This window comes from Colletotrichum aenigma, assembly GCF_013390185.1.
Source record: "Colletotrichum aenigma strain Cg56 chromosome Unknown KSG_Cg56_contig07, whole genome shotgun sequence".
Classification (NCBI taxonomy): domain Eukaryota; kingdom Fungi; phylum Ascomycota; class Sordariomycetes; order Glomerellales; family Glomerellaceae; genus Colletotrichum; species Colletotrichum aenigma.
In genome coordinates, this window is record NW_023500913.1 from 113,065 (window position 1) to 375,051 (window position 261,987).

Sequence of the window (261,987 nt, forward strand, 5' to 3'; positions counted from 1 at the left end):
GAAGATAACCAAGTCCAAGTCCGAGTCCAACCAAGCTGACACGCAAAAGAGTACCAAACCCGATGTTTTCCGCAAGTTCCGACCGTTGAAATCTGGCTTCTCCAGCCCGAGAGTGTCTTCACCTTCGGCTGCCATCCATTGAATGAAGCGTGGAATGCAGTGACCCCCCTGTACATGATGTCGTCTCCGTTACATGCCTCGTCCGATAACTCCAACCTCAAGAATGCCGACCCAGATAGATGGTATGAAAGTACTGAGGGAAAAATAGCGAGAGAATACAGCACACGGGTATACCGGCGGAAAAGTAATACGAGCAGCGCATGTGCCCGAGAGTGAGCGAGAGATGATGGGTAGCGATGAGGTGGTTGAGCGTGGCCTCTTGTCCGGTGAGATGCTCAAGTGCACAAGAAGTCGAGGCCTTGGTTTCTCGCGACGGTCTGCCAATCCCAAACTGAGAGCCAGTCGCCAAAGTCCATGAGACGCCAGAGCTCCTCGAGCACGTCGAGAACACGGTCGCAGTTGCGAAGACCAGTGTAGCCACGGATCGATCGGACCACAGTTCGGACTCGCTCCTGCTGTGCTGGATCAAAGCAGGTCGCTCCGATGACGAGACAAGGCATCAGCAGCAGAGTCAAGGCAGGGTCGGAAGGCTTGAAGCCCTCCATAATTTTCAAAGATTCTTCAACAGCTGAAGTGATGCGGTTGTCGTGCTGAGGGGGGCGACGGATGGGTGGGGGGGACGCAGGACGCTGCTCGTCGATGACGGCACAACTCGAAGAGCCGGCGTCAGACTCGTGCATGGAGCTCGTCCTAGAGGGACCTCGAGAGTTGGGATCACGCTTGAGATGCATGCTCAAAGGGAATCCTGTCGCAGTGGAAGGCCTGAGTCCAGGGGACGACGCACAGCTCGTCGCCGTCGATGGACGCGAGATCTGCGAGTGACGGCGAGAAGAAGACGACGAGGTCGACGTGGCAATCGAAGTTGCCACGGAAAACACGGATGGTCTCCTCTCAGCTGACGTGGGAGGGTAAATGGTTCGGAACAGATGCAAAAACATCATGTGCTTGTAGACATGTCCCACGCGGTGCCTGCTGTCGCCCGGTGGCCACATGGGCATCCACTGCTCGATGGCCTCCTGAATCTCTTGTGCCCGGTACAAGATGTGGTAGTTCACAACCGTCTCAGATCCTCGGTAGACGCTCTCGCGAATGGCGTTCCTCAGTGTAGTGATGTGGCAAAGGTATTGAAAAAGGCCATCGGCGACACCCAAGAGCCGAGGGGACTCGATGGGAACCAAGGGACTCCAGTCTTCGGAAGCCAGACGAGGACCGTCCATAGCAGGATGCCACAACAGCTCGTCAGCGTAGATATGATATTGGAAGAACTCCTGGATGAAGCTGAGAAAGACCGTGTCCTCCGGGGGCGTCTGCTGGATAAGCTCCTTGTACCCTCGGAGATGAACCCTATGTTCGCCATGAGGGTTGCCTTCAATCAGGGTGGTGACCAGAAGACATAGCATCTGGGCGAAACGAGCAGTGGATATGGTCTGCCCATCAGCGTTCTCCTCCTCGGAACGACGGATGTCGGCATAGAATGATTCCATCGCCTTGTTGTGGTGATAGTCAGATCTTTCCTGGAGTGCCTCGCGGCTGGTCGTTGGGTTTTGCTGAAGCAATTTGGCACCATAGGGCGTGTCGAAGTCGATGTGCTTGCTGCTCATGGCAAGAACCGAATGCATCACACCTTGGTGGAGGTTTGCCAGCGGTAAAATAATATCTTTGAAGGCGTTCTTTGCCTCGCCCTCCACAGTGAGAACATTGCTGAGGTGAACGCCGTAGTGTCTCCAGAAGATCTTGTCTTCAGTGGTGTCGACGCCGTTGAACAGGGGCTGCATAGTGAAAACGACCGAGTCTTCAATGCGATCTTTGAGGTTGTTAGTGTCGATAAAAGCCAGGGCAGTCAGTGACACTCACCATCACAGGCCTTCTCCTTGCCGCTCCTCCAAAGCTTCTTCTCGTGGTAGCCCTCGCAGACGACGGCGTTCTTTTCGCAGTTCATGCCTGCCATGACGTTAGCTAGCCCCTCAACATATCGAACAGTTTACTCACATCTTGGCTTGGCTTCGTCACACTTCTTCTTTCTCCTTCGACAAGTAATGCACCCAGTCTTGGATCTTCCCTTGGTAACCTTGCTAGGGTTCACAACGGGCGCCAGCGGGTGCTTGCGAGGTCGACCTCTAGGTCGCTTCTGCTTCGGTTGGGTAGTTGTAGGTGAGATCAACGAGGACTCTGCCGTGTTGAGCGGTGCTTCCTTTACATCATCTAACTTGAAATCATCGTCAAGTGGTTCGAGTTTGGGTACAGTAAGTATGTCGTCCGAGCCCTGTTCCCACACAACATCGTTGTCAGCGTCGTCTCCGTCGAAGGCATCAGCGTGGGCGGTGCTCCAGGAATCAGTGCAAGACGAGGATGCGGAGTGTACCATTGTCGGGGCGCAAGAATGGTCCATCGCTGAGTTGTCCATGCCGGTGCTGATGGGAGACAGCTGACCAGTGTGCGAGTGAGTAGTGGTGGCGTTCATCCAAGCCGCAGCTTGGGAGGGAGACGAGTGTGGGTAGAGTATGTTGTCGTTCATGCTTTCGTCTGAAGAATTGCTGTGGTTATCCGACCAAGAGATATCTCCTTCATCCGACACGACTGGCAAAACATTCGAATCCATGGCTCGTCAATAACGAGACCATGCCAACACAGAAAGGACCAAAATAAAGGTTGCGGTGCCAGTCGGCCGTGTATGTGGACAGACGAGGCGGTGGCGGGTAATCGGGAGCCGGGCAGTCCAGTCAGATATCAAGACCAGAAGGCCATAGGATATCCTCGGAGACGAGGTGGGTAGGCAGGTGGCAGAAGTGGCCTACCAAGTCGACAACGGATTCGAGGGGGCAGACCAACAGACGACAGGATATCGAGGTCGGCGAAGTTGTTGAAGATCAAGACCGTGGCGGACCGCTCAAGAAGAAGGGAAAGGCTGATCACTGAGGAGCCGTCGTGGAATGGAGGGGCTGAAGAGGGTGGAGAGATGATCGCTGGGTCTTATTTGGAAACCAGCTTGCCGTCGAGACAAGGTGGGAGAGAGAGGATGAGGGTCGTTGGACGACAGGACATGGGCCAGCCGCTTTCGAGGGGCGGGATATGCACATACATATCTGCAGATAGCTGCGCTGCTAGTGGGTGGGAAGTCTCGACAGCGACAGGGTCTGTCTGGAGGAGCGAGGACGACGTGCAGAGAATCGATGTTTCTCCCACACGCACTAAAGGTCCCCTAGCACCTTAGCTCCCCACATGCAAGGTGTGCACGACGGCGAGTTGGAGGGGAGTATTGTTTCCCCTACGATACATAGTAGATGGACGTGGGCGGATAAGAACGGTGTGGGATGTGAGGTGAGGTCTCACGTCGTACCGACTGTGCCAAGAGCAGCCCACCCCGTCTGCTCCTCCGCCCCCAGACCAGACAGGTGCTGTTGTGCCGTCGGTGCCGTGAGGTAGATGATGCTAATAAAAACTCCAGTACCAACCTGGTAGCAGTTGTATATGGGACAAGAACCAGAGGGAGCGAAAGCAGAGCGGAATTGCTGTCAGCTTGGCTGTCGTCGATGGTGGATGGGCACTGTGGATTTTTGGGACCTTGGCGACATCTCCCCACTTGCAATGCAGTGGTGCGGTACGATGCGTTGCGGTGCCTCTTCTGATCTGTCGAGTGAGAGAGGGTCGAGTCGGGCGAGCGAGCAAGTGAGCGAAGGAGACACGCTGGATGCCTCTGGTCATTGTCCTGTTTGCTCCTGCGACCAGCCCGCTCCTCTTCCTCAGGCCCCTCTCTGCCTACGGTCGTCTCCAGTCCGTACCCTTGCCGTCCATCAGCCCTGGTCGTTGCTAGCGTCGACTGGCCTACCACCCCTGCCAGTGACAGTGAGGTACCGTCATGTACCCTAGGTCGCTACCCGCACGACACATCCCCACGATGTCCAGAGGCATTGTGATTCGCCGTCGTAGAATTTCTTCTGTTATTAACAAGGATCATCTTAGCCAGAAGATGGACTGTGCGCACCCCCCCATCCAAGTCATGCTCGAAAGAGCGTTGCAGCGCGGAGACTCCACCGAAAGTGGGAGAGGTCAAGGTGAGGAGGAGGGTGAGGGTACGAATAGCGTGCGGTGCAGTGCTTGGTTCAAGTTAGAAAGAGACATGGCCTGTCGATGGGGCATGGATGCGATGCGTGCACGGCGAGATGAGCCCTGCTCAACCATGATGATGAGATGCAGACATGAGAGAGATGAGCCATGGCCGACCCTGAATCACGACTCATGGGTCATATGCGTAGGGAAAACAGGTAGTATCCGCATCAAGGACCACGATGAGGCTGTCGCGCCATCGCCACAGGGATGGTTCGGCGCTGCGGCGTCTCTTGGGCCATTGAACGACGGACGACGTGACCAAAGACGGCGAAGCGAACAACGTTGACGGTGTAAGACAAGGAGGTTGCATCGTATCGTGTCGCGTCGTGTCGAGGAAGTGTGGGGGAAAGAGGAGATGGCTACTCCAGAGGCAGAGGTAGCGAGCGGGACTCGGAGAAAGGGTCAAAGGTGAGGGTCAAGGACTTTGAAGTTGCCATGTCTTGATTTGTCTCGATTTGCTGAAAATCTCCAGCGTCGAGGATTCGGTTCGCGGAATCGCGGTGGTAGCGCGCTCCATTTCGGGCACAAAACGAGTCAATGTTGGCCGGTACTTGTTCGTATGTGTCGGAGCAGTGGTGCTGAGCAGTGCGTAGCAGAGGCTGGCTGTACCATGATATCATGGTGGGTTCTAGCAGAGAGGGTCACGCTTCTGAGGCCTGTCTGGTGCATATGCAGGCGGCCTGATTCGGAAAGACGATTGACTCCTCTGAGCTCAGCTTCTCCGGAGTCTCTCGACTGCGACGGGCGTGGTGCGTGTTGGGAGCGTGTGAGTCGCCCGAGCAGCAGCAAGCGGCGTAGGTACCAAGGCCAGTGTGCCTGATCTTGTGGGCGGAATCTTGTTCACGGAGGGTGGGATGGATCACGGCCGATGGTGCGGTGAAGGGCGGTGATGATGATGATGATGGTTGCCATGTTTGAGGTGACGGTGTGTGTGACGGACGGCACTGGCAGGCAGCGGTCGACCAGTCAGAGGGATAGGTGAGGGTTTAGGCGGTGCCGGAAGATCTGTCGTCTCGTCGTCGCCTCGTCCCAAATGCCGTGCCGTGGGAGTGCGGTGGATGTTGAATGGGCAGAAGGGATCGGCCGGTGGGTTCAATGCGTCTGTTCTTTTCTCGATCCATTCCGTCCGACCAACAGCCAACCACGGAGACGCCTGCGGTGTGCAGCCGCTAGGTTGGCTGCTACAACTGGGTAGGTCGGAGAATCTGTCGCAAGTGCCTGAGCTCTGCATGATTGGTATTGCTCTTGGGCAGAGACACATGGCCGGCTCGGTGGAGCGCGGTCAGGATGAGAGATCTGACAGACAGTAGGTATTGACTCCTTCAAGCAACCTGGAAGTTAAGGCAAGGCGAGGCAAGGCAGGCTGTTGCTGGCGATGCATTGATCTGCTCTTGAAAGAAGTTGGGAGGGCTTTCGTTGGTCGAGTCAAGGGCAGGATCCGCGTCATTGGAAACTGAAACGTCGATTTGTCGGCTTGAGTCTCCCTCTCTGTGCGTGTCTCTGTGTCTCTCTGGCAGGGTGGACGCAGGCGTAGGCGCAGAGTATTTTTGCGTTGTCATCGCGTCGTGTCGAGTTGTCACTGCAATGCGCCGCGCTGGGCTGGCTTGCATTGGCTGTTTCTGGGCCGGAGGAGCTGGGGCTGTCGACAGCCATCGGAAACTAGGCCAGGATGTCGAGGTCAGGAAATGTGCCAGGATCAACGGTCGGGGTCGTGGTCGTTGCGTTGGGGGTTCGTCGGGAATAGACTTGGGAATTGGGAGGGAGCATGGGCAAGACAAGACAAGACCGTAGACGCCGTGCCGTAGCGGCCGTCAGTGGCCGAGTCTCCGTCGGACAGAGTTCAATATGGAATAATCGAACGACAATGGCGAGCTTTGACCCCGTGATTAGAGTGCAGGCTGGAGTCAGTCTCTCGGTGTCGGTGGGAAGGCACTTTAATTAGAGCGAGGATCGACTCCGTAGCGTGCTGAGGTGAGTTAGTTTGGTGGTGGTGCGGGAGGGGACACTGAGGTGCAGAGCGGGCAACAAGTTGCGGGCCCTTTCGGACGCGATGCTGTGTCCTGTGTGGTCCAGGTGTGTGGTTGGTGACTCTTGTCTTCCACTGTATGCGGCATGCGGTATCCTGTATCCTGTATCCTGTATCCTGTATCCTGTATCCTGTATCCTGTAGGCATGCTGTATGCTGTGGCCGATTGCCTGGGTGCGCCGGCCGACGGGCGACCCTGATCCCACAATCCATTGAAGCATTTGAAGCTAAGACGGCGTGGAGAGGAGCGAGACAGGTGAGAGATGTACGAATAGAGGGGCAGAATGGCGCAGGAAGAAAGGGCTGCGCCGTAGCGATGCAGCTGCCAGGAGACAGGAATCCCTTGGGAATGGAGAGGAGAGGAGAGGACACTGGAGCTCCTGTCCCAGATGGGGACGGAGGCAAGACGGGGAGGAACGTGACTTGTCAATGGCGAGGTGACGATGCACGTTGTGTTGTTGCTGCTGCTGCACCAGACAGAAACCCATGGAAGAAATTTTTTTCTTCATCTCTCGCCAAAGCAAAGCATCGGCTGGCGAGGCGAGGAAGCTGCGGTGGTTCCAGCTTCCCGCATCGGCTCCTCCCCTTTCCATCGTCGGTGCTGTGTTCCGTTCTTGCCCTCCCGCCGCTCCAGTTGTTCTATGCGCCTTCTACTATTCTTCCATTCGCGAGGCAGGTCCCAGCCTCAGCTCACACTTGGATCGAGGTGAGGTGAGGCCGGGTCGGGTTGCGCCTTCCTGAGATGGCTTAGGCAGGCCGGTGCCATAAAGTTCCGATACGTACTACCTACGTACTAAGGTACCTATGCCTATCTCCATGACTTCCATGGGCTGGATCGATACCTGAGGTTCTCTCTGTAACCCGGATGGGAAAGTGCAGATGCGCCCATCGTCTTCTTATTTCCTGTCAGCCTGGGCCGGTGCCAATGTTTGCTTCCTCTTCTCTCGCTCGTTTTTGTTAGGCCCGAGTATAATTCATTGTTATCGGATGTTCCAATTGCCCCTAGTGCCTCCTGAAGTGTTTCCCATCCCAGTCATTGCCCATTCCTTCTCCCGCAGCTTCCGTGTCGCATGCCTTTCGTGGTGAATGCCTTGGGCACGGCACCTAGTAAGGCATTTACCTAGCAGGGCAGCACCTACCACGGAGATGCGCCCGTGCTTGCGACCGTTGCCAGCCCAGTACAGCACCCAGCAGGCAGTCTCCAACGTGCAACCGTGACCTCCCGTCTCGAGAGTCGATCGCAGAGATTTACATGCGTGCGTGCGTTCCCTCCCGCTGTCTTCCTTCCCGCCCTGCCACTGACAGCAGGGCAGCAGGGCAGCGTCTCTTGCGACGATGCACTGTGCACCTGGCGCACTCGGCTGCGACTCCAACACCAATCTGCCCCACTGTCAGCCGCTGTCGATGGGAGGGTTCCACAGTCAATCAGACAGTGGAGGCCACTCGGTGCTAGCCCTGGACACTGGAGAACACTAAGGAGCCCTGGTCTGTGGTCTGCCATGGGCCGTCCTCGCCCCCCTGCCTGCGCCTGCCCCTACCTTTCTTTCCCCAGCAGGCAGCCCCAATACCTACCTACCTTGCACCTGCCTGCCTCCTCCCTTGCCTGTACGAATGGCAAGCGCTGAAGTGAATGATTGTCCGTGATCAAGTAGGAGCCCCTCCGCACTGTGGAGCTGCTGTCAGGACCCTTCCTTCCTTCCTTCCTCGAGAAGTTGGCAGTGGACGTGGATGGTGAAGATGAAGGGAAGGTGGGGTGGATAGCCTACGGATAAGATACCTTCCAGGTTATGTTGGCACGGTTGGAAAGCACTGCTTGCTTGTGCCTTCTTCCACTTGTCCGCCTCGCGCCTTCCTTTACCATTTGCAAGGTAATATCCATAAGATACTACAACTGCAGGCAGGTAAGGTAGGTACTTGAGAATATGTACTTTCCTCCCCGTCGTCTCCATGATCCATCTCGTCTCGTCTCGTCTCGCCGCGTCTCGCCGGTGCTGTGCCTTGCTTCCTTCCCCCCGGAGACAACTCCGTTCTGTACCTGACTCTCCGAAGCCACGGCAGCCTCTCACGACAACTTCGTTTCTACCCCCATCCCCTGCTGCAAAGCAAAGGCCCCGTGTCGAATGTTTGCGCTTACCAACGATGCATGCCTCATTACGAGACAGTGCCACAGGAGTCGTCGACTGGTTCCAACGGAAGAGTTGCCGCTGGGTCGACCGCCACCCGGAGCTCTGATTAGACTTGGGCTTGATGCTCCCTTCACCTCAATTCCGCTGCACTGTCGTTGGCGTTGATCCTATCCATTCAGCACATCCAATCCTGCCTGTCGTGTCACCCATCAGCACCCTAAACAGAGACAGCAGCAAGCATCATGCAGCCTTTTGCAGCAACCACAAAAGCCACAACCAGCAGCCGTCCCGTCAATCTCGTGTCAATCTCGTCGGACCCGGACTCCATCCCGACGACAAGTTTCCTCCTCTTTTCCCTCCCCAACGGCCATTGACCGAGCTGCATTTCCACCAAGACTCTGCCCAGAAGTATCCCGGCAATTATCGGACCGTACGAGCCCTGTTGACTCTGTCAGGTATCGCACGCCAAGCCGAGGAACTCTTGCTTTATTCGTACACGCACTCTGGGCCCCCATGCTCTGGATCAACCCGCCCTCAATTCCCGCTCCGGTCTCCTCTGCGCCTGGATCTGCATCTGGAGCCTCATCTGACACTGCTTTTCGCAATTCGGACCCTGGAAACCACTGAACGCGCTTAGGACTGGTGACGAACAAGGTTGGCACAGCATCTCGGACCTGTGCTTACCGCTGAGGGAGCACAAACCACGTACAAGACCCGCCGTCGCTTTGCTGCTGCCAGAGGCTCACTGACGCCCATGACGTCCCATGATCCAACGGCCCTCTCCAATTACTTCGACCTACAGTCTTGCAATACGACAGACAAGGCGCTCGAGTCATCCAGCCGCGCCCATCTCGTGCCGTTGGCCGTCGTTGGTCTCTCGCTCCCGTAAATCGCCGATCGAGTAGATCTTTGTCTCTTTGGACCTTGTCAATGTCTCACGCCTCGGCCGGCAATGGACCCGTCACGGTTTCTCTGGCCGTCTCCAACTCGGCTATTTATCGCAATCCTGGGGCTGCATGACCAAAGAGCAAGCTGCCCGTGTGTACCCGTCAAGACACTGGCAAACTGTCTGGCTGCCCACGAGACCTTATTCAACAGACCATGTCTTATCACATACTCCGTACCGAGTCTGGAGTAAGGTACCTACACTACAGTACGGAGAACGCTCCACTGTCCACCGAGACAGAGAGTCCCTTGGCCACCTCCCACTTCGGCAACAGCCGTGCCTCATCTCTTCCTTCACCCGCTTTCCGAGCCACCGAGAAAGACGTCTTGCTCGACTGCGAGGCATGTTACAGATAGAGTCCCACAAGCTAGAGGACGGAAATAAGCCGTGGAAAAATCACCTCCGCCGCTGGTCAGTCGGTCCTCTTCTCAACCTCCAGTCGCCATGTCGTTTTCCCCCCATGATTAAGGTTCGATATCCCGGGGCATGGCCCTTTACAACTGAACAATTTCTGCCCCCAAAGCATATTTGCATAGTCGCAACTTAATCACCGAGTCCCCCCGACAGACTACTGCAAGCTCCGGAGCTACCTGACGTTGGACGCCATCAGAGCAACCTTACCGTCTGACAAGTGAGAACAGCCAATCCGCAACCATGGAACGGATGGCGCTGCATTCTCCTATGCTCTGCCTGATTGGATGCTAGGCAAACCATTGGTCACTTCTCAGGCGCTCTCGGCAAAGCGCTCACGTTGAGCGGCATGTGCGCCGAGCCGTTTGCTTCAACTGGGGAGGGGTTACAGGGCCGTCGTCTTAATCATATTGCCCTTCAGATCCCGGTCATGTTCGGAGCAGGCGCTGGCGCTTGTTCTCGTCGCTGCTCATGAGAGTGTGCGCCCCCACGCTCAGAACGCAAAAAGCATCGGTTCCAAACCTTCGTTTACGTTGCCAATTGACCCGACGAAGAGGACATATCTCCCTCGAGCGCATGCGACTACCGAATGTCCCGTCTCTTCCATTTTCCCTAGCCTCGGGGCATCGCAACAAAGCACATCGAGTTAGTCTGATGCTCCTGTTACCCACATGCGCTCGGCCATCCTTCCACACTGCACATGGCGTTGCCCGCTGATCGTCCACTACGCGTTACCCTGCTTACGAATGCTGCAAGCCAGTCGGGGCCTGCTCATCAAGGGTCTCAACCCATGGACCGCATGGCATGGCCTGTCGTAGTCCACGATGGCTTCAATTGACAGGCCTTTCCCCATGCTCATCCGGGTCTTGACGGAGGGAAAAGCCACTGAGACGTACGCGTTGTATTGCGGGTGCTAGATGCGTCCAATGCAACGGGACGGGCACCAGAAAGAAAAATACGATCATGACATTCCGACCCGATTTCCAGGTACGATTTGCGTAGCACTCGTTCTCACGAATCGTCAGGCCTAAGCAGAAGGATTGTCTCTAACCTAGAAGAAGCTACCCGTAGCTCGACTTGCCGGCGGCCTAGCTGCACCACACGCATCTCATCATGATGGCCTGTCACGTATCCCTGTGTACTCTGCACACCTCGCCGCTCATCGACAAGGCCATAGCAGAACTCACCAGCGTTACCAACCGCAAATTGGGGTCTCTTTGCTCCTGGGATTGATTATCGATGTTGTTGTTCCGTCAAGACATTACTCGTAAGCCTCCAGGCGCAATCGACGCGCGCCTCCAGCTTCAGAACCATGACCGAAGCTCTTTGTGAGCGCCACAGGCTGAGGCTGCCATCGCCCACCCTCCGTTGGCAGGAGTTGCATGCATGTCTCAGCCACTCGTCCCAACCCCGGACGACGAGGTACCTCGCCGTGCACTGTCTGTCCCCCGCCCGTGGAAATCTGACAGCGGCCTGTCGGTTTGCCTAAGACGGAAATCCAGACGTCGGGGCCCCTCGTCTACACTGAGGCTCATTCAAACTGTCTATGCCGGATAGTGGTGCACATCTCACGATGGTGACCATTAGTCTTTGGGCTGGATTGATGAGGTCAATCCTCCCAGCGCAAGTTTGCCAGCACCCCCCGGCCCATGGTCACATATCACACACATGCGAATACGACCGTATAATTGGATGATGAAGAGAAAATTAGACAATGACGCTCATGAGCCCGACAGGAAAGGCGTTTTTCTCTCGCTAGAGAAAGCACCATAATTGTCGGTCACCCTGAGAGGCGATGCTCTTGACACCGATTTACTGGGTTGAAACGGGAAACGCTACGGCGCACCGTCTCGTCAACCTGCGACTGGAGAAGCAACAAAGGATACCAATGAATGCGAATTGTGACGCCCGAGCGCGAGGCTTGGGCCGTTGTCGGATCTGGCTACTTCCCGTCTCTTTTTTGACTTTGCGAGACGGTGCGTGCCGTCGACGGCTGGTCTCCACCAACATTGGATCATCATCAGTGCGCAATCGACTCCAATCTACAACTTCGCGTCCGTCCACAACAAATCCGATGGATGGATCATGGCTGTTTGTTTGGTGCTGGTTCGAGGTCAATCTCGATGCTGCGTCTTTTCCCCTCTCCTGGTGGTCCCCTAGACCATGGAATTTCAAGGCTCAACTGCAGGGCCCGCGAATGTGCAGGCGGTGCGGCGACGGCGGCGAGGGGCTACTACTGTGCGGTGCTTTGCAGCGCTGCAGCCCGCGTTGCTTTCTGTCGGTCATAGTGAATCTGAGAGCCATAGTTGGGCTCCTGCAATCAACCTTCGTTGGCCAATTCCACGCAGAGACGGAAAATAGAGCTGGAGGAACCCCCATTGTAACCTCAGTCGGGCTCACAGCGGAACCGCACTCTTCTCACCTTTGGCGTCTTCACTTGGCTCAACCCTAGATCCATGGTCCAATAACGCAATCCCTGACCACGCCTGTCAGGGTGAAGAAGAGGCTAAGCCAAACAGCTGTTAGCGGGGAAAAAGAGACACTCAGGAGGTACTTTGGGGTACTTTGAATCGCACCCCAACACTTCGGCGCAACCCTCTACTCATTGGTGCGCATTCGACTCGTCTGCGATTCACCTTCCTTGCCCTTGGCGGCTTTGGTTGCTAGACTTAGAATGTGGGGTCTCGTTCCCATTTCTTGTCCGGCAGGCATCTTGATCGTGGTTCGTCGCTCGTCTTCTGAGCGTCCCCATCCTCAACCGAAAGGGGTCCTCTTTGAGGGCCTGAGACCCTCCATACCGCTGCAGAGCCCGCTGCAGACTCGGGGATTTTCGCAGGGAATGAAGAGGTGGATGATTCATCAAATATTGCCAACTTCGCATCCATCGGCGGCCGTCTTGTTCTCTTGACTGTCTTCATTGCCACTGCAGTTGGGGGCCAAGGCTACGAGCAATAACGAGCTCTTGGTCTCGTCATTCCACTTCACGATCGCTCACTGCACCTGTTAATCTCCACACGAGTCGTGAAGATCTTCAGCAACAGGATTTTCGTGCAGGCTTGATGCCTGTTTGGCTCAAGGGTTCGGTCCTCTAATGTACATCTCGGCCGACCACCGCGTCAGCTTCATTGCCCATCATTAACCTCGTGGGTTCGGTATCTCCTACGTAATAAACCATCGCCTCCGTGTTTAGAGACAATGGGAAAATCCTCGCTCCCTTAATTGGAGAGCTCATGCTTCACAGTTCGGATGCTACATCACACCGCTAAATGGGCGCGTACCATGTTCCTGGACAGGCGTCTTTGTCAAGGCAGACAAATGTCATTCTAGCGGCGACACCGTCCGATCTACCCCCGTTAGAACACGCGAGCTGCCGTTGAGACCGAGATCGAAACAAACCTTGAACCAGCTCCAAACGCACGGAGTAGCAAGCTTCTTTAGGTGGACACCAGCCACCTTTCAGCCAGCGTCGACCCATGGATTGCCTGGTATCGTTTACTCACCTTGCTTGCCACAAGTGTCATGACGACGGATTGGGCGATCGGCTACGTTGACGGAGGCGATGCTAGTTCTGGCAAGGCGTCAAGCAGAGAGATAGTCAGTGCCTCTCCATCGCCTCGGACAGTCTATTTGCAGCACAGACCCGCGCCATCACGAGCTCCGCTGTGGGAGCGGCACGCAAGGCTCACGGGGGCAGGGATTGGGCTGTCAATCAGCTGGGTCACTAGAAGAAGTGATTCATGCCGAGTTGGCCAACCACCGCCGCCAGAGCTTCGTCTGTGAATCTCTCAGGTTCAACAGCCTTGCTGGATCGACGACTAGCGTACGGAGGGGCAGGGCACAGGCATCGAGCGGTGTTCACCTCGTCTTGCCATTTGAAATGTCGGGACCTCACGAAGCAGGAGTGTCCCGGCGGGAAAAGTCGGTGTCTGCTGTCTGAACCCAAGAACCCGAACACGTTGGTTTCGCAGCAAGGAAGAAGCCAATGCCAGATTCCTGGGGGAAAGGACACCCTTGACAGCGCCTAACCACCGCTGCGCCCCGCTATCTTCAACAACCACACTCCACGTAATGTCGATGGCGGAGACAGTCAACAGACAGACACAGCCCGCGGTGACATATTCTCATGGCTCCAGAACAGGCTTTTTCTTTTTGGTTGTCCTCTTCCTCTCAGCTGGTTCGGGTCTTGGAGGGGCCTCAGTTTGCTTCTTCCCAGGTTCTTGTCACGTCTGGGTCAGAGAATGCCACCAGGAGTACCTGTTAGCCGCCAGCCATGTCTAAGTCACCTCTAGCTCGTCAATGAAGGTGGTGCCCGAGGAACTAGCTGCTCATTAGCTCCCAAAGCACCCAAACTTGCTTCGGAAGCTACCTCACCGCGTTGCTCCCAACATCGCATCCAGCCCCGACATGATCTTAAGGACATGTGCACGAAAACTTTTCGGATAATGGCCGAGAGTCTGCCCACCAGTCGCTGCTGCTCGACATGATGCTGTCTGGCCCATCCAAATCACGCAGCATCATGCGGCAGATCTCCCGCAGTCTACAGGATCTAATCTCGATCACCGACACTCGGGGGTCCACTGCCATCTGGCTCACTTCTCCGCCCCCAGGAACAGGTATTCACCTGGCTGGTGCCCAACGACTGGCCATATCAACAGTTACAATCAGGGCGGTGGGAGTTCACATGCATGGCTACCTTATTTTACGTACTTGAGTGCGGCGTTTGCAAGCTTGCGTGTGTCACGTCGCTAGGAGACAGCTACTCGAGCTGACCAACTGAAACGGACGATCGACTGGCTTGCAGCGGCCGCCAAACGGCGGCTGACTAGCACGAGCACCTCACCACCAAACGCACCCTCCTCTCCATACAACTGGAATTCCAGATGCCCATCTGTTGACCGCACATGTGGAACCGAACTTAATCAGGCGTCAGCGACGCGTCCCCGGACTGGCCCAGAACGAGGTACGGTTGCAAGCAACCTTCCGTCTGAAATATGTGCATGATGATGGATCTGCCGGGCTCTAAGCATGGAAGTCGGATGGCGCATCGCTTGCGCCTCGCGAGCCAACTGAGATGCGAGAAGGTCAGCATGGTGTCACAAGCCCGTATGCACCCCTTTCCCCGAACGCTCCTCGTTCCACCAACCCTGCAGCTTTCTATTCAAACACACCGAGACTGTGCGACCGTCTGCTGCTTCTTTCGACGGAGTCCGCAGCAGTCGATGCGGTGATGGCCCGTCAGCTTGTCTTCCTACGAGAACGGCACAGCGAATGACCCAAGAATCTGATTCGACCAGAGACAGCGGGTTCAGAAAGAGACAGCCTTCTCGGGTGACACAAAAGCTGTAGTTCGGAGGTTATCAAGTGCGACTTGTCAGATCTCAAACCTGGTCTCTGCTTACGAGACTCCCTTATCATGGCCGTATCGAGTAATCATCAACTTCCGAGGCCGCCGAGAACCCCCGGCGGGGTGCAGCAACCAACTTCAACGCAAAGTCGGTTTTCTCTATCCAATCTGATGGTGGCGCATTCCTGCCCTGAATCAGCTCAGTCATCCATCCACTTGACCTGGCAGGTGATCCATCGCCGCGACGCCTTGACGACATTGCCTACCCCTGATTTGTGGGTTACACCATCTAATCGCCAATGTCTCTCTCTTCCTCTTCGTATTGGTGTCCTCATGTGAAGCTATCGAACTCTGTACCAAATGTTGCCTCGCGAATCCAGGCTGCGACCGCGTCCGTCACGCACCTCGTTTCCGTCTGTAAGACTCGACACCATCAGGCCCGTCACCAAAAGCCCGGCAACGAGGCAGCTCTAAGGCAACGAGTTACTGCAGCCCTGAGACGCCGTGCACGACAGATACCACGTCTTGTACTCCGTCGTCCCCGGCCGGCTGTGCCAGGTCATTGCGACATACTTTGTGGGTGGCGTTGGAAGGCTTGCTCTGCAGAGAAGGCTAGTTGGCCGACTTCATCTCCCGGGCGGGCATCATACATCGGACGCCGATTCCGTGATACTCCGGACCGCCGTCATGAGGCATCGACGGACGAACTTTTGCCTTGTTCCTTTCCCCCCCTTCGCTCTTCTTCCTTCCCAGGCTACATACACAGTGGCGTACGACCCCAGACCCTGCCGGGCGGCGCAAACGCATGCCCCCTGCGTCCTTGTTTCTCTGACGCAACTAATCATTTCTTATTCCAGTTTCTTCTCGTCCAGCTTTGACGGTCTCAGCATCATGCGCCGTAAACCAAATTGAACTGCTTCTTTTTTTTTTTCGACGTCTTCCGCCCCGCGGGCCTACTTGCCTTTGCGAAAGCACGGCCGGGGTAGGCATTCATGGAGATCCTGGGGGAGGAGATGACGGGGAAGTGGCGTCGACGTGCAGAAGCTTCATGTCGCCAGCCGTCTTGTCGCGACCTCGCGAGGAGCTGACTTGTGTGTGCCTGCCTCACCGGTTTTCCAGGTCGGGGGAGGCTTGCATCTGAAGGCGCCAGTGAGGCGCTGGGAGCTGGTATGCAGTGTCTCGGATTTATGGCTGGGACTTCTTTTGCTGGAAGAATGCAGCGAGACCAGACCAGACCGGCCGGCCTGGACCCCACACCCAAGAGGATGAATAGCGCCGTTTCTTGTGAGGTTTGGTCCTGCGGGGTCAATGGTATCATGAGGCGGGGGGCGATGCCGAAGCAGCAGCAGAACAAGTTCACCTCAGCCTTTCTGGCGTGATATCTTTGACACTTGCGACGGGGCTGAGGTCTTTAGTTTCGAGATGTGTTCTAGACTTGATCTGGGAGGTGTTCGTCGACGTCCTTGGGAATCCCTGGTTCATGGCCGCGAAAAATCAAATGCCTTCCATCGTCACTGGGCCTTGGCAGTTCGTCCGTCCGCGCAGCCCGGGGAGATGGACGGAAGGGATGGAGAGGATCTCCCAGCTCAGCCTTTGCGGGAAGGAACAGACGGCGTTTAGGCTTTTGGTGGGCTGGATGGGGATGGATGGGGATGGATGGGGGGAGACTGAGAAAGAGAGGCTTAGGCTGCGGTCTGAGCTTCTTTTCCCTTACAGAAACGGGCTGTTTTGCGGCGTCCAGTCTGCCGGGTTGATCCTCTTGTCGAAACGAACGAACGGTGGCGTGAGCTGAACCGAGCTTCTTTCCCTCTGGGCTGGGCGCCGTTTTGCTTTTCCTTCTTTTTACAAATTGTTTGCCGTCCGGGGTGATGGCTGCTTGCTTTTGCAGTCCGTCCAGGCTTTCTTGCTTTTGGGTCCTGTTTCTGGGACTGCAGCAGCTTCTTCCCATGTCTTCAGGGCCGCAGCATCTCGTCAGGGTAGGGAAGTTTAAGTCCGTGAGGTCAGTCATGATGTGCTTCGGCTGTAGCCGCATGCTGCATGCCTCCGCACCACCATCTTGTTTTCCTTTTTGCCTTCCGACACCAGTTGTGTTGGGAGGAAGTTTGGGTTCAGCTGATGTTATCGGCCGGCGTATGCTAGTCATCGCGACGGACAGACGTCATTGCTTTTTTGGAATTGAGGGAAGGAACGGGAGGCAAGGTGATGCCTGGGAAAGCGCCGGCTTCGGGGAGTCGTCGGGGAGCAGTCGGGGTTTTCGGGTGGAATGGGGGGTGTAGGATGTCAGCAGCGATGGAGGGGACCGGCGGCAGACTAGGCAAGTGCGCTCGGTTTTGGGCTGTTTGACGGCGGCCGACGGGATGGAGGGCACGGTTGTGAGAGACGCCTTGGGGGGATTTTGGCGTTGGACACGTGTGGGATGTCTGTGCGATGATGGACGATCTGGATTGTGGCAACTGGAGGTTGTGTTGGACAGGTGGCATGTGAAGAAGAAGAAGCATTGTTTGATAAGGCTTTGGGGATGTTTACTCCAGGGTTGAATAGATGGAAAGTTCTGTGTGATGATATCTAAAGAGCATTGACACAGACACTGTCAATCAGCCTTGAGGTTCTGTCAAGGGACCTTGAAGTGTTCATTGGAGTCCGTGCCAGAATCAAAAGACATCTAATTAGCAGTGTCAGTCAGTCATCCGGACAGTGTTATTCCTCTATAGTTTCAAGTAGAATACACGTCATGCTTGGATCAGGACGATAGCAATAGAAAACATAAAAGGGGCAGTTAAAGTAATGATGACGATGGATATCAATCATAGACGACGACGATAGACGACGACGATAGACGACGACAATATATAGTAATTAATAGTAACTACGGCGTGTGTGGGGGACTGCTTGGCTAGCAAAACTCACATTGCGTATCACGGTACGAATAACCTTGACATTATCCATGAACATTGGTAGCTTGTGGAAGCTAAGGTAGGAATGTGAATAATGGTTCTTTGAGTTTTTTGTTAGATATTTGGGAGTCCAGGACGTTATTGTGTTTATAATTGTGTACGCAGTAACTTGAGAAAAGATTGGTGTCATTAGAAGAACAGTACCGTCTTACCCTCCTTCTTCATAAAGTCTGCAAAACAAAGTGGGCTTGCCATATCAGGGTCCTTTTGCTCCCAGATAATCTCCAATAGTCGCTGAGTGTCTCGAACGCTTTGCGTTGCATACATCAACGACAGCTCCTCTAGCCGTCTGCTGATGAAATTCCTATGCTCTGTAGATTTGGCACATGATCCAAAGATGGCCAGTGGCCAGCACATACTGGTCGAGATGGGAGAGTCAGTGGGGACCATCTTCAGAAAATGGATAAAATCGTCCAGAGTCTTCTCCGTCAAGCTCAAATCAGACCCCTGACTTGCCAGACAGCCTGTATCACTGTCCAGGGCAGACTCCAAGTACACCAGCAAGGTCTGTTGATACAGTTGTCCACATAACCTGTAAACCTCGTCATTCGAGCGAGGCTGCCACAACAGTATGATTGAACGTAGCCTCCAGCACTCGATCACGGCTTCACCCAAACCTATCCCTCGCCGAAGTTCGTCTCGTGTTCTTCGAGCAACCACTGACACCGTAGGAACGAGGCCAAAAAGTTCGTGCACACAGCCAGACGTAAAATGACTTTCTGGCTCGGCTCTGGACGTAGGGAAAAGGTGCGCAATGTCTTCCTGCACCCACAGGTCTGATTCCTGTCCCATACTGATGTGGGCAAGAGTCATGATGTAGGCGTATCTTTCTTTGAGGAAGGCTCGAGTATCAGGCCCGAGCTGAGAGTTGAATAGGCTTGATGCCTCATGAAGAAGTACGCGAACGGCTTTCAGATGAGACAAGGCTTGAGCTCCTGCGTTGAGTCTGAATGTCTGAAAGAGGGTCAGTTTACGTTTTGTATAAAGCTAATCTCTTGTTGGTATGGATGAAGGAAATCATAGAGGACGATGGTCACAGAGACCGACGGTCAAATGAGGTTGAAGAATGCTCGAACATACCTCGGTAGCACATAGAATGATGGCGGTCACCAACAGCGGCACAAGAGGCTCTTTGTCCCCCTGAGCCATCAAAGTCAGCCCAAATTTCTGGCCCTGAATCGCCTGGCCGTAATGTACCCATGTCAATTGGTCAACTGGAAGTCCAGCGAGATCTGCTTGGTGAACACCACTCAGTGCCAGCAAGGCATGCAGAATTAGATCGTTCGACATGGCCATGGGGACGAGCTCTGCCAGAAATGGGTTCCTGTTGCCTTGGCAAACGGCCATGACTTTGTTCGTGCGGTGGGCATAGTGATGAAAAAGATTGCGAGACTCCTGGGATCTCATAGGTCCCCTTGCTGAGAGGAGGTCAAGATCAATCGATCTTCGGAGGGTGCCAAGAGTTCCGTCAAGAGACCTTTCATGGTTCCCTTCATCCCGCTTGGGGCCGGCGGAGGCGAGGAGGTTTGGCCCTTCGGTCCGCGAACCTGCTATCGCACGGTTTGATCTGGATGGCCTCGAGCGCCGACGTGTGGGATTCGTTCTCCGCAAGAGCTGGGCGTGCTCCTCGTTGCCAGCTTCAGGCCATGTGCACAAGATGGCATTGCGCAAGCAGTTGGAGCAGTGAGGCTTCTCTTCGCTGCACTTCTTACGACGTAACCTACAGCCGATACAGCCGGTTGCTGATCGCCTGCCCTTTGAACCCGGCGTCGATTGTTGTAGCATTGCAGATTTGGTCGGTTGATTGTAGTCACCGCCGTCAAATGGTGTTATCGTTGAGTTTCTGGGGAACATGTGGGGTGCATATCACAGAGGTTATCGCCGGCTTCCCGGTAATCTTCGGGCGATAACGAATGAGCATGTTCGGGGTTGGCGTTGACCGGGCCCACAGAGATAAGAGGCTTCTTGGAGATTGGTATCAAGCCAAACCCCGGTATCTCCAGCTTTCTTACAAAATGGATGGTAAGGTTTGATACACAGGTGGTTTAATTTGCTACTACTCTGGACTTGGTTCCTCGTGACAAACGAAACTCTTGATCTTGATACAATACTCTGACCAGAAAAAAACATCTGGCACTTTGATACACAGAGACCAAGTGACATGATCACCCCTCCCTTTTCAATTTCGTAACTCGGTGTGCCGTGTCCAAATTCCACCCATATTCATGAACCGCAGGATTACTGACCCACTTGCACTTGAAAGCCTGCTAGAACGGGAACTTGCTCGGCAGTTGTCCGTCTTCACACATTCCGCTTTTAACTTGCTTCTTATGGAGATCATCTAGGTATGGTAGAAGGACATCGGCATAAAAGTGGCGACCCTTGTGGCTGCATGATGAGCATCACAGGTCAGCTGTCAGTTAGCAAGTGATATGGAGGATGGTGTACTTACAGGGCCAGTTCATCATCCCAGCTACGGACGAAAGACGCCAAACGCCCCGGAACACCTGGCTCCTGGACGACTTCGACAAGAGGCTCAATGTACGTGTGAACCATCCACACAACTGCACCAGACCGTGGGAGCCGTCGCAAAGTTTGACGCTCCTGGCGGAACCACAACTGGGAAATGTTCTTGACTGGACTCGGCGGATTCCACTTGCCGTAGCTGGAAGTGCTGATTCCGGGACCGCAGAGTTCTGGATCCCAGTCGTCCTCCGGTCCCATAGTTAGAGCAGGCCAGTGATATTCGTCTGTTGAGAATTAGAGACGGCAAGTAAGCACATTGTCAAAGCAGCAGAAGTAGATGCAGAGTTGGGAGCAGACTCACCATGTATCGCGATAGAAGTGGCTGGTGCAAGTCAGTACCTATGTAACACAAATCAGAAGGGGTGATCTTACTGTTCCGTTGGATTGGACTCTCAAACTTGAGCTTGGAGAGGAAACTAAACGAATCTGTGAGATTTTGCGATGTGTAAGCTGCCGTGAAAGGACTTACTGATCAAGTGGCCGCTGGAGCTGCTCCTTGTAATGCGGGACATGGCCCGAGAAGTAAAGATCTGCTAGGGTTTTGCCAACTTGCATGATGTCAGCAAAGTCTGATTGAGGGTCATGACTTCAAAGAGTCTTACTCTTGTCCTTGATTCTCTGCCTCCCTTTTCGAAATACTTATTAGCCACAGCCTTGAGATGGCATCAAGGTGGTGACTAACCTCCGATCCCAAGCATCATGGCAGCAAGCTGATAATAGCCATCGGTACCCTTGACCAGGATGTTGATGTCGGCTGGTTGGATGAGGCCAGCAACCTGGTGTTGTTAGTTAGCTCGCGAGCGCTATGGCATAGGACAAGGGGCAATGTACTGTCAAAGGGTCATGTTTGCTCAAGTCGTAGGCGGCCCTCATAGCTGGCATCTCAATTTTGGTGATGAAACCCAGTCCATACCAGCCTTGCGTATTATCTTCAGCGCGCGTAATTCGGTACACTGAGGAATACCGTCGAGAGAGAAACTCAGCCGGATCTTGGCAAAGCTCCCATGCTGCATCGCGTGCGACAGGCATGGTTTGAACGATTTTGTCTCCACGATCCGCCAGACGACGGACCTTTATTTGGAAGTACCGTGGCCATTCATTGTCCAGCTAAGAAAGAGAGGTTAATGAGTATCGTGTTCAACCAATCCACCGGAGGCACTTACAAGAACCCAAGAATCTTTGTCCAGTTTTCGAACATCCACTGCACTGGAGGAGGTGATCAATGAGCCTTGTATTATATCACATAGAGGCATAACTTTATACAACGTACTGTTGCAAGTAGGAGTGACGGAACGCCCGGAACTTTGGTGGCATGGTCGTTGCCATGTCAAATGCGTGGTCGGGGGATGGTTCTGCATACACCAGAGGTTCTTTAAGACGGTCAGCACTGGACTTGAACTGATTGCCAAACAAATAGAAGGGCAAAGTGAAAGAGTCACTACTTTGATCGGTAGGCACAGCAGCCGGCGTCTGTCCGACGCGTCGCCTCTGCCATCGTAGCAACGCCATGAGGACGCATGCGAAGAATAACAGAGACCAAATAAAAACCATGTCGAAGGTAATAGTGGCTTCAAGAGCAGAACTAACTCAGACTTGAAGCGTACCAAATAGAATAAGAATTATGGTCATCGCCACTTATTAGTTATTCATATCTTTCGAGCTCTCAGTCGCCCAGGGCAATTAATACATGCAAGTGAACTAGCGTGAACCGGCGGATGCTCACTGATATCCGCGCCTAACAGTGAAGGGGCAGAGTTCCAGCTGGGTGGGAATACTGCATCGATCAAATCCCTCTTGTTCATTTGTCTATGGGTGACCCCATTTGGTAGGTATGTCATCTTTGTGACGGGGGATCCTAGCGGACATATCGCGGGGTTGCAAGCACGCACCCCGCAAGTCCCGCATTTCAGCAGACAAAGATAAGCGCGCCTTATTTATTGTTCAGATCCGTGACAGCGAATTGTCATTATTGGTGACGCATACCAAGTTGGAGATAAGCGCGCCTTAGCCAGGATCCGACCAGTACGGACAATTTGAGTTACAACCTCAAGATAAGCGCGCCTTAAGGAGTCATGTCAGCATCAAGCTGAAGTGGGCTTTGCAAGCTAGTAGGGCTTAGATTCTGCCGGTTCTGATAGCAGTAAGCCATTGAACACCAGTGATCTAATAGTGTAGGAGTTCGTCGCCTCATCCGTCGCAGTATATCAGATCGATGCTGTCCCCAGAATTGGATGAACTAAAGACTCAGCCGTCCAAGATCACATTATACCCGCAAAACTTCAACCTGATTCGTAACTCTCAACATTATGGATGACGAAAAGAAGGGAGAAAACGCTCCGAACCTTCATGACTCTAGCTCTGTGAGCTTCCTCATCTAGCTCTTCGTGCAGCATACGAAAGCTGACCGATGGTGATAGTCGCTGAACGACCGAGGCCAGATTTCTGCCATTCAGCTTTCCGAATATGGAGTTCATAGAGGGTTGCAGTCGCATCACATCCAATTACTGGCAATTTCTGGGGTCATTGGAACAGGTGAGTTGACATAAGAATTCAACCAACTAGGGCACAGATGTCACGGTCAAAAAATGAATCCGCGCAATGACTGACAATCCAAGGTCTTTTCGTTGGCACATCGGGCGTGCTTAGCAGTGCTGGACCCGCTGGCCTTCTTATCGGATACTCCATTTGGTGAGAAAATCGCATAGCATAAGCCCTTCACCCATGGCCTGACTGCTGATAGGTGCATTTTTCTTCTTTGCGTTGCTCACACCATGGGAGAAATGTCGGCATTTTTACCTGTCCCAGGCTCATTCGTCACACGTAAGTGATATGCTGTTATCCACACTGACCCTACAGAATAACTCAACATCTTACACATTGGACGATTCATTGATGAGAGTGCCGGTGTGGCCATGGGATGGGTGTACGCGTACAGGTAATGGTTCCGTTGTGAGGTCGCATTCAGCATGCTAACTCTACCCGAATTCAGCATGTGGGTAATCTAAGCACACCAAGCAGAACTTGATAACGTGACCTTAACATGACTTCTTTTCTCAGGATGTAAGTTCTGGACTGAGTAAACGCGGGGATCTTTGAGCTGATAATTTTCCCCGCAGGATTTTCACCGCCGCCGATTGCACTGCCTTGGCTGGCCTTTGGTCTTACTGGTTCCCGGATATCAACCCCGGCGTCTAGGTAGCCTGCACATTAGGAGTTGTTTTCGTTCTCAACTGCCTTGCGGTCAAGTACTTTGGTGAGGTAGAGTTCTATGCTTCAATCTTCAAGATCTTCCTGATCTTTGGTTTTTTGCTGTTCACCTTCGTCGTTGTCCTCGGCGGCAATCCCAAACACGACCGCATCGGCTTCAGATACTGGAGAGACCCTGGGGCTTTCAACGAGACATACACAAAGGGAACCACAGGCCGATTCTTATCCATCTGGGGGATCTTCAACACGGCGGCCTTTGCCATCGGCGGCCCTGACTTCATTGCCAACTGCGCATCGGAGGCCGTCAACCCGCGCCGCAATATCCCCAAAGCTGTCAGGCGCGTTATCTATCGGTTGATCTTCTTCTTTGTTCTCTCAGTCTTCGTAGTTGGGCTGCTGGTACCGTACAATGATCCCACCATGCGTAAGTTCTAACTCGACGATGTCTCCACAATGCTGACACTGATCTCAGTCACGGCCATCGCAAGTGGCAATGGAGTTGCCAAATCGCCTTTCATCATTGCAATGAACAGACTTGAAATGTCCTTCCTTCCTGATCTTTGCAATGCAGTTGTGTAAGAACAGTTTGCACCTTCGACGATAGCATCGCTAACGTCTTATTCCCAGCATCACATCTGCTTGGAGTTGTACAAACTGTCTCCTTTTCCAGGCTTCACGAACCGTATTTGGTCTCGCCAAACATGGAAGAGCACCCAAAATCTTTGCCAAAACAACAAAGACAGGAGTTCCCATTCCGGCATTGGTCCTGTCTACCGCCGTTGCTTCTCTTGCCTTCATGACTTGCAATACCGCTTCTGCTGTCGTTCTAAATTGGTTTATCAATCTGGGATCCACGGCTATCATGATTGCCTACATTCTTATGATGGTGAGCTTCGTATGCACTGGATTGATGCTTACTACGAAATGCTAATTCGTGCAGGTGGCAAACCTTCAGTTTCATAAAGGCCTCATGGCGCAGGGAATCGATGCCGCAAGTCTTCCTTTTAGAAGCAAGTTAACACGTGAGTACAATGTCCTGGATCTTTCAAATATGACACTGATAGTTTTCAAGCCTACTCCAACTACTTCGCTATCTTCTGGGTCGGCATTATTCTCCTCACGAATGGCTATGGCAAGTCGAGACCCGACGACCTCTAGGAGCGCATTGCTGATACGTCACTAGGAGTTTTCATCAAGGGCCATTGGAGTTTCTCTGGTTTTTTTACGGCATACTTTACGCTTGTGTTTTTTTGTATGCTTTCCACTCAGACTGGTCATGGACTCATGTTTCAGTCTTCGATATTTCAGTAGGAACAGAGACTGACGCTCTTAGTGATCATATACGTTGGTTGGAAAATAATAAAGCGCACGTCAATCGTCAGGCCCGAGGACATGGACTTCAGGACTGGACTAGCCGAAGTTGAAGCGCACGAGGCTGCTTTGGTTATCAAGCCCCCGGCGACGCGTTATGAGAGGTAAGCTTGTTCAAATCACAGGTATCCCGACCGCAGCTAACAGGCTAGATTTATGGATTGGTTATGGTGAGAGCGGATAGGGGATAGGATGTGCTGCACTCCATTAGGCCTGTACACCTGAGCACATAGCGCACTTGAATGCAACTTTGGACGTCGGTGTATGTATTCGTGCTAGGCATCGTTTTGTGCTGACTGCAACCTCGGAGAGTGGCATTTGCAACGAGATGAAGATCGTCGTTTTTCACCCAAGGTAGTGACAAGCAATGATCGTCGAATTGAATCGCCGACCATTCCGGCCAAGGTTATGGGAGAAAGGGGATTAGCACCGTCTTGGACTGCCCAGAGAAGTTCCGGTCAGTCTTATGTATCCCCTAGCAAGTTCGAATGCAAAAGCAGGGATACTAGGTGGCCCTGCTGCAGCGCAACGGGAATCGGAGATCCTTTCGCAAGCATCGAGTTTGGACCGCGTGCACTGTCTTCACAGCGTTTTGTCGGGGGTTTTAGAAGGGGGGGCTAGTCCGATCTTAATGGTCAACTATCATCATCCTTTAGGGCATCGAATGCGTTGTCTTGCCGCCTGAAGAAGTGTGCCTTGGGCCCTCTGAGAGTAGTCTGCTTCTGTCAGATTTACAATTTTGACGCAAGTCAATGACTCTCACCCAGCTGCAACCTCTTAGCTGCATCCACTGCGGCCGTGGGGCAGACGTCTCAATGGCACCTTCGGCAGGGCTATTTATGCGCCTGGCTGAGCAAACTGCAGACAGTGTGTTGGTTGGCAGTGACAATTGGCACACAGGCCCTACAGTGGCACGAAATCCCAGCCGCTTTCTCGGCTCTCATTCGCTCTGAAGCAGCGGTGATGTGTCTCTTGCAGGCATAACATCCGTCGGTGAACATGCCTATTCATTGGCCAGAGTTCGGGTGAGGGGTCGGCCCACCCTGCATTTAAATACATCCCGCGTTCCAGGACACCGTTTTGGCTCGCGTTGGAACCATCTCGCGCTGACCCAGCTTGTTGGTTCAGCCTCATACCACATGGACGACCTCAGCATGGAGGACGTCGACAACTTCTATGTCGCACATGCGGTGGAACATGCCACTTGGCCTAATAACGTGCCCGATCGCGAGGTCGTCATTGAGGCTGACGATCAGGTGATCTTTCATTCTTCTCGTTTACAATTGAGAAGCCTAACCTTTTGATAGGATAACGACTCAGCCATTGGAATTGTCAGTGCCTGCCTCCAATATTTGATGTGATCTTTCGCCATGTGTTCAATCTACCAGCGGAGCTGACTCCGATATCTTGTCCAGCAAACCCTTGCTTCGTCAAGAGGGAGTCTTGCAAGTTCTATCATGGACTATCGCGTTGAAAATGGTAGAACTTATCACAGATATAAGGATGGAAGTGAGTATTGTGAAGCAAGGGGAACCGTGCTTCGCCGGGAGATTTAGGCTGAATGAGAATTTCAGAATACAACATTCCCAATGATGAGAAGGAAATTGAGAGACTTGGTGAGTTCCTTTCAATAGTTCACATGGTTCACTTATTCTATCAGTGACATGTCTTCCATCATCTTCAGTCATCGAGACTCTGCTCTTATGACCCCTCTATCTGCCCTGACCACCCAATACCTGCACCGTCGCCTTCACCCACTCCAGTGAAGGCCTTTCAACAACCATGCCTTTTGAATCATACACATGTAGGCGGGAGCCAACGCGATCTTTCCCCATCAAGATTCACGTGTCTAATATGCGAGCCAGATTTGCAACATACTCTATTCCTACTCACTTTCAGCGACAAGCTCGGAATGGCCCCTCCCTGCGATAAGGGAGCTAGCGCTGGCCACGTACTCGATATCGGGACTGGGACTGGGATCTGGGCGATAGATTTTGGAGACGAGCACCCAGAAGCAGAGGTTTGTTGTGATCCTCGCAACCCTAATGTTATGCTTATGCGTTGCAGGTTCGTGGGATAGACCTTTCTCCGGTGCAGCCAGATTTGTATAGCCTTGCCCAGCCGCTTCTTATGACCAAATATTGATGCTGATATTCTAGCTTGCCACCAAACGTGCGGTTCGAGATAGCAGACTTTGAGGAGCCATGGCCTTTCGGTCGACATTTCGACTACATCCATAGTCGAATGATGAACTCATCTGTTGGTGACTGGAATGAGTATATTCGAAAATGCTACGAGTAGGTCAACTGTGTCTTCGATGCGACCATGCCTAATTTTGTCTCAAGCAATCTCAACCCTGGCGGGTGGCTGGAATTAGTCGAGGTTGATATTACCCCATTATCCGACGATGGCACTTTGCGACCAGAGCACTCAGTCTCGAGAACGGCACGATTACTACAGCAGGCGTCAACACTATACGGACGGCCATACCAGGACGTCAAGGAATTGAAATCAATCATGATGGAGGCTGGATTCACTGATGTCACCCTCCTGCATTTCAAGTGGCCTACGAATACATGGCCGAGAGAAATACGACATAAAGAACTAGGGGTCTGGCATAACGAAAACCTGGTCAGAGGATGGGAAGGAATATGTATGGCCCTGCTGACAAGAATGCTCGGCTGGACAAGGGAGAATGTCCTTGCTTTGATGGAAGAGAATCTGAAAGAGTTCTCTGACAGGAATATCCATGCGTATTTCTCAATGTAAGTGGACAAAGCCTGAAGAGCAGTTGCAACTGATGTCTTGCGAGCTAACGAGATTTTTTCAGTTGGTCTATTTACGGAAAACGGCCTGTACAAGCAGGAGGAGTTTCTTCGGGGAGCATTTGAGCGTTCAGATTTGACTTGCATTGGAAGGCATTTGCACACTGTGAAGGCGCGCTGTAGCTTGGGATCTGGCCATATTTACTTCATCAATTTTAAGAAGCGAAGACCTTGTGTCGCAGGGCAAGAACTCAGCCCAATGACTCAACAAGTCCTTTCATCGCCGTACGGTACGTACAAGCTGTGAAGGAGAAGTGCAGTCTGGACTTTACATCATACAGACATACTAGCTATTTTGGTAAAACTGAGGTAGATTATTGATTTGCCTCCATGCTCTGAGCTGCCGTCCGGACCCTGTCACCTCGGTTTGACGCGGTGTGGAGAGTGACATGCCCAGGTTGGAGACAGACCGGCGTGCCCCATTCCCGGCGGAAGCCGGATCTTGGCGGCACCTCCAGCCAATTCTTCATTCGAGTCAGGCCTCACACCATAATCCCTTTACCATTCTTCAGTAGAAGGGGAAATAGGAAGCTATGCCGGCACCTAGATCTAAGACCACGTGCTATCAATGTCGAGCTAGAAAGGTAAGCCTCCCAAACATGTACGTTTACTCGGTGACTAAATCGCCAGTCAGGTCAGATGCCAGGGCTGGCCGAATGGCTGTACAGCCTGCAAACGCCTCGGTTACCGGTGTTCCTTTGAAGCAACTTCCTTGACCTCAGACCCGACACCGACACAATTAGAGCGTCGACGCGGCGAGCCGGCTTGTAGTGAATGCCGCGCGCAGAAAATCAAGTGTTCAGGCGAAAGCCCAACTTGCGCTGGCTGTCGGCGGCGGGGTCGAGACTGTGAATATCCAGAAGCAAAACAACGCAGATCACAAACTCAAACCAAACAATCATTGGGAACGGTCGCCGTTCATGATGATTCCGAGAAAGCCGATGGTTCCAACGTTTCAGACTCCACAGTGTCTTCGAGTGCTGCAGAGTCAAGTCTTGTCAATCTCGAGCAACCTCGACGAAACTATCATTCGGACCCATGGGCTCAGGCCTTACGAACTACTGACACACAAATCCAACTAGTAGATGATTTCTTCAACCATCTTTATCCTCTTCCTTTGTGTTCTTTCTTGCATGAACGGTCAATAAGGCAATAATGTCAAGAGGGTAGCCTCGATGAAAGCCTGATTCTTTCCATATGCGCTATTTCCGCAACCCGTCTGCATCGCGCCGCTTTTCATCCAGAATCAACCTCGGTATGGGTTCGGAGGGCAGAGAACCTAGTATGGTCTCATTTGGAGCATCCCACAATATTCCGTACCCAAGCACTGCTTCTCATCTGTCAGTACCACATCAAGACTGGCGGGTTTCAAAAGGCCTTCATGCTTTCATCGATAGTTTCTAGAGCAGCAAGTGCTCTTCGATTGCAGTACGAGCGGACAGACATACACCCACTTGCCCAAGAGATTAGGCGTCGACTTATGTGGTGTTTGATACTTTTGGATGGGCACTTTTCGAACGGTCTGCCCGAATGCGAGCTTTGCCCATTTGAGAATGTTTATCTGAAACTCCCTTGCTCTGAAGAGGAACTTACATTGCTCCACAACCCTGAGACCAATGAGGACTCGCCCTGTTTGTCTCTGGGGAGCGATCCTGAGGGCGGGCTTCTCTCCACAATCATTCGAGCGGCTACTATAAGGAGAGATATTTCAAGATTGAAGCGGCAGATGTGGCTCTCTGGAACACCGCTACCGCAACTTGAGGCTCTCGCAAAGTCATTCTCACATGGTCTCCAGGCGCTGAAGGTCAAACCATACTGTAAGGCGACTCTACGGAAGCACTCGACGTCTCGTTGGCTCTTGAGGTATGTAGTATCGCACTTGTCATCGCACCAAGGACATTGCGATTTGCATCGCCTTTTTCTCTCCGGTTACTCCGAGGCTGCGTCAGACATTGTTCTTAGCGCAGTCTCTCACGAATTTATGGCAACGGCTCCGACAGAATGCTTTCAGCGTGCCACAACTATCCTTGAGATTCTCCACGACTTCAACGAATTAAGACTTGATATTAGAGTACCCGATGTTGACATCGCCATTTGCAGCTATCATGCAATCGGATACTCCTTTTCCTCGGCAAATCCAATCTCAACCCATATAACTCGGGTCTCGATCCGGATACAGCTCTTAACAAGGCCAAATCAACATTCAATGTCATACATAGTCTATGCAAAGGCTCAGCAATAGCACGTTTCATTCTTGACGACCTCGGATGTGCTATCGCGTCATATCAGCCATCAACACCTGGGAATGATCATATTCCTCCGCTGGATACTGGGAAGACAAGTCCACATCGACCGAAATTCGCAATCATGGCGAAGAAACACCAGAACCTGGCCGTTCACAGCATATTGAGACAAGCGCGATTTGTTGACGACAGTTCGGCTGCAGTAAGCTTTTCGAATGAAGCAGCGAAACAAACACAGCATGCAATGGCCCATAGGTCTCGCAGCGTCGAGGTTCCAGTAGGTAACACCACACCAAGCCGAAGTTTAAGCTTGGTGGAAGCATCTACCGCAGATTTGATGTCAGGTGCGACTGAGTGGAATGAGGACGCGCCAATGGTCGAAAACCTAGTTGAAGCCTCCGATACAAGATTTTGGGGCGACTGGAACGAAACTTGGGGTCTCGATGAGTGGCCGATGGAAGCAGACGAGCACTACTTCTGATGAGATCCGGGCTATTCTAATCTTTCAGTTTCACACGATCGAAAGTTATTTCTGATGGTATCTGCTGCCTTTGTTGACTGTTTTGTCTGTTTTGTCTATATTATAATATCTGTGGATCTGGAATGTTTTGTTTCTATTGTGTTTGCCATTCTTTTGTCTTTATTCGGCCGATACCTAATTTGCAAAAGGGCTCTGCCGATGTATTCATTGCTGCCATGGTGGAGGGTGAAACTCTTACTCGAGTGATTCAATCAAGTACCGGCATCCAGTCTAGAAGCCGTTTTGCGTGCACACAGTTGTAAAGAATGTAGCGAACGAGGTCACTTAAGCCAAGTACTTGACTGCCTCCTGCCGCTTGAATGATATTTATAGCTCCGAGTACGTGGTTTGAAGCCATTGATATGTCCTGAATCATAATCTAGGGTGACAGTCAGCGCAGCCATTGCGTTGAAAGTCATCACATAACATACATCGTCGAATGCTAAAACCAGGGCTCTTGTGACGGCTTCGCGTCTCGACGAAGGACCATCTAACAAGATCGTGCGCCGAAGGTCTTGGATGTATCTGAGTTTGTATTGAGTGGCGATTTCGGCGTACTCTTTTTCTGACTTTATGGTAGAAAGGTGACGGCAGGCCGCAAGTAAGAAACCTTTGAGAAAGTCTGTGTCTGCAGAGCTTAGAAGCACCCAATTATTTCGTACATGGTCGTTGTGCTTGCCCATGTAATTCAATACTGGGCATTGACTAAGCATTTCGGGCACGACAACTTGAACATCTAGGTGTGTGGTCAGCTCACTTGTGCACGTTGCAACTGACCTATCACCGACGACACATAATGATACTGAAATAAGTGCAACTCACAATGCTGAAACATGTAATGCTCTCTTGGTGTGAGTGACCCAAGAAAGCTCGCCAAGGGCTCGTGCTCGAATGCCCCAGAAATATTTGGCGGAAGCACCAGAGTTATTTCGTCACGTACGAATGATTCCAAGTTTTTCCAATTGCTTGACATGCGCTCCTCTGAATCGGCAACCTCGCTGTCACCTTCTGCGACCCCCAATATTTCTCTACGTTGCGTGTGCTCCACCATGCGACGCCTTCTTGCCCGAGCGTGAGCAACACGAGCAGCATGGGAATGAGCCTGCCGTCTCAGGTTGGCCGAGTCTTTTTGGGCCGGGTGAACCATAGTAATGAACTTCATTTTTACGAGTAACCTAGAATCAGGCCGAGGAAGATGAAGAGAAATTGTAGTGACTTAGATGAAGCGAGCTCAGGCAATGTGCGCTCTTGAACGTCAGTTCCGGGTCAGATTATCATTGGCATGAAAGAATCCACATTTGTCAGCACCAAACTCTCTGAAAAACTGCCCTGAAGTTCGCCAAGAGTTGCTCCTACTACATTGGGACTAGCTTCTCGCAGTTCTCCGCATAAAGCAAGATGCCCCCCTAGAAATGGTACGGAATTTCGTCGTCGATCTCCTCATACACCGCTTCGACAGCAGCCACCACATCGTGCGGCAATGGTCCTTGTTCAATCATGTCAATGTTGGATTCCAACTGATGCACGCTCGAGGCACCAATAATCATCGAGTCTCCGTGGGTGCTGCTAAGAACGCTGTGATGTGCAGTCCAGCGAAGCGCAACGGCGTGACCCGGGATGCCGTGCCGAGATGCGGTCTCAAGTGCCTTTTCGGTGGCGGTCATGATGGATGGTCATAAGTAGAGATTTGCATACACCTCGCCAGAGGAGATCTTGTGATGAAAGGATCTACAGTCAGCACACCGAGCGAGACAAGCTGCACTAGCTGTGGGAGGAGTATGCTCACCGATCTGTCCCATCGCCCACCAGCCTTGGCGTTTTGATGGTTGCCAGCAAACAAGCCTCCGGCAGCGGGACTGTACGCGTAAAAAGCTATCCCATTCTTCCGTAGAATAGGGAAAAGATCTTTTTCGCCACTTCGCACAACTGCATTATACTGACCCTGGTAAACACTGGGTTTCACATAGCCATGTTCCTCGCAAATGTCGACAAACCGTTGGACTTCTTCTGCTGTGTAATTCGAAATCCCCCAACGCTTGATTTTTCCTTCGTTGCATGCCTGAGTCATAGCTTTACATGGTTCCTCGAACGGAGTATCCCGGTCAGGAACATGCAGGTATTCGATGTTGATTTGCGGGATCCGCAATGTCTCGAGCGAGAGGTTGATCTCGGACAAGACTTCGTGCTTAGCATGGGTTGCTGGCTTCCAAGACATGACTTTGGTGTCGATGACAAATCGTTCACCCGCTGAAACAGCTGCAAGCCTAGGCTCGCAGCTTCCCGGTGCATGAGGTGAATACATACGCGAAGTATCGATTTGGTTATACCCACGCCTTGCGAAGACGTCTAGGAAAGACCTGACCTCGTCAGGTGTGTCAAACCGTGCCATGGCGTCGATAGACTTGTCCCCGATCTGCACATAGTCATGGTCAGACATACTCCAGCAATGGCGTTGGTAGAACTTACATTGGCGGCGCCTAGAACCAGATTGATGACAGATTTCCGGCTGTGTGACATATTTGCTTTGTGTAATTTATAGAAGTATCAAAGGTAGCGGTTGTTGTTTGAGTTTGAAAATGAATCTTCAAACCTCGAGGACTTGTGACTTTTACGCCCTTATATACATCGATCATGTTCATCGATCAGTCACTGCAGAAGCATCAATCTTAACCGTGGGAATATGCTCCTACCTGATCAAGCAAGTGCAATAGTTGATGCTCGGATTTCGTATTATTAATTGAGATGGTAACGCGGACAGCCTTGATGCTCCGGCACATAACCCATGCTCCTACTCCTTTAGGCAATTGCAACGCGGAGCTTGCCAACTAGCCTCCAAAACCCGGCGCTCTCAGTGGACGCCAATGAGCAACTTTGATCCAGCCAACTTGGTATGTATCGGTTCGTCCCCAATCTCAGCCATCTTCTCGTTAAGAAGCTTTGTCATCTTCTTCACTATGCCTAGGTATTTGGGGTCATTGTAGCAGTTGAAGAGCTCGAGCGGATCCTCTTGGCAATCGAAGAGCTCCCACTCCTTTTCTTCCCCACCTGAACGCGCACCCTCCATTCCCAAATCTTCGTTGTACCAGTATATCAGCTTATATCGCTGATCGCGCACACTATAATGCGCATAGGCTTCGTGGATTACATCTCGATCCATCCAATACCTGTGGTATGCCACTTGCTGCCAAGACGGCTCGACTCGATCTTCTCCGAGGAGGAGAGGTCGAATGGATCGCCCTTGCATGTAGCTCGGGATCCGGACACCGGCAAAGTCGAGGAAGGTCGGTGCAAAGTCCACGTTACAAATAATATCATTGCACACAGACTGCGGCTTAATGGCCTTGGGGTATCGGATCATGAACGGCATCTGGAAGCTTTCCTCGTACATGAACCTTTTGTCGAACCAACCGTGTTCACCTAGGAAGAAGCCCTGGTCAGACGTGTAAATAACTATAGTGTTTTCTGCAAGGCCCTCTGACTCCAGCCATTCGAGCATTCTGCCGACGTTGTCATCGATGCTTTGTATCGTTCGCAAATATCGTTGCATATATCTCTGGAACTTGAACTCTGCGAGCTACTCCTTAGTCTTGAAAGTGAAGACTGTGCCGTCATCTTTGCAGACTAGCTTGAGGTTTGTGACATCCTCAGGGGCAGGAATCTTGCGATCGTTCCACCACCAAATGTCGATCATTTTTTGGCCAACTTCACTACTGTGCCCCTCAGGCTGGACAATCCCAAGGTCTCCATAGGTGAGGTCCTCGGCGACACAAATCTTGGCGACTTTGGCTGCATTTGCCCGGTTTTTATAATCGTCCGTAAAGGTGTCAGGTAGTCGTACCGGGTCTTTGTAGAGATGCTTGTGCTTGTTGTCGCACTCCCAACTGCGGTGGGGAGCCTTGTGATGGCACATGAGGAAGAAAGGGCGCTGTTTGTCACGATTCGACATCCAATCAATGCATTTGTCGGTGATGACGTCTGTTGCGTAGCCTGGTACCCGATTCATGGTGGACTTGCCGCCATTAGGACCAGGTTCGATGAACTGAGGGTCCCAGTACTCGCCCTGTCCTGGGACGATGCTCCAGTAATCGAAGCCGGTCGGTTCACAGTCAGCACCCTCTCCAAGAAGACCAGCTGAACACGTAGTAGGAGGTTTGCTTGGTGTGAAGGATAACATCTACCGGCGTGATATTGATGCAAATTCACTTGCTTATAAGAGCTGTAAACTCCCCACATCTTGGACTGGACTGTCATCACGGATATCCCGACCTCTTTCTTTGCGTACTGAATTTCACGCCTGCATACCGCGAGCAACATCATGAAAGGCCAGTTCTCTACGACTCATGTCGAAGACTCTACCGATAAAGATGGCATTCATGAACTAGGTTCAGCTTCTCAAGGGTTAGAAACTTTGACTTTGAGACAGACATTCCGCTATTACTGGAAGGCTGTCGCATGGTCTCTCTGCGTGTCCAATGCAACCATCATGGAGTCATATGACCTTCTACTGATCAACTCGTTCTACGCTTTTCCGCAATTTCAAAAGAAGTATGGCGTGGAACTACCAAACGGAAGCTATTCTGTGCCGGCGCGCTGGCAAATTGGTCTGTCAATGGCCAACTTGGTCGGCATGATCATCGGAGTATTTGCCAACGGCTACTGCGCAGATCGATGGGGCTTGCGAAAAGTCATGACGGCTTCGCATGCTGCCTTGATCGGCTTCATTTTCATTACATTCTTCGCGCCATCTGTTGAGGTTCTCACAGTTGGAAAGCTCCTGTTGTAAGTCTCATTAAAGGCAACTCTTGGGCAAGAAACTCCAGCTGACTTAGTTTTGTCGATGACAGATCTCTGCCTTGTGGTTTCTTTGCCGCCGCGACCCCTTCTTACGCCGCTGAAGTTAGCCCTCCTCAGCTCAGCGGCTACCTCACGGTCAATGTCAATCTCTGTTGGGTTATGGGAAAGATACTGGCCTTTGGCGTCTTGTCCGGCACTCTCAGCATAGAGGGTGAATGGTCCTACAGGATACCTTTCGCGCTCCAGTGGGTATGGCCACTGCCCTTGATGATAGCCACATACCTAGCTCCAGAAAGTCCTTGGTGGCTTGCAAGAAAGGGGCGAATTGAGGAGGCTGAAAACAGCCTCCGCAGGTTAGTATCTGCGCCCATTACAGTCATCGACCCCAAAGATTCTCTTGCCACAATTGTCCGTACCATTGAGGCAGAACGCCTGATGAGCATCCAAGGGTCATATTTGGACTGCTTCAGAGGTGACAGCCTGCGCCGGACAGAAATTGCAATGGTCACCTGGGGCTGCCAAATCCTGCCCGGATTCGCCATCCAAAACTATATCACCTACTTCTTTACCCTTGCTGGCCTCGACTCGTCGGACTCCTTCAATCTGTCGATAGGTGAGTGCGGTTTTGGCTCACATGTAATCACGCTGACCAGGGATACCTTTCAGGCAATGCTGGCCTTGCGTTCGTAGGAACGGTGTCGTCGTGGGCTTTGATGACAAAATTCGATTGGCGTACGATGTACCTTGGTGGGCTAATTGCCATGTTCCCGGTCATGTCTCTCGACGGTTTCCTTGACTTGGCAACAAGCACGCCTTCCGGAGACAACGTGAGATGGGCCCAGTGCGCCATGCTTTTGGTCTGGTTCTTCATTTACGGTAAGTACTCTACGCATCATCGCCCGGTAAGCCCAAGCTGATGTGCCGACCAGGTGCAAGCATTGGACCCGTACCTTACGGCATCGCTGCCAATGTTGGTGCAACCAATATCAGAGTCAAGACAACCTCGCTTGGGAGGAACACCTATTACTTTCTTTCAATTATCAACACCATCGCATCTCCGTACTTATTGAACCCACAAGAGGGTAATTTGAAGGGAAAGGCAGCCTTCCCCGCAGTGGCGTTCACGTTGCTGTTAATTGTCTGGGCTTTCTTCCGGTTACCAGAGATTAAGGACATGTCGCCCGAAGTTCTCAATCAGCTATTCGAGCAGAAAGTCCCTGCGAGGAAGTTTTTGCAAGAATCAAGGAAGTATCAATGAGAAATTGGGAGAGGGGGGGGGTTGCTCTGACCAGCAAGTTTAACTGGAGTCTCTGAGGGTTATCATCTGACAAGGTCTGATGCTACATGTATGTAGAGCAAGATCTCTCCAAGTACAATCAATGTAGAACCATGTTTTCGCAGCACTCTTCAGACGATGATGGGTAGGTAGGTATTTGAGGCTATGTAGTTTAAACATTCGAAGTAAGCTCCCTAGGATGACAGAGCGTGAAGACACGTGGAATCCTTGATTCTGCACTTGAGACACCAAAAGGCAAGCACAGCCACTCCACTCTCACAATATCTTCACCATCGTTCGGCTTCCTCCAAGGTGTGTGCGCCCCCCATAGCGTAGTATATCATATCCGACATAGGGCGCCAACGTTTTGATTTCGGCGGCGTTGTGAAGTGTTTCGGAGGCCAAACATAATGGTCGACATGGTTGTATGCGTCGACCTCAACTTCCATGGGGTCATCGTTGTCTTCCTCTCTGATCTCGTGTGCGTCAGGGTCATAGATACGTGCTCTTATGCGGAACAAGCTTTGGCCTGGTTCTTCCAACCCCCATTTGCGAATGTGTGTCCAACTTTTGCTGCCAAAATCTTTCTGAATTTCGCTTTGACGAATGTCACTTCCACTAAGTGGGAGGCTTTCTCTGTGATTCTCTTCTCGTTCCCTCTTGACAGTCACCATGATTTCTTTCCTCTTCTCCTCCCCTTTCATAAACTCTCCCTGAACACCAAAATTGCCCGGCGAGCGCGCATCCTGGGAGATTGGAACACGCGTGCTCGTATCAAGGACAGTGCATGCTTTCCCGGAAATAGTAGAGCGGTAGATTTTGATAGTAGCGCCAACGTCGAGATCGTCCAACAACTTTTGCCACGTGTACGGCTGAGGCCATCGCAGGTATCTATCCAAAATTGACTCGTCATGGAATATACGGCCGAATGGCACAGCTTCGTCCATATGGGCTACCAGATCCAGGCGACTCGCTGGTTCCCTGACCATCGCACCGAACGGTCCGTAACCTAGCAGTGCTGAGCTATGGCTGATATATCGAAGCTCCTTCCATCCATGGCTAACACCAATCAGACCCGTGAGAGTGCTGTAACTGATTGGGGGAGATCGAGTACCAAGAACAGTGAGTGTTTCCAGACATAGACCCGGGAGAAGCTTGAGAACAGAAGCTAGCTGATAGAAAACGCAGAGGTCGCTGCGTCTTGGGTAGTCAACTGCCAGCTGGAGAGGATCGCCCACAGCACGAAGGTGTCTGATTTTCGGTATGGTTCCAGGAGGTGCCGACAGCAGCATGTCGAGCATCGTCTCAGGATCCTCGAAATGGAAGAGTACATGGCCGATCCAGGTGTCTCCGATTGAGTTGTAAGCTGCTCGACAAGTTCGCAATATGGCGAGGGCATTTGGAGCTGGTTTGATCCTGATTCGTTTCAGTCTATCGACGTATCGCTTCCCATGACTGAGCCTCGTAGAAGCGAAAAGGTGCGAGAAAATGTTGTTGCGTAGCTCTTGGGGTATGCCGTGGAAGAGCCAATCCTCTCCGCTCATGTCGTTTTTTGCTTGCTGATTGGGCATCCGTCGTGGTGGGTGGATGACAGCCATTTCGTGATCGGTTATCGACTCAAGAGATATTTTCATTGAGAGATACTAATGGATATATATCAAGCGATGTCAAGGGACTGCATGGTGCGCATGTGTCGTATTTGTCTTCAGCACGTCTCACATAGAGTAGACCTGGTGGTTTGTGCGTCGCCCCCCTATTCCTTTTTGTTTGACGACAATATGCACATCCGCAGAGATGCCACGGGATCCATGCATCGTGGCACAGCAACAGCCATTCCCTTCATTTGTATTGTCGATTACCTTTTTCTTTTTTTCCTTGACCTTGGTTCTTGGCCCCTGACGACGGCGACGACGACGACCGCACCTCCCCGTGGCTTCCGCAGCACACGATGGGCTAGTGTGCTCGGTTTCGCAACTTAAAACACATGCACTGGACAATCAACGATGAATGGCCCAGCCAAGAACGGCTAAAACTGGGTAAGCTTGATCATGGACACAACAGTAGATCTCTGTGGCCCCAGATGCTTTAACATCGTGATTTTCCCGGGCTATCTACCCAGTTGATCCAACAGGCTGGTCTCCGAAGAATGAACCGACCTGGAGAAATGCCTGTCGCAGACTGAGACACGAAGATGACAGGTTGATGCGTCAAGTCTCGGCGTAGTTTGTGAATCCCCAACCAAGATCATACTGACAGTTTCGGAGAAGTTGAACTTGAGAAACCATTGATTTCATAGGCTTACCTGTGTTCCGATTCAAGGCCTTCGCTTCCCCCCCTTGGAAGCATCTCGATGTCATTGCCGCCTTGCCGTTTCCAGTGCCGATGTTTTAAGAGCCCGTCCCTAAGGCCCGTGAAGAGCGGCGACGGCATGCCCCCATTCTGTTGACGGCGAAGATGCTTTGAATGAATGACATTGGAAACGCTTGACCACAGGTACCATGCCAAGAAGGTGAGGCCCATCAGAGACAATGACAACAAGACATACTCCCAGATGCGATGGGCTCGGTCTTCACCAGTTATCTCATAGATATGCATACCGTAGATACTCTTAGTTGATGACTTTGATCAGCAGGAGGTAGCTTGGAACTCTACACAGATATAGGCTTACCGCAGCGACTTGCAAAGGCAAGTAGAAGAAAGTCAGCAACGCTACACGTCGGATGCTAGCTGCGAGGCTATTCGCCGCCTTGGTCTCCTGAATAGCTACAGCCGTGTCCGTGAACGAAGCAAGCTGGAAGATCTTCACAGTTCCGCAGATCAGCCCTTTTGTCTTGATATTTCAGTAGCTCATCATTCTCTTACTAAATTGACTAGGACTTTAGTGGTTGCATCAAGATCGTCAATCCTCTTCTCTTGAGCATTAAAATCATACTCTATTCTTCTCAGAGAGTTTCTAAGAGGCTCGAACTCTGGCGCTTGCGAGACAATGTCGTTGTGGCGCATGTAGTCCACAACTCGGGCTGCTTTTTCAACGCGGCTGCGGGCGCCTGCCCAGAGCCTAGAGAATTTGTGAAGGGAAACTGAGAGTTCTTTTTGGCGCTCATGTGACGTCTGTTACTCTGTGATGGTCTAACTCTGTTTCAGGCATGGCATTAGCTACGCCTGCGCGGTCTCACAAGTTACTGCTCACAATTTCGTCCAAATGCTCCTCGGCTTCAGCGATGAAAATTGACCAATTATGCGCAATTGTTTGGAACAACTGAGGAATGATTTGATTCAATCCATGACAGCCTTCTTTGGTCCCCAGCGATAGGTTGTCTTCTCTGCGCACAAGCCTCTTTAGGCCCTCAAAGATGAGCGCGTCAGCAGTGTCAAGCAGAATCAGCCCGCCGCCGCTAAATTCAGCATCAGGCGAGATATCTTCATGATGAGACTCGGAGGCACGGAAAAGATAGATAAAGTCTATTCGCGTCACAAGCCATTTGTGGCCATCATCGAAATTGGCGGTCGGGGAGGTTGGATGCCTTGTTGATTCAACCGGATTGATGCCAGTGGGGTACATGTCCATGACTTGGAGATTGAAGTAGATTTCTGCCAATGTAGGTCAATGTGGGATCAGACGGTCTCTCGGAGGTTCAGTACGTACGCATTGGGCTACCCAGTCCCTCACTTCGAGGAACGTAGTGGAAGTTGAAGAAGCTTGGTGGTATGCCCATGTAGTACCCCAATATTTGTACAACTCTCGGGCAGATTTCGGTAGCGATGCTGTTGGCAGATTAATTTCTGCACTGCAATGCAATTAAATGGTGATTGACCATGAGAAGGAGATGACTTACAGGATGTTACTCGCCGACTTGTGTGTGTGGAGAGTGCCACATTCGGGCGACGTTCAATAAGTAGGGCAAGCCACTCGCGTCATGCCTATGATCCCTGACATGGACCCATTTCCTTTCAGAGAACCTGAAATGCCGAACATTGAAGTTGTCCTTGTTCCAATGATCCCGAAAGTAACGTTCTAAAGTGTGTAGCAGCATCTCAGGATGAGACTCGTTCCACGGCCAGGCAAGATAGGATTCGTCGTGGTCCTCGTCAGCCACAGGAGCCACATCCTGGTCTTTCATCCACCAAGCTTTCGCAAGAGCCATGATGAGGATGACTGGTATTTTGAAGAGCATTAGCAAGAGTCAAGATGGCATCGCTGAAAAAGGTCAGGCAGCAATTTACTGCATATGTATGCAGCCTAATGCGCGTGTTCTGGCTTGGCAACTCTTCCTGCTCACGTGAGACATGCATGATATCGGGGATTACTAGTCTGAAGCTATTCTTGGTTATACAGACGTCCGATAGGTCTAGCAAGAAATCGGGATATAGTATGGTTCAGTTGGTCCCCGCTCGGCTATATAGGCTTGAATAGCTATAATTAGATCACCCGGCTTTCTAGTCAGATGAAGTAGACGTCTCCATAAATGCCCAGTAGGAAATTCAAGTTGAAAGGCTCATTCAGTCTGTTCAGCATTGATCAATCCATGCTCAGGATCTCATCTAGGTTACTAACCCCTGATTACTATATTCAGCCTATTCGATCGCAGTGTTGCGCTCGTAGTCGGGATCCAACCATCGACGCACCTGATCTACGCAAACTCCGACTCATCAACGTTCCTCAGGAACGAAGTGTACCACTTGACCAAATTAATATGCCCCTTAACACTCGTCTTCTCATCGACGGTGTGAATACCCGCCCACTCGTCACTCTCCGGATCATAACCAGGCAAAAACCTGAAGATATGCGCCGTCAGATCCCAGTAATACCGCGTGTCCGTGTTACCCGTCATAATCCCCGGCGAGACAACAACCTCCTCGCCATACAGCGCCCTCGTCGTCCCGCTCAGCACGCCATACGGCGTCACGCCCTCCACGCTCGTGGGCGTCACCGGCGCGGGCTCAAGCTTCTTGTCATTCCCGCTCAGCGAGATACTCGACGGCGTCTCCTTGCCGTCGAACGCGTGCAGCGTCAGGTTGTACTTCTCCGCGACGGGCGCGACCAGCGCGGCGATGTGCTTCTTGACCGACTCGGTGCTGTCGCCGACGTTGACGCGGTGGTTGACCACGACGCGCACCCGCTCCGGCAGCGCGTTGATCTTGACACCGCCCTCGATAATGTCCGTCGCCACCGAGGTCGTAAAGAGGTACTTCACCTGCGGGCCGGCCTTGGCCGCCTCCTCGGCGAGCTTGTCCGACCTGCGCTTGCACGTCTTCTGGCTTCCCGAGGGCAGGAGCTTCTTCAGGTTCGAGGGGAACTCCGGGGCGTACGAGGCGCCGCACTGCAGCTTGCCGAGGTACGGGTTGCCCTCGAGCAGCTCGGACCTGTAGGGGCTGCCCTCGATCTTAGTGACGAGCTCGGAGAGGATGCCGATGCCGGTGTGCGGGGGCGGGATGGAGGAGTGGCCGCCGGGGGTGCGGACGACGACCTCGACGTCGATGTAGCCCTTCTCGGCGGTGCCGGGGAGGGCGAAGGTCTGGCCCCACTGGGAGTCGAAGCCGGAGCCCTCGTCGATGAGGATGGCGGCGCCATCCTTGCCGTAGCGCTCGAGGAGGAAGGGGGCGAGGTGGCCGGCGCCGCGCTCGCCGGAGATCTCCTCGTCGAAGCCGAAGGAGAGGACGACGGTGCGCTTGGGGGCGAAGCCGGCGGCGAGGAGCAGCTCGACGGACTCGAGGATGCCGATGAGGGAGTTCTTGCAGTCCATGGCGCCGCGGCCCCAGACGAAGTAGCCGTCGTAGGCGCCGCTGAAGGGCGGGTGCGTCCAGCTGTCGATGGTGGTGGGCGCGACGGGGACGGTGTCCTGGTGGGCCATCAGCACGGTGGGCTTGAGGGAGGCGTCGGAGCCGGTCCAGGTGTAGAGCAGTCCGTGGGTGTTGACGCGCTCGAGGGAGAGCTGCTCGTGGACCTTGGGGAAGGTCTTTTTGAGGTACGCCGAGAAGGCGAAGAGCTTGTCCCAGCGGTCATCCACGCCGACATTGCCGTAGTTGTCGAAGGACTCGGTGGGGATCTGGATGGCGCCGGAGAGACGGGCGATGGTCTCATTGCGGAACTTGGGCGTGTCGAGGAACTTGTCCAGGTCGGAGAGGGCCGCGGTGGTGAGGGTCGGGAAGAGGGGATCGACCTGGCGGCAGGCCGGCGCGGCGGACGACCCGGCGCCGGGGTGGGTGAAGGAAGGAATTGGGATGGCGGAGGGGGAATGGAGGTATGTCAGGAGGAGGGCGGCCGGGAGGAGGGACCACCACGCCGATGCACGACGCGGGGCCGAGGCCGGCGGGCCGTTGTTGGTCAAGGGGAGCTTCTCAGACATGGTTTGTCTTGGTCGCAGCCGTTTGGATTACCTAGTAAGTTTGCCAAGTCCAAATTGAACCGAGTCAATTGCATATGAGAGGAAGAAAAGGAAGGAGGAAAACACAAAGGGTTTGCTGGACAAGAGAAGACAGAAAGATAAGGCGAATCGATGATGTGCTCGCCTATGACAAATCGGCCGCTATCGCCCCGTTGCCGAAACCTCTGACGAGCACGAAAGCAAAGCTAAGCTTGTGCGGGGCCGTTTCGCAGAGCTTCGAGCTTCCGTATCGGGTGCGAGTGGAGGTCCCAACGGACCGGGATCAGTGTTGCTGCGACTGCTCGGCTATCGGGCGCTTTGCTCGGCTGTTCGTCTGATTCTGGATGGCTGCGCACTGATGCGGAGACACATGATCGGCACGCTGGGCCGGTAGAAGGACTGGCCAGTTGTGGTATTACTATTGTGATCAAATCATGAGGTATCCGCTATGCTAATATCTAAACATCAAGCCACATTGGATCTAAATGGAACTTCATTTTCCCTTCAACTTATCTAAGCGCGTCCTCGCGGCGCGAAGGAGAGCCCACGCCACAAGACGGTAGATGATGACGCACCCCGCCAACGCCGCAATGTTAACGTTGGGGTTGACATTGAACTTGTACAGCTGCAAAACCTCTTCGCCCGTCTCGATCGGGCACTGTCCATTCGGTAGTCTCTGGTCGTCATTACAGGAAAACTCGATGCCTCGTAGACTGTACGGCGCAACTGCCCGTGTGGCATATCTAATCGGAGACAGGTAGTTGAAGATTTTGTACAGCTTCGGCATGTCAATAGACATAATGCCCGCCATGGTGTTTGCGACCGACATCAAGACGGAGATGATGTTGACGGCGAAACCAGTGTGGTTGAAGAGCGTGTTGAACATGATGCCCACCGACTCGCCGCAGGAGACGATGCCGAAGCAGGCAAAGGAGCAGACAAAGTACATCTCCACCGTCCGCGGGAGGCCGACTGCGAAGTCTGCCAGCACACCAAAGATGAGGGAGCTGATGATCTCGAACGGGACCTCGAGGACAGAGTAGGCAGCCAGAAAGGCCTCCACGCTGTATGCCCCGTCGTCGTCCTCGCGATAGAAGACGTCTCGTTCGGCGGGAAACACGGCGACGTTCTGCAGCATGCCCACGAAGTAGAACGCGGCGATTTCTTGGATGAAACCCATGCGGTTCTGGACCGAAAAGTAATCCTTCTTGAGAGGCGCAAAGAAGAGAGCGAGGACGACGCCCAGGGACACCACCTGTGCTATCCGTGCAACGAGGAGCGGTGGCTGCCGGCGGAAATTGATGAGGCCTCGGTGCAAGAGAATGGGAAAGGCCGTGAGGAAGGAGGCTCGTTTGCGGACCAGGGCGCCAAGTTCTGCAGGAGTGGCTAGGGACGCCTTGTTGAAGGATTTGCGGGGAATGGAGGGAACATTAGAGGGTGATTCTGTAATGGCGTCTTGAGCTTCATCTGCTTTGGCATCAAGACTTTGCGTCTTTACCGACTTTGTGGAGTTGCCCTCTTCGCCTTCTTCGATGCCCGGAAGGCGCTTATCCAACGTTTCTTGAACATCGCTGCCAGATTGTGTTCGCCATGCCTCGACGAGCTTTCTGACCTTTTCACGGCTCTCAGCTTCTCTCTGCTCGTGTTGCAGGTCGATGGTGATGAGATCGAGTGCAAAGTCGGCAGGATTGCTGTGCGCAGGACACTCGAATCCCTGGCGGGTGAAATACGTCAGCATATCTTTTGCTGGCCCGGCATACGCTGCGGAGCCCCCTCTAGCAAGGAGAAGGACGTTGCCAAAGTGCTGGAACAGGTCGGACCGAGCTTGGTGGATGGTCAAGATGAGCGTCCGGCCTTCGTTGGCGAGACCTTGCAACACTTCCATGATGGAATTGGCCGTAAAGGCGTCTAGACCACTAGTAGGCTCGTCCAAAAGGAGCACTCGGGGATCGCTGAGAAGCTGTACGGCGATGGTGACTCGTCGCTTCTCGCCGCCAGAAATGCCCTTGACGAGCTCGTTTCCGACGAGGTTATCCGCGCAATCCTTAAGACCCATCTTGAGGAGCACTTCCTCCGCGCGTCGGCACTTTTGGTCCTTGCTCATGTGTGAAGGCAGGCGGAGACCAGCTGAGAATCGAAGAGTTTCGCGAACAGTCAGAGACGGCAACAGCGCATCATCATCCTGACAAACATAGGAGCACACGGAACGGATCACCGTGTTGGAAGGAGCAGCTCCGTTGAAAGTCAGCTTGCCGGACGGCAGATACCGCGTGCCGATGCTGTTGCGAAGTCGCAAGGCCATGGCGTTCAGAAGGGAAGTTTTGCCGCTGCCCGAAGGGCCCATGATGATGTTCAGGTTTCCAGCCTGGAAGGTCGTGTTGACTGGGTTGAGGATGGTCTTTCTTGGAAGCTTCTTCCCCGATGGAGCCCTCTTATCCAGGTCCAAGGCAAATTCATCCAGGCCGATATCAATAGTGCGCATTTCCGAGATGGAGCGTACTTTCATCTTTTCCTTGCCTGCTGACAGATCAGTGTCGGAAACCCGGGCGCGGGCGATAGTCATCTCCTGCTTGATAAACTGAAGGCCAAAGGCAGATATCAGGCAGAAGAAGATGACGAAAGAAGCCATTATGACGATTGGCCGCCAGGTCCAGTTCGGCGGAAAACCCAGGGAGTTCATTACAAAGTTGCCGGTATACTGGTTGCACTCCGGATTCGAGAAGCCCCCTTCAAAGGGACAATCATATAGCGCGTTTGTGAACTCGTTGCCGCAATAAGCGCCGAACCCGTAGAACTACAGGTGTTAGCGATCATATCTCGAATGAATTGTGATGACATTACCTGGTACGTAATCCACTTGAGCCATCTCACATAGACCGGGATGGTGTTCGACTGGATAAAGTATCCGCAAGCCATGCTTTGCAGCGTAAACACCATGTTTGCAATCAAACTGGCGCCCGGGAAATTGCGAGACGCTGTTACGCACGTCATGGCGCACGTAACTGCGATGTAGTGGCTGATTAGGGTGATGGCAAAGAAGGTGAAGAACTGTGTAGCATCATTGTCGAAGCCGGCCATGAAGTAGAAGATGACCGAGAAAAGAAACGGCACAGGGAGATCTTCGGTGAAGAGCCGGGCAAGGCGGCGTGAAAGGAGGAAAGGAATGGCATCAACACAGTGTTCGCTGTGCTCGCGGTCGTATGTCGGGATGTCTAATGTGAGCCGATACACCTCGAACACGAGCATCAGGTAACCCTGCAGACCGGAAATGGTGTAGAGTGCACCTTGCCGAGATCGGATACCAGATAGGTCCTTGGGCAGATCGTAAAAGATGTAGCCGGTGATGATTGCCATCAAAATGGCTTCCATGATGGCGGCGGCCATGCCCATGGGGTCACGGTAGGTGATTTTGAAAGTTCGATCGGTCAACACGCGAAGCTGTCGGCCGTATGTGGCATGCTTCGTGGTAGCAGACCTGAGACTACGTCTCCGGCCTGACGTCTCCACGACTTTTTCCGATGGCACGTATTTTCGCTGGCTCTCATGGATCCACGCCGCCTTCAGTCGATCAACCCGAGCTGTCGATTCCTCCTCGAGCTCAGGGGTGCGGTTGTCAATGGCAGCGACATCGATAACGTACTCGGCCGGGTTGACGAATGGGGGAAGCTTGAAGTTCATACCCTCGAACCACGGCACACAGTCCTTAGCAAGGCCAGAGAATACCGGGCTGCCCTTGGTGAGAATAATTAGGTTGTCGAAAAGGTCCCAAATCTCGGATCGAGGCTGGTGGATCGTGGTGATGACCGTTCTTCCCTTCGTGGCCAGCTTCTTCAAAGTGCGCACCAACTGGAAAGCGCTCGTCGCATCAAGACCGGTTGTAGGCTCGTCGAGAAAAACTACCGAAGGGTTTGCTAAAAGCTGCACGCCAATGCTGACCCTCCTCTTTTCACCTCCAGAACACCCGCGATGCTGGTTATTTCCTATCCTTGTGTTGGCGCATTCCTTCAGTCCCAATTCCAGGATGACCTCTTCGACGATGCGCCGTCGCTCCTCGGCGGTCGTTGGCGGCGGCAATCGCAAGTCAGCAGAATACTGCAGCGTCTCACGCACAGTCAAGGTCGGCAGAAGAATATCCTGCTGCATGACATATGCATGACGAGCATTGTGTACGCCCTCGTTTCCATTGAAAGTAATAGACCCGCCCTGTGACAATCGAGTGCTGAACATGCGCTCCGACATGGTGTTGAGCAGCGTCGTCTTGCCGGAGCCACTTCCGCCGATGATTGCTGTCAGGGTCCCAGCGGGCAGGGAAGCGCTGACATGGTGCAACAAGGTTTTGGAGCTCGACTGGGGGTTAAACTTTGCCTTTGCAAGCTCTAGGTATGTTGCAGGGTCGAACCATGAAGGCGAGGTGTCTACGCTCACTGTCAGGTCGCGAATCTGAACGTCGACGGCCTCAACATCGTCGAGAGAGATGTGGCCAGCGCCGGAGAGAGAGAATCGCCGCGCCAGGCCTGTCTGATCAGCCAGCGTATTTTGATCCATCGTTGTGTCGACAGAGCTCGCGCGATCGATTTTGTCAACGTCGACCACGACAAGTTGATCGTCGGCTGGCGGAGTGGTTTGCGACAGCTGGGGGTCAGCAGCCATATTTGCTTTTGGTTCTGGCATGGCGAGAACGGGCTCGGCGACTTTTCACTCTAACTCGTCCTCCTCCTGGGCATGCTGCCTCTTCAACGTTGCTGGTTGGGCCGAGAAGTGGACGGTGAGATCTTGGCGATAACCATGTAGTTGATGTGGACGAGGGGCACGGGTTAAAAGGCGATCGAAAAGCTGACAGCAGAAGCGGCAGCTGGACTAACAACGGGTTCGGATTGGAGACGAGGTATGAACGGGCCGCGAGGTGAGAAAATGACGGCGTGTGAGAATGTCTCACAAGCAGCTGCTTCGAGAAGGAAAGCGACCACGAACTTCCGTTTGGGGGTGATGGCGCCGATAATCACCTGGCTCCCAGGACGAGGCTTCGACTCGGATCGCGGAGAATAAAACCGTCTGGAGGAACAAGTCGCGGGCAGATTTTCCGGTGTTGATCGAGGACAGAGGGCTCCAAGGAAAGGGTCGCAGGAGTCGCAAAGAAGCCAAATGTCAGCCCGCAGCAATAGACAAGATATCTACCGAAACCATGTGAAGAAAGGCTGGTCGACACGAAGACCAAAAGCGCCACGAAGAAGATAGAAAAATGAGATGCGGCTGGGTGGTGGATGCAACCTCGAGCTCCCTCCCTCCGTATGCTGGTGGTCGATCTCTCGCTCACAGCTCACCGTCCAAGACCCCGGCACGAGCGTTGAGATCCGGTCAGAGTGCTTGAGTGCTTCGTTTCTCGTGCAGGCGAAGGGCGAAGCGAGGAGGCCAAGCCAGGATCAGAGCTGCACATTGCTTTTCCCCTCCACACGAGTCCACACACTCAGTCCCGCAGTCCACAGGCCCCCTCCCCTCGTCTTCGGTTGCAGTCACGGGCCGGCAGGGTCCATGGCGACATAGTCAATAGACGTAAAGTATTGGAGCGAGTGCGTCGTCTGTTGGTCGGTCCCGAGGCATTATGTCTGTTGGCGCGCAGACGTCTGTTCTCTATGCTGTCCTTTGGCGGTCCAGGCCGATGCCTCTGGCATTGACGGCGTCCATGACAGCGCGGACGGCGTGCGGAAGGCGGTCGTTGGCAATGCGACCCAGCCAGCTCGGCTGCTTGACAGGAACATGGGTGGGCGGGTTCCGAGAGAGACGCCATGTGGGTGGAGGGGCAGGGCGAGCCAAATGGGGGAAGGGAGGCATGTCGACGACTGGGCGACGGACGACGGACGACGGACGACGGTCGACGGATGGGGCTTAGGGGTAGGGATGGCAAGATTTGGAGATTCCCAGGCGGTTGGCGCATGTCAATGACACGCCGATGGCCATCGACTCGACAGATGCAACCCAACCCAACCCAAGCTGTGCTGTGCTGTGTGGCCTCGGACCTCGTTTGCCTGTATCTGCGCTGCGTCTTTGCGCTCTTCCGTGGCTTCGGATCCGTGACAGAGTGACTGATCTGCGGTTGGTGGATCGGACATTGTGAGATTGACAGGCTGAGACCAAGCCATCTGGCAGATCGTGTCTCTTCCTCTCCCTGGCTTGAGGCTGGCTGGCTGCAGATTGAAAACGAGAACGCCATCCCGTCGACAAATTGTTTCCTCATCAAGAAAACGCATGTCACCGACAGGAAACCACCACTGGGCAGTGACTGCTCCCGGGGTGTACGGATAGGACCTTCGATTTCCACTGCTCGCTTGCCTGCACAGTGGATCCGGGTACGCACTTATCTAGAAACCCGCTGGACCCCTGACATCGCTTAGCTCGTATCATTCGGTTAAGGGGTCGTGCTCGCTTAGAAGCGTACGGGCGATAATGCTTGGGGGCTGCTCCGGAGCTTCAGCAAACGAAACACTGTGAACCCACTGAAGCGTGGATCACGGGGTCCCTGGACGGCGCGACTTGTTGACGGCGGTCGTCGACTGTCGTCAAGTGTTTGCTACAGGTACAATTTCTACCTAGGTACAGATTCCCAGCTCTGTGCGACGAAAGACAACCACCTGTTTCCCACTGTTTTGGATGTCACAATTCCACGTGAGATGGCGACTTCTGGTCTTGGAAGTAAGCATGTTTTCTACGTCGTCTCCCTGGCCACACAGCTCGGAATGTCTCACGTCCTCATTGCCAATACTACCTCAAAGCCCAGCTTGCGCGTCGCCGTTTGGAAGTCAGGAACCAAACTCGTCAAATTCTCCCAATTCAATCTCAATCTTAAAGAACCAAAAAAGAGCCCCACGAGGCCAAGTCCGGTCCCACGTCGCTTAGACGCCGCCAGTTTGATAGCCCGGATAGCAGCATCCTCGGTTCGCAAGCGAGGCCAACTCCAGCTCTCCGCATGGCTCTATCATCTCCATCTTCCATCTCCCTCGTCGAGGCGACTCGTCTTTGGCCCTGCCTCTCACCGAGTGATTCTTCAGCGGGAATCTCTTGAGAAATGTACCCGCGGTCGGTCATCTCCGCGCCACCAACAGAAAAACCACGAACCGAGCGCCGCAATGTCTGTCAAGAGCTGGGCTGAGACCTGACTGATCGGCGGGATGCATGCCCGGGAGATCGCGTCCCCCTCGCCTCTAGCACCTCGGATAACTTTAATTGCCCTCCAACGACAGTCCCCCCCACGCACGTCCTCCACTAGCTGGTTCAACGGCGTCTACTGTCTGGATCATCGTGAGCTCCATGACTCGATTATCCACGAAAGAACCCGGTCTTCACTAGTGTGAGGATTCTTCTTGTCCGCCTCAGTCTGGCGACATTCACAGAGGTTCTTTACCCGTTCACACAGGCAATCGAGTTCGCATATAAACACAGACGACAGTTGGTCTCCTCAAGAACAGCCTGCTTCTTAGCAGCCAGGGGATCGATTTCAACATATCCTCAGTCTATCAAGTGATGGGCATCTTGGACACCGCCAAGATCCAAATCACATTGCTTTCTACGTTTTGTGATTCCAAGCATGGTTTCTCGACGAGACGTCGATAGTTCTCCGCCAACTTCGAACACGCGATAACTCATGGTCAAGAACAGCCACGGAAGTAGACAGTTGGACTTGTCAAAGATATGCTCATTACAATTCTACCAAGAGCTGGGCTCAAGCATTATCCAAGAAGATATCATCATTACCAAAATGCGCGCTACAAAACTCCATCCGTGCAAAAAGCCCCTCTCTATCCTTACTTCGTCCTCCTCTCGACGATAGCCTCGCCGACAGGCTTGCCCTCAACAAAACCGCCATTCGCACCACCAAACTCCCACACCTTGCGCCCCCTCACCCACGTCTCCAGCACCCGTCCAGTAAACTCCTTGCCCTCCCACGGCGAGCACTTGTTCTTCCACCGCATATCCCCGCTCCGCAGCGTCCACACATCCGCATCATCAAACACGCACACGTCCGCGTCCATCCCGACCTTCAGCGCTCCCTTGCGGTGTCCCAACCCGACCTGCGCCGCCGTCTCCCGCGCGCACAGCCGCACAATATCCACGATCCCCGGCGCCGCCCCCTCCCCGCCCTCCCGGATCCGCGCCTGCGCCGCAGAGTGCACGATCGGCAGCCCCAGTCCCACGGACGAGATACCGCCCCACGCAGCGAAGAAATCGCCCCGCGCGCTCGCGTCCGCCGTCGCGACAGCCTGCTCCTCCACCAGCTTCTCCGCGATGATCTTGTCGACGCTCTCCCCGGGGATCGTCATGTCAATACCGGAATCGGAGTGGTGAATGTTCAGCGGCGGGCTGTCCTGGCCACTCGTGACGGTCGTCGGCTCGAGGCTCGCCGGAAGGAGTTTCAGCTGCGGCGTGCAGGGCGAGTGGTCCGAGACGATGGTGCGGATGCACGAGTCTGGCGCGACGAGCTCCTCCCACAGCCCGTCGCGGTTCGAGCGCTCGCGGATCGGCGGGCAGCACTTGTGCCGCGTGTCGCCGTCCTCAATGTCTTCGGACGCGAAGCCGAGGTAGTGGAAGCACGTCTCGGCGGTGATGTTGATGCCGCTCTTGCGGGCGGCGCGGAGGAGCGGGATGGCCTGCGTCGCGGAGAGGTGGACGATGTGCAGGTGCAGGTTTGGGGCGAGGTGCGCCAGAGACAGGATCTCGTCGACGGCGTAGGTTTCAAAGGAGGGCGGGCGGGACTCGAGGAAGGTGTTGTAGGAGGTGAGTTCGCCTGTGGGCGCTGCCGGGGGCTCGGATTGCTGGACGGCGTCGCCGACGGAGTCTGCGATGGGCGGGATCATCTCGGCGTGGAACATGAGCGTCGTCGGGGTGCCGTTGAGAGTCTTCATGGCGAGGGCGACGTCAGAGGATGAGACGGCGGGGAACTCGTCGACCTGGGTGATGTTAGTTGATGAGACTATCACAAGGAAAGAATGGTGCTTACACCGGACTCGATGAGGAAGCCCTTGAATCCTCGCACACCGGCCTCAACAAGGGGGAGGAGCTCGTCCGCGTTGCCGGGGATCACGCCGCCGTAGAAGCCAACGTCAACCCAGCATTGTCCTTGACTGGCGGCGAGCTTCTCCTTGAAGCCTGCAACGGTGGTGGTGGGCGGGATGGCGTTCAGCGGCATGTCGACGACGGTGGTGACGCCTCCCGACGCCGCGGCGCGGGTGCCGGTCCAGAAACCCTCCCATTCGGTGCGGCCGGGCTCGTTGAGGTGAACATGAGCGTCGACGAGGCCGGGCAGGAGGAGCTTGTTGCCGTGGTTGATGTACACCGTCGACGCCGGGAACGAGGTCTTGGGCAGGACGGCGGGGATGATGTTTGTGATCTTGCCGGTGGAGGGCGAGACTGTGATTGTGGCGGGAGTGAGGACGAGGTTGTCCTCGACGGTGAGGACTGCGCGTGTCGAGACGAGGACGACGAGGGGCGCCGCTGGCTCTTCGGGGGCTGTCATGGTGAAGGGCCGATAAGAGCTTTGGGGGCCGGTGATAAGATACGAAGGTGCTTAGGGAGCTGTGAGCTTTCCCCAGGTTCAAAAAAGTTGGTTTCTGGGGGTGCTGCGAGCTTATCTGTCGCGGGGTGTTGGTGGCGGGGTGATCGAGATAAGAGCTCAACGACGCTTGTTGCGGCGTGGCTTGTGATAAGAGGTGAGAGTCAAGACGAGTGAGTGGTGTTGGGTATCTGACGAAACTCTACGAACTCAAATCTCGCAGCGTCTACAGGTGGGCGGTAGTGTGTGTGAGAAGTGAGGAAAGAAGAGAATGAGAAAGAGAAGGAAGAGAAAAAGAAGGGAGAAAAGAGGACGTCAACGACAATCTCACAGGAAGAAGTCGTCCGTCAGTCGATCCACAGCCCACCGCCTCGCCCATCGCTCACCACAGCCATCCCGTCCTTCGTTCCAGGCCGCACTGATTGCCCCCCCTTCTTCCCAGCTTCCATTCTCAGTCCCGTCCCGATGTCCCGATAAGATAACATTTGCTCTGACAAGCAGGACACACGACAAAGGGAACGAACGGCCACTGCCAGCCAACGAAATCACAGGCCGAGACCTCCCACACCCCTCGTGTTTGGCTGCCGTGGGGTGCGTTATCGAAGCCTTCCTAAGTTCCTTTGACTTCCCAAAGTCGCGCACCCCGGGGGACCCTGAATGTCTTCATTGCTGTTATCAGCAGCCCGTGATTGGCTGGCCGTCATCGGATGAGGCCGTTTCCCGATCCAGAAGGCTTTGGTAAGCAGCTTGTGTCCAATGAGAGCGCGTCCCAGCGACGGGGGCAGATGAGTCCACCTCGAGGGCGTCCATCGGCCGTTCTCGGCAAGGCTTCCTCGGGCTTCCTCCTTTCTTATTTTTCTTCTTTTTATTTCCGATGGGATTTTGGCTTTGTGGTGGTCATCGCCGGCGTCGACAGAGGGACCGAGCTTTCAGCCTTTGCGAGTTTCGATCGAGTAATGATCGAGTAACAACATGGCTTCTTTGGGGAGTCTGGCCCGCCCATCGTTCATGCGCGCCAGCAATGGAACCTGTGGATTCTGCTTAGGGTTTCCTTTTTCTGCAGAATTTCCCTGACTGTGATGCGACCTGGTCTTGGCCTAGACCTGCTGCGTGTGGTGTTTGTCTGCATCGAGTAACGGCTTCAACACCACGCTTGGCCGCCGTTGGCTGGGGGCTTGCCCTTACTCGATAGATTCACGATGAAGGCAACCCAAGCCTGGCCTAGATACGGTGGGCGGCGAATGGGACACGCTCCGATGGCGGTGATCACGCACCACCTCCCACGCAAAACCCCGCCGTCCCCGTGCCCCCGAGTCATCGACTAGCCCATCCGCGAGGAATTGTGTGAAGCGGTGACGATGCATTCGCTGACTGACCGACCCGGCCCCGACACCCGGGGTCTTCTTCTGCCGTTCTCCCGTTCACCCAGCCCTCCGACCCCCGTCCTGGAACGCGTTTAGAGCACCGACGGTGGAAGACGTTGTTTGATCTGTGCTTGGCACATGCTTCTAGTTTTCTTCACTCATGTTCCCTCTTTTCTCTGTCAGAAATAAAACTCTTCCTTCGTCCACGGCAGCTGAGATCAGATGAGACTTGAGCAGGAGAGTTCATCGGCTGAAGGCGGGAAACATGGGACCGGCCGCCAGGCTAAGCTTCGCTGGTCCCTGACCGATCCCTGCGTCTGATCATGCTGGCCCTTTCGGGGCGCTGCCAGCACCTTCGCGCCATCGAAGCAAACGAACGAGCAACGTAATGAAAACACCCTCTCCACGGAGGTCGCCGTCCTCTCAGGAACCCGTCGGCCCTGTCGAGGCCTTGTCGGCTTTTGAGTTCCTGGGGGACTGCATTTTGATCGAGTAAAAGATTCCCGTCTCTCCAATCACTCGCTCAGTCCAGCCATGCAGTCAGTTCAATCCCCGACGGCTGAGTCGACGTCGAGGCAGGTCCATCACCACCCCCGAAACCCCGCGACCGCAGGCTTGTGTCGAGTTTCGTATCAAAATGGGAAAGTTGTGTGGTATTGAGCTGCAGGTTTTTGGTCCTCTACCTTACCTCGCTGAGTCCCGAATGCCTTCCCCTCCCCTCACCCCGCGCGCCGCCGTCTAAGAGTGTTGTATGATATCGTTACATGTACTCGCCAAAGAGCCCAGATATTCTGTTGTACACGTCGAATGCAACATACCATAATGCATGCATTCCAGGTTTTTGTTTGTACAGTTTTGTGTGTGTGGTCTGCCGATCAGTCTCGACCGCGCTACTGCCACCACGCACTCGTTTACTTCGTCCTCTTCAACGCCTTGACAGCCATCTCAATGAGCCCGTCCTTGGCCTCGCTGTCCGGGAACTCGCTAATGGCCGCGATCGCCCGCTCCGAGTAATCCTGCGCTAACGCCCTCGTCTGCTCAATACCGTCGCTCTGCAGAACCAGCTCGCGTGCCTGAAACCATGTTAGCTAAGCTTTCGTCCGGACTGTTGGACGAGCTTACCCTTGTCACGTCGCCCTCCTGCTCAAACTTCCTGCCTACCAGCGCGCCCAGCTCCGCGTTCTCCTTCCACGCGAACAGCAGCGGGGCTGTCGCCAAACCCAGCTCCAAGTCGGCTCCCGCCGGCTTACCAAGCTCCTTCTCGCTCCTCGTGTAGTCCAACATGTCATCGACCAGCTGGAACGCTAGACCCAGGTTCTTGCCGTAGGCATAGGCAGCCTCGACCGAAGCAGCATCCGAACCGCCGAGAATAGCGGCGGCACGGCATGACTTGGAGATCAGACTGGCCGTCTTGAGGTACGTCTTTTGCAGGTAGTAGCTCAGAGTCTCCTCCGAGTATACCGGCTTGCGCTCATCCTGGGCCGTGTTCTTCAGCTGCATGAACTCGCCCTCGACGAGGTTCGCAATGACGGTAGCCAGCAGCTCTATTACCTCGGCATTCCTCAAGCGAGCCAGCGCAACGGAGGCCCTTCCGAGGAGGAAGTCTCCGGCCAAAACGGCCATCTTGTTGCCAAACTCGAGGTTGGCCGAGGGGGAGCCGCGGCGTGCTACGGAGTGATCGATGACATCGTCGTGGAGGAGCGAGGCGGTGTGGATCAGCTCGGTGATCTCGGCGAGACGGCGCTGGGAGGGAAGGATATCGGATTCCGAAGTCTCAATAGGGTCGGCGGAAGTCAGCGGAGAGCTGGGGTTGACGTCGACGAGAATGCCGGGAGGAGATATCGCGGTATCAACACCGCCGGAGGGGGGCTGCATGCGGGGACCCTTGGGGCACTGCGCTGTCGCTCTTGACATCAGCAGGACAATCAAGGGTCGCATGTGCTTCCCCTCTGCCTGTGTATAGTACTTGGCGACACGGTCCAGAGACGGGTGACCTGAGCCCAGCAGCTTGCGAATGTTACCCGTCAGAAACTTCATCTCCTTGGCCACCGTCCGCAACGGGTCGATGTGCATGTCGCCCTTCGGCACCACCCGATTAATAGCATTGGAAGCAATGTTGGAGGCGACGGATACAGCAGCTCCCCATGCTGAGTTTCGGTTCGGAGTAGAATGGTAGAGGGCGGTAGTCACGGGTAACCGAGCATCGAGGGGCGCAATTCGCCTGCATTGGGCGCATCGGGAGGAGGGGAGGAGAGATCGTGACGTTGTGGTGTAGGTGCTGCGCAGCACCGCTGCTCCCGGTCGGAGCTGCATGGCTCCGGTAATGCTCCAAAGGGTTTCAATGGAGAGAATAGGAAGTCGCCAGAGATCCCAACGGCATCTGTATCGTTTTGACGCACTCAAGACCCGTGGTTGTGGCAATTGGCAGCTGGAGGCGAGTGGTGATGATACTACTTGATGACTTTTTTTTTTTCCCGCTTTCCATCTCAGGCCGCACCAAGCCCGGTCCTTCCCTTCCACTGTGGCTCTTAGGTAAGGTACGTACCGCGGGACGAGCTGCTGGGCGATCCAGGCACAGCTGGTCAGCTACGTACTTTTTGGGGAAAGTGGCGGGACAGAGGCACCCTGATTGGCTGCTTTGGCTTGATGCTTCGATGACAAGCTGTGCTGTGTGTCTGCCTCGGTGTCGCATCGGAAAGGGACCTGGCCTTTCCAACCGTGTTGTTGGAGTCGAGACTTTGGAGAAGCAACAATTACCCCGATCTGACGGTCATTTCTCCGGGCTGCAAACCATCCTGATCCGGATTGTTATCGTGAAGCGGCACGAGCACATCGACAATATGGTACGACTTACGATGTCGTCTTCCATCGTGGAAGGTCTGCAGAAGCTGGCTGAGGCCAGGCCGGAGATGGACGATGCGAAAGTCCACGAAGCAAAGACAGACGATGCAGAGCAAACGCCAGAGCCGACATCTGCATCAGGAACAGAGGACGATACTTCAACACCAGAAGAGCCGAGTCTTGACGAACCTGCTGTCGGAAACCCCATCACCCACAGTCAGGTACTGGATCTGTGGAGGAACCTCAAGCAAGAAGAGGTCGATGGCTTCTCCCTGGAAAGCTTGCTGCGGGGAGCCAAGGTGTACATCCCGCCGCCGCCCCCAAAACCTGAACCGGTAAGGGACTCCGATCGTGTCAATTCGCCTTCTTCAACTAATAACTTTATCGCAGTCCGATGAGTACAAGGCCCTCATGGCCCGCCTACGACGCGAAGAGGAAGAGCGAACCTACCAGCGCATGTTGAAGCAGCCCTCCCGAATGGAGGCCTTCTCGCAGCAATTCCCGAACGCCTCTTCCAGAGCACACGTCTTCGCCGAGGTCAACCGGCCGATGCGCGAATCCGACAACGGCGACGACGAAGTTACATTCGGTGATGTTCAAAAGCAGGTCATGGTCATTCTCAACTTCCTTCTGAGCGTCGTCGGCGTAGGTGCGACAATCTGGATCGCGGCTCGCTGGTGGAGCCTCACGTCTCGCATTTTCTTGACTATGGGTGGATGCATCGTGGTGTTGATCGCTGAGGTCGCCGTGTACTCTGGCTATGTCTGGAGAATGACAGAGGCCAAGGCGAGTCGGAAGGAGCCCAAAGAAATCAGGGAGGTGATGCAAACATGGGTCGTGGGCCAAGACGTAAAGACAAGCGATGGGGACACGGTGTTGCTCGACACGAAGATGCAAGATACGGACGAGGGTATACGACGACGACTGAAGGGCTCGACATAGCCGTCTATTCATATCGAATCATTAAGAGTTCTATGGCAGCGAGAAGATGCGCATGTACGTGCGTGTGGCGGTCATCCAATCGTGCCCTGCCGCAAGCTTCTGACTGAGCAGCCTGCCCCTTGGCTTTGGGATCAGTACCAATCATCCAGATGGCCGTAACCAGCATATCCATACCATGCAATGATGTTGGTTACTCGTCTCGACTGCTGAATGTAAGTCAGAAAAGCAAGCCAAGTTCACGTTATGTCACGGAGCAGCCCGGCCGTCTGGGCCAACAAACTCGGCGCCGATTCACATGTCCGGTTGTAACCCGACAAGCGGGGCCACACGAAAAGCACAAGATCTCGCCGATTAGCAACCCCTGCACTTTGACATTTGCCCATTAAACTCAATCCATGTCATATTCCAATATCGCAAGCGTTTGGGCGCGAATGCAGGCGCCACACGTGACGTTGGTGGGTGGAAAACGTGACTCGACGCGGTCGATGCACGTCATTCCTGCCGCGACGCGCTTCGGTGGGGCCCCGAAAGCTCTCGATCGATCCGCCATCGCCCTGCGAGGCAAAGACAAGACACCACCACAGCATCGACCTTGATACCCGTTTGTCTCTATTTATTGCTTCTGTGTTGGCGTATTGTCAGTTTTATGATCGCACTCATACCCTCGACATATCGGCATGCTCTTCTAATCTTTCAACAACATCTGCGGGCGTGTTTCGTCTACAATAACACGGCCCACGCGCGTCGCGTCGCATTCTACCAAATCTCAATTTCCACCCGCCCCGACAGAGCCCTCAAGGTTTTCATCCGAACAATGGAACAGTCTCGGGAGATTGAAGTCTCCTCAATCTCACGCGATATTTCTCGTCCAACGACCGACAAACGGTACGAAATCTCCCCACACTCTAACGCGCATTGCTCGCTAATACCGTTCAGACGCACCTTGCGAACATACAGCAAGAGGTCGCGAGTAACTGAAGACGAGCCAACCTCGAAGCCGGCCAAGAAACAAAAGATCGTCATCGAAGACGCCCTCGCGAAACAACCAGAGCTTCCTCGTATCCCACCTCCGCTACCGGCACACACGAGCAATATTCCCAAGAGCTCCATCCTCAGCTACTTCAAGCCCTGCCGCTCTAGCTCTGCAACGGAACCCTCAGATCCCTCAGATCCTCTGTCCGACTCGGAAAAGCTAATCGACACGCCCCCTTCATCACCGCCGATTGTTAGAAGGATACGAGAGCCAAGGAGACTGCGCCTGCGACACAGTCTGCCTTCTCCAGATGGCGACGATGCGGAGGCCGACAAGCTGGACAGGGGCAAAAACGAAGAGACGGCGACACGGGTCACGCGATCAAGTCGACGAGAAGGAAAGCAACTGCAGGAGGCGAAGGAAAGCAAGTTGAACGAACAGAAGGAGAGTCCCAAGCCGAAGTCGAAAGCCGCGACAGCCAAACCAAAGGCAAAGTCGAAGCCGGTTGCGACGATACAGACAACCATCAACATCTCGTCAAAGCCCACGTTTGAGGAGTGCAAGGTATGCCGGATGGTGTACAACCCACTGCACCCCCCTGATGTCAAGTTTCACATGCAAACGCATGCTGCACATCTTCGCAAAAAGGCGAAGGCGAGGGCATAGGCAACTACGTGGACGAAGTTGGGAAAAGTCTTTAAAACGGTAGATGATGGAAGGAGACGAAGATTGGATCAGGAGCTGCTGTCAGACTTTGACAAGAGACTGGCATGATACCACTTAGGAGATGATAATCAATGATACCCCTTAGCAATACAAAACAACTTGCATTTCATTCCGTTCGTAACAGCTATCCAGAAGCAACATGTACTAAGCGAGTGACAAAAAGCGAATGACAAAGTGAATGACAGAATAGAATGTTGAGCACCAAGCTCAGCCAACCCTCCCCCTGACCGATCAACAGCCGCAACCACACCTTCCCCTCGATCCCGCCATGCTCATTCGACTCTAACCCCTATTTCGGTTCGACTTCAAACCTCTTAACCAATGCGGGCCTGGAGGAATCGCGGGGCCGCAACAGCCGCATCGGTCTGGTACAAAAAGTGCGCCGGCAGGATGAACAGGGTGCCGTAGCAGACCGCGTCCGCAATGTCGCAGTAGACCTCGGTCTTGGACGTCTCGAAGTTGGGGATGCGGCCCAGGTTCTGCAGGTTCTTGGTGTACCCGAAGAGCACGACGCCCTTGATCTGGTTCTTGATCGTGGTGCTCAGGCCCGAGATGGAGCCCGCCATCACGGCGGTGCCCTGGCTGTAGCCGCCCGAGACGATGGCCGCGTTGGGGCACTTGGTGTTGGCGAGGGTGAAGAGGCGCCTGGCCTCGTTGATGGCGGCCGACGAGGTGCCGTCGGGCAGGAAGTTAGAGGCCAGATCGGCGAAGTAGGGGCCGCCTACGCCTTGGACCCAGACGTCGTTGGCGCCGTAGATTCTCTCCAGGGCGTCGGCGACGATGGGGCCTGCGCTGATTCCCTTTTCGAGACGTTAGAAAGAGGCTTTGAAGACGGGATGAAGGAAGCCTTACCATGTTACCAGGCTCAGTCGAGGCACGGGCAAAGATGTAGATGACCTTGGGGCAGGCGGAGCTGCTGCCGGTCTCGAGCTCGTTGCGGGTGGACGACTGGCGGGTCTCGAGAGCGACGCCGGTCTCAACTTCGACGGGAGCCGCCACGGCAAGGGTGATGGCCAGGGACACGATGCTGAGGAACTTCATTTTGGATGTTTGGGGACGGGGCGTCGTCTGAAGAGAGTGGTCTCTGAGGGAATGTGCTGCGTCGGCTTGGAGCGAAGGGGAAGGCGGAGCTGTCAGTCTGAGCGAGGGCTTGAGTCTGATGATCCAAAAGAAAATCGTGTTTGAGAGGATCGTGAGGCCCTATTTATGTTGTTTGGTTTCCACGGTTGTCATCGTTTCGTCCTGACAGTTGACACTTCATGACAGGCGGAGGTAGATCCGCGAGATGTATCGAGTACAAGATCTGTTGAAGGTGATCACCAGATGAAAAGCACGAGATCTTGCAAGACAACTCATGCAAGCTCAGTGAGTTCACGATGAAGAGCAGATGTCAAAGTGACATGTCAGTTCATCCCATCGAGAACCTTGACGACTTTGATCCTTCACGAGCTTCGATCTATGCCTGAAAGCAGCGACTAACCTAGCTGACCCTGATCCTCAAAATCGCTCGTCAACAAGGTTCCCTCAATCAGAGTCATGGACTCCGTTATTCCTCCGCCAGTCGCATCTTGAAGCAATCCTCATCACCAAGATTCCACAGTCGGTGAGCTGGGCGTTCCAAGGCCCCCGATGCCACGTGAGGGTCGCCATTTCGCAAGTTTCCATCAAATTGGGTATGGTCGGAAGACGCTCCGCAATCCCTCTAGTTGTAGCAATAGCGAGCCAGAAAAAAAGGGGGCAAGCCTCGGGACAAGACCTAGCATCAGAGAAGATAGCTCGAGGTCTGGAATGAGGGGCCTGATGCGGCTTATGGCTGTTTCCGGCGGGTAATTCCTGTTGGGTGAGGATGGCTCTGGTGGTTTGAGCCAACGAGAATCGTGGAAGTCCTTCAATTTCTTCTGGTTAAGGAAAGGACCAGGCATGATGGATGGTACTCCATTTACCAGTCGCCCAGAAACCAACAAAACCCAGCGCAACGGGAAACCCTTGGCCCTGCAAGTCGGCCGGTAGAGATATGCGGCCCCGCAGAACCCCGCAACTCGGCGACGTTGGATGCCTCGGCTCGGCCGTCTGACTAAGTCGTTTTCGGAACGGCTCGCAGAGGTTCCAGGCTTGAACAAGTTCTCAAGAGCTCATCTTCGACGTCTTACTGGTTGGGAGTTGTGAGTTGCGAAGGTCAGCCAAGCAGGGCCCGACCGTTGAGCTGCATGTACAGGTAGGCGCGGAGCGCGTGTGCTACGCCGGCGGCCGGTACTTACCACTTTGAAGTGTGGGTTGTCTGGGGGGCATGAGAGTTGCATGGGATGAGCTAGTCCTCATTGTGTAAAAGTTGCGAATTTCTTTTCCTTGGCTGAGAGTCTCACCAACGGGCTCGCATGCGTACGCGTAAAAGATCTGTACCCCGACATCATGCGACAAGCACGTTTTCACCGGGGGGCTAGAACACTGTGGAGACAATTGATAATGGTTATACTAGTGAGAGAGACGATCACGGAATGATAGTCAGCGACGTTGCCAAGTCAAAGCCGAATTATTGACTGGGCCAGAGATCTTTGCCGTATTTCGTACTGAGACCCCATGATCCACCAGAGACATTTGACTCAAAGGTCATCGACCAGAGGGCTGGGGCCTTGCGGCATACCGATTCTATCCTCGAACATCATTCGAAGAGCCTCCACTCTACCACGATCCGACATGAAGCGAAGGTATTCAGCAGAGTTGGTCGTGTCCATATCCAGAATACCCGGGTAGCCTCCAGGGGCAGTAATATCCTTGCGGGCGCTCCATTGCGACGAGTTGCGCTGGAACTCATCACTCAACAGGAAGTTGGCAAAGAGCTTGGAAGACTCGGGGTGGGGTGCGTCCTTGAAAATGGCAACGAACCTGGGCCAGCTGACGAAGAGTCCCTCGGCAGGAAACGATGCGTTGAGGCTTCCCGAGGCCCGGAGACCGATACTAGCGGTGAACGTCACAGACTGCGTGCTGTTGGGCTGACGGAGGACGGCCAGAGGCGAGCCAGTGCCGCGAACCCAGCGGGGGTTGTTAGCCAAGAGGCCATCGAACCATTCGGGTCCGCACTGATTCATCCTGAAAAAGGTTAGCAATGTTTCTCTTTGAGTGAGTCAAGCATCATACACGAGGTCAAAGATGTATGCGATCGCATCGTCATCGCTCGGGTGCGTCAAGACGATCTTGTCCTTGTACTCCGGCTTCAGAAAATCAGGCCACTCGCGTGGCGGGTTCGCCAGCTTCTGCGTGTTCCAGACGGTCGACCACGCGTTCATGGCAAAGCCGTACTATGCGGCGCGGATGTGTCTGAATGGTGCCAGGACCTTCATGTAGTTTCTCGGCGCGTAGTGTAGAAGCGCTCCCTGAGCATCCCAGCGAGGATAATCCTGAAGCGCTTGGAGAATGATTGTGTCGACTTCGAGAGGCTGGCCTGAAGCGAGCTGCTTGTCGATGTTGACGCTGTGATATTTGGGGCGGTTGACCGTGACGTTGAGTGTCATGCCTGGAAAGCGTGCCTCAAAGGCACCCTTGAGGCCGTCTTGTTGATTCACCTCATCACCGCCGTGCCAGCAGATGACTACTCCGCCTTCTGCGAGGGCGGCTTGGTAGATCTCGTCGATATTGCGGTTCTCGTTAACTTGGGGTGTCTTGAAGCCAAGAGAAGTGTCGTAAGAGACGACATTCTGGGCCAGCAAGGCGACGATGATGGCATGAGCAAAACGCATCTTAGAACAGTAAAGGGAAGACTGGGCTTGTCTGAACGAGTGACTGTGGATGAAAGATTCATCTCATCTTTGGACCCAACCGCATTTATGTCTCTCGAAAGACATGATTTAGGTACCCTCGGCGACCCAAATAAGGCTTGGGAGAACAAAATATCACGATGCTTGGCAGCCGCGTAATATTCAACGTCTTAACACAGCCCCAAGTCCATGTCATTTCCTTCACCAAGACTTTAGCGATGCTCGTTTTCGCGACATGATCAAAACGCCAGGGTGATGGTCCATATTGACGCTGTCTGACCAGTTTCCTGCCAGAGAGAGCTAGCGCCAATCAACATGATGGCTGACGTTCATACCGGTCTTTGCCTTACCGCCGAAGATCAGGTCGGGATCCAACAGATTATACTACAGAAAATTGGCCTTAGTCATCTTGCGCATAGATCTATCCCCCTATCTCGTTACAAGTGTAGACGCGCGCGTGCGTATCTTGACTCGCGGCAGTAGTGCACTTGCGTTAGTCTGTCTACCGGACTTTCCTAATGGGGTAATATTTCGCCTCTGAATACAGAGTTTACAAGTTTCCAACACCGCCTCATTTGACTGAACTCGTCAAGCTTATCCATTTACAGGGCTGTGATATCGTTAAAGGCCAATGATCATGCTTTCTGATTAGCTTAAGGTTATTTGAATGACGGATTTATGATCCGATGCCATGGCACGTGTTGGTGCTTACTTGAAGCCAAGAGCAAGGGTTGAAGGGATGAACAGGAGAAGCCAAGACCTGCACGCGGTGTCTACGCTAGGAACCCGGATGTCTAGTCCTCTAAGATGTAGGATCATTAGAAATAAGCAGAAAGAAATTCAATGAGGAATGATCGATGGTACTCATTCAATCTGCCAGATTGGAGTAGAATGAAAGAGAATCGGGCGATGTTTTCGACGTTGGGGTATTCCTTGCTGTCCGTCGAGGGCACTTTGCGAGTTCCTAGCACGGAGCGGCCCTTATTAGAACGCCGGCCGAGAGCCCGGATGCTCGCTAGAAGTTGATGAGACCGTTTGTATTCTAATGAGAGCTACAATTACTACTTAGGTATGTATTCGTATTAATGTTATTTTCACTGCAGGAATGTTGATCTGCCACAAGGGTCCCTAGACTGTGTAGCCAAGCCTTCAGATAACGAAGCATGGCTCTCTGAGTGAGTATGGGTTCTCGACTGTGGCTCATAGTCTGAACATCTTACTGTCGATTCCATGTGGGGCGGATAATGTCTCAACCGCTCATCCTAGTTACTGCAGTGGCTGCATGATGGAAGAGCTTTAGTGCAGTTAACGAGAGTGGTTCAATTTGGTTCTATGAGATAACAATGAGACAGGAAAAGATTTATCAATTTGTCAACCAAAGAAGTCCGCGATACCGCAAATATCAAGTAATCTTCTAAACCAGATGCCGAGACGCAAAGTCAAACGTTACCTCATAGCACGCACAGTACTTGTCGCTACTTTCCACCTTTTTGTGTGGCAAAATCACGTCTGGGGCGTGTTGCCTCCGGGGTAAGGGACTCTACTTGGGCTGCCTTGAGCTCCATCTCTGTACGTGTAGCCTGGATGAGTGAAGTCTGTAGCATCTGGCTGTACTCTTGGAGTTGTGCTGGAGGGAGCTGCATTCCCGTAACCTTGCAAGTGTGAGCTAGCCGCAGTAGAATTTTGTCTCTGGTGGTGATACTGGTCATCGTGGAACGATTCAGCCTTTCTGTTGAATGAGGGCGACATATCCGACGGTCTACTGTTGGCGGGGGCTGGTCGCTGGCGTTGTCCTGGAGCCGGGTGTGACGGTCGTGAGTCGAACAAGCTTTGCTTCTCAAAAGGCGTATTCTTCCTTGCACGGAGTCGTTGCTGGAATGCCCTGTCGTCACCTTCTGTGCCCTGAATGTCGGCCAAGTACTCGCCGAAGTCGAGGTAGGCTTTCTGAACGATCTTGAAATACTTGAGTTGGAGTGACACTGGGGCGGACTTGTCAATCTCCAAGTTGATCTCTGATCCATTCTTTTGCGCATCGAACTCAGCCAGAGCTAACGCTGTGTGACAAGCATTGCGTATTTGCCGTCCATTCCATCGGTTGTATGGTTGATCGGCAAAATGCTGAATGGCGAAGTCCTCGATTGACGAGATATCGTACGTTATCGTTCGACCCTGATCTTTGAACCTTTTATTAATGAGATCGAGATGGAGTCTAAAGACTTTCAGAGTCTTCAGCTCATCAAGTTCCGGATAGTGAAGACTCATCTGTATCCTTGAGGCAAAGGCTTCGTCGAGGTCACCAATACGATTAGTAGTGAGGAACAGAATGCCTGTGTAATACTCGAGCACTCGAAGGAAAACTGCATAAGAATACTCAGTTAGCTTTGGGCTTGCTGGCATCAGTCATGAAACGATATTATAGGACTCACCCGCCACCAATCCGTTACGTGCGAAGTCATTCTTAGAACGAGCAGCGAGGAATACGTCTGCTTCATCGAGGAGTAGAATGCAACCCCATCTACTTGCCAGTGCAAAGCTTCTCTCAAGATCTTCCTCCACTTCTTTGGCGGTAGTACCTAAATCCCCTAAACCAAACAGATTGTATTATCAGTATTAATTGCTAAAGACGTTTCTAATGTGTGTAGATGGCACTAACCACAAGTAATCTGGAACAGAGGCTTTCGAAAAAGCTCGGCAATTCCTTCTATATTTCGGTCAGAGCAACTGCCCAAAAGAATACTTAAGTCGTTGTACTTCGTTACCCACCCGCAGTAGTTGTCTTGCCGACGCCTGGAGCTCCGTGCAACAACATGATCAAACCCTTGCCTTAGTACATATACTACCGTTAGTGAGTGTCGTAGAATTTGGACGTGAGCTTCGCTGAGCAGTGTAGACAAGTTGCGTACCCTTTCCTTGAATCAGGTCTGTCTGTGCGTCCCTTGTGAACGAAGACTGTCTGTTGCGAAAGTGCTGCGTAACAAGAGATTGGACCAGCTCTCGATGGCCTTCTGGCAACTCGAGTCGCTCGAAGGCATCGATAGTGAGATCCCTCGCACCAGAGTTCTCATATCGTAGCAGAGCCAGGTCAAGCTGGGCTGAAGCGTGAAAAGCATTAGCAAATGCGGCAGAGTCGGATATGTATCGGGTTCAAGTGATAGCAGTAACTCTTACCCCATTTGCGACTCCGGAGAACAAATCCGAAAACCCTGTAACTCATGATGAGAAGCTCTGTCTCTGTAAGCTCATCAATGGAGCTAAGTATTTCCTCTAGAGATCTCGGTGACAGAATGAGGGACCTAGCTCTAGCGTCTGGCACTAGGGATCCGATATAGTCCGTGGTCATCTTCAAGTCAGTGGAGTATCCGTCCCATGTTCCGTGGTAACGGCAGCAACTTGCGTTGCAGTAAGCATGTCTTCGTTCTTCTGGGGCAGTGTTGACAGGGTTAATAGTAGGTTTCCATGCTGCTGACCTCCCCTCGTCTGCCAACGCCTCGCTAAAATCAATGACAACTTGACTGTCGATTTCGTCCCCTTTGTCGAGAGTGGCCCCTGCGTAGTACATAGCCTTAAAGTCCGCTACTTCTAACAGAAGTCGGCCCCTTCGAACGAGGCTTCGCCGTATCTCCGGCCCTTTGAATCGAACGGGATAGATTGGAAGGGACATGACGGGCTTCAGATCGCCGAAGGGAGGAATGATGAAAGCTTTTGGGACAGGACCAAAGTTCTTTCCATCAAAGTCGATAGATGCGCAATGGAGAGTAAAATGAGATCGATCCTTAGTGTCCTGTTCTTCTACGTCGTCGTCCAATCGCTTACTCCACCGTCCCCAAGGCTCTTCGATCTTGTGAACGGGAACCTCAACCCGGAGGACGACGAAGGCTTGCTTTCCGCCTTGCTCTATGACTTCCGTGCCGGGCTTGAATAGGTGCCATAAGTCATGAAAGTTTATGTGACTGCACTTCGGACTCTCCACATCCTCTTTCCTGGGCTTGATTTCATTATCGATGAATTCCATGAGGCTGCGGAGATGAATCAAAGCTGTAATCGAATTCACCAACGTTTTTTCGCGAACAGCAATGTCATTATTCTCGCTATCGGAGTCATCTTCGCTGCTCTCGATGTCCACTTGTGCTTTGTCGGAAGTCGCACCGTTGTTGTCAGTCGGAACACTCTCATGGTCGATTTTGTTCTGCCCAAGATGTTCCGCTTCTACAACCGTATTCTGTTCGGCAACAATAGGTGCTGGCGGCGACAAGGAGTCCACTGAGCTCTCGTATATGGGAGGGCCTCTCTCATTAGTGTTGTTGTCATTTTCGCCACTGACCACAGAGACTTCTGGGACGCCTGAAGAACCATCGAATCCTTCAAAGTCTTTTTCCAAACGAGCAAGCCACTGCCGCAGTGGTGATTCGAAGTAGAACAAGTCTTGGTATGGGCGCAACAGCATAATCGAGGCACCCAAATAGCTCTTCCAGTAGATGTCATTCGTCATTTGTGACATTATGAGCATTAATGGTGCTGAATAGATCTTGATTCTCTCAGGCAATGCTCGGTTTCTGGTTGTCTCTTCATCACCTTCAACATAAAGGATTCGTTCGGCTGGGTGTGATTTGCGAGCTTTTGGTCCGGTGAGTTGCAAAATCATCCGGGGTTCTGGTTCTCCAACGACTACTTCAATCGGGTAAAGGATTGATTCTTCAAAGCGTGTGTCCGTCAGGAAATCATTCCAATCAGCTTGGCTCAGTCTGGCGCGCTCTCCCTTCAAAAAAGCGTTTGTGCTGATCTCCCGCACCTGAATTGATTCAATGGCGTTTTCTTCCTCCTTTATTCTCCTTTCTCGAGCTTCCTCTCGATGTTTCTCCATGTCGAGAATCACCTTGTATGAGTTCCGAATTCTCTGCATGAAAAACATACTATCTGTGAGAAAGTTGACCTCTCCACGGTATCTGTCCCAACGATGAACTCGATTAGGAGACACTGTCGAAAGTAAGGCATCATAATTTCCATGGCCCATTGCTTCTGTCGTTGACTTATGAAGGCCGAACATGATGTCGACGAGACCGATTTTGGACTCAATCTCGTGAAGCCTCTGCTGGAAGTCTTGGACTCTCACTGAATCTTCCATGCGTCTGATGGCATAATTTCTTGTGTAATTCGTTCATCGGCTCCACCTAGGGGCGCTTCTGAGTGGTCAGTTCAACAGCTCTTGGTATGAAATTTGGGAGAGGTACTGTCCAAGGGAGCAACATCATCAGCTTGCATTTTCCCACTCATGATCACTTCTCTCCCCCGAAGTCTATTCCGTTGTTGAATTGTTGTAGCCAGCAAAGATGAAAGCGCTGGGGCTGGCAAGGAAAGCTATCTTTCAGCTGTGCCTACCTTTCGGCTGATGATATAGCTGGCCAGCAGTCTGGCCCCCCTTCCAGATCAGGCTACGTAACCTTAACACGAGGCCGGTCTTCTTTCTCCATCTGATGATGTGGCGGCCGGGCTCAGAACCTCCTGATGACCTATGGACGGATGATGTACCCTCCAGTAGCGTGCAAGTGGGTGGGCATCAGGGATGTATTGGCCTTTAGTGAAGGGCACCGGCGAACGAGAGCGAATCAAGAAGAAAGAAGTGTGTGTGATGTAAATGCATGTCATCAATATATGCAAGCCGTTTCACCAGGCGAAGGAATGGGTGTGCCGCCAAGACTAAATACCTGATTTGTACATTTGTACAACCAGACGGCCTGACATAGCTCCGCAGAAGCCTCCCCCCCTCCCTCCCCGCCCCCCGAGAATCTCACACTCTATCCAAGCTACAGGCAGAGCCATTTATACCCTGCGTTTTACTGGACCCTCTTCTTGACATGCATCTTGCGAATCCAGAAGGGAAGAAGGAGATGTGTCTTGCCTGAATACGCATGAGTCTTCGCTTTGTGATGCGGCTGCTGCACTCGGACTCATCTCGAGCTCGACACGATCTAAATTAACCAACCATGAGCGGGGCTTATTCATCCAACCAGTCATCGGCTCAATTTTTCGCCAGAGAATCCCCCCTTCCTGTCGATTTTATTGAAAATAAACTGTCATCATATCATCCAGCTTTCAACACCGGCAAAACGCTCTTCGACCTTTCGCAGGGACGCTACGTGGCTCTACCAGCACCCTGGGATAAGATGAACGCCACTTTTGACTTGAGCCCTTCATTTGGGAGAAATTTGGGGCTAGCAGCGGAATTTTCACCTCAGCAGTATTTGCCACGACCGGAGGCCTGTGGTGTTCATGACATGGACTTTTGGATGGATATCCTTCCTCGAGCAATGGAAATGATTCAGATCGAAGAAGTTCCCTGCCCAATCACAAAAGCATCTTGGGCCATAAGACATTTTTCAACATGGGAAGACATCCAAAATCAATTGGAAGCCGCTCGGAAACATTATGACTTCTCCGACCCCAACAAACACGTTGGATGGGCTAGGGCTAAGATGCGAGGCGTTTTGGACAAGCATGTTGCTACTCTACAACAGGGTGCGAGGCTGGTCCCCGAGATAGACCTTGCAAAGCCCGTTGTTGGGGCTATCAAACTGGTATTGGATGTAAGTAAAATATGAGGTATGCTGCTGTAATATTGAAGGGTTTAACAACAGTCAAAGGCCTACCAAAAGGCATCCGAAGTCAGAGAAGAGATGCAAACAAGCTTCGAGAACCTAGCTGAAGTATTCGAAGAGATAGACTTCTCTATGCGCACGTACCCAAAGGACCAGAACATTATCGCGGCGTCAACCCGCTTGATTTGCGCGATAGTCATATCTGTGGAAAGCGCAATTGCATTTTACACAAGTCATCAATGTAAGCAATAACCATCTAGTCTGTGTTAGTTGGAGGTCGAGGTCAGGTGCTCACCTAGTCCGAATCCTCGGACATCTGGACTTCCTAATTCATTGATATAGTCATGAGAGCGGCGAGCGCAACCTTCTCAGGATCAGATTACAAAAAGCGGCTTGTTCAGAATCTCAATGATGTCAAAACTTGCTGCGCATCTCTGGAAAAGCAATCGCAGAGATCATTTGCACATCGCGTAACCAACGGTATGCTCAAAAGACCCACAGTTGATGCTGAGCAAACAAGACTGATTATTTGCGTAGAAAGCGAGTATCTCAAGCATCAGAGTGCTCGAATGATGTACCAGCAGCATGTGTCAAGTACATCTTTAGAGCAGCTGGTTGAAAATAGTCTGCGTTGCAATGAGGGTTTAGCAGACTTAAAGAACATCGTTTTAAGTCTATTAAGCGATCGACAGAGTACGTTTTCTGTCAAAATAGTTGAAAAAAGTGGCTAATAGTGACTTAAGATGTTGTAAACGTGGGCCCGCACTCGAGAGTCCCTTCTCCGTTACCACCGCCCGTCACACCATTGTTAGGGCCACCTCGAGAAATCACATCATATTTGCGAATACCTCGAATAGATGACGAAGATATGCGGGATGTAGTCGAGAACTTTGGATTCATAATGCATGGGGACAGCGGGAAGGCGCAGCAACTTCTCGAAAATCGTCTGTTCAGCAGTTGGATGTCGTTTCGCGGGTCGTCAAAGCTGTTGGTGCACGACAATCTCGAACCGCCGTACGATATCACTTCACTTTCAGTGGTATGTACGCTCCTGACGCACATGCTGAGGAGGCCAGGTGGTACCAGCATCAGTCTTGTATTCTTTTGCGGGCGACATCTTGCCGGGGATGTCTACAACGGTGGCTCGGCCATGATTCGGTCCTTGATCTCCCAATTGCTGTTCCAGAGCGGCCTTTATCCTTTTCAATATGATTCGGAGTACTCCGTTGAGGATCTTGAGCGGGACGACATCGAATTCCTATGCGATATCTTCACTTGGCTTATTCGACGGCTGCCTGGTAACTCAAATGTGTTCTGTATAATAGACGGGATCAGTCTTTACGAGCAGAGATTCATGCAAGGCATGGACGTTGTCGTTTTGGCACTGGTAGAGCTTGTGGAGGACGACTATGACGGGCGAGCTTCTCTCAAGTTGCTCATTACCAGCCCACAGCCGACGTACAAGGTTAGGAAGGTATTTGACTCGCATCCAGCGGAGCTTCTTGATATGGAGGAACTACCCGTTGTAGGAGATGGCTTGGGTCTTCTCGGTCTTGGGGAGCGATTGGCATCGGATATGGAAGTAAGGCATGATTTGGATGCGGAATAAGGGTCCCAGATGAGTTCCTCGTTCGGGTCGGAAAACAGCAGCAGGCAAGAGTCAATGCCTGACATGCCATTATTTGCCAGCAAGGGGCAAATAGCCTGTTGTACGGAATTATCGTGAAGCTTCTCATATCTAATCCGCAATACTTCGCCAGTATGAAAGGTACTCACATCGCCATTTGGGCCGACTCGGCGGTCAAGTAATCTGGCGTAGTGGTGGCTAGGTAGAGCCTCAACACTACAGGCAGGAGTTATGAGTTCACTCTTCTTATTCAGCGTCAATAAGAATATCAATGAAAATCCCAGCTTAACATTGAGTACCATTGTATCGAGCCACAATCTTACAAAACACCTTTGGTTATCGCTAGTGAACCTAAACCTGGGAGAGATGCCTCTTTTTGTGCTGCTTATCCACCGATCCAGCAAACACGTACGGTGTTTAATTGGGACATTTGTTTTAACTCTCAAGAATGGCAGTATTGTTTATGATCTTTCTTCTTTTGCCAAGCCCCGCTCTACACATAGGATATTGCTATATTCTACCTGTTCTTCCAATTGCGAATTCCGACACCAGGTACTTTGTGCGGGTGCCTGGATATCAGTCGGAATCTTGGTGGCCACTCATAGTCGCCGTCGGAATTAGTAAGTCAATTAAAGAACGTCGGAAATTTCCCCCTTGACAGCAACATGGGATCTCCGACGCCATAGCTCCACAACCACGAAGGAACAGTTTCGTAATCGAGTCTTGCTGAAGATTTTAAATGATGCTAATTGAGAAGGCGTGAGGATCTACCAAGAGCTCGGGGGAGCAAGAAGCATCTTACAAGACAACTCGGATTCGAACGTACCTCTACAATGGCATACCCAGAAGGAAACAGAACTTGACAAATCATTCATGACGCTAAAAGAGGAGGCTATGGCGTCGGAGGCTTCTGTGTGTATGTATCTACCAACACTCAGGTGGTCTTCAATATATAATTAATTTATGACCAGGTACAACACTGAAGGTGTTCTAGCCGTGATCAAGGCCGCTGAAAGATGTCGTTCTCCGGCTCTAATCCAGTTCTTCCCCTGGTCGATGCATTTCCAAGGGCCTGCCTTCATCAAATTCGCCGCTGAAGCAGCACATGCTGCATCGGTGCCAATTGCGGTCCACCTCGATCACTGCCTAAAGCCGAGCGACGCCGATATGGCATTGGAATGTGCCTTTGATTCAATAATGGTCGATGGTTCTATGTTCGAAGAGGAGGAAAACATTCGATACGTCAAGTCTGTCGTGGATAGAGCTCGCGAAAAGAACATGACCGTTGAAGCGGAGCTAGGAAGGATGGAGGGCGGAGAAGACGGACTCCCGACCGTCGACCTCGAGAGCGTATGGACGGATCCGGATCGCGCCGCCGAATTTATCAAGCAGACGGGGGTTCATTTCCTTGCGCCCAGCTTTGGCAACGTCCACGGACCGTATCCCCCTGGAGGCGCGGAGAAACATTGGCAACTTGATAGGTAAGCTCACAACCAATGCTCCGGTGCCCGCTGGTGCCTGGCTCACAGTCGTGTCGTAGGTTAGAAAAGATTCATGAAGCTCTTGGGGAGGCGACGCCGCTGGTTCTGCACGGCACGCACCCGCTGTCAGACGAAATGGTCCAGGTGGGCATGGCTAAGGGAATGGTCAAGGTGAACCAGAACCGCAACGTGCGCAATGGGTATCACAAGTACTTGGAGGAAAACTGTTCCAAGGTGGAACTTACAACACTGCAAGTCCAGGGAGTTGAGGAGTATTCAAAAGGTGTCGAACGCTTGATGGTCGAGGTGCTCGGGTCGTCTGGTAGGGCGTAGAATTGCACTGCTTCGCTGGAGCGACAGGGCTTTTGGCGCGTTGCAGGTTCAACATAGGGGGCTTCCTTGCCATTCAGAAGGAAGACTGGTAGAATGTAAAGACTATCTTCTCATTTTACATCGGGTTTAAGCAAGATGTACAACATTTCATCTTGGCTGAACAAGCAGAAAATAGACCGTTCAGTGTCTTGAACCACTATGTCATCTTACAGCGTCTCGGGCCTGCGGCGATCGTACCTAAACACGCCCCGGCTGACGCAGTAACCCATCCATGCAATGGGGCAAGCACAGCGATTAAATTCCCGGCCGCCACGCTGCAAATGCGGGGAGACGTCTCTCCTCATCTTCGATCGTTGATCTTGCCCCTTCATTGTCACCGATGACAAACGCATCGTGAACCGGTTGAAGTAACAGAAAGATCTGCATCTTCTATGCAGTAGACAAGCACAATGGAGGATGAACATCAATCAACTCCAGTCTCGACCTCAACCACCAAAAAGAAATACGTCACTCGGTCAGTACCTTACCTTGGTCACACAGCTCTTCTTTCCTTCTTTCCGGCAAGAAATTAATAATGCTGCAGGGCTTGCGAGTCAGTTTCCCGTCCTCCCAGTCTGCGCCTCCTATTCTCTCTGTTTCTGACAGCCTTCAAAGTGCCTGCAAGAAAAGGAAGTCCAAATGCGATGGTCGCGAGCCTTGCCGCCGTTGCCTGAGTTCTGAAATAGGTGCAGCTCGAACACGAGTCTCCCACTTTGCTTCAAAGCTAATCGCTGCGTTGTTCACACCAGAATGCGCTTACGTCTCGTCATACAATCGTGTTCAGAGGCTGAATCCGGTAAGAAGGGCGAAGCGGAGATGACTGGTTCTGCAGACGCTGACAAGGCAAATAGCAACGCCGAGGCCGCGTCACAGCCGGTAAAGCAAGAACATCCTCCAGGACCGCTGCCAAGTCATCGAATGCCAGCGTTGCTTCTCAAAGGACCGGGGACGAAACCCAAGATTCACACAATGAGAATAGACAGTCGATTCCACCAACCCCCGCCCGGTTGACCTCGGAAGGAGATGCCAGTGCTCGTGGCTTTCTTCGCCGCGTCTCGGACCATCTTGCCAAAGTCGGCCAAGGTCTCCCCCGGAGTCTATTCAGCAGAGAACAAGATCTCTTGGATTCGAACGATCCCTCGATCTTCAGCCTTCCGCCCAAAACCATCACTCAGGGATACGTCGATTGTTTCTTTGATCACGCTTCCGTAACATATCGATATGTCTTTCGTCGTGAAGTTTTAGACACATTCGAAAAGGTAGATGCCGACGATCAATCAGTCACAAGAGACCACGACCGGATGGCAGTGTTGTTTTCGGTCATGGCCATTGGGTAAAGTTTCTTCCTCAACACGTACAGGAGTATAGATACTAATCGAAAGTAAGATGCTTATGTATGTCATCCTGGAAGAACGAACCATTGCCGCCTTGGAGACAGAAGTCGTGCATTAATTGACTTTGAGAACCACTAGTACAGCATTCGCTAACTTTTAGATAGATACAAGTTTCTACAGGCTGCGGAAACAAGACTCGCAAAGACTCAAGGTCAATTCCCTCCTTCCTTGAGACACATTCAAGCCGTCATGCTGAAGGTTCGTGCGTTTCCACACATGTCACAGATTTGGCTGATCAGTTTTCAGTGTCAATTCGAAGTGGGATCTGGTCGATTCAACAGCGCCTGGATGTCACTAGGCTGCGCCGTCAGACTAAGTCAAATGGTAGACATCCACCGCGAACAGAAGCTATGTGATCCCATCGAAGGTCACTTCAGGCGATGCCTTTTTTGGGCTATGTTTATGATTGATCGGTGAATGTTATTCCTCCCTCCCTGAAAACTGGAGAAGTAGCTGAACATAGAATTCCCTCGCTACAGATACCTCGCTGCCATTCTCGGTAGACCGATGGCAATACATGATTCGGATGTTAATATGCCGTATCCGCACGCTCTAAATCCCGCCATGGAATGCTATCTTCCAACGACTGAGAAACGGTTACTCACAGGAGTAGTTGCCCACGCTAGGCCAGTATCCTGAAGCTAGTACGTAATTTCGCTTTTCTAACTCTTCCACGCAGACTTACCAAGATATTTGGGCTCGCCATTTCCAGACTTTATCTCGGGGCAGTCCACACGCCAGAGTCTCAAGAGCAAATTGTGACCGAGCTGGAACAAGAAATTAATGATTGGCTCCGAGATACCCCTGACTTCTTTCACCCCCGGCAAGAAAAGGAAAGGGGCGGGGATTAAGAGTTCTACGAAGTTTCGTGGGTGTTGCGGAGGCAGCAACGAACCACGCAGGCTGCGTTTCTTTTCAACAAGATGATGACATACCGAGGCTACCTGCTCCGAGAATTTCTCGACCAGACGCCGAGTACGCCGTCCTCGAGCTCCTGCTCTGGTCGTATCAGAGCATGCGTTGACAATGCCCTTGCAGTGGTGTCTCTTGCGACCAATGTTGGCGCGGATGAATGCAAATACAACGCCGCTTTCTGGGTGAGTAGAAGCCTTCTTGGTCTTACCGAGTGATGTTGACACAGACACAGACAACCTCCCACTTTCTCTTCTGCGCCACATCAATTCTTCTCGTCTATTGCATTATTTATCCAGACTCCGATGACACGGATAAGGTTCATGCGGCGATTGAAGACGCTATGAAGGTGCACCGAGAGCTTGATTATGGCGCTCACATTAACGATCAAAAGCTACTTGAAGTAAGTCTTGGATATTTCTATCTAAGGCTGGATTGGTCGTCTGATGTTTGCAGGAATCCTGTTCGAGAGTCCACATTGTGAGGCACATGAACTCAACTTCGCCAGTCGGCAATGCCGAGGTCGTCATGCAAAGTGGAAATTCCCCGTGGAGCCACTTAGACCAAGTTCCTATCTCGAACTTTTTGACGTCACAGATATTATCAGAAGATCAAATTGTCCTCAACGACAACATGCAGCAGATTTCTGCGCCTACCGCCCATTCTCAAACGAGACCAACCGATATCTCCATGTTTGGAATGTCGGGAACCATAGAATCCAACCATTTACCGCTTGGACAGCCACACACAGGAGACTTTGGAGAGCAACAAGGCTTCCAATTGACTTCTTTTGGATCTTTCAGTGGTTTTGATATGATTATGGACATAGGCTTCGACAATACTCCAAATGCTACGAGAAGGGGACCGGGGCTGGGTTAGCCTCGAAAAGGCAACTGTAGAATGTTCTTATTTGCGTCTTATCGCTTAATTTTCAACCGGTAGACGAAGTGATACCGCCGTCAACCACAATCTTCTGACCGGTGATGTATCTGGATTGTGATGATGCCAAGAACAGAGCCGTCATGGCGACATCAAATGAGTCACCCATCCTGCCCATGGGTACAGCTTTGTTTCTCTTCGCCTTGAAGCCCTCAACATCGCCACCGGCATACTTGTCGGCTAGCATACCAACCAGAGATGTGTTCATGAGACCGGGCACGACCACGTTCATCCTGATATTCTTGGATGCGTAAATAACCGCCGTGGCCTTAGTGAATTGAATGACGGCGGCTTTGGTGGCGGCATATGCAACTTGGGGCTTGCCGATATACCGCAGACCGGCAATCGAGGCCACATTTACCACAGCTCCTGAACATTGTTTCTCCATCAGTGGAAGAATATGGTGACAGCAGAGGTAGACAGACTTGAGGTTGACATTGGTCTGAGCATCCCAGACCTTCTCTGTCATCTCAGCGGGGCCACCAGGCTCTGATCGGCCAACGTTGCTGGAAGTTTGTTAGCACATATCCTCCTCAAGCGAAGGGCTCAGTGGCCATAATTGATCAGGATATCGATGCGGCCGTATTTGGCTAAGCACGCGTCCACGGCCGACTTGACACTCTCGTCATTTGTGACATCAGCGGCCACAACGGTCACGTCTCCGCCCTCAGCAACAATACGCATTTGCGTGTGTTGGGCAGGCTCCAGGTAGAGATCGCAGCCGAAGATCTTGGCTCCTTGCTTGGCTAGGAGGCGTGTCGTGGCGGCGCCATTCCCCCACATTTCCTGATCGCCTGACTGCCCAATACCGGTAACTTTTCAAGTTTTCATACCAGGTCAGTGTGGTCTCTGGGGTTTCTTTTTTTGTAAGAATATAAACTTACGGAAGACAATCTTGTCCCTAAGATCCGGGTAGGAGGCGATGACTATATCGTCGTGGGTGCCGTTTTGAGCCATGATGACAGCGATAAGAGGACACAATGCAATATGGAGATCTGGATTGGATGTTGAAAGATTTCGATCTCTTGAACAGTCTTTATACGTAGGCGGCACCAATCTGTCGCATATACGCTCTTCCGGCGATGATGAACGAGGGGGCCCCCAAGTATCCCGGCCTCGGAACAGGTTCGTCAGAAAGCCTCCGCCAAAGCAGTTGTCTCATGGCTTATCAGTGAGGTAGAAGACTTTTCTTCGGAATTTTCTAGCTTAACAATAGCATTGTCACAGTGTGGGCTCAGTTGATTTCGTCGATTCATCCAGGCAGAGGTCAGTTCGGTGAACAGCCGTCTCTCCCGGCAACGGTCTGGGATGCCTTGTTCACCACAATCGGCTGATGAATATGTCACACATAGTTTAGCTGTCCCGAGTATTCCTTTAGAGCCGATCCGCGATGAGTTCACCTCATCAAACAAGATTCCGCTCACAACAAGATTTTCCGACATCTCCGATGAGTCTTCGGAAAAGATAGCTACCTGAGAATTACGCCCGAGACTTTTTCCGACAACGTCCCAATCCCGACCTGTCATCGGAGTATGCGCAACAGTCCGAAAGACATTGGCTACGATGCCAGCAATCATCAGAGATGTTGCTCCCTTGTCACTATCTCTCGGATCAACCCCACGGGGTGCTCGAAGCCCCGGCTTGCTGGTCCACCGCTTTACCGGGATTGCTCTGGGGTAGTCAATGACAAGGACTTATTGAGACTGGATGAGAACTACAAAATGCCGTCGTCCCATATCCTACATCTCCATCATCGCACTATGTGTTGAAGCGAACTTACCTCATCGCCCTCTTGAGCCGTTCTAACACTCTGCGACGCATTCACGTTTTGACTCTGTCGACCGCTGATTTCACACAACTTTGTCTTCGAGATGTCGGAACGACGACCCGAGGCTGTCGAGCCCATCTTCGATGCGGCTTCCAACGTTGACAAAGGGAGCGATTTCGTCCACCAGGAGATAGCTGACGAACTCAGTCCGGAAGATCAATCATTCCTTGACAACTTCCCCGAAGACCGGAAGAAGAGAGTAATGCGAAAGGTCAGTTCCTGTTCTCTTTAAGTGCTTTGAAGATTAGTAGTTGACCCCCTATTGATAGCTCGATTGGCGTCTGGTTCCACTGCTGGGGCTGCTCTACCTGATTTCGTTCCTTGACCGAGCCAACATCGGCAACGCCAAGATCGAAGGCCTGCCCGAGGACTTGAATCTCACGGGACAGCAGTACAATATCGCCCTTTGTGTTTTCTTCATAACATACATCTTGTTTGGTATGGCAACTAGTCAGCCTTCGTCACAGCTTATTTGCCGCTGACACTTCATTTACTTCAAAAGAGGTACCAAGTAATATGCTCCTCTTGAAGTTCAAGCGCCCCTCAACCTACATGGGCATTTTGGTCACAGGATGGGGCACTATCATCACCATGACCGGTCTCGTACAGAACTTTGAAGGTCTCGTCGCAGTCAGAGTCCTTCTTGGTGTGTTTGAGTAAGATCAAGCTACATTTTCGGTCGATTTTGAATAGCACATACTGAAAATGTACAATCACCAGATCCGGCTTTTTTCCCGGGGCGGTCTACACTATATCGAGATGGTACCTCCCACACGAGACCCAAACGCGAATCGCAATATTCTATAGTGCCAGCGCTCTAGCCGGCGCTTTCTCCGGCCTTCTTGCATTTGTCATCGTGCGGATGGATGGACTCGCTGGCATCGCGGGCTGGCGGTGGATTTTCATCATCGAAGGGATCGCTTCCGTCGTCGCTGGCGTTGCGACCTTCTTCTTACTTATCGACACACCTGCCCTGTCAACAAGGTGGCTGGACGCTGACGAGAGAAAGTACCTTGAACTGCGTCAGTATGCAGTCCAAGGCAACAGCATACGTGTAAGAGAGGCTGAGAAGACGCGCAAATGGGAAATCCTCCGCTCCGTTTTGCTCGACTGGCAACTTTACCTACAGGCCCTGGTTTACTGGTCTAACACAGTACCGAATTTTTGGATGAAATTCACGATGCCCCAGATTATTAAAAACATGGGGTACACCAGTAGCAACGCCCAGCTTCTGACTATACCTCCGTACATTGTCGGAGCCATTTCCGCCTACATCTCCTCGTCACTCTCCGATAGGTTCAAGTGGCGAATGCCTTTCATTGTCTTTGCCCAAGTCTTGGTTCTGATATTGTTTGCTATATTGTTCCCCAAAGCGGAAAACATCCAAGAGAACATTCCGGCCTGCTACTTCGCCATCTTCCTTGCCAGCATTGGCTTCTACCCAATCAACCCTAGTGGAAATGCTTGGACCGTCAACAATTTAGCAGGACCTACGAAGCGTGCTCAGGGAATCGCCTATATGATCTGTTTAGGAAGTATTGGTGGTATTGTGGGCAGTTTCATCTATCGCGAGGACGAGAGCCCGAAATACCCGACAGGGTTTGGTTCGTCATTTGCATTCGCCGGGCTCGGTGTCGTTGCTTGCTTGGTGTTAGAGTTCCTATTCTGGAACATCAACCGCAAAAGAGACAAGTCTAATGAGAAGGAGATCAGGGCCAAATATTCGGATGATGAGCTCCAAATGATGGGAGATAGGTCACCTCTTTTCAGGTACCACCTTGTAAGGAAGACACTTTGAGACATGATGTCGACTGTGGCTCGCTGGCCCCAGCTTCACGATATCCTGGTTTTCTTGCTATCCGGGCCAGCACTTCCAGCTAAACAGGCATAAAACTATCTTCATTTCCATTGAGCGTTCATGTATCCCTACTGCTAGATTTCTTCCAGGGGAAAAGATATTAAAGTTCCGAGCCTTTCTACTGTCCTTCTCGTCGTCATCGGCGTTGCTGCTGTCGTCTTCATTGCTGTCGTCAACGGCCTCTGGTATAATTACTGACCGTCCATATGGCCAGAAGTACACGCCCACAGTGGGAAACCTCTTACAAGTTGCAGACTCGACATGGAACATCCTGCAATGGAACTCAATTCAGAAACACGTAATCTCCTCTCGAAGCTTTTCACGATGACAAGCTCGCTACTCTAGATGGTACAATGGTTCCAGCTTTGCATCCTTCTGAAAGAATAGATATCTGTTCACCACCCAAGGAAGCCATGTGCGAACCTGGTATGCTGCATGGCTACGGGTAGGAACTCCAAAGATGTAGTCAAGCTCTTCCAGGGTGCGTTGTCTGTTGAAAGGTGTTAGCATTAAGTTCGCGAAGAAAGGCGAACAGTCACTTGCTTGGTTTCCGGGATGATGAAGAAGATAACGATGAATGCCAGCAGGTTCAGTCCCGCATAGAAGCAAAATGCGCCGGTCGGTCCGATCTTGTGAAGAAGTTCGGGAAACGACAGCGTGAGGGCACTCCCGACGGCGTTGTTCACACAGATGGTGAAAGCCGAGCCAATCTCGCGATGAGATAGCGGGAAAGCTTCGGAGAAGTAGATCGATGGTAGTGGACCGATTCCTGGTGATCGTGAGCAAACAATGATATGGATCTGAGTCAGAGAGATCGGGCACTTACCAGGTCCGTACATCGCCGTGAAAAGGTAGATGAAGAAGGCGATCAGTGGCACCCTCGCGCTTGACCCTGTGTTCAGCAAGAAGCTCAGCCCAGCTGCTAGGAGGCAAAAGGCCATTGATGGGAACGTGGCCAGCAAGAGGTTCCTTCTCCCAAACGTGTCCATCATGTATACAGCCGGGAATGCAAAGACGAACATAATGAGGCCAAAGCCCATTGAAGCCAGAAGGCAGTCTTTATCTGAGTAGCCTGCTTGCTGAAAGATCGTAGAGCTGTAGAACGCCATGATGTTGATGCCTGAGAACTGCTGAGAGATGACGATCCAAGATGAGGCGACGGTTGCTCGACGCAAGCGGGGCACAGTCAGGAGTTCCTTCATACGGCGGAGGAGTGTCTGTCCGCCAAAGGCATTGTTCTCCTCGATGACTTGCCGGTGTGCGTAGTACAGGTCACGGGCAGCCATCATCTCAGTATTTCGGATTCGGCAAAATGACTTGAACGACTCCTGGTATCGACCCTTTTTCATGAGCCAGCGTGGAGATTCCGGATAACTGTTAGCCCATATACTCTTGGAAGTTGATGACAGTCGGTCACTTACCTGGACACATCCATACGAAGATAAGAACAGGAATGGCGGGAGCAAAAGCAGCAGCTAGCTGGAACCGCCATGCAAGATCTCCAATGCGGTACCAGATCAGGTTGGAGCAGAAGCCAATAAAGATACCAAAGGCAACCCACAACTGGAAGCTCGTAACGATGCCTCCACGAATCGCAGCAGGGGCAACTTCGGCTGAGTAAATCGGGATGGTTGAGATCTTGATGCCCATGCCAAGGCCCATGAAGAGCCGACAAATCATCAAACCCCACCAGTTCTGCGTAAAGGCCTGAGCGAGCACTGGGAAGACGCAGAAGAGGCCAGTGAGGAAGATTGTTCCGCGGCGTCCAAGATAGTTGTTGATTGGGTCCGCTGCCCAAGCACTCAGCAGACCAAACAAGGTTGGACCGGCGTTGATGACTCCAACAAGCGCTTGATTGTTCTCGATGCCGAACTCCTGAGGGAATGAGAGGTTGGCGCCATTGGCACCTGTGTTATCCCAGCCTTGGATTGCGGAGCCGAGAGAACATAGAGCGATACTGTAGTAAAGATCCTTGGGAAGATGCCATTTATGCGTGACCTCGCGGCGAAGGACATGCTTATCGTCTTCGGTGAGATCGTCGATACTCTCATAATTCTCAGGGTTTTGCGCAGCGAGCGCCCCACGGTAGAAGACGTTCTCCTTCTCTTCGAAGCCAAACTCACGACAAAAGCCGGTAACTTGAATCCTGAGGTCTGAACTAGAGATGCCGATCAGAGGATTGCGGATCCTATGGCTGGAGGTTAGCTTCATCTCAGCATCTCAAATCTTCAACCTCTCACTTTGCGTTGATATTCCGTGAATAGTCGGCACCACTGTGCTCGACATGGCTCACATCGAGCTTGGACTTCACATCGCCCTCGACGTCAGAAACACGAGACATGATGATACTCTTGGTGTTGAACGAAAAGCAGAGAAATCATTGAAGACAGCCGTTGATAATGCTAAGTTTTCTACCTCGTGAAGTTAAAAGTCCACGGAGGCTCTTATATAACCCACTCCAACTCTTCCGAAAGCATCCTTGCCCACTTGTCGTCCCCTCCCCCATGGGGTAAACTGGAGCTCGCTCCCGAGTGTTCGTCACCAACGTCAGACTGACAAGCATCAATCGGCTGTTGAACGGGTGTTGCGAATCCTTCGGCCCCTTACCCCGTGACCAAAATCTGCTGTCGCAAATGGCCTGCGCAGGGGAGTGTGTGTGTCCATGAACTGGACGGGTTGGAAGTCTTGGAGACGAGACTAAGACGCACTAGTAGATTGCCCTGTACAGGCGCTAGCTTCTTGTCCCGTGCAGGACATCATGGATGAGTGCCGGTTGCAAACCTTGTCGTCTGACTTCTTGGACCTGCCCAGTAGCTCTGAGGCGGCAATCGTTCACCGAGGTGGGGTAAGATGGCACGGCCAGCATCATAGCTCCCTGAGCTGTTTTCCGGGTTTGTCACTTGCATCTGCGCAATACTACCTGCTCAACTGCCCCTGAACGCATTCGTGAAATTCTGCGAGGCTGTTGGGATCTACCTCAAGAGGGAAGCCGCCACGCAAGCTGTCACACCACTGGTCAGTGTTTGGGGGCAGGAAATAACATGGTGGTATTCCGGGACATTTACCCCAGAGTATCCTCTTTGACCCCCACCGGTCTCCAATGTGTGATCAGACGATGACCGGGGTGCACCCCAGAAGGTGCGGGGTCCCAAATGCCCTGCGTGTGTGCTCTCGCTGCCCTGTGTGTGGCATCCTGAGGGGGCTCTGGGGATGTCTCATCATTGGCCAAGTGATTCTCGGAATGGACTCGTTGAGAGGCCCGATGACGAAGAAAACAGACACACGCAGGGCGTCGTGTGTTCGTCCTGTACAGGTCCATAAATCAGACGGGCCGGTGGGGTGAGGCATGATATTAAAGGAGCTATCTTGTACGTATTCTAGCAGTCTAGATGGGCAAGCTCGAACAATTCGATATCGAAACCATATCTCCAATTACAACGAAATCTCAATTGCGAAACTTTACACGATGGGAAGCAAAGGCGCCATGACTTGGCTCGACAAGCTCGAGGAGCAGCGTGCGTCACATAGCAATGTCCTCATGCCAACGCCCACGTGCTAACGTGAATAGTCAACGTTGACGTCGACTGGATGGACCCTGAGTACATCAAAAGCATGCCCATCGTCCCTCACGACCAGACCAGCAACCAATTGTGGGTGGATATCCAGCTCGGTGATGCTTCGAACAGGGACATGTTCCTCGAGACTGCGAAAGAGCTGAAGAATGAGGGTTGGCTTGCGATCTATACGCGCATGGTATGTCGACCACAACGCACTCAGTAACAGACTACAGGGCTGATGTAGAAACACAGGCCGTCCTCATGTGCAAGAAAAACATCAACTCCATTCGCGGCCGTGTCTTGCTGCAGACCCTTCCCTCAAACGCGTTCAAGACGCAGGAGACCCTTGACCACGCCCGCCTCTACGACCGTGAGTTTGCCCGCGCAGGCATCGGACGCGATAGATATTGCATCAAGATCCCCTCCACCGGCCCTGCCCTCAACGCTGCCAAGATCCTGTCTTCTGAGGGAATCCCGACGCTGGGCACAGCCCTCTTCAGTCTCCCCCAGGCCATCGCCTGCAGCCAAGCAGGCATGCTGTACATCAGCCCGTACTATAATGGTAAGTTTGCGCATGAGATGCACGTGGAGTGGCGCTGACTTGAGAACCAGAGGTGAGAGCTCATGACGAGCCAGACACTCTCTGGCCCAACGTCGAGGACCCTGCGACGCAGCACCCCATGTCCGCCCGCATTGTCCAGATCATCGAGACATACAAGCGTCTATACAAGGAAACCGGCAAGGAACAGCCTTTGGTAAAGAACGCCAGCTTCATCTCCGCGAAGGAAGCCATGGCAGCAGGCGAAATGGGCTGCCATTCCGCCACCATCTCACACATCGTCCTCGACCAGCTGGCCAAGCTTGAGTACGATGGTACCAAGCAGCCCGGAGAGGGTACGCCCAAGCCGGTGCACGTGTACAAGAACGCCGGGCCTTGCCCTGAGCGTCTCAAGAAGCTTGCCAATGTCGACCCCTTGGCGGCTGCTGAATGGGACGGCAAGCTCGCAAGCGCCGACATTGACTACCTGGCCAATGAAGGTGCTGAACTGACGAAGGCTATTGAAGCTGACCCCATCTCCACGACCCGCCTTGCAGATGCCCTAAAGCTCTTCATTGGTGGTGAGGAGAGAAGCAAAGCCAAGGTCGAGGAGGTCCTAAAGCAGATCTAAACTGCGATAGCGTCACGTACAGTAGCGTGAGCATATGATAGACCCTGAATAGATCATCCTGGCCAAGAAGCCCATTGTTGTTGCTGCTGCTGCTGGTGCTGCTGTTTCTGCTGGAAATGCAAGTCTTGATTCGCGACCGATGGCCCGAGAAAGGCAGGCGAAATAGGTATCTGTGAAGGATCCATACCGTCGAACGTGGGCGTCCCAGTCGATGAGAAGTCCATGAGCATACCATTTTGATACATTCCTTGCCGATCATGATCGATTCCTCTCAGAAGCTGGTAATCATTGATGTTCGCATTTGAAACAGGCATGGACTCTGACTGGGCGTTGGATGACATTGCTGTGCCCTGGTCCGGCATGGCTAAGCTTTCCATAACTGTTCCTGAAAAGATGCGAACCGACGGTGACTCGGTTTCTTCTGGCCAGGATGTATCAAGCAATAGATTGTTCAATTCTGATACCGCGCGAGCATCTTGTGTGGGCTCCGAAGGTAGAACTCGAGGGACCTGAGCGGCTTCGTCTGTCTGGTTGTTTGTCGATGACCCAGCCTGCGAGTGTTCGTCGGTAGGCCCGCCAGACTGCTCAGAGCTCTTCCTGGTCGGGCGGCCCAATTGCAAGGCGACGCGCCGTCGCAACTCTCTCTCTGTCTCGGCAAATGCGTCCATATTGACGTTGAGTGGCCTTGGCTGCCGCATCAGGGCGCCATTGTTCCTCCTCCAATTATTCACCTCGTCCAGGAGCTCCTCACGCTCTTGTAATAAAGACTTAATACACTGGAGCGCATCATTACATCTACTCTCTAAAAGCTTATGCCGAGCAATGCTTTCGTCGATGACCACATGCTTCGAGAGGCGCTGGGGATCGGTGTCCGCTAGAGCTGGTAGATTGGCAGCGAGCTCCTACAATCGATTGGCATCAGCAATTTCGGTCTGGATGGTTATTATCCGCGAGAACAACATACAATCAATCGCTCTTTGAAGGCTTCGCGACGGCCCTTCTCGAAGATCCGATGCGCAGCTCGGTCGTCGGCGGTAAAGTTTCGAACGCGTTTCTTGGGCGCCTTTTTGCTCGGAATCGTCTCCGGCGGCGCGGTCGCAGTCGGACCAGGCGTAACTGTGTCTTGCGCGGTCGTGTTCATGGGGGTCAATCACCGTCCGCGGCGGTTCTTGATGAAGCGGTCTTCCATTCAGCAGATTCGGGGATGGTTGTGGTGCGAAGGACGCAGGTTAGAGCTCGGGAGGAAGCTCTGATGTATCTGCTGGATCGGGTCGAAACACACAACGAGAGGGGTCCTCGTGGTTTGTTGTTCAGGTGAGGAGTAAGGCCGTCGTCCGATCGATGACCGAGGAAATGAAAGCGTCCCTGTGCCGCAGCATTGCCTGCAGCTCTTCTCAGGGATCATGGCAGTGACGAGCCCCTTGTAAGACGAGCTGCTGAGACCCCGCACGCATCGAAGCTGAGCTCCTCCAATGCCTAATTGAGTATGCCGCCGGCCGAAGCTTGGCGCCTAGCTTCATCGACCTTGTCCGTGTCTGGGGCTCAATCCACATTCCACAACCGGTGAGGGGTTGATGAACAAAGAAACAGTCATTCATCGAGCGTGAGCCCGTTTTTCCTGCCCATCGGACGCCGACCGAGCACGAAACCGGACCTCGGAGGACCCTTCGGCGTCGGCACGGCCCCGCTCGGCTCAAACACCGCGCGGATCGTCATTGGGCGGTCCGGCTGAACTTGGAACGCGCAATACATGTATCGTTGAAGTCAGATGGCAGGCTATTCAAATCCATTGGGTTTTCTATTGACTTCTCGGGTATTCTCAGTCTGATATACGGGGCACCAGCTGAAACAGCCCTATTCAACTTTCATCACCCGCTTGGCTGCAACAGTACGAGATTGCGAGCCATGGGCAGCAACTATTCGTGACTTACTCGCGGCCGAGAATTCTCCATATGTTGTCCGCGGCAACTTCGCCCGTCTCATATGCTCCATGAACACAGCCCGTTCCGGTACGGGAACAGTGCTCACCGGCAAACTGTAGCCGCGAGTCCTTCTCAGCCTCCAATGCATCCCATAAAATTCGCGGGTCGTCTCCAACCTTGGCAGTGGAGTATGTGCCGTTGCCGGCAAACTCGTCCTTCGTCCAGGAAGTGACCTTTGCATCCACCATCTTCGGAAGCGATTTGTATGGCTCGGTTCTGAACAACTCCAGCAAGGGCTCAAAATAGGCAAATAGCTCATCCGGATTTCCGCCCATGGATTCAATCTCGTAAACAACGGGAGGAGATAGCAGGATGCAAAGTTTCTTTGCGCCGGTCATGACCCACAGGTTGGTGGCCGTGAAAGAGAAGGAAAGAACCGGGTATTTGTTCTTCTCACTATCCTCGTCCAAAGTAGCCGGTGTCGGGAAATACACCAAGTTGTCGTTTTGCTTGGACCAGAAGACGTCTGTGAACTCGAAGAACACTTTGCCCAGTGTACCATAGCTGGTCCTAGACATGCCTCGGGCGATACTCTTCGGAATGGAAGGCTCAAACATGATCTGATTCTGGTGCAAGACACCAAGTGGGACGGTCACAACAACAGCGTCACCGTCGAAAACGACGAGCTTCCCATCAGGACCATGGGCATGAACTGCAACTAGTGAAGCGCCCCCCGACCGACTCCACTCGATATTCTGGACGACATGATGCAGCTTCAGAACGCCCGGCAGATCACGGACTGGCTGAGCAACGTGATTTACCACGCGATCGTAGCCACCCTTGACATACAAGTCACGTTGAGGAGGCAGTATGTCATTCAAAAATCGGGATGAGATCTCACCAAGAGCTAGACCTAAGGTCGACTCGACAATGCGCAGCGCTTCCGGCGCCCAGATCCGCTCATCATCGGTGATAAGCTCATGCTGACCCACGAACTTGCGAATGTGTTCCTCGGCCGAGTAGTCCGGTCCGTTGGGGTGCTTTTGGATCCAATAGTGGAGATAGTCCAGAAATTCGTCGGCGACGTTCTTAGCCTTGAAGTTGGGGCCGGCGGGACCGAACTCGGTAAAGTAGAGCGGATTTCCGTCGTCGTAGTAGTAGTCGATCTTGAGCTTGGAGATGAGCTTGACGAGGGGGTTGTAAGAGGTGCCGTGCATCCAGGCGGCTCCTGTGCGGTGTTAGTTCGTCAACTTGAGAAAGAAGAGACGCCGAGGCGGGCTGGATCTTCACCCCATACAAGTCCCTACACAAGCGGGGAACACCCGTCCTATCAAGATCAATGTACAGCAAGTTACCTTCCATCCATACTCTCTACAACCCACCCATATCAATGTTGTCGACATCTTCGTGGTCGGTTAAAATGCGTCCGCCAATACGATCTCGGGCTTCTAGGACAACGACATCGAACCCTTTGGCAAGAAGATTTGAGGCTGCACAAAGGCCAGAAATACCGGCGCCTACGACAACGACCTTCTTTCTGGCATTGCAACTGTGAGTGACACTGACGTTGTCCATTTTGAAGGTTATTCTTGAGTGGCAATTTTGTCGATTTGATGTTGAGTTTGGAAGACCAGAATTTCAGAAAGCCTTGAAATTCGAACGCCTAATATACTTTATCAAGAACCTTTCCATGTCTGAAGTCGAGTTCCGCAACGATACAATAGAAACACTTGATCAAGTTTGCTTCTGAGCGGGCCCGCTATTCTCGGGGCCGAGATTCGTCACGAATGACTCACATGGGTCCGCAGTGGTCGATTTACTTGCCTTTTACGGCACCTCTTTGCCGCTTACTCACTAAAATAGTCTCGCCCAATGCTTCACGGGACAAACTATGTGTCATGGACCACAGAAGATGTATTTCATGACCACGTTTGTTCGTGGTAGACCAATTGGCAAAGTGCAATCCCACTTGGTCTACTACGAAAGGCGTAAGTGGCGTAAGAGGCGCGAAGAGCGTGTACGAGAGGAACTCGATGGGAAATTCAAGACAGGCGATGAATGTATCAAGTGCCATCCTGCCCACAGATCGAACCTTCAGGAAGCCATTGGAAAACATCATCTTAAACCCACACACTTCAATCGAGTATCAAGCCATAGCGAAGGACCCGAAAGAATAGCTGAAAGCCAGGCCATGTCCATAGAAAATTAAATGTCAGCTTATTCCACCTAGAGCTCTTTCTTGATCACCTCTACTTATAGTTTGTTAAAGTATGTAACATGGCTGTCAGGCTTATCTTTCGAACGACCCAAATAATTATTCGCTCGTTTGTAGCCAGCAGTTGAACAGCAAACGAAGCCGTCCGTTTCTCTTGCGCTAGAGCGACTACCAACTTTTACCGTGAGCTCAGATATCCCCCCTATTACTATCATTGTTCATTGGCGTCTTTATCGCTTCTGCTGTTGTTCTTGTTATCGTTGTAATTATTGTTATTATTGTTGTTGTTACTATTGCTGTCGCTATCGTCGTCTCTTTTATTCCTAGGACTTCTACTGTCGCCCTCAAGCGACTTAGGCGAGCAGCCAGGGAGATCAGGCGGCCTCTTGCAAATGTAAGACTTTACATTGGTTGCTGAGTGAGTGTCATCGAGCGCAACGCCTCTATCATGCACATTTTCCTGAAAGCCCATTTGTAAGTTGGGGAACGCGAGTCATAGTGGAATCCCATTTCTCGCGTAGATCAATATCATAAGCACGCAACAACCCTATGGTAAAACGGGATGCAGACCTTCGAATAGCAAACTAAGGGACTTAGTGAGGAACTCCATCGAGACGTGTGAGTTACGGGTTATTGTACAACAGCGACAATTTGGACCATTAAAGCCAGGCATAGACTCAACTCTCATCTGACCTGCCCAGGCGCTTCTATTCCAAGGCGCTCTCACTACAACGAAATATGGAACCATTTACAACTTGTTAATCCACTCCTCGGAGCTCGTCACATTCCCAGTCCACGAAAAGACCTTCGTCGTCAGAACGCGATGCACCTCCTCGTCCCGATCCATGCACAAATCCTCCAAAACCGTAACATCGTAGTCCCGATCAAATGCCTCGCGAACAGTCGACAGGACAACTCCACTTGTCGCAACTCCCGCAATAGCCAGATTCTTCACCCCCATACTCCTCAGCACAACCTCCAAGTCGCTGTTGTAAAACGCCGAAATACGCGGTCGGTTGATGACGATCTCACCATCCCTCGGTGCGGCCTCCGCAACAAAATTCTGCCCCTCCTTCTGTTGGCCTTCAATGTGCACGAAGTCGTCTGTGGAGGAGATCCGGGCCCAGAACGGGTTGGTGCGGGGGACTTCGGGGTATCCGGGGCGGAAGTGGATCGTGACGTGGATCACCGGTATGTTCTTCTCGCGGGCCGCCGCAATGCCGCGGGACACGCGGGCCAGGTACTCCTCTCTGCCGGCCTCCGGCAGTCTTTTGACAATATTGTGGATCAGGTCCATCACGAGGAGGGCCGTGCTGTTTGATGAAGCCATGGCGGTGGATATTGAGGGTGAAATAGAGTTTGCCTGTGGGATGGTGTGGGATAGTGTGGGATATTGCTTTTTGCCGGTAATGAATCGCGCCTTTGTGAATTCGGATTTTGAGATGCTTCAGAATATCTCAAAAGTCTCATGGTTGCTGCCAAGACGTCAAAGTTTTATACATGATGATGCCGGAGTTTATTATTAGATTAAATCCGCATGCCTCTAAAGTCCGTCATCGCCGTTGATGGATTCAAACCTGACGTTTGGGCTCCGACTTCACAACTGCAAGTGGTCAGTGCGTTGGACCCTCGATGAGTGCATCTCATTTTCCCCTTTTAAATACATCGTTCGGGCCACGAAATGTGCGAAACCGAGTGGGATGGACGATCTCATATAAAAGTAATCACCTCGAACTCTGGGGCCCAGCGTTGTAGGCATGCTCAATCCTGGAACGGCGCTACGGCGACACTTTGAATCTCCTGTCATCGGGACGACCGGGAGTCAGTGCTTAAGTAACCCAGGGCCATCCATGACAAACCTCTTATCACAGAAAAACACCATTGCAAGAGTCAAGACCTTGGCAGCTGAAGCCGCGATGCCTGCAGTGAAACAATCACTTCGGCGGAATGCATGTCCCACAGCAACAGACCGATCTAGTACGACAGCCACCAACGTACCACAAGCACGCGTCCATTCCAGTGCAAACACAACGCCCTCGCCGACATCACACACACAACGCCATCAAACGAACGAACCCCCATTTCCGACAACCTGGAGCCTCAATGCCCATTCCCTGTCGACCCAGTCTAGGCACCAATTTAGACCACTATATCTGAGTTGCCCTGTCTGCCAAGGTCACCCCCCGTAGACAAAAGATCCCCAAAAGATCCGGAATGTGCTCCACCGAGAGTACCTTACCACACATGGCCAAACGGAACAAATACTGCGAAGTCGCCTGTTGAGGCTGACGGACCGTCCTCGACTCCTTCACCACGTTCGTTTCCATACGCTCATTTTCATACTCACTTTCCGTCGTCCTCGTCGCGACAGCCACTCCTTACAAACATGAAGTTCTCTCTGGCGCTCCTCCTCGCGCCGCTGGCCCTCGCCACGCCCCTGCGCATCGCGACCACCCACGAGCACGCCCACCACCTCGCCGAGCGCCAGGCCGCCGTCAGCATCGACACGCTGTTCAAGGCCAAGGGGAAGGGCAAGCTGTTCATCGGCGTCTCCGGCGACAATGGTATCATGCAGCAGGGCAAGACCGAGGCCATCATCAAGGCCAACTTTGGACAGGTCACGCCCGAGTACTCGATGAAGTGGGATGCGACAGAGCCCGCGCGGGGCAAGTTCTCGTGGGAGAACTCGGATTTCCTCGTCAACTGGGCGACGAATAATAGCAAGTCTATCCGTGGACATACGCTGCTGTGGCACCAGGCCCTTCCCACGTGGGTTTCGGCGATCAGGGACAAGAAGACCATGACCAGTGTTTTGCAAAACCACATCAGCACCGTTGTTGGCCGTTACAAGGGAAAAATCAGGTCCTGGGTAGGTGGTTCTCTGATCCAGGTTTTGATACATGTTTGCTCACTAAGCCGGACATGAAGGACGTCGTCAATGAGATCTTTAACGACGACGGCACGTTCCGCAACACCACCTTCTTCAACGTGCTGGGCGAGTCCTACGTCGGCATCGCCTTCAAGGCCGCCCGCGCCGCTGATCCCGCCGCCAAGCTCTACATCAACGATTACAACCTCGACAACAAGGACTGGGGCAAGCCCGCCGCGGTGGTGAAGAAGGTCAACCAGTGGATCGCGCAGGGCATCCCTATTGACGGCATCGGTATGCTCTTGAGTACGAAGTGATCAAAAGTGGACATGAACTGATGGAAACGTGGAACAGGCTCCCAGTGCCATCTCGCGCAGAACATGTCGAGCAAGATCCAGGGCGCGCTGGAGTTGCTGGCGACCGCCAAAGTGTCCGAGATCGCCATCACCGAGCTCGACATCAACAACGCCCCGCCGGCGCAGTACGCCGAGGTCGTGAACGCGTGTGTCAACGTGCCCAAGTGCCGCGGCATCACGGTGTGGGGAGTCAGCGACAAGGTAAGAGGAACGCGCCTCACCGGATCGGCAAAATCAACTAACAGGTTTGTAGCAATCTTGGCAGGCTTCCGCGAAGGTTCTGCTGTTTGACGAGAACTGGAACCCCAAGCCGGCGTACAACGCCATTGCGGCCGCGTTGAAGAAGTAGGCGTGTAAATGCGGATGACTAAAGCCGGGACTCTGTACATGAATGCCTTAGACATATTTTGTGAGAGACGTGGCAAACTCACGAACTTTTGATCATGGTCTCATCCCACTTAGATACATGTATACAGTTCAACATCGGAGGATTGCTATGCTTCGAGCCGAGTACTTACACAACAAGACACTGTTGCTTCACACCTTCTACAAGTCTTTCGTAATCTTTTTCCATCTACGGAACCTGTTTAAATGGAAGATTGATGTTGACCCTCAAAGGCCAGGAAAGCATAATTCTGGCTGTAGTTGGACTGAATGAGATTACCCACATGGGTCCCTCTTCTCGAGGTTTGATATACTTCTGTGGGCCGTTTATTCTTGATATCAGTATTAATGAACCAATGTCCGTCGAATATGACAAAAGAAACCAGCCGTCAATACAATCTTACATTTTCAGAACTCATTTCATCTAATGAAAATTGTCTTATGCAAAATCTCTAAATCCTGGCTAAGGAAATCAAGTAAGTTTTCATTAAATCGGATAAAGAGACCGCAGTTCACCGATGATTGCAGGAGGGATATTTAGATGAAACATTACAAACTATGTTCTGGGAGACCCCCTAACGTTTCTGTGTCTAGGCGGCTACTTCCTGTGTTCGTGGTGACTTTCATGAGGAGGAGGACGGAGGACGATGGCAATAGATAACGAACATAGAACGCGATACTAATAACGACGATGACAACGACAATTATTATAGATAGGAATAGTAGTAACGACATTAGCGACCATAATAGCAATAATGATAGCGAGCACACAGGAAAAGTAATCGCTCTGGCACAGGAAAAATAGGGGTTCTGTATTCCTGCCTCAAGTGACCTTGTCAATCCAAAATAGTGACCCTTTTAGCTCATTCTTTTGGACAACGTTGCTATCATTCAACCAGGTCGTGATTGTGCAAGTTTAATGTCACTTTCCGCATTTCCCCAGGACATAGGATAACATGGTCAAGGCAGGGTAATAATAAGGACGATTTGCCCAAATATCTACAACTAACCGCTCGGACAAAACGAACCTTCCCAAATTGCCACCATATCCATTGCTCATACTTGAAACTACGAGCCATGAGTGCAATTGATAGATATATCAAAAGACCGGGCATTCTTTAGTCTCAGCGTAACGTTTCTTCAGTCACAACATCGAAGCGTTATCATCATCAACCACAGAGCCGTAGCTAATCCAGCCAGCACTAATCCTCAAAGGCTGCCGTCCATCTCGCCAATATGTGCGGGGACGAAACATCAGTTAGAACCTTTGCAGGACTCAGAGCTTTTATTCGAGCAGTCTTCTTTCTTCTTCTTCTTGACATCATCCTGTCTTGGCGGGACATGCTCCAACTCGCAGAAGAAACAACGAGGAAAACTTCTCAGCGTCCCACCTCCTACTCCATGATTCAACATCTGGCCGGCTATCGCCTCGAGCAACAAAGATCACGCCTCTTTGGCCCCCAAGATATGTCGTCCCCCTTGACCATCACGCTCAGACTGTCTTGCAAACACCGTCACCCAAACTTCGCCCTCGCTCAGAACATCCCAGGACCCCGTCGCGACCCGAGCTCGTAGAGTTTCTCCAGTTTGGCGCGTCATCAATTGACCAATGACATTTCACCCGTCTGCAAGAAGGGCGTGGAGGGTTGATCATTTGTCACACCAAGACCACTGTCGATCCTTTCTCCTCCTGCGTCTGTCACAGCAGCCCACCTTGTCATTTTTTCAAAGCTGGCTTATCACAAATGCTGGCGCAGGTGATTGGTTGATTGCTCTTCATGCCACTGGCAGACTCACTCACGATGGGAGGAAGGCAAACTCATTCGAATATTTGGAGGAAGACAGTTGCACAATGACTTTAGCGTCTTGAGAAGCCTAACACAAAGCTCGCGAGGTGAGTATCGATGGTTCGGCTGCACGGTCCCGGGCCCTTGGCTCCTTGTACGATTTTGATAAGTGCAACTCATAACCATTCCATTACTCATGTCGCATCCTGGTAATCCGTAAATGTACAAGCCTGATTTGAGATACCCAGCTGCCCCTCGAGGGCATGGCGGTCCGCTTGGCGGCAGCCTTTCTATTTCAATACCAACCATCTATCATCGCGCCGTCAGACATGCGTCCTACTTCGCCTGTTGCGCCCTCAAAGCGTCTACTTCACGCTGCAGCGCATCCAAATCGGCAAGAATGTCTGCACCTTTGCCAAAATTGGCCTCATAATCCTGTGCCAGGTCCTCTGTCCCTGGCTCTTCTGGCACGTTCGTGCTAAATCCTCTGGTACTGTCAACGCTTGGCCTTCTTACATAATCCATGCTTCCGCGACTGCTTCCTCGTTGTCGAGGTGGAGGCGGTGGAGGAGCCCCCTCTTTTCCGCCGCTCACCTTCCTGCTTGTGGCGTCAAAACTTCTCACGCTTGGGGGACGGCGTGTCGAAGTATTTCGCGCGGGAGGTGGTGGAGGCGGAGAGATCTTTGGGGGAGTGTTACCCGACGCAGTGTTCTCAAGGTCGGAGGGTACAGGGCTGAACGAGGCCGCTGACGGTGAAGCTTGGAACGACTGGCGATGTGATGCATTCGGTCGTCGAGGTGGCGGGGGTGGCGCAGGGGCATTGATACTCCGGAAACTCTCCGACCGTGAGCGCTGCGATTCCATCGAAGACCGAGGCGGCGTATCGGCCTCATTGCCCGCCTTGCTCGGGGCATTGGCCCCGGCAGACGCCGTGAGAGACTGGCTCCGCGCGTGGCCCCGTCGTGGCGGGGGTGCTGGCGTTGGTTTTTTTGCCGACGCCGACGTGGCCGGGGTGGGTGTCGAACAGGGAGTGGGGGAATCCTGATCGGGGATCTTGCCCGCGGCCTCTCGGGCAAAGACATCTTCCGCCCCCTCCCCACCATACGAGCTGGGAGCCGGGGGGAGGGGCTTGTTCACATCGGACGGAGAGATCGGCGATGCCGTCTCAGATGAGATGTGAGGTCGTTCTGGCGTCTGAACGCTAATCTTCCTTCCATGCCTGGAACTTGGCGGAGGGGGCTTTCTCTTCGTCGGAGGTGAAGCAAGGATGATACCGCGGTCCGCGATGTCCGTTGATGACCGGGGCGTCTCCGCGAAAGACGTATCTGATCCGGACGCATTTGCGGCCTCTGCAGCCTTGTCGCCTTGAGATTGTGCCTTGTGAGCCGGCATTCCAGCTCCAGGTTGGCCGGTAAGTAGCAGCATCTTGAACGCATTGACGTCGAGGGATTTGGCTGCCCCGCCAGACGGGGCCTTTCCGTCCGTCAGGCCTTCCAGATCCTGCAACGTCTTACCAAAGGGGTTTTCAGGCGTATGGTTGGGGACGGCGTTGGCGATGCGCAGCGGCGCAGCCTCAGGAAGGCCGTCGGGAAGCTCGGGAAACCTCTTTGAAAATTGGTCGTCATCGTCGTCTGAGCCGTCGTCGCTACTGTCGTCTTGACGTCCAAAGCCTCTGCTGTGCACCGATTCGGGGGAGGAAGGCGAGGAGGGCGGCGGAGACAACACCCTTACCCTTTTGACAACCTTGGCTTTCGCGGGTCGAACCTCGGGAGGCGAGGGAGCGTTATCCCTCGAGATTCCGGATGTAATGGATTCGAGAAAGGCAGATGTGGTGACAGGCTGAGGGGTAGAAGAGAAGGAAGTCGAGGTGGTCTTCCTGCGGAAAGGGTTGTGTTCGGAGGCCATGATTGCGGCGGGCGGTGGTTCGGGAAGGGCGGAGTGGGTTCAAGTCGTGCAAGAAATGTCGAGGCAAGTATTAGGCAGCCGCCATCGTCAACTCCCAAAGGAAGGACGTAATCGCCAGGATGACGCTGTGTACGTAGGCAACAGCGAGATGGAGGATTTCCGGCGTGGAGGGAGAGGAATTCGATTATGGAGCGGTATTGTTGGACGAGGGGAGGAGCTGGAGGGTCGGATTGGTAACTGGAGGGGGTTCGGGGACTGCGGGCGGTGTCAGTCGAGGCGGCCGGAAGAATCGGTAGGGAGACAGTGCAATCGCAAGGCGACGGAGTTTTGGATTTTGGGGTCAGGGTGACGGGCAGACCAAGTGGGAAAACGGGGGCCATTCTCTGCTTACCTGCAATGTATCTAAGCAAGGGGGATTCGAGCGTTAGAAATGTTTGGCAGCAGACGGATATGCGACAGCAGACGACAGAGCTGTGCCCGACGGCGGCAGCGGGACTAATCGGTCGGTGGTCGACGTAGAGCAGAGGCCTGAAAACTGCTGGCTGGGTGGTGTCTGGTGTCTGGAATCTATTGCCTGGTATCTGGTATCTGCTGAGGTGAGGTATTAAGGTATAGCCGGTGGAAATTGGTGGTGGTGTAGTGGCAGTGCTGGCTGGTGGTGGCCGTCTCGACGTCGTTGGGTTGGCTTGCGATCAGGTCGGCCGGCTTCTTTTGGGCGGTGGAAGACAAGATTGGACAGGAGGAGGGGAAGCTGGTTGGATGACGGCCTGGCCTTCTCTCGTTTTGGGGGGGGGGCCGCCCGGGATTTGAGCCAGGGAATATTGGAGCAGGAGGGGCCAGAGGCAGAGTGCGAAGTGCGAGGAAGGGAGTGAGAGCGAAGGAGATACGGATAAGGTAGGCGTAGAGTTGCAGCAGCTATCAGTATTTGCTTATCGCAGGTACTGGTATCTGTAGGACGGACGATGCAGATGATGGACGAGGGGAGGTAATAAGCGGGCAGGCACGTAGGGTAAGGTAGGGTGGTGCCTTGCTAGGAAGCGGGTGGTAGCGAAGCGACAGACGGCGGACGGTGGTGATTGACGACACTTTTGATGGGACCTGGGTGGGGGAGGATGATGAAATCCCTCCACGTCCACGTCCACGTCGTTGCCGACGACTCCTTCCTTCCTCTGCAATTCACATACTTTCGCACTTGCATGAGTTGGTCACGTCCACCAGTCTTGGATCCTTGATGCCCACTTTCCTCAAGTTGCAGAATTGCAGTTTCTCGTTCCAGATTCAGTGCAGCTCGGTCAACCCGCAGCAGCAGCAGCAGCAGCAGCAGCAGCAGCAACGGAGGCAAGTCTCGACTGAGGTGCTTGTATCTGCACCGCGCTCTTTCCTGGGTTGCTGTCTCCTGCCTCGTGCTTGCCGTCGGAGAATGCTTCAAAGTGAGGTACCGTAGCACAGGCGCAAATTGAAGGAACCCCTCAAAGTAAGGTAGGTACCTGCCACGCATATGCCCCGTATCGCTACACGGCCGGTACTTCCCTCCCGTTTCTGTTCCTGCCCTCTGTAGTGTCGATGTCGATGGCACTGCGTCCCTAGCGGGCAAGAAGGAAAGGTACACAGGTAGGTCCCTCCTCCCCACATACCCCGAAACAGACGGGAAGCAACATGGGCATCGCATCGCACAGGCCAGCCACTAACACCACCGGCGCCATTCTCTGAACGCTGCTGTTTGATCAGTGCGTACTGCACCTCACTATCAGGTCCCTCCTCCAGTGCTGCTTCACACTGTTTCCTCACTCTCAACGTCACCTATCCTCGAGCCTCTTCGTCTCTCATTTTAGATGCAAAGCTTCCATCCACCCTCTTTCACCTCGTCTCTTCTCGTCACCCAATGCTTCTCCTCCCATCTCGCCTCACACCGGCCACACTGTGACTTGCAGACAAGCACATTCCCTCGACCTCGACCCTCGACATCATGCTCCATCCCAGCCTCAGCTCCTCGACACGACCCCTCCTCCGTCGTCAACACCTCGACCACTCACTCGCTCCATCATCAGGCCCCCGACCGCCTGTACGGTTGCACCCTGCACCTGTCGCTCGTCGTGTTCCGGATTGACGACAGGGATCCCGACCCGGAACCAGCGCCGGTAGGGGACATGGTCAACGGAATCTGCCATTGAGCATTAAACCAGAATCCCGCTGCCCAGTGACACTCGATTCATCGGATTCTTCTCGCCGCTTCTGACAGACAGCTCAATGCCGCCGCACCCATCATCCATCGACCTCGTCGGCGCTTGCACGTCACTCATCAGCCCAGCTCCCGTCTCGACACACCTCACCTAACAAGACTCGCACAAAGTACTCCATGTACCCGCTACCTCCCTCGACACCTCGCCCGAATTCTCTCTGTCCTCCCCCCTCCAAACATGAAGGTTTGTTTCAGGAACACCAATGGGAAGCAAGCTCGGGGCTAGCTATCCACGTCACTCCTTGCACATCCAGCACGCCCACCTCTCTTCCGCCACGGAACAATCACCTCTCAACTCTGCACTTGCCGCAACCTGCAGCGCACTGCTCCCGGCCGACTGATGAGCTGCAGAGCACCGACACCAGCACCAGGACCACCACCCGTTGGTGTGACGGTGACGGCGCACACAGAGGTGATGCCCTTGGGCCGCGGTGAAATCCTGCGCCTCTGGTCTCCGAGCTCGACATTTGACACCGTTGCACCATGGCCCGTAACCGCCCACCCGCTCGCTCGCCCTGTCTCGCTTCGCCTTTTCTTCAAGCCAGCCTTCCCCGCATCGCCACCTGAAGCCTAATAAGCATCGCCGTTTACTGTGCGCGTTCTCGTCGTAAAGATGACTGAGATTTCTAGAGATGGCCAACATACGAGAACTCTCAGCAGTGGAGCAGCAGGCACCGGTCAGTATGACTCGACTGCACCAGCAGTTCCAAGTCTGCCTGTCCCTGATCTTGCTCCTCCGTGCAAACGAGCGGACGACCCTCATCGTCAGTGACAGCAGCAAGTCAGATGATCAAATGACGCTCGCCCAACAAAAGTCGCCCCTCTGCCCGGCTCAAGATCCGTATGATCGGTGTGGATGGGACGGGTCCCGGCCACTGGTGTGGCGCCGTCCGCTCGCCGCACGTGTCAGACGGCCGCCCTGCCTAGAACTCGCCGTGGCCGTCGTCGTGCATCACAAAACCCAACGGCGATGTCCACTCAGGCACGCTGACGACAAGTCCAGGGAAGAGTCCAAACAACGCAATCAACCCGTGAAAACCATGCTCAAAATACTCCGCGACAGGTCCTCCAAACCTCGAGTTCCAGAGTCTTGGGAATTGTTTGGTACCTGCGTTCACCAAAAGCGTGTTCGTCCAGCGGTCTGTGCAGCCAAGTTGACTGAGTCGATGTTGCGATTAACGCCGCGTCCAATAGGGTCAGCGGGCGGTTCAAGTCTCATCTGACGCCAGGCCAAGTCAGCCCACAACCAACGAGCCATACCGACAACTGAACCACCATGCAACAAATCTCTTTCGCATCACAACGTCACGAGAAAAGCACCAGGCAACAGGAACAAAACACCGCAGGCACTTCTTGCTTTCTAGAAATAACTCCCCGAAGGATCCCGGGCGGCTGGCGGAGGAGGCACGTGACATCCCTGACCAACCGACCGTGACACGCCCGGAGCTCACCTCAACTCAGCCCAAAATGTAAACAAACCCATGAACCGACCGCGTCTTGTCTGTCTCTCTCTGTCTCTCAGCCCCACCCCGAAACTCCCACGCGGCCCTCCGGCACGTCGCACCCCGTCCGCCTCTGCTCCCACTCTCTCCCCTTTTCCCCAACACGTCTCCTTCATTTCCGTCGTGCTTGCTCGGATCCCAAGACGAACATCAAACGAGATAACCCTTCCATTCTGCTTGTAGAATGGTGGTACAATATTTCATAGCCGCGCCGGCCGCGCCGTCTGTACCGACAACCGTAAAACCCCCCTGACGTGACTTGACCACCGGCCTGACCGCCTCTCACGGGCTGGGGCCCTCGTCAACCATCGCCATCGCCGACCGTGAGATCGCAGGAAGGCTCCGTGGGGAAGGGTTGCGCTTCCTTTCATGAAGGAGTATTTTGCAGTTTCTTTGCGCCCGAGTTATGATACTGGTAGATCGTCGTCAATCGACTGAAGCTGCCATCCAGAGAAAGATGGTACAGGCAAGGCGCGGCGTTGTTTCGGAGCGTCATAAGTACGCCAAGTGATTGTCCAGCCTTGCCAACTCGTCGCGCTCCGAGGCATGACCAGGAGTGAAAATCTCGCACTTCCGCCAAAGAAACAGAATATTGAACAGTGAAAAGTCTCGTCATTGGTATAATCGCGTGAGCTATAGTTACAATAGTGAGAGGGCGTCGCCGTCCGGGATCCGCCGAACCCATCTCAAACAACGCGCGCAACGCGACGGAGGGTGAAAAAACAGTAGAACAAAACAGAAACGACAAAACACATTCGTCCCAACCCGATGATCCCTTCTTTCAACAAGTCAAGAGTCAAAACTTTGGTTTGTTCCCACCACCGTTGCCCGGATCCCATTTGAAACCCCATTGTTGTTCCCGCCAAGTAATCGAGCAATACTCCCGTAAACGCCGTTCAGTTTGGACCTAAGAAAGATTCGTGACCAGAGCATGCTTGCGTTCGTCAACCAGGAAGACGACGACGAAGAACAACGCTCTACGCAGATGCGGCAGCGGGCTCAGCCTTGGCCTCGTCCTTCTTGGCGGACGCCTTCTTGGCCGCGGGCTTCTTGGCCTCGGTCTTGGTGACGCGACCAGTCTTGGTCTTGGAGATGGCAGCGGGCTTGTCCTGATGAACGTGTCAGTAGGTGTACTGTGCGAAGGGTATTAGATGAGAACGTACGGCCTTCTTGGCAGCAGGCTTCTTAGTCTCCTTCTTCTCAGCGGCGGCCTTCTTGGGGGCAGCAGTCTTCTTCTCCTTGGGCTCCTTAGCCTCCTTCTTAGGAGCGGCAGCCTTCTTGGGAGCGGCGGCCTTCTTCTCCTTGGTCTCCTTCTCGGCAGCCTTCTTGGGAGCGGCGGCCTTCTTCTCCTTGGGCTCCTTAGCCTCCTTCTTGGCGACAGTCTTCTTAGGGGCAGCGGCCTTCTTCTCCTTGGGCTCCTTGGCCTCCTTCTTCTCGGCGGCCTTCTTGGGGGCAGCCTTCTTCTCCTCCTTCTTGGGAGCCTTCTTGGCGAGCTTGGTGCCGCCGGAGGGACCTGTGCAAGTCAGTATATGGGATTGTCAGATGGCTAAGGCACGTCGACATACCCTTGGGCTGCTCGAAGACACCCTTCTCAACACCAGCACGGAGGGCCTTGTTGAAGAGAGAGTCGAACATGGTGTCGCTAACAACGTTGATCTGGTTGTTGGCCTTGACGTACTTCTTCAGGGCCTGGCGGGAAGATCCATTGCGTTCCTTAAGCTGTAAGAGAAGAGACGCGTCAGTAAAAGGTCGGTACACGAGGTCATTCGCCGCGGGAAGGCAGGCGAAAGCGAGTGGTGGCGCGATCAGGGTTCGCGAGGGTGGTGGGCACGGGCGAGGGCACTGAGACCCAGTAGCGCAAGCGAGACCCGACTGGCACCGGTCGCGTAACCCTTTTGCGCCGGAGGGAGAGGAGCTGGAAAACATACAGCAACAATGGCCTCGGTGATCATGTCCTGCAAATTGTTAGCAAAGAATGCGCCATGCAAAAAGACCGGTGAATCGGGGACGGACCTGGTAGCTGGGGTGGGAGGCCTTCTTGGGAGCGGCGGCAGCGCCCTCGGTCTTCTTGGGAGGCATTGTGGGTTTGGGGGTGGTGGTTGAAGGTTTGGGTGTTGGAAAAGGGTGCAAAGTAGCGGATACAATCGAAAGGGCGATTGAAGTCGGTGGATAAGTCGAAGTAGATCGGATTGCGAAGAAGATTGACGCGTTGGGTTGAGGGAGACAAGAAGAGAGAGATCGAGAGCAAGAGGGGGGAGGAGCGCGTGCGTGGAGGGGATGGGGCTTGTTTTTATAAATGGGCGGGGGCAGAGAGGCGCGGTGCGCAATCAGTAACTTTGTGGTCTTGGGGGTCTTGGGCTGCGGGCACCACCTCTGGCCTCGCTGGGCTTTGGGGGGGTTCCAGCGTGCCCCCCATCCATCCCCTCCCCCTCCATCCACCATGCTCATCCACCACGTCCTTCACCCCCCGGGAAAAAATAACTGTGAGCTAATGGCCCGCGTGGTTTTTTAGCGACCGCCCTCGATCCGCGCGACCAGTGACCAGACCACGGGCAGCACAGCACCACCCACACCACAAACGATGGAACATGGAGCCGGGCTACAGGTTGAGATGTGGAAGAAAGAATTTCGACGGCTCTCCCCTCCCGTTGGGCCTAGCAGGGAGTCGTCGAGTCGGGTAGCTAGCGGTGCAGGAAGGGTAGGGCAGCAGGTGCGAGACAGGTTCGACTGCCTTGCCGTGCTTGTTCTTGCTTTACATGGCGTGCAAGTGCAGGTGCAGGTGCAGTAGGGTTCCTTCTCTTCTCGGTCGACCTACCTCCCTCACCAAGCTCACCTAAAGAAGGCAGGTAGGGACCTACCTTAACCGTCAACCGTCAAACCGTTCCTGCTCTCCGATGCTCCTTCTACTAATGCTCCGGTGACAGACAGCAAGGTAAGTAATTAAGGCAGGCACGAACATAGACGGTAGAGTAAGGCAGGTGAGGTAGGACTCGAATGCAGGTGTGCCAGAGCCCCAGCTTCCGTGCTTTCCATCCTTTCCTTCCCCGGCCCTACCTTACCTTCCCACGCACCTGCACCTGCACCTGCATCGCACCCACCTCGTCCCTCCTTCCACCTCTTTCTCTCCTTCTCCTTAACCTCATCTCTCCTCTTCTGCTATTTCTCGTTTTGTGATGTGTCTCGACTTGAATCGGCGATTAGCGCCAGTTGGGCTGGAACCAAGAGGCTCATATCTGTGTGATTTGCTAGATGCGGTCGAGACGGACAAGACGGGAGGCTCAAGACACAGATCAGATCCAGCACCCTCTCCTCTCCCGTCGTCTCCTTCCCTCGTCTGCCTGATGTTGCCACTCCATCCAGTCCTCCAGGTTGTTCTGTGCTAGACCACCACTTCCAAGATAGATATCTGCAGATCTACATGGTCAACTTGTCCTCCGTCAACTCCCAAGTGGCGACGAAGATCGCAGCAGCGGGTGGCACATGGCCACATGGCAGGCGCTCCAAGGAAACAAAAGACCAAGCTCCGGACGCGTCGCATGAAGCTTCTGAAGCTTCTGTCGTCTCTGCTGTCACACCCTGGACACCTGGACACCTGGACACCTGGACACCGGACGGGGGGCCCCTCTTCTCCCCTCAGCAGCTCGACTCCCTGTAAATCCAATCCAACACATCCAGTCCAATCCGTGCAGGACGGGAAAATAAACGAACACCTCATAGTGGATGCCCGCCCAGGTGCGGTGGCCTTCTGGTGCTTCTGGTGCTTTTCCACGGCTCCTCCCAAGGGACCCAGCCCAAGCCCATCTCCCATCTCCCATCTCACCTCACAGGGGGCCTCTGCCGCGGCAGCGTTCCCGCCAAACAAACGCAAACACCTCCATCCCCTCCTTGGCTTCGCGCATGCCGCCATGCCCTAGGAAAGGTGGTTACTGGTGAGGCATGCTCCCTGACCTGCTCGAAGCTCCTCCCCTCCCCTCCACTAGAATCAGATCACCCCCAAGATCAGTGTCAGTGTGTGCCTGTCCATCCTTCCTTCCCCGTCGTCGGTTTTCAGGGACCGCCTCAGACTCCTAGACAGACTCCTGCCTGCCCTGCTAAGCGGCACTGCACACTGCAGCAGGCGCTCCTTCCCTTCCCCATCACGACTGCCACGCCGTTCGACGACCCAAAAAAAAGATACCTACCCCAAGTACCTTTCCCATTTTCCTTCCGTCGCATTAAAATAAAAATGCCCTCCTTCCCTCGTCGATTTTTCTGATTGGCCAGATTTTCGCAATCCATCCGCTGAAAGACTGTCCCCCCCGGGCTCCCAAGTCCAGCACAGCACAGCGCAAAGGACGAACGAAGAAAAAAAAGCTGTCTGATCCGGCACCTTCGCATCTCCCACCCAACTCATTCTCATCGCCCACCTCAACCGCCTCTCATTTTCCCTTCCCACTCCTCTCTTCTTTTCCCTCTTTTTGCGCTTTCCTCACCCTCCATCACGCTAAATGACTCATTTCTCGCTTCCATCGCGTTTTTGGCTCTCGCAAACCCCCGATCCACATCCCGCACGCCCGGCCCCAACTTTCCTCACAGCCCGACTCCTTTCCCTCGCCGACTTGCCACTTTTCGCACTTCGTCCATGATGTCCTCAACACAACCTCCCCCGTCGCATCCGGTCTCCCTCCTCGCCAGTCCGGTTTCATCCCAAGCCAGCACCACTTCTGTGTTGCCCGAATTTTTCTCCATCACCTGATGCCATTTTGTCTCCATTCCCAACGTGTCCCGGCCCGGATATCCCGCACCCCGTCCCGTTCGGCCTCCCGTTCCGTGTGATTCGGTGCGCGAAGCTCGCGATTGAAGCTATCCGCACATCTTTGCACCACCACCGCGCAACCACCCACAGCACCCTTCTTTTCATCTAAAAAACACACTCGCCCATTGTCTAGGTCGACGATCTGCTCGGGGATATTTTTTGTGAATTTGTGGCATTTTTGTTGCTTGAAATGACTTACACCGAGTTTCGCGACCGCCGCCCGCCAAAGAGGGGCTGCGATCGCGTCGCGCGACCGATGAAGAGTCGATGGATGACAGCACGCGTGCTCGTGACCACAAAACCGCTCAGCCTCAAAGCTGATTGATAATATAATCCAAATATGTCGCCAGGCTACATCTGGCGATATCTGCCGTTTGCACGCTCCCGTTGTGCTTCATAAGAGCGTCAGAAGCTCGTGAGAAGCACGAGGGGCAATGGAAGCTATTCGCGATCCAGCACCCGTCCACACGAACAGCGACCTCTCCCCGCCGACAGCATTCGAGTCCCAAAGAATCTTGGGCAGTCCGGTTCGAATACCTTCTCGATTGACATCAATGCAATTTTGACAACTTCAAATCCTCATTGCGGCCGCCAAATGCCATCGCAAGCTTGACGCATGCACACCCAATGTGGAGGAGAACACGTGTGCCAGTCACCGTCTGTTCTCCGCCCTGACCGACACTTGCGTCCCTCATCCTCTGAACACCACACCGATCGAGACGGCATCTGAAATTCATGCAGCACAGGAACAGCTCGACGGCATTCTATTTTTCTGCATCATCAATTGCGGTTTAAATAAGATTGCCCCTCGTCGCGAGACGTGATTGTCAAGCCCCGCGAAGTCGCGCGTCAAGCGAGACGAAAAGGGGGACCGAACAGGCCTCACGGCACCCGCACCGCGCCTTGCTTTTCCGTGCTCGCAAGCCAGCGCACTTGCAGGCGAACACTTTCTCATTCCGAGAGTAAAATCTCCTCAATCTGATTGACATTTATATCGTTTCGGTATTTCAAAGAAAACGTTGAGGTAGCCGTCTAGAGAGCTACGCGCCAATCCGTCCCACGCGAAAAGCCGGCCGGCCGCACGGGGAAACTCGGGCCCAGACGAGCCAAACTCTCCATCCCCCTCGCGAGCTCCACGAAGATGTTTCCAGCTCGGCCTCGAAACATGACCATTCTTGATATCAAGATTTCATCTTCGTTCACAACTTTCGCTCGTTGTAAGAAGTCATTCAGCTGAAGCCAAGCCAGAACCGCGATGGGCAGCGGTGAGGCCGAGGGGCAATCTTGTTTTGACCCGTCCAACGCGTAATGAACCCCTTCCATCCACCCCCTCCCATTTCACCGAGGCAGCCTCTAGAAGAAGAGAATGATTGAAAATGATCAAGACTTAAGAATCAACTGAGAATCTTCCCCAGTCCAGGACGTCAAAATCGCAGCGTGCCCAAGCATCAAACTCTCCGTCAAACGCGTGCGCACCGCTGTGTGCTCCCCGTCCCCCCAAAAAAGTCGCGCGCCGTGCGGTGCGGTTGCAAGTGACAAGTGCGGTCGCAGGTCCCCTCCCTCCCCTCCAGTTGGTTCCTCCCAGATCCGGAAAGTGGGTCTCTGGGAGCTATGACCAGCTCGCAGCGGTCGCAGCTCCGGGCGAGGCGCTCCCACACCAATCCCCCCACCGTCGCAGGGCCCTGCGAAGTTCCACAAGACAAGCATCCCACGCCGGTGAAGTCTGTCTGACCGAGCTGACCGAGATGCCGTTAGGGTGGGGACTGCGTACACCGCACACCGAGAATTCTTCAGCCGGTGAGGGGCGGGGACACTGTGCACGCTGGATGGAGAGCGGAGGGGCGGCGATTAGGAACGGGATCTTGCGATAAAGAATCGCAGAGTACAAAACGTTAGAAAAAAAAAGCACCAGATTCAAATGCTCGATCAAGAGTGCGATGCCGCGAAAAATGCATCATCAGTGAAGGAAAAGTCCAAAAGGATGGTTCTCCCCTTCCAGAATCGAACTAGAGACCTTTCGATGACAATGTAACCATTACAGTCGAACGTGATGAACCAACTACACCAAGGGGAGTAACAGGGCTAGAGCCCCGCTTGGTGTGTTGCTCAATCTACTGCAAAGCCAGCCTAAGTTGCGTGCCCTGTCGAGGCCCCCGCACAGCAAACACTTCCCCCACGCGCCTTTCGACGCCCTGAAAGCCGAGACGAAAGGGCGCAACTACCGAGCCAACGGCCCTGCCATCGGAACCAGCGCCCACTCCATCGGGTCGCCCGCCCCAATTGCTGCCGACGGAAACCGAATTTCCTCATCCTTCCATCATCCACACCCTGCTTATCAAAATTCTTTCCTCCAAATTATAGTCTGCAAAGAAGAGTTTTGCTTTTTCTGTGTTGTGATATTGCTTTTCTTTTTGCTTGTGCAACTTGTTTTATAGATACCGTACCACGCGATGCGCCCCTCAATCTCAGCTCTCCGCGGCCCCGTCGCCCGCCGCTGCTTCGGCACCACGACTCGTCTCGCCGCTTCGGAGAACGGGACCGGCGCCGCGGTCAACCCGCGCTGGCTCTCGGAGCTACAGGCGCGCATTAAGCGTGTTGCCGGTCTCCAGCTTGACAGCGCCCAGAAGGAGGAGTTGAAGGGGCTGCGGGAGGCTGTTGACGGGCAGTGGCTTGAGCTGCTTGCCGGCCGCGAGGGATTCCTCACCGGGCCTGGGTGGAGGGGCTTGGATAAGCATACCGTTACCTGGGGAGATCAGGTGAGTTTTCAATATTACGCTTCTTGGTGAAGAAATGACACTGACGATGAGCTGCAGGATGCAATGGTGAGATTCATCGCGGGACGTTGTTGATGAGCACTGACTAACACGGCGCAGGGTACACTCGAATCGCGCGGTACATGAGGCATACAGGTTATCTAACATAGCCAGGTCATGTGAACAACGTCGTCTACAACAAGTACGCCGAGTCCGCACGAGTAAACTGGCTGCGCAACTTCGCGACGACAGTGGACCCCGAGAACGCGGACGAATGGAACCAGCTCATGTCGCCCAAGGACATTGGCCTGATCATGAGGAGCATCAAGACGGATTACAAGTTTGTAAGTCCCTCCATCCCCAGTGTCTTCTCATCTCCGCCGGCTGGTGCCCGTCAAGCAATTCGGCTCCGGATGCTCACGCGCAACAGCCAATGGCTTACCCGGACAACGTCACCGTCCTGCACAAGCTCGCCGCCAAGCCGACCTACGAGTCGGACTTCGTCCTCCTGGAGGCCCTGCTGGTCTCCGACCGCCACCGCCGGCCCGCGGCGCGCTGCTTTGAGGACATTGTCGTGTACGACTACAAGACCGCCAAGCGCACCGCACTGAAGCCGTTCATGGTTGACCGGCTGCGCGAGACGTACGAGGCGCAGGGGAAGAGCAAGCAGGAGTGCGAGGAGAAGATCGAGGGGTTGGTGAAGGTTGTCGAGAGGCTTGAGAAATCTGCGTGAGGGGTTTCTGATCGATGAAGAAAGAGAGTATTGAGATGGAATCGAATGCATATAGACTTAGACATAGATCTCGCATAGAGTAAAGAGTAATAGACGCAAAGTTGGCGATGCAGATCGGCCGGTTAGTTTAGGGGGGTATGACGGCGTGAAAGCGTTAGCCGGGTTAATGTGGATCATTGGCCGGTTTGCCCGGGTGGGTGCGGTGCGCCTTCTCAATTGCGAACTCCACCACCTCGCGCAGCTGAAGCGATTCACTCAGCAACTCGTCATCGAAGGAAGAAGACACCAACGTCAAGATGGGCAGCATCTCGTTCCGCGAACACATCCGCTGGGTGCCCGACGAGGCCGGCGAGCCGACGTCCACGATCGTGCTGACTTCCCCGCAGCGCCGGTTCGTGGATCTCCGCATCCTGAAGGCGCCGACTGCGGAGGGGCAAGGTGAGTGTGACCACAACCTCAACCCAAACTCCGGCCCAGCGCAACACTCGCAGGGGTGACATTTTGAAGATGGCTAACGGATCGCAGAAACACACGGCGCTGAGAGCCTGGAATGGGGCATCGCCGGCACGTCCTCGTCGTCCCTCTTCCCCGACGGCAAAGGCGGCGAGGTGCGCCACTCGCGCTGGGACCACTGGATCGACTCGCGCACGACGGAGCCCGAGACGGCGGGCGACGAGGGCGACATGTACCCGCAGGAAGGCGACCTCACGCTCGAGAAGGGGCGGATGGTGAACCCCGCCACGGGGCAGGAGTGCGACTACGAGGAGCTCTGGCGGGACGTCGACCCGGAGCCTGCGTCTGTCAAGGCGGATGACGCGCCGAAGCCGGAGTGCGTAGTGCTCAAGTATGAGGACGAGACGAGCAAGGCGCGCGGCATGATTGTGTGGCTGGGCCGGTTTTGTCAGGGCATCTCGAGAGTCGGGGAGGATGTCAGCGCTGAGCGGTGGGAGTGGAAGGAGGAAGAGGGATGGAAGAGGACGATTCGGATCGGGGCTGAGGGTACCATGCCTTGTGAGGTTTTGCTGAAGACGGGTGCGCAGTTGAGTGTTGGCGCGCATGTGAAGCATGGGGAGATGGTCTGGGATGTGCTTGAGAGCAGCGGGTAGAATGTGCCTTGATACCTAGGGACATCATAGGGGCATCTTCGCGAATCGAAGGCTTCAAGCATTCTGCGTGTTTTATAATATTATTCAGATGCTTGTGAGTGCTTTTCGTGTTTTGTTTTACCTTTTGATGATTGGTGAGGACTTTGAAGAAATTATTGCGTGTTTTAATCAAGGTCATAATTGAACAAAGTGAATCTGAGAATTGCCACAAACATGATAATATGCAGCACCCAGCGTGTCTCAGTAGTTTTCACGCACTTCTCACGTATTATTCGAGTGGGAAGTATGATTGATGCTCTTCGGATTTTCTCTGTCTACGCAAATACTATCTCGGAAGCCAGTTCATCGTCCTCTCAGTGAGTCATTACGCGTAGGGGTTTGACACCACCCGAAGGCTTGCACACACGATTGACTCCTTCCATGTCTCAAGCCGGGTCGCGAATGACAATATGCCAGTATCCATCGACACAGTCTTGTTGTCCCTGCCGGTCATGTGGTTGCTGTTATTTCTGTCGTCAGTCGCCGGTGTCCTCTGTCGTCGTCGTCCCTCGTCGTCGCTGTACCACGTCTTCGCCCCCCGGTGTCTTCCTACTTCAGCGTCTTCCTCCATCGTCTTCTCCCCATCATCTTGGTCGATTCGGTGACAGCCTTTCCATTAGCTAGAGTTATTCCCCATGATTCATGCCCAGCCATTAGGTCCTCGTATGCTGAGCACATCTGGAAGAAGTCGACGTTAGCATCATGTCTCTTCGACAACGTGGGAGTATCATTCATCGTACCTCCGCGCAAACATTCGCCGATGAAGTTCCTGCCTAGCCCCAAAAGACACCAGGAGCAACCTCCGCAGGCAGCGGCAAGTCAGGCGGTACAAGCGGTCCGAACAGCTCGTCGAAGGTGACCACAGCCACGCAGCGTGCCCGAAGGTCGCTCACGAAATCGCAGCGCCAACGGTTGAGCATGGTCACAGAGTCCTTGCAGAATTTGTGCAGCTTCCAGTCCGCGAGGCTGTTCAGCTCGCGAACAGCGAACATGAAAGCATCCGAAAAGCTTAGATCGTCGAGCAGTACGTCTGGGAGCGGAGCATTGATCCATTGGTTCTCAGCAGCGTCCAGGTCGATGTCGCGCTGGTAAGGATTGATGTCACGGATGGCCCAGAAGCGGCGCGCGCGGAGACGCTCGTCGGACCAGAACACCCATCCGCAGCGGCGAAAGCCAAGAAGGGTTTTGACAGAACCGCCGTGACCAAGGACCTTCCAGGCGGTGTTGGGGCAGTCTGTCTCGCATTCGCAGCTAACGCGGCCGGGGATGGTGATGACTGGGTCCTCGGGACAGACTTTTCCGTAGTGGTTTGCCCAGGTCCAGTTGGATTGAGCGCCGACGTGCTCGACCTCCGCCGTGCAGATGTCCTTGAGGATCATGTCGGCGTACTTGACCATCCACTGCCTATACTCTTGGATGGGCGAGGTGAGGAACGAACGCAAGAAGCCCAAGCCGAAGGTGGAGATCTGCTTGATGACTGTGGACTGCGTCATAGTGTCTAAGAATTGGATCTTGTCGATGCGGGTGACGGTTTCGTCGTGGACGTGTGTGGCATACCATATGCGTTCACCAGAATCTGAGCGCGTTATGTTGTACCTGTCGGGAATCTTCCAGACTCCATTGACGGGCTTGAAGGCGCGACAGACCTGTCTGAAATCCTCCTGAACGTCGCGGCCGTCATTGGCGCTCATGAACGCTCGGAAAAGGTAGACGTGAAGGTCATTGACGTATTGTGAGACGCAAAGCACCTCTTCCATCTCATGCTGGTCAAAGTAGGCGTCGAGCAGCTCGTGCTGAGCCTTGAGATCCCAGAGCTTCAGACCAGGCCTAGCTCTGAAGACATGGGACAGGAGCTCGAATCGGCAGAACGCGCGGAGAATTCGACGGCTCTCGTTGGGGTGGTAGAAGGTAATCGCGGGTACCTCCAGCACCAGCGGCTGGTAAGCTCCTTTGAGGCTCGACTCGGCCCACTCGGGGAGGCGCATCTGGAAGTCTTTGGCGTCGAGATCGGAAGTTTTGAGGGCAAAGTCTTCGGCAAAGGGAATGATGGTCTTGTCGATGAAGTGGCAGACGCCCAATTGCTGGGTGGGACTGCGGGTGCAAGTCATGAAAAGCTCAAGACTCTGCCAGTTCGTGAGATGCTCCTTCATCGCTTTTTTCTTCTCCTCGTCAGTGGCCAGAGAGTTCAGCTTGGCGAAGGAAGGGAACGCGAAGACGGCGAGGGCGTCGTTGTAGATTGAGCTGAGGAGATAGGTGCCGAGCTTGTTCTCCAGCTTTTGGTGCTGGCGTCTGGCGATGTCCTTCACAGCGTTCATGAATTTGTGGCAGACGGGAACGATACCGGAAATATCTTCGATGTCGAATAATCCGTAAGTGTGCTCGTCGATGATCTCGCTGACGATCGCGTTGACGATCTCCTGAGGGAGATCATTGATAGTGGTGGGCGCCATTGGATGACCAGTCATGAGGCACAGGCAGCAGAGTAAACGAATGGACAAGACTGGATGACTGAAGTACTTGACCGAGGATAAGAAAGGAGAGTCGACGCGTCGATAGTTGGGTTGCCGAACTGCGTGTGACGAGCATCGACACTGGGGGAACGCGTGTCAAAGTCGAAGTCAAACGTCGGAAATTTTAGCAGCCAAAGATGAGACTCGAGGGCCAGACACACCTGGAGGCTGGCTGCAAGCAGGATCCGGGTCCACAGTAAGGTGAATATCAGAAAAGTTCAATAATATTTTGTCAAACATGGACTCGACTGGCCGCCCCGTTCACCTCGGGGCGCCAAGTCCTCTCCCCCGCGCCCACTCCAGGACCCCAGAGCCACCACCCTGCTGTGGCCCAGTCCGTCCACCACATCAAACAGTCAAGAATTTGGCAGAAGTCATGGAATATCTACTCTTAAATCGATGCCCGCTCTCATTCGCGATGCTGCCAGTCTTCATCCGCCTCCACAAAGCAAACGGAGCCCGGAGCCACCAACTTATGACCTCAAAAGAAGCAATCTGCAAGCACCCAAATCTCTTCAAAGCGATAAAATCTCTTTTTAAGCCCTCAAAGAGTTTTCAACACTCTTTTGGAGTTTCCTGCGCTGAAGCTGAGTTGCCAGCGCTGAGTGCGAGTTGCGCACCCTCTTCCAAAGACAACCACCTCAACCTTCCGTGGCTTTCCGCAGCTCAGAGATCAGCCAGTCACAAAGCTCTGCTCAACCCAACGACATCATAACCACCTCAAAGCCACACTGCTCTCGCCCTTTTGGTCATGGAACACCACATGGACCCGCTTCCTGATCTCTCGATGCCTTCACTTTGAGGGTCAACCTGACAACCAAACCCCAATCGGCCAATCACAAAAATCAGAGCTGCAGTGTTTTCCTTGAGACACCCTCAGTTCTCTCTTGCACTCGCCCTCTTGAAGCAGTCAAAAGAGCGGAGACTATGCCCTTTGAGAGAGGGCTGGCACAGGCTCGCCTCAATCACTCCCTCATCAAGTACAAATATCCCCCTCCTCTACCCTCCTCTCGAAAAACTTCTTCCTCTTTTCTTTTTTCAACCCACGAAAACACACTCTCTCTAGTCGCTTCTCCAGAAACTTGCAACATTTACTTCAACCCTTCACAAACACCCAAAACCTACCCACTCTCAACAGGTCAGTCAACTGCTTCTCCCTCTCTTCTATCTCGTCCTTCTAACCATCGCCAGCCGCCACAATGAAGTTCTCTATGAACGCTAAGTTTTCTGTTGCCATCATTGGCCACTTTGCCACGCGTGGCGCTGCTCAGCAGCGCGTGAAGCTCAGTGACGGCACTGATATGCGTAAGCTTCCTCTTCCATCTCATCGCAACGCCTTGGCTAATTTTGATTTTCATCCAGCCCAGCCGGTCCTCACTACCCTCCTTGGCGATGCCATCCATAAGCCGATTCCCACTGGCGGCGATGACTTCACTGGTACGTGTGTTTAAGTTTTCTCTAATTTTTCTGGCCTCATTTGCTGACTTTTCTGTAGTCATGAACAGCGAGGTCTGCCGTCCTGTCACCACTACCACTTGTGAGTGGATTCAGGTCACCTCGACCATGTCCTCCTCTGAGGTCATGACCACTCTCATGGTTACCTCCTCTGAGGTCACCACTTCTCAGGTTCAGACCTCGGTGATCACTGAGGAGACCACCAGCGTGGCCACCTCCACCATGGGTACTACCTCTGGCAGCACTTCTGCTTTCATGACCCCCACTGTCTCTGCCTCTGGCACCATCACCCCCATCCCTTCTTCGGGTGCTGAGAAGACTGGTGCTGGCCTCGTCGCCGGCCTGGCTCTTCTTCTTGCCATCTGATTTCACAGAATGAGTCATCCGGGCTAAGTGTTTGGGTGGTACGTTTTGGGATCGAACAGGACTTGGAATGCCTTGGGCAGGTTTTCATTGGAACAGGACAGCTTGGTAGCAGCTTTTCAGATTGGTAGCTAGATTGGTCTCTCCCCTTGGGCATGCACGAATGGCACGCTCCGTAGCAACCAATAACACAGCTTCACACATTTATCTTTTCCCCTTTTCATCGTGACTTTGGAACTGATGTAACCGCCACTTGACTTGACTGTGATGCAAAATTGGCTGCGCGTGATATTTCAGATGATGTACCCGATGCTTGACAGGTCAGCAGTCCACCTCTGACACGCTTCAACCAGGAAAAGTCTCGCTAGGCGAGCCGGTGCGACAAGTCTTGCTTGACAACAAGCGTGTCGGGTTTCTGGATTTGATGATAGTGTGCCACTTGCGGAAAGCTCGGCTTGACGGTTCGTGGCCATCTTCGGCGGGCCGCGGACAACAGCTTTTGCAAAGGGATCGCAAGGCATCTGCGTCGACCGCTCCCGATTTTCTTGGGGTTAAATTCGAAAATATGGAAAGCCAGCATAATATGGCTTCTTAACTCATGATTCACACAACACCCTTGGCCTCTGGCTGTGGCTCTTCCAGTTCGTTCTTCCCATCCCGGCGCACATGTTCCCTTGCCTCGAGGCTTTGATAATCCATCGCGATTTCCAGGTTCGACAACTCTCAGATCGTGGAAAGCATGCACTACAGGCATAGATTCCCGGAAGTGGCCGCACGAAGCGAGTACGACCGTCCCCAGGGCTTGGAGAGGCAGCGCTGGAGAGGTGGTCATGCACGACTTGAGCTACAATTTGGACACCAGAAAGAAAGAGCGAGAATCAAGCTAAAGCCCAGAGACAGCACGGATATGAAGAAAAGCAACGAGGGCAGCAATCGCGAAGGAGAAGGCAAACAGAGCGAGTGATACCACGATACGTGTGACCAGCTGTTGGCCTTTTCGGCGGCCTTGGGACATAGGGATTTTTACGACACAAATTTAGCGTGGAAGCACTCGTTCGAAAATGCTCAACATGGCAAAAGATTATCACGACGTCAAAAATCGACACAACTCCATGTCTTGAGCTCCTTCTGCCTGCATCGTGATCCCTGTCGCTGCCTCCTTCCTTGGGGTGGCCGGGGTGTGCGCACAGACTGCCTGCCCCCTTAGTCAGCCACTTAACGCGTCCAGCGGCGCGTCATGACCTCACCAGGCGCGTCAACTCTTCGCACTTTTCGACTTCCCTGCATCCAACGACTCCCGCGACCACGATAGCAAGATGGGTATCAAAAACCTCTACCAGATCATCAAGGAGGAGGCTCCAAATGCCATCAAGGAGGGCGAAATCAAGGCCCACTTTGGCCGCAAAGTCGCCATTGATGCGTGCGTCTCCGTCTTTCCTCCCCCCGCCGTCGTTGGCTGCCCCTCGCTGACTCTGCGTCCAGGTCCATGAGCATCTACTCCTTCCTCATCGCCGTCCGATCCGATGGCCAGCAGCTCATGAACGAGAGCGGCGAGACCACCTCGCATCTGATGGGTCTCTTCTACCGCACCCTGCGAATGGTCGACAACGGCATCAAGCCCCTCTACGTCTTCGATGGTGCCCCGCCCAAGCTCAAGTCTGGCGAGCTGGCCAAGCGATTCCAGCGAAAGCAGGAGGCCAACGAGAACCTCGAGGAGGCTAAGGAGACTGGAACGGCCGAGGACGTCGAGAAGTTCTCCAGACGGACGGTCCGCGTCACCCGCGAGCACAATGCCGAGTGCCAGCGCTTGCTCAAGCTGATGGGCATCCCCTTCATCGTCGCCCCGACCGAAGCTGAGGCGCAGTGTGCCGTGCTGGCTCGCGCCGGCAAGGTCTACGCCGCTGCTAGCGAGGATATGGATACCCTCACCTTCGACACACCCATCCTCCTGCGCCACCTGACTTTCAGCGAGCAGCGCAAGGAGCCCATTCAGGAGGTCCACATCGACAAGGTGCTCGAGGGCCTGGGTATGGAGCGTGAGCAGGTTAGTAACCTTCCTCTCCAACGCCCTGATATCATTCGCTGACTTGACCCTACAGTTCGTCGATCTCTGCATTCTCCTCGGCTGTGATTACCTTGACCCGATCCCCAAGGTCGGCCCCTCGACCGCCCTGAAGCTCATCCGCGAGCACGGCACTCTGGACAAGCTGGTGGAGGCGATCAAGGAAGACCCCAAGGGCAAATACCAGATTCCCGAGGACTGGCCCTACCAGGACGCTCGCGAGCTCTTCTTCAAGCCTGACGTCCGCCCGGCCGACGACCCGCTATGCGATTTCAAGTGGGAGAAGCCTGATATGGATGGTCTGGTGCAGTTCCTCGTCAACGAGAAGGGATTCTCAGAGGACCGTGTGCGCTCTGCAGGAGCTAGACTGGAGAAGAATCTGAAGAGTAGCCAGCAGGTTCGCCTGGACGGATTCTTCAAGGTGATTCCCAAGACGGAGGAGCAGAAGGCTGACGCCAAGCGCAAGCTGGATGCGAAGAACGAAGAGAAGAAGAAGAAGCAGAAGCTTGAGAAGAAGGAGAAGGCGGCGGCCAAGGCGAAGCCCCGTGGTGCGTAATTGTGGCTGTAAAATATCTCCGGAGGCAGGAATGGCTTGGCGTTTGGCGTACCTAGGTAGCCTCAGTCCGTCACAGACGGCTCGATATCAGTGAAAAGATTGTTGATTATTTTCGTATCTAAGTTGCGTCCTCTAAGCTTGTGCGCGGTTTGATTCCTGGGTCTTCCTTTTTGCCTGAAAGCCCTGCGATCGTTGTAAGATGACCACCTCCGCTGAAATTGTGGGTGCCGAAGCCAGCTTCCACGTTCATGTCGATCCGATCACCACCAGTCTCCCACTTGGCCCGTGAGCGGACCTGGAAGCCTTTTGACTATCGGTGTTAAGTTGAAAAATTATTGAATCGAAATCAGTGTCTACTATCCTTCCACTTCCTGCCATTCTTGCAGGTCTTATCATCGCACCATAAGACATGCTTCGCCTCGATGTCGTCCTTTGCCCCGTATGATTGTGGCTCCAGCAAATTATTGGCATGCGCATACCACGGCCTTCCAGTGCCGTCTGCATGTACAAGAGAAGCTGTATGCCTGCTAAGAAACACGAAGCGGTCCTTTCTGGTCCAGATGAAATTTCCACAATAATCTCTACATGTGACTTCGTGTTTGACTGGGTATTTGTCATCTTGGGACAGGAAAACACCCGAGATCCGAGTAGTGCTTTTTCTTTTGCAGCCGCGAGCTGGGTGATGCTTGTCCACCCAGTCGATGTTGCGCTCGCATGGCGATATGCCGCCGATTCTTCTGTCGCCTCCGAGACAGACACAAAGGCGCGAGTCAAAAGACGCGAGAAGTCTCTCGAGAGGAAGGTGCGGGCAAAGCATGTCGCCGTATGTCTTCTCAAACTCTCTCAAGCGCTGTAGTAGGAAAAGGTATGTAACACCACGGTCCTCGGGAATCTCAAAGACAGGGAGTTTCCAATCGATCAAGAACATGACCTGAGAACGGTCTCGGTAGTCCGGCCCTGCGTTCAATAACGAAACCTTTGGGGGAGTAATGTTATTGCGAGTGCGGATATCCTCCCCCGCGAGCTTGCCAGCGACGTCCTGGCAGACCTGACAAATGACAATATCGTGGTATGTGTGGCGATCCTTGCCGGCTATGTCGATACGATCGACGTATTGTAGGATCAACGGCATAGACACAGTCTCGTGAGGGCAGACTCGGAAGTGCCCCTCCCATGAAACACAGCGAAGGCCGACATACTTCTTTTGACGCTCCTTGTGCGAGAACCAGGATCGAGGATGGTCTTTTCGACAGAAAGAACAGTAGAGCGTCTTGAACTGGAGGCTCCATAAGGGACTGACGATCTTTTTCGATTGTGTCTTGGCGATGCACTTATCGCAATACGCCTGGTCTCTTGCACGTTTCCTAGTCTCTTCATCGTGCTCGAAGCCTTTCAGCCCCTCCTTCTCGATCTCATAGAACAACTTGCCGTCCCGATGGAAATTCCGGAAATACTTGCTCTGGTAGATGCGCCAGAATGTAAAGGAAACTTGGCGCCACATGTACAAGTCTGGAATATCGGCGAGCTGCAGGATAAGAAGCAGGATTTCTTCCGGGAGGTGAAAAAGGCGGCTGTTCTTGACGTTGGCTTCGAAAGCAACTTCCCACGGCGGCAACGTAGTCCTCGGTATCTGCGTCAAGCTTCGAACGTTCGGTTGGAACGGTGGTCGAGGCTCGGCAGTCAAGACAAGAGGCGTGCTGAACAGCGACGGAGAAGCCATAGCTATCGCATGATGTTCGGGGGCTTTGGCGGTGGGAACGAGGGCTGTATTCTGCTGCCGAGTGTCCGTCACGATGCCATCGGCAACGCCTGTGGCGGGTAAATCTGCACCTGATGTTGTCGGAAGCTTGGCGGGCTCGGAGGGCGCAGCGTCATGAGGCTGATCATTACCCGAGCTTTCGTCGGATCCTTGGTCTTCAGATAGCGCAGCAGCGCGAGTTTGGGGAATAAGAGCGTGGATGAAAAGGCCTAAGAGAAAACTGGCCAGAATCACGCATATTCCGCGCAGAGTTTGGCTCTCGCATTCCATAACCCCCATATTGGCGATTCGAGTGTTGCACAGCTCCATCGCAATTTTGTTGCTCGGGATAAATGAAGAACAGCAATACGAACCTGCGATGCAAGACTGCAATGTGGGAATAAACTGCATGTCTTGAGTCCATGTTACATGCTAGGAAAATTACCTATTATAGGTCTCTACTCAAGGTTGAAATGCTTGCTTGAGACCCTGCAAATGCCGAACCTTGTTCGACCGTAGTAATAAGACTTCGCAGGGTTCAAGAAGTCTCGGTGACCGTAAATGAAAGGGACCTTTAGTATTCTGGCGGACAACAATGGCTACCCGGGCGATAATGACATTGGACAACGGCAGTCCGGCCAAAGAGGTTGCTTGAAGGACATAAGGGGAAGCAAGAGGTTCATAGATGAAGAGCACAATGATAGCTCACAAGTCACCCATAAAGACAAGAAGGTATTATCATTAATATTATTGGTCATTATCATCTCTATCTAGAGAACCCTTCGTTCAATTTCTATTGCGATCTATGTTTTTTCTTCCGGCCAAATTCTAGAGGGCCTTTGACAAAGGAAATAAAAAGGATACTTTTCTTGTTCCAAGCATATGCAAAATGCTCATGAAGTGATATGGCTCTCTTAAAACAGGAGCATGCCCGCGGCGATGGCTCCAACCAAGCTCATCATCTCGACACGCAGGGCCTGCTGGCCGGCGGTGACCACCGGCGTGGGGCTTGAACCAGGGCTGGTGCCGGTCGCAACGGGCGGCACGGCAGTAGTAGGCTTACCCGGAGTGACAGGGGGCTGGCCGGCCGGCTGAGTGGGCTGTTGAGGGGTTCCCGGAACGCCAGGCTGAGTAGGCTGCTGGGGAGTTCCAGGCACGCCGGGCTGAGTTGGCTGCTGAGGCGTGCCAGGAACACCAGGCTGGGTCGGCTGCTGAGGCGTGCCAGGAACACCAGGCTGAGAAGGCTGCTGAGGAGTGCCCGGGACACCAGGTTGAGAAGGCTGTTGGGGGGTGCCGGGGACACCGGGCTGGGAAGGCTGCTGAGGAGTACCCGGCACGGAGGGCTGAGCGGGGGGTTGGCCGGGGATAGTCGGCTGCTGAGGAGTTCCAGGGACGCCAGGTTGGGAAGGTTGCTGGGGAGTTCCGGGCATAGTAGGGCGGGTGGTGAAGCTGGCAGGGGGAATGACACGGGTGTAGCTTGAGGTCTGGACGGTCGTGACGACTCGGCAGCTAGAATCGCAGGTAGTGTAGGATCTGGTCCTGGTGGTCTGACCGGTAGTGACGATAGGCGGGATGGGGTAAGTTCTGGTGATGGTCTCGCAAGTTCCGTTGAAGCGGCAGCGTGTGGCGGTGGTCACGTACGGCTGAGTCGTAGGAGGAGGGAGGACGATGGGAGGTGTGGGAGTTGTGATGGGGTAGGTGATAGTTGTTACGGGCACGCAAGCTCCGTTGGCATAGCAGGTTGTGACGGTGACGCAAGGCGGGAGAGTGACGATGTTGCAAGTGCCGTTGTAGTTGCAGGTCGTCGTGACGGTAGGGGGAGGGATGGTCACGACGGGAGGGGGGAGGGTGATGATGTTGCAAGTACCGTTATAGTTGCAAGTCGTAGTGACGATAGGGGGAGCGATGGTCACAACGGGAGGAGGCAGGGTGATGGTAGGCTGGCCTGTCCCGTTGTTGAACGGGAGACCGGTGCCGTTGTTAGGGGGAGGTACGGGTGCGACTGTAGGCGGGATCGGGACGAAGGGGATAACGGTCGTCGAGTTTCCGATGACGACTGTGGTCGAAATGAAACTTTGGTTGGGATCAACCGGGGGCACCGGAAGGGAGGTGTTGACCGCTGGAGGAACGGTGAGGATGGTTGTGTCAGTGGTAGTGGTGAAGGTCGTGGAGAGAGACAAGCCAGAGTTGATGAAGGAGGAAGTCGAGGTGGTGACCGGGATGGTGGTAGCACCGGAAACGTCCGTGGCCGTGATCACGGTGGTAGACGTCGGGGCGGAGACCGTGACGGTGTCGCTTCCCGGCAGAGTGACCACGGAGGAAGCGGTTCCGACAACGGAGCTGGCGCTGGAGGATGCCGGGACGGTCACAGTGGTGTCAGTGCCGGAGGCAATGACCGTGGTACCGGCAGGCGTCACGGTGGACACGGTGCCAGGGGTGACGGTCGTAGTCGGGGGGACCACGACGGTGACTTGGGTCGAAGAGGATTGAGCTTGGACGCCAGCCAAGAGGGCCGCGGCGAGGATGAGACGGGACATTATGAGTGAATGTGTTGGTTCAAACGAAAGACTGTTATGATTGTGATTGTAGTTCTTGTGATTGTTGCTGTGATGATGAGAAAAAAGGAAGCTCGATGGACCGGCTCATAGGGTCTTGATATAGGCACTTCCTTTGACGAAGACTTTTCATGTCGACAGGTTCAACAAGACTGAAGATCCGGAAACGGTCAAGGTAGAATCCGCTCGCTTCACAGATTTCATCAGGAAGGTTCATCAACATCGCGAAGATGAAATCCCGAAAGTGGACGGATGCGGACGGTCATGGCGTGAAATCCGCGTGCGCTCGCCGTTTTGGCGTTCGTAGTGCTAACGTATGGGGGCAAGTTGCAGCTATCTTTGGTACAGCCCATGAGAAGAACACGAGAAGGTCGTGTAAGTTTCTTGTGTTCTTTGCATTCTGCACGCGAGAGCCGGTGCAGTGGGGTCGCATCCAGGAGACGTTGTCGGATCCGGCCATGGTGTTAGAGATTATTGCAGGGCCAAGACACTACGCAATAGTTTGGAGGAGTGTACGTGGAATGTGGAGGTGTCGATCGTGGGAAGAAGCGGCGTTTGAGAGTGGGCGGGAGTGAGACATGCTCATGACCTTGGAAGCGGAAACACGAGGTTGGCGTTGCAACTTAGAATTCTTGAGCTGGAAAGAAGAGGTCGTTACGACAGAAAGTATGCTTATCCGTCTCGATGGGAGTTCACCCGGCACCGGTGCTCGAGAGCGGAGCTTATCTCGTCATCGACTTTGCGGTTCGGATGAATTGGCTCGCGAGAGTCGTTGACATTCCAGTCGCCTCCTGCAATCAGAATCCCCGTACCGTTTCCAAGCAGTTGGAGAAACGGTTTGGGGACACCGATGCTGGGCTCCTGAATATCCCAGATGACAACGACGGGAGTGCTGACGTCGATCTCAAACACATCAATACCAGCTCTTGGTAGTCGGGCGAAAGTTTTGGGGGGAGTTTCTTTCTTCCTACTCCGCTCGGCTCCGAAGATGTTCTTGGTGAGCTGTTTATTGACGCGGATACGAGGGTTTTGGTTTCTTTCATCGCCGCAAACGGATATCGAGCGGAGCAAGTCCGGAATTCGGCCGTGAGAATCGGTCCTTCCACGACCAGGGGCTCATTAACGCGATAGCGCGCGTGCGGAGTACGAAAAGACCCGAGGTGGAACGATGGAGACCTACGGTTTGCTATCCACGAGACCGACAGGAAGCTTTCACACAGCATCCGTTTACATCCGCATTTACGAATGACCGCTTCAACACCGAAGACCCGGGCACTAGTCATTGGTGCTATCGCGTCGACGCTGGGAGCAACATGAATGTGCTAGAGAGAACCATCTCGTATGATTCAAGTGGACTCAAGGCTTTTCAGCTTTTAGTAGATGAGAGACACTGAATTAAGAATCAAGTACGTACGCACCGTCAATGAACTGTTCGCATGAGACCTTGCTCAAAGAGCATGGAGCAGGAGATACTGAGAATTAGGCGGTCTCTTCTTCTGAACTACTCTCGCTCATCTGCGAATGGAATGAGAGCTAAATGACATCGTGAATAAAATCGAAGAGTTTTGCTAGCTGAACAGTGTCAGTCAGCTAGCCGTAGTATACTCTATAACTTAACCTTTAGCTAACGTGCCTAATGCTTCTTCATAAGGACGACAGTAGTAGAGAAACCGATAGGGGTAGCGATAGGGATAACGACGATAGAGACGACGATGGGGGACGACGATGGAGGACGACGATTGATGACGGTCTTTGTCCAAACTGCGCGGAGACATCGGACTCGGGCGACGTGGTCTTGAGCCTGACGACGGTCTTGTTTCGGTGTGGTGTTTTGGCGAAGACCGTAGCAGGCATAGGCAAATAGCGAGCGGAAAGAAGACTCGTTGCTTCATGGAGACTATGCTGGCGATGAGACTGCAGACGGAAGAGTCTCCTTTGAGGAACGTACCTTCCCAAACAGCTGGCCAGACGGCTGCAACGGCCCCGGACTCTGGATAGATGGATCGCCTCGCCCCTGGGGCTCGTGATACGACAGGTGGTGCGACGGAATCTGAGAACGCAATTCAGTATGAACCTTAGAACTCTCACAGAAGAGCAGCGCGCAAAAGGAGGATCATTGTCCAGCAGCGTATGCTATGTCTGGCAGCACGCAAAGGCACGCCGAGCACGGCATAGAGCTGAGTGGGCAGATGATAGACGACCCGGGGGTTGACCAACCTTGTCTGCTTCAGATCATGTAATTTGAGATACAGGCAATTAATCAGGGTTCCTGGAAGACTATGTGGCTATTTGTGGTTGTACTCGATATCCGCAGGGGTTGGAGACAGTGACGAAATTACCGTCAAGGTCGTGACTTGTGGAAGCTTCAAGAGAAAACAGACATTTGTTGGTGTCAAACATGTCACGTGCGGAGGTGAAAAACAGTTTCACCCTCTAAATTGAATAAAGAAGGCGAGAAGTGTGAAGTCTGACGGTTCTTGCCTTGGCAGTTGAAGTTTGGCAGCTGCGGCTCCTTCAGTTTTCAGTTGAGGAAGAAGGAAAGCACACCCTTCCGTATTTGAAGCTCCTTCTTCAAAAAGCAGCGAAACCATTCGAAAAGGAAGATCTTCTCCCCCTCACCACCTCGCTCTCCCTTCTTCTTTCACAAACGAGGCCTCACCCAACCCTACAGGGCCTCAACCTCAACAACAACCGTCCCAGGGCAGGACTTCGACCTCCTCACCCAAATTCGTCACCTTTCATCTTTCTACACTCCGCGATTTCTTCCGTTTTCAAACCATCCGAAAAACTTGGTTCCAGGTTTGCGCCACGTGGGCGGCCGACTTGCTCTTCCTTCAACCCGCATCTCGATACTCGAGCAGCCTTGTGGCTTCACCACAATACGACACCTTCCGAAAAGCATCTCAACCCGACCGGACCCTCCAATCTCACATTGAATTTCCATCCATTGGTAAGCCTGTTTCGCACAACTCCCAACCAAGCTCACCTCTGCAATCCCATCCGCCAGAAGTCTCATCCCGGCGAATTACTCGAGGTTCCCCGACCAAGTCACTCTCCGAATTGAGGTATGCACCTCTCAGCCATTCTATGAACGATCTCGTCATACCTCACGTCTCAAATCTTTTCCCTCACTCAAGTTCATCTCACAACGACCCACCTACATTCTCTTGACCTGTCAACCGGAAGCCTCCAAACGACCCCTTCAATGGATTCTTCCTCCACCCCAGAAGCAGCAAGATATTCAAAAGAAAAGAAAAACAATATCCAAATCCCGAAAAACTCACTCAGCCCAATAACCAACACGATCTGTTCTCTACTTAACAACAGTTCTATCCTAACGGCCACTTGACTAACCATCTCCAGGTAAACTTCGTTTCGAGGGCCCCATTCGCCATCTCCGACCAACTGAGCAAGATGGCAAACAAGAATCAATCTGCTGGACAGTCGTCCTCAAACACATCTTCTTCCAACGAGTCGCAGGCAGTCTCCGCCGCCGCCGATGCCGATGAAGCTGCCCCTGTCAGCAACGCAGCCTCTCTGTCCACTGCAGGCTCCGAAGAGCAGACTGAGCCTCTCTCGACCTTTCATCTGTTCCCACGCCTCCCTCCTGAGATTAAGAATATGATTTTAGAGTCAGCTGTCAACTATTCTCCGGCCGTGGTGCATGCGCGATGCATACTTCGCGAATCAGGGCCAGGACCCAAGACGCCGACCAGCGGCGTGGTGAAGTTTCAAGCAAGCCACTTCACCAAGACTTCGGAATTCAAGGAGCTTATGAAACTTGGCGGCGCTATTCCAGACTTCAAGTCTTTCATCGAGCACAAGTTCGGCGCCAGGTTCGAGTCCCTCAGGGGAAACGTCCACCTCGCTTTGCGCGGCAATCAAGATATTCTCGCCCTGGACATGCGACTAGGCATGCTCATGGACTGGGAGTATCGTGCGAGTGGACTCTTCCGTCGACATGATGCCTATGGAATTCGGGAGCCAGGCATTCGCAACATTGGTATTTACTTCAACGGCCAAAGGTGCAAAAGTCTAGCCTGCATGATTAGATGTTGGCCCCATGTGACCAACAACAGCCGCGAACACTTGGATTTGCCCTTCTGCCCCTACGAGCTTGCCATGTTCTCAAAGAACTTCTCTCACATCCAGAATGTCTTTGTACTCATCGTCCTGAAGCCAAATCATTTCGTCAGACACGAGACCGCCGAAGTCACAATCGATGAGGTGAAGGAGTGGGTTCGACGGAGGCAAGGTATGTTCGCATCTTCTCACAGCTCTAGATTCCCAGTGCTGTTATCTCTCCTACAGAGTCTGACATGATTGTTAGGTGAGGCGCGCCAGAAAAGCTTGGCGGTATTCCAAGATCAGCAGCGGACGTGGGTTGAGATCGAGAATGTCAAGGGTGTGAACGACCAGCTGGTCAGTTCCATCACAGAAGTCTTCCACCTACTCAATCAGGCCAAGAATGCGTTCAACATGCGCCATTCAAACATCAAGGACAGCGTCGTTCCGCGTCAGGACGTTGGTTTCCGTGTCCTGGCTTCCAATTTCTGGATGAAGTAGACACCGAAGGTTGTTTGATGCGAAGTACACGAACACAGAAATAACAGCGCATCGTTGTTATCTACGGCAATCAGAGAAGACTGAGAGGGTTGCTTTCGAGCTGGCACGCGGTTGCCATGGTGTTTTCTTTTTGAACTCGGTCATAATGAGATATGGACTTGCGACAATCGGGGAAAAGTTTGGCATGGAAAGCATTTACCAGCTGGAGGTATTTGCAGACGCAGAAAATGAGATTCTTTGTGCTTTCGATACTCACATACCGTGACAAATAGACGTCGGTGCTTGACCTTTGCTCATCGCCGTTCGGATGTGTTCCGTTCCCTCGGAAGTCATGCCGATCGGCGGGCCTACCAGCAAGTGCCTGAGCAAAGATATCTCAGGCGCCGCCCCCTTATCACATGGAAGCTCACTTTCTTCAGCAGACGGCGCTGCAGCGCTGACACAGAGACTAATTTACAGTGGGTGTCTCGGCGCGGCATCGGAGGTGATTCGCTAAAACCGAAGCGGATTGACTAATTTAGACGGCGACATCGTTCGATGCCAAGCGATAACTGACCGAATCGAATCTTGCTCATCCTTCGCGACGTCACCGAGTTACTGTTGTGTGTAAGTTGAGTATGAGCCACTGATACATCAATTGCGTGCCTGATCATCTCATATTCAAGGCAAGCCGCAGCCTGTGATGCATTTGAGCCCTCAAAAGCGACCATGACGACCGCGAGCAACCGCCCTATCGCCGGGCCTCAATGGCTCATCAGCTCTGTGGACGCATTTGAGGCGATAAAGCTGGTTCGTGTACCAATTGCGTCAAACGACTTCAAATCGCGGGTTTTTGACACTATCGATAGGCTACATTTCAATCTGCTCCGAAACTGCTCATATCATGGCTCTACGTCCCCTTCGGCATCATGGCCATGCTCGCCGCATGCTTCGGCGTTAGCGTCATCTTCCAGACTGTCGGCATCTCGTTCCCAGCTTCCGTCGCATGTCTCATTTTGCTGTTCTTCGGCTTGCTCCTGTCGGAATTGGTTCTTGGAAACCACAAAACGAAGGCCATTGTCACGGTCATTGACGTGCCGGTAAGCATCTCACTACTCAGTGTCACCGCCGCAACTAACTCCGGCAGGCTGGTTGGTCCCTCCGATGGATCAACGTCTTCTTCACCCCCTCCTTCATCATGCTCCCTCTAAGTCCTTCTATTGGAATCATTGAAGTCATGAAAATTATCGCCGTCTTCAGTGAGGAACCCACCTCCCTCGCAAAAGAAGCTCCTAACGCCCTCCAGTCATCGGCTTCGTCATCATGATGGCCCTCGCCGCCTACCTCACCCGCGGCCTCCAACTCCTCCTCGGCTCTTCGAAACGCGCTCTCACCGAACGCGCCGAAGAGATGGGCAACAAGACCGATGAGATCCCGCTCGCGGACACTCCTCCGCGCACCGATTCGACCCCAGGATCGCGAACCATCTCCGCCGCGCCGTCCTCTCTATCCCTCAACACCATCGCGCCGCCGCCCACCTCTCAAAACGCGACTCACAACTTCCTTCCGGCGACGAACAGCCCTCTTCGAGCTTCCGACAACGAAGATGAGGCGCTGACAATCCAAAACACGTCCCTCCCTCCCCAAGTCCCGCTGCCAATGCCACGTGCCCAGCTCTGGGCGGCCTGGATCTGCGCTCATCTCGACGTCACCATCTACGCCGCCATCTTCCTTTTCGTCGGCTTCCCAGTATACTACGCAACAGGATACGGCATGCCTCTTCACCTGAGCCTCATTATCCTGATCTATATGGCCGCCGCCTCGATCCCAGCAAACTGGCGCCAGTACCTCCACCCCGTGCTCGTCTCCTCGCTCTTCTCCGTCCTCAGCATCTGGGCTTTGGCGGCGATCCGTGGTGACACACTGCCGACAACCTTACAATCCTTCCGAACAGGCGCGAATTACACGTACCTGTGGCTCCATACTCACTCTGGCCGTCTCCCGGGCGCTGGAGATATGTTCAGCACCGTCCTCGATGCGAGCATCGTGTCACTTGCGTTGCCTATGTACCAATACCGCCGCGAGCTGAAGCAGCACTTCGTCGCGATCGTCCTGCCCAATATCGTAATGTCCATTGGCTGTCTGTTCTCGTACCCCAAGATCTGCTACGCCATCGGGATCAGCGCAGAGAGATCCCTAGCGTTTGCATCTCGCAGCTTGACGCTCGCCCTCGCCCTTCCTGCGACGGAGAATCTGGGAGGTGACTCGAACACGGTAGCTGCGATTGCCATTATGAGCGGCATTGTCGGCGTGCTTGTTGGACAGCGGATGCTGGGATGGTTCAAAATTCCCGAAGGTCAGAAGTCCGGTTTCCGTGGGTGGATGAAAGGACTAACGTTCAAACAGATGACTACATTACGCGCGGAGTCACGCTCGGCGCCAATTCATCGGCCATTGCTACGGCCTTGCTCCTCCGTACCGACCCTCGCGCGGCTGCGCTGTCGAGCCTGTCCATGAGCTTGTTTGGCACCATCACCGTTTTGTTTACGTCAATACCGCCTATCGCGAGCGTCATCAAGTCCCTTGTCACTTAATGTTTTGTAAACTTTATACGGAGGGTGAAGTGAAAGAGCTCTTGGGACATCAGCAAAAGTTTCTGATGTCTCTCTAATCGAAGCAGACCGCCGCCCCGACTACGCCGGGATGCTCGGAGCCAACGTCTTCCAGAAGTCGCATCTGGCTCCGCGTCCGCCCTCCCATGAATCTGCAGGCACGACAGCAATTGCATTCACCTGCACAGGTGCCTGGAACTGCGTCACGGTTACACCCCACTGGGTGGTGAACTGATACGGTACGCCGCCCGTCTGGTTGAGATTCAGCTGTTTGGGCTCCGTCTCCATCCAAACGGGCCACTCGCTCGCCCCATTTTTCTCAGCTGAATCAGCGCTCGACGCACCGTTCGCTTCTTCGTTGCTGATGGACGGGTCAGTCTTTGTAACGAAGTTGCCCCAAATCTTCCGGAACGCGAGAACGAACTCCGATCCTTGGTTCGGGGTCGCCGGCCCAAAGTATGCGGGGACGTCAGAGGTGTGCCAGGCAAAGGGGACGGAGTATTGGTAGTGCCAGGCAGACTTGGGGCCTGTGAAGGCGGAGGAGAGCCAGTAGCTCGGGCATACGAACGTTTGCTCGGCGTAAATGTTCTGAGGCTCACGTCAGCGCATTGCTTCCGATGGGATACGAAGCGAACTTACTATCGCTTGCTGCAGTGGTCCCGCCCCGGCTTGGCTGATGTCAAGAGCTGTGAGGCCCGTCAGTCCATTCGTTTCGAAGCGGGTATCATTTGCTCCGGTCTTTGTCGGATTCTTTGCTACGATCTCGTCGATGTGTGCCCCTGAAAGGTTGGGAAACGAAAGTTTGAGCCAAGCTGTGAGATCAGTGTTGCTGGCAATTTTGGGAGGTACGAAGAGAGGGCCTTCATTGGCGTTGTTCTATTGCTCTAATGTCAGTCGTGATCACACAATAACCACGGATCAACTTACCCCGACAAGAAGGCGTTCACCGTTGACTTTCTTCTGTGTCAACTGCTCACTGGCCAGGCTCTTGATGTATACTCCATCAGTAACCGGGGAGAAAGCCCTAGATATCTCAATTAGCAAATGAAATCAGTTAAGCCAGTATCAAGAGACATACCATCGGCCATAAGTCTGCTCGGCAGTGGTGTTTGCACTAGCCTCTTGAAGGACCATGCCATCCTTTCCTCGGAGGCATTCGAGAACGTCCACTTCCGAGGAGCAGCCCGCCTTCTCAGCGAAAGATCGGTACCTCTGAGTCGGAAAGTCGGCGTCGAACCCATACTGAAACGGAAGATACGGTGAAGCCGCAATGCCCTGGTCCGTAAGTCAGCAATCAAACCCAAAATATCACTGACCTGATCACTCACATTCGTGAAGAATAACGATCCAAGGCTGCCGTCCGCTGCCAGCGCATGATACATCACCGAACCTGCTCCAGCCGACTCGCCGGTAATCGTGACCCTTTTGCGATCTCCGCCAAATTTGCAGGCGTGCTTCTGGACCCAAGCAAGAGCGAACGCCTGGTCTAGCAATCCTGCGTTAACCACGCCTCGAGACTTAACATCAGCAGAAGAGAGGTATCCAAAAGCACCGAGCTACTGGTGGTTAGTCTTGCGCGGTAACTTCGCGACGCAATGGCTGAAAAGCTTACGCGATATTGGATGGACACCACCACGAAGTCGTTATCGTTTGCGTTGAGGATCTCCGACATATCTTGCCGTCCATCACCAAAGCCGTATCCGCCGCCATGAATCCAGACCATCACCGGCAGGTCTTTAGCTCCAGCCGGCGCATAGACGTTCAGGAAAAGGCAGTCTTCGGAGCCGGGGATAAACGGTGCCCCTGGGACGGCGGGGTAGTTCTGCGGGCAAAAAGGACCGAATTCAGTCGCCGGTGTTGTCCCATTGGAGATTTCGGGAGACGGTGGTTGAGGAGGTTGCCAGCGAAGGGCGCCTGTCGGCGGCGCTGCGTACCGGATGCTGAAAATGGTCAGCCATAGCTCACCCTGATTACAGAAAGTGAACTTGCCCTTTCCAGATGTTCAGCCCACTTGTCGCATTGCTGTAGCCTTCATACTTGGCATACCCAAGGTCCACCGCAAGGGCACTCTGCTGACACGAGACGTTCGGAGACCGTTTCTCGATGGCTTGTGTCGATGCAATCAGCCCAGAAAGGAACGTCGCCGCAGCGTCTTCATCCCTCCCAAATGACGGCGCGCCAGAGCACAAAGGCAGCGACGCCAGCGAAAGCGCAAAGAACCCGGAAGACTTCATCTCAACTTCAACCCTGTCGGTATCGAGAAGCAAATAAACAGCCAAGAGCAAAAGAAGCAGCGCGGGAAGCAGCCTTAAAGCAGATCTAAGGTCCCGCATTTTTTAACGAAGCGGCAACGTGCCGGACAGCACCTGGATACAACGTCAAGCCCAATGGCCCTCGAGCGTTGCTTTTGTCGTCTAGTTTAATTTGCAGGTTCTCCGCGTGTCCGGCCCCGGGGCGAGATCCATGGCCTCGTGTTCCTTGCATGCGGGAGCAAGGCACGGGCCCAGTCGGTTGGGGTAATCCAGGCTTTCAGGCGGCCTGAGAGTGGTGTTCTTGCCGTTTAAAGACGGAGAGATGCAGTAAGATACCCGTGGAGAGAGGGGATGTCATGTCAGCGTTACATCGCCGCTGCAATGCTGATGCCGGGTTCCTCGGTCTCGGTGAGGGGCACGGGGTCCTGGATGCTTGAGTTAGTTGGGACGGCATATGGTGTTGCAGGGTTGGACAATATTACACGATTCATGGTTTCCCTGTTTTAACAACATCAAGTTGATTATTGATCTTAAGGGGCAGCTGGCATGGGATATATTGAAGCCTGTAGCCCGCTAACTTTTCTTCTTCACAAATAAGACTCTAATTGCTTCCGGTGACTGTTTAGATATTAAAATCATGTTTTCATGTGAAGGTATTACTAAATATACCCCCGGCCAGCTTTCAGACCAAAGTAAGGTATTCTGGTGTTCGTCTGAAGTCGCGCATCCGAACGTCTCGATGTTTTATTCTTGGCTATTCGAGTAGGCGCATTTAAATGTCGGCACACGGCACCAATCTCCATCATCGTCGTGGTCTCGAATAATTCTCCTACCATTTTCGCAGTTCATACTGAATTACCTGGCACCAGCAATTTGCCAGTTTCGTCAGACGGTTGGATTTGCACCATATTCAAGGTCCGTATTGTTTGAGGGGCCCAGCTGTCATCCCAGCTACACATTCTCTATTGTGCTGATGATCCACCCCATCCCAGTTAAATTGACTTGTCTTCATTGGACAGATGCCATCTGCATGTCATGAGAGCCAAGACCCAGCTGAGCGAAAGAAGCGGCTGATTTGCTGGAGTACGAAAATGGTTCCGATAACCGATTGGTCAGGCAAGACTCGGGCTTTCAGCCGCACTAGGTGAAAGGGGAGGGAGCAACACCTGACATCGCAATCAACGTCACGGCCTGTAAACTTGAGCCAAAATCTCTGTGAGTTCTTAGTTGCCATCATGGGCTCAATCGTTTCATCTGTCGAGAATCAACAAGCTCCGTCTCGACGCCTTCTAGAAGCTAGTCCCCTCGCGTTCAAACCGATTCTACTGAGTGCGCTGTTGGAATGGTGTGAGCGGGTCAAAAATGACGCTGGTCAGGGCTGGCATCGTGGCTGCAAAATGAGCCTGGAGAATGAAGATCTGTGGAGACAAGAGATGGAAAATGGCTGCCCATTCTGCACCCTCCTTTACGAAGCTGTTTGGAAGCTCTACGGCGACTATTTGATTGAGGGCCGGTCCCTGAAATGGACGGTTCCCTATCCACGTACGCCGGAGGCCATCCGCGATGATGGGGGAAACTCGATTTACTTTTGTGTCCCCGATGGTAGGTTCATTACTCGCGTCGCATAAGAGCTGTTCCATCACGGGTGACTACCTACTAATACTTCTGGCAGACGGCGATCTGGCTCTTCGTTTGCGAAGGTTCCCCAACTTGTGGCGTGGCAAAGGGCCCTCGGGCGACGTGAAGCCCATCCTTCGCAATACAGCCTCGGAAGAGACACTACAGACGATCACGGACTGGATCAATGAGTGCACGTCCACCCATCCTCTTTGCAGTAATGCCGAAATCGCCAGGTTGCCGACACGGGTCATTGACGTTGGATCGGGGGAAGACGACATACGCCTACAAGAGACAGGACAGTCCACGGGGGTATATGCATGCTTGAGTCATCCGTGGGGCAAACGGCCTTTGGTGCGCACGCTCAAAGACAACTTCTCCCAGTTCAAGAGTGGAATTCCCTGGTCAACACTTCCGCGGACGTTCCAAGACGCCATCGACTTCACCCGCAGGCTCGGTCTGCAATACATATGGATCGACTCCCTCTGCATCATTCAAGATGACTCCCTGGACTGGCAAAAAGAAGCAGCTCAGATGGCAAACGTCTACCAGCATGCCTACGTGACATTGGCAGCTTCTAAGGCGACCGACTCTAGTCGGGGGCTCTACACCTCGTCTCCAGACCCAAAGTACCAGGCCCAACAGCTTTCGCTTGTCAATGATGTTGATGACACGGATTTCCCGCTACAAGTCTGCTCTGATCTCCTTCACATAGATGGCTTCTTCGACTTCTTTCCCATTTCTCGACGGGCTTGGGTGTATCAAGAACGGCTACTTTCCGCGAGAGTCGTGCACTTTGCCGGCGCGGAGGTCAATTGGGAGTGCAATTCAGCGAGAAACTGCGAGTGCGGCCAAATTTCGTCTGGGGCGAGCGTCTTGCCCGACAAGATTCATTTTGCCGGCAGCTTAGCAGAGTTGAACGGGAAGTTCAAAGGGAAACGCCGAGAGCTTGCAGAAGTGACCAGCGACACCACCGACATGAAAACTGATTACAGCAAGTTTTCGAGCTCGCTCCTTCAATCGCCTCAATGGGGTCAAAGTGTGAAGGCTTGGAGACAGGCGGTGAAACAATACGCACAACTTAACTTGACCTTTTCAAAGGACAGGTTCCCTGCTCTCGCTGGCATTGCCAAGATGTGGAACTCACAATATCAAGACCAATACTTCGCTGGACTTTGGAGAGATTCCATTCATCTGGATCTGCTCTGGCTTGTATACAAGCCTGGACGGAGGCCCGATGAGTGGAGAGCACCCACCTGGTCATGGGCTTCTCTCGAACATGAACACCAAGAACTTCTCCGTTTTGACTCAGACTCCGATTGTCTAAACTCTGGGAAAGGAAGTTGGTTCTCTCTGGGCAAAACAGGGACTGAAGATTATGCCCCTGTTGCAGAGGTCTTGGAAGCTGTGTGTGTTCCTGCTGGTATTGATCCTACTGGAGAGCTTAGCTCCGCGCATCTCTTGCTGTCGACCTACGCTCTCCATGGAACTCTTGTTAAGTGGCCTGGAGTCTTCGTTGAATACGGATGCAGTCCGATTTGGCTTGTAACTGGAGACATGTGGGTGGCTCAAGGTGACACACATACTCGGGGATTTCAGTTGGATACACCGATTACCAACACACCAGGACCATGGTCGACGCCTGTTCAGATCATCCGTATCACGGACTTCGGCTTGAAGACCGGTAATTGTCCTGAGATGGCGTGTCTCATCATTCGGGAGAAAGGTTCATCGATGACTGGCGAGGCTGAGTATGAGCGGATTGGGTACGTGCGTTTCGTTGAGCGTGGGTTCTCTCAGGGCTTTGCAACCTCGGCAGAGCATACAAACTCAGAGCCTAGCATGAGGAGCTGGGCTACCAGACACCAGCGTGATGTTCGTGAAATTCGTGCTGGAGCAGGCAACGGGGAAAAGACTGCCTTGGAACGGCTCTCGAACCTTTTTCAGGGATCAGGACGTCATATATTCAAACTCGTATAATGCTTTAGAACGAAGAGCATTGATCTTGGATCAATCACCGTCGGGCTATCGACAGAGATCAACTTTGATGGAGCGCCCGTCTTCTACGGTTTCATTCTCATGACGATTGTTGGCTTTGCTGTGGTCATCAGCCTCGGCGAACTCGCTCCGCCTTGCCTTACCCCGCAGGCCAATCCGACGTCCTCTGTCATACCTGACTGGAGTCATCACTTGGGCCAGCGCAGTCTGCGTCTCAGCTTCCGTCTGCCTGGTGGTCACCCTCAGTATCTTCAGCATGGTCGCAATAGCAAATCCAGGGTTCGTATATCATCCATGGATGGGCTTTATGGCTTTCAGTACATAGACATCCTCGCGTCCAGTTTTAACCTTTTCGAACGCTTGCCACCTTGGGTTAGCAAGACGCTCCTGCTGTACACATGCTCAATGGTCTTCGCCGTCTTCGTAGCCCTTCTAGCTGGGAGATCCGAGAAGCAGACAGCTCACAACTTCTTTGCTGAGATCTACTACGTTTCTCGGTGTCCCAACGGGGTGGCGTTCCTGATAGGCCTCAGCCCGACAAATTGGGCGTTTTCATGCCTCGACGCCGTGGTCCATCTCACGGACGAGATCCCTCAACCACGCAAAAACATCCCAACGGCTCTCCTGTGCAATGTTGCACTGGAAACATTCACTGGGTTACCGATAATCTCAGCGACGTCTCCATACCTGATGTACGTCGAATTGAAGCAATCTAGAAGTGTTTGGATTGGGACGGGATTATCAGCGTCAAGGAATACAGAGTTGGGTTAAAAGATTTCAAGGTGAGTAAAGGTTACTGCCTCTTGAAACCCTATCATAGGCACAGATTGAGGAAGAGCCCGCTATTTTTGCCGCGACCGCCTATTTGTCTTGTGCTAGAGCGGCTGCTTTTCCTGTGACTGTACTCTAATTAATTTACTACCGTCGTCGTCGTTGTCGTCGTTATCGTTACTTCTACTATTATCGTCGCTATCGTTGTAGTCGTCCTCGTCCTCGTCCCCGTCCTCATTATCGCCATCGCTACTATCGCTTTTGATAAAAGTAACCAAGTGCACAGGAAATATAGCCGCGCAGACACAGGAAAATTAGGCGGTCACTTTTTGCCAGTGAATGACATGAGAATATAGGGCATAGCAAAGCGTTGTCGGCAATTATGAATTGTGGCACAGAGAACCCCATCCATTATTCTTCGATCCTTGTATACACCTCCCCTTATAAAATAGGTACAACCTGCCCCCACAGGCTTGACTTGAGTATCTCGGTACTATCTACCGCGGTTCGGAAAAGAAGAGCAACAAGGAGATAACGATAAATAATCACATCGTCGAGTTCTCTTCCTTCGTCGTCCAGCTTGTATATACTGTGACGATCCCACAATGGCCAGTTGTTTTCTTTTTCTGAGTGATATATCACAATTTCACCAAGCCTATCTAAAGCCTGATGAGTGTTGGAATACTTTTCTGGCTTGTTGTATCCTGAACCTGACAGGGCTTCATACTGGCCGTGAAGGCCCACAAGATAGTCGTCGAGTTCCTGTCTTGTCATATTGTCTGCTGGGTCTTTCATTAAGGCAGGATAGTGATCCGCCTCTTTTCGAAACCACCGGAGCAAGTCCTTGTTCCACGGACTGTCGTAAGCTAGAATGTGACCCCTCCAAGCCGAAATGTGCCTTAATGTAGCTGAATTGGTCTAGAAGTTGGCGAATGGACACCAGAGTATCGCCGTAAGATTCCAAAGTGGTGATTGTTGATTTTTGTTTCGATCCAGTTTCCGCGGCATTCCGAAAAGTTGTTTGGTTGGAGTGTGGCAATAGGTCGGGATCTCTCGCTTTCGCTGGGTTCTGAAAGATCCCATTGCGTGTAGCTTCCGCAGCTTCCAAAAGCAACATTGTTGTCGTGCCAATAAGACTGGCATGGGCATTGACGATCTCATAGCCCTGGCGGTTCTTGTAACTGGTGTCAAGCCACTCGTCCACCTCCTTCAGCTGAGCTAGAGCAAGCTCCCGGAGTTGCACACTAAAATAAGGGACCCTCGCAAACTCAAGCTTCGTGTTGAACGGTGACCGGAGTAAGTTAAGGCAAGTGTAAAGTGCAGTTCTGCAGCCTTCGATCAGAAGTTCCTCAGTTGACTGAGATCCGTTGGGCGGTTCACCGAATCCTTCGTGTCGGTGATTTTTCACGAGGTCTTCATTCTGGTCGCACCATCTGAATCGTTTCCACCCTGGCCTTAGAGGCTTCGCAGCTACGTCCCAAAAGTAAAACCTTTCAAGCATTTCTTCGACGTCGTCGAGATCTACCTCTGTCCAGTATTTCCCATCGAGTGCGAGAGGAACAAGCCCCAAGTTGACGCCCAACCTCGAGATTGGAAATATTGCGGGTACATGTTCTGGCGCCCTTAACAAGAAGTTGCTAGCAAGCGATACTTGGTACTTCTCCAACATCCAATTCTCTGGGAGGAAGAATCTCGGGGTGCCGGAAGCGCGACGGAAAGCCTGATCCACGGAGTTTTTCAAAGTGGAAAGGCTCTCTTCAGAGAAGTCTACCATCTTTATGTTTGGGGGGCCCGAAAACATGATGGGCTCGGTCGAGTGGAAGTCGCAGATAAATTCATTGAAATGGATTTGAATCTGTCCATGGGCATGCTTCATTGCCTGGCCCAGCTCTGAAAGCCTAAGAGGGGCGGTCCAAATGTGGTTGCTGTCGAACTCGAACCTCAAACATGCGCCCACAAGCCCTAGGAAGGGGTGTTGGCGAAATTCAAACTGAAAGCTGTGACCGAGTATGATAGGATAGCCAGTGGTCCCTTCTAGCAACAGAGTGTGTGTGTCCGAGTACAAGGCAGCGGTGGGAATGATCACCCCGATCTCCGCGTATGCAGGTGCGGCAACGAGATCATCGGGCAAAAAGCCGACGTCCACAGACCGGGAGAATCCATACTCGCCCTGCATCACAACTCCATCTAGACATACCATTCTGAAAAAGTTCGGCTATGTTGCTGCCGTCTGATAGAAGGCGTACTTCCGTCCAACCTTTTTCTTATTGCGCGGTCCGGGGCTGCGTATCTCTCCACTCGTCAATTTATGAAGAATTCTTTTGTGAATTTTTATATAACTAAAGGGAATATAAAGACCCTTTTTCCTCTACTCTAACCTAAGTTAGTCTCTTTAACTACTATATTATAGCTTAAATAAAGGTAATATATTACGACCTATTATACAGGAGTAACAGCTGAACGACCCACTTAGGCGTTAAGTGTTACAGTCAGCTATCCGACAGTAGGGTCTGCTAACAGAAGCTGGGGATTGACACGTTATAACAGTACACTAGGGTTGTGGTCTGGTCGTAGGTTGTAGGCTGGTAGTAGATCGGTCTTCAGAGGCTAAGGTGATCAGTCTTAGGCTCAATAAGTAATTCGCAGTGAAGGTAAGCTGAGAGTATCCATGAGGATGAATACTAAGTTAATTTATAGTAAAGGTAAGCTGAGAGTATCTATAAGGATAAATACTAAGTTAATTACTAAAGAGCTATTAAAGTCTAACTATAAGCTAGGCTTAAGGTTATATTATATATAGGTCTAAGGTAGTTTCCTTACTCTAAGGACTAATATCTTTCTAAGCAGTCCCTAGGTGTAGACTGCTTTCTCTATGTTAGTCCTAAGTTAGGACCGCTTATCTCTTGTTGGTCCTTCTTATCATCATGTGACTTATACCATAGTTCTTCCATTCCAAGTGAGTCCCTCTTGTTCCCATGATCCTGCAGAGTATAAATATCCTGTCCTAGCCGCCTGACGCCTAAGTGGGGTCGGTCAACTGTTATCCATGCATAACAGGTCGTAATACTAACGTCTAAGTAGGTTAGTTATCTATTATCCTTATTCTCAGGTTATAATATTAGGTCCCCTCTCTAAAGGTCTTATCATTAAGACCTAATGTAAATAGGTTATTAGTCTTAGGTTAAAAATCTATTAATTATGCTTCCTAATTTTATTATAATGCTGATATTATATTAGGTTATATTTAAAAATTGAAATTAAATGTTACTTCTATTTTGTATTATTATAACTATACTTATATATTACTAAGTTTAGTTTTATGGTTAATATATCTTATTTTTATTACTATTCTTTAGGGAAGTATTATAAGCTTCTCCTTGATAGTGAAGTTTATAGTAAGTATACTTATTTAGGGTAGTTATATAATATAATAGTAAATATTATTTATATTTATAAGTTTTCTTAATATTTTTAGTTTATTATGCCTTACTAAACTTTATTATAGTAGATTATTTACTTAATAAGGCTGCTTATTTAGAAGATATTAAGGTGGCTAAAAAGGAGGTGTTAAGGAAGAAAGCTGCTATTTTGCATACTATATAGGCTGAGTTAGATAAGTCTATAGTATAGTTAGATTATTTATATAAGCAGAAAAGAATAGTGCTTTAGAAGGGTTAAGAGGTTATAAAAGAGGAGCTAGTAGCTTCTCTTATATTAGAGGTTTAGTCTATAAGTAGTTTTAGCATATTAAACCTTAAGATTATCCTTAATTAGAATCTTAGCACTCTAAATTTCTTATTAAGGGAGTTTTAGTTATATTTTAAGGTTTCTAGGCAGACTAATAGTTTTTCTTATCTTAGTTAGTCTGCTTTTATTAGTAGTTTAATATATCTATAAAGGTGTTTAATTTATAGGTAGCTTAAGGTGTTTATTAAAGTGATTAATTTAGCTGATATAAGTGGTGTAAATAAGCTGAGAGTATCTATAAGGATAAATATTAAGTTAATTGCTAAAAGGCTATAGAAGTCTGACTATAAGCTAGGCTTAAGGTTATACTATATATAAGTTCTAAACAGTATCCTTTATCTGCTTTTAAAGTGATCGCCTAAGTATGTGAGGTGATTGCAATCAGTTAGTGAGACTAACTAATCACTAAGCGTTTCCTCCTATACTCCACTAATTATTTTCTTATCTTATTATCATATGACTTATACTATAGTTCTTCCGTTCTAAGTGAGTCCCTATTATTCCTATAATCCTGCAGTACAAATGTCCTGTCCTAGCCGCCTAACGTCCAAGTGGGTTGGTTATCTGTTATCCTTGTTCTCGGGTTGTAACATTAAGCGGCTAGAATAGGACATTTATACTACAGGATCATAAGAACAGTAAGGACTTATTTAGAAACAGAAGAACTATAGTATAAGTTATATAACGATAAAATAACGATTATTTTAGATTAAAATAATTTAGTATAATTTAGGGACTAAACGATTATTAGAAATTAAACTAATTTAAAACGATTTAAAATATAAAGGAATATATTTAGAACTAAGTTTATATATAATATAAACTTAAGCCTAGCTTATAGTTAAAATTTCTATAGCTTTTTAGTAATTAATTTTATATTTATCTTTAGGATATTTTTAGCTTATTTTTACTATAAATAACTTATTAAGTTTAAAATTAATTATTTTAGCTTCTAAAAACTGATTTATAATAAAGCTTATAACCTATAACTTAGACTATAACCTTAGTATACTATTATTATATATTAATCTCTAGCTTTTATTAAATAGACCTTATTATTAGATAGCTAACTATAACACTTTAATTACTTCTATTTAGTAAGCTAACTATTTATACTTACTAAATAGTATAAATAAAATATCTTCTTATATTTCTAGTAAATTACTTACTTTAAGCTTCTCTACTAGATAAATAACTTATAACCTAGTTTAAAAACTTAGTAACTATAAAATAAATAAAAACTTAGAAGAAGATAATAATAATAATAAAGAATTTAAATAATAACTAATAAAAGCTAATAGCAATATTAAGCAAATATAAGGTATATTTAATAAAGTTGTTTATGTAAGGGGCTGGCCCCTAGGCTTGTTCAACGTAGAGGTGCCGTCGATTGACTATTCTAAGCTGAAGAAGGAAGAAAGGACTTTACAAGAGTAGGCACCTAACAGCGGTGAAGCAGGCCGGGTTAGGCGGCGTACTGCAGCAGAATAATGGGTCCAACGGAGCTGGATCTTGGTAACTGCTCCGGCGAAGCTGGAGATATCAATCCGGGCTCTAGCCTGTGACATCACCCCCCCGCTCCCCTCCAGCGGCGCGCCCGCGGCGCTAAGGCTGGGTCTCTATCGTGCCCTATCGCAGAGCCATAACGGCGTTCGTAAGCCTCTATTGCTTCTGTCCCCTGGAGCGTCTCAACAGGCTCCTAGGTCCTCTCTGTATATCCTTCCCACTTAACTAGAACTTCGCGGCGTCGCCTGCGCCCTTGACGCTTCCAGGTAGCAGCATTAATACTCTCTACACTCCAGGTCTCTTCGCCTTTATCGTCTATAATTAGTGGCGGCTGCTTATCATCTAACGTTTGACTAGGTAAGGGGTTATTACCTGCGCGCTTCAGGATATCTATATAGAAGCGTAGGTATATAGCTGCTGGTATATTAAGCTCTACTATATATAGTGAGATAACTTTTATAACTATATACTTATAGTGTAACTAATCTAGTTTCTTGCAAGGCCTAGGGGATCTATAATACCCTATGTGAAGCCAGACTTTGTCGCCTACTTCTAGTCTCTCTGTAGGCTGGCGCTTCCTATTAGCCAGCTCCTCATAGCGTTACTATGTTGAGGCGAGGGTCGATTAGGCCATATCCATCACATCTTGAAGCCTTGTTACCAACTTGCGTGCTTAGCCCTCACAGGTGCCCTCAGGGCTTGCTAGGCCTGCTTCCTTAACCTTAATAGGCTCTAGGTTGTATCCATGCTCTAGGAAGAAGCTACTCATCCTAATAGCGCTATTATCGCAGCTATAAAGCGCTAGCTGAGCTGCTGGAAGGTTATATGCCTAGTCCTTCTGTGAGTAGGTGGCGTAGTTACATAGGTAGGCCTAGATCTCCTGGTTTATCCTCTCTAGGCCTCTATCAGTCTGTAGGTGGTAGGTGGTGCTAAGCTGCTGCTCTATTCCCAAAAGCTTGCAGAACTGTCGCTAAAAGCAGCTTATCTAGTTGCTCCCTCTGTCGCTCATAATTAACATAGGGATGCTGTGAAACCTGAAGTAGCAGTTTAGGAATCGTTTAGCGCAGGCTTCAGCTTCTATGCTTTCTATCGCCTCGAAGGTTACGCCTTTACCTAGCTGGTTGATAATTACCTAAAGATATCTCTCGCCTTTATCTGTAAGGGGAAGGTTAGTAATAAAATCTATAGCAAGGTTGCTTTATATATACTGTAGTATTAGTAGTGGTTTCAGAAGTCCCTTATAATATTCCCTCTAGATATAACTACGCCTATAACTATTATAGTTACAGCAGAAACGCTATACTAGGTGCGACTGACTAGGCTAGTAGAACTATCTACTAACCAGCGTAAGGGTGTTATCTCTTCCTGGATAGCCACTAAGCACTGAGTTATAGGTGCTTTAAACGATATAGGTGCGTAGCATATTTGCGTTATTATCTAGATCTTTATTACCTAGTACCTAAATCTGATCTCTAAACAGTAGTTGGTTGCTATTATCAATCTCACACTTAGCGATCTGAACCTTTAGCTTAAGGCTTGGGGGGAAGCTTCTTTCTCGTTGTTTTACAGCAGCATAGGCCTGCTGATAGACTTCATCTTATCCTTAGGTCTGATCCCAGAGTTGCTATAGTTCTTTATCGTCAGTAAATATAAGTATTAATAGTGCTGCCTCTATATGTTATATACGCGCTAAGGGTGGGGTTGCTTCTGGGAGGAGCTATAGGATTCAACCTTATTTACGCTTATCCTCTAGAGACGTAGGTATATCTTGTTCACATCTAGAGAGTGCGTCTAGCACTACTGCTTTGCTTCCTAGCTGGTACTATATCTCAAAGTTATACTGAGATAGTTCCTCTGCCTATCGGCTTTGCCGTTCTGTAAGCTTCTGCTTTGTCATAAAGTACTTTAGGTTCTTATGGTCTGACAGGATCCTAAAGTGGCTGACGCTCTATAGCTCTGCTCTCTATTCTTATAGACAGCTCATAATAGCTAGCATCTCCTTATTATATATCAGATAGTTAAACTAGGCAGCGTTAAGCTGCTGTAAGTAGTAGGCTACTGCGTGACGTCTGCTATGCTTATCTTCCTATAAGAGTATGCCTCTAAGGGCAAAGCCTGAGCAATCAGCCTCAATATAGGTTGTGCGCTTAGGGTCCAGTTGATATAGAACAGGCTTAGCAGCAAAGATCCTATTAAGCTCCTGGAATTCTACTTCTTATTCCTTACCCCAGCAGAAGGGGACACCCTTCTTTATAAGAGCTATCAGGGGTCTAGCAATCTCTAAGTATGCTGGGATAAAGATCCAGTAGTAGTTTGCAAATCTAAGGAAGCTTCAGACTCCTTTAACTGTCTTTAGAGCTGCCTATTCCTTAATCGCCTTTAGTTTCTCAGGGTTATAAGAGATACTAACTCCAGCTGTAATAATAAACCCTAGGTACTTAACTGTCTTCACAGAGAATGCACACTTATGAGGGTCTAAATATAGCCCTGCTGCAGCAAGCTTATATAGTACTAGCTTAACCTTTGCTTTATGGTCTTATTATGATCTATTTGAGTAGATTAGGATGTTATCTATATATGCTGTTGCAAAGTCGTCTAGATACTCTTAAAGTATGCTGTTAGTATATCGTTAGAATATAGCGGGGGCTCCTATAAGCCTAAAGGGGATAACTAGCTATTTAAATAGCCTATATCTCATCTGGAAGGCTGTCTTATACTCCTCTCCCTGTGCGATCTAGATCTTATGGAACGCTGCTACTACGTCTAGCTTAGTGAACCACTTAGCAGCGCTAACAGTCTATAGCATCTCTCAAATTAAGGGAAGAGGGTATCAGTTACACTTAGTAAGCTTATTAAGAGCGTAGTAGTCAACATAGAAATATATTCCTCCGTTTGGTTTATATATGAATAGTACTAGGGCTGATGCTTCTGAGCTGCTAGTGCGGATAAAGCCCTTATTAAGTAGGTCTTATAGGGTCTTATAGAGGATGAGGAGTTCTTCTTATGATATGCTATAGAGCAGACCCTATAGTAGTATAGCTTTATTACCACTACTATCCTGTTTAATAGGGATCCTATAGTCGACCCTAGGGCGATATAGTGGAAGGTTAGCAGCTTCGTCAGGTTGGAATAGTTCTTAGAACTTAGCTAGTACAGCTGGTGGGAGGAGGGCTTTTAGGTCTGCCTTCTCAGTCTTCTTTATAAGAGCCTTCTATATATCTGCTAGGCTGATTGCTCAAACTTTATATCCTGCAGTTCCTTTAGTATGTTGTTATGCCCTCTTATAAAGCGTTACAAAAGGGGCTCCTGGGAGGAGGTGGGCAGCTCTGATCTAGTGCACTCATCCTAGCTCTTCCTCGCCTTTTAGACGTAGGTCTACGCCGCCCCTCTTATGTTATATCTATTACGCGGCAGCATTATATAGGATGTAGTTCCTCTCTATCTAAGGCTTCCCTAGGAATAGATTATCGCTAAGGCTATATATAGTATATGCAAAGATCTTCTTATTATAACTGCACAGCTTGAGGTTAAAGATAACTACACCTGTTGCTTTTGTAGCGCCTATAGTGTTGCTGAAGCTGCCTAGTACTTGCTCAGAGCAGTCTACTACTGGCAGGCGGAGCTTACAGGCTAGGTTATAGTTGATAAGGGCGTATAAGTCGCACCCTATATCTATTAGGGCGTCTGCTTAAGTGCCCTTATATATATAGGTAGTGATTACTGCTGACTTGCTGCTTATGCAATGCTTAAACTGCTTCTATTTTGTGATATCACTAAGTTTAGCCTCTAACGCCTAACTTTGCGGTGGAGTTACTCTTTTTCTAAGCTCTCTTTAGCCTCAGAGCTTCCCAGCTCCTCTATAGGACTCTTATCGCTGCTCTCTTCTTGCTTCTTAGCTTTCTTAACCTTCGCAGGATAGGAACGCTTCAGCTTAGGACACTATATAGCAACATGGCTGATCTGGTTGCAGTTGAAGCACTTATAGGTGTCTCTCACAAGCTGCAGCAGGTCTTCAGATAAGGAGCTGCTTTATTAGCGATATGACTTTATCTTCTCTTTACCCTTAGTGCAGCTGACGCTAGATATCAGTATATCTCTATCTGTATCTTATTAGCGGTTAGGTTACAGCACTTTCTGAGAAGTGTAACTGAGGTAGCGTTCCCTAAGCTTCCTGCTATCTAAGTGGGATCCTATAGTGAGAAGCAGTTTTATAAACTAGTGGTAGTCCTTTAGCGCTTCTGGTACCCCTACTAATAGGTTGCTTAACTAGGAATTCAGTATACCTTCTAAGTAGTTAATCTTAATCTTATCTTGCTAAGATCCTCCCCTACTTGCTGTAAGCTTCTTCTCAAACTTAGGAAAGAAGGAAGTAAAACTCTCTTCCTCTCGTTGCCGCATAATGCGTAACTTATCTAAGGCTTAGGCTTCAGCATTTAGGTCCCTATATATTCTTTTGAGATAGTCTATAAATTAAGCTAGGGAGGTGTCTCCTCAGGCTACTCTATCAGCAAAGAAGGCGGAGGATGTTGCTTAGGTGGTTCCCTCCAGCCTGGCGTAGATATATGTAAATATGCTCTCTTCTCCGCCTATAGCTTTAGCGTCGATCTGTAGCTTTAAGTTTATCTCTAGAGCCCACTATAGAAATTGTCGTCTTATGCTATCAAACTTTAGGGGGTTAGGAAGTATTAGCCTCAGTCGTCTAGTTAAGGTTGGTTTATAGGGCTCAGCCACTATTATTATAATACTATTGCTTATTACCTATATAGTTATATCAGCTGTGGACGGAGTAGGTATGCTGCTTGCAATCAGCATAAGGGTTGCTCTATCTGTTAACATAAGCCTGTTCAGAGCTGTTAAGAGCTGCGTCATCTGGTCCTAAAGAGGACGTATGCTTATGTTAACCGCTTTGTTAACCCTGCGGTTAATCTCTGCAGTTATCATATTGTTTGCGCTACCCTCTAGCGAATCTATCGTGTCGCACTCATAAGGTTTTCATATAGCGTCTTCTCAATACGCTACCCTCTAGCGAATCGGTCGTATCGCTCTCGTGAGGTTTCGTAAGCGTCTTTTGTTGTTGAGCTTAGAATATGTAAGGGGCTGGCCCCTAGGCTTGTTCAACGTAGAGGTGCTGTCGATTGACTATTCTAAGCTGAAGAAGGAAGAAAGGACTTTACAAGAGTAGGCACCTAACAGCGGTGAAGCAGGCTGGGTTAGGCGGCGTACTGCAGCAGAATAGTGGGTCCAACGGAGCTGGATCTCGGTAACTGCTCCGGCGAAGCCGGAGATATCAATCCGGGCTCTAGCCTGTGACAAAACTAGTTATTTTAATAAACACCTCTAGCTATTGATAAATTAGATACTCTTATAAATATATGTAACTACTAATAAAAAAAGACTAAATAAGATAAAAAAAACTATTTATTTAATTAAGAACACTAGAAGCTAACCAAAAAACCTTAGAGGACCTTATGTTTAGAAGAATACCTAAATCTATAACTTTAGTACCTAAAAAAAATTACTTTAACTTATTAAAAGCACTTTATAAGAATAAATCCTCTATTACTTAAGATTTCTATACTTTAAGAGTATATTTTTCTACCTCTTGTTTATTAATAAACTATATTCTATAATAAATTAGGTTTAAACTACGCCTTTTTAGAAACCTCTTATACTTATAAAAATAAAATAAATAACCTAAAATAGTAGCTAATTAAGTTTATAAGATTTCTAATATTTTTTTAGCTTCTCTTTCTTCTCGCTCTACTTTTTTTATTTATTAAAATAATAATTCACTATAATTAATCAGCTACTATTAAGAGTAAAATAAAAAGCATATTAGCTACTTATAAATATTTACTATATTACTACTATTATAGTTTAAAAACCTATACTTAATATATTTATTATAACGCTTTAAGTTAATAAAGTCTATTTTACACACCTAGTTATACTGAAAACATAGAGAATAAAGTATAGCGTTATAGCTATAATATCTAGTAAAAGAACTAAAAACCTAATAATTATATTAAATCTAAGTGTTATAAGTTTTATAAGATTAAATTTCTAAATACAACCTAATATAATATAAATATTATAAATAAATTAAGAAATATAATTAATAGATCCCTAACCTAAAACTAATAACCTATTTATATTAAGTTTAAAAGATAAAGCATTTAAAGAGGAGACCTAATATTATAACCTATTATATAGAAATAATAACTAAACAACCTACTTAAGCGTTAAGCAGCTAAAATAGAATATTTATACTATAAGATTATAAGAATAGCAAAAACTCACTTAACTTAATAAAGAGCTTAGTTCTAAGGGTTTTTTAAGAACTTAATATATATTATAAAAAAGGATAAAGATACTATATTGTCATTTTTAGTTATAAAAATATAACTAAACTATTATTAAATATATAATAAACTAATATTTTTTAAATATTTAATATTACTAGTAGTAAAAGTTATATTAATTAAATAAGAGGTATATATGAAATTTATCTTAGAAAGTTTAAAATTTAAGTTATAGTATAATAGGGGGCTATTTCTATTAACTTAGCTAAGTAGTTTAAAAATCCCCTTTATATACCCTATCAGTTAGCTATAGAGGTTACATTATAACCCTCTAGATATTTCCCCGTTAGAGTTATATAGTAGTCAATAAAGTACGCCTCCAGGCAGCAAACTGCGAAGAAGAAAAGTTAGAAGGGAAGAAAGATCTCTCCACTCGTATCACTTTCTTCCCGCTCCATCTCTCACTTCTTTGTCTGCAGGCTTAGGCTGCGAAAGATGGGGACCTGAACCACAAAATCGAAAGTCCACTCAGATTTGTTCCATCGTCGCTTTCTGTTCTCTGACCAGGGACCAATTGCGCACCTGCTGCTCCTTCGATTCGCTCGTCCAGCAGTAAGGAAAGCCTGGACAACAGAAATGAGGGCGAAAACAATGGCTATGACGCCAATGATAGCGGTGAAGACGAATGTAACTGGGTCCCAATCGATTTTCGCATCGTCCGCTCTGTTTTGATCGCCAACAAGCTGAATGAGAGTCTGAAGGAGGCAACCTGTTGAGTTGCTATCCTCGGGACACTTCGAAATGTCATTGTCCATGATGAATCCGTGGCTATGAGAACGTTATGCATTGATTGGAATTTAGGTTCAGGAGTTGGAGGGAACTTGGCTGGGCACAATTTTGGTATGATAGAAAGGGGTGGAGGGACTTCACACATGATAATATTTTCTGCGGTGCTGCCTGATATGCCGTGACGAGGCAGGCTACGTGATTCGGAATATGTTGCTTATGTTCTTGGCACACCCATCGGTCCTTTTGCATCACCCCTTTTCGTGGATTTTGTGTAACATTTAATACGTGCTGATTGGTCAACTGCTTGCCTCCAACCTCTGACTCTGCCAAATTTCTTCTTTTACTATGAGAAACGAAGAAAGTTAACTGACGGCCCCTTCAGTGGCTGGAAACACACGAAACGTGGCAGTCTTCTTCGGAAGGCCCCGTCAATATGTACGTGGATAAATTGTGAGTTTCATTCAGATATTGCTGCACTAATTTGGAAGTACTTGCATACGCTAGAATAACAGTTGTGACTCTTTCCCGAGCTCGGGGTTTCTCGCGTGGAAGAAACTCTCACCAACCCTTCCCTGGGCGTGGCACGACGTATTGTTTTCTTCCGATTGCAATCCAATAACCCAGAGCGTAGAGTACGACTCCTACCGATACGCACGACACATAGTTCACGACACTAATAGCGGTCCACGCCAACGTTATTATGGTCGCAATAAAGCCCAGCTTAGGAAACCAAAAAGGTCCATCTATCATCTCAAAACGGCCCGTCCACAAGAGGCAAAGGATTCCTATCGAATATGTGATATACTGCAGCAAGATGCCGGCGGAGATAAAGGAGTCGAAGGCAAGGCTCGACGCTAGGTAGAGACATCCGAGAAGGGCGACCCAGAGGCATGACCAGAGGTGTGCCTAGACAGGGACATCGAATGGCTTGGGTGCTATCTTCGACATGTTTCTGTGAATTGGAAGCGCTCTGTCTTTGCTGAACGCCCACGCCATGCGAGACTGCCATGTATGACAGCCGATCATGGCACCCGCTGCCGAAAGCGTGACGAGGCTCTGAAGGACGATGGCTACCGTCTTATTTTTGTAAGCCTGGTAAAACAGTTCGAGAGAGGGCGTGCCAGATGCGGCGATGGCCGGCAAATCCGTAGCCGCGAAGAACAGCGCTTAACCACCATCGCGCTCTTCACGACCGCCCTCTACGCCTTGCCTAACCCGCAAAATCTCTCGCCCCGGGAAGAGAAGTGCAGCACGCAATGCTGCCACAAGTGGACATCGGTCTGCCAGATGTCTTGCTCGGCCGGACTCGAGCACGCGATCTGTCTCTCCAAGTAAGCTCAAGCAAAAGTCCCGCTCCCCTCTTGTTCTTGAATTCTTGGCTAATGAGATACTACTGAGCTTCTCACGCGAACAGGATTCTAACCCCTGGTGATCTAGATGGCTTCGGCGCGTTTTCCTGTTACTGTAAGAACCCGCAGGGCTTTTGCAGCAACAGGACTTAAAATATATGGACGTTGTCACATCCTCAGAGCTTTGAGGGCTCTTGAAGCAGTTGGGACCTGCGAAGGCGACGGGTGGATTCTGATCCAACACACGTTCATTCGGATCTGTTTGGAGAGCTTGGAGCGTACTCTCCTTTGGTCATCAGCTTGTGCCGCCGCAGCACCGGCGTCACTGTGGCTTAGCAAGTCACCGCGGATCCCCTCATGTATTCTTATCCACCGTGAAGTTTCAACTTTACATACTTTCGTTAATACGTTAGAACAAGTGTTAGACGGCAGTTACTAAAGGCCTATCGTACCAAGCTCGGAGACTGAACACTGTCGGTTAAGTCATCCTCATAGTAGACGTTGTCAACTTTGAAAGGCCAAGAAATAGCAATAGCCACTTTCAACGACGCTGCACCTCTCACCGACGCGTATCCTTCACAGACAACGTAGCAGAGATAATCAATAACTCGCATTCCAGTAGCCATACCTAAGGGGTCCATGTTGTTACGGACAATCCAGCCAACCCGTATTCCCATCCCAAGCAATTGAACCGTCCAATTCATACAAAGCACACGCTCTCTCGCCCGTGGTTTTTCTTTCGTCACGACCCAGATATACCCATTCGTCACTTCCCTTACTTCCGCTCCTCAAAGTAAAACTTGCCCAACTTCTCTCCGCCTTTCGGGCTCCCCATCGCGACGTTGCCGACCCTGCCCTCGCCCCCGTCAAGCCGTTCTCGAATGACGCGCTCTGCGGTATCTCGAGCCGTCGGTGTCGTGCTAGGATTTGCGCGCGGTGTTTGACCTGGGAGGTGTGAGACGGAGACGGGGGGCTTATTGGTGGTGTCGACAAACATTTCTTCATCGGGAACGCCGGCGCCGTCATTGGTCATGCCGTCCATCATCCTCGCCTCCCGTCGCTCCTGCATGGCGGCGGCGCTTACTGGGGTGTCGCCGCCCATGGTCACGTCTCTCGCTCGCTGCGTGGGGATGCCGTCGCTGAGGCCGGACGCGCTCCTCTCGAGACCCCATTGGGCTCCGGGAAGGGGGCGGCGCTGGTAGATGGGGCCGGATACCGTGCTGTTGGCACCCTCGCCGAATCCGACGAGACTGGCGGAGCCGTCATCGCTCATGCGGTCGTCGTATCCGCCGGTGGAGCGGTTGGTCATGTCCTCGTCCATCTGCTCGGGCTCGGCGCCCATGCTGGTAACGGAGTCGGCTTCGCGGTAGTTGGTGTCCATGCTGAGCATGTCCTCGTCCTGCTCGCCGGGGGCGGTGCGGGTCTCGTTGTCGTCGCCGACATAGCTCTCGGTGGCGCTGGCGGTGCCGACAGTGCTCATCTTGGTGTGTGCGGTTGGGGTACCGTGGGCATCGAAGTAAGCTGCCTGGAGGTGCGTGGCGGGCGGGTAATTAGGAGGAAAGCCGGTGGAGGTGGGTGTCGTCTGGGGGGATAGGGAGGAGGCAGCGTGGTTCTGGGTTTGGGGTGGTGCGCGGAGGGTAGAAACTCGCTCGAGGCCGGCGAGGCGGGAGATGCGGTCGGCGCGCTCGGCTTCGAGGCTCGTGGTAGAGGGGTGGTGGGCGTGGCCACGACCGGTGGGACCCTGGGGGAGGTGACCTCGGTGACCATCTTTAATAGCGGTGGTAGAGAGGGCGGACAGGGACGTTGTCGTGCTCGTGGGAGTGCCACTGGAGGATGGAAGTTAGCTATTGCCTAGATGACGGGGAGGAGAGGGAGGCGTACGGCATCTCAGACGGGGTGTCTGGATTGGAGGTGGCGGGAGGGAGGTTGATGAGGGTGGGATGCGATGCCGCCATGATTGCTGAGATGGGCGCGGCGGTGGCAGAGTCGAGAGGGAAGTTGTCGCAATTTGTTCGCGTGAAGGACGACGACGGTCAGGTGATGGAGAAAGATATGCTGCGGCGGCGAGAGGGAAGAGGTGGAGGTCGAAAGTATGGTAAAGTAAGGTAAGGTGACGGGAGGATCAAGTTCGGCGAGATGTCACGGTAGTCCCTTGATCCATGAAAGTGAAGCGTGCGACGGCGGGACCTCCCCTTGCAGATGACTGAACCAGAAGCTAGGTCTGGGAATGCGGCGTGGTAGGAGGGAACGGCGTGAGGAAGCAAGAGAAAGAAGAGGAGGATGTCGACGAGTATAACAACGGCGACGACGATGAGGACAATGGACAGGTCGACGAGGGTGGGATGCCGTGGTTGATGAAGGACGGACGCGGGCGTGCAGCTGAAGGCAAAGGTAAGGTAGTGTTGGTGGGGGAGGGGAAGCGGGCAGACGGGACTCTGGAGTCTCCTGTGGTGTCCGCTGTGACGGTCGACCTATGGACGGGACCTGCCCACTGTGGTCTGGCCCGACAGGCAGCCCGCGCAATGGGAATGGGCTGGGCTGGGCTGCCCTGGACCCAATGATGACAGTGAGGTCCCCTGCGCTGCGCTTCACCAACCAACCGCAGCGGCCGGTGCAGGTAAGGCGCGGCTTGGTCCTATGACGTAGCCCCCCGGTACCCTGCACGCCCCGCCTGTGTTCCTTTTGCGGTGTGTGATTGGCTGAAAGTCATCGATCGTGATTGGGTTCCAGCGTCTGGACCCTCAGGCAGCGAGCCAGACCCCAGGCCCAGGTCCGCCATTGGGCCCTGGACCCTGAATGCTAGTGCTTGACGGTCCCCTCTGTCCCTGCATTGTGCCACTGTCCGCTGCTTGGAACCTGCAATTAGGGGTCACCAAATGCCAATCTCGACACGCATCACTCAGTCCCCTCCGATGACTATTCGTTCTTCCCGTCAAGGCCGCACGATGATGCCATTGCGCATTCCTCCTGGGATGAGATTCCCTAGCCCATATCCCCGGGAACCGAGTGTTTCACTCAGAGGCCTCGTTTCCTTGGCCTCGCTTATTTTGAAGACGCACTTTGTCTTTCAGTTGTCCACGTCCCACAGTTGAATGCCTTGATTGAATGAAGGCACAATACAAATTGCATACTGACACATGGCCAATGTTGGACATACAGCATGGCATAAGCAAAAAGCGATCAAGCAATCTGACTGATCATAGCTGAAGAGGCTGACCAAACAGCCAAATGTCATCACACGGCAATCTCATTACCATTACACAAATCACACCCAACCAAACCAGCACCTCACCCTCCAAACACACCAGGTGTAAAGTCTACCACACGCGCCTTCAAAATCACCTTGCCCACCTCCGCGATGAAAGCCTGGTGCGCCGGGTCCTTGTGGACGTAGTAGTCCCTGTCCTCCGCGCTCTCGAACTCCACCACGAACACGTGCGTGATGCCGTCCGACATGCCCTCGGGACTGTTATCCACCCCGCCGACGGCCGACTTGATGTATGGCTTGCTAGACGTTGGGTGGATACAGTTGTCCTTGAGTGCCAACATCGAGTCGCATATCTGGCCCATGTCAGTCGTGGCTTTCAAGGTAGGTAAGGTTTGAGGGGGGGTGTACCGCCTTGACTTCCTCCTGCGGAACAAGTTCCTTGAACTGGAACTGCACAACGTGAATAATGGTCATTTTTGGTGATTTAATTTATTCTGTTATGAGGTGGTCGATGGTTCTTGTTTCTTCGTGAAACTGAGGTCTCTCATCAGAGGCAGAGTCGACAACTTCAAAGCGGCCCCTCCGTCGCCACTGTCATCTGCGCCGAGTGCGGGGTACAGCCAATTGCCGCCCGCATCTGCGACTCCGTCCAGAGTGGGAACCCATGACCGGATTTCAGATGAACCGACCGATGAATTCAACCTCACCTCATCTCTGGGATCAATTTTGGCTTTGTGTAGGTTAATCATATTGATGGGCCACTCAATACCACTGGGTTGCAATCTGCCCAAGGGGAAAAAATAAGGAACGCTTAATGCCAAATAGCCATCCGGTGACAGCGCGCCCTTCCAAAGCCACACGACGAGCCTCGTGTCTTGCGGGCCCTTTGGTCTGCCAATATATGAGGCTATCATGTTCCTCGCGAGGTTTTGACGTCCATTGTGCTCACCCTATCTACTGCGTACCCTCTTGGGCTGTGAAACTTCCTCAGCGTAAGATATAATAGTGTATGTACATCCTTTGTAAAGATGGAGGGTATTTGAGGCAGTGTTTAATTCACATTCCATCCTTATAGTAAGATTGTCCCCCCCACTTGCATAGATATTAGACTGGAAAGCTTCTACGCAGTTACGCTGGAGCTGGAAAGATCACACCCACCCACTACTGCAGGCAGCATCAAGCTTTTATGAGAGGAGCAAAGAAAAGAGCGAAGCGAAAGGAGAAGAGGAACAACATGAAAAAAGAACAAAAAGCTCAGGTTCGAACCTCGAACCCTACGAAAAACCGACGGTTTTTACATCTCTGTCCGATTGGACCACTCAGCCACCCTTGTGGCAGACAGACCGATTGGTCTCGGAGGGGCGTCCCCCTCCGACAACTCGACGCAGAACTCACCCCTAAGTAGGATACTCGCACCTTCCATTGGTTTCCTGGAAGGTGAGTTCACAACACAGGATTCATCACTACGTCCCAACAACATGGATAGACATTACACTTCAGTCTCGTACTTCATTAAGCATCCTCTCTAAGGGTATCATCACAAAACCAAAAACACGCTTCTTCCAACCGTCATCATCCTCCTACTTCACCCAAATATCCCAGCAACGACAGCCATAACCCCAACATACACCCCCGAAACAAGCGCCCCCTCCGCCGCCGCCTGCGCTCCTCCTCTCTCCTTGCCCGCCCCGAATATCCCCGCCTGCACAACCGCCAGCCCCACGCCGACAGCGACAATCGCCACCACGGCCATCCGCCCCGCGAAGGCGGGTATCACCGCAAACGTCAGTATTGGCAGCAGAAACGCCGCCGCGAACGACACCGCTACGGCGAAGGGGTAGCTGTTGCGCAGGAACACCTCGACCTGGCGCAGCTTCTCCGACTTTGCGCCTTGGAAGAAGAGGAAGCCCGGCATCACCGGGGCGGCGGTGCTGGGTTTGCGCGGCGGCATCGGGGTGCGCAGGTCGTCTGAGTAGGACGAGGAAAACTCCGAGGTCGAGGGGGAGGGGCGCGCGAGTGAGACGAGGTCGTCTGCCGGGTCGAGGAAGCGCGTCTCGATTTCGACGATGGGGTTGTGGTTGGCGAGGTAGGCGCGGTAGTAGTCTATATCTCGCGGGTCTGGGCTGGGGAGGTTCTGGGTGTCTTTGAATGATGAGAGGACGTGGTCTACAAGGTGTTAGTCCGATGGTAAATTACAACAGGAAATACGGGGAAACGCACTGTACTGCCCGAGCTTGTACCCGATCTTGCCCAACACATCCGTCTTATGCCATTGCAGCTCGCCCGCGGTGAGGGCCTCCTGACGTCGCGAGGCGGGAAGTATACAGTTCTGCATGCGCCGCGTCTGCGTGTCCGCCGTATCCAGCCGGTGAAGCTGCTCCTCCAGCTCCGCAAGCTCGTCCTGCAGATGCAGGAGCAACCTATGATTCAAGGCCTCAAAGCGGCGGTAGATGGGCTTGATGCTCGACCTGTCCGCGTCCCCGGCGCACAGCTTCGAGGCAATCACCTCATACCCCGAGAGCGGCAGCTTCTCCGCCCGGGGAAGGTGCTTCGGGTGGCCCTGGTGCATCCCGGGCAGCCTCGGCTGCAGGGCGTTCGGCGGGAGGTGCGGCAGGTTTGCGTTCCCCCGCGGCATCTCCGGCGTGCCGTAGTTGCGGTACCCGCGCTGCTGCCTCTGCTGCGTGGCCGCCGCGAGATGCGCGTCGAACTTGCCCGGCATGGCGCCCGGGGAGGCAGGGTCGCCGTAGGCACTGTGGTCCGGGGAGCTGCTGCGGTCGGTCTCATGGTCGAGCTCGGAGAAGACGTCGCTCTGGAAGCTGCTAGAGGCCGTGGAGGCTGTGCTCCGGGTGGAGGGGGACTGGTAGCTCCCGTCCGGCGGCATCCTCCAGTACGACTGCTCGACGGAGCGCTGGATGGCCTCGGGGGTGACGTGCGGGGAGTCTGCGTCAAGGTAGTTGAGGGCGGCGTGCTGCTGCTGCTGCTGCTGGCGGGGTGAGCGACTGCGACGGCGTTTGAGCTGGGACTTGTCGTGCTGTCGCGACTTTTCGCTGCCTCTGCGCCGCGGCCAGGATGCTTGCGTTATCGTCGAGCCGGAGCCGCTGGAGTTGCTTGAGTGGTGTGTTCGTCCTGTAAGAGCTGTGAAGTTGGTCAAGGTTGGCAATGTCGGGTAGTGAGGTGCGTTTGCGTCTTCATCGTCATACGGTTCCTGGACGACAGTCTCATCGGACGAGGACTCTGGGTCGGCGACGGGTTCGGGGTCGGTCTGCTGCTGGGGGTGGTCGTCGTCTGGGCTCATTGCGACCTCGTCCGGTTTTGTTTGCGCTGGAGAGACGGGGAGGGAGGGAGTGCGCCGGACGGTTGCGCTGCGAGGGCGCGAGCGGGCGGGTGGTGAGTTGTCGTCGGCTAGTGGCATGTGATGTCTGTTATCTGTCGCGAAGACGGCCGAGGGAGACGGCGCATGGGCGGCGCTGGTGCTATGCGCGAGTCCGTCGTTCGGGTCCGGGGCCAGCCACGCTTGAGCTGGCGCTGGGCTGCCGGGGAGGTCGTCGGAGACTGTGGGAGGGCGGTAGTCGGATGACATGGCGGTCGTGGATTTGGCGTGGGATTATTAGAGCGCGATTAGTTCTCCCTGAGGGAGGCGGCTGGCTTGCGCTTGGGGGAGACGGGTCGCAGTCCGAGGTCGGGTGAACCTCGTGTCCAAGAATGAGGGTGGGTGTACGACGTTGTCTCGGATTAGCTGTAGAGCCTTGCTACTGCGGGTGGTACAAGAGCTGACGAGGTAGTCGGGCGATAATACACATTAGAGAACGGTCGGGACAGTAAGAGAGCAGATAAGGTAGTGTACAGGAGGCAAGGGCAGGGGAGTTTTAATGGTCCGGACGATGATCAACAGCTTTGGAGAGGCGGGATCAGGCTGGGGGCTTCCCGGGGAGATCAGAGTCCTGGAAGGCGGCGTTCAGGCGGATAGCATCACGGCGAGGGCGTCCCAAAGTATGTTGGCGAGGAAGCGACGGCGAGGGGCATGTAATCGATCATTGCCCGACCGGTACATTAGGGAGAGTGGGATAGGAGTCTATTTGGGGAGACTGGATGGCTGAGTCTAAAAACAGGGAGGGAAAAGGAAGACACATGGCAGCGGAAGGGAGGGCGCCATATGATCGGGAGAGGAGTGTGTCAGCCGTCGACGGATTTGTTTCAGATGACCAGGAAGACTGGACCAACGGATGGGATGGGGGGAGGGGCTGTCTTGTCAAGGTGTGACGGGCGAGCTGAGGTGTTGGGTGCGGTGCGATGATTCCTTGGAGCTGATGGTGGTGTGGGCGGGGAGCTGCTTCTGAGGTGAGTTGTGATGTGTGTTCCGAACATGTGTGTCGACTGCTCTGAGGTTGGGCTGCTTTTTGTTTAAACCAACATATCCGTATCAGAGACGATAAGAGCAAATGGAGAATGTAGAGTGACGAAATGGCAGCCAGGTGAACCCAGTCTAGCGGGACGTTTCCACGTTCCCGGCAGTTTCCTCTAGCGGCATCCCGCTCCCTGGACTGCGCAGCGCTCCACTGACTGACCAGCATGGGTGCGCTGTTCGCAAACCCCCGCTCGCTGAGTATGAGCAAGTGGGATCATCCACGCCCTCGGTGTCTTACCTAAGCATCCCGCCGATGCCCACGAGGGCGGAATGCAGCCCGGAACCTTGAGCGGCCCGAAAAGCTAAGCTGCCTACCGGTCCCGTCCCGTCACCGGCCGGTCCAATCTTCACCACTTTTGAGCTTCGAAGCTATCCCCAGCTACAGCTTCAGCGACATCGACAAGTGCCATTGACTCGGAACACCGACGACAAGCTCAACAGGCCAGCCTTCCAATCACGGTCCAATTGCCCTCCTGCAATAGCTGAAAACCCGTGACCCTTCCACCTATCAACGAGCCGACCCCTCCAATCACGCATCCTCAGATCCCCGCGGCCACTCGCTGACGAACACGAAAGCCCTCCTCCCATGTGAAGGAGGGTGTACAACATACGGCTAAAATACTTGCAAGTATCTTCTTAGCCGCGATTTGTCCACGCCACACGACATTCTGCGAAACCCTTTGGTGCATATCATCCACCCACTACCCAAGACAAATCACTCAGCCGATCAACGGACCACCACCATCATGCGGCGCATACCAACCCGCGAACTGGCGCGGTACCTCTTCAACGGCCAGCTCTCCCGTAACGGTTGCCTGTCCACCGCCCGCCGCCTCCCGGCCCGCGCCGCACCCGCCTGGTCCTCCCAAATAGCGCCGTACACAACCACCCAATCCCAACCAACACCCATCCCCGAAGCACCACCGCCGCCGTCGACACCCCTCCGTAAGAAACTCAAAGAAGAAAAGAAGCTCCTCAAGAAGGAATCCAAAGGCAAAAAACCCAAGGGCTCAAACCAGACCGTCCCCGGCTGGGAGCTCACCGTCGGCATCGAGATCCACGCCCAGCTCAACACCGCCCGCAAGCTCTTCTCCCCGGCCGCCACCCCGTCCCCCCACACCTCCGCGCCAAACACCCACGCCGCCCTCTTCGACCTCGCCATCCCCGGCAGCCAGCCCGCCTTCCAGAAGGAGACCCTCATCCCCGCCCTCCGCGCCGCCCTCGCCCTCAACTGCGCCGTTCAGCCCGTCAGCCGCTTCGACCGCAAGCACTACTTCTGGTGGGACCAGCCCGCGGGGTACCAGATCACGCAGTACTACCACCCCTTCGCGCGCGACGGGCACGTTGTCCTCACTGCGCGGGATGGCATCGCCGCCGAGGACGGGGAGAGCGTGCGGATTGGCATACAGCAGGTGCAGATGGAGCAGGACACGGCCAAGACGCTCGCGCAGCCGAACGACGTGTCGTGGCTTGACTTCAACCGCGTGGGCGTGCCGTTGATCGAGATCATCACGCGGCCGGAGCTGCACCACCCGCGCACGGCGGCGGTGTTCGTAAGGAAGGTGCAGACGCTGCTGGGCGCCGTGGACGCGTGCGTGAGTGGGATGGAGGCGGGCGGACTGCGTGCGGATGTGAATGTTTCCGTGCGGCGGACGGGCGACGCGAGCATCCCGTTGGGTACGCGGACGGAGATCAAGAATCTGAGCACGATCAAGGCGGTCGAGGACGCGATTATCGCGGAGCGGGACCGGCAGATTGCGGCGCTGGAGCAGGGCGAGGAGATCAAGAGCGAGACGAGAGGGTGGACGCTGGGCTCGCTGGGCTCGAAGCACACGAGGAGGCTGCGCGGGAAGGAGGGCGAGGTGGATTACCGGTACATGCCGGACCCGGACCTCGGGCCGCTGGTTATCGGGGAGGACCTCGTGGGCGCCTTGAGGGAGTCTGTGACGGAATTGCCAGACGTGGAGCTGGACGAGCTGATCCATGACTACGGGCTCACGGCGAAGGACGCGGTGTCGTTGATGTCTCTCGACGACGGCGGCAGGCTGGAGTACTTCTACCAAATCGTGAACGACCTTGGAGAAAGGCTCGCTGAGGCTGGCGACAAGCCGGAGCTGCAGTCGTACGCGCCGCTCGTCGGGAATTGGGTGCTCCATGAGCTGGGCCGGCTGACCGTCGACAAAGACCCGGAGGCCAGCGAACGCACGCTGGAGATTACCCCTGACGGACATTGTGCCGCCGTCCCCGTCACGGCTCTTTCGGAGATCCTCTTTCACCTCAGGAACAAGCGCATCACAGGCAAGGTGGCCAAGGAGCTGCTTATTGCGCTCTACCTCAACAACCTGGAGCAGTTTGAGACTGTCACCAAGGCTATCGAGGGTTTGGACCTCTGGTTCCGCGAGCTTTCCGAGTCCGAGTACCGCCAACTGGCGGAGACGGCTATCGAAGGCGAGGACAAGGTACTCAAGGAGTTTGTGACCAAGAAGGTGTACCCTCAGGGCAAGCTCATGTACCTCGTCGGCAAGATGATGCAGCAGGGACAGCCGGAGCGCATCGACCCTGCCAATGCCGAGAAGATCATGCGGGAGGTCATCTCCGAGCACACTTCATCCCAGAACTAAAATTCAGATACATTCGCTGTATAAACTCATGTAAATGCGTCTCAGAACGCTGATAGTGTACAATACATCATGACATCGTCTCGATAATACGAGAGCTACTTCGTATCAGGGCTAGGCCTCCCGCCAATCGTCTCCGGTGCGAATCCGTAATTAATATTCTCCCTCTCCCGCAGGAACCTCTCGATCCTCTCCTCCCGCCCCTTGCCAGCCACCGCGGCATTCTGCCTCCTCAGTCCCTCGCTAATGTTCGCCTCGTGGAGCGCCCTCTTTTCAAGAAAGACTGCAGAGTGGTTATCCATGCGAGTCGTCTGCGCTACCGTCCCGACCGCCAGCGCTGCCAGCACCAGGGCCGCGAAGCTCGCATTGGACATGTATAAGGGCTGCTGCTTCTCCTTGCCCTCATTCCGGTCGTGCCATTTCTCCCAGTCTTCCCAGGTGGCATTCATGCCCGGGTTGTTCGGGCTGTGGCGCCATCTGCGGTCGGCTTCACGGTACATCTCGTGAATATCACGGGTGTCGTCCGCGCCGGTGCCGGGTAGATGCCAGCCCGCACCCCACGAGTCATACGCGCGGCGTTTGTCTGGACTAGAGAGGATGTCATTTGCGAGGACGACGAGGCGGTAGCGTTCTAGACGAGTGGCTGCGGGCAAGGCGTCGAGAGGGTTTGAGGCGTGCTTGTCGGGGTGGTACTGCTTGACGAGCTGGGCAAAACGGGACTTGGTGTAGGGGGCCGATTTATGAATTGCAAAGATATCATAGGGTGTCGGATTAGGTGTTTTTGGCCAGGCGGGGCAGCTTTTACTGCCGTCGCTAGAGGGATTGGTGGTTGCTGTTGCGTAGCATCGTGAAGACGGCCTTTGTCGTGGACGAGGGGCTGCTTGTTGTTCGCGGTTCGGGCGTCGGGGTGGTGACGTTATTGACGATGCGGGGACGGCGAAGAGGTTCAAGGCGTTGGAGGAGGAGCAGATTGCAAAGGCGGACGTCTTCATGCTGGTTAGGATCTGTGGTGCAAATAAGTGGTATTCAGGGAGGTTGCGGAGGATCTTGGGATGTCATTGTTTGAGCGGACCTCGGAGCTTTGTAGAGGTTGCTCGGCGATTGTTTGTGAGAAGGATAGGTACAAAGGACGAATTCGGGGACTTGAGTGGTTCGACTCTCTCCAAGTATCGGGCGCATTCATGCTCAGTGCTCAGTGCGGCAGTGAGTAGCAATGGCGCGCACCTGCTCTTCAGTGACCAGTGCTCCTGCTATCGATCCGATAGCTCCGCTGCAGGAGCGATCGGGCGGGGAAGGGGCAGCCAATCGGCTGAGGGACATGGCCCAGGGTGAGCTCGGTGTGGGACGAATGGCAGAGGGCAGGAGCTCCCGGTGAAGGTACAAGCCAATGCCCCTCTTGCTGACCTTGACGTAGGGAGGCCACTAGAGGCAGGAGCAGAACAGAGCAGCACGAATCACAAACACGAATCAGTCCTTCTGAGATCCAAACACCATCCCCCGTTACATCTCATACCTTGATATTGACATTCGTTATCCAACTTCCAGGCAAGCCCCTTGACCAGCATCACTTGAGTATCAATTCACCCGACGTCAAGCAGGTCACGTGGACCCACCTTCCCGCTACCTCGCATAGGCAAGGGGTCCTGCCCCAGAAGGCAAGGTGAGGCGCACCGCACCGCACCGCACCACACGACGCACAGTGAGTAAGGTAGTGAGTGACCTGGCGCTGAGTGCCACGCCCGCGCCCACGCCCACGGCCCACGGCCCACGGCTTCGGTCCAGTCACCACAAACTTGCTTCTTCCCTCTCCTCCCACATAACCACACATCTCCACGCAATCCACCACCAAACAACCACTCTCGCGCTCTTCTCGTGGACGAAACACATTTTTGCTGTTTCAGTATCCCGAGTCAACAAACGACAATCATAAGAACAATCGAAATCGCGCACTCAACCACCTCACCACCCCTCTCTCAATCCTGCAATCCGTGCACCTCCCAACTCCTAGAGTCCGGCCGAAATCCACCACCACCACCTCAACCTCCGGACGCGGAATCCAGACGATCAACCACGCGACTGCTGTTCGCTTTCTCAAGACCTTCATCTGAACATCCTATTTCGAGCGACACATTTCTTTGTCGCCGAATAATCCCACCCTGACCTGATACTCGTCGAGTCCGACTCGCCCCTCGATTCACCGCAAAGTGGGGAAAGCAAAAGCCCTTTTGCGCAACTCCCCTCCACGACTGCCATCTCCCTCGCAATCCTCCCCTCCTCGCCATCAGGCACATATCCCATATTCACACTTTCAAATGGCGGAAGCACTCGCAGACAAGCTTAAGGCGACGTCCTTGGGGTTCGTAAACCTCTCCCACCATCTGCAAAGAGTACATGGACTGACTAGCCTAGCGATGGTGCCGCACCTGAAGACTGGAAGAAGAGCTTGAAGCTCCCCGCCAAGGATGGCAGACATCAAACCGAGGTATGTATCCGCTGCGCTGTCGTGTTTGCTGCCAGGTATTCACATCAAAATCCAGGATGTCACGAACACGAAGGGCCTGGAGTTTGAGAACTTCCAATTGAAGAGAGATCTGTTGATGGGTATCTTCGAGGCTGGATTCGAGAAGCCGTCCCCCATCCAAGAAGAGGCCATCCCCGTTGCCCTCACCGGCCGCGACATCCTCGCTCGTGCGAAGAACGGTACCGGCAAGACTGCAGCTTTCGTCATCCCCGCCCTCGAAAAGATCAACCCCAAGGTCTCCAAGATCCAAGCCCTCATTCTCGTCCCCACTCGTGAACTCGCCATGCAAACATCACAAGTCTGCAAAACCCTCGGCAAGCACCTCGGAATCAACGTCATGGTCACCACTGGAGGCACTGGCCTCCGCGACGATATCATCCGTCTCCAGGATCCAGTCCATATTGTGGTCGGTACTCCCGGAAGAATCCTCGATCTCGCCGGCAAGAACGTTGCCGACCTCAGCGAATGCCCCATGTTCATCATGGACGAAGCCGACAAGCTTCTCTCCATCGAATTCACCCCCGTCATTGAACAGCTCCTCCAGTTCCACCCCAAGGATCGCCAGGTTATGCTCTTCTCCGCTACATTCCCTCTGTCCGTCAAGGACTTCTCCGACAAGAACATGGTCAGCCCCTACGAAATCAACCTGATGGACGAACTCACCCTCCGCGGTATCACCCAATACTACGCCTTCGTCGAAGAGAAGCAGAAGGTGCACTGCCTCAACACCCTCTTTTCCAAGCTGCAAATCAACCAATCCATCATCTTCTGCAACTCGACCAACCGTGTCGAGCTGCTCGCCAAGAAGATTACCGAGCTGGGCTACTCATGCTTCTACAGTCACGCCAAGATGGCCCAGCAAGCGAGAAATCGTGTCTTCCACGACTTCCGTAACGGTGTTTGCCGAAACCTTGTCTGTTCCGATCTCCTCACTCGTGGTATCGATATCCAGGCCGTCAACGTTGTCATCAACTTCGACTTCCCCAAGAACGCCGAGACCTACCTTCACCGCATCGGTCGCTCCGGTCGCTATGGCCACTTGGGTCTGGCCATCAACCTGATCAACTGGGATGACAGGTTCAACCTCTATAACATTGAGAAGGATCTCGGCACCGAGATCCAGCCCATTCCCGCTAGCATCGACAAGTCTCTCTACGTCTACGAGAACCCCGAGTCCATCCCCAGACCCATCTCCAACTTCAAGACCGGCCAGCCCGGTCCCCAGGGCCAGCTTCCGGCTCCTCAACAGCTCCTTCAGGGTCAGCAGCCCGCCCCTGGCAACTGGCAGACCCAGAACCCCCAACAACAGAACGGCTACCAGGGCGGCGGCAGAGGCCGCGGACGCGGTCGTGGCGGTTACCGTGGCCAAGGCCGCGGCGGCTACGGTGGTCGGGGACGTGGAGGCGGCCACCACGCCCAGCAGCCCCAAGGACAGGCGTCCTAGGCAGGCGTGCTATCTTCTCCACTATAGAAAGGCGTTATGGAGTATACGTCGCACGGAACACGCGACGGCGTCTACTGTTGGATTGTACATATTTTCTTTTCCCTGGTTTTGAAGGCGGCAAGGCACGACTAGACTGGGTCGGGCGTCTCACACACGAGCTTCCACATTCTCTCACACTACTCAACGATTACGAAAACGAAAACACCAATCAACCCCCGCCACTCGTCGCCAAGCAGCAAAAGCTTCGTTACATATTCGCAAACTTTGGCCTGCACCATACCCCTCGGATCTTACTGGTCTTTTGTTTGACTTCTTTTTCCTTTCCTTTGGCCTTCTGACGGCAGCATTTTCAACATGAGCTGGAATTGCGTGGTGTCTGGAGACAACAGAACGAGACGACGGGTAACACATGGGACGAAAAACAACAACTACCGCAGGGCGTGGCGTCTGGTCCTGAACGAGGCTCTTTGATGGTGTGGAACATTCCGATCCCATCTTTTCATGTCATGTTGGTTCTTCTTTTAACGACGGCGTTTTGGGGGGTCAACAAGCGGCTGAACGGCATCAGCCCCGGGATGGCGTTCGCATGGAAGACGGCCATATTTGATTTTGCTGGGGAAAAAAGTGGAGTTGGTCCTCGTGGCACGAGGGCGGGAAGACGGGGCGGTCCGGTAGCTCATCGACTGGTTTGAGCGCCGCGGTGTGTTTTGAGTATTAATCAATCAATCGCGGAGACAACTTGAATGTTGGGATACGAAACGGAGGGCGGTCGGGGTGACTTGGCATCCAAACGGCGTCTGTCGGAGCATGGTTTCCCATCTCATCCATGCATTTTCTTTGGCAGGGGGAGACTTTGGCTGGAAGACACCTCGTCCGGGATAGGAGGAGCGCCGTTGTCGTTGGTCGACAACCAAGATGTCTTTCTTGGTAGCGGTGGCGGTTGCCATCCGTTACGTATTCTACGCCTATACCCTGCTTCTTTCGCGAGAACGGGCTCGACGCACGACCGCAGAAATACCCGAGTATCATTATGATGTTTGGCTCCTTCGATCTGGCGACCAACTGAAGTCTCGGGGACGCCTGCAAAGGCAGATCTTGGGACGAATAGCTGGTATTGCCAAGGTTTTCGGAGGGGAGAACATATCTTGGTGCTCACAACGACAAGAAAATATTGGAAAAAAAGGTTGGGAGAGAATCGCTAGACGGACTGGAAGGCTTTTGGACTGGTTCAGCTTCGTGCTGGGACTAGTGGGCTAGATAGTTGTCTGAGCATTCGGAATGGCAACGTCATTATTCTCTCTCATACACATTACTGCCGTGACTCAATTCGTGAAATGATGCTACTTGTGTTAATCTATGGCACGGAAGCTGGTGACGCAGAAAATCGCGTTGGTTTTCTCAGTTGCGGTCTACACTTTGAAAGTCTTGGTGAGTCGAAGGCGTTGCAAGGTGCTGTTACATCCTCGTGTGGTCTAATATCCTGTTTGGCACTGGAGCAGGCAGTTGGACTTGTGCTTGCTGAAACGAGGTTCGGCGCATGAAAAATGCCCTCTCCTGGAAAGCCGGCCGCGTTGGTGTCAATGTAACGGCTCGTTTGCAAGCAGTGGCCAATCTCAAAGCAGAGATTGTATAACCCTGTGCCGTTCAAACATAGCTTGCACGACGCGGTATCGGCTTCTTCCGATCTTCCATTCAGCCTCTTACTACAATTGAATATAGATTTCAGGTTGTCCCAACCAAGGCAGTTCGAGCTAGACCGACGAGGAATGATTCACCCTCCAGCTTTTGCCCTCTTGGGTTTGGACACATACTCTCACCCTTGAACGATGACGGCTGAGCGACCTCGCCGCGGATGAAGGACTTGAAAACTTGTCAATGTCATCATCTCGTTCTCGTCTCATGATTCCACAAATTATTAGATTGCCCTTCAAACTTCATCCCGCGAACAACACCTCCTGCAACCGCCGGAAGACCTCGTCCTCACCGGGATAATCCGGGCCCTTGATCGACTCAAACGCAGGCAGCAACACGCTCTCGTCAATCTCCTTGTACTTGCCCAGCTGGACGTGGATAACCTGCCCATTGCGGGACGCGTCCGCCATCAGCAGCGCCGCGCCGCGCGCGACCGCCTCCGCGGGCTGCAGCTCGACGCCGATCTTCTTCATCAGCCCCTTCAGGTCCGGGAGCACGCTGCTGTCCGTCCACGTGGGCGCCAGCGTGTTGGCTCTGATGGGTAGGCTGGCGGCGCCGAGCAGGGAGAAGAGGCCGCGCCCGAAGCCGAGCACGGCGTGTTTGGCGGTGGCTTCAGCATATGGTCAGTCTGGGAGTTGTAGGAGTTTTAGAGACGGGAGGGGCTTACAGTAGTCCACGGCGCGGAGTCGTTGCAAACCCGTCGTGGAGCCGTTGATGACGATGCTCCCGCCCTCAGCCTGCTGCCGCATGTGGAATATAGCGATCGTGGCCGTGTGCATCACGCCCTTCAAGCTCACATCCAACAGCGCATGCGACGGCTCCTTCAGATCGCCATTCTCGTCGACCTCGGTGGAGAGGTAGTTGGCATTGGGCCCCATGCCGGCGTTGGCGAAGACATGGTCCACGCGCCCGTAGACCTCCTTGGTCTTCTTAAACAGCGCGATTTGGTCCGCCCAGAGCGTCACGTCCGTCTTGACGAACGTGTAAGACGCCACCTCATGCTGCTGGGGCGGGGGCTGGATGTCGGCGTTGACGACGGAGGCGCCGTGGGCGAGGAGGGTCGTGACGGTGGCGAGGCCGATGCCCGACGAGCCGCCGGTGACGATGACCACCTTTCCCTTGACGCCGGCGAGGTCTTCATCCGCGATCAGGAATTCGGCCATGGTTGTGAGGTTGCGATGCGGCACATAGCGTGTGTAACACGAGCGGTCTTGGCGAGCATGTCGGACTCTTTATTTAAACAGCTCCTGCGGTGAAAATGTCCGAGAATGCAGCAGTTGATCTGCCTTGTGCCACGTAATCTCCCCTCCGTTGAAGAAATGATTGCAGAATGCTCCGGGGGTCTAGTGTGCTTTTTCTAAGAGTCCACTTTGCGCTCCGTGGGAACATGGGATGTTCGCCCAATGGATTGGCGGGGACATGGCGATTGCGGCACTCGCACGATGCGAGGAAGCCAATGGAGAGGTGGCGACCCTTGCCTAGCGGATGGGCTACAGACTGCGGTATCAGGGGTTTTTCAGGAAGGGACGAGGGCCACAACTTGACGTGGCATCCTGCAATGGCACTCACATCGGCCTCGTGCGCTTCATGTGGAGTAGTGAACCGAAGTCCCATCGCTTAAGAAATATGGAATAATTGCGGGCTCAGAGTTGCTGGCTTTCTCAAAGTTGGAACGAAGACTCAACGACGTCCTCGCCAAGTATTCAGACAGCGTGCGCTGTTCGCCATCTTCAGCACTTTTTCCTCATTTGAGGCAACGTATGCTTTCGGACCCGACAGACATGGCAGTTTGATTAGGTCTTATGACAAGGTGGTTGAGTCCTGAGCCAAAATCTCTTTACCCAACCAATCTTCAAAACTTATGATTAACGAAGCAGTTATTTTGAAGAAGAATCAGGATACGAACCAAATTTTACACTCAACCCTGCGAGAGTTTCATTCTGAAGAAGATATCCAGTCAGTGGAGGTGATTCACAATTCTAATAAGATGAAGTTGCCCACCCTATCAGCCTTCTAATCCTAAGCTATGCCCGTGTCTTGACCCTGAGAAAGGTGCTTCACGGAGTTGAGAAGCGATGTGACCTGAGAGTGTCAGCTAGAGTCCATCATTTGGTCAAGAAACAAACGCCATGACTCACTGGCAACGTCCCATCGTCTAGCAATCTTGTCCGAGAGACTCTGTATCACTTCTCGCAACAAATCCCCGGTATCTCGACCATGGTGTTTTCCCAGTAGGATGGCGGCGAGTCCAACCCTATGGAACAGAATAACAGCTGTGAGGGGCATCCTGTTGAGCTCGAGGATATCCACAGTCTTCTCCATGCGAAGCAGGTCTTGAGCAATGTTTTTGGCTGATTCGAGAGCTGCTATTGATGACTCTTTGGCGAAGGAAGGGATCTCTTCCCCGCCGGCACAAGTCAGTCTTTTTTCGTGAAGTTCTATAAGCGCCCTGTCTGTCGATTAGCTGCCACGTCTGGATGGAGCGAGAAAGGTCTACTTCCAAGAGATATATGGTCACCACGGTATACTGGTGCTCTAGCCTCTTCCAGGATAGTGTTAATGTTTCTCGGATCTTTCTCTGTACCAGCATATCGAGCTTCCAGGACTCATGGTCCAGGAGGTTTTCTAGCTGAACCAACGGGTTTCTTGTGAGCTTCATGACACACTGCAATGCTTGCAAGGCTTGTATCTCGCTTGCGAAAAGTCCGTATCTCTGGCGTTCATCCACTGGGAACGACAGCAGTGGCAGAGATGAGTCGCTGAAATCATGGTGAGTACTCCATACCTCGTCCTCTCGCGGAAGGGCTCGACCGATGTGAGAGTTGTGGACAAGGAATGCTCGTTCAGACTTCCAATTGGCGTAAAAGTCTAGTCTGTCGAGGAAACAGACAGCCCACCATACCCGTAGTCTCTCTTCGTCAGCTGCCGTTGCGGAGCATGGGGATTGATGGAGATTGGTGATGTAGCCGAGACTAGCACAAATTGCTAATGTGGCGTATGCGTCAGGCATGAGGCCACGCCCTTGCTCGTATATGGCGAGCAGTAAGCCTGACTGAACGGTCTTTAGGTGACGCCTTGAGTTTGTCTGCAGTAGTAAGAATGATGACTTGCAGTCGTCATATAGCGACGGCAAGAGCGTTTCGTGATGTCCCCCAGAAGCCGACGGAAAGGACGGAGTGATGAGCAGAATGTGTAAGAGAAGACAAGCGAGCTCGGCAGATGGTTTGCTCCGCAATGATGATACTTTCTCCTTCAAACTAATTGGGTGAATGATGGGGATCCATTCGTGTATTGACCTCAAGTAACCATCAAGGACACCCTCTATTTGAAGGTTGAGTATTCTTAGCGTGGCGAAAAGATGAGATGTCAGCCAACCGTCAGGATCCTGGTGCTTCGCAACATTCGGTCCCAGATAAGAAGCGAGACCAATTCGGTTTTTCTTGGGATTCAAGTCATTTGGCGGAGGTTGCTGGGCTGTGGATGAAGAGCCATAGTGACACGTGATGTTGCGACTGGTTGGTATCAGAACTGATCTGCGTGCTATAACACACCTTGCTACTTACCCTATACATCGGCTGCAAGACGGCAGTGTCCGATCGCAACTCTTTTTTCTCATCGAGCACATATGACAGGCATTTGAAGCCAAGGCACTTGCTGACATACTGTTTGTATTTTGAGATCAAGTTGTCATGACCGTCACCTCACGCAAACGAGTCTGATTCCTTAAGGGGTCCATGGAGTTGACGGTTGAGTTGCTGACAAAATGTTCGGGGTGCGCGGCATGCTGAGCTAGTCCGCCGCTAGTCCGCTGCTGACCCGCCTTTGACAGAGCCAAGACTACTCCAACAGTCGGGGTAGTGTCGGACAAGTGATGTGCCCGTGCTGATCTCACAGCAACGCTGCTCTCCATCTGAATCGCTGCAATAGGACACCCGAGACTACTCGACGGTCCTGAGATGGGCGGTAGTCGTAACTGCAAACCCTCCCAGCAATTCAAGCTGATGGGCTTTGCTGAAAGCCCTGAAACCATAAATAGCCCAGCGATGTCCGCCTTCATTACGAACTTATTGAAAGAGACCAAAGAACTGTGACAACCCGTTCAACAAAGCAGCAAACTTTTGAAACGCATTTCACCTCTCGTTATCATAATGGCAGTTCTAGGACAGATCCGCGCGCCATCCCTTTTCATCAGCCATGGAGCGGGACCCCTTCCGCTCATCCACCCGGACTTTGAGGGATACCGGCAACTAGTTGCCAAGTTAGGAAGCAGGCTTGATGGCGTTAAAGGCATCATCCTCCTCTCAGCACACTGGGAATGCAACGAACCTGAAATCACTGCCCTTGAGGATCCTGGGCTCTATTTCGACTACGGGACTGTTGCCGCAGGCCAAAAGCACGTTGCGCCCGAGGCCTACGAGACCAACTATCCTGTTCTCGGAAACGCAGCATTGGCGGTGGAGATCAACCAACGCCTTCTTGATTGCGGTTTCAAGCCAGTCCTCAATCATAAGCGTGGCCTTGACCATGGCGTCTTTGTCCCGCTAAAGATCATGCGACCCGAGGCAGACATACCGGTTGTCCAGGTGTCTGTTCTCACGGGAAAGGACGAGGAAGAGGCCACAGACAAGAACCTGCGTCTGGGCCGCGCCTTGGATTATTTCAGAGACTGTGGGTACGCGATCATGGGGAGCGGCGGGTCGTATCACGACTTTGATACTACGATGGCCGTGCTCGAAGGCTCTAGCGAACTTCCCCCCGGGGCCGAGGAGTTTGAGGACTACCTCAAATCAGTGGCAGCAATTCCCGATGCAAAGGCTCGTGAGAAGGCCCTTCAGGGCTGGCGAGATATCCCGTCGAGCTATGTTTCTCACCTGCAAGCCGAGGCGGAACACTTTTGGCCGTTTCTCGTTGCTGCCGGTGGTGGTGGAGACGTTGCTGGGCGGCGAATCCTCAAGTTTGTCTCTCACGGCGTGCCTGTGAGCTTCTTCGAGTGGTGAGAACTGGCGTGAATTGGGCAACGGTGGCTGGCTGGGAGAGCAGGGTTGAGTTTGGGACGACGCGGTTGTGTTGTGCTATCACTGCTCATTGCGTTGAGGATGTCACTGTAGCTAGGCCCAGCAGGAAGACTTTGTGTGCTCAATGGAAGTCAGCCGTGGCATCAGCCATGCGAGTTTCTTCTGTGTTAGGTCCAGTCGTATTGTGTGCTAGAGTCATGCAGTGATAAGCTGCGGAATTTCGCAGCCAATCAGATCCTTCGGGTCTCCCACGGAAGGGTGGCCGAGTTGGTTATGGCGCCAGGTTAAGGTCAGCTTAACATCTGTTTCCTGGTGGGGCAACCCGCGCGAGTTCGAGTCTCGTCCCTTTCATTTTTCGTTTTTGTGAGAATCTATTTCGTGCACAAGCCGGAGGAGCAAGTTCTTTCTGAAGAATGGTTAACAATCGCAGGCATACAAGTTGAGTTCATAGCGTGCGGTGAGCGTTCTTTATTATTTCAAGCCTTATCCACAAGGAGGGGTATATTTTATTCGCTGGCAGTGTCGACAGGTCTAGCCCATCATCTTAGATGCCTTCTCAAGTGCTTTGACCAGACTGATGCACATCGTCGTCGTTTGGTCTCAAATAGTGTATCTGAACCGCGGACTCTCATCCCCAAGCTCCGCAAGCTCGTCATCAGACAGATCACGATACTTATCCTCCGCAAGACCGGCCTCCCGCTGCTTGTTAGCCCTCCAGTACCAGAACCACATGAAGCCGTACAAGCACGTCCCCATTCCGACCATGCTCAACGTCACCGCGTGGCCCCTGATGTACCTGGGCTTATCGATTGCTTGGCTATCAGTTTGTTAGTTGCTACTTGCCTCTCACTTAGACGGCCGAGGTACCCACTAGATGAAAGACGACATCACCCCAGAGCAGTTTCCAATCGTCAGCTGCATCCCGCTCGCAGTCGTCCTCTTGCCGTATCTCGGCGAGTTATTCGGCAGCTGCAAACCTCTCATTAGTCCAGTAGCACACGCACTCTGTAAGAGGGAAAGGCTCACCCAAGCAAGCGGCAGCCCGACAACGACGTACAACCCGGCCGCCACCAGGAAGCACCCAAAGTAATGCACCCCAGACGAGGTGTCCGAGATGAGAATCGCGTACCCGATCACGCTGACGCTCCCGAAGACGACGCAGAACAGCCCGCGGAGCTGCTTGCGGTCCGACAGGAAGGCCGCGGTCATGTACACCACCACGCCGAGGGCGTAGCACGGCACCGTGAGGAGCTGCACCTGCGCGACGGTCCAGGTGCCGAGGCCGTTGATGATCGTTGGGAGGAAGGTAGAAAAGCCTGTTCCGCAGTCAGCCACGAACCGCGCAATGTCGGAGGTAGACACTCACCGTAGAGCATGGTATCCACGCCAAACTGCGCCACGCAAAACACCCAGACCTTCCAGTCCTTGAAGGCCTTCCACATGTCCTCGCGGCTGAACTCCTGCGCGCTGCTCGTGTTGCCGTACTCCCGCCCCCGCCGCTCCACCATCAGCCTCTTCTCCTCGTCGCTCAGGAAGCTCGCACTCGCAGCATCATTCGGCAGCAAAAAGAACGTCACGACACCAAGCACAACCGTCGGCAAGCCCTCGATAATCATAATCCATCGCCACCCGCTCAGCCCAGCCACGCCCTCCATGTGCCCGATACCGTACGCCAGCAGCCCGCCCAGCCCGCCCGCGATTGCGGCGCTGACGAAAAGATACCCCACGCGCAGCGCGAGCTCGTGCTTGCTGTAGAAGAAGGTGAGGTAGACGTTCAGCCCGGGGAAGAGGCCGGCCTCGACGGCGCCGAGGAGCAGGCGGCACGCGATGAGGGCGCCGTAGGAGTCGACCAGCCCCGTGAGGGTGGCGATGATGCCCCAGGCGACGGTGATGAAGGCGATCCAGCGGGAGGGGGTGAAGAGCTTGAGGACGAGGTTGGAGGGGACCTCGAAGATGATGTAGGTCACGAAGAGGATGGAGACGGCGACCTGGAACTGGTTTCCTTGGAGGTTGAGGTCGGACTCGAGGTTGTAGAGGCGTGCGTTGCCGATATTGACGCTGTTGGGGTCAGAGAGTGGTGGATGCGGGCAAGGGATGGCGCACTTACCGGTCTAGGAAACTCAAGAGGTAGAGGAGCATCACGAGGGGAATGATGCGCGCGTCTAATTTTCTGACCAGCGCCTTCTCCCGCAACGCCAGGTCGTCGTCGACGGGCTCTAGGTCCCGGGCGTCGATCTCGGGCGAGCTTGCGCCGGGCCCGGCGTCGGCGTGCTTCTTCGCGGCGTCCATGCCGGCGGTGTTTCTGTGGAGGTGAGAGAGAGCCGAATGACTCTTAGTTGCAGACCAGAAATAACCCTGCATCAATTGCGCAAAAGTTTCGTTGTCAGAGTTTGGCGGTTGCAAGAGTCTGTCTGCGTGGAAGGGTTGACGTTGACTCGACGCTCCCTTGGATTCCGGCGGGTTGATCGTCACTCAATCCCGATGCGTCAATGAGAACTCGCGCTGGGCAGGATGATGCGGCCGGCGGGGGTGGTGCCGTTGAAGATGGCGGGGTGTCGTGCAGATATGACACGCGGGCGCGGTGCATGGGACGATTGAGATTTTCCCTTTCTGCAGTGTCCGTCGACTGTAGACCCCTCCAGTTCCTATGTCGGCGGGGTTGGGTTGACTAGACAGAGACTATGGCACGATGTTTGTAATTACCCGCCTAAGACAGTGGCTGGGAAAAACAACTCAACTCGTGAAAGACGCTTGCATGAGTCAGGGTTGAAGGCTTCAGAGAAGGCGAGACTGTTGTAACAAAGCGGATTGGAATTCTGGATGGAAGAAGACGATAACTATCAAATGGTTCCTCGGTCTACTCCCCCCTCGCCTTTGCCCCGCGGTATCTTTCGTCAGAAACCAAGACATTGCAGATAAGATCCTGACATTGCTGCCCTCCGGGGTCTGGAACCCATTCGGAGCTGCAGCTAAGAGAAGACAGAAACAACCGCAACAGGGGTGCTTGTGCTTGGTTGGTTCGAGCTTACGCAGTGTTTTTTTTTTTTTTTTTTTTTTTTTTTTTTCTTGCCCGCCGCCCACTCAGCGCTACAATTGCGCTCCCACTCGCCCGTGCCGTAGGAGATACCCAACCTGGTGCCGCCGCTCCCTGGAGGAGGGGTTCTTTGGCGAAGTGTTTCCGTCGTTGTTTGAACCCTCGGGGGAAGGGGAAGAGTGGGTGTGTTGCGTCCAGGGTGGACGTTCATGACCATCAAAAGGCTTGGCTTACATGAAGCATTGCAGTCGGCAGAAATACCGCCGATGGCTCGGGTCCAGACTGACAAATGGCACACCTTCAACAACAAGATGGTTCCGCGTGCTGACGAAACATGGACGGTCTTCTGGAACTTTCAGATCCGATGGGCGATAGCATCGGGAAGAATGGCAGTGACGTCCGCGTCTCGCAATCCCTCTTTGGCGGGACAGAAGGAGTTCCCGGTAGTAAGACCCGTTGGCAACCCGCCTGTCGGGCTATCGGAGCTGTCGACCAGACGTCTTGGCGGCTCATGTGAAGCTCTTCATATCACAGCAGGGTCGCATCGGCACGCAACCACAAGATATCGACTGATTACCAAGAGCCTGCCACTTCTTTCCCCAGGATGCGTTTTCTAAAATCCAGGGACACAACCATTGACAACCCAAAACAGTAAAACTTGGGATGAACGACACCTCGCCGGGATGCACCCGTAAGAGCCACGCTCCCCCCAAACTCAACTCATGTCCTCGTCAAGCGCATTTCCAACGTCACACGGAAGACTCTTAGCTCTCTCATCTCCCCTTGTCACGCAAAGACGCTGTATGGTGCCAAGAGATAAGGCGTGAGACCAAGGTGCTGACACTGCGTCGTCGCCGACGTCCACAATGCGAACATGCAAGCCATATGCGAGCTGGAGCTGCCCCCCCTCCCACCGGCAGAGCTAACGACGCACATCATTCCATGGCGCCAACGTCGCGCTCTTCAAGATCCAAGACAACTTGCGCAAACGTCAAAAGACTTCACATATAAAACACTCTTTATTTTGACCCATCATGCAATTCGCATTGCCATGCTACCTCGTACACATTACGAAGATTATCTACCGGGAGAGAGTTTTGAACCCCAATTATGAACCCCCTCAAATGAAAAATGCTTCCCGTGCGGCCTTGCTTCCATCTGCCGCCAGCCTGCCTTCCTGCCCCGTGCCCAAGGCAAGGCAAAAGCTTCAATGCAACGCTTCAGTATCCTAAAACAAAATCCAAGTAATAGCCTTTATGTATATATTTACAAAACCCCCATATCCCCCCCCCCCCCCCCCCCCCCCCACCTTTCAAATCTGCCACAAAAGAAAAAGTACGCAAAATACACACACATGCATTATCGATAGTTCTGGGCGGGCATCTCGTACACATCCGGCACCGGCCCAGACTGGAACGACGTCATGTGCTGTCGTTGTTGCTGAGGCCTGGGCTGCCCGTCGCCCATCTCGACAACCTCGTCGCCGCCCATCTCAGGCGGGAGAATGCGCGTGCCGCCCAGCTCGTTCGCCCCGTTCGCCGGCCTCGCATACCCGGAGCCGTAGTCGTTGGCGGGCGAGACCGTCTGGTTCGACATCGGGCTGACGCTCTGCGTGGGCGGCGACAGCTGGCTGCTCTTGCGCGGCACGGGCTGGCGCCTGTGAGTCGGCGTGGTGGCGGCAGCTGCGCCGAGGCCGGCTCCCGTCTCGGACATGCCGTGGCCGTGGTCGTAGGACGGGCCGTTGGGGTCGTAGGCGCGCATGTCGGCGAGGTCGGCCGCGCTGGGGCGGTTGGCCTTGTGGCGCTTGTAGAGCCACCAGCCGATGCCGAGGAGGAGCGCAAGGCCGACGACGCCGACACCTGCGCCGATTCCGGCCTTTGCGCCCGTGGAGAGGCCGCCGTCGCCGCTGCCGCTGTCGCTTGAGCCTGTCGCGGAGGTGCCGCTGTCGGTTGCGGTGGCGATGTTGCCTGTCGTCGGGCCGGTGTCGACGGTCGCAGCGGAGGTGGTGTCGACCGAGGTGGAGGTGACGAGCAGAGTCGAAGTGACGGTGATTGTGGTTTGGGCGTTGTTGAAGAGGGTGCTGATGATGGTGGAGGTCTGGACGAGGTTGGAGGTGGTGGTGCGGACGACGGTGCTGGTGCGGACGTTGGTGACTGTCGCGTCGGCGCCGGCAGTGCCCGTGACGGTGACGAAGACGGTGACGATGGCGCGCTTCTCGATGACAGCGTGCTTGCGCAGGTCGGCCGCGGGGGTGATTTGTGCGGCGGGGGCGGCGAAGGGGGCGGTCTCGGCGGGGAGGAAGTTGATCCAGCGCTTCGCGAGGATGGTGGAGGTGACGTACTCGGTCAGGGTGGCGGTCGCGACGTCGTTGCTGGTGACGGTGGTGGTCTCGAAGGTGGTGGTGGTGACGACGACGGTGGTGATGACTGTGCGGAGGAAGTTGGACGTGACGGTGACGGTGCCTCCGCTGCCGCCGCCGACGGTGACTGTGTCTGTGATTGTCGTCGTCGCCTCTGCTGCTTCGCTCGTCGTGGGCGTCGATGCCACGGAGGTCGTCGACGTTGGTGTTGAGCCTGTGCCGGACCCCTGTCTGGGGCGGAGGCCGGGCATGGCTTTGGCGTCGTCGGCGAGTGGTGATGCTGTCGCGATGTTGCTGCTGCTAAAGGACCAGAGCAGGGCCAGGAGGCCGGCCGATCCGAGACGCATGGCTGCGGTGGGTTCGCTCAATGGCGAGAGGGAGCAACCTGGGTGTGTGATTGTTGGACAAAAGAGAGATCCGGGTGGATGTCGACGATAGCTGGAAAGGTTGGTGATGAGGATGGAAAAGTGTGAAGCGACGTCGTCTGGCTTCGAGGGAGGGAGGCCCAGGAAAGGTTCGAGAGTGTGTGTGTGCCACCACGGCGAAACACGGTGGAATGAAAAGCTCGTAACAAGTCACCAGCGGCCAGAGACACAGGAAACGGTTTATTACGAGACCTGCTGAGAGGTACAAGCAGTAGCGCACAGCAAAGAGTGCAGAGGATAACCGAGCAGGCGGAGGGTGCGGGAAGATCAGATGCGGTCTAGTCGACCCTAGCCACCTACTAACCGTACCTACTTTAGATACGTATCTCCCTCCTGCTGTATTCGGTGATCTCCTCTGCACCTCCTAGGTAGGTAATGTACCGTTAGCAGGTACCTGAGCGTGTCGGCCGACGGGTGCTAACAGAAAAGCCACTCGTAATAGCGTCTCCAACATGGTGGCGCGGCAACCTGGTTTTTTTTTTTTTCCTCTCTTCCTCGCTCACTTTTCGCGCTTTTTTCCCATCAGGTAATGAATCCCCTCTTTTCCTCGCCGCCCTCTCCCTTCTGTCCCGGAGGTTCCTACATCCCCACCGTCGGAGTCTGGAGAGGAAGCCGACGGGCTAGTATAAAAAGGACATAGATTAAATGAAAGAAAACAAGTGGACACCAGGGAAGGGCCTGAGCCTGACAAGTGACATTGACAACGAATTAACCTCTCAAATGGCAGGTGGTCCTACCGACAATGTGCAAAATGGAATCAGCAAAAGGCTGTGAAGCAGGGGTCCTTCGGGAACAGGGGGGTTCCTCTTCGCTGGTTGATCGGTAGGAACATGCCTGACTGGGAAACACAATGACACAATTGCACAAGGGGCACCTCCCAGAGCAGCACAAGAGACGGAAAAGAGACCAGACGGTGGTGTTGATGGGTAATGGTATGCCCTGTCAATAGCACTTCCCCCAACAGGGCTCCCTTGTGATGATGTGTCTGCGCTGCCTCGGGAGACTGAGAGTTGGCTGCTGCGCTGGCATTGCTGGACAGCAGCTGGCGACCAACCGTCGCCTCTGGCCTCACCAAGTGCTGACAGGCCTGCTTCCCTTAGGCACCTTACGGATACTGCGCATGTTCATGTGCTTCGCAGACGTGACCGATGGACCCTTGGACCCCTGAATGCGACCCGAAGGAAGCGCGCAGCTTCTGCGCAACTCTACCGCGTAATGAGAGGGCCTCGCTGCAGCGTACGCACGATACATAGGCCCATGATCATCAAGAATAAATGGGAACAAAATGGTCGATGATGCGGAATTCCATTGGGCAATGGGGGAGAAAAACACGAGAAAAACGGTGGCCCCCTCCCCCCCCCCCCGCCCCCCTCCCCTGGATCCTAGCTTCTAGCAGAGGCCTAAGGAGGTGTTGTGACGGGATCCTTGAATCTCCCAGCCAACTCTTGGCCCGTCATGCGGCCGAGGAAGAGAGAGGTGTGGGCGGCGGGCAAACATACGATGGGCTGAGTAACCCGAGGCCGAAGAAGAAAACATGCAACGCGAAAGGGCTCCTTCTGTTCCATCTTGAACATGTCAAGAGACATTGGGAAACAACAAGTCGCGAAGGAGGATGTCGAGGTTTGCCAGAGATGTTTCTGTTTCATCCGAAGTAGAGCTTCGTCAGGAGCAGCAGAGGTCCTCCAACCCGTTGCCGCTCCAGCTTCCAGAAGCGAAAAAGCCTCCCCGACCCGGGCGACGACGAACTTCGCCAGCCACGCCGCCGCCGTGGCGCGGGTCATCCGCCGTCAAGAGGCCGAGGCCCCTCCAAGTCGGCTACCTCAATCGCGAAGCCAGACGCCAAAATCACCCCGTTTCATAAGCTGTGGAAGTCCGCGCTGTGCTGTAATGCGGCTGGATCTGCGCAAACCACGCAACCCATCCATCCAACCTCGTCCCCTCCAATGCGATCGACGCGTCGGCATGAATGATGTCAGCCTGGCCAGACGCGGGCGCCTCAAATACGAGCTGCAGGCCGACTCTTTCTCTCTCTTCCTCTATCAGGAGGGCGCGTCTCCGCAGATAGGGGCAATATCAAGTCGCGGACCAGAGGGGACGCATCAATCTTTGCAGATCAACTTATCTGGCACGTCGAGACGGTCGGCAGGGCGTCTTCTGCCATCAAATCTCACATCAAAGAACTATGTTCACCGAAGTCGAGGTATGGTTTGACAGCCAGGTACCAAATCTAAACATCCCGCCCCCTGTCGTGCTCCCGCCCAAAAAAGTCAGTTTCAGCCGTAAGAAGCGTTGGAATCAACGCTTCGCCGTTATGGGAAAAATCACCGTCAGCCACCGCTAACCCAAACCCGTTTCCGTGCACGCTGAAGTTGTCCTCCCTCACGTCGCGCGCCGGCCTGCCTATCGTGAACGCTGCCCCTCCGAGGTTAGCACGCGGACGCAGAGGCACCCGGAGATTGCTCAGAGACACTGCGTCCACCGGCCGGTGACGGTTCGTCTGCGGCCAAGTAACGGCGGCGTTACTCATTGAGCAGCTTTTTCCGTCGGGAACGCAGGGCTCGATAGAAAGTTTGGTTTTGCCTCATGAGATGTCATTCTCAGAATGAAGAGCAGCAAAGTACGCCAGTCCTTTTCTATTGAGCATAGTCACGGTTGCATGCCGAAGAGATCCCTGCCGAGGGAAGCAGTGGATGGCCATGTTCAGGCACAAACGGTGCTGGAGCACCGGTCTCTTGGAGCGCTGGTGTGCCCCGCGAGCCACCGGAACAGGTGCAGGTTCCAGCGAGACAGCCGCCACGAATGTGGCTTCCCTGACCAACCCACGAACGACTGCCAAGCACGTCAGCGTGTCTCCTCTCGTTTTTGTGCGTGTGCTTCTGTTCAGACTCACTTGCATCATACAATAGAGGCTCGATTGCTTCAAGTGATTTGGCAATCCGCCAATGTGAACATCGCAATACCTCAACGAACTTGAGTTGAATATCAAGGCGTGTGTCTGAGCATCGCGGGCACCACATCGAAAGCCTCCCTCGCAAGAGAGGCTGCCGTGTCATACCCCCACTATTGATGTTGACCAACTCTTCATCCCAATCAGGGTTTTTTCTCGGATCCATGAGCTTGCTCTCTTCGAGGCAGAACTTGTAGATGCGATGGATAGGTATTGAATTAGCCTAGCCGCACCCCTTCCTAGACAGTGTATGCCACGAGCGAGCTCTGTCATCATCGACTCAGAAACTACGCCTTGAGGCCGGGACGAGTTGAGTAGTGTGGAAGAAAATGTGTGTATTGCAAACAACTGAAGACGGATCTTGGGAAAGTTTGGCCTCTCTGAATTACTTGAAGAAAGACTCCGTCCATTGTTTTCTGTGGTTATATACTCTGAAGTATTCTACCGTCATCGTCGTTGTCATCGTCGCTGCTATCATTTTCACTACTTCTGCTATCTTCACCTATGTAATCTCTACCGTACTATCGCTTCCGATAGGAGTAATTGAGTACAAATGAAATATAGTCGCGCAGATACATGAAAATTAGGCGGTTTCTTAGAAATGCCGAGCATCCCAGTCTGGTTTCTCATGGAAAATGATCAGTACGGCCAACTAGTCGGTTAGATCGCGTATGCCATCAAATGCCCCAAGACAACGATACCCTCCCTCTTTTGACTCGACATTGACGGATCGGGTTGTCCGTCATCCTGACCACAAGCTTCCCATTGCGTTCTCGAATGCTCGTCAACGGGTGCTTGATGTCCCCCTTTTCTCTTCTTTTCACCGTACCCGATAGACAAGGTAGCTCTCGAGCCTCATAAGCCTGCTGATCTCACAGCACCTTCATCTCCTCTCAGCTTCTGATCACACCCGTCAAAGGCATGCCGATCGTGTCGTTGAGATTTTTGCATTGGTCCGTTTTGAACACTTACATCTGGACGAAATGCTTCATCTACTGGTCTTTACTCCGCGAGCCCACCACTCGTGGCCTTCCGTCCGCAATCACCCCGTCACCGAGCAGACGTCTTCGACCTCCGAATGGCTGAGAAGCTTAGATTATCATCATTTTTCAATCATGTTCCTAATTTCATCGCTCATTCTCACCTACAGCCTTCATAAGTCTTAGTGCGTTACAAACAGTCCAACCGAGCAGATAATGTGCCGCGGCAGTGTGGTCACCAGAGAAGAACGTGGATCCAGTCGGGATGGCTCCCTCCCACACACGGAGAACTCACAGCATAAGTCACTGTCATGATCCAAATCCTGCAGGATCACAACTTGTAGCCAACATGTCTCTTGAGCCGTCGAACTCTCATCTTCAACCAGCCAGCATCGGTGGTAAAACCCATCTGTTCTAATACTTTGTCCATCCCCTCGACACCCTCCGTATCCGGCACTCACTCAAGCAAGAACACCGCGAACTGAGAGTGCAGAGAACACAGTTCTCCCCGCCTACCTCATCCGCAGTCATCTTCGGGAAATAAAGTAGATAAGGATAGTCTGCAGAAGGCGATCCAGACCATGAGGTGCCCGATCTGATGTCAGGCTGGGAGCAATCGTGATGCCATCAGTTACACTACAGCTTCAGCAACAAACAACTCACCCTCACCTACATACCTCCCCTCTGCAAGATAAATCAACCTCCGCGGGACGATATACACACCCTCACTCACCAATTCACCAGCCACAAAGCCTCGTGTGAAACCACACCCATTCACAACCCCCACTTCCCTCTCTAAAACATCCCCTTCACAAGCCTCCTTAACTTCTCAACTCACAGAACCACCAAGCCACATCCTCCTCCTCCTCCTCCTCATCCTCATCCTCATCCTCATCCTCATCCTTCCCCATACCACGGAGCCTCAGTCTGCAATCCCACATCCCACCCAATCAAACCCTCCTCCTCCTCCCAAAACGCCTCCCAAAACCACGCCAACCTCCGATCGCCAAGCGATCGCCAAGGCCCAATCACCCGTCCGATGTACAAACACCCACATCCATGTCACGTTTTACAGAGAGTGTCGCAGAACAGCCCGCATCGTCGTCATCCAACGTGTTGCGAAAAACCTTGCGCCGCGGCCTGCAATCCCTGCGTCCGAGCGCTTGCTCCCGCCAGTCGTGCGAAACAAGCCGATACGTTGAGAGAGAGAGAGAAAAGAGGGAAAGGGGAACCGAGGGATGCGCACTCTTGGCACGTCTCAGCTTCCAGCTGCACTCGGTTATGCAAACGCACGAGCGCAGGCACGGATCGGTTGAGACCAAAGAACACCAGGTAATTTCGCAAGAGCCATTTGCCCTGCAACATCAAGACTGTCTAAGTATACTGATGATGGCATCACGCTAGGTACATGTAAATGTCGGTAGTAGTAATAGTATATCCACAGGGGTGCGGGGATGACGCCGAAGATTATCATCATCCACCGATGCAAAATTCCTCCACATTTCGCTCTCATAAACCTCCTCCTCTCGACACTGCTTCCACCCTGCCTGAAAGTCCCCCTCGGCATGTCGGTGCTGCCGCCGCATTCGTCACCAAACCTGCCGTCTTCTTGGTCCTGGCGTCCGGCGCACCCGCGATATGCATCCCAGTGGATCAGATTCCAAACAAGTAACGTCCGTAATGTTCCACCCTGCCATATTGAATGGACAGAGGCAGGAAGGGACAGGTAGGCAACGATGCTGATATTGTTCACAAATAATATGACGTAAGAGGGAAACGAAACGAAGTTGTTGCCTTGTGCCACGGCCTGGCTTAGAAGTTCTCCTTGCCCCAAACAAAAGAGAAGCTGGACCATGTTAGCACGATGTGTATGATACTCTGAGGTCATGTCTACTTACCCAGGTTCACTGTACTTATTGCAGTAAATGTGCAGCGCGCTACCCAGACCCTTGGGTCCGCAGAAGAACACACCAGCCTCGGCCGGGGAGTGCAACTTGCGGATACCTCTGAAGATCATGTCCCAGTTGGGTCTGCCGAAGTTGGTAGGAGAACGCAGACCAGTGATGGTATCCTTGTCGGCGTTGGCGTCGTTAATCATGATGTTCGTCGCGTCGTCTGCCTTGATCTTGGCGGTAAGGTAGGTGTGAATCTCAATGCGGTTGTCCACATCCTGAGCCTCGATGGCGAGAAGGAGAGAGCGGAACCACTCAAAGGAGCCGAAATCTCTGCAGATCCAGAAGAAGTAGACCTTGCTAAGACGGGTCTTCTTCTGAGGGTAGTTCATGCGGTACCAGATGGACTTGAGGATAGAGGCGAAGGGAGTAACACCGATACCGGCACCGCAGAGCACGGAAACCTCGTATTTGAAGACGTCCTCAGAGGCCGAGCCGAAAGGTCCGTCAACGTAGACACGGGGAAGGACACGGCGGAGGGCGGGGTCAACCTCGCTGGAGTCGCTGTTGACGCCGACAACCTTGGAAGAGTCGTCCTTCTTGCGGTCCCATTCGCAGCCGAGGGCCTGAGAGACACCACGAGTGAAGTCACCGACGACACGCATGTGGATGGAGATGTAGTCCTCCTCAGGGGCGGAAGTCAAGGTGAAGGGGTGGTATTGCCACAGCGAAACGGCAGGGCAGCAGAAGAAAATGTACTGTCCGGCCTTGGTCTTGGTGTGCTCCTTCTTGATCTGGATCTCGCAGACGTTGCTGGGGTGCTGGATAACCTTGGAGACGTACGTCTTGTGGCGTCCGCGAAGCTCACGAGCAATACGCTCAGCGAGATAGATGAAGCCGCCGTACATCCAGTACTGCCAGAAGACACCGATCGCAGAGGTACCGATGCTGACGCAGAAGGGAGCAAAGTCGGGCTGAATCATGCAGAAAGCTCCGTGGAAGGACCAGAAAAAGAAGAAGATGATGAACATGTGATGAGTGTACCAGAATCGCTCGTAGTTGGCACGTCTGGGCTTCTCAACGGAGGTGAAGACCATGCCCATGAGGGCGATGAGCATGACATAACCAGTCCAGCCAGGGCCGGAGACGAAGTTGGCCAGCAGCCATCCGTAGATTCCAAGGTTGTTCTTCGCAGCAATCTGGGCAAAGTTGTTCCAGTGGGCAATCGTGTGAACCCAGGAGAAGAAGACAATGGACCACGCGGTGGTGATGTGGAACGTGATGTTCTTGTCGAACTGGATAATGCCGTTGAGCGGGGTCTGACGAGCCAGAGAAATGAGCGTGCGGCACACGGGGAACAGAATCAGTGCGACGTCGACGTGGAGAACCAAGGCGGCAGAACGGGCAATGACGAAAGTCGGGCCGAAGGTATCGCGAGACGTTTGCAAGTTGTCCTTGAGACCGTAGTGGACAGTGGCAAAGGCGAAGATGAGGGCGTGCAGCAGCAGGAACACGAAGACGAAGCTGTGTGGTGTTAGTTGTGCTTCGCATGGCAGCGAATGGCGACAGGCAAACGTACACTCTGCGGTATCCTTCGTTAATCATCCATCGATCGAAGCGTTCCCTCATTGTCAACTCTTTTTGCTTCTCCTGTGTCATCTCTCCGGAGAGCAACATGCGGGTGAGAGGCGTCCATCTCGATCGCTCGGAGGGCTTCTCGGAGCCCTGAGAGTAGTAGTCCATGGCGGGCGGGTGGTCTGGCTGTCGCTAGCCAGGCGAGTCGTGGGCCGATCCTGCGTTCGTTTTCCTTCTGATCCGTATTATCCCAGAGGGTGGTCTTCTTCTCGACTCTTTCTCGGATCCCCAGCAATGACTCCTTCGCCCAAGTTCCTCCTTTGATCGGGTGGTGCCTGTCGGGGTGGTTGTCTGGCGTGATGCGATTATGCGCGGGTATAGTCGGTCGGTTGTGGTGGATTCAGAGCCTGCTGAACGGGCAAAGAAATAATGTGTCTAAATGAAAGTATACGAAGAGAAGTGCGCGAACCCAGAAAAGAGCGGAAATTGGAGCCTGCAATCCGACAGTCACTGGGTTAGCGAAAAGACGGCTTCATGCACCAGGCGGCGGCGGAACAGGGGCAGCAGCGGGCGGGAGGCGGGGAGAAGGGGAACGAGCTGGAATGTGAGTGACAGAAGGTGGCGGAGGGGGACAGGACAGGAGGGGAGGATATGGCGTAGAAGAGAGTTTTTGGAGGAAGCGAGGAGAGTCCGAGGGATGGCGCAGGGGAGTGCGGGAAGGATAAGGCGACTGGCTTTTGGGCAGACGATACTCGAGCGGGCGGCAAAGAAAGAGTCGAGTCTGAGGAGCGAAGGTATCGCCAAGCCAGCCAAGACTGGACTCTGGGTTGATGAAGTGAGGGCAACGCAACGTACCTGCACACAATGCCTGCACTCGGCGGCTGGTTCTTGGAATTCGCGGTCGTTGAGGAAATCGTGGAATTATTTTCCCTACGTGCAGTAGCGGAAGGGGTGTGCGAGATGGGAAAAGGAAGAAGGGGAGGAGAGAGTCAAAAGAGCGTCCGGGAGGTGGGCGATCACAGGAAGATGAGGAGCGTGTGAGGTGTGAGAGGTGTGAGAGAGGTGGATGTGCCTGGCGGGGAGGAAGGGGGGGCGTGGAGTGTGTCGACAGGGGGGCTAGGGGGGAGGGGTGGCCGGATGAGCGTCAGGGCAATCGCCAGCCAGGGCCGTCGCGAGACGGCAAGTGGTAGCCCTCTCTTGCTCTTGCCCAGCGGAATTCGGTAGAAGAGGACAGGAAGAGACTAACAGCACAGTCGGGGAGGTCATGTAAGAGAAACCGCAATCAGCAACAAGGCAGTTACAAGACGAGGACACAAGAGGCCCGCGACATTATGCCTGCGGTGGCTCGAGGACCAGGTATCGCTGGGTACAGGCTGGCTGGCTCTGGCTCTCAGTTGAAGCAGCCGCAGCACGCAGCACTCAGGTGGCCGTAAGGTGAGGAACCCGGCACTGGACAGGGACTGGAATCGCTGATGAGCTACAGAGGGGTGTGTCTTCATCGTGTGGTGGGGAGACACGGAGAAAGAAAAAGGGCGACGACAGCGACAACGACGACGACGAGGAAGACGAGGACTTCCGACTTAATGGACTGCACTCGGCCAGTAGACGCAGCAGAATACGACGCAACGGCGTGCCGGGCTGGGTCTTAGCACAACGCAGTAAGAGTCCCTCCCTCGCCCCTTTCACCCCTTCAGTGTTTGGCGGTGGCCAACTGGCACGTAAGTGGCAGACACAGACGGAAACTGGCACTCGGCCGGCGGGAAAGGGCCGGACGGACAACGAGTACCAAGCCCATCCATTGGGATTGGGGACTTGACTGACTGACTGACTGACTGACTGACTGACTGCAGACATGGCTCCCACCGAAGAAGAATGGGAAAAAACGTCTGAGCATGGCCCCAGGGCAGGGATGCCAAGCAGCAAGAGCCTCAGGGGCCAGCCCGGATTACGCTTACTTTCATGGGTCTGGACACGCCGTTGACGAATGAGAGGCCACGCGTGCCTGACGCTTTCTTCTAGCAAGTGAGAATGCACCAACCAAACCGAGTCCTTCTTCTCTCACGGCGCCGTTCGATTTACTTCTCAAAGAGGAAGCAAATACTCCCCTCTCAAAACAAATTTACAGCATCCCTAGCTCAGGTGAATCTGAACAAAGTGCGTGCGGTGGGCAGGTCGTGGGGAGATTCAGCGCGGCAATGGGCCCAACCCGCGGCCAGAAACACCAAAAACGAGCAACCCAGTCGGCAGCAAGGCAGCCCACTGGATGTGTCGGTCGTCGTTCGAGTCTTGGCTTTCTCGCTTGTCAAGTCATGATCCCCGTCCCACCACGCGCTGCGCTCCTTTTGTGGACCTGCCCTCCCGTTCCTGGGATTCAACGCCGTTGGACCGGCCTGGACGGCAACCACAGTCCACTCTTCACCCATGCCCACACGTCCTACGGATAGGTGCCAGCCAATATTGCAGAGAAGCCTATTCCGACAGCTGCATCCCTCTGGCATCCAAGCACCGCGATGAATCTCGCCTCCGAGCCAAGGCCAAGACCCAAGACCATCGCCGCGACGTCTAATTAACCATCACGAAAGCCAAGTCGCGCCTCTCGGCCATGGCTGTCTGCATACCTGGTCATTCCACGGCGCATCCCGAATCCTCCTCCACCATCACCATCACGACCCCTTCACAGTTGGCACCCGTCAGTCTGGCCATTCAATTTCAGATATTCGATACACAAATTACACGGATACCAGGACCGACAACCCTAGGTGCGGATGGTCTAGGTAGGTTCTGCCGCAGACAACGCTGGAACCCTTATCTTTTGTTCTCTTCACATCACCACCGCACACGCCACATCCATCCATACAACAACTGTTATGCATCAACAGCCAGCCCCCTCGACCTCACCACAGCCGCCTACGCCTCGCCGCTGTTTGGGCCACGTTTGGAACAAGGCTGCTCTCCCGCATCGCATGTGGGTAATGAGGCCATAATCCCCTTCTGCCCTACGACCCCAAACCGCCCAGTTGCACATCGAGACGCCCCAAGACTCCCGCACAAGAGCCCAAATGCCACCAAACGGCCAGTGACCTGCCTCGTCATCTCGTCCACCGCATCCAAAACAGGACAGGGCTCGGATTCAAGATGCGATACGTACCCTTGGCAGCTGTCCCTTTGTCGGCCTCTGATTGGCTCAACCGCCCTTTTCGCCATGCACAAGAGGGGCGTGCGTTTGGATTGGTCGCTTGAGCCCGTGTCGCAGCTTGTTTCGCCAGGGGTGCTCTGACACAACTCAGGATTCGAATTTCACAAAAAGGGTGGGCATTAACACTGAGAAACTGTCACTCGCCTGCACCACCATCGTGGCGCTCACTGACACTGCGCCAGAACCCTTCGCTGTCAACTGTGCTTTACCCAAGCCAAAACAGCGCTGTCTCTTGCAGCCTCTTGCTGAGTAGCAGCGTTACTCAGCGGCCTGGACTGGGAATGCCTTCATAGGCCCTTGTCAACTCCCGTCTCACAACCTTCTTCCTCCGCAGCACACACACACCACCCCGTTTCCGCGATTCACTCCTCGCCTTGCCGCCGCCCTCCCGTCCCCGTCCGCCCTCCAACTGCCGCCGGGATATTCTTAGCACCCTCATTGGCTGGGATCCCTCGCCTCGACTCGACTGAACAGTCACGACAGCCCAGATGCCCATCGCCTCTGCCTATCGCCGCGCGGCTGATTGCCAAACCTCTGGCTCTGCCTCCCCTTCCCACGGACGTGATCCCCCGTCAATCAACTCTGCACCCCGGTGAAGATCATTCACAGGCACGCAGTCGCTCCCGGCAAAAGACGCAAGAATCAGTTCATATCTGAAGCCGCCCTGCCCCTTCCTTCACCTGCCAGCGCAGATCGTCCACGTTGAGTTGAATTTCATCGTGGTTCGTCATCCACCACCGACTGCTCTTACGCAGAGCAATCTCTTGTGTCCCCTAGCTCAAACCCGTCGAGACGCCTCCTTGATAAAGGGGTTGGCGACAATTCGTGATTATGCCTGCTGACCAAATCGCTTGCACTTGCGCGCCAACTGCCATCAGACACCAGGGAAGCGCCGCCGGGGTTTGGTTGAGGTCAGCATCATCCCGATACATGCAACTCAAGCCGGCATCTGCATACAAACACCAAGGGCAATCTCCCATCTGCCAATCAAAGCAAAACTCTGCCCAGATTCCCGGGTATCCGCTCAACCGCCAGCTGGCCCGCCCTCTTGAAGCATGACTGCAGGTCATCGCGAACTCAACGTCGGCATTTGCTGTATTCTAGAAGATCCCCCACTAAACAGACTTGCCATCCTTCAGCCTCAACAATCTATCTGACACAGACGTCTCTCTAGGTTGAAAACCGGCACTCTTTTTCATTCATTTGCCGCGCTCTTGACGTGCTTCAACGACCAGATGACCACCAACCTTATCAACCTTATCTCCTTACAGATACCACTCGTTCGTTCTTCCTCGAACTTTGCCGTCACCCGAACAGCTCCACGGAACTGAAGCAACTGCTACGCGAGCCCCCCTGCCTGGCCCCGTCGTCGTCGGTCCACAATCCAAACGTTGTAGCTCAACCTTCAGCACGACGATGTCTACCTACACGGCACAAACATCCGGATCACGGCCTCCTTCCAAACGTTCTATGCAGTAACCAGGAGTCGGTTGTTGTTGCTGCTACCGTTATCAATCTAAGGCCCCATTCTCCTCCCGCAGGCGACCAACTTCCGAGCATGAACCTCAGCCTCAAAACAACCCAACCACGGTTTCAAAACGAGGTGGGAAGAGACCAGCAGGCAAACAAGGCAGCACGCAGCACAGCACGCATCGAAACCCCTTCTTTCTCAATCTGAAAAAGCACAGATTCCCGTCTCGTTGCCCGCCAGACGTGCACGGCGCCTGCCTCGCATCCGCCGCTCGTTTGAGTAATTGCCCTTCCCACGACTCCAAACCCACGTGCCAGCGCAGAGCCTCACCACAGAACCTCGACTCGCCAACAAGACAACCACCTCCTCCGTCCCATCTCTGCCCTTCTCAAATCCCGACGCCGCACCAAACTCGCCCGCCCGCCCGTTCAACCGTACCTCGGGTCCCCTCACACGTTTCGTTTGACCTGATCTTCCACAACCCGCCCTCCCTCTCCATCCGCTTCGAAAATCGGTGATCCAAGCCACCGTGATTTCTCCAGAGCATATCGCCGCCTCCACAACGAGGATATCCTTCATCCTCCCAATGGCGATACCCGAGATGAAAGAACCCTGCCAAGTCATGATGCAAGCCAAAGTCGTAACCACTCCCAACCCAGTCCCTGCTCTTCACGTCCATCTCCCGTAACGCCCCCATCACGACCTCCTGCCCCCAAAATCCTCCGTGCCATCACCATCAAAAACCACCGCCGGCCAACCCTCCGAGCCCGTCCTCGGAGCCGGAGCCCGGAAACGACACATCCAGCCTGGAACCGGCCCACGAGATCCGCGCATGCCCCAACTCCCTCCTCATCTTCTAAACCGCCCCCATCCATCCCAATGCCATGGCCATGTCCTGCGCCTTTCCAGGCCTAGGCCAGAGTGATCCAGGCCCTCCTATGACGTCCCCCGGTCCTAAACGTAAGACAGACCCGAGATACCGGGCGGCCTTTAAACAAAGCGGCTTCGGCTTGGATAACTCCCTTCTCGTAGCGAAGGACGGCTACTCTTCCCTCGCCAATGTCACGTCACGTTCCGCTGCCTTGTCTTGCCTTGCCTTCCCCTTCGCGAGGCCGGACCCTGTCTCACGATCTCTGTCGCGGTGCCGGCTGTTACCTAGGGCGGCAACGTTAGCTTCCTCTGGTCATCGGATGCCGAGACGTCCCGGTGAATGACGTGCCTGATGGAAACTTGCTAAGAGTTGGTGTTGCCGAGGAGAGCTTGGGATATCTAGTCGCCTGGCCCACCTCCTCCCTACGATTTGTTTACTTGTTACCTGCACGCGAACATGTCACCATCATAGGCACGTAGAACGTCACTTGCACACTGGATGTAAAGCGATGACTGCCGGTCGTCTCTCTTCTCGGTGTCAAACCAGAACGCACGCGTCAATGGAAAACATGAAGCCTTGCCGTATGATAACCCGTACGTGGTACCTGTGCTGCTAACTCTGATCGGTCTGTCTTCTATCCACACCGCTCCTCGCAACCTCTCTCGAATGGTGCTGTCTGCTGCCGCCACGAGACCGCAGCACCGCATCCTTTCTTTGTGCTGGTCAAACGAAAGAGATCCCAAACCGCAACGCAGAGCAATGACCTTGACCTAATCATACGCCAGCCGTCGAAGAGAGAGAGAGAGAGGAAAGCCATCGCTTGTCATACTCGTCCAACCCCACACCCTCCGGCACCGTCTAAATGGCGTACTTGCGAGTCCACTCGCGAGCAGTGGCCTCGTATCTAGCGCGGTCCGTCTTGTAGACGTGTGCGATTTCGGGGACGAGCGGGTCGTCGGGGTTGGGGTCCGTCAGCATCGAGCAGATGGAGAGCAGGACTATCGACGGTTAGTGAGTGCTGTTGGTACAGGGGACGGATGACATACCCTTAGAGATGGTCAACGCCGGGGACCATTGGTCACGCAGAATATCTAAGCAGATGCTGCCGTTGGAGTTGATGTTGGGGTGGTAGATACGGGTGGTGAAGTTGACCTTGGGAGGCTTGAAGGGGTAGTCGGTAGGGAAGTGGATGGCGAGGAAGAAAACACCGCCAGAGTAGGGAGAGTCGCCCTGCATCGCGTTAGCTTGTGTTCGGTCGCAGATGCTCCGGATTTTGATGCTGGCCATAGCATGTGGTAATCCCGCATGCCGCGTCCAACATCAAAGTGGTGTACTTACAGGTCCCATGATCGTAGCTTGCCAGTGGAACTGCAGTCACAAGTCAGCACATTGTTCCGAGTCTATCAAAGACGTGTGGTGAAGCCGTCGTCTCGACTCGGCTGAGTCATGATTCGAGGCATCATCACCGCGGTCTTCTATCGGGATAGCTTACCAGGTCCTCGCCGACGGGGCCGGCAGAGCAGGAAGAGGGCGGGTCACTTTGAAGACGACGATGTTAGCATATTGTCTCTCTGTAAAACTGGTTGCCTTTGCAGGCGTCACTCCGCCGTTACCGTCGTCATCGACAGCCCGAGATATGATGGATGATGGAGGGCGTCTCGCTGAAGAAGACCCCGCTCTCCGGTCGCCCCACCTTACGTCTCGGGCTGCGACAAAAGCTTGCGGTGACGACGGTGGACGGCAAGGCTGGGAAAATGGGAAGCAAACATACCGGCCGAGGTCAGTGAGCTCCTTGTTAATTCTCTTGAGGGCCATTTTGGCAGAGTTGTGTGGTTGTTGGGGTATCTAAGATGATCGGTCGCCCGCGCGAATGCTCTGTGTCTGTTGGTGTGAGGGGCAAAAGTCAGCGAAAGCGGTCGAGGTGGGCTTTTTCTGGAGTCGGCGGGCGGTGGGCAAGGCAAGACGCAAATGGGTCGACTGCTGCTGGCGAATTTATGGCTGAGCTGCTTTATTGCTACTTTTCCTTGCTGCGGAAAATGACAGATGTAGGTCGAGGCAGTCGATGCAGGCGATGCACAGATCGTAGGAGGGGGCAGGCAGGCAGAAGAGGACAAAGAAGCCAAAGCAGCCTCGCGGGTGTTCTGTCGTCGGGCAGCGGTCTAGAGTCGTCGTAGGGATTCGTCGATGTCGATGCCGCAGGACTATCGGGTGAAGCGAACCAGGATATCGCGGTCGTCGAAGCAATGAAAGCAGCAGCAGCAGCCGATGCGTGGCGAGATGTTGGGTTGGTTGGGACGGGGACAGTGAATGCAAATCATGTGTTGCGTAGCGTGCGTACCTGATGAGCGAGAGTGTCTATCCCGCCGAGACTCGATGCAGAAAAGAAAGGACTTTTTATTTGGATTGTGAGAGTCGTTCAAAATAGTCGTCGGTCGGAGGTATTACCGTGGTGGTGCCCGAAGGAAAGTCGTGGAGAATTCGATTCGCTACGTACGTTCCCGTTACAGGTTGATGTCGAGATTGAATTTGGGTGGAGGAGAGGAAAGAGAAGGGGAAGTCACGGTCGGGCCTACGAAAAACGACGGGAAGGGTCGCTGCTGCTGTGTGCGGTGGGCTTTGCTTTGGGCAGTGGAAGGTAGTGGGCAGAGCCACTCTTGCCCACCGGGCAGTCAGTCACTGTGACTGGAAGGAGGGGGGTTCCTTTGCTTGCCTTTCCCCTCCTTCCTCCTTCCTGCCGCCCAGTCACGACTCACCAATCAGTCAAGGTAAGGTACCTAAGGTAGAGGGGGAGCAAACCCAAGGTTGGCTGGCTGCTTCCACTCAGGTTGGCCGCAGGCGGAAGTGAAAGTACCTTCAACTGCCTGAGCCACAGTCCAGGTACTTTGCCTGACCAACCCAGCAGGAAGCTGCCCGTCCAGTAGCGTCATGCAGCCCAAACAAACAGTGGGCTTGCCGCCCGACAAACCGCACTTTGGTTGGCTTCAGTCATGACGCTCGTCCCTCAGAGTCGTGTGCTCTGTTTTTAGTGCTCGCTTTCCACCTCAGGTACATCTGGTGGATGCGCTTCGCTGCAATGGGAACCTGGACGGAACATGCGCACCGCCACACACGCCTTTCAGAGATACTTGCACCACTAACAGATGGCAACTTCCTGCTGCGTCAGGATTGGTAATGCTTGCTGACTGTCCCAGTTATTCAGCCCATTCCTCAGCCTCAGGCTCGTGCAATCGACCATGTGCTTCCCTGTCCTTCTACCACGACTGGCAGGCGACTGACACGGCAGCGCAGCCCGCCATCTTCAGCGAACTGTCCCAGTTGCTGCAGAGCCGTGGAAGCAGCGGCATTCACGTCCGCCAGACACTTTCTTGATCCTCCGGGCCGGCATGACTGGCAACCCTGGACCCAATCTGACCGCCTAACAACGCATCACTCACGAGCAAAACACCCTCGAATCGTGTCATCGCCAAAGCATGCGTCGCATGAAACCTCGTGTCCTTCTTACTGCAGTCAAGCGAGGCTATTCATCCTCGACACGACTGCCCAAAAGCCCATCTATGCATCTGCCATCCCATCGCGAGTCTGAAAATGACGTCCGTCTGTCGCTCTCAAACTGACAACGGTACATCCTCCAGGCACCACACACGTCTAAATGCAGTGGTACCACGCCCACAGTATCCCATCCTGGGTCTGAACTCTGACCCGGCTGCTGCCGAACGATGGGCCACTCCCAGAAAGCATCTCCCCGGCTCGCGTCGACACCCAGCACTGCTACTGACGGTTCGGCTTCATCCACTTGTCATGATCTTCGCTGCTGCATATTGTGGCGGTGCTCCCCCGAGAGCCACGGTGCCGGCACTCTGGGGATCTGGGGAATTCTTGTTCAGTGCGCAGTCACCACGCCGAACTGATTACAGATATGCAGGCACCATTGCCGCAACTGGCTGGCACTACCCAGCAGCAGCTTCGTTCAGATTGTCACTGCGACACTGCAGCAACGTCGCCGACGACGTCATTCGCCGACGTCGGCTCATTATGTAATCATGATACTGCCTTCCCCGGCCAATGAGAGTAGCTCTAGTTTGTGCCTCGGATGGTGTGAGGGACGTCCACCGGCGGGGCAACGCCTCGGGGTCGGTAGTTGAACGGCAACACTGCCATCATGCTGTTCACACGATTCCCCTCAAACCACCTTGTGGACGACTCAATTGGCAAATCTCCAACATGTATCGACCAGCCCTGAGGACATGCGCAAGGCAATGCGTCGCCAGACGCGCCGTCCCCGCCTCGAGGTCATTCGCCTCCTCCAGCGGCCCTGTCTTCGACTGGGAGGACCCCCTTAATGCGAAGAACCTCTTGACTGAGGAGGAACTCGCCATCTCAGAGACCGCCGAGCGTTATTGCCAGAAGCGCATGTTGCCCCGCGTGCTTCGTATGTGTCCTAGCTGCCAATCTCGTCGCCCGTTCTAACAGTCTGTAGAGGCCTACCGAGACGAGAACTACGACAAGAAGATCCTCGAGGAAATGGGCGAGCTGGGACTTCTCGGAGCGACGATTGAAGGATACGGCTGCGCAGGCATCTCGACCGTTGCTGGTGGTCTCATTACAAAGGCCGTGGAGAGGGTGGACAGCGGCTACCGCTCCGGCATGTCAGTCCAGTCCTCTCTCGTTATGGGCGGCATTGCCGAGTTTGGTTCCGAGGAGCAGAAGGAGAAATACCTGCCCGGCATGGCCCAGGGCAAGGTTCTCGGTGCCTTTGGCTTGACGGAGCCCAATCACGGCAGCGACCCCGGCTCCATGGAGACTACCGCGAAGCCTCACCCGACCAAAAAGGGCTACTACTCCCTCTCCGGAGCCAAGACGTGGATCACAAACTCTCCCATCGCAGACGTCCTCATGGTCTGGGCCAAGTTGCAGGAAACCGGAAAGATCCGTGGCTTCCTCGTCGAGCGCTCCCAATGCCCACCGGGAACTCTCGAGACCCCCGCCATCAAGAACAAGAACGGTCTGCGCGCCTCAATCACTGGCATGATCCAGCTCGACGACTGCCCTGTACCTGAGGCGAACATGTTCCCCGAGGTTGAGGGTCTCCGTGGTCCCTTTTCTTGTCTTAACAGCGCCCGCTACGGCATCTCTCTGGGCGTCATGGGAGCCTTGGAGGATTGCATCGCTCGCGCGAGGACATACTCCCTCGAGCGCAAGCAGTTCAAGAACAACCCGATCGCAAAGTACCAACTTGTTCAAAAGAAGCTCGCCGACGCCGCGACGGATGCCGCTTACGGTACTGTCGCCGCGATCCAGGTCGGAAGGCTCAAGGATGAAGGCAAGGCAACGCCCGAGATGATTAGCATGGTCAAGCGCCAGAACTGCGACCGCGCGCTGTTGAATGCGCGTGTTCTGCAGGAGATCTTTGGCGGCAATGCGGTCAGTGATGAGTATGGTATCGGCCGTCATGTGGCGAACTTGTTCGTCACGCAGACGTACGAGGGGCAGAGCGATATTCACAGTGAGTTTTGCGTGTGGCCCAGTTCTGAGTATGTGCTAACATGGAACAGGTCTGATTCTTGGCCGTGCTATCACGGGCATCCAGGCTTTCGTCTAAGCGAAAATAAAGTGAGGTCGATGTATCCAGGACTGTGCCGGGCAACGGACACGGCTTGTGTGAATAACTCGAAAATACGGTCATTTATGCCAGCTAGTTAGCTGTTCGTTGAGCGAGCAAATTAAACAGTACAAAAAGCAAATTCAACCAGAAAACGATTTTTTCCTGGCCGTGGAGGCAAAAGATAGGTCCATCCAGGATTCGAACCTGGGCTTACGGAAGGAACTGGTGTTTATCAGAATCCGACGTCCTAACCAACTAGACTAATAGACCATGTATTGCAAGCTGATTGCTGATGGTGGTTGGCGACGAAGGCGCCCTTGTGGGGCGATTCACTGCTCACGATCGTGCGTGTCCCCACCACATCGCACGCCGCAGCAACCGGTCTGTGAATCTGCTCCTACTTTTCAATATGCGAAGTCTTATCTACGCGGCTTACTCTATCTATCATAAGATGTATATCTAAGCCTACTTTTTCCTGAAGAATTACTGCATAAAGTTGGCCCCATTGTAATGCAGGCACTCCTCCGAGTGAGGTGTACGCACAGAACAGCCGCGTCTTAATGATTGTCCGCGCAAACATTGCAAGATACTTGGACTTCACTAGCCCTTAAGTATTCTTCTCTTCATCTCCTCGACAACTATCATCGTCGCTTTTCTCGTTGTCCTTGTCATACTTATCGTTGTTATTATCTATCATGAAGTACAACTCCAATTTATTAGAGATATGAAGGGAATGGGATCGCCGTGAGACTATTGCAGGTCTCAAGCAATACATATGCAATGTATCTAGGAAGACACAAGAAGATTAGGCGGTCTTGTATGGTATTTCATGAGTAATACCTGTCACATGGTTTACCTGATGTAGCTTCTGATTCCCTCCTGTATCCAAGAATCCTTCCGGTCCTCATGAAACAAAGTCCAGTGCTTGATCCACCAATATCCATCTGAGTTGCCCGAGTCTTTCATCGCTTCAAACATTCGTCTCATGGAACGCACCCGGCAAAGGCACTTCCACTCCTGGCCACTGAGGAAGCCTCTTGCGCAGTCGAGTACCACTGCAGCGATTCCAGCAGCTATGGGCGCCGCACACGATGTACCACTCATTTGCCAGTGGTCGCCCGGCGACCTCAGCTTTCGTGGCCATGCTGAGTTGATACATTCCCCAAGAACCATGATCCGCATGTTGTCCATTGGGCTCGGCGTGAACGCGGAACGGTTGCCGTATCCATCTGCCGAATGGACGCAGATGACGTTTTCTTCTCGAGCTGGCCATGCGATGCCATCCGGCCGGTTCTTCCCCCCGTTCGATGCTGCTGCGAATATCAACACGCCTTTTACAGCCGCGTTCTGAATTTCTTGACATAAAACTTAATTGTTGTCAAAGAAACCAAAGGACATTACGACGATATCGACTTCCCAGACGCTGACGGCATATCGAAGCGCCTAATGCAATTAACTATTGCCCGATCTAGTCACACAGGGCGAGTCACGTACCTCAGCAATAATTAGCGCAGACTTGTCGCCTTTAGGCCTGCTTTTGAATACTCTGGCGGTATGAATCTCGGCGTTTGGCGCGACCTTCCGCAGGAGGATGGTTAGATGCGTCCCGTGGCCAACATCGTCTCGGCAGTCGGCGTGTCCGTCTACCCAGCTCTTGTACTTGATCCTCGGCTCGAAGTGTACAATTCTCGGTGTTCTGAACTCAACTCTATGCCACTGTCTAATATGGCGATCTTGATTTTTCTTTTGTTCGAAATATTGACGTTGCGCAACTGTTTGGCTCGGGAAAGGACGTCTTCGTGGTACTCGAACCACTCCTTTGTTCTCTTGGTCCTGAATAATGTCGAGTTTTAGTCGCATGCCCGGCTCAAGCAAAGCGACTAAGGAACTTACGCTTCTTCGTTGACTGTTATTTCTCTCTCATCACCATCTGCCATGAGACATGGGTCATGTCCCCTCGCAGCCTGAGCGTGCAACGCTGTTTCCACTGCGAACATAAGTCAACTCCGGCATGCTGGAACTTAGTTGCAAGATACGAACCTTCGGGTACCGTTGCCAGACTGCGGCTACAACTTTCCAGCGGCTGCTTGATTGATGTTTTGGTGCTTGCTTCCTCAACCTTTTCGAGGCCTTTCAGCTCTTTCTCCAGCGCCGTGCGTAACTCCTCTAAGCGAATGTTGTAACCATCCACCAGCTCTGATGCCAGTGGAAGAATGATACATGATAGGATGTACTGGCGTATTGGGCCCTCTTCCGTCAGACTGGTGCTCGGTATGTTAGGCGGCGGCTTCAAGTCAATGCAAGCCCTGATGACTTTGCGGAGAGCAGAGGGTATGTATCTTCGCCCTTTCTCTAGGTTCTCCATTTGCTTCCAAGCTTCCAGGAAGTCTTCGTTGCACTGCTCATAGCTGGCGTCCACTGGTTTTTGAGAACTCCTGGGGAACACGGAACCTGTGGCAATCTCGAGGAATATGATGCCGAGTGCTAGGATACTTGGATGGCAGTGGGCTTGCATATGCTGTTCTGACGTGCTAGTAGTATCTTGCTTATCTTGTATTTCGACAGATAAATAGGGGAACGTCAAAGTGACCGGTTTCAAGGCCGAAACACCTGCTCGTTGGATGAAATAGACCCTGTTGCTGTTCCACGCTGTACGTAGCCAGGAGCCCAGGTACAGGAAGAGCATCGAGTTGGCCAAGATATAGCAGAGCGTCAACTTATCCCTATCCGAGTAGTTGCTAACTCTGGATGTGGACATGCCATCCTCTAAGAGCTGCTGGAGGGATTCCATGGACGTGTGATAATCCGCATTTACTGATCGACGGGGTCGGAGACGCCACAGCCCATCATTTTCGACCAGAAAATCCACTGGGAACCCTTTTCTTTTCTGAAGCCATTGACGTATATCGTTGCTAACACATTGAAGATCATGTATGGTGTTACCGCGATGACTGTGCTGAAGTAAGAAACTTGCCCCTCAAACTTCTCTTCGACAACTTGCTGGCCGTTGCAACACGCGCTGTCCACAAGCTTCATGAAGCCCTTGGAGGAAGTTCGACCTGAGATCAACGTCATCGTTCTAGCCTGTGCCGGCCTCCTGGAAATCGATAATTGGAATCACATCATTTCTCTTTCTCATTATATCGCCAAGAAATTCCTGCAAGAATATCTTGACGATAGTTGGAAGACTGGAGATGAAAATCTGGCCGCTCTCTGCTTCGACTGTGTATCATTTGAGGCCTTCGACGACGGCTCCTGCTCAACTGAAGACGAGTTCCGGGAGCGCCTCCGATCGTACCCCTTTTATAGATACGCTGCGTCGAACTGGGGCCACTATGCTCGCGCGGGTTCAATCATCGCCTCAAAAGTGACAACTTTTCTGTCCGCAGAATCTGCGGTCCAGTCAGCCGGCAAAGCGCTCATGCTGCCGCTGTTCCCAAGGGGGCATGCCCCCAAAAGGATAAGTGGTCTACATCTAGCAGCCTACTTTGGTTTGATCGAAGCCGCAACATTCCTGTTGCAGAATAGCACTCCAGATCTGAGAGACAGCCATCATCGCACGCCGTTGATGTATGCCTTGGAAAACGGCCATCTTACTTTGTCTATGCAACTGATCGGTCGCGGATCTGACGTCAATGCAAGGGACATACAAGGAGGGACACCGCTACATCTAGCTGCCATGCATGGCCACTACGACATGGTTGATTCGCTTCTGGAGCATGGAGTCGACGTCAATGTAGTAGACAACCGGCGAATGTCAACACTACATATGGCTGCCGGAGGCAAATCCCCATTGATTGCGCTTGAGTTACTTGGTTGGGAGCCAAAGTAGACGGCCGAGACTACACGGGATGGACGCCGCTATTGCGAGCCACGATGAGTGGTCGTAGCCGTACCGTCAACGAATTACTTAAGAACGGTGCTTCGGCTGAAGATGTGGACGATACCTTCACCAGTGCACCCTCGATTGCCGCAATGATGGGATACAACGACATCGTCCGAAATCTTCTTGAGCAAGGCGCTGTTGTTGATACAAGAGACAAACAGGGGTGGACGCCGTTACTCCATGCTGTGGCCAATGGGAAATGGCGAGTGGTTGATATTTTGCTCGATTCAGGGGCTGATGTCCAAGCAAAAGATGTAGATGATTGGGATTCGCTGCTCCTTGCCATCTCGAATGGGGATGATTTCATAATGGACCAATTGGAGTCTCACGGGGCGGATTTTACATCCACGGCGAAAGGATGTTACGGTCCGTTACTGATCGCCGCATACCATGGACACGGCTTTATAACTCGTCGTCTTTGCGAATCTTCATCTCGCGGGGATATATAGGCGAAAGAAGCATTTGGCCAAACACCATTGCTGGTTGCTACCAGGCATGGCCGGCCACAAGGACGTGGTCGATGCACTGCTCCTGTGCAAGGCCGACATAGAAGGGAGGGAAGATAAATTCGGACAAACACCGCTGCTCCTGGCAGTTCGTCTTGGTCACGAAAGCATCGTCGATAAGTTACTGCATTGCGGGGCCAATGTTGAAGCCAAAAGATTTGACGGCAAGAACGCAATACAAATTGCTTCGGTGCCTGAGAGAAAGGGAATTCATGATCTACTGATCCAAAGGACTTGCATAGCTCGGTAGATGAAAGTTGATTCCTACTTTTTGAGGCTTTGGTCGTCATGGACTAAAGTAGCGTTTCTCCTCCATCATCTCCCTTTATGTGCAAATCCCATCAAGATAAGATCGTATGTGCTTCCTGTCTTAGAGTGAGTACTTTCTCTACAGGCTCACTAAATGATACGCTACCTAGCTGTCGTCCTCGTCTTAGGTGTCATCTCCATCGTCTTCATTGTCGTCTTCGTCGCCTTTATCCTTGATCACTTCTATTATCCTCATCCATGCTACCATGATATCCACCACCGTCATCCTCGATCGAAGTAAGCAGGTATGTGGGAAACCCAGCTGTGCAGACGTAGGAATATTGGACAGCCTCATCAGGAGAGCGAGGCAACGTACTGATTTCCCATGTGTCCGACTTATGTCAGAGTGAATCTGCAGAGTCAGTACATGATGTTCTTGGTCGGAGCTGAGGCGGAACTCAGATCGGTCTTTTAAGAGCGGTTGACGAACTGGTCCGGCTACTTGGCTAAGCAACCCATCCGAACATGTATCCTGAATATGACCTTGACCTTTGTCCACGGCGGTGGTCTCTGACACCAAGGTGTCCCAGGGATGCTGACACCTCTGGCTTGAAGTTCCCACAAACCACCTTAACGGGAGGATTGTAGACGAACAAGTCAGCAAGAAGTGAATGTCCTCGGCCTCCTGAAGAGTTCAGCGCACCCATATTCTCCGCAGGTGAAGAGTCTTGAAAAAGACTTCAGCAACCCACCGTCCATAGCCGCAGACATCCACGCCCCTTGAACAAGAGAGCAGACGTTCCAAAACTTCGTTAGGACATCCCGCCGAGCCCCAAGCCAACTTCCCACACCACCCATCAGAGACTCGAACCACAAGAAAGGGTCTATTCATCATCGCCACAACATACAATAATCATACAGAAACCCCAAAAACGCCATCATGCCCTCTCACCACACCCATCATCATGAATCTCTCCTCTCAATACCAACCATCTCATACCCCCCCTCCCCATCACGCCCCCTCCCCCTCCCTCTCCCCCGCCCAAACCCAACACCCTCCTCCTCGTCCCCTCCAGCAGCCCCATTCTGCTGCCCCTCCACACCTCCTCCGCCCGCCGCCGCACCCGCAGCATGCCCGCCGAACGAAATCGGCCTCAGCTCGCGGTACCGCGACCCCCAAACCGCCAGCGCAACGCATATCGCCGAACTACTCGCCATCGCGCCCCACCACATCATGTTCCGCGGCACGCGGCCCGTGTACAGCGACGAGACGACGAGGTGCAGCCCGTGCATGGTGAGCGCGAAGTCCGGCACGAGCTTGGAGCGGCCGATCAGGACGATGATTGCGACGGCCCTGTGATCCTAAGTCAGCCAAAATCCGCACGCATATCTGCTCCCTTCCCGGAAACCCCAGAAGCGAAGGCAAAACTCACATGCAGAGCCCCCCGTCGAGAACCCACACAAACGCGCTCAGCCAGCCCTGCGTCGTGTCCCCCCTCACGGCCTCCCACCCAAACACCAGCTCCATGCTGAACCGCGTGCCGGCCACCAGCGCCGTGAAGAGCATGAGCACCAGCGCGCCGGCGTAGTACAGCCCCTGCAGCGCCGCGATCTGCGACGCGATGCGGAGCGGCGGGAGCTCGCCGAGGGCGCCTGGCCGGGGCGGCTTGCGACGGCGGGGCATCGTTTCTGTCTCGGTGACGGTGGAGGCCTCGGCTCGGGTGCGTGTGTGTATTCGATCTCGTTTCTCGCGAAAGTTATGTCAAGCTTGCGGTACGGCGTATGCGTGTCTTGTTCGTTGTTCGTGGGAAAAGGAAGACGGTTGCCTTTCGTGGGTGTCGTTCGTTCCCCAGGGATGGGCAAGCCGGGGGGAACGGGTAGTTTAAGATGGGCCAACGGCGCTCCGAATCTCGCTACCGGCGTCGCATATCAAAAAAAAAAGGGCGGCCTATTGTCTTTTTGCGTTTTTGCGCCCTTGCTCCCTGATTTGGAACGGTAATCAAAGAAGAGTCTAAACCCCAGTCTATAGCAACAAAGAAGTGTAAAAGTTGGTTGAATGTAGACAGGTAAAGAAAAAACGGCCCGCCGGACCCCGAGAGGTATGCGAAGCAAGCCAGCGGCAGCGTCAGCGGGATGGAAGGTGTGTCCAGTTTGCGCCACAGCGCGCCCGAGCTTCTGGAAACCGTAGCAGCAAGGAAAGCTTCCAAGGTTCCAAGCAAGTACCTGCCACGTCAGGGGATCGTCGAAGCCACAGTCGAAGCCGGCGCTAGCGCCCAAAGGGGACAAGGCTGAGGCTGAACAGGCGCGGAAGCAACGGCCCCCACTACCAGACCTCACAATTCGCATTACGCTGCCGTCCGCACTCACCGCCCGCCCGGGAGAATTCTGCCCCTCCATCCGCGCCGACATCACCAAAGAAACGCCGGTCGCCACTCCAACACCCAAACCACTCAACCCCCGCGAACCCCTCCGTCTCCGAATTCGAAATCGAACACCGAGAATATCGTCCACCTTGAAACAGCCGATAGAGAACGAAACAATGGGCTTCTTCTCCACAAAGTCGGACGAGGACCGCCGCGCAGAGGAAGTCCGCTCCGGCGCCGTCGCCCCGAAACGCAGCGAGCGCCGCAAGTGCTGGGACGCCCGCGACGCCTACTTCGGCTGTCTCGACGCCAACAACATCGTCGACGCCCTCAAGGACGACCGCCAGGCCCGCAAGGCGTGCCCGACGCAGAACGCCGACTTTGAGCGGGATTGTGCCGCTGCGTGGGTGAGTCCTCCTCTCTCTTGCCTCTCCTCACATCGCGGGACTATCTTCCTCCCCGGAATGTCCTTCTGCCTCCAAAAGTCCTCTCGCTGACTTGAATGCTTCATGACACAGGTCAAATACTTCAAGCAATGGCGCGTAGCCGATATTGCCAAGAAGGAGCGGATAGCACAGCTCGAGGCCGAGAACGCCATCAAGATGGACGTGACCACCACCTTCGCCGACAACTCCAAGGGCACGAGCAAGGCCGATCTGCAAGACATGCTGGCGTCTAAGAGGCAGTAGGGCCAACTTTGACCTCCCTCCTCGCCGATACAAAGTCCCTCCGTCCCCGACATCACCCACCACCCACTTGATACCAAATCTCTCCTGTACAACACCGTCGATGCCCCGGGACGAAGGGACAGGTGTAATATAATGTATTCATGAAACAAAAGCTTGCCGTCACAAGCATGGCGCATTCAATGAGAATCAACTCTTCTATTTTGCTACCTGGACGAGACCAACCGGTTGATGGGAGGAAACCGCCTCTGAATACCGTTTTAACCCATGAGTCTTTCCCTTTCAACACTCACCCCATATCCACCGCCTCGGGTCGTCACTCCACAATGATTTTTTACGTGATGACCTGTATGTATGACTTCTGTATGGAGAAACAAGAGAAAAAAACAACTAATAAGGGAAAAGAGAAAAAAAAGGAGAAAAAAGAAGAAGCATGCTTAATGCAATGGTGGTATCATCCATGTGAGAAAACACTAGTAAAAAGCTCTGTGGCTCGTCTCGGCTCTCTGTTGCCTCTGGTCGCTGTGAGACCTCATTGAACGAGCTTGCAGAATTGTCATAGACCCCGTTGATGCAATTGTGATTTTGTCGATCCCTCCGCTGCTTCTGCTGCTTCGTCCCCTTGCTTTTGAACTTCACCTGTCGTCACAACCCGAATTCCTCGATTCTTCTTCCGCAACAGGGTAGCGCCCTACGCAAGCCCCACGCGGAACTGGCTCTCGCCGGCGGCCTCCTTGGGAAGAGGAGGCAGGTCCTTGTTGAGAGACTCTTTGCTCAGGCGAGACTTGAGTCGCAACGAGTCTTCGCGGCTCATGGATCCATTGCCGTTGGGGAGCGCCCCGTAACCGCTATCCTGACTCTCGGGCTTGAGGTGGTGCCCCTTGGGCGGCGTTGGAGGCGCGTAGTCCCGAAGACTGGCAAGTCTCCGTTCCATGCTCGTCTTAGCCGGGGTTGCTGGTCGGTAATCGTCTCCGTCACGGCTGCGACCACCCACAGACGAAGCCTCGGCCGTCTCCTCAACAACTGGCAGGATGGGCGCCCCCTGGCCCCCCGACTCCCGACGGTCTCCCGATTTTGTCGTCAACACCATTTCGGGTACGTTGGCCTCCGATGCCCCGTGTCTCTCGGTACGACGAGCTTCCTGGTTGGCGCGCTCGACAGTTTCGCGGGCCTCAGGAGATCTCGCACCTTCCGGCGGCGTTGGCGGAGGTTGGTAATTGGGCATTGGCGGAATGTTGTTCGCCGTGGATCGCCGCCGCAAGCTGGAACTCCAGCTGGCGACGCGCTGACGCTCAGCAGCCGCTGCAGCTTCAGCCTGTTCTTGGTCCTTCCGCGCCGCTTCCCTGTGCGCCTCCTCAGGCGACATTGTGATGCCCTCCACGAAGTTGTAGAACCGATCACCGTACTGTTCAGGGGGAAGGGCGGAGATCTGCGTCCTATCGCTGGTAAGACCCTTCCAAAAGTGCTCAATCTTTTTGATCATTCCGTACTACAATGGTCAGCTTAACTCACTTAACAATGCGGGTCAACTTACGTGAGTCAGACAGTCGATGACGCCCAGGTAGTAGATCTCTTCGGCAGGCGAGTTGTCCTCGTGGGTTGCCTGGAAACCGCCATCGTCCTGGTTGAAAATGTAGTTTGACCGGCTGTGCCCCTCCTCAAGTTCATTAGGCATCTGCGTCGCCGCCTCGCCCATGGGTATCGGACGCTCGTGTCGAATCATCTGCCTCAGCTCCCTAGCCTTGCGCGCATTCTCCAACTTAGAGGGCGTGCGCAAGAGCACCGACGGAGGCTCGCCATCCTCCCCTGTGTTCTCGCCGCCCGGGTTGAACACCTGAAGCGTCTTGCCGCGGAGGTTCTCCTCGTTACCCCTGTTGAGATCGTGGATGCCGATGAGAAGCGAATAGTCCATTATTTTGAGCTTCTTCATCAGTACCACGTCCCGCTGAAGCTGCTCCAGGAAGAGCTTCTTCTTCTGTATGCCGAGTTCAAGGTGGCGCTGTCGTCGCAGCCAGTTCAGATCCTTCAAAGTCGCTCGTGGGTTCTTGTCAAGGTCGTCTTCCTTATAGTCGCGGCCGATCGTAGATCCCTTCAAGTCGAACGTTGTGTGGATGTCGCGGTGCGGAGGGAAGAGGTTGTTCATGACGACAAAGTGAATCTTCTTCCCGTATGGCATCTTTACTCTGTGCAGGCCGTAGAACTGCGACAGCAGCGTGTTCGGGTTCTCGGTGACGTGGTGGTAGTAGTCCTTGAGGATCTTGCGCAGAAACTTGTGCTCGGCGTGGTGGATGGTCTTGATGATGTACTTGTAGTCTCGGGAAAAGTAAAAGAAGCTGCCGCTCTTTCCCGGGGACCCAAGCTCCGAAAGAATATACTTGCCCGTCAACGACATCAGGTAGTCGGCCGGATCGAGACGGAAGAGATTGCGCAGATGTCTGAAAACCCACGGGGCGTAATCCTTAAATTTGAAATCGTACTTCGCCGAGGGAACCATCTCATTGCCGGCGCTGCGAATGTTAGCGTATGAGCAAAGGCCGGAGTGAAAAGCACGTACATGTCAAAAGTCGACTTTTGCTTCGCGTCGAAATCAGCATCCGTCAATGGGCGATCCAACTTCGCGTTCGTTCGAGAGACGGAGACACGAATGCCCGTCAACATGTTGTAGGCGGTCACCCAATTGGCGTGGTGCTCGTCCACCTTTGTTCCCACAAGTACCCTGTCGTCATCCTCCTCTTCTTTCCTCTTCCTCTTGCTCGCTCGCTTTTGCCTGTAGTGCTCCGCCCATCGTAGAGCATCGTCGTCCGGAACAACCTCGTCGCGGGGAGCATCGGATTGCATGGATCGGGTGTCTCTCCGCACCAAGCTCAGCGATGCCCTACGCACTCTTTGCGTGGTGCTCGTGTGAGAAGTGGGAGAGAAGCGACCACTCGAGAATGCCGCGTCGGACCCGTCCTTGGATCCGCGGTTGGACTGGGTGCCCGGAACCTCGAGCGTATGTCGGTGCTTGAGGCCGGGGTTTGGCGGTTGCAGCCCCGTCGATGTGGATGCATTAGGTGTCGCGCCAGCGGATTGGTATAGGGGCGGGGAGGAGAACCGTTGCGGCGATTGCGGGTTGTTGTGGCTGTTCAGATTGGGGGACAGAGATGAGGTGCTGACGGCGGTTGCCGGCGTCGTGTAACCGTTCGCGTTGCTCTGGGAGGGGATCGGCGGGGGTGCGTAGTTGGGGCTGCTCGTTCCATTCGTCTTTATTGTATGATCAATCGAGCCGCCGGCGGGGGATGCAATTGACGGGGGCGTCAGGTAGGCATCGGTAGAACTCGAGTTGTCTGTGTCGGATGCGGGTTTCCTCACGACCTTGATTGGCGGCGGGGGCGCGGTGCGATCGGGCATGGCGATGGTCGCGCCATTTTGCAGCGGGTGCTTGTGGTGTCTGTAATCGGAGTGATTGTTTTGATAGTCGTGACGAGAGTCGGTGTCGTGATAATCAAAGTCTTGGCCTCCTCCGGCCCCTGCCGAGCCGTTGGGCAACGAGTTCATGCTAGTCGGCCTCGTCCCATTCATCTGCGTGGGGATGGAATCAGAGACGTCGGAGGCGTGGGTTGACGACGTTGAGCTTTCGTCGAAACTATCATGGAGGTTGTTTGAACGGGAGGGACGAAGGGGCAGGGAGTGGGTAAACCCATTAATTGGGTGCTGCTTGTGACCAGACAGGTCAAGCGTGTGGTTTGGGTCGAGATCCAGAACGTCCGAGTTTGGCGAGTAGATGGGGTCGTTCTCGCGGGTAAGATACGTGGGCATGGTCGGTCGGCCGGGGTTCGAGACGCTCGGGAGGACAGACGGAAGGAGAGTAGGAGTGGAGGATGCGACGGGGGGGTCAACGACTACTGCTATTGTGAGCGACGTCGTCTTTTGGTGTCTGTCCCTGAAGCGTCGTCGGGGGTGGGATTGAGGATTTCGTGTGGTTGGCTTCGTTTACTAGTCGGCAGAGAAAAGGAAAAATGCTGAGCGAGACCTCAGCACATGCTTTGGGGACCTGAAAAACGGGAAGAAAGTAAAATGCAGAGGCGGCCGTTCGTAGGTATCGTTGGTCGGTTGGGTATCGTTGACAGTATTGTGTAGAGCAGTATGGGCGATGCCGTTATCGTGCCTGGTAGGATCGATTGCGAGAGGCCTCGTTCCGGGCAGAGGATCGGAGATTAGGGATGGGGATGGAAAGGTGCTCCCGACTGCGTCGCCGTCGTGCTCGTTCTCGCGGCTGGGGCAGAGTGGGCGACGATGGCAGCTGGAGCGGTGGTGGTGAAGACGGAGCGGATTGAAAGTCGAGACGGAGGAGGATAAATCAATGGATCGGGCATGTCTCTGCGGCGAGGGTACGCATGGCTCCTTTGAGGTTGGTCGATGGGAGGAGCGAGTTGGCAGGTGGTGGTGGTTGCGGTGGTGGTGTGGTGTGGTGTGGTGTGGTGGTTTGGTGAATGGGAAGGAAAAGCTGGGGGGCAGAGGTTTTGACGATGAGCGCGCGTTGTTGCGTGGGTTACGAGAGACACTGAGCCAAGGATACAGGGGCAAGCGGCGCTGAGAGACAGGAACAGGACCCGGTGCGTCCACTGTGAGAGGTCGGGAGGAACCACTGAGAGTCACTGAAGGGCCGACGTGGGCGCTGGACGGGGAACGACGGGGCCAGCCCAGGGGCGGCAGAGGGGGGCGGCAGAGGGAGACGGCAAGGGTACGTACCGCCGATGTTCAGGTACCGATACAGCAGGAGAAGTGGAAGGTGCAGCAGACAAGATGCAGAGAAGGCAAGAAGGAAGGGGTGGGCGGGCACCTGCCAGCAGACTGGACGGACAGGCAGGCAGGCAAACAGACACCGACACCGACACAGACAGCACACCTCGCAGCAGCAGCAACAGCAACGCAGGAGGCAGGAGACCGCACGAAGACTGGACGGGACTGGGACTGGGCGGGACAGACAGACAGACAGCACAGGGCAGGCACAGGACACTCGAGGACAGAACAGGCAGTGACGGCGGGGAAGAGGTATCTCTCCATATTAAATTAGCAGGGCGATACTTGTCGACCCGCAAAAAACCAAATGAAGGGCTAAATGGATAACCCTGACTGGCCACAGCGCAAAGGGCACCTGGGCCGAACGAGGCTTGGCCGTCCACCGTCCAGCGTCCCTTGAGTCTTTTTTCGGGGGGGGGGGCTGGAGATTGGGAAATGAGTCCATCGCCTATCCAATGTCACTCACTCCCGTCAATGGTCACTCACAACCACCACCGCCGCTTTCTGCCATCGACCTTCCAGAAGCATTTCCTGTCCCCGTCTTCTGGAGGCCACCGTCTTCCCTCCCACCCGAATACACGTATTCAGAGATGAGAGCTCCAGCAAGGTCACCTGTCATCATTTGGGGCCGCCCGGGACGCAAGCCAGCCGTTGTTTAGCCCACCATCGTCAGCCCCCCGAAATGAAGCCAACCACCGCCAGCTCACACAAGACTTCACTAGCAGCCAGTCTACAGACTACAGAGTACCTCTCTACCTCTCTACCTCTCTACGGTATCGCCATCGCCCTTCGCTGTGGCCGGCGAAGCCAACGAGCACTGCACGTCCCGTGGTCAATCCTGGCCCGCCCAGCCCAGGCCCCAAGACGCCGTCAACGCCGTGTTTCCGGCCAACTGGGTCAAATTCGGACAAGCCCGCACCCAATAATGACGAATACAGCAAATACAACACCCAAGCTGCCAAGCCTCGACTCGAGGCAGCCCTGCGGCGGAAGCCCCTTGGATTCTTCTTTCAATGGAACCCACAAAGGCAGTCTCAGTATCAAAGACACCAGTAGTACTGCGTACTGCGTACGCGACGCTATCAATGCCGCTTCTCGTCCCCGTTGTATTATGTAAATCTTCGGGTGCACCATCGCGCCGTTGAAGATCTGTACATGGACTCGACGTCCGCCGTCTAGTCCACATCAGATGGGCCGCCCACCCCGCGTCGTGGTGCGCCGTACCTACATGCATATGCGGTTCCATCTTCATCATCTCTCACTGTCACTATTCATAGCACACCATGCAGATACCGACCCCGACCGCTATCTGCCAACTGCCATCGCTCACTCGCTAAGAAGCCTCAGCCAACGGCTACGACATTGTCTCCTGTTTTGGCTGCTCCCTCTCCCAGTCTACCGAGTTGGCGGCGGCGGCACAGCGACCTCGCATGTCTTACTCGTGGATGGGGGCACGTTTCTCATGTTGCTGCTGCTCGTAATCACCCTCACTTCAATTATGCACATCCCGGCAACCCTCATCTCAATTCCCAAGAAACGTCTGAACATCAATCCCCCATCCCGCCCTCTACCTGAATCACCTTCACATGGGGCCTCAAAAAGGGAGCCGCAATCCCCCAACCCGCAATGCGTTGACGCGTGACACCTCCTATCCCTCGCCAATCCCATCACGTACGCACCTTAATATCAACGACCTGCATTCCGCCCCCTCAGAAGCCGGGCCCCTTCGACCCCTGCGCAGCTGGAAACTCCCTCCTGCATAGCGGGGACCCTCATTACCACTCTCTCTGGTGGTATCCGCCTGCACCCAGTATCCGTACCTTCGAAGTCGAACCTCCTGTACCGATACCTCCGTTGCCCTTTGGCTGTCGCAGTCACTCCTGAGTCCAACCAGTCAATAAATAAAGAACACATCAGGACTCGAAAATGCGGGAACGCATGCGTCAGTCTCGGGCCTCGAAAATAGCAACGAACCACCTTCACCAAGAAACCAAGACACAAATCTCCCGCAGCGAAACACACAGCAGGCAAGTCACCAATCTCAAAGAAACGCAACAAGAACGACGACAATCCACAATCGAAATATCTCAGGTAAGCCGCAATCGCTAGCGCAGCCGCGGGGCACGGGGAACCCGAGCACCCCGTGGCCCGGCCGTTCGGTCGTCGTCCTTTTACCCTTTTCCAACAACTCACTTTTTTCATTCGAAGCTGGGTCCCGTCGAACCCGGCTTGGGGCTGTGAGATCTCTCCTTGCGAATCCTAAATTCCTTACCTGGCTGCCGGGACGCACAACATACATCCCAGGGGGGAAGGGGAGGAAGCTCCCACACCGGTCCGGTGAACGGTGAGCACCCCCCCAATGAAATCTTCATCCGAGCACCATACAGCATCAACCCGGCACCCTCAACAGGTACAGTCATCGCATCCCTGACCGCGCAAAGAACCGCAGGGAGCGCTCTATTTCCGCAACTCTTGTCGATGAAAAATGCCACCAACAGAGAGGGAGAAAAAAAAACTGTGCTACATTCTGCCATCCAATGCGGACAACATACTTCATGAAACTCGAGGGTGCCACTAAACGCCGTCAAAACAACTCACCGGTGCATTTGACAACTCATCACCAACCGCCCACGCACAGCCCATGATTGTCGTCCAAACCGGCCACATCCATCCCCCACGCCCCCCCTCCAGACCGCCAAAAGGAAAGAAACCTGTGGTAGGTATAATAAGGATGTACAGCATGATAAGCCGATCCGTGACGTCGTACCGCCGCGGGCCCTGATGGGCTGGGTCTAGCTCGCCGTACCTACCTACCCCCAAAAAAAAAAAAAACCCGCCTTTCCCTGAACTCCCGGATCGCCAGAACACACAACACGCAACGCACGTTGCAACGTGAGCCTTCGGGAAACACGCAATGAGGTCACCGCCGCGCATCGTCATGAATCAGGCTTACTGTACCGCCCAAGCAATCAACCACCACCCGCGCCCATGTTCTCAGTAGTATGTACCTTGCCAAAACAGAGAGAGGCTCTACAACGTCCTCCGTATGATTTCATGTAAGGACTGAAAGCCATGTGATGATGGCATCAAGCCGCATCAACCAACTCCCAAAAATACCGTGACGTGGAGATGGGCCGCCGCCGCCGCCCCCATGCATGCCCCCTTTCTTCGACCGTGCTGACTACTCCTCACCTCAACCTCCCCCACCAAGGATGAACCCCTTCCAGCACAGCCCGCCAAGCGCCGCCGCCGAGGAACCACGACACCGCACCCGCACCCGCACCCCCTCGTGGCGCGGCACGGGAAGGGGCGCTTCCCTTTTTGCATGCCCATGCGACCAACCCGACCTCAGGCTTCGTTCTCGTTTTTCGTGAACATCCCGGGAAATTTCGTCTTGTGTTTTTGGGGGGTTGGTCGGAACTACTCCGTAATTCTGAATGTAGATGCGTGCCCACCAGGGATTTCCTTACATGCGAACTGGACCGCAGAGCAAATCCTGCTGGTTCTCTTGGGACGAAGTCAGCGCTGTTTCCCATCCCACCGGATGGGATCGTAAGCTTCCTTTCCGTCGTGGGAGCAGACATATCTGAAAGGTCTGGTCGGAGCGTTGGGAATTAACCATGAATCCGCCGGGACGGTCCCGGCTTACGCAAAGTGATCCAGCGCAGGTTGCAATACCGAATGCCTGGGCTGTTCCTTCAGACCGCATTTGCAGAGTCAGATGAGGCAGCGAAGCGGTGCAGAACAACATGAATTGTTAACTCAGAAGTCCACGCATTTGGCGCTATTGGAACATGTAAATCATACACGTTCCCGTTTGCTTCCATGGCTGTCGATGAGTTGGTGTCTCTTGTCCCCGCCAACCATAAGTTCAACGTTATACATTCTCGTCAACGTGATCCAACGGAAGATGTTACCAAGCGCTGCTTCCACCGTGCTAATATCTTCTCCCTCGTAACGAGGATGACCCTGAGATGTTCGGGAGGCAGGTTTCAAAATACAGAAGCTTTTCAACGCTATCGAGAAGTCAGTAAAGAGGAGCCGAGTATGATGTTGTCTGGTGAGAACTGACGCGTCATGCCACCCGCATGAGCATGTACAGACGGGCCGCAGGAGCCGATTGTCGAGCGTTCGAGACTCCTCCGGAAGGATGTTCTTGGTCCTCTTCAGCCCCTGTCGGCAAGTCTTGCCTGTGTCACTAGCCACCAGAATAAGTGCCCTCTGTCCTGCATTCCATATCCTATGAAAGAAAACCGTGGCTGCGTAAACATGCTTCCACATAAAAGACGCAAAGAAGGTGAGGCTTTCAACATGACGGCATTTAGGCCCAGGATGGCGTCTCTCGCCTGTCTTCAGTGATATCGCAGACTGCTAACCCAGCTACAAAACCAAGGCCGTTAGGATGCTGCGAATGGTTCGGGGTTGTATCGTACCAGCTGGTCATCTTGCGATACGCTTCAGCGGCTACTTTCCAGTGCTGGCTGACAAGGTGTGACAAAATCTTGAGTGCTTTTAGATGTAGTACGTCACGTATGCATCGAAGTTTCCGTGCACGTCAAATAGTCATCTGACCTCGAGTAATATTTTTTCAACATACAACTTGTATGTTGCAATTTTCCAGAAACCGACTTGAATTCCCGCACTTCCTCAACGTCACTGTCAAATCTAGCCAGACTACCTAGTAAGCTCTGATGCCCAGGCAGGGAGAGTAGGACAGCTAACGAGAAACCGTTCCCGCTACACTTGACGCACTCAGACTGGATTAAAATCGGAATGCCACCTCGTTTCGGTCGACGCGTCCAGATCCACACTCTACAAGGTCGCCTCGTACCGGATGAGCCATGGGAAGTTTCTTCACATACGTTATAGAAGCAGCAGTCCATCCGGTTTAATATCAAGATAGCAACTTCAGGTTGAAAGTTCCAAATCAGTAAAAAGCAGATCTCAGTTTAACTGGCAACGTAACGGAGCCTCACTTACATGTTACTCTTCGTGGAGATTAGCCTCTCTATCAAGTATCAAATACCAACATCATGTCAAGACAGCATACGTTTCCAACACAAACCTGTTCAACTCGCACAACTGACTTGCCTCATCAGAAATATGAATTTCACAAGAAACGAGTGTCAAAGCCGAGGTCAAGACCAAAAGTCTAAAGGCCGTTCTATTCCAGCCCCTCCGAAAAAAGCCCGCAAAGCCGTATCTTAAATCTTACAAGAGATCTCATCCCCAATCCTCGAAAACAACTTCTCGTTCTTTAGGCACCAGCAACCACCGCCAGACCGTCGTAAATCATCCGCTTGACCTCGTAGAACGTGCTCCGGTGCTGCATCATCGTCGCAGCGTCCGTAATGCCTACGCTCTCCACCTCCACCTTGCCCGCGCTCGTCTTCCGCACCGCCACGGCCCCGTTGATGACGAGCGTGCCCTCCCCCCTGAATTCGGCCGTATACCCCGCAGACTGCATCGCCCTCCGCAGGTCCGTGAGTCTGAGGTCGCCGACATGCAGCGGCTGAGCGACCGAGCGTACAGCCGAGGCCATGTTCATCGGCAATAGGTCCAGCGTCGGCACGACTTCGACCTCGGCGTCGGCGTCTTCCTGGGCCGCATCGGCATCCTCCGCCTCCGTCTTCTGCCGCTTGTTGGCCCCGTCGTCCTTCTCCGCCAGCTTCTCCTTTGCCAGAGCCTCCGCTACGAGCTGGCCTGTGATTGTGACGATGCTGAGGCCCCGCACGTTTTGCCATTTGAGCTTCTTGACCAGGCTGTCCGTCAGCTTGACCACCCAGGCATTGGTATCGACACTAGCGTCCACCCAGGTGCCCATGGACGGGGTGAAAACGTCGACGACGCTTTCTTCTGATGCGCCGATTTGCGCAGCGAGAGCCTTCTTGCAGCCTGTTGCAAGCGCTGTGGTCTCCTCCGTCGTACCGCCGACCAGAATCAGCTTTCTAGGCTGGATTAGTGGTATAAGCATGTTCAAACTCCTCTTGTCGTGTAGACCGCTGAAGTCGACAAAGGCGATACGCAGGTTGACTGGGACCTTTTCTGAAGATAGAATCAACTTTGAAGGTCCTTGTATCTCTTCCTCGACAGTGTCTTCCACGTCATCCAGCTCATCAGCCACATGATCCTCGCTTGCCGTGCCATCCCGGTCGTCTCCAGCTGTCTTTGCATTTTGGCGTTTGTTGGCGCCCTTGGTGCTTGCATCATCCCATTTGCGTTTCTTTCCTAGTCGGTCCTCGTCATTGTCGCCACGCATTTCGGTGTCAGGTACATCTTCCTCCTTTTCCTCAGCTCGGAGGTAGTCTTCGGGGCGAATGACATCTCCAAACTGGTCGTCACGCCTCCTGCGCATGACCAAGGGGAAAGAACGTTCGCGGCCCTTTTTACCTCGCACGTCAAAGTCATAAGCACCACGCTTCTTTGTCAGAATGTTGATGCCCAGATCCTCGTCCGTCAACACAACCTTCTTCCGTGTTGCCTGACCCATGGTTGTTGAGATGTTGAGAGCCTTTCCTTGTTGCTCATTGTCGGATTCGCCAGAGTCTGAGGAGGATTCTGATGAGACGTCATCAGCTGCATCTGCCGGTGCCTGTAATGATGCTCCACCACCGCTTTGCAGTGTGGCCTGAAGCTGTCGTTGCGTTGCTAGCCACTGCTGGTAAACGGTCAATTCATCTCCTTCGAGGGCCTGTCTCTTGGCCTCCTGAATCTCCAGCTCTCGCCCGCCGCCATACACAAACTCGATGCTGTCGCCGCTGCTCGTCTGCTCCACCGTGGCGCCATCTTGACGTTCTGTCCACCAGTCCCACAGGGTTCTTGCTATTGATGGCTGTTCCGCTCGAGATTTTGGCGGCTTGTCTGTCAAGACGACGAGGTTCCTGGAGTCTTTTGCCAGACCCTTGATCAAATCCTTAGAGAAGCCCCATTCTAAAGTGTCATCGCTCGCAAGAATGACTCTGCCTTCCGATTGAACGTTGCCGCCACTGCTAGAGAGCAGCTTCTCGATCTGCGCTCGACGCTCCACCAGTTTGAGATACCTGAAATCAAAGGGCACAGCCTCCTTGTTCCTCCCATCTGCGCCGTTTGCTTTGCGCTGACCGTCAGCAACTGATTCGAACTCCCGGACAATATTGTCGTCCATCCACTCCAGCATGCTTCGCGCATACCGGAGCGTACTTGACATATTCCGTCCAGCGAGGTAGAGCTTGGCTGCCTTTAGAGAATTGTCATCAGTCTCGGAGTCGACCTGCCATGTGTGCTCGAGCAGATACGCGATTTCCAAAACACGAGCGCTTGAATCGACGGGGATTAGGCAAGTGCCTCCTCGACTGACGCAAAGCTTGATCATGTCGACCAGCTGCTCGTCACGCTTTGCGCGACCGCCTGCCTGGGCAACTTTCTCCGCACCACGACTGCTGCAAACCAGTGCGGTGGGCTTGCGTAGTTGCTCGATAACCTCCGCACCGCCACCTCCCGCTCCTCCTAGCCATGCGGCACCGGCATAGACATTCTCTCTTGCCTGGTTCCAATCCACCGCATAAACAATTGACTCCAAGCCATGCTGAATGTGCCAAATTGTTCCTCCCAAGCTGTGGCCCGCATTGTATGCAGTGATCATAAGACCATTGAGGGGCGGAGAGAACGGGGACGGCAGCGGCTCGTGAGGTTGTGAATACTTGAGAGGTTGGATAAGGGAGAAGTATCGCGTGATTTCTTCAGGGGTCGGCGCTTGCAGGAGAAAATCGCTGTCGCCGGTCGGTTGCTGGGAGTAGGAGTAGGCGGCCTCGCTGAGGGAACCGTGAGGGATCTTGGTCGCAGCTAGAGGGGTCGATGCGTAGAGGTCTTGGGTGAGGGTGCGACCGAGGTCGATGACAGGGCGAGTCGCGTACACGGGAATGCGTGTAAATAGAGGAAAGTTCTTGCAGCAGTGTGCGAACGCAGCGAGATGCGACGTCGTGGCGTGGGTCAGGAGGATAATGGACAGCGTCGGGACCTGTCTTTAGGCATGTATTAGTATCTTGAAGCGCATTCAATCGGCAGAGGGCACGGTACTTTTCGAGCTCCCGCAGCTTCTCAACATCGAAAGATTCGTCCCATCCGAGATCGATCAGGATCTTGACACCTCCATCGAGCTCGAGAATAGACTGCGACGCCGACGACTCGGAAAGAGCGCCCTGGAGGGGGCAGAAAGTAAACATGGTTGCTGTTTATGGCCAAGGGTCGTGATGCATCGTCCAGTGTCTGACTGCGACCGATGATGGCAAATATTATTTCGAGTGATCTTCGTCAAGCGATGACCATGTTGCTGGCGCAGCGACCAGGACGAACGATTGCGTGTCGTAGTCGAATAGCGAGCTGCGAGTCGAGGTTTGACTGTCGCGTAAAAGAATCCAGGATCATGAGAACCGGGCGCTGCAAGACGCGGTACGTACCCAGAACCTTGCCCAGGCACCGTGTGGTCTGGTCTTCAATGCGAAGAGCAGGTGCAGGGGCCACGGAAGCTCCAGCAAGAGATCCGTCACTGTGGGGCCGGCCCTGCTGAGATCGGAGCGGCGGTGAGTTCTTCCGCTCCCAGTGCGGTCTAGCTCGGTCAAGCTGCATAAAGTGGAGTCCTCTTGCAAGTGGCAGGTGCAACGGGGGGCAGCTGAAGCTCCCGCATTGGGTGGAAAAGTTCCAGGCTGGCCCCTCGGTGCCGCTGCTCATCGGTCTGGAAAAACGCATCGGAAAGTTATCGTGTCAATTTGGTCCAGATCCCTGTCGATACGTGGTCAACAAGCGTGTTGCTGCAAAGGGGACACAATTCGAGCCGTCACTTTACTTTTTTTTTATTTGGTCAAGTCGGCTGGCCCTCGAACGACGACATTTCTCGACAGTTCCCAGAGAATGGCGCACTCTTGAATGCGTGCGCACATATCGACAATCTCTCCGCGAAGCTCCCTTTCGATTTCCAACTACAACCGGGCACCATAGCTCCAACTACAGCTCAGCTACATACTCCTCCATCAGTAGCTGCCCACACCTAATACGATCCTTCCGACCACGAGCATCGAGAACGATTCCTAGGGTCACGCCAACCCCCGAGCAGTCGAGCACCGCACACCTCCTGTAACCATGTCCGACTTCAGCACATATCACCACCTGGGCCAGGGCGAGCAGGACCCCTCGAACCCGAACCGATCGACACAGCCGGCACCTCCCCAGTTCTCCCCTCCCATCGCGGGGCAGCCATACCAGCAGGGCGCGCCCTACGGAGCCCCTCCCGCGCCGGGACAACAATACTATGGCGGCCAACCGCCCATGCCCGGCTCGGCGCAGCCTCAAGGCTCACCGTACGGCGCTCCTCAAGGTCAGCCCTACGCTCAGAGCCCGGGTTTCCAGTCCCAGGAGAACTTGGCGGCGCTGATGGGTGGCATGTCTTTGGGTCCCGGCGATGGCCACAACACTCTGAGGAAGAAGAAGAAGGATCGCCATGCATACCACCAGGTCGAGGCCACAGGGTCCTCGCAAGCTTTCAACGGCATGCCTCCCCCCGGTACCCCGGCCACGGCCTTCTTGAATGCCGATCCCTCGCAGGCCCAATATGTCAACCCCCAGATTACCCCTGCGATGAACCAATTCCCGGCTGCCGCTGGCCAAACCTTCACCCCCGGTATCCCCGCGACCCAGGCCGAATTCGCGACCCGGAACGGCGCCGATGCCGGTGGACCCCCGGCCGTCGTCCAGACCGGTGGACACCAGAAGCTCTCTCTCGATGACCTACCGAGTGTCCCCGTGTCCCGCGATTCCCTCCAGCAACACTACTTCTCGAATGTTTACCCCACCTTCGAGAAGCACCTGCCTCCTCCAGCTACCGTCTCCTACGTTGCTTTCGATCAGGGCAATGCCTCGCCGAAATTCGCTCGCCTGACGTTGAACAGCATTCCCGCGAGTGCCGAGGGGCTCGCACTGACCGGCCTTCCCATGGGTCTGCTCCTCCAGCCACTGGCACCCCTGCAGCCCGGTGAACTCGAGATTCCCGTCCTCGACTTTGGCGAGTCTGGCCCCCCGAGATGTCGCCGCTGCAGAGCTTACATCAACCCCTTCATGATGTTCCGGTCCGGCGGCAATAAGTTCGTTTGCAACCTGTGTACATACCCCAATGATACCCCGTCCGAATACTTCTCCGCCCTCACTCCTCAGGGTGTAAGAGTAGACCGCGACCAGCGCCCCGAGCTTACCAGGGGAACCGTTGAGTTCGTTGTACCTAAGGAGTACTGGACCAAGGAGCCGACAGGCCTCCGCTGGCTGTTTGTGATTGACGTCACCCAGGAGTCTTTCAACAAGGGATTTATCGAGTCCTTCTGCGAAGGCGTTCTCGCGGCGCTCTACGGTGGCGAGGATGCTGAGCGGGACGAGAATGGCGAGCCAAAGCGTGTAATCCCTGAGGGTGCCAAGGTCGGTTTCGTGACATACGACAAGGATATTCACTTCTACAACGTCAGCGTAAGTGGCTCGTCTGTGATTTTGAAAAGCAACGCTGACAGGCGAAGCCTTCCCTGGATCAAGCTCAGATGATGATCATGCCCGATCTCGAGGACCCCTTCGTGCCCCTGAGCGACGGCCTCTTTGTTGATCCTTACGAGTCCAAGTAAGCTTCCAAACTCACGGCCACAGTGACATGACTAATAGTCTCAGGGCTGTCATCACTTCCCTGCTCACCATGCTTCCCACCATGTTCTCCAATATCAAGAATCCCGAGCCTGCTCTCCTAGCTACTCTTAACTCGGCGGTTGCCGCACTGGAGAAGACTGGCGGAAAGATTGTCTGCTCCTTGGCTGCGCTGCCCACATGGGGCCCCGGCCGTCTGTTCCTTAGGGACGACGGCAAGCACCCAGGTGGTGAGATTGACAAGAAGCTCTTCTCTACGGAACACCCGGCCTGGAAGAAGGTTGCTGAGAAGATGGTCGCCACCGGTATCGGCGCCGACTTCTTCCTCGCCTCACCATCCGGCGGTTACCTTGACATCGCAACTGTTGGCCACATCGCGGCTTCAACAGGCGGCGAAACGTTCTACTACCCCAACTTTATCGGCCAGCGTGACAACACTAAGCTGTCGATGGAGATCAAGCACGCGGTCACTCGCGAGACCGGTTTCCAGGCTCTCATGAAGGTCCGCTGCTCGAACGGGCTGCAGATTAACGGCTACCACGGCAACTTCATTCACCACACCTTCGGTGCAGACCTTGAGATTGGAGTTATCGACGCCGACAAGGCCATGGGTGTCACATTCTCTTACGATGGAAAGCTCGACTCCAAGCTGGACGCGCACTTCCAATCCGCCCTTCTCTACACCACGGCATCAGGTCAACGCAGAGTACGCTGCTCCAACATCATTGCTAGCGTCTGTGACAACCCGCGAGACTCTGTCAAGTTCATCGACCAGGACGCCGTGGTCGCTATCCTCGCCAAGGAAGCAAGCACAAAACTGGCCACCACCTCCGCATCTCTCAAGGACGTCCGCAACCACCTAACCGAGAGGACAATCGACATCCTCTCCTGCTACCGCAAGAACTTCCTCACCGCAGCCCAGCCCGACGGCCAGCTCGTCATGCCTGAGCGCCTCAAGGAGTTCTCAATGTACATGCTCGGCCTCGTCAAGTGCCGCGCCTTCAAGGGCGGCAACGAAAGCTCCGACCGCAGGGTACACGAGATGCGCATGATCCGCTCCATGGGCGCCATGGAACTCAGCCTCTACCTCTACCCGCGCATGATCCCCGTCCACAACCTCGCACCCGAGGAAGGCTTCCCCGACGAGTCAGGCCACCTCAAGGTGCCCCCCGCCATCAGGACGTCCTTCTCCCGCGTCGAGCCCGGCGGCGTCTACCTCGTCGACAACGGCCAGCAATGCCTTCTCTGGTTCCACGCGCAGACGTCACCGAACCTCATTGCAGACCTCTTCGGCGAGGACAAGACGACCCTCCAGAGCCTCGACGCCTACACGTCGTCGCTGCCCATGCTCCAGACGCACCTCAACGCCCAGATCCGCAACATTGTCGAGTTCCTCAAGACGATGCGCGGGTCAAAGGGCCTGGGCATCCAGCTGGCAAGGCAAGGCATCGACGGCGCAGAGTACGAGTTCGCGCGCATGCTGGTCGAGGATAGGAACAACGAGGCCCAGAGCTACGTCGACTGGCTCGTACACCTCCACAGGAGTGTGCAGCTCGAGGTATGATATTGCCCCTATCACTTACCCCTAAACACTTACTAACGTGACTACGTAGCTGTCCGGCCAGAGGAAGAGAGACGACCCGTTGACGGACGCCAACGCCCTAGCCGGCTTCGCTGGCCTGCGTCCTAATTACTGGTAGGAAAAAGGTTACTAAAGTGATTTGGTAGTAGTGGGTAAAAGGAGTCGGGTTGCGGCGTGGGCGTGGGCGATGCGGCAAGCTGTGTTTTCTTCTTCTCTCGTGCTTTTGAGCGTTTTCCATAAATGCATATACATTTTGGTGGGCGGTGTCCAAGGGGGCCCTCGTCCCTCCGCAAAACAGTCCAAGAAAAAAAAGAATACCTCCCCAGCTCGTGCTGAACGAACTTCGCGCCGTTGATCGAGTACGTGAACTGACACGGCCCTTTCCTCATCCATGGATCCCGCTTGGAACTTCCCGTTACAGAGCTCCTGTCTCGGTGCGCCTGGAACGCAACGGGCTTCATACCACTGCTGCTCTCTTGCTTGCTTGCGTGTACGAAACCTCACCATCGAGGCGGTGAGCAGCGCTGTGCCTTTACGAAACGGGCTGTCGTGACACTGCGAAAATGAGAGGTGACACAGCACAAGCGATGCTCATATTCTCGAGACCGCTTTCTATCTAACCTCGGTGCAGCTCCCAGAAGGCCCAATATTTGCCTCGCCCTTTTCGTCTTGCGCCCAATGTTCACACGCCCTTCACTCTGGCCCAGTCGTCATGATTCTTGGATAATGCACATCGACCGTGATGAAGATCCCTGCGGCCCAACACGTAAGACATGGCAGAGAGAGAGAGAGAGAGAGAGAGAGAGAGAGAGAGAGAGATAGTCGACGCGGCGCCCCCAACGTAAATCTGCCCAGGCAGCGAACGTCGTCACCGCTCCCGCCAAAGATAGTCCCAAGAACGGCGCAATTAGTCGAGAGACATCTACATGAAAGGCAGCCCGGGCCTATGTCTTTCTCAAGTGTCTATCCCAAGGGAGCGGGTGGACGAGCTGAACGGACCCAAGGGGGTGGGGGTGCCGCCTGTCATCTGATCAAACTAACTACCTGTGCTCGCCCCCTGTGCCGCCCAGTGCCCGCTAACCTGGGACAAAACCAAAAGAGTCAAATCGGCGTTGTGATCAAAGAGAACCGGGGGGTTCAGGAGTAATGAGATTGTGAGATGTGATTTCTGACAGAAGATGGGGGAGTTTTTCTTTGGGGAGGCATGTACGGCGCAGGCTAACCCGTTCTTTGCTGCCGGTAACGACAGATTGGGAAAGGCGGACGAGACATTTGACATGACCTTTCGGTATGGATGAACCGCGGACTCTACCGGTTTGCCAAGCTTCACACGGCATGGGGCGGGGGGCTCTTTCTCTTCCGTCATGGGTTTGATTGATTCCCTGCGCTAGGCTGGGAAAAGGATAAGTTTGGTGTTCTCTGGCTGAGACAACTTATGGGGCGTACATGAGGAACACCTCGTTCTTGCCGCCGAGTGTGAGGGTTCCCAATTCTGTGTGCTTTTGTTTGTTCCCCACGAGGAAGGGTTTTCTTGCATTAGAATGGCTCATCGGGTATCCATACATGATTGCATTTGTTCGGCAGCGCGTGGTATAATCAGGCGAGAGACGAGTGGTTGACGTTGAATCCCAGGGCAGTGAAACATGCAGGCTGCCGCTTTTCAAACCCCCGCCCGCCAGCTCCAAGGCCAAGGCCGTGTTGAAGGGAAAGGGAAACGGGAGGAGGGGGCATGTGTTGTGCATGATCTGGAAGGCGGTCGATGGGAGGTGATCGACGGGTTTCCGCCTGCTGGATGGACCGGGAAAATGGGAGAGAAAGGGGGGGGGGGGTGGGGGGCGCGGCGATGCTGAATGTGAATCCCTGACGGAGATCGCTGCATTTGCTTTTCACCAGAGAAACAAAGAGTCGGTGTCTGTCGAGCGAGTCCCTGCGAGGCGGTCCTTCAGTGTCTCAGTGGTCTGGAACGCCGTCGTAGGGCGGGCGGGATCTTCGTCCGGGACTAGGGACATGAACTGATTCCTAGGATGCACTGCGGTCCAACATGCCAAAGTAGGAAACTTTCACGGGACGGGTGCCTTTGTGGTAGGTTGCCTGCCGAGGGCGGTGAAGAAGAGTCTTGCGCGCATGGAAGAAGAACCGCCTGGACGCGGCCGGGGAACGATTCCGCTCGACGCATTGGCCTCATGGATGGTAATTTGACCCAGAGGCGGGCTTCCGTCCCATCCCATGTCGACGTCCGTCTTGACGGTTACAAGCCCTTCCCGGCCATCCAGAGAAAGGTGGCGGTCAGCTAACGGGTCGCCGGTAGGAGCCGCTCATGGGACGAACCGCGCAGAATGCTGTCGACAGAGCGTGGCTGCAATAGCAATTATCATAGACTCTCAAGGGCCAATCCGGAAGAGGAAACCTCATCATCAAGGGGAAAAGCAACGCCCAACTCTGAACGGCAGTCTTGTTACACCCACTTCAACAGAAGAGGATGATGATGCCCTCCCTAATAGAGATAGTCCTCGCGAGCTGTCTTGGGCATCTTCACCCCGCCTCCTTGCGGGTGTGCGTGCGTGTTTGTGTAACCGACCACACCAAAGAATGGAAAGGGAGTTGGTTCAGAGGTCCCATGTCCCGCGTGATGGGATGTCCGATGTAAGGGCCTGAACGAGGCTGCGTGCCCCGAGGAGCGTTGTCCTCTCCGGTTCCGCGTGGTCGGGCTCGGGTGGCGTCAGCCCGGGTCAGGGGTCGAGAAATATTCCCTCTTTCCTACGCATTATGTGCCCCTTCCTTCACTCCCCTTGGCACCCAAAACCAAAAGGCCGGGATAAAGTCGTGTGTCTCTCTTGCTTGTTGAAAAAAAATCCCGAAAGGTGAGAAAGACCCTCGACGACGGCTCGAGCCAACCGCTCCTAAAGGCCGTAAGTGAGGCCTCTTCATGTCTCGGCCGTAATGACCCGTCACACAGAAGCCTCGAAGATGCCAGCCTTCAGGTCGTGAAAACTGAAAAGTGACGGCAGCAGTCAGGATACCGTAGATTCTCTTTTCTGACTCGGCGTCCACCTAGATAGTCCTCCAGCACCTCTTGCCTGATATTCCTGGGAGTGGGGGCCAATGCGGCAGGGGATACGCAGTGATACCTAATCATCGAGATGATCGTACACCCCTGACCAAGATCTGACATGAGGAGCAAGGATTTGTTATTTGGATTATGGGGGCCCCTGCTGTTTGGCTTGCGTCGAGGTGCATAGGAAGTAATGACGAGGACACCAAGGAGCATTGTTTGCATCTGAAATCATGTCAGCTCCCGAAAAAGCAAGCATGGAATACCTTCCGACGCAGGCAAACCCTGTCGAAGATCCCGCCTGGGTGCTAGTCTTTGCTAGCCTATCATTCCGCGTCGAGGACGTCCCGTTGCCCATCATCGCTAGAGGACGCAGAATGGAGACTCATGCAAAATACTTTCTTCTCCCTTCGGGGGGGCCTTCGGGATGACTGCCCTTCGAAGGAAGCCGCGGCCTGTTGCTTGCGGACAAGGCGAGTCGTTCCTTGCTTTTTTTCGTCTGTTGTCCCGCCGCAGCACGTGCTGGGCAGATTTCGACAGGACCGAATGGGACGGGACGAATACGAACAGGCAGAGACATGCTGGTCTGCTGGCACATTCCACCTCCACGGATTCTAGGTTTGCCGTTGACGCTAGGGCAAATTCGGCGAGACGTGGATGAACGACTGAATGAGCCAGCTGTGATGTTGTTGGCATTGCGAAGGCCGAACGGGGCTGCCGCCAGGCGTCTGCCAAAGACTCGGTGGTCTGATGATCGAAGTTAGAATCGTAAGTTGACTTCAGCCTCACCGTGACAATGAGTCGAAGATCTCGGCACACTGGAGCTGAACAGCCTGGTGGAAGAGACAGTGTGTTGATTCGTGGTTGTGTCACTGACTGATTTGAAATATCATTTCGGAAAATGAGGCGGATGTCAGGACCGTCTCCGATTCGACGTCCCGGCAAGCTGGAGGAACGATGCCTGCCCCCTGCGTCTCGTCACCCGGGGTGCGTGCCTATTAAATGCTGTTCGTAAAGAGAAAATGTGATGGAATGATCGAACAATATGTCCAAATTGAGATTCGTCTGCGAGGGGAATAGGTTTAACGTGCTGGAAATCACCAAACGCCGTCCAAGGCTCCCAGAACACACTCAATTACATAGACCCTGACCAAACTTCGAGACTCGCCAGAACGCCGCCAACCACGACTATATCGCAGACCATGCCTACCACGATAGTGATGCAGGCTTCCGTGAAGACTGAAAACAAAAGAAAACCCAGGGAAAATCATAGCTCCCTCCCAACAGACCCGTCAGGACTTGCTGTTGGCGCCCGACGTTGTAGATCTGGGGTCCCTCGAGATCGCAAGGAGCCTCAGCCCGATGTGTGCAGGGGCAGAAAAAGAAAAGAGCGTGGGCCGCTAGATTGAAAAGCTGACCAAATAACGCGGATGCTGGGCTCCCTGTCCTTTGGTTGCGAACCAATAGGAAGACCCAGACAGGGAAGCGGCTGTCTGATGGCGTACGAGTGCATGGGTCGCGAGACATACAAGCACCCTTTGTTTGTATTCATCATGCCGACATGACAAGGCCGTGCCCAAAAGACAAATCTTTTCTCCCATGGTATGCTGCTTCAACCCGCCTGACGTACGTCCTAGTCTCACCGGTCCATGTTGAGTACCCACGACTGAGACAAGCAGCCCATCAGTGATGCGCCAAGAACGTGTCGGTCAAGAACCGTCCATGATCGCAGAGAAGGCGTAGCGCGGGTCGGGCTGGCTTCGGACTCGTGCGATTTCATTGGGAGCGAAGACGTCGCTGAAGATTTTGAAATCGCTCTTGTGGCCGGATGAGCTGCCGGAGCTCGACGATGACGACGAGCTACTCTTGGACTTGCTCTTCGAGCTGCTGCTGCTGCTGCCCTTACTCTTTTTGGCGATATCGTCAAGGATGCACTTGGCCGTACATTGTCGGTCGTCCTCGAAGGCAAACATGACGGCTGAGAACTGACCCCTCAACTCCGGATCGTAGAGAAAGACCTCGCGCCAGAGCTCTGCCAACTCCTTGGGCGGGTTGCGATATCCGTTGCCAAGACCAAAGTCGCCAATGACCACATGGTTGTAACCAATAGAGGCGCAAATTCGAAGCGCTGCTCGCATCTTGTTCCTTACCAGCTCACGCTCCGTCGAGAACGAGTATTTCCTGCCCATGTCGGTGAGCTTGGGCCAGCGCGCTGGCGGCATGGAGATGACCGGCAGCGATCTCCAATCCTTCATCTCTAGCGACTCGATTCTGTCTTGGAACTGGCGAAATCGGACTTGAAGACATGGAGTCAGTGCTTGTTCCGAGATCGTGGGTCGGTAATTGCTTACCAACGTCAGGGGAGTAGATGGCTCCCTCGATCGGTATGGGGTAGTTGGACGCCAAGTAGGTCTCCGGATGTGGGGCGGCCAGCGTTGCCGAGAGGTTGCTTCGACGGCATAGTCTCTCCTGTACCAGATCTCATTAACCTTCTGTTGACTCCAGAACGGTTCCACCGTCGTCATACCTCATATCCAACAACTCCCGTTTCCCAGTCTCCTCCCGGGCGTTTCTCATTGGCAGCACAGATGAACGGAATGCGAACGCCCTCGCTCTGAGCCCATCCGATGGCGCAGTCAACCGGATCTCCGTGAACGACGTCTGATGGCATTAGTTGGGAACCTTTCGTGAGGCCAGAAGCTTGACTCACAGAATTTGGGGAGATCTGAACTCATGAAGCTGGGACGGTTCAGGCAAAGTTGCTCCAGAGGCTGTGCGTATAGAACCGAGTACGGAGGCCATTCGTCGCGAAAATGTTTGTTGACCTCTGGAATGAGCTTCTTCTTGGTGTCAGCCGCAACCTCGGAGGGCTTGATCTTCAAAGGCTTTGAAGAAGGCATCTCGGTCTTGTGGCAGTGAGATCAAATACGGATGAGGTGACTGGAGACAGACAAATATCCGGACAAGTACTGCTCTCTATGGAGGATGGATGAAGAGGCTTGAAGATGAGGAACCGGGAGCATGTCGACGGGAGTTCTCTGGCCGACCTTAAATATTTATCTCGCAACGAAGAGGCAGTCTATCCAGCTTCAACAAAGTCCATGCCATGTCGAAAAGCGGCATGGAGGGTAGAGAGAAAAAGAAACCATGAGCATAGCTCTCTCTCTCTCTCTCTCTCTCTCTCTCTCGCCGCCATTACAGAGAAGCTGCTTCGCCTCTAGCAAGCGAGAGCGGTGAAGGATGAAGGAGGGGAGTGTAACCAATACTTGCCGGATCTCAGTCAAGTCTGCGACATTCCAGGGTAGTGTATAGGAAGGGCGCTTAAAGAGCGGGTGGGTTTGCGGATGGTCGTGATGAGATGTGTCTTGCTTATACAGAAACCCGGGTCGTGCTACATGGAGCCTCCCGTGGTCTTGGTTGGTGGAATCCGATCGAGATACTACTGCAATCTGCCGCAGTTATACGAGATCTTCCTGTCTCCCAAGATCTCACTTGAGATGTCTTTGCGAGGCGGGGGGAGAGTATTGGGGGCAAGCAGTGCAACCAGGGTCAGACATGTTGGCTCAGAGGGGAGCATGGGAGGGCGGACGGGAGCTAAGCAGCCAAGGCAGGGAAGGGAATGTAAGGCAGAAAGAAGCAGGGGGCCCCTTTTCTGATGGCATAGAAAGAGGAGGGAGGAGAGAATGCAGGGCCTAGCCATGTTGCTGGGCAGCAATAAGCAACCTAATGGGCGTGGAAGAAGCAACAAACCCAGCTTTGTGGTTCTTGGATCTCCACTAGGGTGTCCGATTTGCCAGGGGTTGGAAGCAATGAAGAAAAGGCGAGCAGAGTGAGGCAAGACGGGAGACGGGAGACGGGATGGTGGATCTTGCAAGACCCATGCTCGGAGGGAATGCCAAATTTGGGAGGATATTGGTTGTGAGGATATGCAGCTGTGAACCCGTAATTTGACCATGTTTGTCAGTCACATCTGGTGCGGTGACAACTGTGACAAGGTGCATCCGGCATAATTTGAGTATCGCTTGCAGAGATGGAAGAACAGTATCGGACCCGAAGAAATGCTCTGATCCCAAGACCACGTCCTGGGATTGCGAATCAAAGACTGCATTATCCCGAGGTCGTCACCCGTGTGTTGGTGTTTGGTGTCTCGGGAGTCGACGACCGGCGGAGCTGAGCCGGGTCCCTGCGACAGCAAGTCGGTCCGCAAAAGAGGAGCCGCCTGTGTGTGTTTGTCTGCTGCCTGGCATGGCGGAGTTGTTGATTGTTCTGGGTTTTCAAAGTGAACAGAGAGGACCTGGAGAGAGTCGGAGGTCGAAGGCTGTCGTGGAGTTGGTCAAAGGAAGAGAAAAGAAGCAGCAGCAACGTATTCGACGAGGTACATTCAATGTCGCGAGTACGTACCTGCCTACCTTCCACCTTCCTTATCCGCGACAGATCTTATCTAATCGGCGATAACACTTTCCTTATCTTATCTAAAGTGACTCAAGGAAGGTCCGGCGGCATTGGAGCTTGCCATTGGCGCAGCACCACCAAAGTGGAAGCTGCTTTTTTGAAGCTCCTGTTTGTCTGTCGCATGTCATCGACACCTTCGACGTCGTCCTTGCAGCCACTCATCGCGCAACATCGTCCCGGGAAATAGCCGCCGACACAAGTTGATCGCGCCAGGCGACACCGGTGTTCTTACCAACGAGGGACCCATGCGATTGCCCTGCTCGACGAGATCGCGACGAACCATGACGATACCCCGCCAATTCGTGAGGGCCCTCCCCTCTGCCAACCTCATTGGTAGACGACAGCTCACGACGCAGTCCCGCCGGACAGTTGCGCAATTCTTGGATTGGAAGCCCGATACAGAAGTTCAGAATGTCGTTGTCAACGGCTACGTTCGGTCCGTCCGGAACATGAAGACTGAGCAGTTTGTCAACATTGGTGATGGCTCAACAAGGACCCCTCTCCAGGCCATGGTCTCGAGGAGCCAAGACGAGAGGTGGGCAAACTCAGCTGCCCCAGCTTCGTACATGTCTCGGAACGTCTGATTATTCATAATCGAGTAGCTCAAACCTGCGAGTCGGTGCTGCAGTCCGCCTACGGGGCTCATGGGTTCCCTCCAAAACCGACGGCCAGACTCACGAGTTGAAGGTCGACAACGTTGAAGTTCTCGGCCCTTCCGACGCCAAGGTACGTCTCCAAAAGCACTCATTTCCTTTTCTTGTCCCATACGCCTAACACTCGCCCTTCGACAGACCTTCCCCATCCAGAAAAAGTACCAGACGCCGGAATTCCTCCGCACGATGCCTCATCTTAGACCGCGAATACCACTGAATGCCAACATCCTACGTCTGCGCTCAGAGGCCGTTGCTACTTTGACTCAGTTCTTCGCCTCTCGAGACTTTATTCAGACCCATCCGCCTATAATTACATCGTCTGATTGCGAAGGGGCCGGGGAGGTCTTCAATGTCACCACGGGGCCGGCCGAGACATCGTCCCCAGCACCCCATAGTCGCAACAAGAAGACCGAATTGTTCTTCCGCTCGCCCAAGTACCTCACCGTATCTTCTCAACTTCATCTCGAGGCTTTGGCCCAGTCGCTTGGCCATGTTTGGACCCTCTCTCCGACATTCAGAGCTGAGCAGAGCGACACCACCCGCCACATGAGCGAGTTCTACATGCTGGAAGCCGAAATGAGCTTTGTCGACGACCTCGACGATGTCATGGACCTGGTTGAGGACATGCTGCGTGGGCTGGTGACGGGCTTATCCGGTACGCGGGCTGCTCGGGAGTTGCGTCACAGGCGAGCCCAGGGCAAGACACGAACCGCCGAGGACGATCTGGTTCCAATAGAAGAAGTCGAGCGTCGATGGAAGGGTATCATGCAAAACCCGTCATCTAGATGGCCACGCATTACCTACAGTGAGGCGATCAAGCTGCTTCAGGCAGAGGGAGACCGTTTCGAGATTAAGCCCACCTGGGAAGGAGGCCTACATTCGGAGCACGAAAAGTTCCTTGCCAAAAGCCTGGGTGTTACCAATGAGGCCGGCGCTTACATGCCCGTCTTCGTCACCCACTACCCCCGCGAGATCAAAGCCTTCTACATGCGTACATCAGCCTCTTCGGATCTTGGACCTGATGAAGCTGGTGCGACGGTTGACTGCTTCGACTTGCTGGTGCCTGATTTGTGCGAGATTGCTGGTGGCTCTATGCGCGAGCATCGCCTGAAAGAGTTGCTGGAAACCATGGAGGCTCGTGGCATGATCCCGTCGTCCAACGGCAAAGAAGCGAGCAACGTCGACGGCAACCTCGATTGGTACGTTGACCTACGCCGTTGGGGCTCCAACCCACACGGTGGATTTGGTCTGGGCTTTGACAGGCTTCTCAGCTACCTTGTGGGAGTTCCGAATGTCAGAGACGTGGTGGCTTTCCCTCGCTGGTTTGGTCGGTGCGACTGTTGAACTGCAATCACCAAAACCGCGGTTGGCGGCCCCAGCAATGAGAGTTCGTTAAGCCTTGCCTACCTTGGATTCTGGAAGCTGGCTTGATGAAACAAGCACGACGTGTGTTACACGGCGATCGACCGCCATGTGTTACCTTTGAAGACCGAGTCCACTACCGAGTCACCTCGTGCTTGTGTGCCACGCATGCAGCGTCCCCATCCAGACAACCTGTTGCCCGAGACCTGGGTATACAACCTGATGTCTTATCCTCCGGTGGCTTGCAGATGACAGATTCAGAAGCCCACGGAATGGTCACGCGAGGTTGCACGACAGACGGGTGCCGTTACCCTTGACCACAGTCTCAGACTTGTATCTCAGGGAAGCGATCGCCATCTTCGGCAGCTCTGGGTTGATGAATGTCATCCATCTCTGATTCCGAAGATGATTACGGGAAATGTTCGAGTCGACTCAAACTGCTGGGCCCATCAGGTGTCCAATGGCTGGCAACACTCGTGTTGAGATCGGCCCTCTGCACGAGTTGCATGTTCATCGACTCGGCCACGCCAAGTCTTACACTCGTGGAACGTCACACAGCGCAAGACCCTGTATCATTATACCGTACTTGTACAATACAACTCTGGATGTCTCGAGTTCTCCTTCACTTGGCACAGATTCCTTCACCGTTCTTTCAGCAAAGACACCGCAAGAGTTGACATAAGCTAAGCAGGTCAACTGATATTTGTCTCGATCTAACCTTCTGCATGTCGACTATTCGAGGTCCAATTCACCGGAACGTTACCTCACTTGAGACTGGAAGCGTGCGACATGACAGGGCTGCATCGGTTACCTGTCGGCTGCTTAACAGCAATGAGCTCGTCCCGGCGAATCCGGCGATGCATGGTGGCAGGGGACCAAGACTCCATCACTTTCGAGAAAAGTTTGACGACATCACTGCGGCTCTTCTCCCCAAACCTGTGAATTGCATTGACTTGTCTCTCTGACAAGCAGATAAATAACCTCTCACCGGGCGGCCGGTTCGCTCGGGTGTTGGCGAATTACGCAACAGCTATAGCCTTCTACTGCATGACAAACAACTTCAATGACTATGGGAAGAGTCTTCATACGACCAATGGCAAACTGTACGGTACCAACAACAACCTTCGAGTCAGCAAAGAACATGTCTCTTGTAGTGACACTGCTGCGGCAAGTCAGAAATTACGTGCACGAGCAGGTATTTGGTTCGCGGCTCTCGTGCGACGTCAGTGTGCAAAGGACCTTGAAATTGGAAACAGCAATATCTTCAAGTCTTGGAGAGCTAAGCTCATTGTCTCAACAGCCGCCGGGTTACTGATCCGCTATTTCTTCAATGTTAGCCCGCAACGAGATACCCAGACCAAGCGCGCTTGGGGATGACGCAGCATCCGAAGAATGCAGAGGATCGAGAGCATCAGACGTCGAGGCACGGTCTGTACATCACGAACAGTGCAAAGAGCTAGGGCAAGCTGACGTTGAACCACCAGCGCGCTCGCATCGGCGACGAATTCGCGGCCAGTGACACTTCCCCACATTCCAAAGACAAGATCACTTGCAACTGTAAAGTCTCACCGCTGCTGAGTCGTCGCTGCGCGTGCGTGCGAATACGCAATACGGGTCCCGTTTGCCCCAAGGCCAGACAATTTCATTGCATCCGTCCAATTTAGTTTCATCTAGAGAAAAGCTTAAACCCACCAGCGACCTGCCAGCATGGAACAAGTTGTGTCGTCTTTCAAGTTCACTAAAGTTTGATTGGATTTTGATTACACATGCGGATTTTCGGCACATCGGAATTGCGGCATAGCGGCATGACGGCAACGCAAGACAGGACGAAGATCAGTTGGGGCATTTGCGAGCCCTCAGACGAGACGGCAATACGGACGGATACTCTCAATAGACTCAAGAGCGATGACAACCGCCAACAATGATGAATCTCCACCGAATGAACAGGGCTCGGCGCTGGCATCGCCAAGGGATGAGCCTCTCTTAGCTTCACCAGTTGCTGCCCTTGTAAGCCCAAAGTAGCAGCAGGTGTTGACAACGAGCCGGCGCTTTGCAATAAACATGCGCACGCCAAATCTGCCAAGCATCTTGGAGAATGCTTGGCAAGCATATTGATCCAAGAGCAAACGCGTATCTTTCTTGGCTTGAGGGTGATGCGAAGACTGAAGACAGTGCGCGTCACGGCACCAAGCCCCGACCGAGGAAAGTTTTGGCGACCGACGCAGGACGGAGCATAACTGGCACGGTGTCACTACTCAAGCCGCGAAACTCTCATCCACTGGCTGAGGACTGTCGACTGTTTAACCAGCCAGAAACTGTGCATCACGGATGGCCCACCAAAATGACATCAATTCATGCTATGTCCCTGGGCAGTATCCACTGTTTGAGAGGTCCTTGAGAGGTCGTTTTCGCTGGTTTTCGGATCCGGATGGCCACCGTTGGCTAAGTGATCCGTCTTCCGAAGTTCCGCACTCACATAACATCTCCTGGGCTTTAAGCACAAACGCCGAACAAAGTGCACCTGAACTGTACAGCAGATCAGCAAAAGCTTCGCCTGAAGTGGAGGGCTGGGGCAAGACCTTGATTGGCATCCAAGCGCCCATGTCACAGCGCCCGTCTTACCAGGGAGAGTGAGATATCCTCATCCACGGCAATCAAATCCGGCATCCTTTCTTATCAATAACAATGCATGAAAGACAAGACCCTTGGCTGAACCCGCTGCCTGGATTCCGTTCATCCCCACAACCCGCTGCGAGTAGGTGAGCGAGCATTACGCGCAGTACGTACGGACAGCCTCTCCAGTGGTTGCCTGTCTCGACATTCACACCAACATCAAAGATACGAAAGGTCTTTCAGAGCTGCTGCTTACTCCGATTTTGCCGGCCCGCATGCCACTCCACGAGGTATCCATGATGGCGCTAGCGCTCTGCCGTCAAAGACTAGTGCGGACTACTCCATCCCTCTCGACCCTAACGCCGTCGATGTGCTGAGAGGGCCGCGTAAGCAACCAACCGGGAGCTTTTCTTCGACAGGAAATCCCCCTTATTAAGCCACGGGCACAGAGTTCCCCACCGCGGAAGAAGCATTCGCTTTCGGGCTCAAGCAGGGGATAGTAGTCAAGGTGGTGGGGCTCACGGCGTGCGTCGAACGAATGAAGGTCGACATGGCGTGGTGATGACACTCAGTATCGAATTAAGCTTAAGCACACCCTCGGGATTACCTGTGGAAAAACGACCAAGGGACGATTAATTTGCGCAGACTCCCGGCCTGTGCGCCTTTTCCTGGCCAAGGAACGTGGTGAATCACACCCACTTTAAGCCTGTCGGAGTTGGCTCTCCTTTCCCGGGGGAACGCAAACGAGGGGTCTCAAGGGGACCGTGGGCGATGATGTGGCCTGACGAGCAGACGTTCAGCTCTTCGGATCTGCCCATCTGGCATTCCATCGCGAATCGTCGAAACAGTCCGATTCTCGTCTACGCAGTAGGGGAGACGCTTGCAATAAGCTGCCCTGTTGCAAGGGTTGAAAACACTGGCGATGGGTCATACTCCCATCAGTCGCTAAGAAACAACCGCCGTTCACGTTCGATAATGCGGCCATCGGTCGCGAGGGGATCCAAGCTTCCCACAGGCTGCCGCCGAGACGGCGTTTCCAAGACTCCGTGGTGGTTCACCGGCGCCGAGTCTACTGCCTGCTCGTCGCCAATGAAAACACATCGTTTGTGTTTCTTTTGAGTTGTCGACAAGCCGCCAAGCTGCATGCGACAAGCCTTTTGGGCCATCGGCTACGATGCTGAGCAGTCACCAATATCTCCATCCTTGTCAGGGCCCTCGGCGACTCTGTACCAAGCGCCGCCGTTGGCTAAGACGGCTGCCTAATGACTGATATGCTAACATCATTTGTTGCGTTCTTTGCGATCTCATCTCCGTCCGTGTGGCATGCGCAGGTGGATGGCGGCCAGCACTGCCTCAATGCCAATGCATCGATCGGGCGGCCACCAGCGGAATACGATGCTGCAAAAGTTAGGGCTAACCAACGTCCTGGAACCTTTGAACAACCGTTGGCCGGTGGCCGACGTATCCGGGCACCTGGCCGCAAATCGACTGTGAAGCGGCACCGTTCTGTGCCGTTTAAGCGGGACCCCTTGTCGACATCCGCTCGTTTGCCCACCCGTATCCCGGCCACCTGCCCGCAAGGGACTGATGGCAAAGGAACTTTGTAATAAGCTCAAGTCAACCACCAACAGGCAAGCCAAGGATCTCGTCCTTTGCGACAGAAGGCTAGCATGGAGCGAGAAGTTCCCTCGACCCTCGAAAGTTCCCCGGGGAATCGGCCGGCCTCGAACGTCACGCTACGTCCGGCCTGCATCCTACGAGCGGCGTGCGATATGTTCACCGCTGTGATCGGATCTGGCTATGGCGCTGGGCAGGGCCTGCTGACAAGACTTTGAACTCCACGGCCAGGTGCTTTCATGATACAGCAGGCAGCCGTGCCCGGCCATGTGAAGCAATCGTATCTGGACGACAGATTAGAGTTGTGAAATAATAGACCGCTCTTGACGAGTCGATTTCTCCTCGACGCCGCTAATGCACTTCGGGCCCCTGCTGCACACCCATCTCACGGCGGACTGTTCATCTTTCCTTCAGCAACAAGACGGAAGCTTGTTGTGGGCATAGTACTTCTGTGACAGACCACCTCTACCTTTCCGCGGCGGGCCAACATGGCATAATCATTGCTAGTGGCTGTCATTCACGCTTCGGTCGACCGCACCCTTGGGTTGCAGAAGCGATACCAGTGATCTAGCTGCAGCTCAAGCGGACCGTGGCCGGAGTGTTGACCGCCAAGCAGACCGGAACTAGCCTCTGGTCGTAATCCATATTAGCCTGCGCCTGACCGCAGCTTTGGTGTATAGCCTAAGCCTGACGAAGATATCTCACACACCATCTCGTTGAACTCTGACGATTTCAGTCGACGAATGGCACGACAGGCACAGGGCCCAGAGAAAGGGTGCTGGCCTAACGCAGGCAAGATTTGGCGCATGCTTCAGCCGCAGGTTGCCCGTAACTGGGCATGCCGTGGCCACGTGAAGCTCCGCAAGAATATTTCCCTAATTAACAACAGGCTTTGGGGGCGTTGGTAGGTGACGAGACGTCGTCTACTCCTCGCCCGTTCGTTATGATACCAACTCAAAGTGTCCCACTCATGATGCGTCGAAGGCTTCAGACTCTGAGGATGCGCCTCAAAGCAAGCATAACTTGACGTTGAGTTCGATGGCATAGGTTGCGAGCGCTCAACAATGTTGAACCTAGAATGCGTATCCGTCAACGAGCGGCCTGCTGGTCGACCTGTCGGCGCAAGTCGGCCACAAACTGTCACTATCCAACCCTTGAAAATTTGGCATCCGTCAGTGATCAACGGTTACTTGCTTGATCTCAGCTTTTTGTCCGACGTTCGGTGCCACCAACGGCTCAAGTTGACCACTCCAGCCACAACACCAACGGAAGTCTGCACTGCGTACTGCGTACAGCACCAGCATGCGATGTACAAGGCAGGCGATTCCCAAACGTTGTCGACAACAGCCCGGGAATCTTCATGCGGAAGCACGCAATTAGACAACAGATGATTAGCTGTGTTTGGCTACATTAGGCGAGGGCGAGTACTGTCTGATGCGCACACGAGGGCAATCCAGCGAAAGTCTTGTGGCCCCGAGAAAGTTTGCAGGCCGGCTAAGATTGACCATATTTTGACTCGCAAGACTGATTATTACGTCTTTGGTGCTTTAGACTTGAGCTGTCATATCATCGCACCCGCGAGTTCCGCTGTTTAGCATGCAATATGGAATGTTGCATTCCAGTGCGGGCAGTCAGTGTTATGCGTGTGCCGCACTACATTGCGATAGCTCGTCGACGACTTGCGAAGCAAAGGCATCTTGCATTTTGCTCGAAAGGAGCTCGGAGCTTTGGCAGAGGTGTGAAAGAACGATGTCGATTCAATCGCCTGTATCGTCGCCAACATCTGAAAGCCATGATGCCGTCCGTGGTCAAGGGCGTCTGCTGCGAGCATACGTGACTAACCATGACATCCAAGTCTGATCTGGCCGCTCAGTCAGCGGCGATAAGTCTGCCAAGGAACAAGCGCCGAAGAGTCGCCAACATGTCAAAAAGGTTGCATCCAAGGATCTATCTGGGGAGAGACTCTCAGGGAAACGGGATGCTCGGTCGCTTCGGGTTCGACAGCAAAACACACCCAGCGATGCCTACGACATCTATTCTTGTCCCTGATGCGAGGGGGCCTTGGCAGCCTCCTGTTCCTGAACGCCCATCCTTATTTCTCGATACCTATCGTTTCCCTTCTCCGAGACGACATCCCTTCTTTTTTTACACTTTGATTTAGGGTTTGCTGTCACGACACATCCTTTTTATGCGGCGAGTCAGGGTGGGAAGCCAAGCATCGCTGTACCTGACGCAACAGAACGTCGGCGGCCGAACTGCTGGGTTGTGGGCGAACTGGGGCGTATGAGTCGATTGGCGGCATGCTAAAGCGTTTTCTTCAGGCGTTGACTCAGCTGACAATCGCCCAACTGTCGCCGCTTGAAAACGTACCGGGCCCTGTGGAGGCTCATTGTCAGCCTTCGGCTAGGGCGAGCAGGGTAGCGATGATGTGCCCAGCCGGAGGCTTTTCTCATTGATTATACCTTCTTTTGTATTGAGGCTATACTTGCTGGACGTGCTAGAGTCTTGGCCCTGGCGATGTATCACCTTGATATCGAGCTGAGCTTCGGATACCGCGATACTTTCTTTCGGACATGTCGGACGGCGTGCAGCGTGGCAGCAAGGTCCAGAAGAGGGTTCGTTGGTCGCAACCTTACGAGAGCCCATGGTTGGCAATCGTGTTGACAAGTCAGCATGTTGGAGCACGCCAACACGCCAGCGGGACCCTGAGAAAGTAACCTGGAGGCTGGGAAAGCGTATTCGTACGTCAAGTACATTTTCCGTACAGGCATGCAGGCTGCAGCGAGGAAAATACGGTTATTCGTACCCTCCTGCAGGATCGATCACACACATTCTGTCGCTTCCAGCAAGGAGGGCATGTCAGATTCCGATGCGAAGGAAGCCTGCTGGACAACGGCACCCTGAGACGGAGTCGAACAGGCAGGTAGACAGTAGTAGACAGGCAAACATACAGTCAAATGGGATGGCGGGCAGGTTCGATTAAGGTAAGCTCGGGCGAGAGGGTCGCACTGGGCAAGCAAATCGACGGCCTGCGGTTGGTTGGGCTGACGCCTTGCTGCTGTCATCCTGTGCCCTCCCTCCCTCCATCCTACGCCTACGCCTGCGACTGCGACTCCAACTACGGCGGCGGCACAGTCATCGTCTGGGCGCGGGCTGCTAGGCCGTTTCGCCCGCCCGAAGGCGCGTCCTTTCAGCCTATTCGACTGCTTCTGCAGCGGGATCATCATTATGAAACTGCAAACGGCATGCAGTAAGCCCAGTGGTGGTGAGGCTCTGGTGCCTCGGAAAAGGCTCCCACCGGCTGCCGCGGAATCGTGTGTGGCGGCTGATTCGGTGAGGGTAACAGCCAACAGCGATATAGACTTTTCTCTCTGCGCTTATGTACAGCGGCGATCCGTTGCAGGGCGAGAATACCCACGCAGCCACGGCATCCTCAGACAAACCCGTCCATCAGCCAGCCTTTGGACCTTGGGGGGTCCTGTCAGAGATAACCCGCGCGGGCAAGCACGGCTCACCCGAAAGCGAATGACCCGGACTTTAACAAGGTCGCAACGATCTTGACAATAAGCTTTTCCCCTTGGCCCCTCCTGGGTCTCTCAAAAGCCACCACAGACACACAGTTCATAGCGAACGACGAGTGGAAGCCGCCGCCCCGTCTGATTAAGCATCTTACTCGGGACGGATGGCACGAGAAAGAAGGTTGGGGCTGCGCTGATGGCACTCTATCTGCTGCGGAGGCAAACCTTGGGGGCAACTTGGGAGAACGTCGAAAACATGGGCCACCCCAGGACGCACACCCCGAGGCGATAGACCAAAGCCGCCGTGGAATGCGTACCTACCTACAGAGTACTCAAGTACCGCTATCTGGCGTTCTATTCCGCGCTTGTCCGCCTCGCTTCCGTGGGCCAAGCAGAATCCCAGCATACAGAGCAAAAGGGATCGATGTCCATGCTGACCGTTCGCCGGGCGCGTCTCTATCTTTCCAGAAACCTTTTCTTCGGACCCGGTGCCGCTCCAGAGTCCGACGAGGCCCCCATGACTGCGGAAGCTTGAAGGGGGGAGGGGTGGGCGTGGATGGGGCCAAGACCAATCTTCTCGGTCTCATTCGTTTTTGTACTTTGTCACTACGTACACACCCCATCCCCTTCGTCCTTCCCAGAGGAGCATCGCCAGATCCCACAGGAGCTGTGAGGTATGCCAAGAATACCAAGACGACGCTAGGAACAGTGGCTGACAACGCTTAAATTCATGCTTAAACCTGCTCGTGGTTCAATGGCGTTTGCTTGGCTCAGCGCAGCAGCAGCACACAGCAGCAGGCCAGTTTTCAGCCGTCTTTTGCTTGCTCACTGCTGCTGCGTTATTACAGATTCCCATCCAACCAAAAAGGCGCAATCCAAGAAAGCCGCTTTTTGTTTAGCTCGACCCTTTCGCCTGAGACTAGGCTCGGTCGTTTTTGTCAATCTACGATCGTGACTGGACGGCCCGCCTAGGGTCATTGCGTCTGGCGCCTCTTCGCTTACCAAGTATTCGTAAAAGCCCACACTGCAGACATCAGGCACTGCATACCCGGCCGCCTCTCCTGCGGCACACACACCTCAAAAGGTCCCGCTCGCAATTTTTCTCGCATTTGATGGAGCAGGAGGGGGCGACGCACTCGAGCGGGAAGGAGACTGAGAAAGAGGCGCAACGAAGATACGACCCGTCAAATCATGTTGGACCTAAACAAACTGTATCCCCGGCCTGGTCCCAGGGATACGAACGCTGTGCCCGTGGGAATGCCAACCTGGCCTTGGCTCCCCAGTCAGCTAGGCCCGGTGCTAAAGGTCTTGGTGCATGCCTCCTCGTTTGCGCGCAGGCGCTTCGAGGCATCATCCTGATAACACCCCGATGAGGATCATCGCCAAGATATGCCCTGGGGCTAGGGGTGGCCCTTTCTTGTCTGCTGGCTGCCCAGGGCGCCGAGGCGGTAGAAACAGCGGCGTTTTCTTGTCAAAGTCCACATTTCAATCCTCGATACGGATGCAACGGGGCCCGATGCGGTTCAATTTACAGGCAATTCCGAGGAATTGATGAGCGATGATCCTGCCGGCCCTCCAGCTCTCCGCTTTGCTGCCTCACACCCCCCCTTTTCCCCCTCGTTCACGGCTCGACTCCAAGGAACAGTCCTCGAACAGAGTGGGAACGACGCAGGCCGAGGACCCAGAACATTTTTTAGGAGAGGAAAGGAAAAAAAAAATGTCGCGCGCTCACACTCTCTCACTGTGTCAATTCTGCCGAGTTGCATTAGAGTACGGCTAGCAACGCTACGCTACCTAGATTTCGAAGAGAGGGGGGATCCCAGCGGCGACGACAGATGGCCCAGCCGATGCCTGGTGCCCGGGGTAGATTACCTTGAGACCGCTTTTACGGTTTGCCGTGCCGCCGCCCTCGTTACCCACCCGCCGCCGCAGCTGTCATTGAAAGAGGAGGATCATCATTGCCCCTGGCCCCGTCGAAACGAGGCAATTTCACCTTCCGTGGGCCCGCATCGTCGACGATCGGTGCGGTTCCCTCGAGATGAAGATCGTGAAGCGTAGCAAAGAGAGGCAGAAAGGGGTTTAGCCGCAACCCCAGCCCGGAACTATCCATGCCGTGCTGACGAGTCGAGCACCTGTGGCCCGCGGAGTCGCTGACTCGGGAAGGGCCCAAAAAGCCGAAAGTTGCTGGACTGGACGGCCGCCGCGTGCCACACTTGCACGGCTGCCACGGCACCGGCTGCAATTAAGCAGCTGCTACCCTTTCAAATCAACCATAATAGCGTATTAGCTCACGGGCTTTTCTTGCTCGTTGGGGGTTGGTTCGGATCAGCTCCGCAGGGCTGATGGTCTGCTTCTCCCACCAAAGGCCGCGCACGCGCATTCCCTTTGTCGTTCGACTGCGCTGCCGTCAATCGCTGCGACCTGATCGGCTTCCATGAGCCGTAGTCCTGGTTTAGTGCTTGTTTCGAGATCCCAAGCTGCTGCTGCTGCGCGGCTGCCAGGACGGAGAACCCCTAAAAACGGAACGCAAAAGTCTATCTCGGTTCATTCTCCGCGACCTAGTCACGACGGCGTGCGAGGTGTTCCGGCACCATCATCAAGGGAAGGGAGAAGAACGCATACTATGACGAACTCGGTTTGGGGCAGCTGGCACGCCGGCACCGACTCGGCCATCACACATACATCATCATCATCAGTCATCTCTTTGGAAAGAGACATGTGTGCGAAATATGCTAAAGACGAGGAGACAGATGCCTTGTTTCCCGAGATTGCGCACGCGCGTTACGAATGAACCGGATCGTCGGCGCCCTTAGATTTGAGGAGGGGGGCGTGGTGGCAGGTTCTTCCTGTTTGGCGGCCTGGGAGTACAACACGGGTAAACGGGCAACGAAAGCACAGGTTGCTGGTGGCCCAGCGCTCCAGCTCCAGGTTGCTACCTGGCTTTTACCAACCTACCAGAAGGATTAAACGCTCACCCCCACCACACGCACCGGAAATCCCGTTCGTCCAATTTGAGGGGGTCGTCTATCTGGCAACCTTAATACCACGGCGCTCCTTGGGGGAGAGGGGAAGTCAGGTGCGTGCACCGTATGGGTTGGGCTGTTAGGTGTGTGGTTCGAGAAGCATTTCCCCAAACGGCGCTGCAGCAACACATGCCGGTGTCCCGTGGTCCATGCTGCAATGATGCTGCGTGCCTTGTATCCGTACCGCCGCAACACCTTTTTGCCATTGTTCCCGTTGACGGGATGGTAAGATGGGCCACAGGGCATTTCTGAGCCTGGGAGCGCTCTTGGTCATTGTACTCGGCATTCTGGGAGAGAGCAACAGGACCGTTGGGGGGCGGTGCACGCGGGTACTCGAACGGTTGGATCATCACGGTTTGTATGGGACAGGAGGGACGTTTGTGACGGGCAATCAGGGCGTTGCACATGTATACACTCCCAACTGCCTTTGCCCATATCCTTTCCCGTTGGGCCCCGTCGGTTTTGGGGAGGAGCTTGTTGTACCGCCCAGACCGTTGTTCGTTGGCGAGACTTGTGAGCCGAACGTCGTTGGACCGGGTGAGTGTGACATGTCAACACACACACACACACACAGAGACACACATACACAAACACAACGGGCGAGTTTGAGTCTGGTGTACGACCCCCAAGGGTTTACCTCTGTCTCTTGTGTGTGTGTCAAGCTCTCCCAATCTCGGTTGTATCGTCCTCTGTACACCATAACCTGATTTCGAGTCCGGTTCGGGAAGGTGAGGAGACGGATTGGGCATGTTGTTGGTGCGTTGGTGCGGCGCGGTTGGTGATCTCTTCGGGGGTCTGGATGTTGGGTTGTTGGTGGCGGACTGCCTGTTGGAGGTGATACCAGGGGGGTGAGGGGACCGTTTGCGGGCTTGGCTGTATGATGCCAATTTGGATCTCATCGTCTTTGCTTTCTGGAAGTTGCTCGCAGCTTCTGGGATGCTGTCAACTTCTGCGATGCTTACATCCTGCTCGCGAGCGATGTCCCCGGGAGACGGTGCATTTCGCGGAGAAGCAGGAAATTAGGGGTTGAAGCTTATCCGGGGCGGGCGGGGTTCAGGACGGACTGCTACCGCCGGCCTTCCGGCACGTCCGGGCGGCGCTGCGTTGATCGGCCTCTGGTGCTGGGTCCGTTGGCATTCTTCATCAATCTGACTTTTCAACGTCTCGCCTTACCTTTGTTAATTGCAGGGGCGCGCATTGCCGGCGGGTTGCGGCGTGGCCGGTGGGATTCTTTGAGATATCGAGGCACAATGTACGACGCTTTTTAGGCTGGTCTGCTCTTCCGCGGATGTCGCTGTCAGAAGTTAACTACCGCCTAAATCTCACATCTCGGAGGAGTCCGGTGACGATGCGTGATACGGAGCGCTGGATATGGCCCAATCCCGGCGCGCACGAATTTAACCCAGAAGTTTAACGAGAACAAGGGGGGAAATGGCCGGTGTGTGGGAAAATCCTGAGACGAACTCGTCGCCCGCCAGAGGGAAGGGAGAATTAAGCTTGAAGTATGATTGACTGCCAAGGCTGCCTCGGCCGGGGGGATGCTTGGTGACAGGTGGGATGTGGCCGGGCACAGCGCGCGTGTGCGTCCGTCCTCTTGGTGGGATTTCATTTTGGCTGTGAGAGTGATGATGCCTTTTCGGCGGCCGAGGGAGGTTTGATTGCAACGGACGGACGGGCGGTTCGGAGGTTCCTGGTGTTGCGGTGGCGGGACGGGTGTACTGCATGGTAGTTAGGGAGTTAGTCTTAACCTTCTGTTCTGGGCGGCTTTGTGGGATGAGAGTGACGATGCACGGGATTGGGACTCGGGCTGTTGCTGGCCTGAGATTACACTTACACAATGTGCGATTGTACAATTTACTCTTTCTCGGGGATGAGGGCGCTTGCTCACTTTCCGGCTTGCGCTTTTTGCTTGATGGGATGAAAGGTTCCTTCAAGGCGGGAGCTTGCGAAGGCTACGGTTGGGGTTTGGCGGTGTGGTAGGTTTCTGAGCATCATGATGTTACCGTCTGCGCCCTCACCGCCGGTGTAGGTTGAGTGGTTGGCACTGCCCGTTGTGATGTACGTGTTCTACGGGAGGGTTCCCACCTGGGACGACGACTACCGTGCCACGCAACGGTTGTGACGTGCACACCAGCGGCGCACCGGACGTGACCAGGCGCGAGCGAGGGAGGCTGTGTAATTGAATCGCCTCCCTCGAACGTTCAGATTGTTCAACCGGGTTTGCGTGTGAACCTAGGGACTTACTCCCCATCCGGCAAGTCTGAGCAGGTGTCTATCTGCTGCTGCCTTTGCTGTTTGCGAATTTTACATTTTTGACACTCGGTTTCTGGGACGTCAGTGTGACCAGTGCTTTTCTCCCTTCAAGTTCGGATTGATTCTGGCGCTTCTACGTCTTCGCTCGTGTTCTATTGGAGAAGAGCGATCCAGACGGCAGGGTTGGGGTGTGTTTGGGAGAGCGAGGATGGGATGGAATAATGCCGAGGGCTGGCTGACTGGATACATCGGATGGTCTGGGTAGAACCTTCAGTTTCCTATTGCGGAAACGCATACAGAGCGTGTGGAAAATGGAACGTCTTCTTCGCAAGAGGCAGCCGGGTTGTCAGCGTCAGCCGCGCGGATGTGTCCGTGGATTGTGCATGAACGTTTCTCCATCACCACCACCTCCTCCCTCCCCCTTGCACATCCATCGCCACTGCATGTTCACCATGAGGGGGAGGTTACGATTAACAAAGATCAGCATCGCCATCAGAGGGCTGAACGGCATTCGCATGAACTGAGGGATGCTATTTTCGGGGCTGAACGGTACACGCCCCCGCAGCGGCGGCGTTTCTGGTAGAGCAGCCGCATGAAAAACGGTACGCGTCTACGGCGTATACGATGCCAAGGTTAATTGCTTTGTGGGCATGGCTGGCCTGGGCTGAGACAGGGAGAAGGGCCAGCTGTCGGGGAATTACTAGCACGACTATGGGCGAGGGTGATGGGCGAGCAATAGCGGTCTGTATCTTATGGACAGCGGTTGGATTTAGGGTTTGTAGTGGACGGGCGCGGGCGTTTGGGTGGCTTCGCGGATTTCTTGGTTTTGCATGATTTACGATTATTTTTGACAGCTGGGCTGAGGCCGGCCGGTGTGGGAGGGAGGGAGCATCAGCCACCTGGTTTGGGGCCCGGTGGAGGCCAAGACCCGGTGCGGCGACGGCGAGGGCGATGCGGAACGGACTGTGGGCGGACGGAACGGGCGCGGGGCCAGGGGGGGTTGGTTAACTGACGATGATGTCGTTTCGGTGGGGGAGGGGGTGAGTGGTGACGGAGTCAGTAATGTTTTGGTCTTGATGTTGGGATTTGCCAAGTGAAGGGGGTACACGAGGCGAGGCGAGATTGTGTGTGTGGTTTTCTGGGCTTGGCGGGTTGCGGATATGGGTGCGTTGTAGAAGGGAGGTTTGATGGATTACGCGGACAACTAGACTTTCGTGAGAGAGGTGTTTTGGTGGTGTGGTTCCTTGTGGTGATGTCGATAAGTTAAGGGACAATACAGCCTGAGTCAAGGCGCGGCTTCATTGGTGATGTGAGGGAAACCGGAACCGGGCGGCTGGGTGGCGGTGGTCTGTGTAAGGCTACTCTTTTTGCAGCTGCCTGTGCATGAAGGAAGGACGTTTGTTCGTTGACGCGAGACTATTTGCTTGATGTGTCACTATTCATGGTGTAGGCTGCCGACATGACGGTTTCGGTGTCGGTGTCGGCGTATTGTGGTTGTTAGCGTTTTGCTGCCGTCTGGGCGAAGGGAGAGCGCAGAGACAACGAGACCGAATTGATGACGGAGGCTATAACCCGGAAGCTCTAGCTTCTTTAGCAAACTCTTTGAGACCACGGTGCAACCCTTTTTTGGGATTGGGTTGAGTCTTGTCCGTTGGAATGCGAGGGATTGTCATGGCTGTGGGTTTTGGCTATGATGAGGTTTATCTCGGTGCCTTGGCCAGATTACGTGTTGGAGGATGCTTCTTCTTCCTACTGCGGCTTACTTTCCGCTGCAGCTGTCAGCTTCCTCTGAGGGATCTCGCCCGATCTCTCTTCTTGGGACGAAGGACCTTTCTGCCAGCGATTCCATGATGCGGTGGAAGCTACTTAGTGCACCGCGGGCGGCCGGACACGCCCCCGCCCCCCCCCCCCCCCCCCCCCCCCCCCCCTGGTGAGGCAGGTGTACCTTATTTCTCTGATCGCCGGGCTTGGCTTATTTGCGCATCTACATTCCGAGTTTGAACCAAGAAAAGTTCCCACCAAAACCTCCCGAGTTTATTTGCGTTCCCGGGGGGGCTAAGCCGTGCTATCTTGGTGCTAATCTGGGTGAGACGGATGCGAAGAACATTAAAAACGAAAAAAAAAAAGGACACTTGGACAAGTCGTTTCTTTCTTGGCCCTTTCATCATAGGCCATGATTTCTCATCTATGCCCCGTTCTGGAATAGGTTGCTCGTGAAGATGGATTACCCGGCGCGGGGCGTCGGTCAGCGGCGCTTGGGGAATTGGAATCTTTGAAAATTTACCTTTGTCGATTACCTTTGGTGGTACCTGAGTGACCCGATGGAACGTGGGAGGACGGGCGTGTAGGACGGAAGGGCCAGTCAGCAGCGGGCGGTTTGCTGTCATGAAGCTTGTTAACGTGGGCCGATGGATGTATCCGCCAGGATCCATCACTTCTTCTCTATTCAACTGTGTGGTGTGAATGAACGCAAATGGGATCTATGGGGGTCTTGGCGAATCACGAATCGGGGGCTCTTGAACATGAATCGTGAATAGATGGAGATGGGGGCAGATTTTGTGGGAAATTTCAGCGGTGGTTTGAGCTGGTATTCCAGAGCGCACTTGTCATGTTCACGTAGCCAATCTATTCAAACCTTGCGGCTGAGGGAAGGGGAAAAACTGGGCTGGATCTTCTTGCTCCTCAACGGGATAAGGTATGCTCTACATATTGATCTTCGCGACTTGCTTCTGCGCTCGCCTTCCTGCGACGGAGACATCCAGTCGGAGAGTTTCACAAGTGAGAATTCAAAAATACGAATAGTCCCGCTTGTGTGGCTGTTATGTCTCGTGTAGAAAACGCGAGTTTTTTTTTTAGTTTTTTTTTTTTTTTTGCACCTACAATTCAGCCGGACATTTCCTAATCACAAAGGGAAAGGAGAGACACCTTAAAAAGAAGCACTAAATTAACGTTGGTTTGACTTGGAGCTAAGCCGATGCTTGGCGGACGCCTCGCATCCACCCTCCCCTCCTACCCAGCCTCGCGTCAGGATTAGGGTCGCCTATCCATATTTTGACTCAGGGCGCGCGATGAAGGAAGCCCCGTGACCGTGGGACTGTAGCCGCTGCTGGAGCAGTCTCAGTCAGTTCAAATCAATCAGTTGATTAGTTACTTGTGCAAAGTAACCACTTGCCTGCCGAAGAAGATTGACACAACGGACGGATAACCTGTTTGCGCAGGTGCTGTGGACTCAACATGCCCCCTGCCTGAACCTGTCAGATACAGCGGGACCAGCTTGATTGGCTATTTGGCACGAACGGCACACGGCACGGGAAGGGTGTGGGCGGGCACCGCATAGGATGGGGATCAGGGGAGGGGGACTGTTACGGGCGGCCTTGGGGATAGGTCAGGTCAGGTCGACCACAAGGATGGCAAGGATGCTTGATATTATGGTTATCAAGTCTGGTCCCGTGGGCAAAGGCAAGGTTAGGGGCAGCCGAGCCGTTGTGAGGCTTTGCCCAGCGGGAGTGAAGATGTGGTTGATGATCGACCATGCTGAGGTGCTTTACATCGGGGTGTTTTGATTGGATGGGGGCCGGAAAATTGGTCATGACATGATTTGCTGACGGGGGGTGAGTGAGATTGCGGGCTCGGATGGAGGTAGGTACATTTTGGTGCTTATTTCGATGGGATTCTGGGCTTTCTGTTGTGTGTATGTATGCTGTTGAGTTTTTATGTTGTCAGATTTATTTTTTGGTCTATGGGTCGTCGGGCGATGCAGACTTGGTCTGGGTCGCAGGATTTGCGAAGGATGGGATGGGGGGATGGGCGCCGCCATTGGGGATGAGATGAGATGGGATGGGATGTGGGTGGGTGTCGTTCTCGGTTTATGCTTCTTCTGCGCCTCAGAGGTACATGCAGATACTGGATGGAGACAAAGGGTGAGCCGATATGATGAGCAGTCATGCCTGGAGCCTCGCTGCGGTTGGTGCGGTCTTGGTCTCAAGGTCTTGGCCCATCACTGTGTGCTTGGCTTGTTCACTGGTCTGAGTCTCTGGTGGGTTCTTTGGCTGAGTGGCTGAGATGTCTCTCCTGTCCACGCTTGGTGTCGGAGCCAAGCATGTCCATGGACATTTTTCTGAGTCAAAGTTTGGGGGGGGGGACACTGATGGTTTTTGTGCAGAAAATGTCTTGCGCCGGTCGCCCTGTTTTTCTTTCACTGGAGAGCAGAAAAGGTCTTCGGGGTCTTGGGACGTCCACATTAGCCTTGGTATGTGTCATTTCGCCAAGGCCGCCTCCCTCTGGGTGGCTCCCCTCCGATTGACGATGCGCCAATAGAAGATTTAGGGTTTTGGATAGTGTCCTGTCGGGAACGGGGGGAGCTTGAAGGGGGAGGCAAGGAAGGGGGGCGTGTCGACGCTATTTGGACATGGGCTGAGGGCCAGCCCAGAGCGCGAGGTTGCCTTTTCTGAAGGTGATCCGTAGAAAAGATGACATGCTAGCGGTTGCCGTTTGTAGAATAGCGACGACAAGACAAGCAAGTGGTAGGCGGGCGGACTTTGCCGTGTTGCATGGTACTGAGGTGCGGTGGGCTGGGTGGGATTGGATGGGTGGACGGTACGCTATCTGTGCTGCGTGTATGCCGTTCTTTTTTACTTTTTTGTCATTAGGTGCATGGAGAACAAGGTTGAGTTGATGCTCGGCAGAACCTTGGCTTTTTCCTTCTCGGTGGGAATTTTGAGATGATGCGTGCCTTTCCGGGATGTGGAGGAGGGATGGTTGTGGTTGATTTGTTGGTGATTAGGTAGAGATTAGGTGATTGTAGTCAGCAACCACCAAAGTTCCGCATTTGCACGGAGGCTGCTGCGTGCCTACCTAGGCAAGGTAGATCGGAGTCTGGGTCCGTTTCTTGGGGGGCCATCATCAACAAGCCACCCCCGTCCGTATCCGAAGTTAACGGGGTTGGACGGATACGGGATACTGGATACGGGATACGTATTCGTGCTACTCGCCGTACTGCACTGCACTGCGTGCGGATAGTCGAGGTGACAAAAGAAGACACGGGCGGTTGGGGGTTGAGACTGGGCTCTTTTATTTGAGTGTGCAGACGCATGGAAAAAAGAAGCTTGTTCTTTTTCTGGAGCGGTTCCTTGTTTCGGTAGCGACGAACTGTTGCACGAGTCGGGTCTCTGAGGGCGGACGTTTCGCGCGACGACGGACGGTGGTTTGTTCTCCAGATTTCGGGTTGATGGGAGGCGCACTCTATCGACGATCGGAGTTGGTGTCCGTTTTTCTTCTTTTGTGTTTAGCGGTTCTTGGTTACAGTATCCGTTCCCCCCACGTATGCAGTAAAGGTACCCGTACCCGTTGGAGTGCTTCAGGAGAGAGAGGGGTTTGCGTGCATTGTACGCATCTCAAGTCGGGGAAATAGCGGCGTGGCAGGCAGATAGACTCACCGAAGATGGGAATGAGATGGGAATGCTGGAGCCCAGATACGGAGTGGTGAAGGTGAAAATGAAAGTGGAACCCGGCATCTCGAATACAGTGGTGGTGACGTTGTTTTTTCGTGTGGCCGCGGGAAGCACGGAACAGTTTTGGCGTTTTTCTGGAGACCATTCGCACCTTGTTTGACGGTTATTTGGTCAGCAGAATATCCGTACCTTCTCCAGTGGGGCCCAGCGCCGGTGGCTTGCTCGGCCTGGCCTGGCTTGGCTTGGCTTGGCTGGGCTCGGCTTGGCTTGGCTTCCCACGGCCAGGATGATTTTTTGTCAAATGTCGAGTTGCGTGGGAGGGAGTTGGGGGTGAGGCTAAGAAAAAGGCAAAGGTGGCACAGTGACTGGGCGAAAGCGAGCGAGCGCGAAGACACTGGAGAGACTGAGCTGGGCTGAGCGAGGTGCGGTGCGGTGCTGGGAGCCTAGAGGTGAGCCAAGACAGAGACAGAGCCTCGGCGGCGCATCGTAATCGTTCCTTTTGCCTTGGTATGCAGTCGCCGTCGCAGTCGCATTGCTGTCGCATTGCAGTCGATCGTATGTGGAGCAGATGAGGCAGGCAGAGGAGACTGGGAGGATATCCATCTGTCGAGTCGAGACGTCGAGGGTCTCTCCGACTTCAGAATTGCAGCATTTTTTCCTTTTTTGGCACCTTATTCCCTCTCAACTGTACGTAAAAACGCACTCGACAAAAAAAGCCCGTCGGCCTAAGCACACACCCCTGACTCGGCCGACGAACGAGGGGGGGCATGGGACAGTCAGCAATTGAAAGGGTACGTACCGGCCTCGGACACGGAGACATGGACCTCCACTATAAAAAAGCTTGGTGCAGCGACTGTCGAAATAAGCTTGATTTTTTTTCGAGAAGGGAGGGAAGGAACCAAACGATACGGCAGGTGTACGTACCCCCGACCGGCCGACCGTTCCTTCCCTTTCCTTTCAGTCATAACCCTCCCTCAGCACCACCTTACCAACGAGGGAGGTACCCGCCTGCTGGTGCTGGTGCTGGTGCTGGTGCTGGTGCTGGTGCTGGTGCTGCTGCTGCTGGTGCTGCCTGTACCGTACTTTCCACAGGCAGGCACCTACCTACCTTAGGTGCCTTAGGCTGCACCTTCTGGCAATGGCAAGCACCACTGAAATCCTCCACTTGCAGCGCTGCTTAGGTGCCTACAGGCAGGTGCGAGTACATGCTCCTTCTAAGCCAGAAGTTCTTGCCCTGCCCATCCGTAGATATCACCAGTCTATCAATCAAGACGAGGAAGGTGAGACTGTAAAAGTGAGAACGTTCGAGGAAGTCGCAGGTGACATGAATTTGCCGCGCCTTCCACCCAAGCTTCAAGTGAACGGAAGGTAGGTAGGTAGGTAGGTAGGTACCTTCCATCTCGTCCGAATGGCAGCCTATGGCTTCCCCCACCACCTCCAACATCAACACCACCACCTTCGTCTTCGTCAACCTCCCGCAGCCACTCACCACCTCGTCTTCCGTCATCTGCGTCCCATCGTCTCAAGTCCGTCGATTCGTCAGTCCTGCCTGCAGCGTCTGTCTCGGCATCAAGTCAAGCCTTGGCTGCTACTGCTGCTGCTTTCTTACTCGGCATCATCTACACTCTGGCTCTGACACTCTCGGGTCGGACGGTTATTACAGACACCTTATTGCCATCCCATGCTCGCATCGCATCGCATCCCATCCCACACATGCAGCCATAGCCGTTGCCGCACCCGTCGTCGCATTCGTGCTCTCCATCCGCTGCCGCCTCTACAACTACCACCTCGTGGACTTTTGCCATTTCTGCCGACCGACGGAGGGCCTGTTTGTCTGAGCTGAGCTTCTATTAATCACTCACGGCCTCCCCTCCTTCACCTTTATCCTCAGCAATCACCGTCCGCCACTCCCCGGTTTTCTCGCCCTCACCATCGTCGTGGAGATACAAGATAATCACTTATTGGGGCATCAGGGATTCTTGGCGCCACTCTCACCCCAACCACTCACCCCTTCCACTGATACCATAACCCACGATCGCAGCCGAATCGGCAGAGGGACTTTCCTCTGCCCACCGCATATACAAGATACAAGCTTAAGCGGAGCCGTTGTTCATCAAAGACCGAGAGCGCGAGGGCCACCCAGGGGCAGAAAGAAAAAAACGAAGGGAAGCGAGTCGTCAGCTTCTTCCATTGTGGCAGAGACACCACGGTGGTGCAGGTGGCCAGACCACTGTGGAGGAAATCCGAGCCAAGATTGTCACTCCCGGGTTCAAGGTTGGGTTGGGTTGCCAGTCCAGTGAGCACATTTTCTCGCGCCCGCCCTGAGGCACAGCACCATTTACTGCAAAGTGCAAACACGCAAACCCACGCCATCTGGATCACTCGGCACGCCAGAAACGCCAGACCCTGGGAACCAATCCTACCGCCTGAGCCTATCGATTTTAGCTTATTCCCGTGGGAGCCCCAATTCTGCCCGGACATCGCTTCAGTCCCAATCTCATCAATCTGTGCCGCTGGTCCTGCCGTGTATCCGCACCCTAATACGACAAGAGTCAAGTACGGTACGGAGAGAGACGGCCGGCTTGAGTTACCGGCTGTGGCGGCCGTCAAAAACACACACAAAGTCTTTACCACTACCACCAGCTCTCTCCTGAGCCATCTAATCGGCCGAGGCATGCAAAGAATAAGGGAGGCCTACTTGTTGCACGCACTTAATTAACAACCGCCGTCGACATACGTACGCCGGAGTCCTCGTCGTCATCATCAGCCTCACCACCGCACGCCAGTCTTTGAACCGTCTCCATTCTCCCCCAGCGCCATACCCCAAAAAAAGAACAGATCAGTCCGACTGGTCGGGACTTGGTCCGTTCTGACTCCTGGGAACACCGCGTATCCTGCGCACTATCCAAGGTAGGTAGACAGCCACCGAACGCTACACCTCGCTCTCTCTACACAAGACACTGCATACTTCGTCTCTTGGCCCCATCCTGCCCTCCGTCTCCATCTACAGTTCCCGCCGCCGAACACCTCCCGCATCCCGAAGACGTACGCAGCCCTCTGCCCATCCGTGGCCCAGCCTGGCTCTCCCCTGCACGGTGGCTACGCCTTACGCCGATGATCAAGAACAAGCTCATTCAGGCCGCGGGAAAGTTGGGGCTTGCGTTTGACTTGGGGTGACGGGCGACGACAACAACCACACTGCACGCTCAGATTCACGTTCACAATACCCACCCACCTCCCACATCCCGATGCCGACGCAGCCCTGGGATCTCAAGCATCCCAAGGAGCCCTGTACTTTACCCTCACTCTGGAGCCCCGGGAGACGTCCAGACTCTGGCAGCCCTGAGTCTGGTACGGATAGCTTACCCAAGTCCCTCGTCCCCTTCCTCACCTTAATTTTTTCCGCCGTCAATCATTGCCCACTGCATATTCCCATGTTCCCACATATTACTGTTAACATATCGATGCTGCTCCCCCGTTGCCAATCATCCCAAACTGCGCCCGTCTTGCGTCGTCATCCCTCCCGTCCACACTCCCCTACGCTAGCTAACGCTACACATGCTGACCAGTCACTTCACTTGCACAAGTGTCCTTTAAACTTGACTACTGTGGAGCTCCGGAAATCCCTAACTCTACTCTACGCAGTAATATTCCCGTCCGTTCGGCCTCTTGTTCACTCCCGTCCAACCAGCAAACCCACCGGCCATCCGTCCTAAAGCTTGTCACCACTACGGGATACATCTGCAAATACATGGCAGATACCGTTGTGACCACCATTACCACCACCACCAGCCAACCAACCAACTCTACCGCAGACACAACCGCAGCAACCAACGGCCTGTCCGCGTAAACCCAACCCGCCCCGAGGTCACATCCCAGACACGCCCAGCAGGGAACCCAAAAGCGGCATTGCGCACCCAACCTTTTCTGTCCTATGTCCCCGATCCGCCGGGCCTTGACTTGCGGCGGTATCCCTGAAGACCGTTAACTCTGTGGCCCCGTCACCCTCCCCCAGAGGCGCCAAAGAACCACCCGCCCACAGACTCGCTCTTTCGGCACTGGATCAAGCATAAAGAAGCCCACGCAATCGGCAGCTCCTGGCTCGCCGCAGCCAATCTCATCTCAACCATACACACGCAAACCGGGCCTTGTCGTTCATCTCCCGCGTGTCTTGCTCTTATAACAAGTGTCAAGATTCCCCATAATCATTCCGCGGCCTGACGCCCATCAAAATCGAGCTTTCCAGACTTTGGACGACGATCCGACACACGACATTGACGCACGCATCCACCCGCACCCACATCGCCGCCGACGCCGCCGCCATCATCGTGGTCACCTTTCCGCACTGCGGTACCCATCCAATCCATACACCAGCCTCACCGGCAGGCATCAAACGGCACTTCATTCTGCTCACTGTGAAAGGTACGTCTGCGCTTCACGTTTCAATCATTATTACCAATCCATTTTGCCCTCTTTTGTTCTGCCCCCGTTTGACCCCATCTCGGCCCCTCTTCCCTCGGTTTGTCGTAATCAAGCTTCGTCGTCGATCAGGCGCATTGTCTCCTTGTTTGAGCTGGGCTTCCGCACCTGCGTCACCTCTTGTCTCCCTCGACTGGTCCAGTGTCACCCTCTTGCCAGCCGTCTTGAGCGACTTTGGGGGCCACAGCAGCCTTGCAGGGGCCTGTGAGCGATTGGTCCCGATGCACCAGTGGTGTTGCAAGGCATCAGCAGCAAAGGGCAGAGACGGACAGACAGGAGGGAGTGAGTTCACTCCAGGCTCAGCAGTAGGCGTCGTCGTCCAAAGACGCAGCACAGAGAGAGACCTGTCAAAGGCAGATCATACGTCTGAGCCGATGTATTTCCCAGTGCTTATCGGCTCGGCTGAGCATCATCACCCAGTAAGCACATTTAGCACCGCACATCTCCCATATCTCCGACGACCTGATCGTCGTCCCAAGTCTATTCAGTCGTCTGGCTTCTCATCTTTATGCACATCGCCTTTCTTCCCATGGTCGGCCCAGTGTCACTCGGCCATCGGTCATCTCGGCCTCTCTACACAACCCGCTCAGGGATGGTCCAAGAGGCAATTTTAGTCGAGAGCCAATACCCCCTCGTCCCCGTCATCTTCTTCAGTGGATCGGCTGTGACGGCGCAAGTGCTGTGCGCGCAGGGTGATTCCAGAAGGAATTTTGGGTCACTCGGGTCACCTCCTCTTCTCTTGGAGAGTGGAGGTCCCAAGTCAAGTCCAAAGTCACTTTATTACCCGCCAGCCACACCCCCCCCCCCCCTCCTCCTTTCCCTTCGCTGTCACACGCCCTCCCGCACCCCTCCCCCCTGCCAACCATGTCCACTCTAGCACCCTCCCTTACCCAGACTCCCCTGTCGGTAAAAGCTTGGCCTGCCTGGGGGGTGCGACTGCTAGTGTGGGCTTGCGCGTGTTGTATCAGGATATATATGGTACAGGTGCTGCTCCAGCCCAGTCAGACAGCTTGGACTCATACCCGTCACGTCTCGCAAGCCTGCTGCAAGCGCTCTTCACCAACTCCAACATCCCGTTCTCTTCTACAAGATCCACCCTTTCGAAGCCTGACGTGCGACTCAATGCGCCGCAACTCTTCACTTTATCGTGTTGTGAATAAGCTTCTGTCATCACCTCTCATCACCGCCTGCGAAACACCTTCATCCTGTCTCTGAGAGAGATCCTCGCCTTCGCCCTCACACGCCGAACCGAACCTGAGGAGCTAACCCACTCTCGCTTTGCGTCATCTAGCCTACGCAACACCGTTTCTTCACGAAGCAAGCGTTTGCCAGGAACACCTACGACAAACGCCGTCTAAACGACCGCCAGACGGCAAGCTTGGACCGTCAACCAACCTGACGAGACGTCTCACCTGTTCTTGCACTTTGTGTTGATTTCTTGGCGTCACCGCCGATACCATCAGCCGGTCACAAGGGTTTTAACCATAGCGATTCGGTTTAACTCTGTCTTGTGGCCGCGGATTACCCGACTTTCCCATAAGGCGCACCTTGTCAGGGATCTTACGAAGTCGAGGGCAACTTGTGCCGATACCAACTCGGACCACCCCTGCCCCAAACGAACCCAGTGGGGCCGCCGTGGAGGACCACCGGAGGGTTACTTTCATCTTAAAAAGGTTCTGTCCAGCCATCACCTTCCATTGAAGGTTCTTGGTAGACCTGCTTTTCTTTCCTCACTTCACCTTCATCACACTTCACCATAATGGAAACATACCACGGCTTTGTGCGGACACCCGCAGACGCTATCAAGCTCTTCGAGGCTTGCAGACTTGGCCTTCTCCCTCGCGTCCAGCGCAGGCTCTCAGAAAAGGAACGCCAATCCATCCGATCAGGCTCAGTCTTCGTTTGGGACGAGAGGGAAGCCGGCATGAGGAGATGGACCGATGGAAAGTCGTGGAGTGCCAGCAGAGTTTCGGGCAGCTTCCTGACATACCGCGAGATGGAGGGCAAGCGCGGTAGCGGCTTTGGCGGCGGCAGACGTGGTGCCGGCAAGACTCCCGACTCTGGCCGCGGTAGCGACGAAGACCAGGAGGACGGCGAGCCTGAGGGCTACAGATACAAGGCGGACGGCCTGATGAAGCAGTCCTTCAGCATCACCACTTCGACCGGCCAGCACCTTCACCTCATCTCCTACTACTCAAGGCCGCACCCCGGAACACCAGAGCTCCAGCAGCCCAGCACCGACCCCCAGCTGAGGCACATCACGCCCATGAAGGGCATGTACCCCGAGTCCAGCCTCCACGAGAGCAACCCGACGCCCGCCCTCACGAGAGGACCGATGATGACCCAGGCGCCCTACATGGCTCAGCAGCACCCTCAACAGCAGATGCCCGCCCAGCCTTACCCTCCTCAGTACGCCCAGCAGCAGACCGGTTACTGGCCTCCGTCGCCCGTGGCCACTCCTCCTTACAGCCACTACACCACTTCTCCCTACCCTCCTCAACAACCTCCTCAACATCACCTGCCTCCTCCGCAGGTTTCGCACGCGCCCGTGCCAGCTCCTCACTACTCTCACGCGCCGCCGCCCCCTCACCACCTCTCTCCTTATGAGAGAGCTCCTCTCCCGCCGCCAACGGCCCAGAAGCAGACCCTTCCGCCTTACGCTCCTCAACACCAGTCCCCGCGTCTCGCCCAGATGCAGATGCGCAGCACCTCAGAATCTCCTCGCATCTCTCACCTGCAGGCCCAAGCAGCCCAGGCCGTCATGATCGATCCCAGACTTGGCAACCGCGGTTCTCAAGGGCCCCTGCCGGGAGTCAACGCCGTTTCTGGCCCTCCCTCCACCAGCCACCCCATCACCCACACACCTCCAAACCGCACCCTGTCCGTCTCTCCTCCCAGGAGTACGCACTCGGACGCCAACGGTGTTATTCCTGCCCCGGCGAACAAGGCCAGCCTGTCGGCGCTCCTGCTGCACCCTACTCCCTCCAGCTCAGAGGCCAGCAGCGCCAACGCCATCAGCAGCGCCAACAGCTCCCCGAGAACAGCGGGTGCCATGGCCGGCTTGCCGCCGCCAATGGACCGTCCTGCGGGCATGAGCCACGACGCCAAGGCACTCCAGATGCTGGACCGCAAGTTCTGCATTTAGAAGAAGGGGAACAACGCGTGATGGACACCACTGTTGCATTGTTACACTAGCCTCGATTCTTTTTTCACCTTTTTCATTTTTTTATTTTTTTTTTGCATCGCCACGGCGTACGGGAGTCATCAGACCAGCCACTTTGGGCAGTCCATCAGGGAACCACGGATCACAGATCATGACATCGGTCTTGCGTATTTCAAAAACCTCACGGGGGAGGACACTCGGGTTTTGCATCACGGACAGAAAAACGGGGGAAAGAAACGGTTCCCATCACCGGTAGTTTTTGCGTCGTTAACAGTCATTACTTGAACCAGTACATAGTTTTACAGAATTTGCCCCCAATCGCCGGTTACGACCGCAGCGGAATAGACTGGCATCACTCCAAACTACCTTTCGAGTCTCTACTCCACAGACGTGAACCATCTTTCTCCCGTGACAAGTTTACAGTTCCCACGCTAACGGCTCCGAGATCCAATCCAGATCATGACAGCCGCCACACGTCGCAAAGCGGTTTCGAACGGGTGGTATCTCGCGCCAAAAACCCACAACAGCGAACCTCTGTATCCTTCACCTCGTAAAAAGCTAAGGCCCCGAAACGGAGGCGAACTGACAGCGGAGTATTTCTCCCCCTCCCCCATCGATCACTCACTTGGACCTTTTAGGCTCAATGTCGTGTTAAGCATCAACCGCGTGGCAGGGTGTGCCATGAGACGGAAAAAAAAAAAAAACATCGAGGTACGAGTACTTGCCTACCTTGTGTCTGTCCCGTCATCTGTCGTTGCGGTTGCGTTGGGGACCCCCCCTTTTCGCCGTCTTTGTCCACCACAGGGGTTCTCCTGCATTGGGGCTCTGTCTTCGGTGGCCGAGGGATACAAATTGCGCGCGGCCGCCGTGTGGAGTTTGCCGTTCCCAGGTATGGGATGGCTTAGGTAAGGCGTTTTTTTTCATAACGCCGCACAAATAAGAAGAAGGAAAAAACGGAGTGTGGAAAGAGAGTGCAGGAGTTTGGGAGTGCGTACCCGAATCTGACTGCCGATAGACGCGTAGATGAAACGGCCTCGTTCGAGTGTGTGTATGTGGATGGATGGCATTGGAGGACGGGGGAGGGTCGTGTAACGGTTGTGGTTGGGCTTTGGGGACTGTGGAGAGACGGAGGTGTTCCCATTCGGCGGTATTAGTTCGTCACCTGGGGATGCCTATCTTTGTTTTTTTGTGTGGCTTCACTTTTAAACTCTTTACTTTACAGTTCGGATAGTCGTGACCTTTTTGAGGCGGGTTAAGCTTCTATACTGGCGTCGAACCTCTTGGGATATCATCGCGTGGTCTGTACCTTACTGTCCACAACGAAGTACAGTTTGCCCATTTTCCCACATGGGCGGGACGGTGGACGGGGGCTGTTCGTGGGGCATCGCGGTCTTGGCTTTGTGGGAAAATAAATGGGCGGCGCTGAGTAAGAAATTGACTTGACGGTCGTCCCCTTCAGGAACGTTCAAGTATCGTATTTTGTGGGGGCGATGCGATGAAGGGGGGGAGGGCAAGTTTGAACGGACGGTTTTCTGTTGCCGTTCGGGGCAGGCAAGGACATGGGCTGCGAATATGTTGACTTGTTTGGGGAGTTTGTGGGGTTCACTCTTTGCTTAGATTTTCTTTTTCTTCTACTATATTGGGAATAGTGCATGGGCTTTCGGACTGTTAACGGTGCTTGGCTTTTGGTTTTACTTGACGAAAGCAACGTTGGAGAGGGACTGGCTCCAGGCTCATGCGACGTTGGCTGCCATGATGTGCAAGCTACGTTTCCCCCCTTGGGAAAGATCGATAGGTGATGTACGGCTTTATTTTGGGTTTTTGTTTTTGGTTGAGCCGCCCGTCCGTCCCCTTCCCCGAGCGTGCCCCTGGTCCGTCGGTGAAGATCCGGAGCGGCGCTAGTCAAGCAGGATCACCGCGACGTCTGCTCCTGTGCGGTTTTAAGGTGGTTGGCATCAATGATCGTCGGCGAAGGAATGAGCAGGTTTTTTTGTGATAGGTGCGTGGGGAGACAATCACTGGAGAAAGAAGGTTTCCTCAACTGGCCCATGTTTTGTTACAGAGTACTAAGTAAATAGGCGTGCAAAGCATACAGCGTCATCCCGTCCGGCGACGCGCGCGGGAAAAAAGATAAAGTCCGTGTGTCCTGCTCAATAGGCGTCTGCTGGAAGCTTGTCACGGGTTTGGCCAGGGTGACGGTTCTCTTACGCCTGTCACGCAAGAGAGCCAAAAAAGAAGGTTGTGTGGGAACCGTTGGCTTGGAGGGTGTTTGGACGTTACGTATGCCCGACTCGCTGATTTTGCATATGTGATGCTTACAAAAGCACAGAAGTGCTATCTATACCGTTCTTGGCGGCGGCATGGGGCGACGTATGCACATACAGTCAGTCCGTCTCTCTACGGTTTATTTTTTACGGTGCTCATGTTCCAGGTGAGGCAAAGGCCGCAGGATGCAGGACGGCCAGGACTCGTATAGGCCGGCGCCGTGCCATTGGTTCCACATTTTTGATTGTGTCAGTTCGTTGTGCAAAGTGGGTTTCCTTCACCCTCTGGGCGGCTCTCACCATGTTTTTGCGGCCTGCGTGCGTGGTAGATGTCACATACCCTTGGGGGTTGTTGGAAGGGTGTTGGTGGTTGTGTACGGATGTGTCTCGGTGAGGCGCAGCGGAGCTTATTTTTACGCATATCTCGTGGCTTGAGGGTGGTTCATGTATAATTGTTGGATGATGAACTCCTGGCGAAGGTTTATTTTGCTTCCGGGCGTACGCAGTACGTATGTTGGCTGGCTCTTCCGCGGGCCAAGTTTGCAACGACTGACGTGACCAGTTCTTCAACATCCCGCTTACTGTTCCGCGGAGTTAAGCCCGCTGCCGTGAGACTGATACCAGGGGCTGCTCGTTCGTGTCCCAGGTTTCCGTCGTGAGAAGATGAAAAAGACCCTTGAGCGAGATGAGACCAGGCATCGCATATTTCGGCCGATATATGCACACGCAAGGCGAAATCAGTCAGTCAGTCCACTTCACGGCATGCGATAGCCATTTTCTGCCGATCTTTTTCGTTCCCTTGGTTTTCCACAGAGTGTCACCTACGTCTAGGAGACGGCGTCAGCGTTCTGCAGTTTCATGTCCGCCTGCGTCGTCGTCGGTTGGTCCAAGTGGCCTGCAATGCAGTTCCAAGCAAACCCGCCTACGCAGGCAGCTTTCGGCGGATTGTCCGGTTAGCGTGCCGCGGACCTGGGGCGCTGGCCCTTGCGGCGGCAGGAGCTGCGTTTCTGCGTTGGGAGGTTTTGCCGATGGTGAGTGGAGGTGTTCCGATGATGTTCGGCGTGTTGGTGCCGTGATGTACGTATGTCACTACACCACTGACGATGATGTTTTTTTGATCAAATGTGGCAAGAAGAACATCAGGTTGTTTGAGGTAGAGTGACTGTAACTTGATTAACGAAACGTGTCAAACGGTTGGAATTGCAGTGTTCTGGGCGTTAAGCAGCTGTGTGCAACGCTGCTGTGAAGCCTTCAATTGCCGATGGACAAATGGACTTGGCGCGTCTGCCCGAGCAGTTTATCCCGTAGTTCTGAGGCAGGCTCTTCTGGCACCTCCAGGGCATCGTCTTGGGTGGCAATGCGGCGATAATACGGCAAAGTACGGCAAGGCACCCCGTCGTGGACGCGCCAGCAGGTGGTTTCGCGTCCCGGGGACATGTCATGTTTGATTGAAACTACACCGCACCAAAAGTCCGTATGTCCGTCTGTCACTTAGCTGATTTCTAGACAATTGCGTATTTCCGACAATGAGAGTGGTGTTGGTTTCCTAACGTCATTGTACATCGTAGGTTCTTCATGTCTTCGAGTCAGCGCGAAATGAAGCCCCTTCAGCGGACCTGACAGCCCTGGCCTGCGTCACTGTCAACAGCACTATGCAAACATGCTAAGGGCAATGAACACAAGAGTGAAAAGGCCCAAGATACCTGCTTAACGACAAACGAACAACGCTAGATTGTTTTGCCGCTCACCAGCTTAGAAGCCCGCGATCAGACGCCCGCTGAAGACACCCCTTCCAACAGACCTCCTGCCAAGTATCACTTAAACAGCACGGCGCGATCCAATGAGAGGCCATCATCGTCCTTCGGTGAACTTGTCACCTTTCTGTAAGCTCTCGATTGGATCGATATCTCCCGTGGAGACACTCAATCGGGCGTCTTCCGATGCCCCCCTCAGGCGCCCATGAATCGGTGATGAGAGGGCGTACGATTCAACGCCAACCTCCAGGAGCAACCGTTTCGAATCCCGCATGCCATCTATCTTTGGCAGAGTAACAAGAAAAAGAAAAAAAAAAAAAAAAAAAAAAAAAGGCCCAGCGTCTCCGCGTTCTCCAGTATTCCGCATCTCGAAAAGTCCGATTGCAACTTGCCAAATACTTGGGACGGAGCCAAGTCTCCTGTCGTCAGGCTTGTTTGGAGAAAAGCGCAAGTAAAGCCGAGCTCCAACGGCCAACAGCACGGTTCAGTGGTCGCATCCCGTGGGATGGGCAGGGTGCCAGGTGCAAGGTGCGCTAGCCGCCGTGGATCGTTCGCCTGCACTCGCCCTCCTGAGACTTCGCTCGAGTCTTAGCTCTCTGGGGCCTTGCCCACCAAGCATCGTCAATTCTTGCCCCTGGGTAATCAACTGGCTACGGTGCCTGTGCCTCTCTCTGTGCCTCTCTCTGTGCCTCTCTCTGTGCCTCTCTCTTCACCCACTGACAGGCTACAGGCTGCCAGCCACCCACTGCAGACTGCCAACGCGGAGCACCGGTCTTTTACCCTTTCGTCAAAGCTTGCCTCGTTTGCGTTTTGAGTTGGGACCCTCGCCCCCGTCTGGGCGGGGATCGGCAAGGGGCGGCAGGGTAAACTTGCTTCAGATTGCAAACAGAGGACGCATTTTGGGTTGTCTTGGCGGGCCGAACGGCGCGGGTTAGACGGGCGGCAGGGAAGGATTAGGAGAGATTTACAGAATAAAGGAGGCTTGGCGGCCGATGGTCTGTCGCGAATTCTTGCCCGGTGGATTTAACCTCACTCAATTTTGCTATTCCTGTCGTATTTCCTGTCCCCCTTCGCTGTTGCGATGGCCTCCTCATTGGTTTCGCCAAGACAAGGGCAGATGTCCCTTGGTGTTGTTCACTTTGGCTCTGCAGCTGGCAGCAGCATGCCAACCTGACGCTCACCTCTTGGAAACATTTCCAAGGGGGGGTCACCCCCCGGCCTACGCGTCTTTCTTGGGGGTTCGTTTCTTGGTATCTGTTTGACCAGTGGTCAGCTGCGGTCTGTGATAGACACTCGGTAGGCGCTGGGCCAAGACTCGTAATTGCAGACTCGTTTCCAGCGATTCCTATTGAAGGATTGAGAGCGTACGTTGCGATGCCAAGTCTTGATTTGCGGTTTCATCACCCTTGACGGGCGAGTCTATTCAAAGCTTCGCCCCGAAATATGGACCTGTCTTCTTGAGGTTGTAGAGACACGCCTGTCATTGCATTCTTGACATCCGTCTTGATCGACTGTCACGATACGTATAGAGTACCCTCCGTCGACCGTCCAACCCCGTTCAACCATGAGATATCCATCAGAGCGCCACATAACGGCGCTTCGTTGCCCAAGTTGGTACGTTTGCCAACCCTCGAATCCTTCTAGCGAGAGTGGCCACTGTATGTATCATTGAGACGTAAACCCTTGAACGGCACGCTGCCGTATTTCTTACTCTATGAGGAAATACAGTGGAGAATTGGAACGCTGCGAGATGCAAGAAGCGAGAAAAACGCGAGCGGTTGGAGCTGCGAGAAGGACCAATCCCCCCGTTATGGCCTCCCCAATTATTCCCACAAAAAATGGTGACTGGAATTTGGGCGTTCCACTCGTTAGACGGGAGACGGATACAAACGGACGGAGGCAAGGAGGGAGTGGTTGGAATTGAATGAAGCCAGCAACGACGCACTGGCGCAGGCGTCGCATCCCCGGCGGGACGCCATCAGCACCGGGGGGACACGCAAGCCTTGGGGAATTACAGGTTCGAGCCCGTCGACATGGTAATCTAAGTGTTTCTGGTCCCATGGGTTGTGATTTATGACGGAGCCGGGCGTGTCCAGCCGCGGGCGAGGGAGGCAACGGCCTTCGAGTGTGCGTCTTTTGGTGGGAGGCTCCGCTAAAGAAGCGTGAGATCTTGACAGCATGGATCAGAGAGCCAAACGAGTGCAGAGGGCAGGTTGAGCCGAGGAGGGTTAAGCTTGAGGGCCACGACCCAGGTGATGGGATCGCAGTTCGTTTCGAGTTGGCCCTGGGTCCTGGTCGTGCGTGGTCCCATTTCCCACCTACCATCGAGCGATTGTCCATTCCGCCGCCTCGGAAAGGTGCCTCGGAAAGAATGCCACTCTTTTTTTTGTCCCCTCACGATCGACGTTAGCACAACATGTTTGAGCCGTGAATGCCCGCTGTAGGTAAGATTCGGGGATGTGAAGAGACAGGAGGCATCCCCCGAAATGAGGTGGAAGCGAGGGATGACGGCAGACGCGGCGAGTTTGCACAGCCTCAACTCCCCTATCTTCTTGGGGGCTCCCCGGCTCGAACGGATTTAAACCACGTGGGACTGAACGGCGCGATGTGCCGCTACGCAGGGGAAATAAACAAGTTGCAATATACTCATTTCCATATTCGAGATTTTCCTGTCCACTTCGTCCGTCATCTTCGGGGCCGATGGGTTTGGAGCAGAATGCGAAGCCGTGGCCCAGCTGGACTAGGGCGCCGGAAAACCCGGTTTAGTGGAAACTCAATGGAGCCCTTAAGGAGGTCTGGGACGCTGCCTCCATCCACTTTCACCTGGTGTTCGTCAGCGATAGCCATGCCAAGGCGTGACATGTCCCATCAGCGAACCAATGTCTGTCTTTGGATATCACCTCCAACCCAACGGTTGCAGACAGAGGTGGACACAGCAGCCTCGCTGGTCGGCGCGGACGCGGCGCCGGACAAGTCGTCTCGGGCCGGTGGGGGTGGAGACTCAGGTGGCTCGATCATGGCCCCAGAACGGCGCCGGACTCGTCGACTTTGGAGCTTACGCGCGTCTTGTCAGATTCCCGGCTGGCAGTAGTGGCTCAAATCTCACTACGCCGCTAGTTCGATAGGTTAATCGAGCAATACCGGGAGGGGGAGGCGAAGAGACTTGACGCAGGGGAAGATCCCTTAGGCCCCCATGTTCGCGCATTTCTTTTGGGGCCGAGATGCTCGGCGCCAAACGCATCTAATTCAATCTGCCTCGGAGTTTTCACTCTTGTATGGTTCTGCCCGCGCAAGCCGTGGAGACGCTGCACTCACAGCTGGGTAAGGTTCACTTCCGCGCGGCCCCCAATCTATACTCACCCCCTGCGAACCCGCAGATGGTACAAAGGGGGATGAATGGGCCATTTGGGTTCTTTTGATAGTTGAGAACACACCAGACGCTGGGATGGCATCCCATGTCGATGCGGGTGATTTTAGAGTGCCGCGCAAGTTGCCCAAAGGGCATGAATTCGCGAAGCCAAATTCTGGGGGTTGAAGGGAGAGCCAAAAATAGAGGGCATGTCTAGACGAGACAGTTCGCGTTGCCGGTGTCGCGTGTGTATCTCTGTATCTTGCTGGTGTGTGCCCGCCTCGCGTCGCAAGGACGTTGGGGGACAGGGAACGTCGGGAAGGTGGGAGGGAGTGCCTCTAAGAAACAAGAAGGGGAAAAAGCTAAAACGATTTAAGGTGGTTGTGGTATTGTCTTTTTGCGTCATCAGATGGGACGGGAGTTGGGAGGCGGAATTTTCTGAGACGACCGTTGTTCGGCACAGGCTTCCCAACATGGGTCTGCTCCTCGACCGGGTGCGCAGGAGGGGGCTGTTCGGTGCGAGTGATCCGAAGATGGTGGTGCCAAAGGTTTTTGAGGTTAACCTTGCGTTTTTTCGACCGTAGTACAGAACACTTGAGCATAGACTTTCTGGGCTAACTATCAGGCTTTAGCCTATGTCGGCCTAAAGTTGCGCGAACCATCA

The 261,987-nt window shown here is 53.7% G+C and overlaps 64 protein-coding genes across 64 annotated transcripts; 24 read left to right on the forward strand and 40 right to left on the reverse strand.

Moving 5' to 3' along the window:
• Nucleotides 1–395: 395 nt before the first annotated feature.
• Nucleotides 396–2,719, reverse strand: CGCA056_v010310 (Transcriptional regulatory protein moc3; the record flags this gene model as incomplete). Its single annotated transcript, XM_037325557.1, has 3 exons — nt 396–1,924; nt 1,975–2,061; nt 2,110–2,719. The coding sequence occupies 3 exons, from the start codon at nt 2,717–2,719 to the stop codon at nt 396–398; spliced, it is 2,226 nt and encodes a 741-aa protein (XP_037175720.1).
• A 15,444-nt stretch (nt 2,720–18,163) lies between these two features.
• On the reverse strand, nt 18,164–19,381 carry CGCA056_v010311 (uncharacterized protein; the record flags this gene model as incomplete). Its single annotated transcript, XM_037325558.1, has 2 exons — nt 18,164–18,988; nt 19,115–19,381. The coding sequence occupies 2 exons, from the start codon at nt 19,379–19,381 to the stop codon at nt 18,164–18,166; spliced, it is 1,092 nt and encodes a 363-aa protein (XP_037174979.1).
• Nucleotides 19,382–20,301: 920 nt separating this feature from the next.
• On the reverse strand, nt 20,302–21,874 carry CGCA056_v010312 (uncharacterized protein; the record flags this gene model as incomplete). The annotated part of the gene is made up of 10 exons (XM_037325559.1): nt 20,302–20,422; nt 20,487–20,784; nt 20,862–20,882; nt 20,933–20,976; nt 21,030–21,108; nt 21,163–21,186; nt 21,243–21,336; nt 21,392–21,667; nt 21,724–21,766; nt 21,831–21,874. 10 exons carry the CDS (start codon nt 21,872–21,874, stop codon nt 20,302–20,304), a joined length of 1,044 nt encoding a protein of 347 aa, XP_037175779.1.
• Nucleotides 21,875–22,866: 992 nt separating this feature from the next.
• Nucleotides 22,867–24,925, forward strand: put4-1 (putative proline-specific permease put4; the record flags this gene model as incomplete). The annotated part of the gene is made up of 9 exons (XM_037325560.1): nt 22,867–22,920; nt 22,978–23,092; nt 23,176–23,248; nt 23,301–23,380; nt 23,772–24,191; nt 24,240–24,342; nt 24,395–24,653; nt 24,708–24,789; nt 24,840–24,925. 9 exons carry the CDS (start codon nt 22,867–22,869, stop codon nt 24,923–24,925), a joined length of 1,272 nt encoding a protein of 423 aa, XP_037175780.1.
• A 1,670-nt stretch (nt 24,926–26,595) lies between these two features.
• Nucleotides 26,596–28,029, forward strand: LAE1-7 (Secondary metabolism regulator LAE1; the record flags this gene model as incomplete). The annotated part of the gene is made up of 7 exons (XM_037325561.1): nt 26,596–26,647; nt 26,713–26,754; nt 27,004–27,158; nt 27,206–27,243; nt 27,298–27,435; nt 27,484–27,903; nt 27,969–28,029. The coding sequence occupies 7 exons, from the start codon at nt 26,596–26,598 to the stop codon at nt 28,027–28,029; spliced, it is 906 nt and encodes a 301-aa protein (XP_037175777.1).
• A 4,628-nt stretch (nt 28,030–32,657) lies between these two features.
• AKR7A2 (Aflatoxin B1 aldehyde reductase member 2) lies at nt 32,658–33,243 on the reverse strand (the record flags this gene model as incomplete). The annotated part of the gene is made up of 4 exons (XM_037325562.1): nt 32,658–32,662; nt 32,803–32,973; nt 33,031–33,139; nt 33,193–33,243. 4 exons carry the CDS (start codon nt 33,241–33,243, stop codon nt 32,658–32,660), a joined length of 336 nt encoding a protein of 111 aa, XP_037175778.1.
• Nucleotides 33,244–33,574: 331 nt separating this feature from the next.
• CGCA056_v010316 (Extracellular sulfatase SULF-1-like protein) lies at nt 33,575–34,900 on the reverse strand (the record flags this gene model as incomplete). Its single annotated transcript, XM_037325563.1, has 2 exons — nt 33,575–34,244; nt 34,305–34,900. The coding sequence occupies 2 exons, from the start codon at nt 34,898–34,900 to the stop codon at nt 33,575–33,577; spliced, it is 1,266 nt and encodes a 421-aa protein (XP_037175776.1).
• Nucleotides 34,901–35,041: 141 nt separating this feature from the next.
• On the forward strand, nt 35,042–36,778 carry CGCA056_v010317 (General alpha-glucoside permease; the record flags this gene model as incomplete). Its single annotated transcript, XM_037325564.1, has 4 exons — nt 35,042–35,505; nt 35,571–36,133; nt 36,187–36,396; nt 36,450–36,778. 4 exons carry the CDS (start codon nt 35,042–35,044, stop codon nt 36,776–36,778), a joined length of 1,566 nt encoding a protein of 521 aa, XP_037174970.1.
• Nucleotides 36,779–41,427: 4,649 nt separating this feature from the next.
• Nucleotides 41,428–43,143, reverse strand: CPS1-1 (Carboxypeptidase S; the record flags this gene model as incomplete). The annotated part of the gene is made up of 1 exon (XM_037325565.1): nt 41,428–43,143. The coding sequence occupies one exon, from the start codon at nt 43,141–43,143 to the stop codon at nt 41,428–41,430; it is 1,716 nt and encodes a 571-aa protein (XP_037175604.1).
• Nucleotides 43,144–43,654: 511 nt separating this feature from the next.
• CGCA056_v010319 (putative ABC transporter ATP-binding protein/permease) lies at nt 43,655–47,811 on the reverse strand (the record flags this gene model as incomplete). The annotated part of the gene is made up of 2 exons (XM_037325566.1): nt 43,655–45,955; nt 46,003–47,811. 2 exons carry the CDS (start codon nt 47,809–47,811, stop codon nt 43,655–43,657), a joined length of 4,110 nt encoding a protein of 1,369 aa, XP_037175605.1.
• Nucleotides 47,812–50,957: 3,146 nt separating this feature from the next.
• DAL1-0 (Allantoinase) lies at nt 50,958–52,666 on the reverse strand (the record flags this gene model as incomplete). Its single annotated transcript, XM_037325567.1, has 2 exons — nt 50,958–52,100; nt 52,151–52,666. The coding sequence occupies 2 exons, from the start codon at nt 52,664–52,666 to the stop codon at nt 50,958–50,960; spliced, it is 1,659 nt and encodes a 552-aa protein (XP_037175077.1).
• Nucleotides 52,667–54,977: 2,311 nt separating this feature from the next.
• CGCA056_v010321 (putative hexaprenyl pyrophosphate synthase) lies at nt 54,978–56,379 on the reverse strand (the record flags this gene model as incomplete). Its single annotated transcript, XM_037325568.1, has 2 exons — nt 54,978–55,139; nt 55,189–56,379. The coding sequence occupies 2 exons, from the start codon at nt 56,377–56,379 to the stop codon at nt 54,978–54,980; spliced, it is 1,353 nt and encodes a 450-aa protein (XP_037175076.1).
• A 527-nt stretch (nt 56,380–56,906) lies between these two features.
• CGCA056_v010322 (uncharacterized protein) lies at nt 56,907–57,849 on the forward strand (the record flags this gene model as incomplete). Its single annotated transcript, XM_037325569.1, has 2 exons — nt 56,907–57,242; nt 57,298–57,849. 2 exons carry the CDS (start codon nt 56,907–56,909, stop codon nt 57,847–57,849), a joined length of 888 nt encoding a protein of 295 aa, XP_037175656.1.
• Nucleotides 57,850–58,663: 814 nt separating this feature from the next.
• On the forward strand, nt 58,664–59,488 carry CGCA056_v010323 (uncharacterized protein; the record flags this gene model as incomplete). The annotated part of the gene is made up of 2 exons (XM_037325570.1): nt 58,664–58,734; nt 58,786–59,488. 2 exons carry the CDS (start codon nt 58,664–58,666, stop codon nt 59,486–59,488), a joined length of 774 nt encoding a protein of 257 aa, XP_037175655.1.
• Nucleotides 59,489–59,862: 374 nt separating this feature from the next.
• Nucleotides 59,863–60,589, reverse strand: CUTA (Cutinase 1; the record flags this gene model as incomplete). Its single annotated transcript, XM_037325571.1, has 2 exons — nt 59,863–60,348; nt 60,401–60,589. 2 exons carry the CDS (start codon nt 60,587–60,589, stop codon nt 59,863–59,865), a joined length of 675 nt encoding a protein of 224 aa, XP_037175075.1.
• A 1,559-nt stretch (nt 60,590–62,148) lies between these two features.
• On the reverse strand, nt 62,149–63,282 carry CGCA056_v010325 (uncharacterized protein; the record flags this gene model as incomplete). Its single annotated transcript, XM_037325572.1, has 3 exons — nt 62,149–62,635; nt 62,684–62,844; nt 62,881–63,282. The coding sequence occupies 3 exons, from the start codon at nt 63,280–63,282 to the stop codon at nt 62,149–62,151; spliced, it is 1,050 nt and encodes a 349-aa protein (XP_037175074.1).
• Nucleotides 63,283–64,803: 1,521 nt separating this feature from the next.
• On the reverse strand, nt 64,804–67,798 carry CGCA056_v010326 (uncharacterized protein; the record flags this gene model as incomplete). Its single annotated transcript, XM_037325573.1, has 5 exons — nt 64,804–65,657; nt 65,727–65,882; nt 65,954–66,001; nt 66,204–66,392; nt 66,469–67,798. The coding sequence occupies 5 exons, from the start codon at nt 67,796–67,798 to the stop codon at nt 64,804–64,806; spliced, it is 2,577 nt and encodes an 858-aa protein (XP_037175073.1).
• Nucleotides 67,799–69,770: 1,972 nt separating this feature from the next.
• CGCA056_v010327 (uncharacterized protein) lies at nt 69,771–71,502 on the forward strand (the record flags this gene model as incomplete). The annotated part of the gene is made up of 5 exons (XM_037325574.1): nt 69,771–69,881; nt 69,939–70,134; nt 70,236–70,373; nt 70,431–70,586; nt 70,637–71,502. The coding sequence occupies 5 exons, from the start codon at nt 69,771–69,773 to the stop codon at nt 71,500–71,502; spliced, it is 1,467 nt and encodes a 488-aa protein (XP_037175072.1).
• Nucleotides 71,503–72,717: 1,215 nt separating this feature from the next.
• On the forward strand, nt 72,718–73,334 carry CGCA056_v010328 (putative fructose-bisphosphate aldolase; the record flags this gene model as incomplete). The annotated part of the gene is made up of 2 exons (XM_037325575.1): nt 72,718–73,001; nt 73,061–73,334. The coding sequence occupies 2 exons, from the start codon at nt 72,718–72,720 to the stop codon at nt 73,332–73,334; spliced, it is 558 nt and encodes a 185-aa protein (XP_037175071.1).
• A 3,276-nt stretch (nt 73,335–76,610) lies between these two features.
• On the reverse strand, nt 76,611–77,575 carry fabG-1 (3-oxoacyl-[acyl-carrier-protein] reductase FabG; the record flags this gene model as incomplete). The annotated part of the gene is made up of 3 exons (XM_037325576.1): nt 76,611–77,124; nt 77,217–77,433; nt 77,503–77,575. 3 exons carry the CDS (start codon nt 77,573–77,575, stop codon nt 76,611–76,613), a joined length of 804 nt encoding a protein of 267 aa, XP_037175070.1.
• Nucleotides 77,576–78,489: 914 nt separating this feature from the next.
• CGCA056_v010330 (putative transporter) lies at nt 78,490–80,244 on the forward strand (the record flags this gene model as incomplete). The annotated part of the gene is made up of 4 exons (XM_037325577.1): nt 78,490–78,657; nt 78,716–78,884; nt 78,949–79,102; nt 79,167–80,244. The coding sequence occupies 4 exons, from the start codon at nt 78,490–78,492 to the stop codon at nt 80,242–80,244; spliced, it is 1,569 nt and encodes a 522-aa protein (XP_037175728.1).
• A 526-nt stretch (nt 80,245–80,770) lies between these two features.
• PLT1 (putative polyol transporter 1) lies at nt 80,771–82,645 on the reverse strand (the record flags this gene model as incomplete). Its single annotated transcript, XM_037325578.1, has 5 exons — nt 80,771–80,794; nt 80,844–81,073; nt 81,131–81,644; nt 81,742–82,492; nt 82,545–82,645. 5 exons carry the CDS (start codon nt 82,643–82,645, stop codon nt 80,771–80,773), a joined length of 1,620 nt encoding a protein of 539 aa, XP_037176033.1.
• A 1,125-nt stretch (nt 82,646–83,770) lies between these two features.
• tal-0 (Transaldolase) lies at nt 83,771–85,030 on the forward strand (the record flags this gene model as incomplete). The annotated part of the gene is made up of 4 exons (XM_037325579.1): nt 83,771–83,819; nt 83,873–84,057; nt 84,114–84,423; nt 84,474–85,030. 4 exons carry the CDS (start codon nt 83,771–83,773, stop codon nt 85,028–85,030), a joined length of 1,101 nt encoding a protein of 366 aa, XP_037176052.1.
• A 53-nt stretch (nt 85,031–85,083) lies between these two features.
• CGCA056_v010333 (uncharacterized protein) lies at nt 85,084–86,171 on the reverse strand (the record flags this gene model as incomplete). The annotated part of the gene is made up of 2 exons (XM_037325580.1): nt 85,084–85,932; nt 85,995–86,171. 2 exons carry the CDS (start codon nt 86,169–86,171, stop codon nt 85,084–85,086), a joined length of 1,026 nt encoding a protein of 341 aa, XP_037175731.1.
• Nucleotides 86,172–86,957: 786 nt separating this feature from the next.
• Nucleotides 86,958–88,169, reverse strand: CBP1 (Corticosteroid-binding protein; the record flags this gene model as incomplete). Its single annotated transcript, XM_037325581.1, has 1 exon — nt 86,958–88,169. One exon carries the CDS (start codon nt 88,167–88,169, stop codon nt 86,958–86,960), a length of 1,212 nt encoding a protein of 403 aa, XP_037175724.1.
• Nucleotides 88,170–89,915: 1,746 nt separating this feature from the next.
• Nucleotides 89,916–90,497, reverse strand: rutB-0 (Peroxyureidoacrylate/ureidoacrylate amidohydrolase RutB; the record flags this gene model as incomplete). The annotated part of the gene is made up of 1 exon (XM_037325582.1): nt 89,916–90,497. The coding sequence occupies one exon, from the start codon at nt 90,495–90,497 to the stop codon at nt 89,916–89,918; it is 582 nt and encodes a 193-aa protein (XP_037175725.1).
• A 1,056-nt stretch (nt 90,498–91,553) lies between these two features.
• XYNA-0 (Endo-1,4-beta-xylanase) lies at nt 91,554–92,741 on the forward strand (the record flags this gene model as incomplete). The annotated part of the gene is made up of 4 exons (XM_037325583.1): nt 91,554–92,036; nt 92,096–92,330; nt 92,391–92,593; nt 92,646–92,741. The coding sequence occupies 4 exons, from the start codon at nt 91,554–91,556 to the stop codon at nt 92,739–92,741; spliced, it is 1,017 nt and encodes a 338-aa protein (XP_037175726.1).
• Nucleotides 92,742–94,899: 2,158 nt separating this feature from the next.
• Nucleotides 94,900–96,468, reverse strand: CGCA056_v010337 (uncharacterized protein; the record flags this gene model as incomplete). The annotated part of the gene is made up of 1 exon (XM_037325584.1): nt 94,900–96,468. The coding sequence occupies one exon, from the start codon at nt 96,466–96,468 to the stop codon at nt 94,900–94,902; it is 1,569 nt and encodes a 522-aa protein (XP_037175727.1).
• A 4,718-nt stretch (nt 96,469–101,186) lies between these two features.
• On the reverse strand, nt 101,187–102,288 carry hhoA (Histone H1; the record flags this gene model as incomplete). Its single annotated transcript, XM_037325585.1, has 5 exons — nt 101,187–101,318; nt 101,373–101,722; nt 101,775–101,928; nt 102,138–102,164; nt 102,223–102,288. The coding sequence occupies 5 exons, from the start codon at nt 102,286–102,288 to the stop codon at nt 101,187–101,189; spliced, it is 729 nt and encodes a 242-aa protein (XP_037175722.1).
• Nucleotides 102,289–107,454: 5,166 nt separating this feature from the next.
• On the forward strand, nt 107,455–109,596 carry CGCA056_v010339 (uncharacterized protein; the record flags this gene model as incomplete). The annotated part of the gene is made up of 7 exons (XM_037325586.1): nt 107,455–107,760; nt 107,818–107,826; nt 107,878–107,896; nt 107,932–108,101; nt 108,188–108,486; nt 108,750–108,928; nt 109,016–109,596. The coding sequence occupies 7 exons, from the start codon at nt 107,455–107,457 to the stop codon at nt 109,594–109,596; spliced, it is 1,563 nt and encodes a 520-aa protein (XP_037175723.1).
• Nucleotides 109,597–110,408: 812 nt separating this feature from the next.
• CGCA056_v010340 (uncharacterized protein) lies at nt 110,409–112,085 on the reverse strand (the record flags this gene model as incomplete). The annotated part of the gene is made up of 1 exon (XM_037325587.1): nt 110,409–112,085. The coding sequence occupies one exon, from the start codon at nt 112,083–112,085 to the stop codon at nt 110,409–110,411; it is 1,677 nt and encodes a 558-aa protein (XP_037176017.1).
• Nucleotides 112,086–113,344: 1,259 nt separating this feature from the next.
• Nucleotides 113,345–113,966, forward strand: CGCA056_v010341 (uncharacterized protein; the record flags this gene model as incomplete). The annotated part of the gene is made up of 3 exons (XM_037325588.1): nt 113,345–113,450; nt 113,508–113,582; nt 113,641–113,966. The coding sequence occupies 3 exons, from the start codon at nt 113,345–113,347 to the stop codon at nt 113,964–113,966; spliced, it is 507 nt and encodes a 168-aa protein (XP_037176016.1).
• A 1,313-nt stretch (nt 113,967–115,279) lies between these two features.
• On the forward strand, nt 115,280–116,581 carry dnr-8 (Flap endonuclease 1; the record flags this gene model as incomplete). The annotated part of the gene is made up of 3 exons (XM_037325589.1): nt 115,280–115,383; nt 115,446–116,007; nt 116,063–116,581. 3 exons carry the CDS (start codon nt 115,280–115,282, stop codon nt 116,579–116,581), a joined length of 1,185 nt encoding a protein of 394 aa, XP_037175227.1.
• Nucleotides 116,582–116,927: 346 nt separating this feature from the next.
• Nucleotides 116,928–118,610, reverse strand: CGCA056_v010343 (uncharacterized protein; the record flags this gene model as incomplete). Its single annotated transcript, XM_037325590.1, has 1 exon — nt 116,928–118,610. The coding sequence occupies one exon, from the start codon at nt 118,608–118,610 to the stop codon at nt 116,928–116,930; it is 1,683 nt and encodes a 560-aa protein (XP_037175226.1).
• Nucleotides 118,611–119,233: 623 nt separating this feature from the next.
• CGCA056_v010344 (Accumulation-associated protein) lies at nt 119,234–120,856 on the reverse strand (the record flags this gene model as incomplete). The annotated part of the gene is made up of 1 exon (XM_037325591.1): nt 119,234–120,856. The coding sequence occupies one exon, from the start codon at nt 120,854–120,856 to the stop codon at nt 119,234–119,236; it is 1,623 nt and encodes a 540-aa protein (XP_037175223.1).
• Nucleotides 120,857–124,288: 3,432 nt separating this feature from the next.
• On the forward strand, nt 124,289–125,440 carry CGCA056_v010345 (uncharacterized protein; the record flags this gene model as incomplete). The annotated part of the gene is made up of 2 exons (XM_037325592.1): nt 124,289–125,129; nt 125,205–125,440. 2 exons carry the CDS (start codon nt 124,289–124,291, stop codon nt 125,438–125,440), a joined length of 1,077 nt encoding a protein of 358 aa, XP_037175222.1.
• Nucleotides 125,441–126,148: 708 nt separating this feature from the next.
• On the forward strand, nt 126,149–128,013 carry CGCA056_v010346 (Plastidal glycolate/glycerate translocator 1; the record flags this gene model as incomplete). Its single annotated transcript, XM_037325593.1, has 5 exons — nt 126,149–126,229; nt 126,289–126,519; nt 126,567–126,678; nt 126,726–127,775; nt 127,826–128,013. 5 exons carry the CDS (start codon nt 126,149–126,151, stop codon nt 128,011–128,013), a joined length of 1,662 nt encoding a protein of 553 aa, XP_037175225.1.
• Nucleotides 128,014–128,112: 99 nt separating this feature from the next.
• Nucleotides 128,113–130,265, reverse strand: LIP4-0 (Lipase 4; the record flags this gene model as incomplete). Its single annotated transcript, XM_037325594.1, has 7 exons — nt 128,113–128,619; nt 128,671–128,907; nt 128,959–129,055; nt 129,110–129,306; nt 129,360–129,587; nt 129,644–129,971; nt 130,069–130,265. 7 exons carry the CDS (start codon nt 130,263–130,265, stop codon nt 128,113–128,115), a joined length of 1,791 nt encoding a protein of 596 aa, XP_037175224.1.
• Nucleotides 130,266–131,680: 1,415 nt separating this feature from the next.
• Nucleotides 131,681–134,669, forward strand: swnT-1 (Swainsonine transporter swnT; the record flags this gene model as incomplete). The annotated part of the gene is made up of 3 exons (XM_037325595.1): nt 131,681–131,885; nt 131,956–133,666; nt 133,889–134,669. The coding sequence occupies 3 exons, from the start codon at nt 131,681–131,683 to the stop codon at nt 134,667–134,669; spliced, it is 2,697 nt and encodes an 898-aa protein (XP_037175173.1).
• Nucleotides 134,670–149,137: 14,468 nt separating this feature from the next.
• On the reverse strand, nt 149,138–150,317 carry CGCA056_v010349 (uncharacterized protein; the record flags this gene model as incomplete). Its single annotated transcript, XM_037325596.1, has 2 exons — nt 149,138–150,188; nt 150,244–150,317. 2 exons carry the CDS (start codon nt 150,315–150,317, stop codon nt 149,138–149,140), a joined length of 1,125 nt encoding a protein of 374 aa, XP_037176003.1.
• Nucleotides 150,318–151,650: 1,333 nt separating this feature from the next.
• On the reverse strand, nt 151,651–152,044 carry CGCA056_v010350 (uncharacterized protein; the record flags this gene model as incomplete). Its single annotated transcript, XM_037325597.1, has 2 exons — nt 151,651–151,923; nt 151,979–152,044. The coding sequence occupies 2 exons, from the start codon at nt 152,042–152,044 to the stop codon at nt 151,651–151,653; spliced, it is 339 nt and encodes a 112-aa protein (XP_037175900.1).
• A 1,111-nt stretch (nt 152,045–153,155) lies between these two features.
• On the reverse strand, nt 153,156–155,150 carry CGCA056_v010351 (uncharacterized protein; the record flags this gene model as incomplete). Its single annotated transcript, XM_037325598.1, has 2 exons — nt 153,156–153,736; nt 153,791–155,150. The coding sequence occupies 2 exons, from the start codon at nt 155,148–155,150 to the stop codon at nt 153,156–153,158; spliced, it is 1,941 nt and encodes a 646-aa protein (XP_037175901.1).
• Nucleotides 155,151–156,721: 1,571 nt separating this feature from the next.
• Nucleotides 156,722–158,596, forward strand: CGCA056_v010352 (Glutamyl-tRNA(Gln) amidotransferase subunit B; the record flags this gene model as incomplete). Its single annotated transcript, XM_037325599.1, has 1 exon — nt 156,722–158,596. The coding sequence occupies one exon, from the start codon at nt 156,722–156,724 to the stop codon at nt 158,594–158,596; it is 1,875 nt and encodes a 624-aa protein (XP_037174864.1).
• A 95-nt stretch (nt 158,597–158,691) lies between these two features.
• On the reverse strand, nt 158,692–159,585 carry JID1 (J domain-containing protein 1; the record flags this gene model as incomplete). The annotated part of the gene is made up of 1 exon (XM_037325600.1): nt 158,692–159,585. One exon carries the CDS (start codon nt 159,583–159,585, stop codon nt 158,692–158,694), a length of 894 nt encoding a protein of 297 aa, XP_037174865.1.
• A 1,320-nt stretch (nt 159,586–160,905) lies between these two features.
• DHH1 (ATP-dependent RNA helicase DHH1) lies at nt 160,906–162,558 on the forward strand (the record flags this gene model as incomplete). The annotated part of the gene is made up of 3 exons (XM_037325601.1): nt 160,906–160,949; nt 161,003–161,075; nt 161,131–162,558. 3 exons carry the CDS (start codon nt 160,906–160,908, stop codon nt 162,556–162,558), a joined length of 1,545 nt encoding a protein of 514 aa, XP_037175904.1.
• Nucleotides 162,559–164,492: 1,934 nt separating this feature from the next.
• Nucleotides 164,493–165,413, reverse strand: ATR7-0 (Short-chain dehydrogenase/reductase ATR7; the record flags this gene model as incomplete). The annotated part of the gene is made up of 2 exons (XM_037325602.1): nt 164,493–164,860; nt 164,918–165,413. The coding sequence occupies 2 exons, from the start codon at nt 165,411–165,413 to the stop codon at nt 164,493–164,495; spliced, it is 864 nt and encodes a 287-aa protein (XP_037174876.1).
• Nucleotides 165,414–166,255: 842 nt separating this feature from the next.
• On the reverse strand, nt 166,256–167,866 carry CGCA056_v010356 (uncharacterized protein; the record flags this gene model as incomplete). The annotated part of the gene is made up of 4 exons (XM_037325603.1): nt 166,256–166,332; nt 166,389–166,601; nt 167,557–167,762; nt 167,814–167,866. 4 exons carry the CDS (start codon nt 167,864–167,866, stop codon nt 166,256–166,258), a joined length of 549 nt encoding a protein of 182 aa, XP_037175902.1.
• Nucleotides 167,867–168,398: 532 nt separating this feature from the next.
• DODA-0 (4,5-DOPA dioxygenase extradiol) lies at nt 168,399–169,247 on the forward strand (the record flags this gene model as incomplete). Its single annotated transcript, XM_037325604.1, has 1 exon — nt 168,399–169,247. One exon carries the CDS (start codon nt 168,399–168,401, stop codon nt 169,245–169,247), a length of 849 nt encoding a protein of 282 aa, XP_037175903.1.
• Nucleotides 169,248–169,865: 618 nt separating this feature from the next.
• On the reverse strand, nt 169,866–171,554 carry CGCA056_v010358 (putative transporter; the record flags this gene model as incomplete). The annotated part of the gene is made up of 5 exons (XM_037325605.1): nt 169,866–170,082; nt 170,137–170,234; nt 170,292–170,581; nt 170,632–171,323; nt 171,373–171,554. 5 exons carry the CDS (start codon nt 171,552–171,554, stop codon nt 169,866–169,868), a joined length of 1,479 nt encoding a protein of 492 aa, XP_037174866.1.
• Nucleotides 171,555–173,658: 2,104 nt separating this feature from the next.
• Nucleotides 173,659–175,005, reverse strand: CGCA056_v010359 (uncharacterized protein; the record flags this gene model as incomplete). Its single annotated transcript, XM_037325606.1, has 1 exon — nt 173,659–175,005. One exon carries the CDS (start codon nt 175,003–175,005, stop codon nt 173,659–173,661), a length of 1,347 nt encoding a protein of 448 aa, XP_037174867.1.
• Nucleotides 175,006–180,822: 5,817 nt separating this feature from the next.
• Nucleotides 180,823–182,645, reverse strand: noxA-0 (Superoxide-generating NADPH oxidase heavy chain subunit A; the record flags this gene model as incomplete). The annotated part of the gene is made up of 3 exons (XM_037325607.1): nt 180,823–180,856; nt 180,909–182,426; nt 182,482–182,645. 3 exons carry the CDS (start codon nt 182,643–182,645, stop codon nt 180,823–180,825), a joined length of 1,716 nt encoding a protein of 571 aa, XP_037175554.1.
• Nucleotides 182,646–188,873: 6,228 nt separating this feature from the next.
• On the reverse strand, nt 188,874–189,830 carry CGCA056_v010361 (Ubiquitin-conjugating enzyme E2-16 kDa; the record flags this gene model as incomplete). The annotated part of the gene is made up of 5 exons (XM_037325608.1): nt 188,874–189,013; nt 189,062–189,245; nt 189,354–189,383; nt 189,508–189,553; nt 189,787–189,830. 5 exons carry the CDS (start codon nt 189,828–189,830, stop codon nt 188,874–188,876), a joined length of 444 nt encoding a protein of 147 aa, XP_037175176.1.
• A 2,406-nt stretch (nt 189,831–192,236) lies between these two features.
• On the forward strand, nt 192,237–193,614 carry CGCA056_v010362 (Glutaryl-CoA dehydrogenase; the record flags this gene model as incomplete). The annotated part of the gene is made up of 3 exons (XM_037325609.1): nt 192,237–192,444; nt 192,493–193,518; nt 193,568–193,614. 3 exons carry the CDS (start codon nt 192,237–192,239, stop codon nt 193,612–193,614), a joined length of 1,281 nt encoding a protein of 426 aa, XP_037175175.1.
• Nucleotides 193,615–194,985: 1,371 nt separating this feature from the next.
• On the reverse strand, nt 194,986–196,408 carry CGCA056_v010363 (uncharacterized protein; the record flags this gene model as incomplete). The annotated part of the gene is made up of 5 exons (XM_037325610.1): nt 194,986–195,060; nt 195,112–195,333; nt 195,381–195,450; nt 195,511–195,604; nt 195,658–196,408. The coding sequence occupies 5 exons, from the start codon at nt 196,406–196,408 to the stop codon at nt 194,986–194,988; spliced, it is 1,212 nt and encodes a 403-aa protein (XP_037175174.1).
• Nucleotides 196,409–199,412: 3,004 nt separating this feature from the next.
• SYS1 lies at nt 199,413–199,942 on the reverse strand (the record flags this gene model as incomplete). The annotated part of the gene is made up of 3 exons (XM_037325611.1): nt 199,413–199,416; nt 199,487–199,612; nt 199,692–199,942. 3 exons carry the CDS (start codon nt 199,940–199,942, stop codon nt 199,413–199,415), a joined length of 381 nt encoding a protein of 126 aa, XP_037175179.1.
• An 855-nt stretch (nt 199,943–200,797) lies between these two features.
• new16 (Cytochrome c oxidase subunit 6B-like protein new16) lies at nt 200,798–201,310 on the forward strand (the record flags this gene model as incomplete). Its single annotated transcript, XM_037325612.1, has 2 exons — nt 200,798–201,028; nt 201,140–201,310. The coding sequence occupies 2 exons, from the start codon at nt 200,798–200,800 to the stop codon at nt 201,308–201,310; spliced, it is 402 nt and encodes a 133-aa protein (XP_037175569.1).
• A 688-nt stretch (nt 201,311–201,998) lies between these two features.
• Nucleotides 201,999–205,105, reverse strand: its3 (Phosphatidylinositol 4-phosphate 5-kinase its3; the record flags this gene model as incomplete). Its single annotated transcript, XM_037325613.1, has 3 exons — nt 201,999–202,796; nt 202,842–203,814; nt 203,862–205,105. 3 exons carry the CDS (start codon nt 205,103–205,105, stop codon nt 201,999–202,001), a joined length of 3,015 nt encoding a protein of 1,004 aa, XP_037175558.1.
• Nucleotides 205,106–211,346: 6,241 nt separating this feature from the next.
• Nucleotides 211,347–214,290, reverse strand: cft2 (Cleavage factor two protein 2; the record flags this gene model as incomplete). Its single annotated transcript, XM_037325614.1, has 2 exons — nt 211,347–214,089; nt 214,145–214,290. The coding sequence occupies 2 exons, from the start codon at nt 214,288–214,290 to the stop codon at nt 211,347–211,349; spliced, it is 2,889 nt and encodes a 962-aa protein (XP_037175556.1).
• A 913-nt stretch (nt 214,291–215,203) lies between these two features.
• On the forward strand, nt 215,204–218,439 carry CGCA056_v010368 (Uncharacterized protein; the record flags this gene model as incomplete). The annotated part of the gene is made up of 4 exons (XM_037325615.1): nt 215,204–216,574; nt 216,622–216,719; nt 216,767–218,297; nt 218,353–218,439. The coding sequence occupies 4 exons, from the start codon at nt 215,204–215,206 to the stop codon at nt 218,437–218,439; spliced, it is 3,087 nt and encodes a 1,028-aa protein (XP_037175716.1).
• A 1,000-nt stretch (nt 218,440–219,439) lies between these two features.
• CGCA056_v010369 (uncharacterized protein) lies at nt 219,440–219,886 on the reverse strand (the record flags this gene model as incomplete). Its single annotated transcript, XM_037325616.1, has 2 exons — nt 219,440–219,713; nt 219,768–219,886. 2 exons carry the CDS (start codon nt 219,884–219,886, stop codon nt 219,440–219,442), a joined length of 393 nt encoding a protein of 130 aa, XP_037175581.1.
• Nucleotides 219,887–223,082: 3,196 nt separating this feature from the next.
• CGCA056_v010370 (uncharacterized protein) lies at nt 223,083–224,273 on the reverse strand (the record flags this gene model as incomplete). Its single annotated transcript, XM_037325617.1, has 4 exons — nt 223,083–223,669; nt 223,725–223,842; nt 223,901–224,034; nt 224,084–224,273. The coding sequence occupies 4 exons, from the start codon at nt 224,271–224,273 to the stop codon at nt 223,083–223,085; spliced, it is 1,029 nt and encodes a 342-aa protein (XP_037175534.1).
• Nucleotides 224,274–226,106: 1,833 nt separating this feature from the next.
• On the forward strand, nt 226,107–227,822 carry CGCA056_v010371 (Asparagine--tRNA ligase; the record flags this gene model as incomplete). Its single annotated transcript, XM_037325618.1, has 3 exons — nt 226,107–226,360; nt 226,428–226,551; nt 226,617–227,822. 3 exons carry the CDS (start codon nt 226,107–226,109, stop codon nt 227,820–227,822), a joined length of 1,584 nt encoding a protein of 527 aa, XP_037175537.1.
• Nucleotides 227,823–242,919: 15,097 nt separating this feature from the next.
• On the reverse strand, nt 242,920–243,251 carry CGCA056_v010372 (uncharacterized protein; the record flags this gene model as incomplete). The annotated part of the gene is made up of 3 exons (XM_037325619.1): nt 242,920–242,940; nt 242,997–243,088; nt 243,149–243,251. The coding sequence occupies 3 exons, from the start codon at nt 243,249–243,251 to the stop codon at nt 242,920–242,922; spliced, it is 216 nt and encodes a 71-aa protein (XP_037175886.1).
• Nucleotides 243,252–252,552: 9,301 nt separating this feature from the next.
• Nucleotides 252,553–253,938, forward strand: pac2 (cAMP-independent regulatory protein pac2; the record flags this gene model as incomplete). Its single annotated transcript, XM_037325620.1, has 1 exon — nt 252,553–253,938. The coding sequence occupies one exon, from the start codon at nt 252,553–252,555 to the stop codon at nt 253,936–253,938; it is 1,386 nt and encodes a 461-aa protein (XP_037175889.1).
• Between the last annotated feature and the right edge of the window lie 8,049 nt (nt 253,939–261,987).